Below are 288,358 nucleotides of genomic sequence, written 5' to 3' on the forward strand. Positions count from 1 at the left end.
AGCTTACAGTGTGTTTTATCAATACTAATCATCGACTCGCTACGAGACATATCTGTGGTAATATGTCTTTCTTTGTCGATTAACCGGTGCTGCTTGTATAACTTCAAGAAATTTTTAAATCAGATTTCCGCTTTTTATTAGGATTACAATCGTATCTTTATAAGAAATTTACATGGTTTTGAATATTCATAAAAATACATATTTTAAACCACGAGGCGAATATGGCGTGACTGATATGACAAAGCTGTCAGGTTAAAAAAATTATGACCCAGTTAAGAATGTGAATATACATTTTTCGGCTTCCAAGACTCTCTGAACCTTATACTGCAAACTAACATGTCAACGTCAAATTAAAAAGAAATTCACAGTCCATTGAACCGTCTGACTTACTATGAACTGAATATCCACAAGCTGTTGTCCTCTTGCTGTAATGTAATGTTTACTAAAGCCCTTGGCAATTCGTTAACTAAGAGTTAATGTTCTCAAGCACAGCTCGAAAAGAGGGTGATTAGAATTTAACATCACATCGATGAAGAGGAAGTTCGAATCTGAGCACAAACTCGTGTCGACAAGAATGCGGGATGAAGTCATATAAGGTTGTTTCACAGGAATCTTTCCGGTATCCACTTGAAGTAATTTGGGAAACCAAGTAAAACTCCGTTCCGCAAGGCTGATGGTGATTTCAAACCAGCGATTCTCTAACGAGATAAGATAGAGTAGTTATGTATAACACATGTTTATGAATAGACAATACCAAACATTTCCGTGAACATAAACGATCATAAACAGAGTAGATGCAGCCCTTCTTGATTGCTTCATTCTGCATGCACAAAAAAGAATGCAGGTATGTTGTTCATTGACGTTTGGGACTTTCCACTTACAGAAACAGATCTGGTCAAATTAATTCTATTACGGAAAACAATAATTTGTGTCCCCAAGACATTCGTTGCAATGTTTGAATAATGACATTTGATGCTATTTTTTAAGTACTTTATTAATCAAAAGCAGAGAGATGAGATCCAGGTTTGATGAATTTGTCGTGTTCAGTCGTAGTTTACAGATAATGTAACAAACTTTCCCATTATAATATTAAGGATACAGTAGTTGCCATTGTTGATAACAACGTTTTATACTTAAGTGTTAGGAGGAGTGCCATTGATTTGCATTTATGTTCTGTTAATTTAAAGGTGGGAGGTGCGAATTTATTGCGTTCCACCTTAAGTCGCAGATAATGTAAAAAGATTTACCATGAAGATGAAGAATAATGATTCCCCCTTCAGAAATACTACTGCTGCAGTTGCTTCACATGCTAGACGTAGATTATTGTGTCTTAAACACTGAATCCTGTTACAGAACTTCTAGAGAAAATGTGGAATAATGTTAATTTTAACCATCTAACCGATGTTTACACAGAATGTAAAAAATAACTGATAGCATTAATTTACCTTTCTACATTTTATACTATGAATGGAATACACATGACATTCATGTGAGTTTCTACAAAAAAATTTTAACTAACCTGTTGTCACCCGTTAGACCATCGTCAGATGGTAAGATTAATATATGTGGCTATTAATTTTGTGAAAAGAGATATTTTAATCTAGGTGCATCTGAAGTGTTGCTTTATTCAGTGAAGACAGTAACTAACGTTCAATGTATAATTACGAAGTGAAAACTATTTAGCTTACATTAAAGAAAGATTACATCAACGTTTCATAGAAGAAAAATAAATTGAACAAATTACAGTAACCTTTAATGTTGCAGTCTCTTTTTGGAGAACTTATATTTTATCAGGACCGCAAGGACGACTACATTGCTTACTAGTTTCTAGCAGTTAAATGGTCGTCATCAGGTGTGAAAGTATACAGAAGGCTCCAGGCAAATATTCGTAAGATAAGGATTAGACGAAACTAATGGTCCTATAATAGTTACAAGGGTACATACCACATAGCAGAAAGCAGTGTCATACGGCCGGCCTTAGGCCTGTGAAAACGGTGCAATTGCAACAGGGCTCTGGGCCTCTAGATATCCCTCGCAAAACGTTAAAAGGTAATAAGAAATTTTCACCCGTAATTTTGTTATTACAGATAATCTGAAATAAAAAATTAAATAAGGGGTTTCTGAAATTCAGTTATATACCAATTTCGACACTACTTTGGCCACTGGAGTACGTCTCAGAAAATTATGAATGCATCGGAGCCGAGGGAACATGGGGCTATGATACTTACGTGCTCTAGTAATATATATTGTCAACAAGTGACTATTGCTGATGTGTAAATTAAGAGGTACGCGAGTCGTTATTTCTCAGCGCCTCTCCGCACCTTTTCTACATATTGTTGTGGATAACAATCAAGCATTATATTCTTCCGTCAGCACGTGTTTCCCACAGAATTAGTTGTTCATTGTCATGATCAAAAACGTGCGCCATTTTTCCACTACACGCCGTTTCAAACGTTGTGTGTGCACTGTATGAAGATACAGTGTTTTTGTGCGTCCTCTAAGGTGCTCAAAAGATCAAGAAAAATTTACAACAAGAACAGTTTTTGAACTTACAAAATGGTGCTTTCGAAAAATTTCTTTGACTAACTAGTTTAGACAGTGAGAGTAAAGCATACTTAAAAAAGATGGTATTAAGAGTAGCCTCTCATCAAGTGAATATGAAGCATTGGAATGCGGACCTCCTGCTATACCACATTGCCTAGAAGTAGCAAGTGGGAAGGAACCACAAATTCGAGCTCAGGTACCTGACCTAATACGTTAACATTCTCCGTGATAAATGAAATTATACAGAAAGGCCCTACTAAAATTGCAAATTTTAAGTATCCGTTAAATGACAACAAAATAAAATTTTAAGCGCCTTTTTCCGTCAGAACTTTACCAAATGAAGAAAACAGGGTTCGTTAGTGGCTTGCATATTCGAAATCTACCGACAACCTTTTTTTTTTTTTTTTGTTTTTGTTGTAAAACTTTTAGATCTCCTTCAAAAAAGCTTCAAATGAACAAAAAAGTGGTACTGATGAAACTGACCTTGAACTACTGGAAGAAGAGGAGGAGCATTGGCGTCAGGTTCTGAAAAGAATACTACTCACCATCGAATACCTAGCTCAACATAATATGGTCTTAAGGGGAAGCAGCGACAAGCTCATTGAAGAAAATAATGGCAGTTATCTTGGTTTGATCGAAATGATAGCAAAATTTGTATCGATTTGGCAGGAGCTTTCAAGGCCGGTAGGACCTCAAGCAATTCAGGACCATTATCTTGGATAAAAAATAAAAATAAGCTTATAGATTTTTTGCCAACAAAGTAAAATCCAGCATTGTTAATTTTGTAAAAGGAAGTAACTTTTTTTCTATCACACATGGTTGTACTCCTGACACAAGCCACAATGAACAAATGACATTGATTTTTAGGTTTGTAAATTTATCTACAGTGACTGTAGAAGAACACTTATTCGACTTTCTAAACATCACTTCAGCAACAGGAGAAAGCTTGACGGAACCCCTTTTGTCGAAGCTAGATCAACTACGACTCAATATTCATGATTTCAGAGGCCAAAGCTACAATAATATCGAAAATATGTAAAGTTTCGCAGTGGTGTTCAAGCCAGGTTCCTAAAGCCCATCCAATACCATTTTATATACCATGTGCTAGCCACCGTCTTCATCTTTTGTTATCAGATAGGGAAAATCTACAGCAAAAAGTCTCACATTTTTAGTGTAATTTAAACAAAATACATTGTTTTCAATGCTCTCAGAGATGGGATATCTTATTGAAAAGAGTACCGACTTGAACAGTGAAGAATCTTTCAAATACTCATGGGAAAATATGGTACAGAGTGTCAAAAGTATAAGGTACCACACAAGAGACTTCAGAGATGCCCTTCGTGAGGTGAGCAGCAGCACAGTTTAATCGAAAACGAAGACCGAATCACATTCGCTTCCTGTAACGAATTAGAAAGCTTCGAGTGTAATGTTGTATTGTCATTTTGGTATTACCTTGTCTTCGTCATTAACGCAGCAAGTAAAGCACTTCAAGCAGAAACCTGAACTTGAAAATAGCAGTGAAGACCCGGATGATCTAGTGAAATTTATTGATAATTTCCTTGAAGAAGGTTTTGTTAGTGCACAGATAACAGTGAAAGAGATAGCTGAAAGTCTACAGATTGAACAAAAATTTGCTGGTAATAGAATTGGCAAAGTTTTCGGATACACTGAAATGCATGTCGGCATCGTATTCTGGGTAACAGGGAAATAGACAATACTGAAGCCTTCCATCTTCCTTCTCTTTAAAAATTAGGCTTTCTCTTAGAACTACGTAGAACTACCGTACACACACTCTGAATGTTTCCCTGTACCTTAAGGATTTATAATGGTGTACTTAGCTGTGCTTCTGCACCCTAAGTTTATATCACGTGTGTTTACGAGTGATATTACACTCTACGGTTAACATGTTGTTAGCTTTATGTTCTGCAGTATGATAATTTTGTCTTTGTATGTGTGTGCTTAGTTACGTATATAACAGTTCTAATTGTCTTGACGGATCCTTGAGTGCTGCATATTTTCCTGTTAATCAGAATGAAACACCTACATGTATTTAAGAGTAGCCGACAACCAATTTGCTTTCAAGTAAGCTGAAGTCAGTCGAAGGTATTTTTTTCTTATGTAATTTACATCATGTCTGCGTCTACAGCTTGCTAGTTGCGTGGTGACTATCCATGATAACGCAACATAACTTTTCGAATAAGCATATTTTATATCAATTTTGTAATTTTAAATATACTACTGTATGATGCAGTGTCTGGCAATTTCGCTAATCTTTTTACATATAATCAGATACACTGCACTATCGCAAAGTCTAATCTTTCTCACCTACGCCATTCTTGGCTCTGTGCAGCTTTATATTTTTGTATGCAGAACTTTGTAATGTACTCGACATCTATTTTTGTACTATTGCATATTTTATTTATCCACTTTTTACTCTATCATTTTGTGAAATACTGCATTTTTACTAAACAGCTTCAATGAATCAAAAGTCGGTGCACACAGTACAGATCAACCTGCCTGAACTGGACAGCTTTTTCGGATATTGTTGAAAGACACTGTGGCTCCCTATGCTGCTTTTCGTCATTATAATATATCTGTTATACCGAAGACTGCTACGGTCATAAAGTATACATATTGAAAAGAACCATTTTTGAGCCATGTATTTTCTAAAAACGTCTTTGTACTTTTCGTATATTTTACTCGATGTTGTCTTAGAGTTTGTGGTTGTTTTTGATTGACAAAAATTGTCTCACATTAATAACCAATGTAGACATGTGGTATGTCCCCCTACAACCATCAGGGAACCATTAATTTTGTCTATTCTTCAAATTATGAAAATTTCCCTGCAGCCTTCTGTATGTTTTCAGATCTGAAAATGGCTATTTAGCTGTTCAAAACTAGTAGTCATATCGTTACCTGGGGTCTTGGCAAATAATAGGCATTCAAAAAGAATACTGCAACACAACATTAAACTGCAACACAAGGCAAGTTGACTTCAGAAATTCCATTTTTAGATTTTAGCATATTTGAAATGTCTAGTCTTTCCTGCTTGAAACAGTTTTTGTTTTATATAAATACTACAATTTTTTCGACGGATATGATAGTTTTCCTGACGCTCTGTGAAATCTGGGGACGGTGACAGCAAGGCTTATGACCGGGTATGTGGAGAACAACCTTATGGTCCTAATGTCACAACTTCTAAATTGGAGTGCTTTGGGAATGTCCAGAAGAGAATGGAGTCCAGGTTGAGAGGATTATTGAAAGAAAAGTCGAAAATAGTATTGGAAGGTGGTAAGATGATAGCTGGTAAATGTCGCCTGAGAAGTGTTGAAATAGATAGATGGCAGAATTATTATGACTTGGCTATAAGAAGCAATGTAGGGAATTTAGAAAATATTAAAAAAGCTGTATGGCCTATCTTTTTCCATATGCTTTCCACAAATGAAAATCCAGTTCACGGTCATTGGGTTGGGTTGTTTTGGGGAAGGAGACCAGACAGCGAGGTCATCAGTCTCATCGGATTAGGGAAGGACGGGGAAGGAAGTTGGCCGTGCCCTTTGAAAGGAACCATCCCGGCATTTACCTGGAGCGATTTAGGGAAATCATGCACGGTCATTGCCCAAATGATCCTGACACTTGGTGCAAGTACAGGAGAAGTGCCAGATATGACCACAAACATTCTTTACCTGCATTAGTAATGAAACAAATTAAACCCATATTTAGTGACCTTTGTAAAGAAACCATGTTGAAGAAATGTCTACGTGGGAAAACCCAAAATTTAAATGACTGTGTGAATTCTGTCATTTGGAATCGGTTACCGAAAACTGTATCTGTTGAGCTTACAACCCTCAAATTTGGTGTTTATTATGCTATTTTATGCTTCAGTGATGGTCTAATTAGAAAATCGGATGATTTGAAATTACTCGACATCAAAATCTAGTGGGAATACTGCAAGATCCTAGGTGCAAATAGATAAAGAGAGAATCTGCAAAGAAAATATTGCTAATTTGAAATGCATAAAATAAGACAGCCAGAAAAGAAGACAGACTGAGAGAAGAAAAGAAGATCAGTATGATTTAGATAATGCTCAGTATGGTACAGGAAAAGATTAGTGGTAAGTAATTCCCATCAATAACTATACTTGAATTGTAATATTAAACTTGAAATGGATTTTTCTCAAAACTGTATTTTTTATTTTCAGGTAGCATAATTTGATAAACTAATGTGGTTACAAACATGAAATTTGGTTGATTTGTAAAGCAGATGGTAATATGTTATTATAAGTAAATTGAGAACCGCCAAATAATCAGAAACGGTTATATCATAATTAATGTACAAAAAAGTTGAATTTTACTAGTTAAAGTATAATTTTTTTCTTCAAAACCCTAAGAGATATTATATTCACTTTACTTGAGGCATCTATGTTGTATATATGCACTAAAAATTTCATTGTTTTATCACTTATAGTTCTTTTGAGAAATGTAACTATTCGAAGCATAAAATAGCATTGGAAGAAGAGGGATAAAATATCCTTCCATCTCTCCACAACAGATCGGCTCCTGCAATTCTGATGTGCCAAGAAATTATAACAGCAAGCTCCGGTGTTACGTTTCAACAGCATTCCTCAACAAGATAATATTGTCGAAAACAAGTATATAATTACAGATGAAGGAGTGGGTACTAAAAACTGCCATAAGATGTTTCTCACGTTTTCCAAGCCTTTTGTTGTTATGGGAGATGAGATTGGGTATTGTATGACATTCCTAAATATTAAGAGTTCCACATATTTAATGCTGTACAAAAATGTACCCGTGGTCTAGAGGTTGCGTCTTTGATTCATAATCAAAACGACTTCGGTACCGGGTTCGATCCCCGCCACTGCCTAAATTTTGATAAATAATCAGCATTGGCGGCCGAAGACTTCCGGCATAAGAAGTCTGCCTCATTCTGCCAACGGCCCTGTCAAAGAGGGCGGAGGAGCGGATAGAGGTTCAGGGCACTCTCTTGTCCTAGGGGTGGGAAATTGCCCCTAAAGGTGGAAGAATCAGCAATGATCAACGACATGAGGATGCGGAAGGCAATGGAAACCACTGCATTAAAGACACGTAACGTGGATCCTCAGAAAAACTGGCCTGTATTTGAAGAAGTGTCATGATGATCTTTCCAGTGGCAAAAGATTCCGGAATAGTCCCCCATTCGGATCTCCGGGAGGGGACTGCCAAGGGGGAGGTTACCATGAGAAAAAGATCGAATAATCAACGAAAGGATAACGTTCTACGAGTCGGGGCGTGGAATGTCAGAAGCTTGAACGTGGTAAGGAAACTAGAAAATCTGAAAAGGGAAATGCAAAGGCTCAATCTTGATATAGTAGGGGTCAGTGAAGTGAAGTGGAAGGAAGACAAGAATTTCTGGTCAGATGAGTATCGGGTAATATCAACAGCAGCAGAAAATGGTATAACAGGTGTAGGATTCGTTATCAATAGGATGGTAGGGCAGAGGGTGTGTTACTGTGAACAGTTCAGTGACCGGGTTGTTCTAATCAGAATCGACAGCAGACCAACACCGACAACGATAGTTCAGGTATACATGCCGACGTCGCAAGCTAAAGATGAACAGATAGAGAAAGTGTATGAGGATATTGAAAGGGTAATGCAGTATGTAAAGGGGGACGAAAATCTAATAGTCATGGGCGACTGGAATGTAGTTGTAGGGGAAGGAGTAGAAGAAAAGGACACAGGGGAATATGGACTTGGGACAAGGAATGAAAGAGGATAAAGACCAATTGAGTTCTGTGACAAGTTTCAGCTAGGAATAGCGAATACCCTATTCAAGAATCACAAGAGGAGGAGGTGTACTTGGAAAAGGCAGGGAGTTACGGGAAGATTTCAATTAGATTACATTATGGTCAGACAGAGATTCCGAAATCAGATACTGGATTCTAAGGCGTACCCAGGAGCAGATATAGACTCAAATAACAATACAGTAGTGATGAAGAGTAGGCTGACGTTCAAGACATTAGCCAGGAAGAATCAATACGCAAAGAAGTGGGATACAGAAGTACTAAGGAATGACGAGATATGTTTGAAGTTCTCTAACGCTATAGATACAGCAATAAGGAATAGTTCCGTACGCAGTACAGTTGAAGAGGAATGGACAACTCTAAAAAGAGCCACCACAGGAGTTGGGAAGGAAAACATAGGTCCAAAGAAGATGGCTGCGAAGAAACCATGGGTAACAGAAGAAATACTTCAGTTGATTGATGAAAGGTGGAAGTACAAACATGTTCCTGGACAATCAGGAATACAGAAATACAAGTCACTGAGGAATGAAATAAATAGGAAGTGCAGGGAAGCTAGGACGAAATGGCTGCAGGAAAAATGTGAAGACATCGAAAAAGGTATGATTGTCGGAAGGACAGACTCAGCATACGGGAAAGTCAAAACAACCTTTGGTGACATTAAAAGCAATGGTGGTAACATTAAGAGTGCAACAGGAATACCACTGTTAAATGCACAGGAGAGTGCAGATAGGTGGAAAGAATACATTGAAAGCATCTATGAGGGTGAAGATTTGTCTGATGTGATAGAAGAAGAAACAGGAGTCGATTTAGAAGAGATAGGGGATCCAGTATTAGAATCGGAATTTAAAAGAGCTTTGGAGGACTTACGGTCTAATAAGGCAGAGGGGATAGATAACATTCCATCAGAATTTCTAAAATCATTGGGGGAAGTGGCAACATTACGACTATTCACGTTGGCGTGTAGAATATATGAGTCTGGCGATATACCATCTGACTTTCGGAAAAGCATCATCCACACAATTCCGAAGACGGCAAGAGCTGACAAGTGCGAGAATTATCGCACAATCAGCTTAACAGCTCATGAATCGAAACTGCATACAAGAATAATATACAGAAGAATGGAAAAGAAAATTGAGAATGCGCTAGGTGACGATCAGTTTGGCTTTAGGAAAAGTAACGGGACGAGAGAGGCAATTCTGACGTCTAATATTGGAAGCAAGACTAAAGGAAAATCAAGACACTTTCATAGGATTTGTCGACCTGGAAAAAGCGTTCGACCATATAAAATGGTGCAAGCTGTTCGAGATTCTGAAAAAACTTAGGGTAAGCTATAGGAAGAGACGGATCATATACAATATGTACAACAACGTAGAGGGAATAATAACAGTGGACGATCAAGAACGAAGTGCTCCTATTAAGAAGGGTGTAAGACAAGGCTGTAGCCTTTCGCCCCAACTCTTCAATCTGTACATCGAGGAAGCAATGATGGAAATAAAAGAAAGGTTCAGGAGTGGAATTAAAATTCAAGGTGAAAGGATATCACTGATACGATTCGCTGATGACATTGCTATCCTCAGTGAAAGTGAAGAAGAATTAAATGATCTGCTGAACGGAATGAACAGTCTAATGAGTGCACAGTAAGGTTTGAGGGTAAATCGGAGAAAGGCGAAGGTAATGAGAAGTAGTAGAAATGAGAACAGCGAGAAACTTAACATCAGGATTGATGGTCACGAAGTCAATGAAGTTAAGGAATTCTGCTATCTAGGCAGTAAAATAACCAATGACTGACGGAGCAAGGAGGTCATCAAAAGCAGACTCGCTATGGCAAAAAAGGGATTTCTGTCCAAGAGAAATCTACTAATATCAAATACCGGCCTTAATTCGAGGAAGAAATTTCTGAGGATGTACGTCTGGAGTACAGCATTGTATGGTAGTGAAACATGGACTGTGGGAAAACAGGAACAGAAGAGAAAGGAAGCGTTTGTGATGTGGTGCTATAGACGAATGTTGAAAATTAGGTGGACTGATAAGGTAAGGAATGAGGAGGTTCTACGCAGAATCGGAGAGAAAAGGAATATGTGGAAAACACCGATAAGAAGGGACAGGATGATAGGACATCTGCTAAGACATGAGGGAATGACTTCCATGGTACTAGAGGGAGCTGTAGAGGGCAAAAACTGTAGAGGAAGACAGAGATTGGAATACGTCAAGCAAATAATTGAGGACGTAGGTTGCAAGTGCTACTCTGAGATGAAGAGGTTAGCACAGAAAAGGAATTCGTGGCGGGCCGCATCAAACCAGTCAGTAGACTGATAACCAAACAAAAAAAAAAAATATATTAATATTATCTGGAATCTACTGATAGTCTTCTGTTACAATGTTTCATGGTGAGTAAAATTAGTCTTATTTTTGAAACTAGTTACATTACATGTAAACTGTTACACTATACTTCGTCGGTAATGCAATATATAGTACCGTGAACTGGAAAAATGTCTGAAAATGAACTGAGTCTATTTAATGATTAAGCAATTTTCTATTACTTGAAAATGGAAGTTAGATTCAGCTGCCAACAGATTTTAAAATTGTAAACGGATTTTTGATAATACTTCTTATCTTTACTTCCCTTATTGGTCACTGGTGTAAAGTAGTAGAGTAGTAAAGTGACAAGCAGTCTGTTGAATACAGTATCGACAATATTATCTCGTTTGCAAAACTTTTACACTTCATTGGAATAATGGTTCATAGACACATGTCAACGTTGTACACTGGAAAACTTTTTCCCTTTTGGGAAAAACTGAATTGTTCTTAGTAATTTCTGTTATTTCAGGAAAAGGCTGCAACACACAACGTTTATACTATCATTTCAAAAGTAATATAATATATTAAAGTTCTGTTTCAGGGTTGGCTAAAGGTGAAGGTCTAAAAGTAATCAAGGGTACAACACTCTCCCCTACAGACCAAAAGAGATGTCACGTTGCAGTTCATATTTTGAGCAGTTGAATGGAGTAACATGGAAAACAGGAAAAATAAATGAAAACAAGAGTAAATATAGTCAGGAGCAGTTTTTGGAAACTAAATAGGTGTTTCTGCACTAAGCTTCTCACATGTCTGAAAAGTAAGATTTACAAGCAGGGTGTATTATCAGTTTTGACAGTTTCAACTGGACTTTTAATGTATAAATAATCCTAAAATAGAGGCATGGCCGCAGAGCAATGGATGGACTCACTTGGGGAATTAGTAGGAGATACTGCAGAAAAGAAATGTGTGATGGAATACACTGGAGTCAAAGACATGATTGTGACTGTAATGAAAATTTAATAGTTGTATGAGGATTACGTAGCAAGACGACTTTCATAGGATTTGCCGACCAGAAAAAATCGATCGACAGTGTCAAATGGTTCAAGATATTCGAAATATCTAGAAAACAGAGGTAAACTATGGGGAAGTACATGTAATAAACACTACTTACAAGGAACAACAGGGATGAGTAAGAGTAGAAGACCAAGAACGAATTGCATGGATTAAACAGGGTGTAAGACAGGGATGTAATCTTTCTTCCCTATTGTTCAATTTATACATCGAAGAAGTAATGACTCAAATATAAGAAAGGTGCAAGGGTGGAACTGAAATTCAAGGGGACTGACTTTAGCGTTATGATACACTATGAGATTGCTATCCTCAGTGAAACTGAAGAAGAATTATAGGATCTGATGCATGGAATGAACAATCTAATGAGTACAGAATATGGAATGAGAGTATATCGAAGAAAGAACAAAGTAATGATATGTAGCAGAAATGACAACAGCGAGAAATATAACATCAGAGTCAGTAATCCTGCAGCAAACTAACCTATGACAGATGGAGCAATGTGGACGTAAGAATTAGACTACCACTGGAAGAAAAGGGCATTGATGTCCAAAAGGAGGCTGCTAGTGCCAAACATGGATCTTAATTTTCTGAAAGTGAAAGTTTTATTATGAAAAATTTATTATAATTATTATTAGCCTGGTGAAAGTTTTATGTCAAAAATAGTTATTATTTAAAAAAGATGTATGGAGATGTGTAAAGTTCTATCTCTGACAATATTATCGTTATTTGTTCTTTTTCTCTTAAGCTGCTAGGCTATGTAGTGAAATTTATTACAGTTATCATAGAATCTGATACTTATTTGTACAACTTGTATTATGGAAACCCTTATTCCGACATGTCAGTATTCAAACTTTTTCTGGAACTTCGTACTGTTGGATGTATCAGTATTCTGACACAGAAGAAAAAAACAGAAATTAATTGGTCTTCTCATACAGAATGAAAAATCAGTTGCCTTATATCTGACTGTGATTTTTAAAATATTCACTAACGTCTTCAAAAATTATAATGTAATGTTCCTGCATGCAATAGACAGCTTATCTTGTCTTGTCGCTGCACTGCATCCAGCAACATACTAAAATAATTCAACAGAAATATTGTGATCCATGCAGAGGGCAAGGCGTGCTCACAACTACTGATGCAACTACCCCACTTTTTCTTTTTTGTTGAAATTAATGGTCAAATAGAGGGTTAATCAACAAGCAGATTAAAAATGAAGGGAATCGATAAAATGTTTTAATTTACTACATTCAGACAACTAGCGAATCACACACTGACAAACTTCACTCAGACGTTTCTTTTCCTTGGACAGTTTCATTAGTGAAAACTTTAATTAATCCATACTATCATTCATCAATAATCATGTATCAGACCACAAGAAGGATTTGAATATTACTTTCGATATATGTATACACAAACTGACAAAATCCCTCAAGCGAGCAAGCAAAAGACAACTACACACAGCATAAAGGCAAATTACCAACAATCCTCGATTAAAACAAAAATCTCATCTGGCTTCACTAGCACAGTTAGGGCACGCAGTGATCTCTCCTGAGGTGTGACTTCTCTCCAAGCCAGACTGCATCTGATTACCACTTGTGACAATAATGTCTCAGAATCAGAGTTCAGGCATGCACGCAACTGCAGAACTGATAGCCAACTGTCTAAACAAGGTATGAACGACCAACTTCCGCAATCTCCACCCCCACTTTTAAAAACTGTTTAGGGCGATTCTTGCCTAATACGTTTCCAAGGCGCAAATGCCAAATTCATACATGACAAAACTGAGAAAAGTAGCATTAGTTGCCTTACAAACGTCATAAAATACATGAAAATAAGCATAAGATTACATAAGTTACATAATAGGAACCAACGTATTTAATATGATCAGGTACTTCTGGAATGTGTTGTTGTATATAACAGACAACTGCTACATTCACACTGTTGCAATGTAACTTGCTTGCTACGTATATTACACTCTGATCCGAAAACATTTCTTAGCTGATACAAATGCACACAGTTCTGTGTGTTTTTATTACTTCTCCAATAGAGTACAGTAAGTGTAATCAGTAATAAGTAGAGAAACAAAATTATTTACTGAGAAAATTTATTTCCACAACTTTGTGAAGCTAAAAAAATGCATCTCACACGTACATCACACAGTTGAGCAATAGAGAAAGAAATATTTGTACAATCATTCATTCCTCACATATGCATTCCCATCTCCCAAAAGTTGAGAAGGAAATGTGTTATCTGCAAGCGCTAGTATCTCATGCAGCTAGAATTTTAGTGTTTTCTGTACTTCACAATATATATAGCAGGTATGGTTGGTTTCTCAAACTGCTGTTCATGTTCTCTCCATAATCGTTAGCTCTTACACATTATAATGTATCTCGTCAGCACCATCAAAACTTCGATAGTACTATCCTCCCTGATATCATTTCATGAGAAAATAGATCTATTTTAAAAATATCATTGTGACCCTGCATTCCAACAAAGTGTGCACAAACAGCACCTTCATGTATCTAGTGTAGCTGTGGTTTGCTACTTTTAAAGAGTGTATATTTCTTACCTGGTCTTGTTCCACAAGAAGCTCAAAAAATAATGTTTTCTCACTAATTCATATATAATGCCTCAAGTTCCTTCCTTGGAATAAGATATTTCATTAACTTCAGAATAAGATATTTCATTAACCTTCACAATAATGTCCTACAAATGATAATCCATTTCACATAACTTACCACAATTCCACAATAATAAACCATAGTTGCACCATAATAAACCATAATAACATTATAAACTTGATATGGTAAAATTCCCCATAATGTTACGTATGTATATCGCACAGTACTCCCTAGTTTCGTCATGTGTATGTATACAACTCCGAAATTATCAGTCTTCAAGATACTTCCTAAATAGCAGAACAAGATTCAGTCAGAAATGTTCCTAGCTAAATTATTGCCCATCAGAAATATCTTTCTCAATTCTGAACCACTGATACACTATCTCTTATCCAAAACAAAGTGATCTGTAACTATAGAAATCATTACCTACTTCACAAAAGTGTACCTACAGAAAATGTCCTCTCATTTACTTTCCTTAAAAATAACGCAGTATTCTCTCCGGTAAAGGTAAAGCAAGAATCCATAAGCAACCGAAAGTCACAAGAAACTTTATTACACGTGCAAACTATCTTCATGAAAAAAAAGATCAGCTTAAAACCCAAAAAAAGTGTATACTCTGCTATAGCACGATATCCAAAGAAGACATCCAAACTCAAGAAATAAGATAACAGTATTACATTTCAATCAGATCTTCAACAATAAAGTTTGTTCTATACCAGCCAAATACTCGTTGATCACAGATAGTTTACCATTCCATGTTGTCATAGTGAAAATATAGACGCAGAAAAAATTGTCTGCTTCCACCATATTATCACCTTGTCAGACTATGCTTAGCAAATTCGAAGTACTTTCCTTCAGACAACACAAATCGTAGTCAGTTACTATTTAGTAAGACTTCCTACCAAAAATATTGACAGTACGAGATATATTAAAAGCCTATGCTCGCCACTGCATAGTAGTAAACCCCCTAGGCGATTATTATTTGTAAACATCACTTTCTGACCTCCCTGTAAGTGCTTGATGTTCACTCGTGGGCTTCGGAGCTTCTTCATTTTCTCTGTGGCATTCTTAATGTTATTACTTTACATAATCAGGTTGTGGTTTATTCTGCAATACAAAGAGTGGAGTCGAAGCTGTAGAATGATACGGTAGTTCGCTAATCACATTTTGAAAATTCGACAAGTGGAGATACCAGTTTCTTCGTTAACGATAGCAATACAATCTCCAAAGTCTACCTATTTCTTTCATAATGCGTGGAGAAGGATTATTGGATGGCTTAGCATGATATAAATATTAGTTTTATTTTTCTGCATCTCAAAGTTTTTATCCATGTATTAGAACGAAATTGTAAGCCATTATCAGAAAGTACTTTACATGTCCTACGTCTTTCAGAAAATTTCTAACAAATACAGTAGAAACAGTTTCTGCTCTAGTCTATTGCAGACAAGTTCTGTAAGGTGACGACGCGTCGAAAAAAATTCAAAAGGCCTAAGAATCGTCTAAGTCGTCGTTTTTTTCTAGGTACGTATTTCATCAATTGCTTTGAGATCTTTTGGGTTGGGTAAGATACCTTCTATAGACAACGTGGACAACAAATTTAAACTGAATTTTAGCACATTCTGATTTTTTTAAACATTGACTATAATGTCATGCTCAAGGAATGTCTGTAAAGGTCATTTAGTATTTGGTTGTGTTCTGTCCACGAATTTTTAGCGATCGAAACGTCGTCAACATCCTGTCTTGTAAATGCTTTAGTAAGCTAGTATTCATAACTTGGATAAATGCAGCTGATGAAACATTGAGACATAACGGTAATTTTCGATATTTATGGACAACTTTCAGAACAGAGAAAAGCTGTATATTTCTTACATTCAGGAAGTAATTCGTTTATTCAGAAGCTGTATTGTATATCAAAAGAAGATATTATCCTTACAGTATGATATTTCTGTGATAATTCATCTAGTGTTTGTGGTCGATCTGCTTCAGGTTGTGTTATAGTGTTATAGTGATTTGTCTGGACTCAAGAACAGTTCTAATAGAATCATCCGTCCTTTTAACAACATGTAGTGGTGTACTGTATGAACTCACAGCATGCTCGATTATTCCCTCATCGTACATCTATTGTATATCCTGTTTGATTTCTGTCTATATGTCAACGGAACAATATAAGGTGGTACAAAAGTGTATTATGTACCTTAAACTTCAATTATTAAAGAAAATTACGTGTGTTTCTGTCTTCTCAGAAAAAACACATGAGAATTTGATCTTAAAATTTCCAATCGTTCGTGTGTGACTGTATCAGAATCTACTTCATCTCTGTGTACATTCTTCTTAATTAACTGTTCTATGCTAATAGATTGTTCACCTTCACAATGAAATATTATTATGTCGTCCTCGTTCATGCAACCGTCACACAAATTCAGTGAGCCTCTCTTGATCCATTGTGGACGTGGGACAGCGGCTGGTCAAATATTTAACACATAAATTCGCCAAACTGCCGTGATAATTGAGAGGTTATTACGTTTTGTTTTTGCTACCAGTTTCGGCAATTCAGTATGTCGTCTTCAGGCCTCATATTCATCTCTCAAAAATTATCGATACTGGGGCTATCTGTTCCTGGATGTCGTGAATTTGTACCTCAAGTGCCTCCTCCGAAGACTGAACTGCAACTGTTGCAATTTTTGTGAGGTGTATGTGGGGTCTGAAGATGGAATATTGAATTGCCAAAACCGGTAGTGAAAACAAAATGAAATAAATGCTCAATCAGCACGGCTGTTTGGAGAATTTCTTTGTTAACAATTCAGTTGCATCTTGAGTGGCAAGGGAAAATGCAAACAGTTTACATCTTCATCTTCCTTTGTCAATCATTCTTGAAATTAAGGTGTTACTAGTACATGATTTACTTGTAACATTACCTCAGCATCGCTAAAATTTCACGTCGTTTTATATTCACGTAGAAGCTCTGTATCTAAATTTCTTCTTTTGACAAAGGAAGAATGTACAGAAAATTCGCAGAAAATTTGTGCCCCTAACACAGGGGAACTAACGAAGTCTGATTATGTGTATCTAAACTTTTCTTTGAATCACTCCTTTCACTTCTTATTAAACACTGTCTCACTAATCACTTTAACAGGACCACCAAATCAACTACAGCATAAAATGAACCTTTTTCTACAGAAATTTTTACAGTTGGATGTACAAGTGTATTTTCACAGTCGAAATTTACTTGTAACAACGTGTATCTAATGTTATCCATACCTATAAAGTTAACGTAGTAGGTATGTAGGCTGTTGGCAACTACAGACAGTTCGTTTGCAGGCGTGGCTGCAAGTCATTGTTGTGCCGATTCATTTTGGCTGGAGTAGGAGGAGCCCTGGTTGCGCGGTCTGATTCCTACAGTTGCTCTACGATCCGAATCTGAATTTCTTCTATTGCGCCACTTAATTTGATTCGTCATCATAATTATTTCATCTTACATAAATGGTATTAGTATTTTTCTCACGTGCCCTGATTTCAACATCGCGAGCACCAATTCCTGAATCAGAATTTGTGCGGTCACGCCAATTTGGATTTACTTTGTCACTGCTATTCCGTCTGAAATTATGTTCATTTCCTTAACGTGTATGTTCACGCAATCCGCGATTTCTGCTTCTGTAGTGATAATGCCGACGATCACTAGAATCCTTTTTCGGCCGTCTGTAATTTGTATTGTAGGGCTGATGAGTCACATCATGACTGTTTTCGTCACGACACTCGTCACACCTTTCACAGGAATAACATTTACATTTTCAGTTACGCTGCGGACACTAATTTTCCCAACACCGATTACTGTTGTTTCTGTATGTGTGATCATTGTTGTCAAATTCAGGTTATTGCAAAAGAGCTTGGAGGGCTTCCAAGTCATCCTTACAACGTCCTTCCGTAAGTATCTGGCATAATCTGATAGGTAATTTAGGCAAACAAATGCGGATGAATTCCGCATCTGTTCATGCACATCGTGCTTAGAAAGTACTGAGCAAGAGTTGAGAAATTCGACTGTTCATAATTTGTATCATAATAATGTTGTGTTCCACACAACCTTGAGTTGTTTCAGACCAGTAAGCGGACAAGAATGCGCGATAAAAATCATCTTACGTGCGACATTCACGTGCTATTCATCTCATTCTTGTCGCAGGTTCTCCTTGAAGATAACTGCAAACGAATTCAAGTCTGTGGGAAATTGGCCATGTTGGTGGCAAAGAATAGTCAAATTGTTGTAACCATTCCCATGCGTTAATTCCATTGCTGGCATTACGAAAAATTTTTAATCTTATCTGAGAAATTGTTTATAATCGGAACCATAATTTTCTGAATGGATGAGTTTTCTCTCTTCCTGTAACTCGCATTCCACTCATTGTGTCTCAAAACATGTCACATTCACGAAAGAAGTGATCATAATTTCTAAAATCAGTGCTTTCATTGAGATCCCCAACATGATAATTACTGAACCTATAGGTATCGTTACTACGACCGATCTTTTCTTCGCTATTGATATGTTCCTACATATTTCTCACGTCATGTCTATTTTGTTGATTAACCGTCAGCTGCCCTCCTTCAAAACGTTGGAGACTGAAATTCTTCAGTATCAACAAATGGAACCGACTGAGCATCGTCCGGTCTTTTTTCTGATTCAGTGCTTTTTGTGTCACTCTCTAGGATAACTCTTCAGCTCTTATTGTAACTATGGTCAATTGAGTTTGTATGTTTAAAACTTCAGTGATAGTCTGTAACTGGAATGACTCGAACTTTTGTGCTAATTCCTCTGTTTCTAATTCTTGTTGAGACGTTTGTTATCTCAAATCAACAATGTCAATAGACTGTGCATGGTCAAGCCTCGACTCAAGGTTATTAATCTCAGACAAATTCCTCGCTTATACGAGTCTTGAACCGTTTGACATTTCCTCGAATTTACGATTTAAACTGTTATTTGCCTCGTCCTGGAATAATTTGAATTTCTCTTCCTGTAGCTTCAAATTTTGTTCCTGTTTGCTATTAGATTCTTTGATATCGCCACGAGGCTTGTCATTTGACTTTTTAATCTCTTTGTTAAACTCTCTATTTTAATCACTGAATTTTCTAATTTCATAACTAAATATTCTAATCTTATCAGGATGAGCTAGTATTAATTGTTTAACATTATTACTGAAAGAGAAAAACATAAAATTACTTTGCTCTGTAGACGTAGAAGTCATACCTGAATCACTCATAACAAATCGGATATTGTAATGGTATTCTGATCTCCTGAATAGCGTGTAGTTCCCTGCAGTTCATCATGCATGATTGGTGAATAATAGGCTACACTCTGATTATCCACAGCATTCTTCGAAAGTTCCTTGACTTCACCAACCTGAAAAGAATTTTCTACGCTGTGTCACAGATTTTCCAAAAGTATGTTTGGAGCTACCTCTGCAGTGTGGTCTCTTCCCGCCTGTGCTTTAGTTTTCATTGTCGTTGTACCAATAAGGAAAATGACACAAATTTGTGAAACAAATATCTTAACATAAAACCGTTAGCCTCACTGTTACGAAATAAATAAACAAATTCTGAACCGGAAATTTGCTGAAACAAAATTTCTGAATTGATGTGCAGCAGTGTACAAGGAACAAAAACGCTATGCAACAACAACTGACCAACTAATATTGTACAAAATTTTTCCAATGCAACAGCAAGGCGAAGCATCTCTAACTGCGAAATCATCCAATCGAACGAAGTCCTGCTAGGGTTGCTACGTGAAAGTTTTACAGTCGAAAATTTATTATAAGTATCACTAAAAGTTTTACTTCAAAAATTATTGTTATGGTAACACGCGTACGGGAATTTCTAAAGCTCTATCTCTGAAAATAATGTCGTTATCTATATCTTTCCTGTAAAATTGCAAGGCAATCTGTTGAAACCGTATTATTGTTATCATAAAATCTGATATGTAGGCCAAGGATTTGTTTTAGTAAAACCCTTATTCCGACATGACAGTATTCGAACAGTCTGACGAGGTGTAAAAAGTGAAAAGCAAAAATAAAAACTGTTAATTTACTGTATCCCGAAAACTGGCGATTCACACACTGGACCAACTTTACGCCGACCTTTCTTTCTTTTGACAGTTTTATTTGGAAAAAAAATTTAGTTTTTCCACAGTGTTTTCAATCAATAGTCACGTATCTGGTCACAAGAAAGATACGAAAATTACCTTCAGTATGCCTACACGAATCTGACAAAATCCCTCCAGAGGGCAAGCAAGCAACAACTGCATGCAACAAAAATGCAAGTTACCAAAAGCCGTCGAGTAATAGTAGCAGCTCCAGCAACATCTTAGACTCACAATTTGTCTATGCACGCAACAGCGGAATCAATAGCCAACTTTCCAAAAAAAGGTATGAACGTCCAACTTTCAAAGATATTTCTGAGAATGTTCGTTTGTAACACAGTTTTGTTTGGTAGACTGTAGGAAAACAAGAACAGAAGTGAACAGTAACACTTGAGATGTGCTGCTACGGGATCATATTGGATGGAGTGATGCAGTAAGGAATGAGGAGGTTATTCGGAAAAGTGAGGAGGAAAGGAATGTATAGAAAACACTGACAAGAAGAAAGGATGACAGGACGTCCGTTAAGATATCAGGGAATAACTCTCATGGTAATGGAGGAAGACAGAGAGTGGAATGCATCTAGAAAATGGGACGTATACTGCAGGAGCTGCTCTATGTTGAATAGTTTGGACTATGGAAGTTCGTTATTTGATTACAAGACACAAGAAAAATTGACAGTGACTTAAGTTTCCGTGGTTATATTAGATAGGATGCAAGAAGAATGTGGACCAGTACTCCGAAGACTGTTTATGCATACAAAGGTCTTAAAGAGGTTCATGTTGATGCTGATGAGTATACATATATTAATGATCAGTGAGATTATGATTACACTTACAGTAGTTTTTCTGCTTTAATGTCAGTATGAGAGAAACGCCAGAGTTGGCAGAGATTCTCCAGAGTGTTGAGTGAATGGAATCTAATGAGGCACGCAATGCTGAGGTGGTGAGTCATGACGACGCAGCCTGCTTCTACCGTAGGACCTTTCTTCGCCGAGCTCAATCCTCCCCGAAGCGGCGCTCATCAAGCAAATTATTCATGAACGACCGACGGTGCCTGCGTCGCTCGTTACTGTTAAATGCGTACACTTGCTGAGTAATTCACGCGCCTCTGCGGTGGGGAAACTTACTTTCCAAGGATCCAACAACAGCGTCTCCAGACAGTTCCCAACCACTAAGGTCACACACATTGTTCGTAGCGGCGTGACCCTAGTGTTGCAGCATTAACAATGTTAAGGTAGTCTGTGATGTTCATAATGATTTTCTAAGTATCACTAAGGTTAAGGGAAATGTGTGGTATAACTTTCTGTGACATCGGTGTGTTTACGTATTGACAGATGAAGTACTTAAACACCGGTTTAGGATGGGGAAGAAAAATTGTTGCATCACTGTGAGATTTGCTTGAAATGATTTGCAGAAACCGAAGAAAATCGTAATGAATTGGATTCTCGAGGTTATGGGATACGAGCCTAGTCTGTTTTTCACCCTCCACGATCAACAAAATTACAGGTTGCGTTCGTCATCTTCAAGTTCGCAGTGAACACTTTTAATTTGTAAGAGGTGATCCCGATTTCATGTCCGCCTTCCTTGAATTAACCTACATTCAAACAATTTGCAGTTCAACAATCGCAGCGGCCGATGCAGCCAACGACGCCATTACGTGGCGATATTAACTTATGAAATTAGCGGAAGCGAAATACTCGCCCGCTATTAACATAATATTAATTTTTCTCCACAGCCGCACGAAGTTGCAGAAATACGTAGCTTTAAGATTCTTATTTTCAGTACCATAGCCGACAGCCAGAGCCAGGACTCCGACTACGTGGCAATGGTTAACGGAGGTAAGAAAAAATACTCTCGCGCGTGTGTGGGCCGCAATTGTAATTAATAACTAAAGATCTTTTGCTTTAAAGTGAGCTGACTAGCCGAGGATATTAATATGAAAAGTTTATTACATTGATAAACTTATATGCTCATGTTTTAAGATTCAGCGAGTCTAACATTCATTAACGTAACAAATAATTTGAGATTAATATTGTTAAAAAGGAGAACTTAAGGAAAGCATTTAATCGTAAAATCAAAATTAAATGAAATATCATTTTTATTAAGCCCCACCACGTAAGTTGGCAACAATCAAAAAATAGTAATAACAATAATAATATATATTAAATTCCGACGGCCGACGGACGCGAGAAAGGGAAACTCAAGAGTTAATGGTAAGGCGGGCCGCTGGATATCCCATCAAAAACTGAACACAGATGAACCTTGAAAACAGGAAGAAGGTACACCGAACTGTGAAAAAAGAAGAAAAATCGAAATATTGAACGGTGCAAGCTCAAGATGTCCAACGACGTGCGACTTAACACGAATCACGACGTCGTGGTTGTGTGGTCACGGAGTTGGTCTGCGAAAGAGGAAATCTGTGTTCAAAACTCCCTCGTACCTCGTTTCTTCCGTTTTTATTTCCTTTTTTTTTTTTACAAAATTATGAACTGTCCGTCCGGCAATTGCTGTGTCTGTTTCTTATATTCAGATTTTTGTCTGTATCGTGGTTTAATGCGTGGTTGCATCCGGAAGGTGTAAGAAAGGACCATCCAGACGTATAGACGTATGTACTTCGTTTGTTCTATGCCAATACCAAATGTTTTAACTCTTGAGCTTCGTTTTGGAAGTTTTAACTCTTGAATTCCTTTTTTGTAACATAGTTCACACCTGTTCATTTGTTGTTTTCATTTCTGTGAGTGATGTATACGGCATCTTGAAAAATGGTTAAAATAGCTCTAAGCACTATAGAACTTAACATCTGAGGTCATCAGTCCCCTAGACTTAGAACTACTTACACCTTACTAAACTAAGGACATCTCACACAGTCATGCCCGAGGCAGGATTCGACCTGTGACCATATCAGCTACGCTGTTCCGTACTGAAGCGCCTAGAACCGCTCGGCCACCACGGCCGGCGCGGCATCTTGCCTACTCTCACTATTCATCTCATTTACTTGCGATGGTAGTATATTCTTAACATATGACTCAAATTCTATGATCAATGTATAGTATGACAGCTGACAAGACCTCAGAAGGAGGACAGACACGTCAAAGACTCGACGGAAAATTAATAATTTTGAGGGAAAAAAAATTGGTGCTTAAGGGAGATTTTAACACTGATTCATAGCTTTTCAGTCCATCAACATGACCACCTAACCACGACGCCGTGATACTTGCAGTTCACTCGATGTTGCACATACAACCACAGGCTCCATTTACCATTACCATCTCCTCCCAGGTTCTGTCCTATTATCACCTTCCAGACCTCCCCCCCCCCCCCCCACCCCCACCCCCACATACACACACAAAAGAAGAGCTTGCAGTCAACCCCGCCCTATCTCTTCTCACATCTCTGCCTAACGTACAAAAGACATTTTCACTAATTTACACACACACACACACACACACACACACATTTAAAAAGAACATTGTTGCTTAACAGGTTGGTAACAGTCACAAAATTAACGAAAACAAACGAACAAACATGAAACTGTAATACTATGCAGAATTAGATACGAACATAACTTGAGTTTACAAAAGTGAAGCGTAAATACCTCAAAAGCAGCGCAAGAAATATTGCACAATGACAAAAGCTGTAAAGTGCATATGTAAATCGAAGTCTTTCGACATCAACGGTTCTTAACAAGGAGAAAAGAAGTAGCGATTTAGTGAATATGCAAAGAAACACCGTAAGTAACTAGCACTTCAACTTTATAAACAAAACGCTGTTTCTAATCTACAACAAGGAAAAATTTACAAACCTTTGTATCCAATTTGCAGAATAACAACGGAAGGTGCTTTACAAATAAATGTTAAACGCGTCTGGTATAGCTGTCTTTAATTAAACTGCAGTGAACTTAAGACGGAGAACCAATAATGACTGATTTACGGATTTCTTTTAGTACTCACGTGGGTGACTTCATATTTTCCATTATTTGGAGTCAACTAACACTATTCCTACCAAAGAAACATCGCGTCAAAATCATTTAGCAATTCGTTTCCATCATATGACGAGTTTACAAGACGGTAACTGACAGCGTCGTCTGCAAACTGTCTAAGAGGACAGCTCAAATTGTCTCCTAAATCGTTTATGTAGATTAGGAACAGCAGAGGACCTATAACTTCCTTGGGAAAACAAGATATTACTTCTGTTTTACTCGATGACATTCCGTCAATTACTACGAACTGTGACCTTTTTGACACGAAATCATAATATAGAATAACGATCGTTTGTGTCAGATTTTGATAGTGAAATTATGAAGTGTTCCCAGGAGACTGAACATTGCTATGATATTCATCTATAGATATCAAGAACTTCTTCGTCTTAAGTTTCCTCGTACATAACTCACAAATCGACACAAACGAAGGAAAATAACAGTGAAAACTCGCGGTAAACAATGTAGTGATAAATGAACATTAGGACACAAACCGCAGCTGTGCAGCCAACATAGATATCCGAAGAAGTGCACCAGGTAAAGGGCAAAGGCCAACCGGTTTAAAATCACTTAATAACACACCATCAAACCGATTATACGTCAACAATAAACACAAGTAGCACATAAATTGGCACGATGCTTACTTACGCATAATGTTGGCGGAGAACCGAACAACCAAACCGTCAGAGGGAGAAAGACCAGGACTGATTTAAGGCGGAAGCGATATAATCAGCAGCTTCGGGGGTGCCAAGCTGAGAGGTGGCAGTGGTGCCCATGTGAAAGATTTGTGTTCAAGATGTATCATAATTACTAGCGAGAAGTCCTAGTTAGTTCAACTGTATTTGAAACGTAAGGTTTTCCTTTAATACCCAATCTAATTTAGCTCATGTTTCACCATAAAACTGATATGAGCATATGGACAGTTATGATAAGAGCTTCAGCTTTCTTTGCAATGTTCATCTGACACGGGGTGGAGAACATTAGAAGTCCCGTACATGGCTTTTAAAATGTGGTTTTAGTAACGAATGTGAAATTAATGGTAACGAACTACACTATGAAGCTTTGATCTTAATGTCCGTTTTCCCCGCAAGATGTTTTCAACAAGAATCACTATTTTTTAATGCAATAAACAATTTTATTGACATTTTACGCAACAGATTCGTTACTGTACGAGACCTACGTTGTGTACCCGCTTCTACAGCTAATCGTGAAAGGAATTTTTCAAAACGCAAGATACATACCTTGAACATCTTCTCAAAGACTATAGTGCGAACCGTCAGCTTTGGCCATTGAAAGCGGTATCTTGAGGTCAATAAAAATTGCTCTGAACACTATGTGACTCAACTTCTGAGGTCATTAGTCCCCTAGAACTTAGAACCAGTTAAACCTAACTAACCTAAGGACATCAGACACATCCATTCCAGAGGCAGGATTCGAGCCTGCGACCGTAGCGGTCTCGCGGTTCCAGACTGCAGCGCCTAGAACCGCACGGCCGCTTCGGCTTGAGGTCAATAGATTCATATTCTGTTTCTAACAATTTTGCTAGGTTAAAGGATGGCCGATATCGACAAAATGTCTTTATCAAAGAGAGTAATTATCAATACATTTATTGAACTACTGCAGCAATTACATACGACTTTATTAATAGAATATTTCTCCTTTGTATCACACAAAAATTTATATTTCCCTATTCAGTAGCATTCATGAAAATTTTAACCATGTTTCAGCTACTTTCGTGGCAATTTCCTTTTTCTTTAATTTAACAATATAGGGATGAATTTTATTTACCTGTCACATATAGCGACTTGTACCGGACGATAATAAGCTCGTCAGTATAGAAGTGGGTTCTTTACTTTAGACAGGGAAGACGTCGAGTGGTTACAATAACATATATAAAGTTAGAGCACTTTATTATGACATGGAAGAGATGAATTGCATAACTTCAGTAAAATCCATTTCCACATGAATGTCGTAAGTATTTGTTGTGGTGTCACCGCCAGACACCACACTTGCTAGGTGGTAGCCTTTAGATCGGCCGCGGTCCGTTAGTATACGTCGGACCCGCGTGTCGCCACTGTCAGTGATTGCAGACCGAGCGCCGCCACACGGCAGGTCTAGAGAGACGTCCTAGCACTCGTCCCAGTTGTACAGCCGACTTTGCTAGCGATGCTACTCTGACAAATACGCTCTCATTTGCCGAGACGATAGTTAGCATAGCCTTCAGCTACGTCATTTGCTACGACCTAGCAAGGCGCCATTACCAGTTTATATTGAGATTGTAAATCCTGTATCATCAAGAGCGATGCTCTCCAATTATGGATTAAAGTTAAGCATTACACCAAATGCATCCGTTTTTCTAAGTTCTCATATACTTGTCCTGTTCCAGACCTCACGCCAGTCTGCGTGAGCTTAAACGCGTGCATTTCGGCCTCCTCTAGCAACACGGTGTTGGCTCTTCTGCCAACAAATCATTTATAACTATTATTGAACATTACAGTAAAGTCATTAAAATTATGCGATACCACCTTTTATCGTGACTGACCCATGTTTGCCCAGAGCAGTGCACCAGTCCGACGTGGCGTGATGGAAGACCCTGCGAAAGTGTTGCCGGTGCAGGATTTTGAACAGAAACTAGTCATTCACTCTTGTCCCATAAAAGTTCGATGTGATTCATGTTGGGCGATCTTTGTGGCCAAACTATTCCGTCTAACTGTCCACAATGTTCTTCAACCAGACGTGAACAATTGTGTACCGGTGACCTGGCGCACTGTCATCCATAATAAATTCCGTCATCGTTTGTGAACATGACGTTCATGAATCACTGCAAACAGACTGCAAGTAGCCGAACATTCAGACGACTCAATCCATTTCATTGAACATAGCCCACATCATTATCAAGCCACCACTGGTTTCTACAGTGCCTTGTTGATACACTACAGGCCATTAAAATTGCTACACCAAGAAGAAATGCAGATGACAAACGGGTACTCATTGGACAAATATATTATATTAGAACTGATATGAGATTACGTTTTCAGGCAATTTGGGTGCATAGATCCTGAGGAATCAGTACCCAGAACAACCACCTCTGGCTGTAATAACGGCCTTGATACGCCTGGGCATTAAGCCAAACTGAGCTTGGATGGCGTTTACAGGTACAGCTGCCCATGCAGCAACATGGTACCACAGTTCATCAAGAGTAGTGACTGGCGTATTGTGACGAGCCAGTTGCTCGGCCACCATTGACTAGACGTTTTCAATTGGGGAGAGATCTGGTGAATGTGCTGGCCAGGGCAGCAGTCGAACATTTTATGTATCCAGAAAGGGCCGTACAGGACCTGCAACATGCGGTCGCGCATTATCTTGCTAAAATGTAGGGTTTCGCAGGGATCGAATGAAGGGTTGAGCCACGGGTCGTAACACATCTGAAATCTAACGTCCACTGTTCAAAGTGCCGTCAATGGGAACAAGAGGTGACTGAGACGTGTAACCAGTGTCACCCCATACCATCACGCCGCTTGATACGCCATTATGCAGATGACGAACACGCGATTCCAATGTGCGTTCACCGCGATGTCGCCAAACACGCATGCGATTATTATGATGCTCTAAACAGAACCTGGATTCCTACGAGAAAATGACGTTTTGCCATTCGTGGACACAGGTTCGTCACTGAGTACACCATCGCAGGCGCTCCTCTCTGTGATGCAGCGTCAAGGGTAACCGTAGCCATGGTCGCCGTGCTGATAGTCCATGCTTCTGCAAACGTCGTCGAACTGTTCGCACAGATGATTGTTTTCTTGCAAACGTCCCCATGTGTTGACTCAGGGGTCGATACATGGCTGCACGATCCAATACAGCCATGCAGATAAGGTGCCTGTCATCTCCACTGCTAGTGATACGAGGACGTTGGGATCCAGTACGGCGTTCCGTATTACCCTCCTGAACCCTCCGATTCCATATTTAGCTAACAGTCATTGGATCTCGACCAACGCGAGCAGCAATGTCGCGAAACGATAAACCGCAATTGCGATAGGCTTCAATCCGACCTTTATCAAAGTCGGAAACGTGATGTTACGCATTTCTCCTCCTTACACGGGGCATCACAACAACGTTTCACCAGGCAACGCCGTTCAACTGCTGTTTGTGTATGAGAAATCGGCTGGAACTTTCCTCACGTCAGCACGTTGTAGGTGTCGCCACCGGCGCCATCCTTGTGTGAATGCTCTGAAAAGCTAATGATTTGCATATCATAGCATCTTCTTCCTGTCGGTTAAATTTCGCATCTGTATCACGTCATCTTCGCGGTGTAGCAGTGTCGATGACCAGTAGTGTGAATTGGGCCCTTGGCTTCATGGTATCTGCACCACTCTCTGACCCTATCACAAGCTAATACCAGTTGAAATCGGTACTCATCTGACGAGGTCATGATTTTCCAGTTGTCTAGGGTCCAACTGACACGGTCGTGAGTCCAGGAGAGGCACTGTAACCGATGTAGAGCTGTTAGTAAAGCCACTCGCGTCAGTTGTCTGCTGCCGTAGCCCATTAACGTCAAATTTTGCCGCAGTGACCGAACGGATGCGTTCGCCGTACGCCCCAGACTGATTTCTGCAGTTACTTCATGCAGTGTTAATCGTTTGTTGGCACTGACAACTCTACGCAGATGCCGAGTGTGTTGGCCACCGTGTTGTCCGTGGTGAAATTTGGTATCCTCGACACACTCTTGACAATGTGGATCTCGGAATACTGAATACCTTAACTATTTTCTAAATGGAATGTTCGTGCATATTGATCCAACTACCATGCCACGTTCAAAGTTCGATATGTAGAGTACTGAATAATTACGTGTTAACGCTGCTGATCTAGTAGAAAGACAATGTTGTCAGCGTCGTCCCTGATCTTGGACTGAAATGAGCGGCACTGAGCTCGGCCGTAAGTAGGAGAGTGGAAGCAGCGGCGTATCGAAACTCTCCTGGAGCTCCTGTGGCGGCGTCGCTCATTCGTCGATGCAGCAGATAACGACTAGGCTATCCTCACTTTCTTATCTAGAACCATGGTCAACGGCCTTGCCGCAGTGGATACACCGATTCCCGTCAGATCACCGAAGTTAAGCGCCGTCGGGCGTCGTCTGCACTTGGATAGGTGACCATCCGGGCCCCCATGTCCTGATCGCATTTTTCGGGGTCCACTCAGCCTCGTGATGTCAATTGAAGAGCTACTCGACAGAATAGTAGCGGCTAAGGTCAGAGGTCGCGTAAATAACGTTCCTCTGATTTGAGTTCGCGGTGATGGTTACCAAGATGGATTGCGTTGGCTCTACATCAGCCGGATTTGTCGCCAAGACATCAGCGTGAGATCACTACAATGCTCCTCAAACCACTGTAGCATTGTCTGGCTCCTAGACGAGGACAATTATAATGCTGAAAGATGACGTCGTCTCCAGGGAAGACATCAAGGATAAAGGGATGCAAGTGGACCGCAGCAGTCGGCTTGTCCTCGATTACTACACCAGGTCCATGGAAAGCGTAGGAGAATATCTGTCATAGAATAATACTGCTCCGTGGCGCGCTGCATGTTTCGAGTCGCCATTCACTTCGATGACGCCGTTTGTGTAGACGACCATCGGCTTAGTGTAGTAAAAATGTGAGTCACCCTAAGAGCCGGCACGTTTCCATTGATCGACGGTCCAATCCCGACGATCCGGTGCCTACAGCAACCGTAATTGATGGTATCGTCGTGTCAACGTGTGAGCATAGGTGTGTTCTACTGGCGAGTTCCATGTTCAATTATGACAGATGAACGGTGTGATGTGGACCACTTGTGGGTGCCCCAGCATTGTGCCCTTTCGGCAAAGATACCGCAGGTCACCGCCTATCCTCCACAGAGCAGACAAGCCTCCGAACCCCACATTCTGTGAAGAGTAGTGAACGTCCAACCAACCTCATTAGAGCTTTCTACCACTTTTCGTATATGCTCACAACGGAATCACGAGAATATTCAACAATCTACACCACTTTCGAGATACTTGTCACAGGCTCTGCGAAATAATAATCTGCCATTTGTCAAAGTCGTTTATCTCAATGGACTCAGTGAAACGCAAAAAAGTAAAATGCTTAAAAGAACAACACTTCCGTATGCAGGCTATCAAGAACCAGTCAGTAGTTACGGAAAGAAGGCGCATCATTCCAAATTTCAGATAACCTCTGTAGAACGTGGAAGTCTAGCAACTACAACAAGCATTTTAATCACTAAAATTGTATTAAAAAGCAAAAACAAACTGCAACCCTTGGCTCAGAGTGGCGTATATAAAATCGTATGCAAGCATTATAGGAAGTATGTATTGGCCAGTCAGGCAGAGCCGTCGCATTTATCTGAACATGACAGAAGATGGAGATTAATAAAATGACACTGAACTTGAAGCGATAATGTTTTAACAGAAAACCACTCTTCTGATGTCACTCATATGATGTATAATTTGAAGTTTCACATTCTGCAAAGATAAGTAGAAAGATGTTTCTGCTGGAAACTTGGGAATCAACAACCATGACACAGAAAATTAGCTTAGTAGTATATGATCAAATTCAAATTCCTTCTTTCTCCCTTATAAATTAACTTTTAATTACATATGACTGACTAAAATTGTAAATTTAATATTATTTTTCGCCAGACGTTAAATCTATCTTCACTAAGAAATTTTGTCCTTTTTTTACATAATTTTGTTATTTTTGTGTGACCAAAAAAATGTTACACTTTCCTGTATAAACGCACCACACATTTTATGTTATAAACAGAAAGTTCTTAGCACAGAACTGCTCGCAAATCACGTTGATCCTAAGATCAACCTCATTATATGCTCAGTTAGTTTCTGTCAATGATTACATCATCTCTTGGTCCAATTGGATTACAGTTCACGAACATGTCATACAGACATACTTCTTAACGCCGTAGCTAACAAAAGAATTTCTTTATTCCTTCAAATCCAACCCTAGTCAAGACCTCTTCAATCAAACATGTAGTAACCATCACACAAAATTCTCTACAGATTTGTTTACAGATATAAGTACATGTGGTTGAAATGGTGTCAGTGCATTACCATGTACGCCCCCAGTAGCTGAGTGGTCAGCGCAATAGAATGTCAATCCTAAGGGCCTGGGTTCGATTCCCGGCTGGGTCAGAGATTTTCGCCGCTCAGGGACTGGGTGTTGTGTTGTCCTAATCATCATCATCTCATCCTCATCGACGCGCAAGTCGCCAAAGTGGCGTCAAATGGAAAGCATTGCACCCGGCTAACGGTCTACCCGCCGGGAGGCCCTAGTCACACAACATTTACTTTCACCATGTAGCAGAGGTGATCTTCCTTAGAGAGAGACTTCTCCAAAGGGCACAACTGGCAGCGGATCTGAATCCTTGTTGAAGAGAAGCAAAAGGAGACCACGTAGCTCCAACAAACACCAATGCGTCTCCTGTTTCAGATATGTCTGAATATAGCCTGCTAGTCTGCTATACGAGCCTCGACACTCCTTGTCTTAAGTTTCTTATTATCTCTATTTGAGCCGGTCGCTGCCTACTGTTACCAGCTGTTAGTGAGTGGAGAGTGTACGCAACACCTTTCGATTCAGCAATCTGGAATTAAAAGACCTCCTTTTGTCGTAAGTTTGTGTAGCTATTGAGTTTGTGAGCTTCAGCACAACTGGTAAGAAATGTTTACACACAAGGATCCTATGGAGTAGTGAATGCTTTCCTCCACATTCACAACAAAAGAACATGCTGATTTTTCTAGTTCATGTGATGCCATGCGAATTAATGACATCCATTAACGGAGATGAATGAGAACTGGTTGAAATACGGTATATCTAGGTTTAACACGATTCACTTTAGTACGATAACGTGATGAAAAATAATGTCTCCGAACTTTTTATACTATTCTCAATACCAGTTGAGGTATTACATGTCATGCACATTACTCGGTCGACTTTCCGGTTTCAATGACGCAATTTGTGACCTTTGCCATTTCAGTGCTCCGAAACGTAGCGTTTAACATGGCGGTGTGTATCAGAACTGTGTCATTATGTGAGAAACTGGGTGGTGTAACCCAGTTTCTAACCGTCCACACATGGAGTGGGTTCACTGTCATCGATCATCCTCCATTGAGTCCCGGCTTGGGCCTATCGGACTTCCAACTGTTTCGTGGTAAGTTTTGCCACTAGCTTTTTCCTTTTTCGTTCGTACAGAATGGCACACAGCAGCAAGTCATCAGTGAGGAGTAAATTGTGTACTTCGCTTTATTATATGTCGCAGAAACGTTAGCGCCAACGTACTTCAGTCGCAAATATTCAGTACTATCAGCAACATACAGAACTGTATAACACTTGCAAATACTACGACCATATTTAAAATTATGTGCTTCCTGTACTGCTTACTTTCGCTAAAAGACAGCGGATCACGTACCACATGTTTGGTATTCGCAATCTACACAACCACAGGTGATTTTTTAAAACCAACAATTCCACAGTCCACTAATGCCTGGGTAACTGCCGGAGTATGGCGTAACATCAGACAGAAATTGGGAATATCACTCACACTCTCACCCGCATATGATCGCGAAAAGTGCCAAGGGTATGGGAGTGTACTACCGGGCTATGGTCTGAAGAACGGTTTTCATCTTCATGTACGTTGATGATATTGGTGCTGCCTTTGTTGACTGTTACACGTGTTCTGCAACTTGTTGCTGAGATAAGAAACTTTAATATATATTTCTCTCATTTTTGTTTATGCGTCATACATATCTTTCTCTTTTCATTGATGAACAAAATGGTGCAGATGATCCAAATCCCTTCTCCCTCTATGACAGTTTTCTCTTCTACCGACATTCATATATCAGTGAGTAACGTGCTTGCTTGTCACACAGAGATTCCATGTTTGTTGATACATAATGCTTCTAAGGACGTTTCGGTCGGTCGATGGGGTGAAGCAAGTTCTCTAAGCGTTAGGGTCACAACGAAAGAACTATCTGAACTTTAGATAGCAATTCTGCCTTTCAAACCTAACATTAAGATCAGGGAGCGGCGAGCCAAACACATGTCTCTTGAATTATGCCCTGTTATAATGACAGAGGATGAAGAAGTACCTTCCCTCTGCTGCATTTGTGTACATCCTCTCCCTGCCTCTTCTTGGTCGTCTTCGCAGCAAAACTGATAAAGCCAGGATAATCGTGAACAGTCAGAGCTTCACATTCAGTGTTTCTAGTTCTTGAGATATCCTTTACTGCTAATTTGGTGTGGCGAAGTTTAATAATATAGCTTGGAAGTACAGCTCAGTTCAACCTTTAACGTGTTGTTCTGAAATAAATTTCCGATGAATGCAGCATCTACAGATTTTTGTCTTGAGCTGCGAATATTCACATGAGGGTCCTTTACTTCTATAGTTGTTTGCACTGAATGGTTTAGATTAGGTCTTTGCACTCTCTAAGAAATTATTTCAGATAAATGTGCTCCTGTAACGACGTCCTTCAACTATTTCGTACTCATGACTTTCTCTGCGCTACTCTTGTTCCTCAGTCACTCATTAATACTACGCGTTACAATTTTTCATTCACTTTAATAGGTTTCCGTGTTTATTTCTTAGCGAGTCAAGTAAATTTTTCAGCATGCAATTTTGGTGATTTTACTTTCCTTCTAAATTAGGATATTCCAAGACTTGGTCACTAGTTTGATTATTTAAATATTTTCTGCAATTTCAGTGTGACTTTTTTCCCCTGTCGAACAATTTTGTCTTCCGTGGTTTGCCCTTAGTGATATTACTGTGGAATTTAAATATTGATATAGCTACATTTCGTGTAGAGTCGTTTCATTGCGTCAAATAACAGCAGAATATCAGCAATAATATACTTATTATTATTAGTCATGAGAGTTGACACTGTGTCTGATTGTGAACCGCTGTAGTATTATTACCTTTAATGAATTCAGTGTAAGTGTAGAAAGTCCATAGGCGTAGAGCTTCGTACCAACTGCCGATCTACATCCCTTCCTAGCGCATTCAAACGTCAGGGCTATATGGAAGGTTCTGACAGACATTTCCACCCAAGTGTCCTATCTCTCTACACAGCGACACTAGCGATGTGAGTACGTTAATTCTTATGCTGCAAGAAGATCTACCTTCTCGTAGATTGATAATTGGATGTCGTGGCCAGAACTTACGGCCAATCTTGGGCGTAGAAAATTATTCTGGATTCTTCCCTCTACATTCAATAAGAAACTTTCCATTACTTTCACAGATATTCGTACTATCCTTGTTTTCTACTCTGATAGTAAGTTAAAATGGTCTTCCCTTTCGTTACGGTCCACTAAGCATCCAGCCATCGTTTTCTTGGTTTTCCAATGAATCTTACACGTAAAGAACTGAAATTTAAAGCTTGTTTTCGTAGTCTTCTTCGTAGATGTTCCAATCAGCTTCGTCGATTAGACTTGATCTTTCGATTTGTAGCATACACCCCAAGTTCTGCTCTTATACCTACTTTTCGTAGTCTATCTGATCTTATACAGACTTTAACTCCTGTTATATATTTCATTTCTATCTCTGGGATACTAATTTCTTCCTTTTTAGTAATTGTCCAAGTTTCACTTCCAAATAACTATGGGCAGGGTGGGTGGCCGGAGAAGGGGGGGGGGGGCGGAGTTGCCCTTACCTTATAAATCTCGATTTTTATGGTTTTTCTCGCTTTATACTTTATTTCTGAATAGTCTATTGATTGTTCAGCACATTATTTCATACACTCCTGGAAATTGAAATAAGAACACCGTGAATTCATTGTCCCAGGAAGGGGAAACTTTATTGACACATTCCTGAGGTCAGATACATCACATGATCACACTGACAGAACCACAGGCATATAGACACAGGCAACAGAGCAGGCACAATGTCGGCACTAGTACAGTATATATCCACCTTTCGCAGCAATGCAGGCTGCTATTCTCCCATGGAGACGATCGTAGAAATGCTGGATGTAGTCCTGTGGAACGGCTTGCCATGCCATTTCCACCTGGCGCCTCAGTTGGACCAGCGTTCGTGCTGGACGTGCAGACCGCGTGAGACGACGCTTCATCCAGTCCCAAACATGCTCAATGGGGGACAGATCCGGAGATCTTGCTGGCCAGGGTAGTTGACTTACACCTTCTAGAGCACGTTGGGTGGCACGGGATACATGCGGACGTGCATTGTCCTGTTGGAACAGCAAGTTCCCTTGCCGGTCTAGGAATTGTAGAACGATGGGTTCGTTGACGGTTTGGATGTACCGTGCACTATTCAGTGTCCCCTCGACGATCACCAGTGGTGTACGGCCAGTGTAGGAGATCGCTCCCCACACCATGATGCCGGGTGTTGGCCCTGTGTGCCTCGGTCGTATGCAGTCCTGATTGTGGCGCTCACCTGCACGGCGCCAAACACGCATACGACCATCATTGGCACCAAGGCAGAAGCGACTCTCATCGCTGAAGACGACATGTCTCCATTCGTCCCTCCATTCACGACTGTCGCGACACCACTGGAGGCGGGCTGCACGATGTTGGGGCGTGAGCGGAAGACGGCCTGACTGTGTGCGGGACCGTAGCCCAGCTTCATGGAGACGGTTGCGAATGGTCCTCGCCGATACCCCAGGAGCAACAGTGTCCCTAATTTGCTGGGAAGTGGCGGTGCGGTCCCCTACGGCACTGCGTAGGATCCTACGGTCTTGGCGTGCATCCGTGCGTCGCTTCGGTCCGGTCCCAGGTCGACGGGCACGTGCACCTTCCGCCGACCACTGGCGACAGCATCGATGTACTGTGGAGACCTCACGCCCCACGAGTTGAGCAATTCGGCGGTACGTCCACCCGGCCTCCCGCATGCCCACTATACGCCCTCGCTCAAAGTCCGTCAACTGCACATACGGTTCACGTCCACGCTGTCGCGGCATGCTACCAGTATTAAAGACTGCGATGGAGCTCCGTATGCCACGGCAAACTGGCTGACACTGACGGCGGCGGTGCACAAATGCTGCGCAGCTAGCGCCATTCGACGGCCAACACCGCGGTTCCTGGTGTGTCCGCTGTGCCGTGCGTGTGATCATTGCTTGTACAGCCCTCTCGCAGTGTCCGGAGCAAGTATGGTGGATCTGACACACCGGTGTCAATGTGTTCTTTTTTCCATTTCCAGGAGTGTATTTCGGCAGTTCGTTGTCAATGTAGAGTTCTCTGTAGCGGCTTGTAACATTACCCAGGCAACTGAAATGACTACCTTGTTGAATAATTTTGTTTCGCATTATGATTTTAATCCTCAGCGGTTTAGTCTCTTTGAAAGCCATCACTTTCATTTCAGGAATGGATATTTTCATATAATTTTTTTTTGAAATTTGGTTTAGTCCAGAGATTTATCATTCTATCTAAGTTTCCCACTCGTATACAAAAAGGTCGTCTACAAGAAACATCGTATTAAAATACACTCCATGTGGTAATCGCAACCATGGATCCATTTGTTGTTTCCATGTTCCATTCATATCATCAATATGTATATTAAAAAGCGAGGGTGATAAGCTACACCTTTGTCGAACCCCTTGGTTTATCGGTTTGTCTTCTGATACAACATAGTCGTCATTCTTATTTTTGTTCCTACACATGGGATTTCTGACATCTTTATTACTTCATGAGGATATCTAATCTCGTGTGATATGTTCCATTACATTTTTACTGTCTAGGTGGTCGAAGGCTTTCTCTAAGGCTATAAATGCGATGTGTGTTTCCCTGTCGTTTTTCTATAACTTGTTTGAGTGTGAAAACGTTATCAGTACAAGATCTTGCTTTTCTGAAACCGTTTTGTTATTCAGACAACAGATTTTGGACAATAATTTCGAGATGTTGACGTATTTTCTGGGCGTAAATCTTACACGCTGCGTCCGTTAATGTTATACCACGATCGTTCTTACGTTCACTTCGTTTGTCATTTTTAAAGGTTGATACATCTGCAGCACTTCATGGTTTCCGGAACTGGCATCTTTGCCAACACATACTGTATAAACGAAGAAGTCTAAGCTTAAAAATTAACCTTCGTATTTAAGTAACACTGGATATACGTCGTTTGGTCCTGTCGCTTTTCGCATGTTTGGTTTATTCAGGACCTCGTTTAGTTCTTGGATCGTTATGAGATCGCCGTCATATGATTTACTCATTTCTGGGGAGGAGAAGTCTTCCTTTTCATGGTTTTCATTACACGGGAGCCGTTTATAATGTGCTGTTCATTCATATTTTGGTATTACATTTATCATTGTTGTCTCTTTTTCAGTTTTATGAAACGTTTTGTAATCTTCTAAGCTAACGACCTTCTTTCACGGCTGTCGTGTTGAATCCGCTCACAAAAATATTCTGCTACGGTCGCAGGTTCGAATCCTGCCTCGGGCATGGATGTGTGTGATGTCCTTAGGTTAGTTAGGTTTAAGAAGTTCTAAGTTCTAGGGGACTGATGACCATAGATGTTGAGTCCCATAGTGCTCAGAGCCATTTGAACAAAAATATTCCACGACTTTTCATTTGTTTTGCTGTCACCCCATGGTCAGCCCAGACATGTAGTGGGACTGCCTCCTTTTGCCCTCATAACTTGCCAGTAATTTCTGATCATGTCTTACTTCCTCTAGCCCATTATATGTCAATCACCTTACTGCGAGGCAGCAGCTATTTCTCGGGGTTATTTCCGGAAGGAAGGCTGACTTCACCACGTCTGAGTGCCCTTTCTGACCCAAGTCTTAGCCCTCCTGGAGGCCTTCTAATGAGAAACCTTCAGGGGCGTCGTTGTGGACTGCTCTTCGTCTGGTTCCAACACATCGACCGAGCTTACAGTCACGCCAGCGTAGCTCACAGGATATAATAGGATTGCAAACCTCCTCGCAATTATAAGGTGGCAACCCCGAGGAGAGAATTCAAATCGTGTCCTTCGAAATTCTAACGACCCTCTGAGTTGGCCCAGCCTGTCATAAACCTGTATCCTACATTTCGAAATCTCTGACATAAGCTTTCGGAAATGTTTCTCCCGTTTAAGTTCCGGCTTTCACTGAATAAACTAGAGACAACTGTTTTAAATCATTTTGTGCACGTTACTGAGCTCTACTGGATCTGCTGCTGCGATTTTCTTCACAGTGACAAGTTTATATTCTGTAACTAATTCTTCAGGTTCTCCTCTGTTACATATAGCAGAGGCAATTAGAAACGCATAGAGTATAATCTGTGCCTAACGCTATTTCAACCGTGTCATTGTTGCTGTTGCGGTGTTTAGTGTGAAGATTAGTTTGTAGTAGCTCTTCAACCTAGTGTATCTTGGGATCTATCTGAACCTGCTTATAGTATTCCTCCCTTGGTTTCCCTATACAGGTTTTATCTACCACACTTCCCTCCACTACAAAACTATTTCTTGATGCCGTAGGATATATGCTGTCAATGGATCCCTTGTTTTAGACAAGTTAGTTACTTGATGTACTCATCTAATCTTCAGCATTGTTCTGCAGCTCCACAATTCAAAAGCTTCTATTTTCCTTGATCTGCTTATCAGCCACGTTTCACTTTCATGCAAGACTACATTCCAGAAAAATACATTCAAAAAAGGTGTTCTTAGGTACAAATTTACGTTAAATGTGTTTCAAAACTGCTTTTCTTGCTGTTCCCGAGCTGTATTTTTTTATCCTGTCACCAGTTAATTTGAAAAACGACGAAACTATCGGTTACGTAGATTTTGGATTTATTTTACTTGAAAACAGTATCTTCCTTTACTTTTATGACAGATTATCCGATAGTGATTGCCAACACATTAAGTATTTGTAGACGTTTCATTTTTTTTAAAATTAAGTTTGAATGGGCTGGCAATTTCACAGATAGGTAGATAGCTGATCAAAGGAGGTCGTAGAGCACTATTAACTTAACGCAGGTTGCATAAAACAACGCTGACGCTAGGTAGGACAGTGTTCACCGGAGCTGCTGTGTGTACTAGACAAGATGAGGGGACACCTGTTGTGAGCCGACGCAGTGAGGACCCCAGATGACGCCCTAGCCATTAGGACGGCCGCAGAAGAGTTGGAATTCTGCACAAGGCAGCACCCGCTCCCACGTTCCTTAGGTGGTTCTTGCTGTAATGCCATTGTGAAGTACAGTAGAGGACACCGAAGGCAGGCAACAATGAACCTTGGACGGAGAATGCTGAGAAGATGGCGCCAGTCCGCTGACAGGAGAGCAATATACCGATTGACACCATGCAGGCTCTGTGAAAGCTGCAGGTATTTATGGCTCTATGCTCTCGGTAGACAAACGCAGGGGAGATGTTAGAATTCTATAAGTGTGAGACTGCAACTTTTTCATCCAAGAAATGCCTGTAGCTGACCCCTCATATAGCTATATAATACAGTTGGAAATCAAGGAGGTGGGTAGTAAACAGCATACTGTAATATAATAACGTGCTCCTTTGAGGCATCAATAGGACAGAGCCAAAACAAATTCCCTAGCAGTAGGCCTCTTGGCTAGAAACAGTGAGAATTTCATTGGCCAGTCTAGTCTGCTGTAGTCGTTTTGGAAAGTTATTGAGGAGTGTGAAGACGCGCCACGATAACTGGATGTTGACTCGAAGAACGGGCGAGTGTTACACGGGGAGGTAGGAGGAACTAAGGAGACACTTCGTCCGATGCTAGAGAGACAAACACTTCAGTGCGAAAAGTCTTCATTTGTCTTCGCAACTTCAACTGGAGCATTACGTAAAGATTGTGTTAGGTAGCTTTTTGGATACACAGCTGTCACATCTCATGCAGTAGCCACCGACTGCAGCAATGACAGACGACAAAACGACACTATTAAAAAAACTGTAATATGGCGACTGGCTTGGTCACCATGTACTCAGTGAACATTAGAGTGTTAACGGGTAGGAGGAAGAAGCCCCCTGGCACGCACAATTTTACGAACTCAGATTTTGGCAACTACTGTTGATAGATCGCGGAAATAGATGAGTGTTTTAATAATGTAGTAACCTACTGATGAGTTGCTTGTCTTGAATCTCCGCCAACCTTAGTTTCTTGTAACTGTTTAATATTCTTCCAATAACTTGTCAGTGAATAGGATATTATTAAACATGTTCGTGTTATACTTCTGTTTAACTACCGCACTCGTTTCGTGTGAGGATTTATAATAAACAACACAACATAATGCTAACTGACTTTCGTTACATACGATCTCATTTGGTCACAAAATTAAATTACAGTCTCACAATTCCACCACCCTTTTGATGCTGGTATGGCCATAATTTTGTGTTGATTAAAAATCCTTGCGTAAAAAATGATAGTTTACAGTCTTCATTGGGCAACTATGAACGGATACAGGTTGATTACCTAAAGATGTAGGCGCCGGGGCAGTACATTTCGTCTTCCCGAACAGCAGATCTTATCAAATGCCTTTATATTCGGTGTCGTAATTCCCTCAGAACTGCCTGATCCTGTTCTATTACAGTACATTACCTTTGCATTAGTTTTGTCGATGATAATCTTATAATCGTACTTCAATATCGTATCCATATATTCTCTTATAATCTTTCTTTAATACACTATTCATTCCACTAAAGTGACCTCCAAAAGCCCATTGCCATCTCTGTCTGAATTACAGCATCGGCACCAAACCTCCACAACCTTATTTCTTCTCCATTGACTTTAGCACCCTAATCCATTTTCTCATTGGTTTCCTCTGCTGAATTCAAATTAAAAACTGAATAACATTACCCTGTCTCAATCTCTTCTCAACAAATGTTATTGCATCGCTAGATCTGCAGTTCGGTCTAGGTTGCAGAAGAGATCCAGCATGACCCTCGTACAAACTTAACTTCATTTAAGATTCTTATGGACACGTAGGATGAATGTTATGTATGACATCAACTTCAAACACAGTACGGGGAATCGTGCTGTAAAAATCAGAAAACTATACCGCTGATTACAATATAAGACCAGCCGTGTTTTCTGTGTACACCAATACGGACAGTCATTGAGTAAAACAGAAGTGATTTCTGGTGTTCCCCAAGGTATTGTTACAGTCCTTCTGCTGTTCCTTGTCTATAAAGACGATTTAGGAGACAATCTGGGCAGTTATTTTAGGTGGTTGGCAGATGAAGCTGTCGTTTATCGTCACCAGAGGATCAAAACCAATTGCAAAACAATTTAGATAATGTATCTTTATAATGCGAAAATTGGCAATTTATCCTAAATAATGAAAGGTGAGAGGTCATACACATGGGTGCTGAAATGAATCCGTTAAACTCCGGTTACACGATAAATCAATCGAATACAATGGCTTTAAATTCAACAGAATACCTAGGAATCACAGCTACAAACAATTTAAATTGGAGAGAACATATAGAAAATGTTGTGTAGAAGGCCAAACGAAGATCACGTTTTATCAGGAGAACACTGAGAAGATGAGCAGATTCACTAAAGAGACTGCGTACACTACACTTATCCGATCTGCTACTGCACCGTGCGGGATCTTTAGCACATAGGATTAACGGAGTACATCTAGAAACCTCAAAAAAGGGCAGCACGTTTCATATTATATAGAAGTAGGGAGACTTTGTCACGGACGTGATACAGGATTTGGGATGAACCACTCCAAATCAAAGGCCTTTCTCGTTGAGACAGGATCTTCTCGGGAAATTTCAGTCACCAACTTTCTCTTCTGATTGTGAAAATGTGTTATGATTGTGAAAATGTGTTGTAGCTGACCTACATAGAGAGAAAAATCATCATATCAAAATAATGGACATCAGGGATCGCACGGAAAGACATAGGTGTTGGTTTGGTCCGCGAGCTCTTCGAGTATGGTACAATGAACAATTATTGTGAAGGTATTTCGATGAACCCTCTGCCAGGCACTTAAGTGTGACTTACAGAGTAGCCTGTAAGATGCAGGCAGCAAATGGTCATTATTCACGATGTTGCGAATGGCTGTGGTGTAGGGTCTGAGTGGGATGCAGTCAAGTGGGGGTGCCCCAGGGATGAGTGTGGGGCCACTCCAGTTACTTATTTATGATATTGGTAAATAATATGCCCTCTAGTATTACGGGTAACTCTAAAATATTTCTGTCTGCTGATGACACTAGCTTGGTAGTAAAGGATGTTGTGTACAACACTGGCCCGGTTACAAATAGAGCAGTTCATGACATATTTTCTAACATACAATTCAGCAAAACTTGACGTTTAAATTTCACAAAATAGGCATGCGATTAGTGAAATTTAGCACTTAAATTTTCTAGATGTTCAGATAGATAGTTAACTGTCGTGGAAAGCCAACGGTCAGGCTATTGTTCAAAGACTTAATGCTGCCATATTTAGTATTCGGACGGTATCTGAAGTGAGTATTCGTTCGACATAAAAATTAGTCTACCTTACTTATTTTCATTCGCTTATGTCGTATGGTATTATATTTTGGGTTAACTCTTCCCATTCTAAAAGGATATTATTGGCTCAGACACGGGAGGTTCGGGCAATATGTGGTGTAAGTTCACGAAACTCTTGTCGACTCCTGTTCACGTGTCTGGGTATTCTGACATTGATCTTTCAATATATTCCTTACTAACATTTCTTGTTAACAATATTAGCTCATTCCCAAGAATAAGCAGCTTTCACTCAGTTACTACCCGGCAGAAATTAAACCTGCATTTGGATCGGACTTCCCTAACTCTTGTGCAGGCAGGCGTGCAGTATACCGCTGCATCCATTTTCAATAAGCTACCGCTCGAATACAAAAATCTTAGCAGTAATCCACGCGCTTTCAAATCCAAACTGAAGAGTTTCCTCATGGGTCACTCCTTCTATACTGTCGAGGAGTTACTTGTAAAATTAAGCTGATTCTTGTTGTATTGCTGATTGCGTTTACGTAAACATATGGGTTGACTTTTTTCGTGTTCATAAAGATTTTATTTTTATCTGTTATTACTTTTATGTTGTAATTTCATGTACTGACGTGTTCCATGACCTTGGAGATTTGCTCCTAAAATTGGTCCTACGGAACTTGACGTTTAAGTAAATAAATAAAATAACAATACAATTATTAGTTAGGACGTTTTTTTCAGCTTTCTTCCCCTTTTAGAAGGTTTAGTTGGGCTGTTGGAGAAGCAGTGGATTCGTCGGTGGGTACTTACTTGAAAGCTTGTACAATACAGATTGCAACCTGCTTGGGTTGAAGGCATTGTGATAGTATCTAGGATGGGAGGACTAAGCAGGCCTGACATCAAAGGATGTCTGTAACCGGGGAAGGGCTCTTCGCTGACTACATGGAAGGAGACGGAGTGGCATCCCTAAACAGATCAGAGGTGCGAGAGCACTACAGCTAACGTGCACAGACGCGGGGAACAAAGCACGGCCTGGACAAAATTAGATGAGTAGGAAACTTTGCCAACTGTCAGCTTATTTCATACCAGCCGACACAGCTCCATGTGCGAGGAGCTACTATGTGAGAGAAACATTGAGCCAGTATTACTTGAGTTCTCCTGCTAAATTAACAACATTATCCTGCCACACCTTGGTAGACGTGACACCACCAGCAGTCGACCAGTGGTATGTTCGCCCTGAAGATGGCCCCTGCGAGGGGCTGAAACCGGTCGGCACTAAATAAATAAATAAATAACACGATTAAGACTGCTTTCTTAACACTAAGTTAATTTATATTAATCCCTTATAATTAATGTTATTAATGTTGTCCAAACATATAACAAAATTTAGTTACACATGATTTAGAGGTAGCGTCCTTTATTGGTGAATACGTCTTCTATCTCAGGTTCGTAATCCACTACCCCTTCTACTTTGATTAATAATCAGCATTGGCGGCCGAAGACTTCCGACATAAGAAGTCACCCTCTTTCTGCCTACGGCCTTGTCAAAGACTGCGAAGGAACGGACAGGGGTTCAAGCCACTCTCTTGCCCTTCGGATGGGAATCAGCAATGATCAACGGCATGAGGATGCAGAAGGCAATTGAAACCACTGCACTGAAGACACACAAATTGTATCCACTGAACGTCTGGCCTGTAATTGTAGAAGTGTCACGATGATCTCTCCATCGGCAAAAGATTCTGGAGTAATTCCACATTCGGGTCTCAGGGAGGGGAGTGCCAAGCGGGAGGTGACCATGAGAAAAAGACTGAATAACCAACTAAAGGATAACGTTCTATGAGTTGGGGCGTGGAATGTCAGAAGCTTGAACGTGCTAGGGATTCTGGAAATCTGAAAAGGGAAATGCAGATGCTACATCTAGATACAGTAGGAGTCACTGAAGGGAAATTGAGAGAAGACAAGAATTTCTGGTCCAATGGGTACAGGATAATATCAACAGCAGCAGAAAATGGTACAACGTGAGTTGGATTCATTGTGAACAGGAAGGTAGGGCAGAGTGTGAGTTTCTGTGAGCAGCTCTGAGATAGGGTTGTTTTTACCAGAATAGAGAGCAAACCAATACATGTGAACGCCGCAGGTTAAAGACGAAGAGACAAGGAAAGTGTATGAGGATATTGACGGGTAATACAGTACGTAAAGAGAGATGAAAATATAGTAGTCATGGGGACCTAAAATTCAGTTGTAGGGGTAAAAGTAGATGAAAAGGTTACAGAAGAACATGGGCTTGGGACAAGGAATGAGAAGGCAGAAGACTAACTGAGTTCTGTAATAAATTTAAGCTAGTAACAGCGAATATTTTGTTCAAGAACCACAAGAGATGGAACTGCACTTGGAAAAGGCCGAGTGATACGGGAAGATTTCAGTTAGATTACATAATGGTCATACATAGATTCCGAAAGATAAACTGGATTGTAAGGCGTACCCTGGAGCAGATATAGACTCAGATCACAATCAGGTTAACAGTTCATGCATCCAAGATGATGACTAGAATAATATACAGTAGAATGGAAAAAATTTAGCGATGTGTTAGCTGGCGAACAATTAGACTTTACGAAAGGTAAAAGCACCAGAGAGGCCATTATGACATTACGGTTGATAATGGAAGCAAGACAAGAAAAATCGAGATACGTTCATAGGATTTGTCGACCTGGGTAAAGTGTTTGACAATGTGAAATGGTGCAAGATGTTCGAAATTCGGAGAAAAATTGGGATAAGGTATAGCAAGAGACCGTTAATATAGAACATGTACAAGAATCGGGGGGAATAAAAAGAGCGGACGACCAAGAACGAAATGGTCGGATTCAATGGGTGTAAGACAGGAAGGTAGTCTTCCTCCGCTACTGTGCAATCTGTACCTCGAAGAAGCAATGATGGAAGTAAAAGAAAAGTTTAGGATTATAATTAAAATTCTAGGTGAAAGAATATCAATAATAGGATTCGCTGATGATATTGCTGTCATGAGTGAAAGTAAAGAAGAATCACATGACCTGCTGAATGCAATGAACAGTCTAATTAGTAGATATTATGGACTAAGAGTAAACCGAAGGAAGACGTAAGTACTGAGATGTAGCAGACATGAGAGCAGCGAGAAACTTCACATCAGGATTGACTGTCACGAAGCAGATGAAGTTAAGGAATTCTACTACCCAGGCAGCAAAATAACCAATGACGGAAAAAGGAGGACATCAAAAGCAGACTATTACGGTTGATAAGAGCATTCCTAGAGAGGGGTGGTCTAGTAATGTCAAACTTAGACCTTAATATGAGGATGAAATTTCCAAGAATGTTCGTTTGGAGCACAGCATTGTATGGAAGTGAAACTTGGACTGTGGAAAAACCGGAACAGAGGAGAATCGAAGCGTTTGAGAGCTGGTGCTACAGACGAATGTTGAAAACTAGGTGGACTGATAACGTAAGGAATGAGGAGAACTGGAGGCAAAAGAAATATTTGGGAAACACTGACAACAAGTAGGTACAGGAAGACAGGACATCTATTAAGACATCAGGGAATGAATTCCATGATTCTAGAGGGAGCAAGTGAGGGCAAAAACAGTAGAAGAAGACAGAGATTCGAATACATCCAGCACATGAGAGGTATTCATGGCGCGTCGCATCAAACAAATCAGGAAACTGACGACCCAAAAAACAAAAGAAACAAAAAAAGTTGGTTCCAGCAGGTAGCTTCAGCACGCGTTTCCACTTCCGTTTATTGTAGCGTCACACTTGTTCCACATTTTCATTTCAAAATTAGAACAAAGGAACAGGTAAATAACGTTGGAATCAGCTGTACGCGATGCGAAAACTAATAGTGTTTTTTTATGTGGGTTCAGTGGCGTCATGTTTAACCGATGTTAGTGCAGCGTGCAGCGCTTTGCTGTAGCTACTGCCGTTCTCCTTGATCATGAGATGAACTAGACATTATACGAATCCAGCGTGTAACGTACGACTTGGCGGTTTAGACAGCTATCTTTCCTGTGCGTATTTCTGAAAGGAGAAGATGCTACGGACAAGACGATGTTTCACAGTGGACTGTGATAAAAACGAAATTCCTATCTGCGATACTTCTTAGTTATATATATATGCAAGGGGTTATCGAATCTATTGTTGTGGGAAGATGTATAGTGTTTATTGAGCTGTCCAGCCAAGTCAATATCAATGGCCTTCAAACTGCGATACACAAGTACGCTGCGCCGCCAGCGACGACGCCATGCACGTCGCAGAGGCATTGCTGCGGCACGTTGACACAAGTGAACGTAGCAAGCCAACGCCCAGCGAGACACCCAGAGCTATGCGTCCGCACTCCTCGACGTTCGCAAAGCGAATGACGCTCCGTGCTGCGGCGCAGCTGCACTCCAGTAGCGCTTATCGCACCACAACTTCCGGTCGCCATGCGCTCGCAAACCGCCTGCGCGCCTTATCAGCGCGACCGGAAGTGAATTTTAGCTCAAGACGGGCCTAGAAATATTAGGGCCCGTGTTGCCCGGCAGCCTCAAAAAGGTTATTTTATGTGTAATTTGGTTAATTGGCGTTTGAAATATGACTATGGTAATAAACAAATAGTAATAATCATAACCATAGTAATAGGGAGAGTTAAATTACAAATAAAATTGTCACATCTATTATTTAAAGGATGCTGATGATTTGAAAATGTGAAATTAATCCATGAAATACATGACTCAGTAAAAATATACGCTCTCTCCTTTTTCTGCTACCTATGTATGCATAATTATAATATTCCGTTAAGAACATGGAAATATGTATGAAAATTATTCTCATAACTTGTCTTTATGTTCTTATTGATGACGGAGTTATTAAATTTGTTAAATTAAACTTTGTTGATAGCAGTCCTTGGAATTTACGTTTCTGTCGCTCAATAAAATTATTTATTTAGAAAATGATAGAAAATTCGGTTTTAAATGTAGGGGCCTCTAGCTTCGAAGACAGTAACATTCAATTCAATCACTATCACAATTTGAGAAATATTTAACTTGTACCGTAAGTTTCAAGAAGTATTCTAATCATTGTACTCGGCCAATTTCTTAAAGCAAGCGAAATGCTACATTTTCTAAATAAGCAAGCAGAAATTTCTGAAAACTGATTTACTTAACGTTTTATAGTGTAACCTTGTAATCTGATAAAATTGGTCTGTCTATAAATTCACTGCAGTACTGTGAGAATCGCGAATTATGGTAGTCTACATTTATTTAATTTCTGTGTGCAGTTGCTACGTTTCGATTACATGCCGTCATCTGTAAGTGATGTGTACGTGCGTCAAGCTGCGAATACGAATTATTTAACAGTGGATCCTTCTGCTACGTGGTACTACCGGTATGTTACGTGTTACTTCACGAACACGAGAAATCGCCTGACGTCGATCATAAAGATACATCTGCGTCAGTTTGATAGTAATTCATGTCAAGCGCTTATTCCCAGTTTCCTCTGGTTCCAGGAACATGTACATTTTTGATCTTAGGCCGATATCCTATAATCCGGGAGTTTCAAAATTTATCATGTTCAGAGGATTCTGATCCACTGTGCTGTTCAAGTCAACCTGAACATAGACGCCATTCTCCGCTATGCATAACCTACGTAGAGATCCGGTAGTAGATATTTCTATTCTCAGCTACTACATGCCTAGGATCCATACTATTTATAATCAGAGCCCTCGTTCGATTACGTACTGCTTCAACGACATCACAAGTATGAGCTGCAGTTTCTACATAGTTTCCCGTACGAATGATGACTGATGTTCTCTGATGACACATACGTCCCCTGATGTAGGGTACTAAATTTTCATGGCTGCTATAAATAACGATAAAACCACTTATCATATCTGTACGACACACAGCTCCGCACTGATGAGACCAACGGCGTCAGTGTCTTTCATGCATGCTGTAAAGGAAAGCAGTGATTCAGGAAAAGTTGGAAATATGCAGATAACGGAAAAGCTTTATATAAGCCGTACATGAAAATATAGACTGCATCATTACTCAGATATTTTACACTCTATATATAGTGATTCCACTTGTACCTATTTCCAGCAATACACGACAAATTCATCTCCACCTTACGCCTGTGCCTCCCTCATAGTTCATCACTATTTGCACCCACACAGAAATACACACGCACACGCACACACACACACACACACACACACACACACACACACACACACACAACTCATTTGCATTTTTTACCGTATTTTTCCACTATTCGTTTACTACTTGGCCTTGGCTGGCTCGCGACATATCTTTTTTTTTAATTATCATTGGTTGCAGTCCTGTTGTATCTTATTTCTTCTTCAGTTACCGCCATAACCGTGCTGTCTTCTCTCCGTGAGTGGCAGCAGCAGTGTGTGCCGATACTACTACTGCTCCACTATCTTTGGGTGTCGGGTGTATTTTCCAGGTGTGCCGTGTGTGGCAGTTGGTCAGTTGGCGCAGAACAGTGTGGAGGTCCCCATCACGCAGAGTCGGGCCGGAGCCGCTGGCGGGGTGCACGTGCGGTTGGAGTTGTGTGGCGCTTCTTGCGAGGGTTACGAAGTTCGTCGCCCACCGATCTTCGTATCTAAAGTTGAGTGCGCACTTAACGTACTATCAAGATTCAACTGCTATTACTTCTATTTGTTTGATCCTGGATGTTGCTTTCGGCGAGATTCCCGTGAGCGACAAGGTGTGTGCATTGAAGTAGGCAACAATTGCAGCCGTATTCTTGGATGGGGTTTAATTTAATTTAATTCAATCCTTGATTAATGAAGTGTACCAGCGCTATCTTCTGCCTTGTGGCCGTTAACGTTCCGGTTACCTGCCCTGGGCAATGACGTAGCTTTTGGCAGTGTATTTTACTTGAAGTGTTGTTGCTGTCCTGCACGACAGCTGAGATGTATTGGTAGCTTGTGGTGTTTATTCGGACTTGGCTGGATTGGGCACCAGTATCCAGAACATTGTGCTACTGACGTCTTGTTGTCGTTTTGCTCATCGGGTGGAGCAGAACTGATTTTGTTGGTTGGTTTGTCGTCTGGCCCACGGTTGGGTTGTCTTCTGATTAAGAGGTTGTCGGTCTGGCTGCCTGTCCCACCTAAACGTGCTTTAGTGTTACTTCCCAAGCCGACCCTTGGAACCTTCTGAGCGCCGCTTCTTGTGTTTTAAGTAGTGGTTTTCTTTTAGTCTTTAATTCTCTGTGTGGCTTTCAGCCGAGTTTTAGCTTATTAAAACTGTAAGCATTTTTCTCTTTAGGCCGTAAGCCGTGATATTGTTTTCTCCATGCTGTGTGGCCTTCAGCCGAGTTTTAAACTCTCTTATATTGAAATCTTGCTCTTGCCCTTAAGTCATAACATTGATATTTCTTTGGGTATGAGGCCTTCTGCCGAGTTAACATGAAATGTTGTAAGCCAAGGCACTCAGCCTTTTCAAATTGAAAGCTCGTCTTGCTAGGCCTTACGCCATAAAATTTCTTTTGACATCGTGTGTGGCATATAGCCGTGTTTTAATCTCTCTTAAATTAACATTTCAAAATTTTGGTCTTGCCCTTAGGTCATAAGATTGGTATTCTTTAGTATGTGGCCTTCAGCCGAGTTTTAAGATCTCTTAAACAAAAAATTTAATACTGGTCTTGCCTTAAGTCATAACATTGTTATTTTTTAGTATGATGCCCAGAGCCGACTTTGCTTGAAATGTTTTAAGTTAAGGCCCTCAGCCTGTTAAATTGAAAGCCCTTCTTCCTAGGCTTTAAGCTGCTAAATTGTTCGGTTGATATGTGGCCTTCTGCCAGATTTCAGCCTATTTAAACACTAAAAATTTTGATTTGGCTTCAAGCTGTAACACTGCTCTTGCTTAATGTGTGGGTTTCAGCCTATTTTAATTGAAGAAATTTTTTTTAAAGAAGTGAAACTTCCAGAAGACCTCCTACACCTCAATTCCTTGCATAGGCCTTGGGCCCTGGATTTCGTATGTGGCTTTAAAATCAAAGGAGCTCTTTCGTTAAAACCTTGAGAGTTTTTAATTCTTGCTTATGTTGTTGTGTGTTTTAACTAATAAAATTTATGTCTTGAGTGTAGCTGACAGCAACTTATTTCGGCCCCTTTCCACAAATATAACCTCACCCGCTCTGTCCTGCTAGTCCCCGGTTTCATTACTTTCTCACTGTATTGCTTATGCATGACGTAGCCTACTATATGTAGACATGCTCAAGTTCCCCACAAATATATTAACCGCAAATTATTTAAGAGGTAAATAAAAATCTATTTGGTCTATTTTAAAATGGCTTTGCACTAATAATTATTGTACACTAACGCTGCATGTTCTATAGGGTGTGCAAATATGGAAATATAATCGCTAGTCTGAAGCGGCCTTTTAAACTTTCAATATTTATGGAAGAGTTTTCCTGTATGTTCTGCCGCCTACAAATAAATCCCAGACCTTTTAACTTTTATTAACTGCCGTTTTATGATTATGTGTTTGACCTTCCTGTCTTTTAAACGCTGAAACGCCAAACAAATGTAAATGCACGTGTATTCAAATACATGTAAACAGGCACAATACGGCGCTGTTGTCGGCACGTCATGTTGCGGCACTTCTGCTTGCTCAGGGGGCCCTACATGATATTAGGCAGATGTACCAGTTTCTTTGGCGCCTCAGTGTAGTAGTTCGTAACGTACTGGCACAGAACTGTTGTGAGAATTAGGTCTGGAATTGGAATTTAAAAAAAAACGACAAAAAATGGTTGAAATGGCTCTGAGCACTATGGGACTTAACAACTGTGGTCATCAGTTCCCTAGAACTTAGAACTACTTAAACATAACTAACCTAAGGACATCACACACATCCATGCCCGAGGCAGGATTCTAACCTGCGACCGTAGCAGTCCCACGGTTCCGGACTGCGCGCCTAGAACCGCGAGACCACCGCGGCCGGCCGAAAAAACGACACTTCTGGCGGATGTTCGCGTCTCTCACAAGATATTTGTACTGCGTAACTCGATGTCTTCTTCCAGTGCTACCCGATAATGGTCCTAGGGCGGATCGAGTCCAGTATTTATGCATCTAAATTTCTGGGTGCTCCCTAGTCGGTCCGCGCCGCATCGGGTGTCCTCTCCGCTGTCCGCTCCCGCTAGACGCGATTCCCACGTGGTCTTATCCTTCGGCATTTAGGATTTTCTTAAGCGAAGTAAAGGACCATCCCGTAAACACGAAAAAGGTCTCGATACCATAATATCACCCCCTCTGTACATCATTGTTGTCTCTACACATGATGGCAGGTAAGGTTCTCCAGGAAGTCGGCAAATCAAAGCCTTCCATCGGATTTCCACAGCATTCTTTGTGATTCATCGCTCCAAATTGTTTGTTTCAGGACATCCAGTGACGTCGCTCTTCGCATTACTTCACTTGTCGCTAACACCGACTGTGGAAATTGTGGCTGGTGGGAAACAACTCGATCGTTCAACTCCAATATTTTTAACTCTCTGCGTAAAAGGACTGCGCTCAGTGGGCTGATGGTAACACTCTGGACCTCAAGTGTGATTCCTTCTGTTGATTTCATGCGATTTTGTACAACGAACCTCTGCAAAGCACGATTCTCCTTCTTTATCAGTTCATGGGGTCAGCCTCGTCTTGATTTAGCTTTGACTATTCCCAATCACGTCACCAACAGTCGACTTGGGCAGAATTAAAAGTGTTGAAATGTCCCTGTTAGATTTATTACTCTGGGGGCATCCAGCGATTATTCCACATTTGAAGTTAGTGAGCTCTTCTGCTGTTTTTGCTTTTCTACTCACAACAGAGCACTCTTATTATACTGGCGGAACAGCATCTCGTAACAAGTGGTCAGTTCCGCATTACATGGAACTATATCTTCGATCAGATTGTGTATCGACGACAAAAATATTAGTACAGTACTGTAAAGTCTTCTGTCATAGACAAAAAAAATCATAGTAGGTGTGCCTCTGAGAGTATCTAGAAGTACTGTACTAACACAGTCCAGGTTGTACCACATTTCGCACATCAGTATAGTGAAATAAATAGAAAATGCAGGGAAGCTAAGATGAAAAGGTTGTATGAAACATATGAAGAGATAAAAAAAGATAGCATTAAGAAAAGATAGCATAGAAAGATTGCATATAGAAAAGATAGTATATAGAAAAAGATAGCATATAGAAAATTAAAAAAGGCCTCCGGTAAAATTAAAGGTTCAACGGGAATTCCATTGACAAATGTAGAGCACAGATTGGATAGGTAAAAAATTGAATTAAAGGCCTCTATGAAGGGAAGCCTTGTCTGGTGATCTGACAGATGAAGAAACAGAGGTCGATATAGGAGATGCTGTATTATAATCAGACTTTAAAATGACTTTGGCAGACTTAAGATCGGATAGATAATATTCCATCAGAATTCCAGAAATCACTGGAGAAAATGGCAACAAATCGAGTATTCACGTTGCTGTGTAGAATGTATGTGTCTCTCTATACACCATCTGACTTTCGTAAAAGCATCGTCCTTAGAATTCCGAAGATTTCAAGGGCGGACAAGAGCGAGAACTATCGCACAATTAGTTTAAAAGCTCATACATCCAAGTTTCTGGCAAGAATAATACAAAGAAAAATGGAAAAGAAACTTCAGAATGCCGTAGATTATCAATTTGGCTTTAGCAAAGGTCAAGTAACCACAAACGCAATTACGGTTGATAACGCAAGCGTTACTACAGAAAAAACAAGATGCTTTCATAGGATCTGTTGACAGGGATAATGCATTAAACAACGTAAAGTGAAGGAAGGTATTCGAAATTTTAATTAAAATAAGGGCAAGCTATAGGAAAAAACTGATAATATACTGGTTGTTACAAAAAGGTACGACCAAACTTTCAGGAAACATTCCTCACACACAAAGAAAGAAAATATGTTATGTGGACATGTGTTCGGAAACGCTTACTTTCCACGTTAGAGCTCATTTTATCACTTCTCTTTAAATCACATCAATCATGGAATGGAAACACACAACAACAGAACGTATCAGCGTGACATCACTTTGTTACAGGAAATGTTCAAAATGTCCCCCGTTAGCGAGGATACATGCATCCACCCTCCGTCGCATGGAATCCCAGATGCGCTGATGCAGCCCTGGAGATTGGCGTATTGTATCACAGCCGTCCACAATACGAGCACGTAGAGTCTCTACATTTGGTACCGGGGTTGCGTAGACAAGAGCTTTCAAATGCCCCCATAAATGAAAGTCAAGAGGGTTGAGGTCAGGAGAGTGTGGAGGCCATGGAATTGGTCCGCCTCTACCAATCCATCGGTCACCGAATCTGTTGTTGAGAAGCGTACGAACACTTCGACTGAAATGTGAAGGAGCTCCATCGTGCATGAACCACATGTTGCGTCGTACTTGTAAAGGCACATGTTCTAGCAGCACAGGTAGAGTATCCCGTATGAAATCATGATAACGTGCTCCATAGAGCGTAGGTGGAAGAACATGGGGCCCAATCAAGACATCATAAACAATGCCTGCCCAAATGTTCACAGAAAATCTGTGTTGATGACGCGATTGCACAATCGCGTGCGGATCCTCGTCAGCCCCACATGTTGATTGTGAAAATTTACAATTTGATCACGTTGGAATGAAGACTTATCCGTAAAGAGAACATTTGCACTGAAATGAGAATTGACACATTATTGTAGTTTATTGTAGTAGTTGGTGTTACAGCTGCAGCTTTTTTTTGCTGACGTCAGCTGATAGGTATACCTCCTTAAAGGAAGTCCATTTAGCAAAGGAATCACCTGCAGAGGAGGTCAAGTATCCACGGAATTAACATATTGATTGATATAATGGAGCACCACTTAATTAATTTGACAATTCCGAGGTTTCCTTTACCAGGATACAGATGAAATGGTTGAAATGGCTCTGAGCACTATGGGACTTAACTGCTTAGGTCATCAGTCCCTTAGAACTACTTAAACCTAACTAACCTAAGGACATCACACACATCCATGCCCGAGGCAGGATTCGAACCTGCGACCGAAGCGGTCGCGCGGCTCCTGTCTGCAGCGCCCAGAACCGCTCTTCCACTCCGGCCGGCAGGATACAGATGAACTGGCTGTTTTTCAAGAAGTTCTTTGAGGAGTGGGGGAGTGGCTATGTATGTAAAAAACAGTATTCCAATGAGTCCGTAGATGTGTCACAGTACTGCACTGGACAGGGTTTTGAATATTATGTGGGAAAAGTTGAGATTAGTGAAACGAAACTTCTAATTTTTTGTTGTTTATAGGTCCTTTAACTCTGACTACAGATCATTTCTGTTCAAACTACGATGCTAAGCCAATCATTATCCGCAATTTAGTTATAGTTTTGTTTATTTAGGTAGTAGTGTCGTTTCACGTTGATGACGCGTGCTTTGTTTATTTGTTGCTGTATTTTTTGCAGTTGTCAAGCTGCTAGGTTGGTTTTGTTATCGCTGCCGTGCTGTTAATGATGGTGCTCCGCTGTCTATTTGCACCAAAGAAGCGACAAGTTCGGTGGTCCGTTTTTTCTGGTTCGAAGGCGTATCAGGGGCCAAAATTCATCGAAGACTTTCGGTACAGTACGGGAACAGTATTTTGTCACAACGGAGTGTCTACTAATGGATTGAAAAATTCCGAAATGGTCGCAAAAGTGTTACGCACGACGAAGCAGCCGGACGATCGTTTACCGCCACAAATGAAGAAACCATTGACCGTTCACGAGCAATGGTTCTCTTAGACACTCAATGAACTATTGACGAAATGGCACATCGTCTGAAAATTAGTCACGATTCTGCCAACTAAATCATCCAGAGTAAACTGGGGTTTCATAAAGTTTGTGCAAGATGGGTCCCAAAACAACCCACACAGTTGCATAAACAAATGCGCTTGTTCATCTGCGAGAAACATTTGAATCGCTGTGGTAACGAAGGGGACATCTTCTTAGAGAGGATCATTGCTGGTGACGAAACATGGCTCCATCGTCACCAGCCGGAGAGTAAACGGCAGAGTATGGAATGGAAACATCCAAATTCTGTATGCAAGAAAAAGTTCAAGACCCACCCGTTCGCAGGAAACCTGATGCTTACGGTTTTTTGGGGCGCACAGGTTCCAGTACTGGAACATTATGGGGAAAGGGATACAACAATAAACAGTGTACGTTACAGTGATTTGTTTGCTTCCAGGCTAAAGCCTGCAATTCGAAGGAAACGCCGAGGATGGCCGTCAAAATGTGTTGTGTAGGTGCACGATAATGCCCGTCCCCATACTGCTGCCCATACAGCTGGAAAGCTCCAGAAACTCAAATTTGAAGTACTGGGTCACACTCTATATAGTGCCGATGTTGCCTCTTTTGTTTATCACTTGTTTAGTCCAATCAAACAGCCATTAAGGGGCCGTCGATTTGCCTCGGACGAAGCAGTGAAAGAAGCGGTACATTTCTGGCACGCAGCTCAACCGAGAACCCTGTTTTATCAGGGCATCAGGAAGCTTGTACTACGATGTACCAAGAGCGTTGAAACACTGGGGGACTATGTCGAAAAATGATGTTTTTGTAAGTTTCCTGTATGATTAAATTAAATTTCATAACTACTTTGCGGATAATAATCCACTTACCCTCGTAGAAAGGGTTCATGGTTCACTTCGTAGGATGTACAAAAATTTATTTATGAATGGTGACTTCAGTATTAATTTTATATATTATTGTGCAAGAAAAAGGATGTTGGTAGAACTCCTAAACTCATATGATCTGATGAAGACTGTTTTTTTTTTCAACCAGGGTGCACTGGAACAGTAGCACAGCCACAGACAATATTTTTATTCATTCTTCATTTCTAGAAGGGCAGTCTGTTACTGAAAGGGTGAATGGCCCTTCAGACCGTGATGGACAAATTTCGACAGTAAAATGCTTTTGAACGCAAAAAAAATGTTACACATAATGACAAACTGTATAGGAAAGCTAATCCAACGCCAATAGGAAGTTTTTTTAAACCTCATTATGGAACAAGAATGGCAGGATGTTTACAGTACCACTAACAGACGACAAATATAATGCTTCTCTTAACACATTTATCATGCTCTTTGAGAGTTGCTTTCCATTAGAACTTTCTAAATAGGGTACTATCAGTAAAAGGCAGCCTGGGTGGCTAGCAAGTGGTATAAGGATATCATGTAGAACAAAGCGGGAATGATATCAAAATGTTAAAAGTAGTCACAATCAAGCTACAGTAGCCCATTACAAACAGTATTATAAGGTGCTTAAAAACGTTATTTGGAAGGCAAAGAATATGTGGTACCCACCATACGGTCTGTTGTGAATGGAGTCTCCGGTCAGCAGCTTGACTTTTTTAGGGTTCATAGCCATTTTATTTTCTCTGTTATTACTTTATGTTGTAATTTCATGTGTTGACACGTTCCATGAACTTGGAGATTTGCTCCTCAATTTGGTCCTACGGAACTAGACGTGTATATAAAAAACTCGGCAGTAAAGCCGCTTTATAAAAATGAGAAAGGCATAATGTAGACTACTTTAGAAACATTTCTATGCCATCAGTGTTTGCTAAAGTTGTTTGAAAGGTTGAGTATGCAAGGATAATTGATCATGTTATATCAAATGTACAGTTTGGCTTTAGAAGTGATTTAACAATTGGAATAGCTATGTAATCTTATCCTGTATAGTACTGGATGGACTAAATAAAAAGTTTCGAATGCTAGGCGTCCTTATTTTATTTAACTAAGGCGTATCATTGTACTGTTCACAAAATATTCCTCCAGAAGTTGAACCTTTACGGAATACGGTGAGTATCCCACAACTGGTTCACCTCTTACTTTAACAACAGGCAGCAAAAGATCATTATTGATAATGTTGAGAATGGCTGTGATATGGGGTCCGACTGGTGCACGGTGCCCTGGGATAAGTGTTGGGGCCACTCGTGTTCCCTATTTATACAAATGATATGCTCTCTAGTATTAAAGGTAATCCAAAAATATTTCTGTTTGCTAATGACACTAGCTTGGTAGTAAAGGGTGCAGTGTGCAACATTAGCTGTTTCAAACAGTGCAGTTCGTGACATAAGTTCATGGCTTGTAGAAGTAAACTAACGCTAAATCAGAATAAGACTATGTTTTTACAGTTTATAACACAAAATTCAACAAAACCTACGTTTTAATTTCACAAAATGGGCACACAGTTAGTGAAACTGAACAGTTAAAATTTCTAGCTGTTCAGATAGATAGTAAACTGCCGTGGAAAGCCCAAGTCCAGGATCTTGTTCAGAGACTTAATGCCGCCATTTTTACTATTCGAACAGTATCTCAAGTAAGTGATCGTTCGACACGGAAATTAGCGTACTTTGCTTATTTTTATTCGCTTATGCCATATGGTATTATATTTGGGTGTAATTATTCCCTGGCAGATCGGGCAATAAGTGGTATAAGTTCGTGAACTTATTATCGACAACTGTTCACTAGTCTGTGTTTTCTGACATTGGCCTCTCAATATATATATATATATATATATATATATATATATATATATATATATATACATACATATATATTCTTTACTGTCGCTTCTTCTTTACAATATCAGCTTATTCCGAAGAATTTGCAGCTGTCACTCAATTAATACTAGGCAGAAATCCGATCTGCATTTGGATTCCACTTCCTTATCTCTTGTGCAGAGAGGTGTGCTATATACATTTTCGATAGGCTCCCACAAGAATCCAAAATCATAGCAGTAATCCACGCGCTTTCAAATGGAAACAGAAGAGTTTCCTCATGAGTCCCTCCTTCTGTTCTGCGGAGGAGTTCCTCGAAAAATTAAGCAGATTCCTATGTTACATTGTTGATTGCGTTTACTTAAACTGATGCCTTGACTTTTGGGCTCATAGACATCTTATTTTATATGTTATTACTTTAACTTTTAATTTCATGTGTTGACACGTTCCATGACCTTGGAGATTTGCTCCTCAATTTGGTCCTAATGAACTATTCCTGGAAAAAAGAAAATAAAATAAAAATCTCTTAATGAGGTAAGTTCAGGTATGTGTTCGTACTAGTAGGCTTGGCGGTAAACTAAGTACGATATGGTACTAATAGCAAACAGACGCACCTAATTAGGTGCACTGCATCACGCCTGCTGTCTGGGTAATCACTGCTAGAGTCCTTCGAGGCGAGATTTGTTGCCTATCACACATGAAACTAATTATCTGCCGAACAGCTGCTACTGAGGTTACGCACCACCACGATTAATTCTCAGAGGACTCAAATACGTTGAGCCAAATATATATGCACTTGTACCTATCCGGAAGCTCGATACTCCATTGTCGCAGTTACATGACTACTAATGTGAAATAAGGGATATAAGTCCTGGAGAAATAAATGAACTGAAAATCAAAGTAAATATCTGAGGTTGATGTTAATTTTAACTCTTCAGTAACTTCCCCAGTGAGACAAAGCTGTTATGATTTAGATACTAATCCATTATTTAGCTCTTTAAACAGCAATGGCTTCACTACTATTGATTTCTTCTGACCTTTTTGCTTTTGTAAACAAGGCTCACGCAAACAAAGACAAATTTATATATATCTATATGTTATATTACAGCACTTTGACTTCAAGCATTTTATCATTCGGTCGGGTCCGCTGTGACCAGTCATCACATGAGCGTCATTCATAATATCATATATTTCTTCAGCATTTCATGTAAAGATTAACGAGTAGTGCGTTTTACAACAACGTTTTTGTTATAAAAATTCAACAATCTGTGCAGGTGTGTATACATTTCATTTAACTGAAGTTTCTTTTTTTATCTTGATACATCTTCCTCTACGCTGGACTAAATTCGTAAAGTACGACAATGACACATGAAAGGTGTCACAAAATTGGTTGACAACCAAATTATGTATTTAGCAAAATGTTTCGAGTTGGCACCTCATCATCAGGCTACATTTGCGTAAAAATGCTTCTTTATGTGACTCATGTACCGTAATCATTCTGTAGAGGGAAAGAAGGATAACCTAGTAAGAGGCTATGTTACTTTGTATATTGGTCTTCTGTTGACTTAAAAATTTATGAAACATTCACTCACTTTTCTCGTGTGACGTGCCAGTTTTCTTGTGGTACTCTGAGCCATTGCTATTTCGATGGATCTTTTGGACTTCTTCACCATTGTTCACGGACTTGACAACGGTGTGTTTAAAGCACTATACACGAAACAAATTAGCAGTGACGAACAAAGGTGGTTGTTAAAACAAGGCTAGTTTCGATTTGACTATTGATAAGCCAACCCTGGTGCTGTCAGTAGCAAAGTCATCTGCATGTCATGCTGTCGTATCACTGATATTGGTTGGCGTAATACATTACAAAATGAGCGACTGTGACAATTATATTATACGAAAGACAGTGTAAATATTTTATACTTTCAAAATTATAAAGATATATATATATATATATATATATATATATATATATATATATATATATATATATATAATTTCAGTTCATGGTAAGCTCTCACTGATCATTTCAGTGATGGTGATCAAATTAGTGATGGTGTACATCTAATAGGGAAGGTTTACCATACCTATTGGATTTACACCATCACTAAAATGATCAGTGAGAGCTTACCATAAACTGAAGAACACTCATTCACTAGTGATGGTGAACCATCGCTGTATTTGGCTAGGGAAAGTGTAGCAGTAGCATATTATCCATTAGTGAAGGTGTACCATCGCTGCTCCCTGGTTATTAACAGTGGGTCCAACAATGCTGCCAAGCATCAGCATGAATGTAATTTTCGTCAGGTCGTTATTGTTATATTATACAGCAGTGCAGTTATGGGTGACAGAAGTGCAATTGCGGTTTACAGTCGTGCAGCTGTGGTTGATAGTAGTGCAGTTATGGTACACATCACAGCAGCTATGGTTGAATCAGTGAAGCTCTACGAACATATTAGAGTCGAACAGGGATATATGAGTTAAAATTCTGTCTCCATGGGCAGAGGAAAGTACAAGTCATTAATGAGCAATGCTAAATCACCAAAATCTGGACGAAAGAGGGACAGCAGCAACTATAAGTTTTTGAAGCGATATTAAGTACGGGAAGTGAATAGAGTAACGAAATTAATACAACTTGTAACTGTAGATAGTAAGATTAAATACCATGTTTGTTATGTATTATATGATGCTATATAATGATTGGTCACAGTGAACGCGGCGACTGAATGGTGAAGTGCTTCAAGTCAAAGTTCTGTAATGCACTACTGGCCATAAAAATTGCTACACCAAGAAGAAATGCAAATTCATTGAAGAAATATACTAGAACTGACATATGATTACATTTTCACGCAATTTGGGTGCATAGGTCCTGAGAAATTAGTACCCAGAACAACCACCTCTGGCCGTAATATCGGCCTTGATACGCCTGGGCATTGAGTCATCATGAGTAGTGACTGGCGTATTGCTCGGCCACCATTGAGCAGACGTTTTCAGTTGGTGAGAGATATGGAGAATGTGCTGGGCAGGGCGGCAGTCGAACATTTTCTGTATCCAGAAAGGCCCGTACAGGACCTGCAACATGCGGTCGTGCATTATCCTGTTGAAATGTAGGGTTTCGCATGAAGAAGGGTAGAGCCACGGGTCGTAACACATCTGAAATGTAACGTCCACTGTTCAGAGTGCCGTCAATGCGAACAAGAGGTGACCGAGACGTGTAATCAATGGCACCTCGTACCATCACGTCGGGTGATACGCCAGTATGACGATGACGAATACACACTTCCAATGTGCGTTCATCGCGATGTCGCCAAACATGGATGCGACCATCATCATGCTATGAACAGAACCTGGATTCAGCTGCAAAAATGACGTTTTGCCATTCGTGCACCCAGGTTCGTCGTTGAGTATACCATCGCAGGCGCTGCTGTCTGCGATTCAGAGTCAAGGGTAACCACAGCCATGGTCTCCGAGCTGATAGTCCATGCTGCTACAAACGTCGTCGAACTGTTCGTGCAGATGGTTGTTGTATTGCAAACGTCCCCATCTTTTGACTCAGGGATCGAGACGTGTCTGCACGATCCTTTTCAGCCATGCGGATAAGATGCCTGTCATCTCGACTGCTAGTAATACGAGGCCGTTGGGATCCAGCACGGCGTTCCGCATTACCCTCCTGAACCGACCGATTCCATATTCTGCTAACAGTCATTGGATCTCGACCAACGCGAACAGCAATGTCACGATACGATAAACCACAATCGCGCTAGGCTACAATACGACCTTTGTCAAAGTCGGAAACGTGATGATACGCATTTCTCCTCCTTACGCGAGGCATCAAAACAATGTTTCACCAGGCAACGCCGGTCAACTACTGTTTGTGTATGAGAAATCGGTTGGAAACTTTCCTCATGTCTGCACGTTGTAGGTGTCGCCACCGGCACCTACCTTGTGTGAATGCTCTGAAAAGCTTATCATTTGCATATCACAGCATCTTCTTCCTGTCGGTTAAATTTAGCGTCTTCAGTCTGGAACCGCGCGAGCGCTACGATCGCAGGTTCGAGTCCTGCCTCGGGCATGGATGTGTGTGATGTCCTTAGGTTAGTTAGGTTTAAGTAGTTCTAAGTTCTAGTGGACTGATGACCTCAGAATTGTAGTCCAACAGTGCTCAGATCCATTTCAACAAGTTTTTTGAACTATGGCCCAATTTTAATTTTGCCTACGGTAAACCCAGGCAGAGTCAGAGCCTAGGCAGCGTAGAGCGTGCAAATGAAGTAATATAAAATATGCTAACTGCATGGATACTGGAGCACAACACAGCGGAGTGGAGCCATGCATTAAGATTTGTGCAGATAATGAACAGTGGTGTAGATTTTGGAATAAAAGAGCTCTGTACGTTGCGAAATTGGGTGCCCTCCTAAACACGGTTTGTCTTCAACAAGTTTACTTCCTGACTCACTGATGTTAGTTCATTCTGCAAATGACCTTGAAAAGATAATTAATGAAGTGAGTGTTGGAAGTCAGACAGGGACTGAAACGTTGCAGGACTATCATCACTATAGATCTCAGTTGCAAGGGATAACATACCAACAGGAACAGAGTCTGAGAACAGAAAGAAAGAAAGAAAGTGTATTCCTGACAACAATGACTACTGCCTGACAGATTTAGACAAGCCAACACGTGCTGTTAAGAAACACAGAACTGAGGCGTACAAGTGCTTAGAAGAATAAGCGCAAAGAATGCGATAGTGTTCCGATCACTGCTTCGCAACAATGGAAAAGTGCTGTATTGCGAGAGTTCCAGTTCCCTACTTCGATAGAGGAAGAACAAATGCTAGGTCGATCTTGGGTGTCGTCTTCGAAACAACGGCCGATGGCTTCTACCCAATCGGGACGAGAGATGGTGTGCTGTGCCAACTATATGCACGGTAATAAATTGTTTGTTTTGAAATAATTGGGGAAGGGACGATACCATATGCCACTGCGGGTACAACTACAAAATTTTGTTTCAGGTCCCAGTTCAATACTTGCCCTTGAAGAATAATCTCAGAGGAGGAAGTTTCAGCCGAGGAAACTGTTGCTCTGAGGACGTTTGCTACGTCTCAGTCGATGGGAAGCGCCCAGAGATTCTTCAAATGCAACTGCCAGGAAAAATGTTAGACTCTGAGGTGCTTTTGCAAAAACAAGAATGTTTTGTGCAACTCAAAGCGACTTGGTGCACATCCTTGCTCCAATAAATGAATTTTACATATTATGACTATGTTTTCTAACTACATGTGATTAATGAAACATCCGAAGTACGACTGTTTTGTTATTACAGCCATGGTTCACATTCCTTACTTATTGACAGTGAGGTGTACATTCACTAGTGATAGTGTACTATTCCTAGTCAATGCGTATTGTTTGACAGAATCAGTAATCCACTTTCACTAAACGGGACGGTGAAGGTGCTCTATCACCAGTGATGGTATACCTTCCCTGAAACTTCCACTTACACTATAACATACACTTGATGAGTCACAAAGATAAACAACTATTTTAATATGTCATTCTACAAGTAAAACTAAAGAAAAAGTTCATATAAACATAGGTCCGCAGATGTTCCGTTACTGAGTTACGGCTAATAAAAGATTTTATCAGAAATTAAGCAACTTCGCAAATATGAAGCCATCACAAAACTTTACGAGTTTATAGTAAGGCATGATTTCCATTTAAGTCTGTTGAATCTAATAAAACATTCCTCAGACGTGTATTTGCAATAGTTTTCCAGATCATCCAGAGAAGCCAAGATTATTATACAAGTAAATTTGTTTAAGTTCCATTAAGAATGTAGAAACCTTTATGTCATTGTTGGCACCCCTAAGTGAGTTGTTACAGTCGTTTCCTAACCTTGAAACGAGTTAGTTTTCTGTATTGTTCGGTGAAGGAACATAATAACAACAGTGTGTTTAAGTTTATATAATTTATTTAATCGTATGGCTAAGGTCCCCCGTCGTGTATGCCGTTCGCCGGGTGCCGGCCTTTCAATGTGACGGCAGTTCGGCGACCTGCAGTCGATGAGGGTGATAGGATGATGATGAGGACAGCACAACACCCAGTCCCTGGGAGGAGAAAATTCTCCGACCCAGCCGAGAATCGCATCCGGGCCCAGAGGACTGACAATGCGTCACGCTGACCATTCAGCTACTGGGGGCGGACAGTGTGTTTAAGTGAAACCACATAGTAACTGTAGATTATTTATAAAATAGGGATGTTCATACATGTGCAGCTAAATTGACTGAACTCGTTGGAGACGTTTATGAACAACTATTGAGAATGTATTGTGAAATTGTATGTACACTGTACAAATTCCTTAACATTGAGCTTTGTTTTTTTCGGTTTAACATGAATTCACGTATGATATGGTATTAATAAGAGCAGTTTATCTGACACATTCATACAGTTTGAGTTAACGTTATTACCATCATTTCTCCAAAATTAAATTCTGTATAACTTCTGTTGAATATTTTGTGCAATTGTCTGGAATAAAAAAAGAGTTGGGCCAAGCAGTTAATAAATTAAAAATTTTAGGCAATTACGTTTTGGCTTCTCAGGATGTTCTGGAAAACTACTGCAGATACACGTCTCGGATATGTTTTATTAGTTTCACCAGATCAACAACAACATAATACATGGAAATCGTGCGTTACTTTAATCTCATAGAGGTTTGCGATGGATTCAGAGTAGTGAAGTTGCTAAATTTCAGGCAAAATATTTTATTACCCGTAACTCCGTAACTAAACATCCGCGGACCTATGTATATATGAACTTTTTTCTTTAGTTTTGCTTGTAGTATCACATATTAAAATATTTGCATATCTTTGTAAATATCCAGGCCACAAAGTGATGAAAAAGTTACATTCAAATTCGCCAAACCAATACACATTTCAAAAATCTTCTTCAGTGAATAATGATTACCAAGCAATCCAACCTTTCTAAGATCTTCAGATTCCACTCAACGCAAAACTCATTTCTCTTGTAAACATATACATTATACCTGTGGTGTCACCGCCGGACACCACACTTGCTAGGTGGTAGCCTTTAAATCGACCGCGGTCCGTTAGTATAGGTCGGACCCGCGTGTCGCCACTGTCAGTGATAGCAGACCGTTCGCGGCCACACGGCAGGTCTAGAGAGACTCCCTAGCACTCGCCCTAGTGGTACAGCCGACTACATACGCTCTCACTTGCAGAGACGACAGTTTAGCATAGCCTTCAGCTACGTCATTTGCTACGACCTAGCAAGGGGCCATATTCAGTTACTATAAGTCATATCTTCTGAACAGATAATATTGTGACTCATGTACCGTCAAGGGCGACGTTCATCATTAATGGATTTAGTTAAGTATCAAACTAATTACGTCCGCTTTCCGAATTCTAATTCCTTATCATGTTCCAGACCACACGTCAGAATTTTGTTCTTCCCTCCTCACGCCAGCCTGCGTAACACGGTGTTGGCTCTTGTGCCAACACAACAATACCCATCAATGAATCTATAGATGAAATTAAAAAAAATATTAAAATGTCAAACTGTGAGCACAGTTGAATCAACTGAACTAATAAAACTGCTTGAGGTCTTCTACCACAATTATTTCACATTCAGTGCCAAAATGTACAAGCAGCATGTGTGCGTAGCAATGGAAAATCATCTCAGTGCCATCATTGCAGAAATTTTCGTTAATTACCTCAAAAATATGTTTCTGGACAATACAAACATATTTACCCAGAAAACTGGGCGCTAGTGCAGATATGTAAATCCCACATTTGTTGTATATAATGGAACAAATGATGAAACAGAAACTCAAACACGTTCAGTAACTTAGACAGTAACACCAATTTCAACATATAACATCAGAAAGAAAAGAAAATAATTTTTTTAGACATGGCCATAACTGGCACAGATCAGACCCTCGAGTCAACGTACATGGAAAACCAACACACACAGACACTCTTTATTAAATTTAGCACGCATCCAAGCTTACATAAACAAGTTACATTCATGTACTTCTTAAAAAGTTAACAGAAATTCCCACATAATTATGCTGAATATAAGACAGAAACAAAAACAATCAAATACCTTGCACACAGCAACGGTTATCATGAAAATAAAATTAATGCAGTTTTAAAAAGCATAACTGAAAACAAAAACAGAGAAACTAACATGGCCACCCCACACAGCTTACGACACTGTAGTTATATAACGATACCATATGTAGAAGTCATTTCAGACAAAATAGCCAAATTGTTTAAAAACACAGACATTGGAATCATTTTTACCACCAACAGCAGCTTCTTAAGAAAGAAACAGGTCCATGATGTGATACAACCCATAGATAAATTTTCTAAAACTGGGATTTATAAAATTGTATGCAATCATTTCAACATACATTATGTTGGCCAAACTGAAAGAAACTTTAAATTCCATTTAAAGGACTCATTGACTCTTTAAGACTGGATAAATCCAACAAGCCAGCTATACCAAAACATGTAGAGGAAACTGCACAAATTGTTGTAATAGATAATGATGCTAGAGTACCACACAATTTATAAAATAGCTGGAGATTAGACATCTTCGAAGAAATGGGAATTTTCATCCACACACTTAAATCCAAAAACAGGACCCTAAATGAAACGACAATCTTAAAATTCACACTTATTTACATATTTCAGTTCAGTAGTCTTAAATATTAATATTGTATATATCCCAGAAATATCCGTGTAGTGCTTGAAAGTAGAAAGTACTAACACTGTCATTTTTATTATAAAATTGTCGCAGTAGCTCATTTGGAATATATTACGCCATCCAACATCACTGATACGACAGCAAGACATACAGAAGACATTGCTTATCACAACACCAGGATCTACTTATCGATAGTTAGATCGAAAGAGGCCTTGTTTCGACCACCACCTTTTGTTCTTTGTTGCTTTGTTTCGTGTATCGTGTTTTAAGGTCAGCATTGTGAAGTCTGTAAACAATAGTGAAGATATCCAAAGAGCCATGGAAATAGCAGTACCTCAAAATATCACAAGAAAATTCCACGTCACATGAACAAAGTCAGTGGTTGTTTTATAAAATGTACATGTGAACAGAAGAGCAATACACAAAGTGATATCGCTTCCTATTAGGCTATCCTTCTCTCTTTCCACAGAATGATCACAATAGTCGTATAAAGAAGCTTTAATATCTGTATTAACAGGAATTAAATGTTTTTGTAATGCAAAAATAGCCTGATGATGACGAGTCACATGAAAAGATTTTCCTTCATAAATAATTTAGTTGTCAACAAATTTGAAGATGGTAGCGGTGTTTGAAAACCTTTTCACATTTTTGAAATAGTCGCGGTCAGTTAATAATCAAAATAACTTCAAATTAATTCAATGCGATCAATCGAGGCGACACCGACGAGGATTATACGTGGGTGGAACAGTTCATGAGACTCTCTGCACGGTCAGGCCGGACCAACATGCACTTATATATTTCTGTTGAGAGAGAACACAAGAAATCAATCTTCTTTTAGCTAGGTAACAGATGAGCACGGTACATTAAACATTTCACCTTCAGTAAGACAAAGGAATACGCTGAAGTGTAACAGAAATATAACATTTGAAAAATTAGGTCATCACGTTGTCATTATGCTTCTCCGACGAAAAGTCCTGGCTTATGTTAATTTTAGATGTTGTTTTACGAACAATTTCATGCTAATCAGGGGAAGATTACTTTTCGTCATCGGTGGGAAGATTTATATTTCGTCTGTGTATGGAATGAATCTGTAAACTGACTGAGGGCTTTGCAGTGAGAGAGTGTTGGTTCGCAAACAATTATAACATTACACAAATGTGTTTAGAATTTAGAAACGTAACTGCCGCTTTTATATCATATTTATAAAGCTCTGCGTAACAATTCTAAATTAGCAATAATTCTTCATGTTGTTTTGGCACTGTACTTTTATTTTGTGAAAGAAATTCTGTGAGAGACATGGTAGTCAGCTGACAGAGGTAACCGATACGTATTTCGCAGTACCACTTCTTCTGCACTAGTTTATTATCGTGTAACTTTCACATCCACAGCCTGAACTAAATTGCTGGCAAATCGTCCACTTTAAGAGTGCTAAAGAAAATTATCGTCCTGATCATGAACGGTAACAAATGTTACATAAATTTCAATACACCTTGAATAGCAGTAGTACCACTCTTCTGACAGTGATGTTTCCATTTAATCTGCTAGAACGTTTTCTGCTGAAATGTTCTCTCAATATCAGCCCACGTTGGATTTGTACATTTCTGAATGCGATGATGAAGGGGAAAGACTATGTTATGTGTTTCAGTTATGCTCATAATCTTGGAGCAAAATTTCAACTGGGAAAGGATGGCAGAAATTATCAGTGAGTTGGCTGGATAAGCTTGATATGATATATGATACGATGGCTGTGGACAGAAAGTTAGGGAGTTGGCCTAAACCTCTGAAACATTGATGGTCATACACTACTTGCTCCTTTGTATTACGTGTCCTCTTATGTTCAAACACAGGAGCGGAAACTTGCTGTAATTACCAGCTGATACATGTGACTATCACCCGGTTAAGTAAAAGAAGAAAGTGCAATTGTGCAATTATTACATCAGTTGCAACGTTCTCGAAAAGGAAAACTATGTCACGTTACGAAAAAAGAAAATCCAAGTTTTCCCAGTTCGGATGTTAAATCTGCAGAGTGATTAGGTTACCGTATACCTATTAACCTCTCAAGAGAAATCCAAGCGCTCATTATTCCATTCCTAAGTATAAGGATCATAGAATTTTAACAAATCTTCCATACTAATAATTAATCTGTAAAACTGTCATGTTTGTCAGTCTCTTTGAAAACGCTAATCTCCAAAACTGTTAGAGGGATATTCATGGGGGATTTAGCGGTATCTTCAGCGTAGCTTGGAGTACCGTATAGCCTTCGCTTCATCAAAGTCATGGTCTCGGGCCAGCTATGCCAAGGCAAACTGCTGGATTGACGTAGGTATCACTGTCTTGAAAAACAATGCACAATTGTCTGTAGTGTAAAGATGCAGAATATGCCACTGTTCACAGTTAAATAAAGTTGTGTCGTATTTACATTCACAGTGGACATCTCTCGAATACTGACTGAACACGGCACGATTGGTTCAAGTTACCGGGAGCGGATGTCTATCGACTTACAACCTTGAACTGTACGAGATCTGTCAAAGAATTATCACGAAATGCACGCACCTAAGGTATAACCAACCAGCATTGGTAACAATTACACACTGTTTCGTAGTGAGTCTTCCAGTTAACACTCACTTTATGCTTTAGAAGAACACAACAACAGAAATATAGAGTCGGTATCAGTATGAACAAAGCCGAAAGATCTAACGCGTAATGAGAAGTACGATGTGAACCTACATCTATTCGGCGTGGTATCGTAAAAATATATCGTCGTCCAACGATGAACACCTTGTAGCCGAATTTTGCAGATGGGTGTGGGTTCGACAGGTTTCCAGTAGATTTGTGCCTGCAGTTACCACTCAATGTCAAAAAATTTTAGTGCGTTACTATACCAAGTATTAACAAGTAACTGATAGTAACTTGACAGAAAAATAAAACGTACAATTCTCACACAAACTATACACTCTCAGTTCAGATCAGTGCAGATGATGCGTACGTATATTAGGCGATAGCATATTTGGTGATTGATAAACACATTTTTCGATACTTCTATTTTGCAAAAAATTATGCTACCACAATACATATTTTCGCCTAGCTTTATTTATCCCATAACAGTTTCTTCCTGATTTTACTGCCATGTTCTTAACTGCACGGGAACTCATTCTGAAATGCAGTAACAGTAGCCAAGTGTATGTCGCGTAAATGATTGTAACACAATTCATTTTCAGAATTACCCATCAGTTTGCAGTGAAATGAAATGTGCTTGAAATTCTAACACGTGCAGAATCGTCAAATGTAGCGAACTAAAGTAAGCTTCGGATTATCCGTGTTAATGCTGACGCGACGCTGCACAAATTAGCGGAAACATGGATAATCCAAAATACACGTCATTTTACTGGATTTGGCTGTTTATTTATAAAATATGCTACATGTAACATCTAAAAGCACACGGCATTACGTATGCTGGAAATCAACAACTTATTTACAAAATAATTGCAATTAATACACACTGTATTTCGTATGACCTACTCTTACTTCAGTTTCAGGAAAGGATCGTCCTATTCCTTCCGTTTTCCATTCACTTTTGACTGTCAACATTTTACATTTTCCGTAGAGTGAAATAGTTGGTGCAGTCAAATGAGTTTTGATTCCAAAAATGAGTTTAAAGGTTAAAAAGCGATTATGCAGTTCCATCGTGCAGCCGAAAACAATTTAGGATAATGAGGGCTGGAAACTGACAGAAAGAAATAAGGACAGAGAGCTACCGAAATGGCTCATCAGGAGACCATATAGAAATTTCTGACTTTAACCCGTAAAAGATGAGGCAATATGAAAAGTTGGTGGACCACGTACACTCTAAAAAGGGAAAAGAAAAAAAGACAACGGACCGCGCAGGAACTATCCGAAGGGAAAGGAAATCGTGCTAGCCGTTACTGGACCTGGTGTTGATTGGTAGATCTGTTGGATATCCTCCTGACGAATGTCGTGTCAAATTCTGTCCAATTTGTGCATTAGATTGTCAAAATCCCGAGACTGTTTGAGGGCCCTACCCGTAATGCTCCTGACGTTCTCAATTGGGAAGAGTCATGGCGATCTTGCTGTCCAAGGTAGGGCTTTACGAGCACATCAACAAGCAGTAGAAACACTCGCCGCGGGCAAAATGTAAGCCCAGGATGACTTACCAGAAGGGATGACAAAACGAGGCCCAGAATGTCGTCGACAGACCGCTATGCCGTAAGGGTGCCGCTATTCACAACCAAAGGGCTCCTGTTGAGAAAAGAGTGACATCCCAGATCATCACTCCTGGTTGTAGGGCCGCATGGCAGGCGATACTCAGGTTGGTATCCCACCGGCGTCTAGGGCGTTTCCAGACACGTCTTCGACCTAAACTCATTAACTGGAGTGCAAGTGTCTTTAGTGATGAGTCTATGCTAATCTGCATATTATCTTTGCAATACTATCCCTTTAGGAGTTTCTCTATGACGACCTCACAATAGCTTGCCTTATGTGAACACCGGTGCTTTTGTAGTGTTAATGTGCCGTCTCTAATATAGCTTCTCGTAACAGCAGAGGACTAACTTTATCACCGGTGGCCTCCCATGTCTCCAGACCTCACACCTTGAGACTTTTATCTGAGGGATTACGTAAAAGACCGCCATTTTTATCCTCTCTATGCCTGACACACTTTAAAGTCCGCGGCGTCTTTTTGTTGAATCTGTGAATTCGATATGGAGAGAACAGCTGCTTCATATGTGGCAGCAGCAAACAAGCGACCGTTTTGATACCCGTCGTGTAACACAAGGAGCTCACATTGAATGCACAAAAATTTGAACTTTTCTCTTTCCAGGAAATGTGTCTCTACCTTGTGCAGTTTGGGAGTAATAAATGTTTGAAATCTTTTCCTTCTTTCTCAATGGCCCTTTAATTTCAGACGGTAACACGGGGCTTAAATCCTGCATATGTCCCTCTGTCTCCTAAAGATATGATTTCAAGCCGGAGATATTCCATTGTGAGTCTTTCTGTAGTTCATGGCGATCCTGTGTCAAGATTTGATTCAGCTACAGCATATTTTCCTAGATCACCTACTCTTGTGTGTTCATCACTTCTGACTTGATCAAAGTGACACTTTGGGCAGATGTATGATTCTTCACGCTAACACACTTTAGCGTCAACTGACTGGCCACGAAAGGCTACGAAGTTGTAAAAGAATTAATAGGTTGAAGAAAGCGATACACAACAACGATACTCTTACTAAAGCCAGAGAGGATGTGTATAGGTTAGATAAAAAGTAATGGCAACATAGTTATAATTTATACTAGACTTTAATAACAGATGTTCACCAAATTATACGCACATCATAAAAACGTTTGGACAACCTCCGTTCCGAGAGTTCCGGAACCTGTTCAGAAAATTGGAATAGAGGTCAACCTAAGCATCAATTACGCCCTTTTTACTACTCATGAAAACTACACATTGCGTGTTGTACCACACGCGGCGAGACCTTCAGAGGTGGTGGTCCAAATTGCTGTACCCACCAGTACCTCTGATAGCCAGTGGCACGTCCTCTTGCATTAATGCAAGCCTGTATTCGTCATGGCGTACTATCCACGAGTTCATCAAGGCACTGTTGGTCCGGATTGTTCCACCCCTCAACGGCGATTCAGTGTAGATCCCTCAGAGTGGTTGGTGGATCACGTCGTCCATGTAGAGCTCTTTTTAATCCATCCCACGCATGTTCGACATGGTTCATGTGTGGAGAACATGCTGGTGACTGTAGTCGAGCGATGTCGTTATCCTGATGGACGTCATTCACAAGATGTGTGCGATGGAGTCGCGAATTGTTGTCCATGAAGAAGAATGCCTTGCCAATATTCTGCCGATATGGTTGCACTATCGGTTAGAGAGTGGTATTCACGTATCGTACAGTCGTTACGGCGCCTTTCATGACCGCCAGCGGCTTACGTGGGCCCCACATAATGCCACGCCAAAACATCAGGGAACCTCCACCCTGCTGCACTAGATGGACATTGTGTCTAAGGTGTTCAGCCTGACCGGGTTGCCTCCAGACACGTTTCCGACGATTGTGTGGTTGAAGACATACGCGACACTCATCGATGAAAAGAACGTGATGGCAAACCTGAGCGGTCCCTTGGGCACGTTGTTGGGCCCATTTATACCGCGCTGCATGGTGTCGTTGTTGCAAAGATGCATCTCGACATGATCGTTGGGAGTGAAGTTGCGCATCGTCCAGCTTATTGTGCACAGTTTGAGTCGTAACACGACGTCCTGTAGCAGCACGAAAAGCACTGTTCAGCATGGTGGCGTTGCTGAGAGGGTTCCTCCGAGCCACTGCCGTTGTAGCCCTTGGGCGGCCTGAGCTAGGCATGTCATCGAAAGTTCCTATCTCTCTGTATCTCCTCCATGTCCGAACAACATCCCTTGGTTCACTCCGAGACGCCTGGACACTTCCCTCATTGAGAGCCCTTCCTCGCACAAACTAACAATGCGGACGAGATCGAACTGCGGCATTGACCGTCTGGGCATAGTTGAAGTACAGACAACACCATCCGCGTACCTCCTTCTTGGTGAAATGACTTTAATTGATCGGCTTTCGGACCGTCTGTGTCTAATAGACGCTGCTCATGCATGGTTTTTTACATCTTTGGGCGGGTGTAGTGACATTTCTGAACAGTCAAACGCACTATTACTTGTAAATTATAGATTGCAGCAATCAGTCGTCTTTTTAAATTTTATTGCACAATAAAATTTAAAAAGATGACTGATTGCTGCATTCTATAATTTACACGTCAATATAACAGTCGCTGAGTGCAACAGGTTTCTGAAGAGAAGGTAACCTGACAAACGGACTATGTCTGTAATACAATATCCACAGTCAACTTCTGTCATCAGGAGTTCTGGGAACCGGGTTGATGCAAAACTTTTTTTGATGTGTGTATGTCCTCAGTATAGTCTCCCCGTATCTCGATCACGTTCCTCCCCGCAGATGGAGGGCGTAGTACAAATGAGCGCGCTCATCTCTGTCGATGTCTTGGAAGGACTGCCCTATGACATTGAATAATGTCTTCTCTTGTATAACGTGCCATCAAGAGGTCCCTTTGTAACACCATATCTTTAATACTCTACTGATTTATTTTGCTTTGTCTCACTTAATGTTACATCGTTGAGCTTCTGTAAATGTTGTTTGATTGAATTGATAACACAAAATTGTATAATCCTTTCTTTGTAAAAACTTTGATGTCGTGGTTTGATTCTATGCAATGTAGTGTATCTGTCATTTAAATTCTTTGTCCCATTTGGAGGGAACAAATCTTACTGTATATAATTGTAATTTCTGTGTGAATAATTTTTTGTAGAAATGCCAGTATGTGCAAATGTTCTGTTTTATTTAATGTGTTTGGTTGCTGTTATGTAAACTGCTGACTTTCACTTAGGTTTCTTAATTATGTCATATGTAAATAGTTCCTCTCGGGAACGGAACTGTGTAGCGCGCACAAGTTGTGATTGGCCTAGGTAGAAAAGGTGGAATTGGGAGTCAGTCGGGGACGAGCTACCAAACTGTGCACTACCATGTAAAAGTTGTATATTGTGCTGGTTCCGAGAGAGGCTCTTTCTGCCGCTTTCCAATGCCTCGGATGGATGGATAAATAGCTGGAACGATTCTGGAATTGGTATTCATCATCGCCACCAAGAAGGGACAGAGTCCAGCAATTCTGCCTGCAAATCCACCTACCAACATGCAGTTGCCACCACATTGCGCAATCACTGAAAAGGAGTACAATAATAATTTACAGTGAAGGATCAGCTTATTGGATGTGTTAGTGTGCTCAAATATAAGGTAACTTATAACTGAATTCATGTACTTAGCTTGATTTTTTCCCTATTTCAACACCTCTCAGGTTCCTCTCCATTTGAACTATGATTACCGAGCGTCCTAGTTTGTGGAAAAAATGAACTCCTCAAAACATTAAATGATGTTTGATCTTTGGTAATAAGAGAGTATTCAGGTTAACTGTGGATTTCATGAAAGCCTCCCAGTGATGGACATAGTCCAACTTATAGTTTTGTGGAGTTTCAAAGTCACCTATTTAATCATTTACTTGCAAGTAGAAGACTTTGGTAATAAAGACAATTTGCTGTTTCTTTTAAAGGATAAAAGTTAATAAAACTGAGGCTTATAAAGTTTTGCTTAGTAAATGATCACATTGCTGCCTTAATAAATTTTAAATGGTGAGTCAGTTTCTTGCAATTTTGTCAACATTGTGTATCACTGTAGTAAAAGTGGAAAACTTCAATAGTAGAAAGTTATATGTTCATGATTGCTAAGTGTCTGTCTCTCTTGTGTATTGGAAGTGCATATTAATAGTATAACAGGATCCACAGTTTGTCTATTGTGCTAATGCTAGGTAACAAGTAACGGGAAAATCACTATTTATGAAAACCATAATTTCTTTATTCGAAAGACAGTGAAAAGTAACCTGTTAGTGAATTCCATTTAACTTTCATTCGAAATAGAATAGTATTTAGTTGAGAGATATTTAATCTGTGACCAGTTCATAGAAATGCAGTGGACTGTATTTATAATTTTATGTCAGCTGGGAAACTATTTGAACAATAATACTGAACCTATGTTCAAATAATGATTCAGCAGTGAATAGTAATAATAACGTTATAAAGACCATTCAGTTTGAATAATCACTGAAAGTAATAGTGTGTTTCGTTATTTGTTATATCTACGCAAGTAGTTTGTGCTGCTCTAGCTGTTAGTTCCAACCTTAACGTTAACATATGCTGGTGTCATAGTTCATTGCACTCGCGTTTGGTAAAATATAGGTTGTGTCATCCGTTAAAGTTACTCATACCTAATTTCTTAAACAAGAATGTTAATCATTCTCTTTCATAATTAGGCTGGTGACCGTTTTCTTTACTCTTTAAACAGTGTAGCTAAGTGAAATATTATTTGTTACTGTTTAAATGTTTACGTAATTCTGACTTTCACTTCTGATAAGCCACTTCCGTTAGATACAACACGGTCAACATAACAAAATTCCTCTCAGAGGGTAACACTGCTCTGTTGCTTTATGCCATAATTACTCAAACAAAATAATTCTGCTTTGCAAACTGCCTCCAGCTTCGAGGTTATGGTATAGCAGTAGCGGATAGTGGTGTTATACCTTCATTTTGACGAATAGGCCGTAATCGAACGGACTCATATCGGGTGAATACGATGGATGTTCCAGTATCTCCCACCGCAAGTATACGGAAGCTCCTGCATTGGGTTCGCATTGTCACGAAGGATTATGGGACGTAGTGCTGGAGGGTACCACTACTTTCTTCTCACTGCGGAACGAAGGTGATTTCACGAGAATCTGCGGTATTAGACTGCAGTGTCTGTCCGCCACTGCAGTACAGCGTGAAGCATGATGAAGCCATGGGTATCGCAAGCCACAGTAAGTATCACATTGGTACCTGCTAGTCCACATAGCACGTTCTGTGGGCGAGGGAAATAAGGGCACATGTGTTCGTTTATAGCTGCTTTAATCGTGGTTCGTACGACCGTGGTAACGACTGAGCAGTATGTCTGCAAGTGCATGTCGACTCCACTGTTCCACCATAGTCACTGTAGGCAGTACCCAACAAACTATTTTGTAGAATCCAAGAATATCATGCAAAATGTGAAACAATGTTTCGTGCCACGTGCCTACTTCTTATGGTTAAGTCAGGAGTAGTCCATCGGCGATTCACATCCACCAGGAAGGCTAGGAGTCCATCTGTCACGCTGTCCGTGTGCGTGTGTGTGTGTGTGTGTGTGTGTGTGTGTGTGTTTGTGTGGGCACGAGGGGTGGGGAGGGATCGTCAAAAATGGGTCCGATCTTGAACAACTTCCCAGCATCAGGGAACACTTTCACCCATCTTGCCATGGTACAATACGGCGATCACCACTCGCCTCACGACGTACCTGAATACATGGTCGTTCACTCCGACCACGAACCACTTCAGTCTTGATCCAAGCGCCCTGTTCATGTTTCCGAAACATGCAGCTAGGGTCCTTGAACCGTTCGCCCAAACGCTGAAACTGACTGAGACGCAGTCGTTGCTGCTCACTGCGATATGTCAACTGACCTTCTGCTATCAGCTACAGACAGCGCGCGTGTCATCTCACGCGCATCCTTGTGGTATTAGTTACAGACAGCGCGCATGCCATATCACGGGAATCCTTCATAATAATGCAGCGTTGCCACTACTTTTTATCCACTTTCTCACTTGGCCATCCACGATCGTCCACTCACTTCACGTACGTTGTGTAATGGAATGGGCCTCTTTGCTGCAAGAAGTGTATCCTCATGAATAGTCTGATGACGTCTGGAGAAACACTGTTGAAGCTTCTCTTGAAACGGCAGCCGAACTTGCATCAGCAGTGGTGCGCGCCTAGTCGACACTGTGCGCAGCAATACTACCACATCGATCTTCTCAGACAGAAACCGTATCTGTGTACAGCGTCACGTTGGGTGTATCAATGTAAGGAGGCTCCGAGTAGAAATATATTTTGAGATTGCATTCAACATAAAGACCCAGAATTTGGCATGCTAGAATGGGGTACCAGTGGACTGACAATGCGATCGTCTCTGATTCGCATAACAGGTAACTTGAACAGCAGCTGACATATTTCCAACGTTTTGAGATCGGTAGCAGTTTGCTATTTCACCAATACTTTTGAAAAAGATAACAATGTGCCGCAGGTTGCTCATTATGTCCTGACCAACCTCCTTCTCGTGTTGCTCTGGTCAGAACGTTCACCTGATCTCTCACCCACTGAAAATGTTCGCTGTGACGTTAGCGAGAGATTGTAAAAACACCACTCGCCAGCCATTTCGATCAATGAATCCTGGCAGAGTTCAAGCTGCAGGGGGTTACAGACCCATACATGTCATCCAAGCCGAGTTCCACGCGATCCTCCGCGGACATACGACCGTTTTGCTGGCACGGATGGCGGCTGTGTGTATTAAATTTCCCACGTTCTACAAATAATCTGCAAACTTAATTACGCATTCATCCTGCTATGTATTATACGTACAATATGTAACACTTCCTTATTTTGTACCCGTTATCTGTCGAAATTTACATTGTTATCCCTATGATTTGTTCAACTGCGTATAGTCGTTGTTGTACAGGTGTTCTTTCAGCTCCAACTGTACTCCACATACCTATTTTGTGATAAGCACTCAAGTTAACAGGTGCTTGTTAGTGAATTTTTTCCATCACAATTCTATAACACCATCTCAAATTCTGCTGTGCCAAATATTAGACAACTCAGCCCAAATACCTGTGACCTCAGTGACGTATTTTCGCATACGTTCCTTTCCACGGAGACAAAGGTGTTCGATTCAGGATGGAAATGGAAATGAGCGTTTGGCGTCATTAGCCGGAAGGCCCCTTACGGGGCAGGTCCGGCCGCCTTTTTGGAGGTCTTATTACATTCTACGCCACACTGGGCGACCTGCGCGCCGGATGGGGATTAAATGATAATGAAGACAACACAACACCCAGTCCCTGAGCAGAGAAAATCTCCGTCCCAGCCGGGGATTGAACCCGGGCCCCTTAGCACGGCAGTCAGTCACGCTGACCACTTTTTTTTTCGTTATTGATCGCTGTGTGTTTGGTCGTTGTGGACGTCGCAAGGCACCCTGTTCAAGTTCGGTGGTTGATCCTTCCACTCAGTTTTTTATTACAGAGGACAACCGGCTCTCTGACCGAACACGCTGAGCTACCGTGCCAGCACCACTCAGCTATCGGGGCGGTCTTCCATTCAAGATGACGCCTGTGATGCAACTTTTCTCTGTACATTCATATGATTTTCCTGGTGCTACGTCCGGCAGCATTACATATTAAAAGCATGTTTGCCACTTTTCGTTACAAGTAATGTTCAGCTATCGATGACTAGTGATGAAACATAAACACTAGTAAACATCACAAAACTAATATTCATTCTGCGTCAGGATAACATGAAATAAAACCGTCCGTTGTAGAAACGAAAGGTTTATTCAGATTCCTTGATCTGGGTTATGACGTCTTTCGAAAGTCTGATTCAGAAGCATCAATGGTTGCACTGATTAGATAATGTTGTGATGGTACGTTAGAATTGTAACCACAAGCACCAATGAAAGATAAAATTCATCTCCGTAATACTAAAACCACACTGTCATGGAAGTGATTTTTGTCTGTCACTGGCGCTTTACGGCTACAATTTTGACGTGCCTTTACACTACCACGTAACCAGTGCAACCGTTGATGTTTGTGAAGAACATTTTTACAGTCGTAGAAACCTAGATCAAGGGTTTTGAATAAGCCTTTCATTTCCGCAATTGATGGGCTGTGTTTCACTTTATTCACGCCAAGAGTATTTCAACACTTCCTGCATCCAGCCACGTGCAAGATATTATTCAATACTTGATGGAGGTCTCTTTCCAGAGTAGGCTGTTTTATTTTGAAATAATCACTTTATTACGTTGTTTAACTATTAGCTGCTATTCTTTTGGCATTTTCCAGCTACCTTTGTTACTTAAAATGCACAGAGACGAAATTAGCTTAGAGCCAAAACACGGAATTAAGTTTTTATTTCAAAACAGTACAGCCTATGTACAGAATGATTTCCCTCAAGGAATTTACAGTTGCTCTGCCGCCACTTATACAAAAGATGGTTGTTTATTCTTGTAGAACACCACACCACCAAAGGCGATGTTCAGTTATATTATTGAAACACAAGTAGCTTACAAACACGTGGAACCGACACATTGATCGCATAGATATTGTACTGCTCAAAACCACCGGTTTCTCGTCTCTCAGTTTTGGATCCCGTTGCGCCCGTACAATTAGGGTATTACGGGTTCCTGGTATTCTTAGTGAGTTGGTGACAAGAATTATGAAACTGTCTGTGTGTACTACGAGCCAGATACAACTAAAAGCTCGAATACTGGCATCAGCTACGCAGCATCGTTCTTCACTAGTGTGCACCGTGTGTGGTGCGTCCGAAGAACCAGGTGCCAAAGCAAGGTTGGTTCATCGCAACGCAACCACAATAAAAGATAGTCGCTGCAAGCTGCATCGACCACGGGCGACACCGGCAGAGCACCCTCAGAAATGAGAAATTAGTTTTTGTTTACTTTTCTAGACCACTAATTTCAGTAATTGGAATCATACTGCTTAAGGTCATAATTATATAATGGTAGACACTTCTTACACGTAGCATAATATTTTTTGTGGTACACTTTCAAAAAACCATTTTGGACAGGGCGGTTTTGCACTCGCTGCGCTGGTATTTAATGGCTTTTCTTGCAGCCTTCCCTGTTTACCTGTAAATAGAAGAAACATGAGATAGGAACGCAAAGAATAGTTTCAACAGATGTTCTTGGAAATCGAAAAGAGAAACATTCACTCTAAATTCGGCGCAGTTGTTTTAACAGAAAGTCAGGGTCATCATCTGAATCCTTGTTATCGTCATCGTCGCTGTCATTTTCCACAAAATCTTGCAGCAATTCACGTAAAATTTCGTCTTACATAAAGAAATGTTTCTTTAGGTACAGAACACACAGCTGCCACCGTTACAGCATCTTGAACTCATACAATAAAAGCCTGGTTTGAATCCCGTTCGAGAGGGTCAATACACCTGATTTCTCATTTAAAAGCGTGAGAAACTGTACCCCATCAAATGCCGGGTTTGGCAGTCCACCGACGTACTCACGCTGCGGTAGTAGAAGGATTGGCAGTGAAAGTGTTAGAACTGTTTTATTTCCGAAGGACACGATGATATGCTTATGAGTTAATCACGAGGAAATTCTCTCGAGTAAAATATTCCTGATGGGAAGTAGTTCCTAATTCGGCTCTCCGACCGAAGAGTGCCTAAAGCTATTTCGGAATGATGTAAGACTTTGTACAGCTGCATGTAATTGGACTTCGGGCTAAAGACCACAAAAGGAATAAAATCTGATGGCATGAATTCAAACAACGACAGGTGCCATAATCAGCTGCCACTGAAATTCGAAACGATAGCCTTGCCTACGAAGCTAGTAAAGGCCACCTTGTAAAAATATGATCAGGACTTTCGTCGACTTGATCCGCAAGTACACCCGAGAACCTTGGGAGCAACGCGTTCGAAGATAGTTTTACTGATCGCGTTTGCGAAACTTTGCAGTCAAGTGAGGACATAGGATCATTAATGCTGTTTCTGTTCCTAATGCAACCTGGGATTTAATTTTGTGGACTGTCCACGTTTTATAGTATATTATTTGTAAGAATAGCGAAGAGGATGCAATTTCCATTTTTAGTCCGTACGTTTCCCGGAAATATAGGGGTGAGTTACATGAAAACGAGACAGGTGGGGAAAAAGTAAGTAAAGTGTTTATTATTGTGCTGACGTACGCCTTCGCAAGCACACTGATCGGCACTAGGAAACACTTTATGACAGGCCCTGAACTAGGAGCGACTACGACATGGCAAGGCCAAGACACGCCCCCAGGCTACGCGTCGATAACGACGCCCTGGGTAGCGTGCATATAGGCCGCCACCGCTGACTGAGCTGTCTCAGACTCCCAATCCCGGTACCCCGGTACGTCGCATCAGTACTCAGCTCGCAACGCATCTCAATGCGTCGCACTGTGCTCTAGTCTTCCACAAGTGATGGTCGTCGCCTCGCACCTTAGTTAGCTGTGAGAGTACGTTAGACTTTGTATATAGTTATATGGACACGGACGAGACACAAGAGTTATCATTGAAGTTAAGTGCTCAATTAATTCCTATAATAAAGTGTATTTTAACTACCTGTGCATTTTGTGTTGCAGTGAGAGCAAACCGGCCACCCTCCTACCATACCACCATCTCCTCCTACAGGAAGGAACAACAAATCACGTCAGGGGGGAACAGTCGTAGCAGATAATGCAAGTTGTGCCCAGTTTACGGCACTGCTCTGATAAAGACGTGTGCAAAGTTCTCGCAGAGGATGCTATGCACTGCAGTTTTCCAGTGATAAGATGATTGTGTGATTGAAATACACCCTTGCGACCGAATAAGGCGTAAGTCAGTCTTCAGTGCGAATGCGTTTTGCGGATCCCTCTCCTTTACTACTGCAGGCTGCACGTCACTGTGTTCATTTGTATATCCGTAGCAGGACGTGTAAGGGGCCGTTTTGCCTCTTTCTGTATCAAAGGATGTCACTGAAATTCGGAAAATATCCACCCACCTGGCACTGTCAAGTAATGTCCTTGTTGTGTGTAGAAGCAGTAAGTAAGTCTTGAGTCCCATGTTCTTACTGTGGGTTGTAACTGAAGTATTACCAACTCTCTAACGCTTACTACACTATGAAACTGATCCAAAAGTTATTTGGCTATTTTAATACCGGCTTCATCAGAAAATACCATAAACTTATCACAGAATACGTGTGGTGACAAATGTAAGAAAGTCACACGTGATGCAACCAATTACTTAAGTCACATAAATCATAATTATAATCCTTCTACATTAATAATCTTCGTAGAAATCATAGTGCATGTTTTACAGATATTACAAATACTGTACGATAGATTTCATAATTCAGTCTCTCTCTCGTTGCCTTACTGGCAGCCGGCCGGTATGGCCGTGCGGTTCTAGGCACTTCAGTCTGGAACCGCCTGACCGCTACGACCGCAGGTTCGAATCCTGCCTCGGGCATGGATGTGTGTGATGTCATTAGGTTAGTTAGGTTTAAGTAGTACTAAGTTCTAGGGGACTGATGACCAAAGATGTTAAGTCCCATAGTGCTCAGAGCCATTTGAACCATTTTGAACCTTACTGGCAGAGTTGTGATGTTTATCAGTGTACTATGGTGACCGTCTTCTAAGAGTATTATTCTATGGGCCGAGCAATCGGAAAATGCGTCATTCTGAACAGCATTTCTGCTAATACCGGGAAAAGCGAGTTACTTTTGCGGGAATGCGATGACACAAGAAGTGATTCGGCTCTATAGCTGCAAATTCATATTACAATGCTTGATAATGAGAGTTCTTCCTTATGATTAACAATGAAATATCAAGTATGCTTTAATCAACTTTAATGATTAAAAATGGGATTCTTGGCGCGTTGGCTTGTGGGTATTTTCCCCATACCCTGTCACAGCAGTAAATCATTCTACAAGCCTTCTGATAAGGTGCAGTATCTTACAAAAGAGGTAATTGTAGTACCAAGTAATCGTAGTACCTTCTTTGCTCCACTTATGCGTCAGTTAATGCATCTTCTCTCAACTGGGATATGAAGCATGGTATTGAACCTAATGGATTCCAGAATTAGAATTGTTACAAATTTTGGAACAACTTTTTAAATCAGGATTGATCTCTTTGACACTTGCGAAGATGAAAGTTACGCTAAATGCTACATTACTGGCCATTAAAATTGCTACACCACGAAAATGACGTGCTACAGACGCGAAATTTAACCGAGAGGAAGAAAATGCTGTCATATGCAAATGATTAGCTTTTCAGAGCATTCACAGAAGGTTGGCACCGGTGGCGACACCAACGTGCTGACGTGAGGAAAGTTTCCAACCGATTTCTCTTCCACAAACAGCAGTTGACCGGCGTTGCCTGGTGAAACGTTCTTGCGATGCCTCGTGTAAGGAGGAGAAACGCGCAAGATCACGTTTCCGACTTTGATAAAGGTCGGATTGTAGCCTATCGCGATTGCATTTTATCGTATCGCGACAATGATGCTCGCGTTGGTCGAGATCTAATGAGTGTTAGCAGAATATGGAATCGGTGGATCCAGAAGGGTAATACGGAACGCCGTGTTGGAACCCAACGGCCTCGTATTACTAGCAGTCGAGATGACAGGCATCTTATCCGCATGGCTGTAACGTATCGTGCAGCCACGTCTCGATCCCTGAGTCAACAGATGGGGACGTTTGCAACTGCACGAACAGTTCGAAGACGTTTGCAGCAGCATGGACTATCATCTCGGAGAGCATGGCTGCGGTTACCCTTTGCGCTGCATCATAGACAGGAGAGCCTGCGATGGTGTACTCAACGACGAACCTGGGTGCACAAACGGCAAAACGTCATTTTTTCCGATTATTCCAGGTTCTGTTTACAGCATTATGATGGTCGCATCCGTGTTTGGCGACATCGCGGTGTACGCACATTGGAAGCGTGTATTCGTCATCGCCATACTGGCGTATCACCCAGCGTGATGGTATGGGGTGCCATTGGTTACACGTCTCGGTCACCTCTTGTTTGCATTGACGGCACTTTGAACAGTGGACGTTGCATTTCAGATGTGTTACGACCAGTGACTCTACCCTTCATTCGATACCTGCGACGCCGTACATTTCAGAAGGATAATGCACGACCGCAATTTGCAGGTTCTGTACGGGCCTTTCTGGATACAGAAAATGTTCGACTGCTGCCCTGGCCAGCACATTCTCCAGATCTCTCACCAATTGAAAACGTCTGATCAATGGTGGCCGAGCAACTGGCTCGTCACAATACGCCAGTCACTACTCTTGATGAACTGTGGTATCGTGTTGAAGCTGCATGGGCAGTTGTACCTGTACACACCATCCAAGCTCTGTTTGACTCAATGGCCAGTGGTATCAAGGCCGTTATTACAGCCAGAGGTGGTTGTTGTGGGTACTGATCTCTCAGGATCTATGCACCCAAATTGCGTGAAAATGTAATCACATGTCACTTCTAGTATAATATATTTGTCCAATGAATACCCGTTTATCATCTGCATTTCTTCTGTGTGTAGCAATTTTAATGGCCAGTAGTGTAATTTGAGATCTAAATGTCCCAGTGATAGTAAGGTACTTACAAGTGTATTTGAAATATTTTTCTGATGTGATTTTTAACTGTCGATGTGGTTGAGAAGTTTAACAGCGTTGTATTAAGTCTAAAATCCTCTTAATCATATGATCACGAATAATTTGAATATGACATTTCATATACATGTAACATTTTTCAAAGCAGTAAACAATTTTCATTTTTCGAGAAACGTTTTCTCCTATTACTACTTGTCCCGGCCTGCTATAACAAATCTTGACTCTAACAGACGAAGGTAAGCATGAGGTTCATGTTTTCTCCACGGAACATACAGGCGGTAGACAAAATTACGGAATCGCCTAAAGCACAACGTATTACCATGTCTAATACGGTGTAGGAAAGTCTTCGGCATTTGAAACCACTTCCAGTCACCTCGGAATGGAAAAATACACGTCCTGTACAATATTCAAGGGAATCGAATACCATTCTTTCGTATACCATTCCTCCTGCAACGTAGTGACAAGTTCATGTGAGAAACTCTGTGTTGCCTGCATATTTATTTATTCCATCCTTCTATTAGTACATCTTCCCTCTCTCTATCTCCTCCTTCTCCCATCTCTCTAACCACCTCCTCCTTCAACCTCTACCCATCCCTTCTCTCTTTATCCACCTCTCCTCTCTATCTATCTATCTACCCTGCCCCTGTCCATCGCTTCCACCGTTCCCTCTGTTTGTTCATCCCCACCATACCCTCTCTTTGTCCACCTCATCCATCCTCCACTCTCTTTCCACCTCCTCCTGCTCCACTTTGTACACCTCCTCTCCCTCTCTTTGTCATCTGCTCTTTCCCCCTCTGTCCATCTCCTCCTCCCCCTCTAATTCCATCTCCTCCCTCCCTTTTGCTAATTCCCCTTCACCCTTCTCTCCTATCTCCTCCCCCTCTCACTGTCTGTTCATCTCCTCCCCTTCCCTTTCTGTGACCATTTCCTCCTCTTTGCTGATCCATTATGGACTGTGGTACACCGGCTGGCATGTATTTCTTGATAAAATAATTTATCAACAGCCGTATATATTGTAGAAATTTATTTTATGAACTTCTTATATGCTACCAGTAACACCGAAACTGGTAGCATGTAAGAAGTTCATAAAATAAATTTTTACAGTACATACGGCTGTTGGTAAAATATTGTATGAAGATTTCCTCATCTCTCCTCTCTCTATCTGCTCCTCTTCCCCTTCTCTGTCCATTTCCTCCACCCCCATCTTGCTTCTCTTTCTTCTATGTCTCTACCATCTCCTGCCCTATCCTTTCTCTGTTCATCTCCTCCTCTCCCCTCTGTCTGTGGATTTACTTCTCCCTTATCTCTGCTCTTCTCCTTCACTTCCTATTTTACTTATCTCCTTCCCTGCCCCTGTCCATCTCCTCGTCACCCTTTTCTGTCGACATTATCACGCTCACTCTTACAGTGCCCTTGGTTGTTCCTAGATTGTAGCTCCTATGTGCACCAAATTTTTTGAAATCGTTCTGGGTATTTAGGAAGAGCTTTCTAGCAGTGACTTTGCTCACATACACAACTGACGTGTATTTTTTACACATATTTCACCTGTATGTCTAGTGAATTTCATCCTGCAGTTTCTCTTCACGCCAGTTTATGTTTACAACATCGTATCTCCTATGTGCTGTACAATGACATAGTACTGCACGTAAATCCAGTGGTATATGTGCCTACTGCCTGTGAAATATGTTGTGAATAGAGTTAGTAGTGAACATGTAATAAAATGAAACGTCACACATGATGCAGAAATTTCTCGTGCATCTAAGTGGTAATGACGTCACATCTCCTGAATTATGTGTCGTATGATGATATCTCTTTTTAAGTGCATTCAGTGACAAATACAAATATTGTCTACGAAGAGTGTTGCGAATAGAGCCGAGTAGCAACGAAGTAATAAATTTAAACGTCCAGTATGATGCAGTAGTTTATCACGCCTTCAGTGTACACGACGTAATTCCTGAAATAAGTGTCGTACAACGATGTAATTTTTCTAGTATATTTAGTGGTTTATACGAATATTGACTGTGAAATGTGTCAAGAAAACAGGAAGCAGCAAAAAGTAGTAAACTAAAACGTCTTGCATCACGTTGCAGTTTTACTGCATGAACTGCGAATACGTCATAAACGACCATCCTCTCTTATTTTCATTATTTTGTGGGGAAAACTTTTGTAAAGGTTTGAATTTATGTTTCAAGTTTATTGCGAGTTCGTAACTGCTCTTTATCAAATACTAGATAACTAAATACAGGGCATTCTCGCGTCGTGAGCTACACTGGTTTTCCATTCCACCTGTACTCCTTTGTTAGGTGGGTGATTGTTACCCCCATAGTGGTTCCTTCCAGACAGTAAACGATATGTGCACCATGTTCGATTGAATCACGTTTAGGGGGCGATATGGAACGTACGTCCCTTTCTGTAATTTGTATGGGTGATGGAAGTGGATAGCGATCTCACTACCATCCGTTCAAAGCAGATCAGGAGGGCTTCGTAATATTGAGATCTAGTGACTTTGATGGTCAGGGGAGATGCGACGATTCATCCTCATCTAGCAAAACGAGTCCTGGTCGATGGGAGCTGTTTAAACAGCGCTCATGTCGTTTTGTAACATGGCATCCCTTTTGGGACCAAATATTATACTATAGTATGGGCCTGATAAGCCCAAATGATCACTTAATCCTTCGCAGTAAAGCTACCTAACACATTAAATATGGGGACCATGCAATACCACGTTATGGAGGCTCATATCACAACCAAACTATTGCCATTTTTCATTCTTGTGACAAAAGCCTCCACAAGTGGGAAAGAGTGTGAAAAGGACTCATCCGATCAAATGTTTTTCTTCTGTAGCTCCATAGCCCATGTTTTATGGTCTCGGCATCACGTTTTCCTGTTACGGGCATTTGTACCACTAGGGAGTGGTTTTGGAATTCCAGGTCGCCATGCGATTCATATTATGGAGCTCCATTCGTGTTACTTTGCTGTTGACCGTGTTCCCATGTGCGACCTTCAGTACTGCGGTAAACCTCGTCTTTTTATCATTCGTCAACCCCCTTCAATGGCGTTTTGTTACGATCACTCAACACACACGTTCGTCCCAGTTGTAACTTACCTGACGATGTTTTTTCCTGTTTTTCTCTGTACGCTGTATAAATCTTCCATAATGTGCCTCTTGAAACACCGACCACTTCGCCTACCTAGGATACAGTAGTAAACACTGTACGAGCAGCGACAATTTACCGCATGCGACTTCACTTAGCTCCGACATAATGCACTCGCTGTTATGACAACGACACCACGGTTTCTAACGTATCGAGTATCGTTATCAGGTGCCATTCGTCATCAAATACAACACCAGAACCTGCAGGGTTGGCAAGCATCTGCATTCATGTTCAAGCATGCACGTATGGCGGTTTTTACACGTTTACATAAATGAAGACATCAAAAACAGGTGTCACTTTGACAGCTAGGAACGTCACCCTAATAACTACATTTGGTGCACACACCATATAGAGGATGGTACCTGAATATAAATCAAATGACTGTACGCACTATGCCGGCCGCGGTGGCCGTGCGGTTCTAGGCGCTCCAGTCCGGAGCCGCGCTGCTGTTACGGTCGCAGGTTCGAATCATGCCTCGGGCATGGATGTGTGTGTCTTGTCCTTAGGTTAGTTAGGTCTAAGTAGTTCTAAGTTCTAGGGGACTGACGACCACAGCAGTTGAGTCCCATAGTGCTCAGAGCCATTTGATTTTTTGTAAGCACTATGGGACTTAACATCTGAGGTCATCAGTCCCCTAGAACTTAGAACGACTTAAACCTTATTAACCTAATGACATCACACACATCCATGCCCGAGGCAGGATTCCAATCTGCGAGCGTAGCAGGTGCGCGGTTCCGGACTGAAGCTCCTAGAACCTCTTGGCCACCGCGGCCGGTTACCGATTACTGAATTCAGGAAAAAAGTAGCACAGCAGAAGAAGTATATTGATATTGATAGACCTATATTCAGATTATAATAAGCGTTTTCTCAAACATTTTTTATAAACCCATGCCCGCAAAAAAAAAAAAAAAAAAAAAAAAACGGAAAAATGACTAGAGCTTCCTCAGTGTTGTCAACAAAATTTCAGACTTCTTGCGCACCTTTCCTAACAGTTACGCCACTGAAAGAAATGTGACATCCTGTCAGTGATAAGCCAACGTCTAAGTCATGCTATGTGTTTTATAAATATTGTTGAATAATTTGTTAACGGGCCATAGCCCTACGATAAGAGGTTACTTTAACAATTGCGCCAATGTACAGTCCAGTAACAGTACTGTAATATATGGCTTTCGGGCTATAAAAGAAATATGAACGTAAATTTTAACCCTAATAATACCATGATATTTTCCATAATGCGCATTGTTAGTGGTCTGTTTAGGCGGTGGGGCTACCTTATGCCCATCCTAAAAAACTATTAAAAATATAAAAATTTGTTAATTGTTCACAACATACTTTTTATAGGGATTCTGATGTGCAAGTAGGGTTTAGAACCTGAAAATACATTTTAGCACACTCTTGACAAAGTTAACGAACTGTGAAAAACGTGTGCTACCGACGTTATGATCACAACAATAAAATTCAAATTTCGTTCATTGTTATTGATTTTTGCTCTCAACAAACTTTTTAAAAGGATATAGACGCGTATCTACGTGCCTGAATCTGGAATAATTAGGGAAAGTGACATCTACTGCTGAGACTTACAACTTTTAGTTTTAAATGAACAATTTTAAACATAGACCTATTTGAGGTCTCATAAAATAATTCATAAAAAAACAACATTTTTCTCGAAATTTTCAAATATAAAGGAACTAACTAGATATAAATATTTTCGAAAGGGGGGCATAAAGGACTCACCAATCTTTGGTATTGCGAGGGTTAATTCCACTGTTCAAATGTTCAAATGTGCGTGAAATCGTATGAGACTTAACTGCTATGGTCATCAGTCCCTAAGCTTACACACTACTCAACTTAAATTATCCTAAGACCAGACACACTCACAGCCATGCCCGAGGCAGGACTCGAACCTCCACCGGGACCAGCCGCACAGTCCATGACTGCAGCGCCTTGGACCGCTCGGCTGATCCCGAGTTCCTCTGTTAAATGTGGTGATGACATAAACAGGACGGTTAGAAACAGCCAGAAAAGCTTGTAAGGATATTGCAAGGTAAGTTGTGCTGAGAAATAATTGTTAGGGAAAAGAGCCGATAAGTGGCGTCCTTTATAAGTTAATTAGCGTTAACATAAGCCAGTCAGGTCACTCCGCGTCAGAGACGGAGTCACCCAATGTGTTCTTCGTTTGGTTTCCTAAAACCGAATAAGACCGCAATACAAAAATTGGACATTGGACGGTAGTAACGACGAATTCGCGAAAACTCTGAGAAGTCTCGTGTGCTATCATCTACGCTATGAAAACAACCAAGACTAGTTGTATTTCGCGGGCTACTTGAAATAGCGCTCACAACCGCCTGATTATGTAACGTAAGTGCTAATTAACTCGGACCTCCCCATATATACAGAAAACGATAAACTATGTAGCTCAAGTACAATCAGTGCTTGGCTACACAAATGCGCGAGAGCAGTCGTGGCATCAGAGCTGACGATTTTCTTGTTCGTTCCTTGCATACTCATTAGACATGGCTGTGTAGATTTTTTGGTTTCAATGCATAGTTTCTCTAAGAGTACTTCGTTCTTTGCAATTGTCGTTAGCCGAATTTGCACAAAGAATCCGTTCGAGAGGAGTGGGGAAAAACTCAACTCCGCCTCGGTCCTGTTAACGGATGGTGCCATGCTACTGCGGTCAGCACCTTCTCCTTTAGGCGCCGCTTTGGGCCTGCACAACAGAGCCGAAAGCAAACAAGTCGAGAGTTTTCCTTTTCCCCCTTGTCAACAGGGTTTTTTCGCCGACAACGAGAAAATGGAAGTGGGAACGCTTTGCGACGGACAAAGGAAAGTTCTGTCCTTTACGCCCCTTTTGAAGGAAGCACTTCCTTCCGCGACACGTCCTGTTGGAACTGCTCTCGCCGTTACACTGCTTTGGGTGCCATCTCGTCTCGTGGGATAAACTCTGTGGTAATTACGTGACGTTCACCTCTTCACGTTTGCTATGTTACTTAGCTATGCACTAAATCCTCTCATTTACTGACAGTTTTTAGTTTAACACCTCGGTATTGGTTTCCTGGCAATGACAGAACCACAGAACATTTTGTCGTGTAACCATCCCCCATCCCCACCCTCGTCCCCCTTCCCCTAACATAATGCCACATCAGTTTGTTGCGTAGTATAAGTATTAAAACGTTAAAGAAACTGAAAAATACAGTTCTACGAAACAAGTAAAAAATCTGCTTATATCTTTTCTAGTGCCTAGTCTGGCATAAGCGGTCAGAAGACGATATGAATTATAGGGCCGACTGCGGCGGGAACTGACGGTGGTGGGAACAGTGCTATGGAACGAAACAGTAGTATATCACAGTCACACGACTCAGATGTGAGCCGGCGGTAGAGTGAGGTAAACAAGTAGCCATTGTGTCAACAGTATATAAGTCTTCAGTGCTTCCGTGTCTATTGGAGTTGAAAAAAGTAGAACATATCCTCAGCTGCTACGTTTAAAATAGACGAGAGGTAGAAACGAAGTAGCCCGCCGCTGTGGCCGAGTGGTTCTAGGCGTTTCAGTCCGGAACCGCGCTATTTCTACGGTCGCAGGTTCGAATCCTGCCTCGGGCACGGATGTGTGTGATGTCCTTAGTCCTTAGGTTAGTTAGATTTAAGTAGTTCTAAGTTCTAGGGAACTGATGTCCTCAGATATTAAGTCCCATAATGCTCAGAGCCTTTTTTTTAGGGATGAAGTTTTAACTATAATCTCGTAAAAATTATGTCACGTAAGTAGTTTTTTGTTTGCTGACACATGTCTGGTACCCAGCACCAACCACTAGAAGAACAGGAACAAAAGATGCAGTCCGTTGATAAAATGCAGACGGGCTATAGTAAACCATTGGAAACGAAAGAAGCTTTATATGGATTTACGTATGCACGGTTTATTTTTATCTGACATATGTACCTCCAGTGGGCAAGGACCCCTACGACGATCGAATACAGTGCTAAATAGCATTCCACAGTCACGAAGAAGAGTACATTTTCTAATGTTTCGGACGTATTTAAAATTTTGACAGAGAACGTAATACTAAGATATTAATTTCAATCAGATGTGTACAACAATATAAAAATTCATGTGAAATGAAACAACTGAAACAAGCTTTACAAAGCAATGACGATTCAGTTCCTGCAGTGGGAACAGTTAAGTGAATGTTTTCGTGGGGGAGATGTCAGTGGCGGGGTCTACGGAAATGAGATACTTTTGTGAGATAAATAGTTCCTGCAAGGAAAATTTGGTAAAAAATAAGAAGGGAATTAAAAAATTTACAGTTTACTTTAAAAACTGAAAGATAGTAGACTTGAATGATCATCTGACATCTATGTTGAGAAGCCTTCAGACTAAGAAGTCGTAGATACATATTCTAAATGGAGGAGAGCAAAGACCGTGGAAAAGAGTGGCTCTGAAATAGGCTAAGCAGTCTAACCATTGAACGAAGACGAAGATGAGAACTGGTTTTTTAAAATAATAAACATAGTAGAAAATTACACCAGTGTCACGTGTTTTTGAGTAATAATAAACGTGTGACGCCAGATACACTTGTAAATCAAACTTCTGATAGAAACCAGCTATGAGGTACCGTAAAGTGTGCCCGTATTGTAGCAGTTGTGGATCCCTGTTAGATCTTGGTAGTTGTTTGGTTGTGTCCTTTCTCCGTGCTCATTTCGGAGCATTTCAGTCCCACTGCTTAACACACGAAGGTGTGTTACCACTTCAGCCTTCAGCCGTCAGATGAGCGCTATCTCCAGAGAGAGATTGGAGAAGTTGGAATGAAACATAAATGATGACATCTGCATGCCCAGTTCGAGCAAAGAAAACTTTATGCGGCATATTCTACATCTTCCGTGACTGAAAAAGCTTTCCTTCAAATTGTCGACTTTTTATGTTGTTCTACAGGTTGACTCTCCAAGACGCACGGTTATATTGTACTAATGAAAGTTTTCGCTGCAAACATTGTACTTTAGGGAGCATGGATACAAGTTCATTGATCTACCGTTTCTTGCACTACCATTAAACAGTTTTCTATGTGTACTGCTCACGACTCTGCTAATGAGGTAAATCAAAAATAGTTGTATACGTATTGTTGTCTTTCCCTGAAATTCCGGCAAATGGATGTAAGCTGCGGTGTGTTAAAGCACTGCTTCTAATCATCTGATTTTTCAGTTCGCCAGTAGATCATAACATTTGATGCTTTCATAAGCTATTCCTTTACCTCAAATAGCAAAAGAAAGTGCATGGAACATTCAGTTATGTGCAGCAAGACAGACCTGATGGCATAACTTGCTAATACAATACTTAATGACTAACACAGTTAGACTGTAGAAATTCGGTATTATTCGATATGACTGAAGCTGAGAATCATATAAAATAGTAGTTGTAGCCTTAGCATGAGTATTAGGCATGGGATGAACCCAATCCCAACTACAAAATTTAGGAGGTTGTTCAGGTAAACTTTCGTATAATGTAACTGTGATCCCCGTGACTTGTTACAGAGTCGTAGCATTTTTTTAGATTTCCTACTCCCATTGTCTCTGCAGCTGTATCGGGCAGAAAACATAACCCAAAAAAGTACAAATGTGGACGGTATACAATTAGTGTCTAGTTTGGAAACAAAATTGATCGATTCACTGATGGTACTTGCTTCTGGCAACAGTACTATTACACTATACTCTTAGCCATGCAGAACTGCTCAGTTCTGTCTAGGGCATGATTTTCAAGCAGTGTTACTTGTACGTCAACACTTAATAATCTCTGGTATGGACGGGTTCACTGATGAAAAGTTGGCTGGCATCCAAGTCGTGTATGGGTTCACCGAATGCTATGAAAGAGCAGTAAAACGTCCGTATGCTGAGCTGTCTCTGGAGGGCTGGCAACCACTCTACGATAGTGTTACCTCTGCATATACAGAATATAACCAAAGGCCTCTACGGAACATTTACTGGGCAGTAATATGGGGTGTGTCCAACCGTCGCCTTTATGGTGGCTCGAATTCTGCTGAGAACACTTTCAGGTAGGTGTCTGAATGTTTGTGAAGTAATGGCAGCCCGTTATTCCTCAAGAGCTCAAACCAATGGGGGTAGCGATGTTGGGCGCTGGGGTCTGGAATCGAAGTCGATGTTCTGAGTCCTCCGAAAGGATGTTCCGTTGTATTCAAGTCAAGCCTCTCTGTTGGCCTTTCCAATCGGGAATGTTACTGTCCACAAACCATTTCTTCACAGATGGAGCTTTATGACAGAGTGAATTGTCTTAGTGATACTATTATGGTCTACGAACTGGTCTTCTACTGTCCCCAGTACCCAATGCAACAAAATGAGTTCGGATCCATCTGCATTTAGTGTTTTCTGAAGCACAATATGAGGAGCATACCATAAACACCAAAAACACTCCTATGACATTACACCACCTCCTATGAACTTCACTGGTGGCACTACAGAACGGCACACAGCCTTCTCCAGTCATTCGGCACCAAAATCCTTCCATCGAATTGGCACAGAATATGTTGTGATTCATAATTCCGAATCACTCATTTACTGTCACCCGTTGTCCATTGGCGTCTCTCTTTACATCATCTCAAGCATCGCTTAGCACTGACTACAGCGATTGTACCCTATTGTTTTTGACTATGTGCACTGGCATTGTCATAACCGGACTGCTTCCTCTGAATTCACGTGATTTTTTACAAGCACTCCCCTCATTCCTCGACCGTCCCTACCCGTCCGGATACGAAGTATTCCCAACATTGGTTTCGCTACGATTATTACTTGGCTTTTCCACTTCAGCCACATGACCAGAATTCGAGCAGCTTTAGGAGGATCGAAAAGTCCGTGATGGCTTTGTTACTCAGGTGGCTTCTAATGACCAGTCCACGTTCGAAGTCATTAACCTGTACTGACCAATCCGTTCTGCTGTTACTGCCTGTCTGCTGACAACACAATACTTCCTTTTATACTAGCTGTCTGCCCCTCATAACATCTAGCGGTCAAATTTGCGTTTCAGAGAAGTGTCTGGTTACTTGTGATTAGAGAGTGCAAGTGGTTTTAGCTGTACGCGTTAATGATTCTGTATTACATACTTTTTCACTGTTGCGAAGACGTTTTCATAGAATCAAATATATCTGAGCAAAAAACATAAAATCGTAATTACTAAATTACTCTTTAACCCGCCACGGGAGACCACATGTGCCTTATATCAATTCACTAAAAGCATCCCTTTTTTGTTAGTGGTGTCCGGGTTCATCCTGCAAAAATTACGCTACTTAATGACTAGTTTGAGTAAAGAACGGTGTTATCAACGTTACTGCATTCAGTTTCCAGTACCGAGACACTATTCACAGAAACACTTACACGGTAGAAAAGGTGGTTGACAAAATAAATTCGGAGTGATACACTAGCTGTTACCTATTCATCATTCTGTAAGCTGCGTGAGCGACTAACGCATGAGTCCCAATTTTCTGCTGCTATATCCCTTTCCCTTTCAGAGCAGCAGAGCATTCGGGAATAAATATTCGTCGAAAGGAGAGTATTCCTTTAGTTGAAGGATCGTTTACCTTGTTCTTGAATCCTCTTGGCAGAGCTGTCGGGCGGTTTAAAGCACCCATAAATCTGTTTTAGCAGACGTTGCTGATTTATGGAGCAGTAAACTAAATAGAATTGTTTTGTGGTTCGTATTTTTCCCACTGATAAATTAATGCCTCCAGCGATTCTTTCGGAAAAAAGTGACTGATTTCGGCATCGAAAATCTTCTGTCTTTACTGCCTTCGTCAATCATCATTTTTAACGGAGTGTCTAATTAAATATCGTCTTGTAAGACTCTATTTCAAATATTACTTCGGTAGAGAGAAATGCTCCTTTAATAAGTTTTCTTCAAACTTAAATGACTTGGATTGTATATTTCACCTTGTAGGAAGTTATTTGTAACCTAGGTATCATTGGAGGATAGTATCGTGAACGAGATCGGATCACAGTTGAAGGAAAACGTAGCTGTCAAGGTTCAATGCGAAACAGAGGGTAAAATTTTTCTGTAATTAAAAAATGTTCTGACGTCATATCAATTACATTAAATCAGCATTATCAAAGAACAACTGCAAAATCAAGGGAACACAACAAATGAATTGGATGAAACAGAAGCCGTTATAACGAGTATAACAGAACTACTTACCTTTCAACAAGGAGTTCTGTTTACAAAAGGAAAGCGTACACATAAGTGGTCTACATGCAAATGTGTGTTTCTAAATCACATTGAAAACTAAGTATTCGGTGAAACTATATATCTAAAATAAAACGAGATTATATACTGGGACCATTATGTGGACAACGTCATTTGTTTCGCCGATGTAACAGACACCATAATAAAACAACTATAAAGTTTTACAGACGTCATTTGTTTCGCAGATGTAACAGACACCATAATAAAACAATTATAAAGTGACACAGACATAGCCCACCCGAAAATGAAATTCACCAGTGAGACAGAAGCAGACATGACACATAATTACCTTGCTCAGAATCAATAAGAAACATAATTCTGGAATATTGAGGAAACATACAACCAGAAGTACAGTCATTCAAATACAGTCAAGTCATCTACTGAAACACACACATCCGAGTTATACAAGCTGCAAAGGCTTACTATAAACCACTGGAGAAACGCAACTACACACAGAAGCTCAGCACAGTGCACCTACAGGCAGGTTAAAACAAATAAATTATACACAAACTGAACAACAAAACAATAAAGCAAATTAAGAAACCAAAAACCGTGGATAAAGTACTAACCACAACAAAGAGCCAGAAACACGAACATAGGACAAACACAGAAAACCACAGACAACTAAAAACACATTACAAAGAACTCAGTATGGTGTTGACTGACACGCAGCGATGAAAACGTCCACGAAAGGGGAATATTCCGAAGGAACCAGAACTATAAGTATCATTCCGCCCAGACAACACAGAACAGAAAAATGTAAACACTAAGAACACCCACATTTCCCTAAGCTGTGAATTATTAGTTAACCTTTAGCTGACGTCTGCATAGGCCAAATATGCATATTCTGAGTTCCTCAGAGCCTTATAAACTGACAATACACACTCCATGTATGCAGATCGTCCCATACCAGAAAACCATGACGTAAACATGAGATTGATTGATCTCAAGATCCTCAAAGTTAACTATAAACTCACAGTACGGAGGACTACCATATACATGAAACAGTGACGCAAGGAAAGCAACTTTTGCACGAATATAGAACACTCTGCGTGACAACATTGTCTGTAAAATTTCAAGATTTATACAGAGGCATTTCGCCAAATAAAACATAGTATTAAAATATCGTCGAATATCGAAAAACGTCTACTTCTGAATCTCCCCCTCCCCTCATACCTTCTTTCCAGCTCCATCCCCCTCTCTCTCTCTCATTTCACACAAACACACACAGGCGCGCAGCAGACGAACCACCGAACCACAATATCTTTCACAGAACATTCAAACTTAGCGCCAAACTCAACTGAAACGAAACTATGTACAAGAGAGCGCCTCTCTGTACGTGTTTGTTCAAATCCCGAGTTGCGTAAAAAAAGTGTGAAAATGGATGAGAGTGAAAAATAAAAAATTGTGGCATACTGCACACGTAATCGCAGTAGAAAAAAAAATCTCACCAAAGATGCGCAGCTGGACGAAATGAGTAAGTACAGAGATATACACATTCAGTACTCCCGAAAAAGTATTTGAGAAATAAGCAAATTTCTTGAAGACTACAGACGACCTGCTGTCAACAGGATGAAAAGCCATAATAATTAGCCAAAATTTAAAAATTCATTTTCACATGTTTCACTTTTCTTAGTTTCAGGCGTGCAATAGAAAGAAATTAAACAAAATTCACATATTATAGTTGGCCACGGTATGTCACGTGTTAAGGTTTCCAGATAAGTAAGTCAGCATGAAAGATCTTTCCCTTGAATTCAAAACAGCGGATGGATAACTTCTGCGTCAGTATAATACTCCCTTTTTCTTCTATATCTACATCTACATGAATACTCTGCAATTCGTAGTTATGTACCTAGCAGTGGGTTGATCTAACCACCGTCTCTACCGTTCCACTCTCAAGTAGAGTGTGGGGAAAAACGAACATTTAAATCTTTCCGTGGAAGACCTGATTTGCCTTATTGTATTATGATAATCATTTATCACTATGCATGTGGACACCAACAACGTATTTTTGCATCCTAAGGAGAAAGTTGGTGATCGAAATTTCATGGGAAGGTCCTGCCGCCACGAGAAACACCTTCGTTTTAGTGATTGTAATCCCCAAAACCCACGTGGATGGCTTCACACTTTTCAGTATTCAGAGTCAATTGCCACTTTTCATGTCTAAATAATTTAGCAATTCGTGTTATCATCTAACGACTTTACAAGGTGGCAAATGGCAGTATCATCTGAAAACAATCTAAGACGGCTACTGGGGTTGTCTATTCAATAGTTTACGTAGATCAGGAACAGCACAGAACCTATAAAATTTTATTGGGGAACGCCAGAGATTACTTATGTTTTACTCGACGACTTTCCGTCAGTTTTTATGAACCGGAACGATTCCGACAGGAAAACACGAATCAAGTCAAACAACTAAGAAGATACTCCATAGGCATGCAATTTGATTGGAAGTTTGTTTTGAGGAACAGTGTTGAAAACCTTCTGGAAATCTAAAAATATGGAATCAATTTGACATCCCCTGTCGATTCATTGTGCAAACCACTGAGATAATCTCGCATTGAAGTTCGCCCTAAATTTCGCGAGATTGTGTCAACTTCGCCAGTACTGGAGGGGGAGGGGGTAGCGTTCTTTAAAATTTGGCATGCTTTTTTCATTTCTGCTGCAACAATGTTCTGAATTGTTTTGTGTACTAGTATCATACAGGATCAATACGATCATTTATTAATTAATTTGGTACACATCGCTCAGACGTGGTCGATATTAATTCTTTGAATTTAAAGCACATCAGGTCACCACTTACGTAGTCAGATTGGTAGAAATGGAGACTGTCTCTTAGGAAGGTGTTAATCGAATTTTTATCTGTTCTTTTAGATAGATACAGCTTGAATTCATTTTTGGTGACTTTCAATGTTCTGTATCCATTTTTGCTACAACAACATTGTGGTCACTATTCCCTGTATCTGCCGTGACGCTCCCTACTTGTATTATTTGTTGCTAAGAGGCCCAGTAAGCTTTCGCGATCATTTACACTTCAAGTGGGCCCCTGAACTAACTGTTCAAAAAAATTTCCTGAGAAAGCATTCAGCATGATTTCGGACGACGTTTCATTCCTACCACCACCTTTAAACTTACATTTTCCCCAAGATATTGAGCGTAATTTGAATTGTCCGAGAAGGATACCTATTTGAAATGAGACTCAAGTTTTCTTTGAACCTTTGAAGTGTTCGGCGACTATATCATCTGAGTTCAGGGAGGGTGGCTGGAAATAGAACAAATCATTAATTTATTCTGGTTGTCAAGTATAGTCTCTACCCATACTAACTCATAGGAAGTATTTACATCAATTTTACTACATGGTAAACTACTTCCGACAGCATTAAACACTCCACCTCGAACTGTATTTAATCTATCCTTTCCGAACATGGTTAGGTCCTTTTAAAAATTTCGCTGAACTTATTACCGGCTTCAACCATCTCTTTGTACATTAAAAGATATGATGTTCAGTGCTTCCTTTTAGGGCTTGGTTCTTTTTCAAACAGAAACGACAATTAGCAACTATAATACCAACTGTTGTTGGGTTTACCTTCGTCCTCGATTTCCTCTGCAGTCTTTAAGACTGACACCCCTTCAGTAGATTCTCGTCTCTCTGTAACTAAAAACCTGCCCAGTCCCCTCCGTACAGCACCTGCTTGTCGCTTTCTGTTTCTAATGAACCTCTGACGTATTCAGCAAAACGTGGAAATCCGCCATTCAATAACACAAGTCGATGAATCTGCAGCTTACACGATCGTCGAATCGCCTCACACTCTAATTCACATCGCACCCCGCCCCACCCCCAACTCTGCTCTGTATCAGAAGATCACAGTAGGCTCTATCGACGATGATACAGATGGTAACTTCTGCCATCATCTCGCAAGCGACTGGTAATCCTTACCACTTGAGCTAGCCGCCCTAAATCAGAAAGAATCTCTTCCGATCCAAAATGATCACATTGCCACAGACACCACCTGCAGCTGCGTGCACCCTGTGCTCTTTACAGACTCCAGAAGCAGCCTCTCCACATCTAGAGTGACTCCTCAGGCAGCCATATCTTTCAGGGGCTCCATTAATCGCCCAACGTTGGAACTCCCAACTATCAGTAATCACACACTCTGTGAACGACCAGACCATAGAGTAACATACCTTAGTCTGTAGCCCATATCACAGAATAACATGAATAACATGTTTCTGTGTCTGTTCCCAGGCCATGGGAGCCGAGGGGCTTCCTGAGGACCAGGACGAGTGACATTATGAGCCTCAGAAACTTTATCAGCCATAGATAGCACCCAAAATCAGTTCTTCAGACGAACCGTGGAGGCCCTCTAATCGGCCCCCAGGGAAGTCTTCCGCTGCTTCCACACCCTGGAACGACCTCCAGCTCGATCACAGGTGAGGGAGGGATCAGTCTCAGTGTGGGCAACACCCATGGCGGCTATGGCATTTGACTGGTCGTGGGATACATGTGACATGCCAGACGTTCCTCGGATTCCCACGTTCGAGTCTCCATAGTGATGCCCACGAAGTGCGAGACCGAAGCCGACGCTGCGCCTATTTGATCAAAATGGTTCAAATGGATCTGAGCACTATGGGACTTAACATCTGAGGTCATCAGTCCCCTAGAACTTAGAACAACTTAAACCTAACTAACCTAAGAAGAACGCACACATCCATGCCTGAGGCAGGATTCGAACCTCCGGCCATAGCGGTTGCGCGGTTCCAGACTGAAGCGCCTAGAACCGGCGCCACACCGGCCGGCTGCGCGTATTTGTGAGTGGAGGTTACCAACTCAGCTTGGATCTCAACATTGCAATCACGGTTCCTATTCATACTAAAGACGGGCTCGTAAATACACAAACACGCAAAAAGGATAGCAGTTTAAGCTAATGGGGACAGAGTAAATTTAAATTAAGTCGCTTCTTGTGAGAAGCTGTATCAACTCACAGTACCGTGAAGCGCTGTTGCTGTCTCGAAGTTTACAAATCGACAGAGGTATCTAACTACTGCTAATGGAACTTCAAATACAAAACAAATACCTGGCGCGGTGCTAAACGGTGGTTCTATGAACCACACAGTTAGCAAAGCGCGGACCTGTGCCTGATAAACACACAAACAAGCACGAAAAACAGGAGTTTAAGCTAAAGGTTACAGAGGAAAATTAAATCGAGTCGCTTCGTATGAGAAGCTGTGTCAATTCACAGTACTCTGATGCGCTGCTGCTGTGGCGAAAGCTACCACTCGATACTTCGCAGCACTAAAAGATAATCTTGCGGAGATTAGCCGACATTCTTAAAATAAATTCTATAGACAGGTCACCCCAAAACACTTCTAAAACGGTAGAATGTTTACTTGGTAAAGACAGTCGTTTGAATGTATCAGTATTTCTGAAATCGGTACAGGGCAATATTGGGAAATTAATTTACGAAAACTCTAGCTCCGGTCGACTTTGGACTCCCTGTATGAAAGTCGTTACAGGGAAGAGAATTCCATTATAAAAATTCTGATGAGTTTACATATTTCTACTGACTGCAAATGATGTAGCAGTTATGCAGTGGGCATACGAGGACCAAACCAGTTACAAACAGCTATAACAGTTTATGTCCAGATACATTTGCTGGAAGGTTACACCTGAGTATTTTTTCTTTATTGCGATTTAATTCCCCTACCCCTTATGGGCAGGGGAGGGCTGTCAGTGGCACAATCCGTTGCTCTTCAGCCGAGTGACATGACAACTAATACAATAAAAAATATAAATGTGCTAAAAAAGGGGGGACATAAAACAGAGTAAGGGAAGATAATGGAGGTAAAAATACACTGACATGGGACCTTCATGGGGGAACAATTAAAAAAGTCTACATTAAGTTAAATAACACAGTTGGCGATTCGTAGGGCACAAAAATGACACTGAAGTCACAAGCACAGGTTAAAATGGCCACAATATTAAAAACACACCAGAACAACACACTTTAAACCCACTTGAAGTACAAACGATGAAGAATAAAACTGCCTGAGAGGATGGAAAAGGAGGAGAGAGCAAGGTGCAGCAGGGGAGGGGGCGGGATGAAAGTAGTAGGGGCGTCAGCCGGTGCACCAAGAGACAGGGGTCAGTTGGGGTGGGAGATGAAGAGGGAATACAAGGCAGGAGGCAGTACAGAGACACTGAAGGGGAGCACAGGAGAGGGAAGGGGCGTAGGAGTGGAAAGCCGCTCAGGAGTAGGGAGGGGGAAGAGAGGGAGCCCTGAGGAGGAGACAGGACGAAGATGGGGTTAGACTTAGTAAGAAGGGTAGATGTCAGGGCTACACCTGAGCCAATTGGACGAGTTATACTCAAGGCAGCCAGATACATTCTCGAGCTTCCTACAGCCACCACGGGGGCATGAGGGAGCGGCCAAACACGATTAAGCCGCTGCCAATGAGATGCAAGCATCCCCTCTCCGGAGCTCCAGTGACGGGTGTACTTAAGTTCGAACTGTCATACACTGAACCCATTTTGTGTGTTTGCCAGCTGAATAACACTAACAAAAAATGGTTCAAATGGCTCTGAGCACTATGGGACTCAACTGCTGAGGTTATTAGTCCCCTAGAACTTAGAACTAGTTAAACCTAACTAACCTAAGGACATCACAAACATCCATGCCCGAGGCAGGATTCGAACCTGCGACCGTAGCGGTCTTGCGGTTCCAGACTGCAGCGCCTTTAACCGCACGGCCACTTCGGCAGGCTAACACTAACAGACTTTCATAGTGGCCAGGTATCATGATCTGCTGAGTAGTTATTGTACTGAACACTGACATATCTGCGGGATCTGTGTATGTTTCTACATTCAGAGTTATGATTAGCAACTGACGCTGCCACTAGAGCAACAAAGTTATGTATTATTTTTCAAATTTGATATCAGATGAACAGTACATTAATGTCTGAATTCGCTTTTCATAACAGCTTCTGTGCCTCACTCCTGTATCCATTAAATAACCACACAGCGTGCAAAGACGACATAACTCAAAGTACAATCAAACCATGCTAACATGCCTTAACCACCATTTGCCACACGCAGCTAACAAGAATGTGGGGGATCATCCCAGTGTTCGTTTGCCTTCCTGTAGGCAACCAGCACCACCAGAGGCGAGCACAAGCGCCACCACCAGCGAGACCTCCTGCCACTAGTTAACGCGAGTGAGACGTCGCATGGCAGCTGAAACTGACCCGGGGAGCAAGCGGATAACCTCCGCTGGTAAATCTCCCCACTGTTTCGTGAGAATGGAAGAGGGATATACTTTATTTAATAATACACCCTCCGTATTACCTTCTGCAAGCTCTCTGACGTATGATGACACTACTCCATGACTGTTTACTTGTATCATGGATGGTTGATGAGAGCCTCCAGTGATCGGAAACCCTTTGGCAGTTCCCTACTGCTCACGAGGATCGTCCCTATCCCCCACCCCTCTCGCTCTGGACTAGTAGGAAGCAAGCTCCACCTGCACTCGTACCACTTTTACTACAGCAAATGTGTCGGCATCGTTTTTCTTCTACAGTTCACCGTTACAGTTAGTGCCTTGCCCCCCCCCCTCCCCCTCCCCCCCTCCCCTCCTCCTTCCAGGCAGAACAAAAAGTGTAACAGGCCTGTAACTACGATTAACCTACCACGAAACTACGTTAAAAAAAGTTCTTCACCTATAGTAAGTCTATGTCACAATTACATCATTAGTGTGTGACTTAACCAATAGACTGGTAAATAATTGCAGAAAAATCCGAGTACATACACTCACAACACAATGCTAAAAATAGCATTGTAAAATCAGTTAACTTCACCACCGATATAAAACTAACGTCGTAGTTTGTTAAAAAGAAAAACTGTAACGTCACTAATAGGATGCCTAATAGAAGGCGGATATTATAGGATTAAAGTAAATACGTCAATAATTGCAGAAAAAGTCCACGTATGTATCCCCAAAATACATTGAGAAATTCGCCCTCTAAGCTGTTTCACCACAGGCATAGGTAGCGAGCAGGATACATAAGTACTTTATTAATAAGTTGTTTAAAAATGTATGTGTAGTCGTCTCTGGCGCTACTAACATGCTAGCTGGCTGGTAAATACACTGCCTTCGCTGTACACTGTCCACTGGTTACTTCCTCGGCTCCTCCCTCGTAACATAGAATAACAGCAGCACGCAAAGTGCCGCAACGCCCAGCTATCGCACAGGCAGTGGGCGGGAAAGAGAACAATAGCTCCATGACCATCAAAAAAAGGGAGCAACCAAGGGATACCCAGGATTCCCACTTCAGGGCAGTTCCTGTTATTACGTAGCACACGATGGCTGATGGAAGCGTAAGGGAAACGGTACGCCACCACTAGAAACGTGTTGCAGCATAGAAAAATACAGGATGTGTTGAGCACATGATAAGATTATTTACTACATAAGCTCTAATTCTCGGAGAACCATACAAATTTTACTGTGTAAGAGACTGGATATGCTTATTTGCTCTACGTTTATCGTGTTATCGCTTGTTAATAATAACCTCGCTGATTAAATTTTTGTATGGTTTTGTTGCATGGCAGGTTGCACGGTTGCCAACATCAGACTGTAATACGCACTTGGGACGTATTTGGTAGCAGTAAATCTTTTGTTGCTTGCAGAAATGTGACAATGCTGCGACACATGCTCTATGTACTGATGGGTAACTTTTCCTTCCAAATCTGTGACGTAATCCTACGTCAGATATATTTCTTACCGTTAAGTTCAATCATCACACTATTATTATGGGGCTGCATTATACACTTAGATGAGATCCTCGTAGACAAGAAGACGATATTTTCACGAAACCACTACTGATAAAATTTAGAGACCTTGTATTTGATGGTAACTAGAGAAAGATTCTGCTACCACCAGCGTACATTTCGCATGAAGACCGCGAAGATTAAAGGAATTTGGACTCTTAAAGAGGCATAGAGGCAATTGTTATTTTTTCCCTCGCTGTGCTAGAAAGTGCCACAGTCTTCCACCTAGCACAAGGTGCCTTGGCCAGTACGTATGTTGAATAAATGTATTCTGATAATGAAGCAATCTTAACCAGAAGACACATCATGATCACGTGACCTACTTATAAGCGTTAATCGTCGTGGAGTTCGGACCAGCATTACATATAAACAGGGATATTAAAAAGATATCTGCAACACCTGTGCAGGATTAGAGTTTTTCTGTTTCAGTGTTCAGCCCAATTGTTATCCAGACAAATGCATTTGTAAACCACTGACTGGCTTCCCACCTCTGCATTAAAATAAGCTTTCCTCGAATAGCAACAATGTAGCTCTTGAGAAAATGAGATGGGTAATTTATTTTTAGAAGACATAAGATCGTATATACCGCATCTATTAACCTATACTAGTAAGAGTCTCAGGTTGATGACCAAATACTGTAACATGATTTATTTTTATGTGACACATCACGAAAGGTACCCTTGAAAATCCGAATCACTTCCTAAATTCATTTTAAGTTTCGTCTACAACACACCACAGTAAGATAGGGCAGATAGATGTGCCATAAATTATGCGGACAATCTATGATATGCATGATTCCTTTGTTCTGCGGGATTATCTCTTAAGCGAGAACGTATTGAAATATTTGGAAATGACAAGAGGTAATGCCAAAAAATGTAGTAAAGATTTACTCGGTAGAATTTCACATTACCCATCAGATTTCATTGCTCTGCTAGAGGTGTAACAATTAATCAAATGCGAATTACATTTCCACATCAGGTAGTGTGTTTATATATAGAAAATGGACAGTCAAATATAAACGAGACAGATGGAAACATAGTAAGTAAACTATTTATTATTCCCTAAGTGATCACCTTAACTGTTAATACATTTATCCCAATTTACACTTATCTTGAGATAAAGATGTAGGTACTTGGAAAATCGATAGAGAAACAATTAACTCAAAACTTACAAGACATCAGTTAATTTTGAAAGGCATCGGTTAACTCAACTTACATATCGTCTTACTCTGTTTGCATAGTTGGTAGCAGGACTCTGCTACTGCTACATGGCAATCCTTCCACTGCAGTCTACAGACCTCGAATGACACATCCCACTTACTTCCCCTAGTTACAAAGGATTAGGAGTGGTCTCCTGTTGGTCCAAGAGGAGAGGGTGGCGGGAAACGGGGGTGGGGGGGGGGGGGGAAGGGGGGGGGAACGTTTCCTGGTGAGGGACGGGGCAAGGGTTACTTGAATATAAGTCACCCAGTTACCTCAGATGTAACATGACATCGGATATAAACGGTTGTAACTGGTTTATCGTTGCGTGACCGCTGAATAACTACTATTATGTACTTTTTTAGTAGTGGAATAAAACCCCAAAGGAATAGAATGCTTTTCATCTCACTTGTCATTTTTTTTCACACAGTGCGGCCTCATCAGACATCACAAGATTTGTCATAAATGTGTAATCCGATTAGATATTTTTCATCCAGTAAATTGTGTTCCTTAATGGTTAGCAGGAACTGTACCTATTCGGCATTATCTCCTAGCCACTTGTGGCTTGTAAGGATGTAACTTCGGATTCACAATCCTCTGCAAAGAAGCCGGAGGGTTCTGCAATATCCAGGAAAGGAAACGTCCAAATCATTGTGGGCTTCGTTGCAGAGTAGCACGGATTTATCGCACATTTTCCGCCTTTAGAACTGCCATTTCAGGTCCGTTATGCTTCGCATTTGTTGCAGAACCCGTTTCACGCCATTGTTTTATATACCTGGATACTGGCCTTCCGTCTGCAACACAGAAATGGCGGTCTCTTCCACGATGTATTGAGCGCTGGACAGCCGCAGAGCTTCTTACGCGACACAATTCCTACACTGTGTAAATAGACACTCGCTCTAGCCGGCGTTCCATACTGAACTGAATGGAATGGTCAGTGAGACACTTTAGATAAAGTAGATAGCACGATCATATACATATCTTAGCAGAGTGGGCAACTGGATCTCTCCTATATGCTGTGGGGCACCCTGTATAATGGGAACTACAAAGAATTATTTCCCGCTACTTGTCGGTTAAATAGTTGTGCAGAATATGTATGACAAAATTTCTATGCTTTCTTGTTAGTTACATCATTTTGGCTTTTTCACGTGAGAGTTCTACGCCGTATAGTGGCCAACTGCAATTCTTCCTTTCCATAAATAAATAATCTTGCCTTTGCACTTGGAAAACTCCATTTAGTATTTTAGAATGCAGGTGGAATGATGCCACACATTCTGAATTTGTGCGACATTAATAATTCAAATGTTAAAAAGGCTGAAATCAATAACCGGAACAATGTAATAACCAGCAGTTACGAGACTCAACCTTCCACAAATGATGACTAGACGAAATGGGATAAAATGTACAAGTACTTGTTCGTGTCTGCTCGTCTGTAACGGCTGAATGTAGACGTGAGGCATACACAAGCTACGTAATCGATGTGAAGATTAGAATACATGTTTTCTAAACCGCACATGCGACAGGAAAAGTACAAGCACAAATATGGAGAGGTCTGAGGACCATCAGAAACATTATATCATGTTCCAGGTCCACACACACAGCACTTATATCCTCCCCCAGTACTCACAACACATTTAACCAAATATTCAATATTATCGTCACACTGAAGGACACGAAACTATGAGCACGGATAAGAACATAGCGCCTCTCTATAACTGCCTATTCAAATCCCTTTGTAAAGAACCAAGTAAAAACAGGTGAGGTGAATAAAAAAAAGGTATGGAAAACAATGTATATAATGGTAATAGAAAAAGAAACCTACTAACCCCACGCAGCTGATCTCAAAAAGTAATTACAGTGCCAAACGGAAACACAATCACCACTCACGAAATAGTGTATCCAAAAATTGCAGTTTTTTTTACTAGCTTCCAAGTGGCATAAAGAAGCCGATCTGCTGGAACCCAGTTTCGCTAATTATGTGGTTTCAGGTGAGCATTCTAAACACACTAAAAATGCACGTATAATAGTTTTTATGTCTAAAAAGAAAACAAAAAACATGAAATTTGTATGGTATTTTGCAACAATAAATCGAGACCAACAGAAGATGGCCCATAGGTGTCGAAACTTTCCTTGGTACAGAGAGAAAGTAGTACATTGCTTTTTGCATAACATTGAGTTTAAAAAAGCAAATTTAATTCATACACGAAAAGTAAATGTCAACACTAATCTCCAACCAAAGCAAGATTAGCGTCTGTTTTCGGTTTTCATAAGGGTGTAAACGAGGCATGTAATTAGTGATCGATGTTCACAATAGAGAGAGGATTCATTGTTTATAAGTCTTTGTGAGTTAACATGAATGTAGATTGTAAGTATTTCTAACGTTAGATCATTCTGTATCGGTGCACCATTGGTTAGTGTTTCTGTAAGAATAGTTCTACGCAGCGTTAACACATCTAATAATTCGTAAAATGTTTCCTGTAGGCGGAACGAGTGCAACGGGCAAGTAACTTCTTCTGCTATTAGTATTTGTAACACATTTCTGCGGGATGTAGTATTCTAGTCGGTTTTCAGCAACACCTCTAGACGATAATAAAGCTGCTACGAGTTTTAATTTCAGTGTGTTAACGTTTGAAACAATAGTTCTGTTTCGCGCACAGAGAATATTTTAGTTAAAGTAACCAATTGGTGTGAATATCGATGTCGAATCCATCTTCACACCGTTCACTTGTTAGTCCTTATAAGGTAGCAGTCGTTGTGGATAACTTAGACGTGAATAGTCCGCTCAAAAATCTGCATAGCAGGTCGCATGTTGTGTCTTGGCCTGCTACCCTCTTTCGAGTGCTACAATCACTGAGTCACTGCTAACAGAAATGACGTATTAGTCCTAAGGCCTCTGCTGGGAAGCGGTCAGTATGAAAATTACCCGTAAGGATTCCTCGTTAAGATTTTAAAAAGTGCTCGAGTCTGGTCTTAAACTCGTGCGAGTGAAATTCTCTTCCCACACAACCCAATCCTCCCCGCCCTTCAATGTTCACGTGTCTTGCTGAAATTTCCAGGCCCTGGCTGGCTACTGTACAACAGGTAGGATTTTCGGAGCCCGAACTGTCGCATGCTAGTATCGGTGATGCTTCCAGAGAATGGTAGCCAATTTCTTGAAGCGGGGATCGACACTCAGCTGGTTTGCGGCCACACCTGCGCTACGTTTGGCAGATTAGGCAACAAATGGGCTTCAGAAAACCAATTACGTCTGCTAGTTTTTACTTAGAGACAACATATTGCTGAACCGTATGACTTGATAAATGATTGCTGTTGGAGGAGGAGTAAGAACCAATACCAAATTAAATTTTACAAGAACGTGAAACGGAGGCTGACAGGTCCGCCCGCTTACACAAGTTAGGTTCACAAGGTCGATGCGAAACAGCACTATGAATAAAAGAATAAATACAGCGTTATTCTAAATAATGGATCCATATTCAGAACTTCGTATTTATTCAAGCAAGAATCCAAAATTTGTTGTTTTATATCAATGAAGAGAGGAAGTTTGAAAGTTTTTGGAGGGCGGCGGCGGGTGGGAAGTGATCGTTTCAGAAGCGGCCGTTAGAGTCCCCGTGGTAATAGGGCCGTCATTCCATTTCACTGTCAGTTGTGAGTGAGATGGTGACTGTCCAGCGTTCTTGAGTTCACGAAAAGTGAGTCGCAAATTGCAGTGCAGAGGGCGTTTCATACGAAATTCGGCATTCAAACGCAATAGCCATTGGTTTAAGCAATTTCAACAGACGGAGTGTGCGCAAAGGAAAAAACACAGGCCGATCGCATGTGTCAGAGCATGATGTCCGACGGATTCAAGAAAGCTCTGTGCACAGTCCCAGTAAGTCTACCAATAGAGCCAGTCGAGAGTTTGGAATACCCCAACCAACTGTATGGAAAGTTCTGAGGTGGCGTTTGCTATACAAGCCTTACCGATTACAACTTGCGCGGGCTCTGAACCACAACGACAAAGAGAATCGCCTCGCATTTTGTGGTTATGTGCTAGCAAAGATGGAGGATGACGCATTTCTACAGCGTGTAATTTGTGATGAAGCGACGTTCCACTTTAGTGGAAAAGAAGACAAACACACTGTTCGCATATGGCCTTTGGAAAATCCACGTTCACCGTTGCAACACCAAAAAGAGACTAAGCAAAGATCAACGTGTTCCGTGCCGTATCCCACACAAAGGTTTATGGACCATTTTTCTTTGCGGAAAGAACTGTGATGGGAATCACGTACCTGGACATGTTGGAACAATGACTGTTCCCTCAAGTTGTGGAAGATGCGCAGGACTTCATTTTCCAACAGGATGGAGTTCCGCCCTTCCTTAGCGATGGATCGGTCGCAGTGGACTTGAGGAACTGCATCTGCACATCTGGCTAACGAAATCTCCTGATCTCACACCCTGCGACTGTTTCTTATGAGGTTATGTGAAAGAAGCTGTTTACGTCCCGCCTCTACCAACCACTGTGAACGATCTGCGCAACCGGATCATTGCTGCCGTGCACCCAGTAACAGCAGACACGCTTTCGCGTGTGTGGGACGTGTTTGGTTACTGCGCCGATGTTTATCGTGCAGCCAGCGGTAGCCACCTTGAACATTTGTAATAGTTTTTACATTACTAATTATTAATTAATTATTGAAAGCTAATTAACTGCAAATTATTAAATTTATTAAATTGATATCAAACATTATGAAAAAAATTTGAAACATCCTCTTTTCATTGTTATCAAGTTTGTCAATTTAGGATCTGTACTCGAATAAATACGAAGTTTTGAAAATGGGTCCATTATTTAGAATAACCACGTATAATAACATACGAAAATGTGGAATCGGCAGAAATTTCTGAAAGACAACGTGACACAGTGCATCAGATGAAAGAGATATGAGATAAAAATACAAACAAGACAATGAGTGCGGATTATACGCAAAAGCATTTCTAAAAATTAAGGAATAAGACAAGGAGAGGAGAGGTGTGATACGGGAATGAAATCAACTGCTAGGATCGGAACTCATGTACCACGTTTCGCCTTAAAGAGCAAATACATTTGCGTATAGAAAGCTTAGTTAGGATTACAATGGAAACCGCAACAGGAATGACAATGTACACACAACCATGTACACTTATACAACACTTTGCATCCACGCAGTATCAGACGTAGCTTTGGAGTAAAAGGAGCTATGAACTAGAACTGGGGAAAGCGGTACCAGTCAGCCCCCGTTACCGGTTCTTTCGCAGCTATCTGTGGACTGTGGTTGCTGGTCCTACGCTTGAGTTTAGTCACTCATTTATTTACATTATTACTGTGTTCATTTCCTTCCGTAACCCTCCCTAAAGTGACGTTTTTGTTCCTGTCCCGTTCGTTTATGTGTTTGTTTGGCGTTGGTGTGTCTCCACCCCTCACGACCGACTGGTCCGATCGACATATATTTATGTTCCCATAATTATGTGAGTATTTATCTTTCCACAACTGTAAGTTTCATTCCGGTATGTGTGCCCCATAGTACTCGTACACTAGTAGCCGCTCTTGTTGTTCGCAGTAGCTGACACCTGAAGATTGAGCTTCAACCTTCGACAACCGGTCAAGGAATAAATTAAGAAATTGCTGACAACTGAACTTGCTTTTTATTCCATAAATATATTCCTCAGCTGCGGATGTTCAATTGATCTAATATTTTTTGCATTATATTGTACAGTGAGTGCGTACTTTAATGGAAGCTGGGTGTTGGGGATTCAGCTGACTGAATTACAATACAAGGTCCAATTTATTTATAAAGTCATACAATAGTGACCTCAAGTATAATTGGCGTTCTTACCACATCACAATGGCTGCAGATTAATATAAGAACGTCTAACATGATAAGACTATTAAAAACAGATTTGATGCAGGAAAATCTTATCAGAAACAGTATCCTTCCCTGAACTTCCGTAATATAGTTTCGGACAAGCAAAGACATTAAGATGTTAACCCTTTCACACACTCTGGCTACAGTTTTGTACATTAACTGTTACTGTGTCTTAGCTGCAACAGATAATGCACATCGGGAACTTGAGGCACACATTTATGAATGTTCAGATTTTTCACCACGCACAAGTGTGGCCAGCTGTTGGGCATCACTATGGAAATATCAGCAAGACAGTGTAGCAGTTCACAGCAGGTTGTGATCTCCAAAATACAGCGATGTGGTTGGTTCGCTGTATTCCACTGTACATTTAAATATTGCTATTGTTATTTTGCGTGGTACTTGTCGAATGATCATTTTACTGTTTATTGCAATAGAGAATATTTCATAATAATTATTTTAGTCCATAAAATGAAGCGAAGTGTACGAAGTATCTTTTCAAAGCGGGTACATAGTTTTATATAAATCTTGCATCTAAAATCATTTAAAAAATCATGTAAGAGCATTACGACACAAAGAAATTTCACTCCTCCAGAAGAAATTCAGATCTGAAAGGCTTAAGTTAAGAATCTTTAGCGGGAGATGTAACTAAAACTGTAAACACTTACTTAAAAATCAACAGCCATATTTATTAAAGTATAAATCCACAATTTTGCATGTGTAAAGCAAAAGATCTATGTTTTAAAGAAAAAATATAATAAAATATGTAGGATTAATATTTTGCCAGAGATTTGATTTTTCATTTTTTATTGTATTTTTATAAAAAGACATAACTCAAATTCTAATCATGCAATTGATTCGAAAATTTTATAGTAGTGTGTTAGACCACTGAACTACTGTTATTAATTTATGGTACTAACTGTTTCATTAACAGTTTTTAAATTTGCACATCCAAAATTAACAATTTTTTCTACATTATCTAAAAATCAGAATGTAATTGCAGGATCTACTATATTTTAGTTCCTGGGAGACAGTAACACGTTTCGAATGGTTCCTGAAAATTTCTGGGCATTAGCGCATATACTTTTTGAGTAAAGGCTTCCAATAACGTAAAAAATCTTAAACAGAGAAAATTAGGATCAAAGATTTTCTTCGCATACTTCTCCATATAATAAGCTTACGTCAGCTTTAAAATCCTTCATAGTGATACTCCTCATACTCCAAGTTTCTCTTCTCTCTTTCGAATCTGTCTGGCCTGTATTTTCAGGTAAAGACAGTGATCTGTTAGCTTTCTTGACTCTGCTCTAGTCGATGACGTTAAACGCTTTTGTTGTAAACACAACAGGATCTATACCAAATCTCTTTAGCACTTCAATTCTAACACATTATTTCCGTTATTGTAACATAAAACTGTATCACAGACACCTACTTTGAGTACCTCAAGCACGCAGAATGTCCTTTTTTAACATCTAATCCCAATTAATTATTGAGGCTTTAATATGCATTTTGTGTCTTTCGTGAAGACACTTCCTCAATAAATCAGGGTATGCAAGAAACGTGAATGTGTGTTTAATTGCATTAATAACAGATTCTAGTAATGAGTGTTTCTGTGAATATGTCTCATTTCAAATGTTGAACTTATACCAATCATCTTTCGGACACAGATTGTGCATTGGTGTTTGGTCAGTGGACGGTTTGTGGAAAAAACTGTCCACACCACACAGCATGCCTCATAGCCTGTAATTTATGTGTGTTTTCCCTGATAGTTCTCCCATAAATTAACTGAAGATAATCAATTTCTTTCAGAGTAAGCCTGCCTTTTCCTCTTAGTGGGTTTCCATCCTCAATTACTTCACTTTTCTTCTCTTTCAGCTAGTGACGAAGCCCACCACCAAGACTCTTTTGGATGTGATCAACACATTCTGACTTTTCTGTTGCTGTATTGAGCGAATTTTTATGTGTTACAGCTTTGGAAGAAGAGAAGTCTCGATCAAGAAGGTATTTAGTATATCTAATACCATACTGGTCCTCAGATCTGGATTAGATTAGGTTAGATTAATACTTGTTCCATAGATCATGAATATGACACCATGTGAAACGTGTCAGGTTAATATTAGATGTCTGTACAAGATATTACAGTACACAAAATATTGCATGACACTAATGTTTAAGTTCCCCCCCCCCCCACCCCCCCCTCCCCTTTATTTTATATCTAAAAATTCAGCCAATCAGTAGAAGGAGTTGTCATCTAGAAATTCTTTTAATTTATTTTTAAATGTTAGTTGGCTATCTGTCAGGCTTTTGATGCTGTTTGTGCAGCAAAATTTATCCCTTTTCGTGCCAAAGTCAGATTTAACCCTGCATAGTGAAGATCATCCTTTCTCCTGGTGTTACAGCTACGCACAGTGCTATTACTTTTGAACTGGATTGGATTATTAACAACAAATTTCATAAGTGAATATATATACTGTGAGGCTACTGTGAGGAACCCTAGATCCTTAAATAGATGTCTGCAGGATGACCGTGGGTGGGCTCCAGCAATTATTCTGATTACACGTTTTTGAGCAAAGAATACTTTTCTACTCAATGATGAATTATCCCAGAATATGATGCCATTCGAAAGCAGTGAATGAAAGTAGGCATAGTATGCTAATTTACTGAGATTCTTATCACCAAAATTTGCAATAACCCTAATAGCATACGTAGCTGAACTCAGACGTTTCAGCACACCATCAATGTGTTGCTTCCAATTTAACCTCTCATCAATGGACACACCTAAAAATTTTGAAAATTCTACCTTAGCTACAGACTTCTGTTCAAAGTCTATATTTATTACTGGAGTTGTGCCATTTACTGTACGGAACTGTACATACTGTGTTTTATCAAAATTTAAAGAGAGTCCGTTTGCTGAGAACCACTTAATAATTTTGTGAAAAACATCTTGTACAATTACATCACTTAGTTCTTGGTTTTTAGATGTTATTACTCTACTTGTATCATCAGCAAAAAGAACTAACTTTGCATCTTTATCAATGTGGAATGGTAACTCATTAATGTATATCAAGAACCGTAAAGGACCTAAGACCGAACCCTGTGGGACCCCATATTTGATAGCCTCCCAGTTTGAGGAATCAGCTGTTGTTTTAACATTACATGAACCACTTATTTCAACTTTCGGCATTCTTCCAGTTAAGTATGAATTAAACCATTTGTGCACTGCCCCACTCAAACCATAATGATTTAGCTTATCTAAAAGAATTCCATGATTTACACAATCAAAGGCCTTTGAGAGATCACAAAAAATACCAATGGGTGATGTCCAGTTATTCAGAACATCCTCACAACTGCAGCAGCCTCCATGCCACCACTTGAGCCACTATAATTTTTAGAGCAAGCTACTGCATGATTTTCTTGCCGCAGTTCCTCACTGTATTCATTGTTGGACACTTTCCTTCTTGCACACTGGTGGCAGTATTTACACATAATTTCGACATCTGAAACTTAGTCAATTCCAATATCAGATGCAACTCCATACAGAGATGTTTGGCCCCTTTTCGTCCACGTCCCATCTACAGACACACGCAGGTCAGTATCATTTGTAGGAGATTCACTGTCATGAATATCTACCCCAGGATATATTTCTTATTGATTTATTTCGAATTCCTCCACTGCTTTCTACATAGAAACTTTGGCAGTATCGCATACAGCACCAGACATTTTTTATTTATTTTTTCAAACATTGCACAAGGTGTAGGCATGTTCAGAAAACCACTCAATAAATTACCTCTTTCCTTACCCTGTCCAAGACATGTCAGAGCATATGCTAACCTAAAATTGCATTCATATGCTGCAGCGAGAGGTATTTTTTTTTTTTTTTTTTTTTTTTTTTTTTTTTTTTTTTTTTTTTTTTTTTTTTTGAGGAGGAAAATGGAAATTGATAGCGACAAGAATTACATATTAATTTAAATTTACAAGCTGTTCCCTCTCATCTTTCGTCAACAACAATATACATTTCGTATTTTTACAGCTATCACATGAACATGAAAACTTTATAGCCTGGCAGAGAAGCTCCAAATTAATAAGTCTGAGTCCAGTGGAATCCATGTCAACATCATTCATGTACCTGTACAATTCTCCGGTCCCAAGTTTCGATGCTGAAGCTGAGAGCTTACGTGGTTCATTTCGAGTTGCTTCCTCTTTTTTGTTGTTAAACCGATTTCCATGAAACCTCCGTTTCCTAAACACAGTTTCTCCACCACCCATTATGCATAAATCTTGACTTCCACATAAAGGTTTGCGAATTCAACCTTCCACCTACTAATACGTGTTAGTATTGTCAAAACCTAAATAAACCACATGCAAAAACGTTTTCAAGCAATGATACAGATGACAGCCAGAAATATAGATGTCAGCGAAAGATATCGAAAGAAAATGGCCTTCACACTAACAAAAATTCTGCTGAAGCAAGTAGTTTTCCAGACTTCGGGAAAGGTCGAAGTGGTCGCCAGTGCAGAGTGAAACAGTTAACAATTTAAAGGCATTTTTAAGGCTGCTATCACGATAAAATCACACGAAACACACATTAAACTCTGTGGATATAAAAAGGATGCCCATCCTTATAAAGCATTCCTTTTAAAACACCACTGCCACATTGCAACGGGCTGACCGCTATCAAATTCAGCACCTTGTTTCCGAACCACAATCAGTGCTCGGTATATCTCAAGAGACAGGCCATAACAACAGCAGTGAACAGTTCCGAGAGCCTTCTTCAGCAAACTCTCAGCAGAGTCACAGAACAATCATAATTTTATTCAAACGTCGGCTTCGTACGTGCTTACATCGCCACAAAACGCATCTATCACTTTTTCCGATCAAGAACTGATACTACGATTTTAGTGGTTGACCACGGTATGCTAATTTATTCAAGTGTAGAATCTAACAGATCCTGATCAACGTCCAGTATCAGAAAATTGCAACTTTTTAAACTCATAGTACAGTGGTATACGTAACCGGATTCAATTAAATTTGTTTAATAATAACTGACCTTGTGAATAGACAAAATATATAAAACGTTAGAGTTTCTGTTTCTCTTGAGGAAGCTATATTGTAAAGCTTCTTTACTCAAAGGTACGTTTGTTACCTCTTTCATGGTAAACGTCAACAAGAGAATTGAACAAAAACCTTTCTTAATTCTCAGGTTAGAATAAATGGTTTGAGTAATGTGGAACTGTTCGTTCCTAACAGCCGACGTGGATGTTCTCAAACGTGGTACGGTGCGCTGGAACCGGGCAAGGACGTAGTGTCGGTAATCGATGAGAAGACCCTTGGTGGACAGGTAGGGATCAGGATGAATAGCCCGATGTGTCAGCGGACGGTCACAAACATCACAACGAGTTGATTTCCAGGAAGCTTATCACAAAAGATGTGAATGTTACATTTGTACACTTACATCACTAATAAAAAACATGAAACGTACATTACTACGTTCTGTAATGAATTCCTTCTGGTACAGAACATAACTTCGTGCTGTACAGTAGAAAATGATTGATGAGTTATATAAATTATATATATCGATCCGTGTTCTTAATGGGAACTTAGATTTCTTTCTTTTGTGTTTGGTAGATAAGTTTTTGGCCAATCGACCGGAATATTTCATTTAGTAATTGAAACTATTTTCATTGTTCATAACTTGTAGCACGCCCTACAGACAAATATTTCAAATTTTGATGTCCACTATAAGTACTGTATTAGCGTTTTTAAACCATAAGTTTTAAATGTAAGATTATATATTTCAAAGCGTTAATATTCACTCGTGCAGTGTTCTGTAATGACAATCAGGCGTGACGCACAAATTATTGTAGCGTACTAGGCTTACATTCGCAATGGCCTTTCTCCGTGGATCCATAGGCGCCTCACGGGTGCGTTCTTGTGTAGGACATTTTCGTCACATTATTCTAGATTCTGAATCCATAACCGGAGCATACATGCAGATACATCGCACTATAAGCCTACGATAAGTATAAAACCACAGTTCACTTCTTTGGGTACTAGGCTGTCGGTTTGCTGGTATCGCAGGAGGTTAATAATCATTCGTTTTACCGAACTCAAGCATTATAAGAAGGTTGATAGTACATACTTTGCATTACGCTTTCATATGGAATAACATGCAGTTTTCTTCTCTCCCCACGGATTTTATAGGTATGTCATGAAACACAAACAGAAAAATTAACTATTTACACGGGGAATTGTGAACAAGTATTTTCACTTATCGCGATATATGTGACTGTATGTGTCATAGGCCTGAAAATTACAGTCACACACACACACACAATTGCGAACATCATTCACATATTTCGAAGGTTCAGGTTATCATTGGCTTAGTTTCACAACTGTCGACCCCTGTGTGTACAACACCTATCGTAACGCTAGGGGAAACAAACTTCAACCACAGGAAGAAACACCCACAGTAACGAAAGGTGCAAGGACTAGCTAAACTTCATTAGATATGGTTTTCAGCTGCACAGCGGAGGGTTCATAGCCCTTACGAATTTTATGTTCTCCCATACAAAACAATTCACAAGTGGTACATAAAAAAATTTCTTAATTATTGTAGCTCAAAATTATATTAGGTAACTATACAGGGTGCTCCATTGAACGTGACCGGGCCAAACATCTCACGAAATAAGCGTCAAACGAGAAAACTATACAGAACGAAACTTATCGAGTTTGAAGGGGAAAACCAGAAGGCGCTCTGGTTGGAGCGCTAGATGGCGCTGCCATAGGTCAAACGGATATCAACTGCGTTTTTTAAAGTAGGAATCCCAATTTTCTATTACATATTCGCGTAGTACATAAAGAAATATGATTGTTTTAGTTGGACCACTTTATTCGCTTTGTGACAGATGACGCATTAATAGTCAAAGACATATGGCTCACAATTTTGGACGAACAGTTGGTAACAGGTAGGTTTTTTAAATTAAAATATAGAACGTAGGTACGTTTGAACAGTTTATTTTGGTTGTTCCAATGTGATACATATACCTTTGTGAACTTATCATTTCTGAGAACGCATGCTGCTACAGCGCGATTACCTGCAAATACCACATTAATGCAATAAATTGACTTAGTGGTCAATTATTCATTTAAGAATGCACACATCACTGTAGGTGTCTGTGTTATATACATTAAAAATGTAATTTACCAGTTGCGTCTTGCAACTAGTTTCAAGTTTTGTGTACGTATGTAAATCTGCCAAGTAGGAAAGAGATGAACCAGGATTCTTTCTACCGGGCTTTACGTTCAATACTTATAAACGTCGTCTGACTGGCAGAAGACGCATGTTGTCTAAATATCACACTTGATCTGTAAGCAAATTAATCATGATCCCATAAATTGCATCGTATATAACATACTTATAGATAGGTTATTTTGATTGCTTTACACTACATGCACATTGACGTTCTGTCCCAACTGATGTAGTTAGATTTAGGTCCATGTGATTTAAGTGAATGACTTAAGAATACAAAAAATTTTACGTATATAAGTAAGAAATGAAAAGCATGGAGAGGGTTTATCCCCCTGGCGTCCATCACAAATTCAAAATTGCCACCGGGCTTGGCTACTGTCAATAACGGACTGCTATATGGTGGCAACGATGGTTCTAAAAGACATGTTTATGAAGTAATTGTAGTGTCATCATAACAGGCTATAGTTTTTTTTTCTGGTGGTTGAGAACAGCGCTACCAGAGGGGCATCTTATTACCAGAGTGACCATCGTGGGAATACGGTTGAATCTGTACTTACGTTGTAGTCTCCAGTTCCGTGAAAGGCATACGTAAGAAATCCCCCAAGTGAGGACCATGTGCTGTAATCCGCTTCGTATTCGCGGAAGTAATGATGACTACCCAAATTTTTCCGCGAATCGGAACGGGTTACGGCGAATGTGTCATCAAGAGATCATGCGTGTTCAAGTGGCATAGAGAGTAGTGGAGGTAAGAAAAATGTTCATTACGAACAGAGGAGTGGAAACCTTACATTCTGACCGATTATTTGGTGCTAAAAAACGAGGAACTGTCCGTGACTGCCCACGACCGGCAGTCGATAAAGGTTCTGCGATGTTTCCATAGCTCTCCGCAACTCTCTTTTAAGGGACACACACAGAAGCGATGGGATAGCGAATGGTGTGCGCAAGATGGATCGCGGAACAGCTGACGGAGCAGACAAGAAAAATCGTTTTTTTTAGCGCCCGCGAGATTCTTGAAGGAGTTGAATTGAATTAGAAGATGAGGTTTTTCTGAGCTCTTTGTGACTGGAGATGAAACGACGGTAGCTCATTAAACATCTGAGGCAAAAAGACAGTCGTCGTAGTAGCATGATACCGATTCCTCAACTGTGAAAAAGAATTCAAAACAACAATTTCGGACAAAGAAGTTATGGTCTCAGCTGTTTGGGGCCGAAAAAACACCAATTTGGTCGAATTTCTTTTGCAACAAGAGGCCACCACTGCACAACGTTGTTGTGAGAGCCTAAAACAGAAACTTAAAGGAGACATTCAGAGCAAAAGCAGGACTATGCCAAAATCTTCATCTGAGAGTAGCACTTGCAACCTACATCCTCAATTACTTTCTGGGTGTATTACAGTATTCGCACTAAACGGGTTCCTTGTAAGTTAGGGAAACCGGGATATGTCATAACAAAAAGTAGGATGGAGACGTCAAAAAAAGCTAGACGTGCGTGGGCAACAAAGGAAATGCATTAATAGGATCAGGAAATGTTGACTCTGAGTCACGGAAACGGTGTACAGTATGTTAAAGCGATTTCAAGTATTTATTTTTCTAATCACTGGTCCGTTCCAAGCGTTGGGAAGCTTATTTCACGAATGCTTCGTTCAACACTTAACCTTGTATTTACTGCATTGTTCGACTTGTTTCACGCGTATAGGTTCAATTTAAATACCGAAAACTGCAGATTTTGTTGTTGGTAGCTACTGTCACTGTTACAAGGTCAGTGTATTTGTTGTATCAGGCTAGAACGTGTAAGCTGTTTCAAGAAAAAGTGCCTCATATTCTTACGTTATACTAGCCACAGACAGAAAAAAAGGGGCCTATATGAAAGCAAAGATTTGTTTCAATATGGAAAAATCATTGCCACGGTTAACGTCTGTCTGTGAAAGTTATAGTAGGAGTTCGAAGTTGATATCGTTATCTGTTACGCATCCTTAAGCCCATCTTATCAAAGAATCATGAAATCGACCAACAAACTTAGTTTCCTTCAGGTTTTCTACCTGCATAAGACAGAGGCAGTTACAACATGTTACCGGTGTCAATATATGTGTAAATGCGCATATATGCAATTATCGAGGGAATTAAAGTGAGATGAACGGTGAGATCAATTACTAGTTGTTTTATGTGGCAACATGATTTCAAAAAAATATGTACAAAATCGCTGATGTGACAATTTTAAATGCTATTGAACAAAAGAGTCCAGTTGTTACAGCACTATATACGGAGGCTAAATGCAAAATCATAAATAGTCATAAATGGACAGTGAACGCCATCTGGAGTGCTCACTACACCACCCTCGACTCAACTGACATTGCCCATAGTTCAGAAAGTATGTTCTTCGCTCGCATGTTAGTAGGATATCTTCAGACAATCTTTTACAAAACCTGGTATGTCTGTAACAGATATCATGAAGCGTAACCCTGGTCTCGCGGCATTTCAAATCGTCGTTCAGCCATCCAGATTTTTATATTTATATGGATATGGCGTCTGTTTCTTTCAGACATGTCCGAAAGAACACACACCATATCCATATAAGTATATAGTTCTGGCAATACCGGCCATGACCTTCTTCTTCAGTGCGGAGGCACACATGTTTCCCCGGACTCTTACGGGACGTGGTAAGAATGTCTTCCACAAGTAATGAGTGTGTTGGGGTGTGACACTACGAATGTAGTGTGTGGACGTACAAAGTGAGAATGTGGGTCTCACGGGAGACGTGCGCGAGATAGTCCCTGCGGTCGCATTATCCTCTGTGGCCCCGGTGACTCAGATGGATAGCCGGCACGGTAGCTCAGCGTGTTCGGTCAGAGGGCTGCGTGCCCTCTGTAATAAAAAAACAAAAAAACTGAGTCAAGGCATCAACGATCAACTTGAACGGATGTCTTGTGACCAAACACAAAAAAAAGCGTGTTTGGTCAGAGTGTTAGCTACGGTCTGTAATAAAAAACTGAGTGAACGGATCAACGAACAACCTGAACGGGTGTCATGAGACGTCCAGCCCGCTCATATACAACGAACAAAATAGAGCAAAATGAGATCGCAAACAAAAATGGATAGAGCGTTTGCCATGTAAGCAGGAGATCCCTGGTTCGAGTCCCAGTCGCAGCACACGTTTCCACCTGTCCCGTTGATGTGTATCAACGCCCGTCAGCAGCTGAACGTATTAAAAATAAATTCAAATTTCGATCCAGATTTTTGTTTTCCGTGATCTTCCATAATTCGCATGATGCGAGGGCAGCGATTGTTCCTTTCAAAGAGAGCTTTCTTTCCCCATCCCTCTACAAATCAGTTTCTGTGTTTCACGTCTTCAACTGGGAATTAAACACTAAACTCCCTTTTTTATCTTTCGTGCAACGCATACTGATGAAGACCAAAACGTTTCATGCTTTGCGTTTTGTCGGCAGATGCACGGATAATGTCTCATGGTAACCTATGATTACTGAGTATTACAAGATACTAAAACTACTGTTGAGAGAACGCCGTTTTGACAGAAAGTAAACAGCTTCACCGACAAATTAATTTACATATTTTATGTCAAAACCACACTATTCCATGTCCTGTGATATGGCGATTTCAGATACAGCACAGAATGTCAATTGACGGTAGGCAAGAGTAATACAAAACGTGTAATTAGTGAAGAAATATGTTTCCGAACATTCAGCATTACAAATGAAGTGTACATTTCGATTAATTACTTTTTAAATGTGAGGATGTGTTCACTCCAATACTTTTTCTTCTTAAAAGATACTCGATCGAATACATGCGCAGCACGAAGGAGAAACTGATATTCTCACAAAATAAAGTGTGTTGTGGTATTCTCCGATAGCAGTTGAATCAATCGACTGACGGTGGCTTTACCCTCTGCTTAAGAAGTTTGTGGACACCAGTACTGTAATGATATGTGGCCAAGTGCCTCGATGACGTGGCTCAACAACCATCCTCCGGCTAGGGTATATGGTTTCCCGGCGGCACGGAATCGAACCAGATCCTGCAACAGGCAGTCAGTGATACTAACTGCTATGTCGACGACACATATTAGCTTCACAGCATACAGTCAAAGTTACGAGAAAGAAAGGTTAGATATTGAGGTCTCTTCGCCCTCCGAAGTTTTAGAGTTGACTGCTAAGACGAAAACAAAAGGATTAGGAGAGAGGCAAGGGTCATTCGGTTGTGGTACGTTGTGGAAATAAACGAAGAAATTATTTTCAAATGACTATCCCAGGATCTGAACCCCGTTCTTTCAATAAAATAATTTAGTGCTGCAGGAATAGGTCAGCCTGTCTCAGCAGTATTACGGAGCCATACGGTTGAGCATGACTCGTGTATGTATTGTTGCAGAGGGCAAGATCACTGTGGTACAGTTCTAAAGAACATAAAGATATTAAAACATTGTGCCAGAAGATGTCTACAAGCTGCGTAAAGGTGATATGTAGACAAAATCACAAAATGTTCTCGTTCATCGAACACCTTAAAATCAAGGGACAAGTTTGTGTTCCTTTCCTCGCTTGGTTCTTGAGGAATTATAGTGATGGTTCCATACATACGGATGAAATCGTTATAAACAATGAGTAAGGCATTGATGGCAGGGGATATATCCTCGGAAACCACCTCTTACATTGTCGAAAGCCTATAAAAGAAAAAACGCAGATTGTCTTCGGCAGAGTTTCAGAGACGGTCGTCTGCGTGAGACACGATGCATCACAAGGCGAGATATGTTTGCAGGCTGTGGCGACGTCACCGCCACGTACAAAACGCCGCGCGCTTAAAAGCCGACACAGGTGGCGGCGTCGAAGCTGTGTGCTATAAAGGTACGACGTGATGTCCTAATTAAACATGGCCAGTCCAAAATTGAGATAAACTCTCGCTTATTTAGCCTCCTGTTTCAGATTCTTATTTAATTTGCTGTTTCAGATTCTTATGTGTGTCATCTTGTTTCTGCGTACGAGGACACCGAAGCTGCTCGGCATCTGTTATCGAATCGATGAGGAGGCAGGCTTGCTGGCTCTCGTACTGACTTCACATTACGTTTTCATTTACCACCATGACGAACCTTCATGGCTGCAACGGCTATGAGGTAGTGGACAACGTGGTTGCGATATTAAAACAGTGTGTACAAATATTAAAACGAACGTGTGAATATAAAAACTTGTGTATGATAAAAATGAATAAACGCAAAATACGAGGAAATCTGACCCTGTTCATAGACTGCTGTGTAAGCGTAATGGATGTGGAGGTTTCTTTCTCAGAAATTTCACTACTCGAGCAACAATTTAAAGCAAAAATATTTCCACCGAGCCTTTAAGAAACTGCTACCTATAAAAGAAAAGAAACAGTGTACTCACCAGCCTCTAAACTACAAACTATGCAAAAAAATGTAAGCAGGTCTTATAATTTTGCCGTTACATCTGAGACATGTGAGAAATGACCCACCGGTTCTGTTTGCAGTAGCGATTTCGGTTTCTGTGCCATTTTCAGTAACTGCTATCTATGAAATCGTCAGTGCATATCCATAGGACAATCGTATTGTCATGCGTAATTGGTTGTAATAAGCAAAGCTGACAAATGCTACTGACTCTGAAGAAGTTGAAAAAAAATCAGCCAACCAGTTGCAAAACAAAGGTTTACTAGCCCTTGACCTATGTTTCAGTATTTCTAAAAATATCTTCTTCAGAAGGTGTAGGCCTTGTTACATTAAATGATGGTTTATTAGATTAGCCGAAGTTGAGCGCCTCTTGTCATATGTAAAATAGACAAAGGAAAAATAATTCCAAGCTATGGCTTTAGATAGCAATCACATTACATTTATCGTACTTCAAAATGAATGCTCACTGGTAAATGCCCGCTGGTAGAGGCTCTTGTCAACACAAAGTTATAGCAGGTTTCACAGGATAAAATAATTGTCTACGTTGCATGTGTATCATGACAGAGACGAAAGCAACTGATTGGCTGACTTTTTGGAACCTTTTATGATCCACACAGCTGCTGATTCGATGCCACATTTATGATGTTGCTATCGGCTGTATTTGTTCTGCTGATTAGACACTAATTTGCTCATTTGTATAGGACGTAATCTATCTCTGGTATGAGGGGTCTTCCAAATATCTGTGCGAACACATGCAAACCAAAAATATTGATTTGAGAGTAGAGAAATCGATTACATACATTACGCAAAGCCACATCCTGCTTAGCGGTGTGCTGCAACTTTGATACATGCGTCACACATCAGCACAGACCAAGCACCTTCCCTGCAGTTCTGCAACATGCCGGTGTCACAAGGGCCTAGATTCCTACGTAATGTTCTACATGAGTTCCATGCGGTCATGTCAGACGCTTAACATATATGTAAAGCCATAGACAATATTTACTCAACGTGGGGCAGCAGAATTACTCTCCGCCACACACCATAAGGCAATTAAACTAAAAAAGTATGTAATTACTGACTGTATTTGTTCTATAATTGTATTTGTTCTACAATTCCTGTTACTGAATTCTTGAGTACCTTTCTTTCCTACAGTCCTGTCGACAAACTGTCACATCATACATTTACTTGTTACGTGATTCACAGTTACGCAACGTCTTTCTCTTTTGTGTGTAGATCAAAATACTTACGATAAAATGACTCAATATTGGATTGTTCACTAACCGTCTGGCAACTAACTAGAAAAATTTATTCTCGTGTCAGTGATTTACTTATTTTGTGCCCGTGTGTTCTCTCGTCAGTGATAGTTACAGTTCTCTTTTAGAGAAGTAAAATTTTGAGAAGTTTCATTATTAAATAACTACGATATGATAAAATAGCGAATTTTATAAACTAGACTTGTTCAAGTACGTAGTGGAGTTGATATTCGCGGAATATCAATTCCAGTTTAAGGTATCTGTATTGGACGCGAATATGGATGTTCCCCATCTATGTATGTTCAGAGAAGAATCTCAGATGTTTGTGTAAATAAGCACCTCATACACAAATAAGCCAGAACATATGACTACCGACCTACTATCGACATAAACCCGTCCAGGCGATAGCAGCGTCACCTGGCGAGGAATGACTGGTAGTCAGACACACACACACGGTGCGTGTAGTATCATTGAGCGTAATGTTCGTGTGGAGCCTGCACGACTTGTCTGGTGTTCGAAGAGTGCTATGGTGACTGTCTACAACACCTGACGAAACATTCAGATGTCGTGAGGTTGGGCTACCATGCCTCGTTACTAATGTCGGACGTCCTGGCTGAGCGGACTGGTAAAACAGAAAAGGCGGCGAACCGTGGCGGAATTAGCATCAGACTGTAATGATGAACAGCGCACAAGTCTTATGGTTTCCGATACCTCTTTCATCATGCCGATGGGAAAGAGCGAATCTGTCGTCTTCCAGGGGAACCACTCCCTGACATTTGTACTTCGGAATGGAGGCTTCGTTATGCTCTAGGGAACGTTCAGATGGGCATCCACGGGTTTAGTGGAGCTCTTGCACGGCGCCATGACAGCCAAGGAGCATCGTAGACTGGTTGCAGACGACGTACACCCCTTCATGACGATCTTGTTTTCCGACAGCAGTGGCACTGAAACTTCCTGGCAGATTAAAACTGTGTGCCGGACCGAGACTCGAACTCGGGAAGGCAAAGGTCCCGAGTTCGGGTCTCGGTCCGGCACACAGTTTTAATCTGCCAGGAAGTTTCATATCAGCGCACCCTCCGCTGCAAAGTGAAAATCTCATTCTGGGCAGTGGCATATTACAATAAGATAATGCGCCATATCACGAGGCCCGGAATGTGATGGATTGGTTAGACGAACGCAGTGGCGAGTCCAGTTGATGTGCTGGCCCTCCATGTCGTTATACGAGGTGCATTCAAGTTCTAAGGCCTCCGATTTTTTTTCTAATTAACTACTCACCCGAAATCGATGAAACTGGCGTTACTTCTCGACGTAATCGCCCTGCAGACGTACACATTTTTCACAACTCTGACGCCATGATTCCATGGCAGCGGCGAAGGCTTCTTTAGGAGTCTGTTTTGATCACTGGAAAAATCGCTGAGGCAATAGCAGCACGGCTGGTGAATGTGCGGCCACGGAGAGTGTCTTTCATTGTTGGAAAAAGCCAAAAGTCACTAGGAGCCAGGTCAGGTGAGTAGGGAGCATGAGGAATCACTTCAAAGTTGTTATCACGAAGAAACTGTTGCGTAACGTTAGCTCGATGTGCGGGTGCGTTGTCTTGGTGAAACAGCACACGCGCAGCCCTTCCCGGCCGTTTTGGTTGCAGTGCAGAAAGGAATTTGTTCTTCAAGACATTTTTGTAGGATGCACCTGTTACCGTAGTGCACTTTGGAACGCAATGGGTAAGGATTACGCCCTCGCTGTCCCAGAAAATGGACACCATCATTTTTTCAGCACTGGCGGTTACCCAAAATTTTTTGGTGGCGGTGAATCTGTGTGCTTCCATTGAGCTGACTGGCGCTTTGTTTCTGGATTGAAAATTGGGATCCACGTCTCATCCATTGTCACAACTGACGAAAAGGAAGTCCCATTCATGCTGTCGTTGCGCGTCAACATTTCTCGGCAACATGCCCCACGGGCAGCCGTGTGGTGGCCTGTCAGCATTCGTGGCACCCACCTGGATGACACTTTTCGCATTTTCAGGTCGTCATGCAGGATTGTGTGCACAGAACCCACAGAAATGCCAACTCTGGAGGCAATCTGTTCAACAGTCATTAGGCGATCCACCAAAACAATTCTCTCCACTTTCTCGATCATGTCGTCAGACCGGCTTGTGCGACCCCGAGGTTGTTTCGGTTTGTTGTCACACGATGTTCTGCCTTCATTAAACTGTTGCACCCACAAATGCACTTTCGACACATCCATAATTCCATCACCACATGTCTCCTTCAATTGTCGACGAACTTCAATTGGTTTCACACCACGCAAATTCAGAAAACGAATGATTGCACGCTGTTCAAGTAAGGAAAACGTCGCCATTTTAAGTATTTAAAACAATTCTCATTCTCGCCGCTGGCGGTAAAATTCCATCTGCCGTACGGTGCTGCCATCTCAGGGACGTATTGACAATGAACGCGGCCTCATTTTAAAACAATGCGCATGTTTCTATCTGTTTCCAGCCCGGAGAAAAAAAATCGGAGGCCTTAGAACTTGAATGCACCTTGTATCTTAGCGCGGTCGAACACATCTGGGGTGGGATTGAACGTGGCGTCAGAGCATATCACCTCCTTCCCGGAAATTACAGGAATGAAGTGATCTGTGCGTGCAGATGTGGTGCCACTTCCCTCCAGCGACCTACCACGACCTCACTGTTTCCATGCGACGACGTGTCGCCGCTGTTACCGTGTCAAAGGTGGAGATACCGACTCTTAGGTGGGCGGTCATAAAGTTCTGGCTGATCAGTGTACAGTTTAGAGATAGCCGGCAGTAGGCTAGTTGTTCGATCACTCTTTGGCGGCTTCAGAAATGTTTTCATCTTCGGTATGGCCACTAGTTCTCCAACAGTGATTTTGAGTGGTTTGAATCTTACAACTCTTAGTTTTCCGGAAGGCTTTTTCTGCGGCCGGCCGAAGTGGCCGTGCAGTTAAAAGGCGCTGCAGTCTGGAACCGCAAGACCGCTACGGTCGCAGGTTCGAATCCTGCCTCGGGCATGGATGTTTGTGATGTCCTTAGGTTAGTTAGGTTTAACTAGTTCTAAGTTCTAGGGGACTAACGACCTTAGCAGTTGAGTCCCATAGTGCTCAGAGCCATTTGAGCCAGCCTTTTCTGTCCACAGCTCATGCAATTCCTGTAAATTACGGGAACGATGTTTGTAGGTGCGAAATTTACGCCCGTTTCCATTCCACATGGGTTCCCTTGCGTTAGTATATGGTAAATTTTATGGACACTGTATTAACGCGAGTTTACAATCATGTTCTTCAAACCTGTCGGGACAATGAATCCAAAATAGTCGCTTATTTTCGCACAGTGGTACAGGGGTGTGCAATGGATCACATACTGAATATCCTGACCGGTGGGACGTGAGCGTAGGATTATGGGATGGAGGGGGTAGGGAGGTTCTAGCGAATCTGTTTCACAAGATTAAACTGCAGTAGAAATGAAAAATATTTCAGTGCAATAGCACAAAGTAGTTCAGAGTAACACATCCGACATTCTCTATATAATGTGTAGTGACCTCGTGTGCAAAAGTGGTATGGAGGGAGCGTTCGTCTCTCCCTCCAGGACACTGTGGATACTACTGGTCGGTCGTAGGAGTAGAGTGGCTAAGGCAAGGCAGACGGTGTGAATGTAAACTCTCTATCGTTTTAAGAAGCTGGAGCAGCTACATGTGCGCAGTCTCCTTACGCTGTACAGCCTGGCGTAGTCCATTGATGGTTTCCCCCTGCTACAGCACAAACGGCGCCCTTGAACGTTACACACGCAGCAGGGTTCACGCATGCACACGACACGCTGAGTACCGCCAGCGGCTAGTATAGTATTCCTGCAGGCTGTAGGCATCTCCGAGTAATACCTGCGACCAGTTTCGTCATTTGTTTTTATATATGTTCCCGTTTCTGTAGTCTACAATTTCTACCCCTAACAGCTCCATCTAGAGCTGTAGACCTTATTCCATGATGCCTTAACACATGTCCTCTCATTCTGTCCCTTCTTATTGGCAGTTTTTTTTCTTACATTCCCTTCTTGGCCGATAATGCGTAACCTTACCAGTCCTGTACCACCACATTCACGTACTTCTGTTCTCGTCCATGATTCACTATCATACAATGGTGTCCTCCAAATGCACAGTCTCAGAAATTTGTCCCTCAAATTAAGGCTTATGTTATATACTCGTACTAGTGGACGTCTCTTGAGCAGGTGTGCTCCTCTTGCCTGTGATAATCTGCCTTTTACGAACTTTTTACTTCGGATTTTCCTAACTTCAACAATTTAGATGTTAAGTTTCTCAGTATTCTCATTTATGCTTCCACACATTACTTTCTTCTTTCTTCGGTTTACCCTCAATATTTATTTTTTTCTCATTAAACTGTTCTTTCCTTTCAACATATTCAGTAATTATGCTTTTCATTCACCTAGGATGGCAGTGTCATCGGTGAATCTAATCATTCCTATCCTTCCACTCACAATTTTCATCCCACTCTTGAACCTTTCTTTTATTTCTGCCATTGTTTCTTTGATGCTTAACTTAAACACTAGTGGCCAAAGGCTGAATTCCTTCCACCACTTTCTATCCAACTACTTTGTTCCTGCTCTTCAAATCTTATTGTTCACTCTTGGTTGTTGTGCGTATTGTATACTATCCGTATTTCCCTACAGATCACTCCTATTTATCTCAAACTTTTGATCGTCTCGCACCATTTCACATTACCGAGCGTTTTTTTTTCCGGTCCACACATTCTATTAATGCTTCTTGCTTTTCCTCAGTGTTGCTTCTATTATCATGCTCTTCAGCTGATTAGCCTGTTGTGGTATTCCTTGTCGCAGTACCTACAGCCTTATAGAACTTACAAATGTGTATCATCATTACTCAGTGCTCGGGTGCGCCATTCCCTTCCACACGGGTTCTTTTGGACTGTACCTTTGAGCTTCAATCAGATTTTCTCGTCGTTATTAAATTATGATCGGAGCCTGTAACTGACATTTGGTATGCCTTAGAATCAAATATATGGATTCGGAATATCAATATGTCCATGGTATAATCCACCTAGAAACTTTCCGTGTCCTCGTGGCTTTTCCACGTATACCTACCATTCATGTGGCTCTTGAACAGTGTATTCGCTATTACTAGCTACCTTTACTGCAGAGCTCAATAGGGGTTTCCCCTCTCTCTTTCCCACCACCGAACATATTTTTCACCCGTAACAATGACATCAGTTACTTTCCCTACAACCGTCTTACAATACTTCATGATTATTAGATCAACAACTCCTTTTACATACTGATATACCCGTTCAGTATCCTCATATACTTTCTCTATATCCTAATTTTCTACTTGTGAAGGCGGCATGTACACCATGTTTGTTGGCATTGTTTTTCTGCCATTTCTCATGGGAAGAACCCGATTACAGAACAGTTCCTAATAATTCACTCTCTGCCTTTTGTTATTCATATCGAATCGTATTTTCGTCGCAAGTTTTCTTGCTGCTTTTGATATTTATATCTAGGTTGGTGCACATGTTGGTTGGGTATTTGTTTTGCATGTTGGTTTTTCTGGCTGCTGTGGGGTTAATTATCTACTGTCATTTTTTATTTGTGTCTCACTTCCAATATTTGAGTTTAAATGTAGTCATTTTGTCATTTGGAAATAGTGAATGGGCCTGCGGACGTTAGGAATTAGAGAGCGAAATGGAGAAAACGGAACATTTCCTACACATTCTTCTGTTTGAGTTTGGTAGAGGGGTGACAGCCAGAAACATTTGCGTCGTGTATGGGGACAACGCTATTGGGCAGAGCATGGCAAGAAAATGGTTTCCTGGTTTTACGGGGGATCGTTTCGATATTAGTGACTCCATGTTCAGGAAGACATTCGGGGTTCGGTGAAGATCCACAGTTATCCCCGTCATTGTATTCGACAACTGGAAAATGTGATGAAGTGTGATAGTTCCACCATCGCGCTACATTTGCATGCAATTGGAAAGTTTAAATGTCGCGAATATGGATACAGCATGCTCTAAGCCAAAGTCACAAAAATCGTCGGGTGACCATATGAGCTCCTGGAGCAGCAGCAGTCCACCATAACTGACTGCACGCAGAGCAGTCTTGTCCCAGCTGAATACGGTATCCTCTTTTTCCAAAATAACTGGCACAGCCAGCTAGCATCCAAACCAAACGGAAGTCATTAAGCTGATTTTTGGCGGCTCGTAGACGAGACGAATTAAGCACTTATGACAGGACGCGTTTTTCAGTAAATATGCATTCCGGCTGTGTTTCTTTGGTAGGGTTCGACGAGATGATGATCTTGGCTTTTGCATGTATGTACGCAACGATGCCCCCACAACATTTGACTGGCCTGTACGCTCTAAGAAATACATAATATGGGAAATGACAAATGCAAACAATATGTGTGATTTTAGCTAAATATCTTAGCATGCGCATTCCAGAAAATTTGACGGAAGAGGAGGCTCAGACCTAAGTAATGTGCAGATAAAGACAGGATGTTACAATGTTTTAGTAACAGCCCTAACACTTCTGCTGGGAGGCTTGGATGGGGCTGTTTCATAGATTCACCTGGGTTTACTTCTATCTGCGGAGAGACGCAGAACCGACACTTCAGGAAGAGGAGATCAGTGCTTAACGTTCCATCGACAACTAGGTCGTTAGAGACGGAGCACAAGCTCGGATTAGGGAAGGATAGGGAAGTAAATCGGCCGTGATCTTTCAAAGAAGTCCTCCAGGCATTTGCCTAAAACCTAAATCAGGATGGCCGGACGCGGAGCTGATCCGTCGTCCTCTCAAGTGTGCCAACCACTACGCTACATCGCTCGATCCGACACTTCTGGACGACGACGCACGTCAGTCAGGGTTGCTCATGATGTTGCGTCTCTCCCCCAACTGATTCTTACTCGCGAGTGCCAGAAAGTCGAGATACGACTGTAAGACAATTACTCTTATCTATTATAGGATGTAATCTAATAAGTATATTGTACAGTTGACAGCGCAGAAAGAAAAATAGGGATGAATTACGAGGCCTATGATGCCAGCAGAGGGAAATGAACTTATACGACTGTAAGACAATTACCCTTATCTATTATAGGATGTAATCTAATAAGAATATTGTAAAGTTGAGAGCCCGGAAAGAAAAATAGGGATGAATTACAAGGCCGATGCTGCCAGCAGAGGAAAATGAACTTAATGAGGACAAGGTAAGCGTAAAATGGCACTATTAAATTAAAAGTTACTATAATAGACTGATTGAGAATTTGGTTATTGGCAGTTTAATCCGAGAAGAGAAGTGAGTAAAGTAACACGGGAAAAGACCAATAATAACAGTGTTATTGTTAAAGACAGACAGAAAATACATGGGCAAAGCAAAAGTAGTTAGTGGTAGCAGTACTTAAAATAAGTAATAGCTACAGTTAAGTCTAACGTAAGAACGGTAGGTGAACGTACAAATAAAATATAATTACAGAGTAAATATCTCTACGAGACAGACATTTCAGATTTTCTTTTTCCTACGATGCTGGAATTTCTGACACTTCACACTCAGAATCGCAGACAGGTAAACAGGTTCTACATTCCCGCGCTGCATCGAAAGGCCTTCGCTGGTAGAGAAGGAAAGACCACAGCTGTAATCAGCATCGAAAAACTCTCAGGCGCTGGAACGGTAGGGGAATGAGCCCACTCGACAAAAAGTTAGTCTGCCCAGTACACACTAGCAGATGAATCATAGCACCTACACAGATGGGGTAGCGATCGAGTCACGTGCTTATTCGATGGGGCAGTGCCTCTCCGTCGGTGTCAGTCAGTAACAGTCAGTGAGATATTTAGGTTTCAAGCCGACATTGTATGTGAACGTGGGTAAATGTAAGGACATGACAGAGCGGCAAGAAGGGGCAATGGTGTTTGGCTGTGGCCATGGACATGCGCTATGTAAAATTTCGGAATTTATTGGTATTTCATGGCGGACTGTTCAACCTTTTGGACTCACGTCGTAAGTGAATCAAGTGCGGTGGCGAAATTGCACGGTATTAAATGGTGCTTGTAAAGATATCTCTGGGAGTGATTAACAAGTTATCCAGTGAGCTTATATTCTGCAGCCACGAGGTTGAGTCCATTCACCGCAAACAGTGTTTGGGAGGAGGAGTGTGTGTGCGTGGTGGGGCGGGGGGGGGGGGGGAAAGGGATAAACGCTGCCATCGTAGACTACCTAGTGGCTGCTTATAATAGTAGTTCATATTCGTTTTCAGGGTGGATCGTCAAAAGAAAGCACACAATTATAGCCTGCATCGTTGGACCATAACCTGATGTAGAAGTAAGAAACACGTTTTACACTCGTGAATTACGACATCGATATGCGACGGAGATCTCCTCTATCAAATTCAACATGGATTCCACAAACACAGAGCTGGGAAAGTAATTGAGAGGATATCCCAAGGGAGAGAATTATGGCTGTTACTTTTTCAAATATACATAAATTATTTGATGGATAATATCGGAAACTCCTTGAGACTGTTTGTGGACTACTTGTTGTTTACAGGGAGGTTGCAGCGCCATAGCACTAGCGAAATACACGAAGACGTTTGTTATTAGGAAGAACCTACCAACATACAAATTCTTCCGACATTCGCCACCTGAAGTGAGGATGACAACACGTGGTATTTAGAAAAAGTAAAGCTCACATGAATTCTTACCAACAGTCGTTCTTTCCACCCAAGAAACATGGATGGAAAACAGATGGCGAAAACGAAACTGATATCTGAAGTACCGCTCATCACACATGACTTATAGAATGCAGATTTAGACAGATGAAAATTTGTACAGGTCTTAGCGTGGGGAAACATTTAAAAACATTTAAGTCACTTTTTATTATCTACGTTAATGATCGAAGCAGAAGAAATGAATTAAAATTTGTTCTATGGCTGAGACTCGACCCCGGGTCTTCTGACTTGCTAGACAAAATTGCTAACCATAACACTACCACAGCACGATGGTAGCCACTGCTTCACGAACTGCCGAAGCTAAGTGCCTTCCCCAATACAGAGCCAGAGCCCTGGCAGTTGTGGCAATATATAAGGGAAAAATGAATTTAAGTTTGTTTTGTGGAGGGCACTCAGCTTAGGTAGTTGGTGCAGCAATGTTGACCATCATACTGTGGTAGTGTAATGGTTAGTGTTTCTGACTAGCGGCGGGCGCGGTAGCTCAGCGTGCCGTTCCGTTTCAGCCGCGCTCGCGAGTGGCCGCCGTTAACTGTTGCGCTGCACTTCCGTGTTTACATCGCTGTACTTGCGTTTCGCCGAGTGCCGTCCGTCCGTTAATCTCCGTGTTCGTTCCTATTACTTGTGATCTGATCGCTCTTTCTGGTCTTGCTGCTGCTACTTGGAATTTCGGTTGTTTAACAGAAATTGCTTCGCTGAACTAACCATGGCTACAAACCTCAGGATGAATACTGTGGTATTTGCTTTTGACAAGGAATCCCGTCCTGTTCAGCCGACATCCCTGGAAATAGATGACTGGATTACACAGGCAATTGGTCTAAATTCTGAAACCGTCCATATCTGGCAACTGGATCAGGAAAAATACTGTGTTTTTGTCAAGTTAATCAGTGCTTCGACTGTTGATGAAGTGTTACGAAAGTGGGGCTATGAAGTAGATTTTGTGCATAGAAACGGATATAAAAGTAAGGTTTCCATCTATAGAGCGGATATTCATTACAAAACCGTTCGTGTCTTGAATCTTCCCATTGAAATTGAAAATGATAAGATTAAGGAAGCTCTTTCAAACTTCGAGACGTTAAATCAATTGCAAATGAAAGATGGTCGTCTCGCTCTAAACTGCAGTGTTTTAAAGGGGTCCGCTGTGTAGAGATGGACGTTAAGACGAATATTCCGTCTCACATAACTGTTTGTGGGTATAAGGCACAAATTGTTTACACAGGTCAGGAAGCTACATGTCGTATATGTAAGGAAACCGGCCACTTCAGACAGGCATGTCCGCGGCGAACTGTTGTTCTTAAAAGTAGTTTGATACAGCGTCAGAAGCTTACCTTAAATGATCTGTTACCAAAGAATAGCCCGGAACAACTGGTTGAGGATGTTGACGCAGCGGGCCAAGCTGATGTCTCCCTTCACGATAACAGCCAATTTCCCCCCGTTAACAACAAAAGGAAACCCTGTTGCCACTACTCGTGAAACTGAAACGCAACCGAAAAAACAACCCCTGGAGATAACAGATAGTTGTTCATAGGACGAGCTGTCTTGTCCCACTCCCTCATTTCGCAAGCAAAAACAGTGCAATGAGGGGCCAGAGGAACCTGAAGGCAAAATGCGAATGGAAACTAATGAACAGAAAGATAATACACATACGGTACCAGAAAATGAAGGGGGTGTAAGCAGCATTAATTTGCAAGAAACAACAGGTGCAGTAGCCGATTGCAAAGATCAGAATCTATCTGTTAATAAACAAATTCATGGAGAGGTTGCAAAACTGCTGTCTCCATTTGTTTCCCTCGATCAGGAAGTGAGTGATATTAATAAAGAACGAGGAAGTGGTGGCCAAACTGAAATCATGGTCAACACCTCAGGACATGAGCCGGCAACCTAAATTGCGAAAGCGTCTGCTGCTGCTCCATATAAGCCGCGAAGTAAAATACCGACGTAACCAAATGAGAATGTAGCTCGTAACCAAGGGAAGGGAAAATTCGGTAGGGGCGACCCAAGCCCAAAGAATGTTCAGTCCGAAACGGTCGTACCAAGAGAAAACAACAGAAGCAGAAAAAAACGGGACAGTAACTAATAAAGTGATTGAAGTGTTATTCTATGTTCAGCCTTCCGAGAAAGTTGTTACAGGTTAACTGAGCCCTGAACCAAAGGAAACTAAATTAGTTCATCCAAACAACTTCATAGTGACAGCACAATGACGCAATCTTATTCTGACACCACTATAAACATAAATAAAATCACGACCGGTTTGAAATTATCGGCCCTTAAGGAATTTTTGTACGAATCCGAGACTGATATGGCCCTGTTACAAGACGTTTTAATTTCGGATTTGGTAATTCCCGGTTTTGTCAGTTACATAAATGTGGGCCGGCCGCGGTGGTCTAGCGGTTCTAGGCGCTCAGTCCGGAACCGCGCGACTGCTACGGTCGCAGGTTCGAATCCTGCCTTGGGCATGGATGTGTGTGATGTCCTTAGGTTAGTTAGGTTTAGGTAGTTCTCAGTTCTAGGGGACTGATGACCACAGATGTTAAGTCCCATAGTGCTCAGAGCCATTTGAACCATTTGAACATAAATGTGTCTCCAGAAACAAGTGTTGTAACAGCTATTTTGGTGAGGGAAGGGATTACAGTAAGCGAGGTGGAACGACTGGAACCCGGAAGGGGAGTTGGACTAAATATCTATGATGTGACTATCACGCTCCTTCAGGAAGTTCTCATCTAGCTGACAGGGCACGTTTCTTCAAATATGACCTGATATACTTGTTAAGGAAATCGCCAAGACAGTTATTACTTGGAGGTGATTTTAATTGTGTTTTAAATCGAAATGATCAGTTACCTGATTTTTATTTCTCAAGTGAACTAAAACAACTAGTTACTGGTTTAGAATTAAACGATATATGGGAAATCAGATATCCCTCCACTGTTGAGTTCACTTATGTCACGGCAACATCACGTAGCAAGATTGATAGACTACATATATCTAAAAATCTTGAAACTTCCGTGACAAAAGTAGAAACCATTACTACGTATTTTTCAGACCATTCAAGTGTCTTAGCTTGCATAAATCTAATAAGACAGCCGGTTCGCCGATTCAAGAATCAGTGGAATTTGAACACTTCCTTGTTAGTAAATAATGATTTAGAAGATCTGATTAAAGAAACATGGGCAATATGCCTGCGAGCCCTTAGTAGCTATGCCACTACTATTGACTGGTGGGTTAAAATGGCAAAGCCAAAGTTGAGGAAATTTCTTATTCAATACAGTGCCCAGAGCGCAAGAGTAATGAAATGCACTATAGAGTATTACTATCCCGTTTTGAGAAATCTATATGATCAAGTCTCTGCAGGTTCCTCACTTCGGATAGCAGACATCAAAAAAGTCAAAGCCAAGTTACTTAATATCAAGAGAAGTCAAATGGAAGGGTTAAAACTAAAATCGAAGGCAAATTCGGAGTCAGAAGATGAAGCTACATCCCTATATCATTTAGTGAAGTATACAAAAAACGGGAGAAGGACTTTTATTGTTGAAATTCGAACAAAACGCTGTACGATTCTCAGAACCCAGCAGGATATCATGGACGAGAGGTATCGCTATTATTGCGAGCTATATTCTGTACATCAAAGTAGTGATGCTTCCTTGGAAGAGTTCCTTGACATCCTAGCCCCACAGCTGACACAAGATGACAACGAAAATTTTATCGAGGTTGTCAGTGAAGAACACGTGTATGAGACTCTGTGCGCCTCACCACCAAAAAAATCCCCCTGATCGGATGGTCAGGAGAGTTTTACATCCGTTACTGGCCAATAGTAGGTGCGAAAATCACGGACATTGTAAATGATTCCGGCTGAGTTTAAGGAGAGTAAATTTGTTCTGGTGCCAAAAAATAATGGAAACAAAGATTTTAATAATTTTCGTCCAATTGCACTGCTGAATTCTGATTATAAATTAATAGCTAGAATAAAAAACAAAAGAATTTCATGCCTTACAGATAAAATTATTAGTCAACATCAGAACTGTGCGCAAGGCAGAACCATTTTTCAAAATCTAGCGGAATTCAGGAATATCATTGCAATAACTTCTGTAACAAACATAAAGTGTGCTTTATTGCCTTTAGATTTTTATAAAGCGTTCGATGTAGTAAATCATGAATATCTTCTACAGACATTGAAGAAAATAGGTTTCAACGATAGGGTCATACAGTTGATTAAGAACATAGTAACGGGAATAAATGCTAAAATAGCGGTGAATTGTCAACAATCCAGGCCGATGCAAATACAACGAGGTGTTCCCCAAGGAAGTCCTGTGTCCATGTCGCTCTCCGCCATTTTGCTGGAACCTTTCCTCCGACTTGTCCATGCTAGAATAAAAGGCTTAACATTATCAGAAAATAAAACAGTTATAAGAGACTATGCTGACGATGTAGGGGTCATTATAAGGAATAATGACGAAGTAACCACGCTAGCAACAGTGATTGATTCGTGCTGTAGAGCATCTGGATCCAACGCAAACGAAAAAAAAGTAAGATGTTAAATCTCATAGGTATTGATAATATCAACGTCGAGTGGGTAAAATTAGTCCGACAACATATAACACTTGGGATAACCCTGACGGCATGCCCTATGAAAATGACGGCTTTAAATTGGAAAGTTGCAGCAGATAAAGTGCAAGGAGCCATTGTAGAGAAATTAACTCGATATATGAACCAAGTTCAAAGAACACAGTATATCAACTTATGCATCCTTGGTAAGGCTTACTATACTGCCCAGCTGTTTCCAATACCGAGAAAGATAGCGAGGAGAATAATGTCCAAAATCACCAACTTTTTGTGGAGAGGTGAAGTGTTCAGAGTACCTGCTAAAGTAGCCACTTCAGATCCTAAAAATGGTGAACTAGGATTAACTGATATTACGGATAAAGCCTTTTTATCAAAAGGCAAGTTAATTTAATAAGAGACTCGCGAGAAAGCGTAACCAGCCAACTTTTCGAGATCATGAAACTTCCAAGCCTGCTTCCCCCGGTTGACGTGCAGAATATCAACAGTCGCTTACAGCACGTGAGGATTTTCTATGTTGAGTTTAGTTACGTCAGTGTCGAACTCAGGCAGTCCCGACACTTAACATCGAGTACCATAGTGCGGGAACGAAAGAAAAGCGAAGGAAGGAACAAAATAGAACGACAGTTTCCAAACACTGAGTGGACTGAGATTTGAAAAAACATTAGTTCTAATGTGCTCACGTCTAATATAAAAACGTCATGGTACAAGACTGTGAACAACATAGTTAGCACCAATGAAAGACTGCACGCAATCGGATTCTGTGAAACAAATTTATATCAACAATGCCATCTAGTTGACACAGTAATTCATAGATATACTTGCAGTGGTCACACGAATAGTTTGAAGTGGATCCGGGAGCAAATAGCTCTGATTACAAGAACATCCCCTGAGTATATATCGCTGTCATTCATACACAGGCCTGCAGCACACTATTTCCCAGAAGCAAAAAATAACGCTCTTTACTGGTTGCTGGGATATTTTGCTAACAAATTAGGATCCGATAGCATCATAGAGTTCAAGGTACACATGCTGTGTGAGTTCCACTAAATTAGAAGGTATTCGAATCACAAGAAAAAGTTCGGTAATATGTTAAAAATTGTATTTGAAAGAATGGGCATTGGTTAATATATAAAAGAAGACTGTGTTGACAGTGATGTATTGTAGCTACTTTAAGGATACTATTTAAGATTTTACAGTACATTTATGATGTGTGCTTTTTCTACTTCAGAGAGTAGTTTTTGAAATTTATAAGCTAATGTACAGAACTTATGTGACATTGAGATTGTGTGTCTAATAGTGTCAAAACACAAAACATTAAAGGTGCATTATTAGCTTATACTAGAAATTTGGAAATAGAAAGTTGTTATAGAAATGTCCTTATCGATTGGTTAAAACCATAAGATTCTATATGATAAATGTAATATTCAATGGCTGGCACATTGCCCTGTTCATTTTTGCACTATGATGTGTAAGTCAGTTTCGCAGTGAAAGACTGATTATATAGATCTCATCACTTCAGATACTTAAGATTCAAATAATGTCCAGAAAGTTTGGTTGGAAGACTAGTCAACTTTATTAGACATCTCCTTTCCACCATTCTCAAGTATTTCAGAAATTGTCTAATATGATTACTAAATTGTTTTATATTTAAAATTATCCCACCAACTTTTTGATATCCATTATAAACAACTAATTATGCTTCTGTAAAGATTGGAGGTCATGTTATTCAAAGTGCAGATTTTACTTCTTCAGGTTGAAGTTTGAGTGTCTTAAAAAAAAATTTCTTGATGTTTAACTTAATTCTTTGTGGTAATTTAGTCAGTAACACAATCTTCTGTTGTCTTTCATTAACATCAGCATAATTGAAATGATCAAACCGTTTTCTTTAAATAACTTCATGTACGTATAGCTTAGTATGTATTTGGAACGTGTAACACTGTTTTTTTAATAAATGTTTTTATAAAAAAAAGCGTGCTCGGTGAGAGTGTTAGACGCCCTCTGTCATAAAAAAAAGTGGGTGAATGTACCAACGCTAAACTCCACAGGGTGTCATGAAATGTCCACCCCGAACAAACGCAATGAACAAAACCGAACCAAATGAAATAAAAAAAAAGCAAGCAAGAAGACCCAGGTTCGAGTCCAGGCCGCAGCACAAATTTTAATTCATTTCGTCTGCTTCGATCATTATTGTAGAAACTCTACATGTTGTGGATGTCCTGGAGTATTTATTTATTTTCCTGACAGGGCTTCGACTCTGAATGGTGTTATCACATATCAATCGACTAACGTCATCAAAGAAATATAAATTCGCGAGGAATATTGAAAACGATATCACACTGCGAGAGTGCTGTAACAGACATTGAGTAAATGTCGTGTTTCGCAATGCAATGATAACGTATCAGATTAAGTTACAGTTAAACAGTAAACAATAGTGCGGTACTGGCCAGTAAGATAGGAGGCTGGATGAGTCTGATTGAGGGAGACTGAATGACACTGAGTTACAAATTTCAAAAAATGTATACGTTTATTTAAATTAAAACTTTTGGAAATACGTAAGTAATCGTTAAAGCTTGAACACTGTTTAGAGCATCCCTGCAACACATTTTTCGGTTTCTAGATTTTAACTGAGTTCAAGTAACGAACAACGTAAACACAGTTATGCAACAAAATGTCTCTTAAATAGACACGAGATCGGATGCACCAACAACTGTAAATGCAAGGCTCACATCTAATTTAACTCAACATTTAACATAAGGCTGACTGCTGTTAAATACCATGCAAGAAAGCAGAAGCCCTTTCCAAATATTCCATGACAGTAGGGAAACCAATTTTTAATATAAATTCGAAACGATTATGGAAAGCGACAATTAAATAACACGATTTTAAAAATAAGACATTTAAGAAACATAGCTTCCCGTTGTTAATCAACTCTATGGTCCCAAATTTGAATGCAAGATAACCTTCCTCAACGCTCAAAACTGGTCGTAGATGAACTACTCATATCATAATTTTGGCTGAGTAACAGATCGTCATCTTTGGATAACTTTTACATAAAAATTAGCCGTCACTCAACGATTTATATAAAACACTTCAGTATTAGATGCAAGACAAAACGACATTTTAACGTACAAGTCTCCTGTTTGCTATCAGCTTAAATATTCGGACAATACCTCCAGAATCATAAGGTTTATAGTAGTTGATAATATGTTCTAGTCACCCACTGAATCTTGGTAATAATTCACAAATAAATTCAAACAGTCCCTGATTGTGAAGTCTTGCACCCAGTACCGTGCAATGAAGACTTCATTCACTGCGGCGTATGGCCTTACTAGTAATGGCCAGTTTATATATATGTAAACTGACTTGTTTAAAGCAATGACCCATAAAAGATGGCGTTTAATCAGTTACGAAACACTGAGGTGGTCTAAACTTTTCAGAAATAGATGGAAGTTCTACCAGTTGTAATGTTGTTAGGTAGCACCTACACAAAACGTGTATTACTAACCTTTGACCCAGGTAGAGGACCTAGAAAATCCACATAAATGTTATTAAAGGCATTATCTACAGCTTGGTACTAAATGTCTTACCATTCCATTTTAGGCTTGAAACGAGACCTCCACCTCTAGCATTACTTTTCTTCAACAGTAGTTGTCGATATCAGTATTATTTTTCGAATTTTGAGAAGGTCAGTATTTTCTCAGCTGCTTTTCTGTAAACTTTCATACAATTTGATACACAGTATGTCATATTTCAAGCTAAAATTTGTGAAAAGGAATTACTTTATAAGACATTTTAGTCTCGATGTCGTAATCTATAAGCATTAGTTCTGAACGTACTGTCAAAATTATTTTTTATAAATATTTGAAATGACGAATTATTTGCACTATTATTAATTACACAATCTTGTAGGTTTACTATGGTTATGTGTGGATTCATTTAAGGAACAGTACTCGAAATTAATTATGTGAAAACTATTAGGAATTCATTTGTTAAGAAACATTGTAAACAATTTGGAATTGTTATTTCCGCGTAGTGTGAGGGCTGTAAGCGTGCCTTTGATGTGATCGGACGTATTTTTTAATAATACGTGCGAACAATGTAGTTTCGCCCATTGTTAATGTGAAAAATCAAAATACTGTATGATATACCAAAATGTGAGAAAAATCTGTGGAAAATATATTTGCATAAAAAATTGTGCAACGACAGTCTTCCAATGTATTCAGTTCAAACCAATCGTGAGGACTTGATGTTGGATTTTCAGCTTCTATAATCAGATCCCTAGACAAGAAGAACTGGAGCCCTCTCAACACGACATGCTAAGTAAACTTGAAAGATTATTGTGGTCTTCATTCCTGTCAAATCTTCATAAAAGACTTTGCTTATTAATTACTTGGAGTGGCCATTGTTTAATGTAGACAATAGATGGAAGAAGGAAGGAGGGGGTAGATAATAAGCTGGATACTATTTTTTTGGGTATCATTACTTATTCCTTGAAAAACAAAACAAATTGCTAGAGAATTGTTTCATGGATGTTATAGAACATTAAATGCCTGCATACTGGTGACATATGAAAATATCCACAGAGAAATTCAATCAGTTCTTTAGAAACAACTACCTTGTATTTATTATCATCGTGGGCTTTCTGTTATAACATCAGACTCTACCTGCTCGCCTCTCTTCAGTTTATCTCTAACATTCCTCAGTTATCGTGATCTGGTAATTCCCTGACATCATGGATTAGCTGAGGAATCTGCGTTAACATCGGACTCACCAATGGAATTCTGTCATGATTTTTTGTGGGCGGGTCATTTACTTGGTTAACATCGCTCTGATCTGCCGCCATATTGCGCGACTCCACCATATTATGTATCTCTAACTTCTCAACCTATAGTACCCAGTTGAGAGCATGGTTTTGATTCTCTATGATAAATTTTTAAAGTTCTAAATATTGGCGAAATTTCTCCATCACAAATAAAACCACTAATGATTCTAACACAAAAATGGAGCATTTCCTTTCCTAAATCACTGATGTTTCTCGAGGTATATGCAATTACCTTCTTTATCTTGAGGTAATGCGGCTACTGTTACCAGTGCCGATGTATGAGTTTCAAGGATAAATTAAACAAGTACGGTAGAGCTAACAGAAGCGTTCATTCCAATGCTTGTTTAAGTGCCAGAAATGAGGCTACCTGCGAGGGACACAAAAAATCCGGCAACGTTTCCAGTGTAATTGGTCCAATAGATTTACTAAAGAAATTAGCCATACCTAAGAGTCTGAAAACATGTTAACGTTCTGTGGGGTAAGAAACTCACTTAATCACTTTTATTCCAGGATCAATTTAGTACCGTCGGTGGAAACTATACGTTTTTAAAATCTTCATGGGTGAACTGATAAAAACTGCCTTCCTTAACCGCCTAAAAGCCTCATGGGGATTTTTCTATGTGCTCTTGAATGGACCTAGCATGTATCATCAAGTCACCAAGGTAGTGATGGGCATTGTGAAATTTAATGGCAGTAAACAGACCGTTCATTAACTGAGAGATCACATCTGTGTTTGGGAGCAACACAAGCGGATGAATTCGAAGTAAAATCTGATCTGGCCTGTCTTGCCATTACAGGCTTCGAACTTTTCCGCAACTCCGTCTCGTTATACGCTTGATTCAGGTGAAGATCGCTAAAAATATGCCCTTCGTTATGCTATCCAAAATAGGAGTGTATATTAGGCAGTGGGAAAGACGTTAATGCTACCATTATGTCCAGTTTCCACAATCTGATATTCGCCATTAGATTTCACAACCCGAAGAATCGTAGCAGCGTAAGGAGATTTAGAAGGCCGAGTTATTCCTTGTAGTAAAACTTATAGCCATTCTCCTTAATACCTTTACCCCAGGGGGTGATGATCTACGTGGGGCCTTTGTAACCATGGAATCAGCGGTCGACTTAATCCGATAATCAAACGGCTGAATGACTCCACATGCTTGCATTACAGCATCTGAGGATTCAGCACAAACTATCTTGACAGGTATTTTAACAAATTTCTCTAAATACGCTAGTTGCTTATGTAATCAATCTGGGTCCTCCACACTTTCATGTACTAAGTTTATCACAAGCAAGCGTTACCATACGTCTTGTATTGGAACTGCTGGAAAAACTGAAACTTAAAATAAAAATTTCATTCCGTCCAATCTGGAATCAAACGGACGTTGGCGATACACTTGGCACACTACATACAATTGGCGACTAAATTCTCTACCACTTTAGCACTGACGTATCATGTAATAGAGCCACCAATTGTTGCCTCGAACTGCAGGCATCTCTTTACACTCGGGGATGATTTACCAACGGCAAAATTACTACCATGTATTTAACAGTAGCTTTCCACACTTACAAACAACCTGATTAGCAACAAACCAGTTGTAATTGACTGCGGAAGTAATACTGCCCATGTCGAGTAACGTACATATTTGTTCGTTATTTAATTAAACATAAACAAACAGCAAGGGTGGTGTTCTTTTATCTATAATACCGCTAATTAATTTGTAATTTCTTTGCTTCGGTTGTCATAATTCTCGCAGTCAGCTCTTTTCCGACACCCATTTCCTTTTCACATGGACAGATTCCCCTACAATTCCTATAAACTATTTTTGGATAGCCTTTCCTTTAATTCCATCTGAACTAATCACAATTTCGTTTTCATTCGTAAGCTGCACTCTCACTCTCCCATTTAAATTCGTATTATTAGAGGAACCCTCCCTTATGACCTAGCTCTTCTTCTGGGAATCCAAAAATTCTGTAGCCTGAATATCATGGAGTACATCACCTAATCGAGCTAGTGTTTTGGGAGAAGTACGAAACACTACTCATTGCCTATTATTAGGTGTTAATCCACATACGATTCACCGCTTGTTCCTTGGCATACGAGAGATATACAACACACTCTTTTTAACTCACTATGTGCAGTTTACCACCGATTCCTGAGTTCCTTGTTCGTGGCCATATTGTTTATTTACTGACTGCTTCTAACCTCTGGAAGGAATTATGCGCAAGGTCAAGCCCGAAATTTCTTTAACGTGTTATTTTCCTGTATGGCCTGCAGTACTTCTTCAAACAACAAATCTCTCATTTTCACTGTTATTAATCTTAAAACATCCACATCTTTCACCTCGATAGCCGTCGGCAGTAAATTAAGGAATCTTAACAATCTGTTTTCTTGAATTCAAAGATAAGCTAGAATAGTCACCCAAAAATCCCTTCATTGAATTTTGAACTTTGGCGAAAAGTGTTACAGAGATCGCCCGCCTGCCAGCACGACACCGATCTTTCTGATTGGCTTCATTTCTAGATTCACTTCACTTCGTATTATAAGCCTGATAAGTTAACTAATACCTTTATTAATATTTTTCAAACATTCCTTCTGGTCTTCACCCACGTCCACCAGCGCAGCCACTCTATCTGTGTAATGGTTAAAAATGGCCTGCAACCGTAGGTTAATTAGAGTATAACTCCCTTCAAATTCAGTAAGCTCAAAAATTTCCTCAAATATGGGACAAGTGGTGGAAGCAGTAAAACATACTGGATCGGTAATCCGTTTTATGAAGGAGTAGAACCAGTCTGTCGTACTGGGCAGTAGGAATTAATTGAGGTAGAGTTTGTTTAAATTTGTAGATTGACTTAAGTCAAACTGTCTGAAATACCTAACGAATACTGATTTCTTGAACAGACCACTCCTTCGAGCATGTCAACAAAACAATTTTCTGTCTCGAAATTTAACATAATCTCCAGTAACTAACAAGTGTAAAAACAATGCTCACAAGTAATTTAAAGCAACATTTAACAGCAAATTTGTAACTGTGACAATACAATCCTTTAAAACGTGAGAGTTCGTTGCAGCCATTGACATGCAACGATAATGTCATTCGCTGCAGCTTGTAGCCTGGTTATTAATTCATCTAACTAACAAATTACAAAAGTTTCCAGCGATCTAAGGCAGTTCAGTCACTCCAGTTAAGCGAAGGCGAAATTTTCAAAACACCAACTTATAGTCCGTGTTCAAAAATGTATCTCTATAGGCACATAGCATTTACTTGCAGGTCACACTATAAAACACAGTGTCACACTTGCATAGATAACTCTCTCAACACAGCTAGGAGCAATAATATGTTGTTTCGCCTGACGGTGCAAACACCATCTCTAACCAGCGACTCATAGATCTAGAGTTGTGCTTATCTTGTCACAAAAGCAGTAAATAGTGACACCCTCGACGCCATAAATATGAGGGAAACAAGCAATAAACAATGTACGCTGAAAACCAGGCAATGAAATAAACCATGAATGTAGAAATTAAGTTGAAACTTCTTGGCAGATTAAAACTGTGTACCGGAATGGGACTCGAACTCTGGACTTTGACTTTCGCAGGCAACGGCTCTACTAACTTTTTTTTCTTTTTTTTGAGAAAGATGTTCAATTCGTTGGTCATAACATTCCACACTAATACATAATTTTCAACTGATATTTAAAAGTAATAAAACAGACTAAAATTAATTACAAGTTCCTTGAATTTTAGAAGAAACCCAAGTCTAGACCAGAAAGTGATGTTCGTCATTTGATCATAAGTGTTTTTCAAAGATCAGATTGTCTCTCCTTTCTCCATGTTCTGAATCGCAACATAGAAAATTGGACTTCACATGACTGTTCTTTTGATGAAGTTGGCGTATGTATCATAGTAATTGATGATGCGAAGTAGCTTGTGATGCCGGTCGGAGACGTACGTCCAAAAACCTCCTTCGCTCCTTTCTTTACTGGACAGTAGGTAAAATCAGTTCACGGCATTTTCTTCGAGGCGGGGTATAGTTCTTCTTCCGGGTATAAAAGGCACGTTGGCGTTATCAAATACGGCGATTTTCTCTGCATAGTTGCTAATTTTTTTTTCTGATTGACAACAATATGTTACTTGCATTTCCACAGACAAACTGATATTCATCTGCGTCAATCAGGTTTCAAATGGAACACGAGGGGGAATCAGCCGGATGAATGGAATGTAGACTGGAGTTCGTTGGAAATTTCCTATTCACAAAATAATACCACAATGACTGAATTTTAGCTGGTAAACGTGGGTGGTGTATATTCCTCCAGATAGCATGAAAAGAGTGACCGACGTGTTTTTGTTCTGTGACGTTCTTGGTCTAAAAGTTCATTAAATTGTGTTAGATTGTTTCGACTTTGATGACATCTTCTCGGGTGTTCCCAGTCTAATGTAGCTATATTCTACGAAGAAATGTTTTAGGTGTAAAGTTCATTTGGGATGTGGTGAACGTCAATTGGGGCGTGCTGATTGGCCGGTGCTATTTCATTTAACATAAATGCGGCAACACTACTGACCGACCGCACCCACTGTTTATATGTTTTACAGACATACAACGCTTGTGCTTTATTGTACACGTCAGTAAGATTCAATCCACCGTTCTCAGTCGGTAGAGTCAACGCTTGTTATTTTAATTTGAAGGTGAAGCCGTGGCTGACGAAGTGGCCAAAAGCAGCCAAAATCCTGTTCGCCACTTCCCCCGGCATTGGCAGGGCTTGCGCCACGCAATTAAATTCAGAGGATAAACAGATGTTCAGGAGAGCCACTCTTTGTATCTCATCAAGAGTACGGAGACTGTGTTGACGTATACAAGCACGGATGGTGGTGAGGATTCTTCTGTAATTAACTGCGATGGTCTGCCGAGTATTCCTTGTAAACTCCGCCCCAAGATATGTCATAGTAACAGTTCCTTTTATTGGTCAAAATGGGAACTTCTAATCCGCTTCCAGTATTGATTATGCCAGACTTGTCTCTATTCAGTTTCGCACCAGATACTTGTTTATATTTGTTTATTATGTCGAGTGCTTTCTCTATCTCGTCGTTGTCTTTGACAATAAATGCAATCTCATTGGCATATGCCCTGCAGACAATCCTACGGCCACATTTAGTGAGTCCTTGGAGGTTGTGGGTCAGGCTAAAAAGTAATGGCTCGATTGCTATTGCAAAGACTGACATAGACATTGGGCGCACTTGTCACACCAAACTGTTTATTGCAATCGGCCAAGTGGACTGACCGTTTAACATAATTGTCGATGTTAAATTCTGCAGAAGATTTGTAATAATGTCGATAAAACATTGCGTAACGTTCATGGCACGCTTGAAGTGAAAAAGGTAAGCATAATCGACTCTATCGAACGCGTTCTCAAAGTCCAATGATGCGATGGCGCACTTTATTTTTCAGGCTGCAGCTGTGGAAATAATATCTTTGTAGTCGCACAGTGTGTGGTAGATGGACCCGTCTTTTCTACGCTCCATTGATATGATCCAGTGACTATGTTCAGTACTGATTTTAATCTTTCATTTATGATGCGGGCAAATATTTTACAGCCAGAGTTTAGGAGAGTGATAGGTGTGAAATACGCTCCTGGAAATGGAAAAAAGAACACATTGACACCGGTGTGTCAGACCCACCATACTTGCTCCGGACACTGCGAGAGGGCTGTACAAGCAATGATCACACGCACGGCACAGCGGACACACCAGGAACCGCGGTGTTGGCCGTCGAATGGCGCTAGCTGCGCAGCATTTGTGCACCGCCGCCGTCAGTGTCAGCCAGTTTGCCGTGGCATACGGAGCTCCATCGCAGTCTTTACCACTGGTAGCATGCCGCGACAGCGTGGACGTGAACCGTATGTGCAGTTGACGGACTTTGAGCGAGGGCGTATAGTGGGCATGCGGGAGGCCGGGTGGACGTACCGCCGAATTGCTCAACACGTTGGGCGTGAGGTCTCCACAGTACATCGATGTTGTCGCCAGTGGTCGGCGGAAGGTGCACGTGCCCGTCGACCTGGGACCGGACCGCAGCGACGCACGGATGCACGCCAAGACCGTAGGATCCTACGCAGTGCCGTAGGGGACCGCACCGCCACTTCCCAGCAAATTAGGGACACTGTTGCTCCTGGGGTATCGGCGAGGACCATTCGCAACCGTCTCCATGAAGCTGGGCTGCGGTCCCGCACACCGTTAGGCCGTCTTCCGCTCACGCCCCAACATCGTGCAGCCCGCCTCCAGTGGTGTCGCGACAGGCGTGAATGGAGGGACGAGTGGAGACGTGTCGTCTTCAGCGATGAGAGTCGCTTCTGCCTTGGTGCCAATGATGGTCGTGTTTGGCGCCGTGCAGGTGAGCGCCACAATCAGGACTGCATACGACCGAGGCACACAGGGCCAACACCCGGCATCATGGTGTGGGGAGCGATCTCCTACACTGGCCGTACACCACTGGTGATCGTCGAGGGGACACTGAATAGTGCACGGTACATCCAAACCGTCATCGAACCCATCGTTCTACCATTCCTAGACCGGCAAGGGAACTTGCTGTTCCAACAGGACAATGCACGTCCGCATGTATCCCGTGCCACCCAACGTGCTCTAGAAGGTGTAAGTCAACTACCCTGGCCAGCAAGATCTCCGGATCTGTCCCCCATTGAGCATGTTTGGGAGTGGATGAAGCGTCGTCTCACGCGGTCTGCACGTCCAGCACGAACGCTGGTCCAACTGAGGCGCCAGGTGGAAATGGCATGGCAAGCCGTTCCACAGGACTACATCCAGCATCTCTACGATCGTCTCCATGGGAGAATAGCAGCCTGCATTGCTGCGAAAGGTGGATATACGCTGTACTAGTGGCGACATTGTGCATGCTCTGTTGCCTGTGTCTATGTGCCTGTGGTTCTGTCAGTGTGATCATGTGATTTATCTGACCCCAGGAATGTGTCAATAAAATTTCCCCTTCCTGGGACAATGAATTCACGGTGTTCTTATTTCAATTTCCAGGAGTGTATGTTACCAACTGAGATACCCATGCACAACTCGCAACCTGTCGGCACAGCTTCATATCTACCAGTACCTCGTCCCCTACCTTCCAAACTTCACGGAAGCTCTCCTCTGAACCGTGCAGAGCTAGCACTCCTGGACGAAAGGATATTGCGGAAACATATCAGGCGCACACTCAACTGCAGAGTGAAAATCTAATTCTAGAAATTAAGTTGTTTATTCCACCGAAAGCCAACATTCTTCCGGCTGTACTTTTAAGATTCTAGTACAACCAATCCAGTTCAACGCAATAATTTCTCCTCTTCAGATGTGTGTTACGCTTTCTTAAAGAATCGAATTCTATTAACTGTTGTTCCATCAACTGAGGCATCTATAATGTTCCTGAGACACATTTTGGTAATTTGCGCTGACCATCCTCTGCTCTTTGTGTCGAAACTGACATGGATCCGTGGATGGAACGACTAACAGTAGAAACTCCTGTGGATAAACGGTACATATCCGATTCCAAGAGAAAGAGTGTGCTAGCATAAGCTATGGCCAGCACACTGGCCGGCAAAGACGTAGCGTGAAGGTCGATAGTACGCGCTGTATCAAGTGCACATATCAAGAGGGAGGCACCCAGACACACCTACCAGCAGCACGCTGCCAACGCCCCCTCGACAGTGATTTAGGTCGCCGTTGCTGACCAGAGGGCCTCACTCAATGGCTCTTTCTCGACTCACTGACCAGCATGACTGACTCACTCTTCCAGTTTGGAGTGTGTCAGTGGGCTCGGTTTATGTCACAGGCTAAGACAGTACATAGCGACCAATTTAATGCCTATGGTAGGACTACCGGAGAGACTACTGTTGGTAATAGAAAGCTTACCCAAACTGTCTGTAAGAGGACTATTATTTAAGGGCTTGTACCACAACATATGAACTCTATTCAAATTGAGTAAATGTTCGTGCAAAAATGGTTAAATGGCTCTGAGCACTATGGGACTTAACATCTGAGGTCATCCGTCCCCTGGAACTTAGAACTACTTAAACCTAACTAACCTAAGGACATCACACACATCCATGCCCGAGGCAGGATTCGAACCTGCGACCGTAGCAGTCGCGCGGTTCCTGACTCAAACGCCTAGAACCGCTAGGCAACCGCGGCCGGCATGTTCATGCAAATAAATACCCGTATTAGTCCATGTGTGCATTGGTATTGTAGAAAGAAGGTACCCGTCACTCACAACAAAATCCTCTCCCTTGCTTCGTTGCAGTACAAGACTTTACAAAAAGAATTTAAGCTGGTTTGAAAAGATGGCATATTCAGATGATACTATGAGAAAGAAGATGGCAGCAGTGCAAGCCTTATTTATAAGCTTTCGTACATCAAGATATAAATCGAAGATACAATTTGCTATTAAAGAAGATAATGACAGTAAGTAATGTGAGACGATTTGTGTAAAACTAATGAAGAATAAAGAAAGTAAGGAAAGCACTGCGGAAACAAGGTAATTTTTATAAAATGTAGAAATCTCGAGAAATATTTCCAAAACGAGGAACTTCTAACAATACTCAAAGAATATATGGAAATGTAGACTTTCCCCTAAACTCAACAATTTGTAACGGTTCTGTATGAGAAAGACAGGTCAGATCATCAACACAACTTTCCGATTCCTAAACCGACTACACAAGATCCGGCAAGAAAAGAACACGACAGGAATAAAGGGAATAAAATAAAAGGAAGAACTTACAAGAGAATGTTTGGAAGTAGGACAGTAAATTAATTACACATGAAACAATGTTATTACAGCATATATAGTGCAAATTAAATGTACAAATTGACAAAAACATTGCAGCACAAATCAAAGAAATTTAGTATTTGGGAACAAAGAAACAAACAACACGATTGAGAGCAATAAAAAACTAAAGAGTAAGTAAAACGTGGTCTGGAGTGCTTTCGATAAATTAAAAAGGTATTTTAAAACTAACCTTCCAATCTCCCAGAAAAGTAAACTTTACATATATTTCTTATTACCTCTTCTGAGACAGGGAAGTGAGACGTGAGCTTGCGCTGAAAAACTGGAGGTTTTCAGAGCGGGCTGATTCCATGTATGTAGAAATCAAGCTTTGGGATCGCGAAGCAGATATAGCAGGAAGACGTGAGTATTACATAAATGAATATGATGTGCTGACAAACCGGACAAACAGCCAAGTGAATAGCGGATACATAGACAAACTATACTTCTACTTCATTCCTAGAAATAAGTGGAAACCACACAGGTTTTTTCCAACAGATACATACCTAGATAAGCATCTTATGTATCCGATAAGTTATTGCATCAACTAGTCCTGAATACTTGTGGAAAGTTGTTTGTTAAACTATAATGTTAAAATTACCAGTAATGTTACATTACTTTTAGTTTTCTAATTGTGGGTTACAAACTTCCAGGTATGTACGTTAGGGGGTGGCTTTACACGCTTTGATCTCCCGAACACAAGCTACGTCTCCTCGTCTCTTGGCATATTCTGTGATTCAGACGGTACATGTTCGCGGTGAACTTCTCATACTTCAGCAATTAAACGTAAAGAGAGTCCTTTGGAAATATGTCCGTTAGGAATTGAGCAGCCAAACGTTTTTGAGCGGCTAAGTAAAACTAATGTTTGGCTGTGGGAGGACGGTATTTACTTTGAAAGTTCACAGCACAGCTACGCCACAGCAAATGCGGAGAAATGCACGGACGCAAAGAACCACCTCTCATAGCATTCCTACCGCAAATGTCACCCGAGTCAACTATTACTATCTCTCAGAGGCGAATCGCGATGTTTGCGGTAGTGCACGTATCATGTACACAGGAAATGACATTTATTGCTCTGCGTAGAGAGACCACGTAGTTATGCTACTAGAGAATGCTTTTTGCTGGTACAGGTAGCAGTTTCGCAATGAAAGTGGCTTCTGTTAATAATTCAATTTCGGTAAAAAGTACTTTAAAGTCCGCAGCTCGTGGTCGTGCGGTAGCGTTCTCGCTTACCATGCCCAGGATCCCGGGTTCGATTCCCGACGGGGTCAGGGATTTTCTCTGCCTCGTGATGACTGGGTGTTGTGTGATGGCCTTAGGTTAGTTAGGTTTAAGTAGTTCTAAGTTCTAGGGGACTGATGACCATAGATGTTAAGTCCCATAGTGCTCAGAACCATTTGAACCAATACTTTAAAGCCACATTACAATATTAAGTATATAAAAGTTAGCATACTTACCGCAATGTTTCCTGCCACACTGTGAACTGTGCTTCTTGCACCATTTGACTACGAAAGATAGACGTATCCTCGAAACTTGCGTAATGCTGATATGGTGTTAGGGCGCACGGTGCTTTGCGCTCAGTACCCGTAATAATAAAGGTGATTCCACTAAAAAACTACACACCGCCCGAACAGGCCATGAAGACTAAACGGTACCGACCGGCCTCCGTGTCATCCTCAGCCCACGAGGGTCACTGGATGCGGATATGGAGAGGCGTGTGGTCAGCATATCGCTCTCCCGGCCCTAAGTCAGTTTACAAGAACGGAACCGCCACTTCTTAATGAAGTATCTCACAAGATATAAGTGCACCCTGCTTGCCAAAGCGACCGGATGCTAGCCCAGCCGGACAGCACTTAACATCGGTCATATCGTATCACACGAGTCTGGTTAAAATAAGTAAAACAATGAAAGCTAAACATGACTTGAAATATAACAGTTGCATGAAATCCATGTACACGTCAAGTGTGCACATACACAGACATTCACACGCACGCACGCACGTACACACTCACCCAGATATGCGACAATCTAATTTACCATCCCAGAACTATCGATAAAAATGAGATGTCCAAAGGAAAGACCTAAAACAGTGCGACTCGTGAATATAGATCACTACTATCCAACGACCTCCTTCACCCTACGAACTTAAACCACAGCCTAGGCCCCACCTTCGTTTTTTAAAAGTTGTAGTACACTCGTCGACAGCTCAAAAGAGAACATCACCACTACTACAGACGCGGTAGGAATCCAGCGACACACAGCTGGGCACTTCGCTTCATTAGCCACGAAACGAACAAAGATATAACAAACTAATTTTTCGAAGTATTAGGCGTCGTATAAGCTTAATCGGTGTCATGTTTTTCTGTGGCAAGAGACTGTGCCTTTCACATGAGGCGTACCGATAATATTTTCATGAGAAGGATGGTTATCATGTTTACGAGACGTATGACTGATGTTAAGTTTTTCGCCATTGTAACATTTGAGGTTATCTGATTTACAACCCGCTTTTCTCAGTAGAGATTACATTAGTCGTGGTTCAAATATTGATTAGCTGTCCCTTTTTGTGCAACCAGTCTTTTGACAATTTCAGTTAAGTCCTCCATGTTATCCAACAGTAGAATTTCAATTGAATGAATGACGACACATAATTACATTTGTGCTTGTTTGGATGGCGGCTGTGAAAGCAATGACCTTTCATCCCCAGTGGAGACGTTTGCTTCTTTCTGCGAAGGGAAAGCGAGCAGGTAGTCGCCTTCTCAGACACAACCCCCCTATCTTTCTGTTGCTCCACAACGACTAGAACCCGCAACAGGAAACGAATTGGTCGTTTTGTAAAACTGAGAGAAACTGGCAATAAAATTTATCACATATTTGCATGCATGGGCTTTTGTTCGGGAACATGACTTATACTGGGATAACTACATGCTAAAAATGAAGGCATCATGAGGATAGCGGGTTCAACAAAATGGCTCTGAGCACTATACGACTTAACTTCTAAGGTCATCAGTCGCCTAGAACTTAGAACTAAGGACATCACACACATCCACACCCGAGGCAGGATACGAACCTGCGACCGTAGCGGTCGCTCGGCTCGAGACCGTAGCGCCTAGAACCGCACAGCCACTCCGGCCGGCGCGGGTTCAACAATCTAAATGGATAAAACAACAATGTTCAGTTCTTCAGTAAACAATCAATGTAGCTGACTCAGAATGGAAAACACTGAAAAATTATGGAGCCGTATCCTGAATTTCATTCCTACATTGAAAATATGCTCCGTCCCTATCGATAACAAGGCAGAACAATACTAACTGCTTGTGTTCCACAAACGTTTCAGCGCCTATCATACTTTCGGAGTTATTCTTGGTGGCAATAGTTAGTGATTCGCCCTGTATATTGTCATAAAAGAGATCCGTCATGTACGACATTCAGTTTTTTTTCTATTTGCCCGAAGTAATTACGACCACCCCGCTGTTGACAAAGGAATCAGGAATAAAATATTTAGAGTGCACCCTTCTGCTACAAGTTACTTCGAATTTTGTTACTTGTATAAAAAATCACATGAAGAAACATGTATATTTAATGGGTCTTAATTTCTATCATAATTCCATTTGTAGCGGATCGTTACATTACACTGTGCATTTTTCTCCTCATAACATTTTATTTGACTTCCTTAATTGTTTGTTTGAGGTTTGTCACCCGGATGCACACCTGTAAGTTATTTCAACACCGTATACCTAGGGAGACACTCAGGTCTCACAATATAATACGATCCTTTGAGAAACAAACAAGTCTTCTCGTGTTTCGTAATCAGGAACCGCTGCTCCTCGTTTCCTTATCTCCATAATATGGCTCTGAGCACTATGGGACTCAACTGCTGAGGTCATTAGTCCCCTAGAACTTAGAACTAGTTAAACCTAACTAACCTAAGGACATCACAAACATCCATGCCCGAGGCAGGATTCGAACCTGCGACCGTAGCGGTCTTGCGGTTCCAGACTGCAGCGCCTTTAACCGCACGGCCACTTCGGCCGGCTGTCTTCTGAATATGAATAACATTACCTTCACCCACTTTATGCTGTAGCGCTGAAAGGTTAATTGGTGTCCAGCTTATTAGTGTATCAAATTTGAAGTCTAACATTGAATTACTTTGAGGAATATGCACTATCTAATCAAAAATATCCGAATACATGCATGTCGACATTAATGGTTCAAAGGGCCCTGAGCACTATGGGACTTAACTTCTGAGGTCATGAGTCCCCTAGAACATAGAACTACTTAAACCTAACTAACCTAAAGACATCAAACACATCCATGCCCTAGGCAGGATTCGTACCTGTGACCGTTTCGGTGGCGCGTTTCCAGACTGTAGCGTCTAGAACCGCTCGGCCACCTCGGCCGGCCGACATCAATGTAGTGACCACCCTTCGCCTTTATGACGGCTTGAACTCTGCTGCGGACGATTTCCATGGCGTGTCTGAACATCTGTGGAGTAATGACAGTCGATTCTTCCTCAAGGGCAAAACCAAGTAAAAATAGTGAGGATGAACGCAGGCTTCTGGAGTGAAGTCGGCCTTCTAACTCATGCCAAAGATGTTCCATTAGGTTCATTTCGATACTCTGCGGAGGCTAGTCATTTCAGGAATGTTCCGGTCCACAAACGATTGCCTCATAAATGCCGCTGTATGAAAGATAGCACTGTTTACAAACCCCCGTCCACTTCTACTAAAACTCCAGAAATCTCTCAGCTTAGCTGATGGTATAATTGGTGTACAATATAACTGGCAACGATTTCCCATTCGAGGTTAGCGATAATGAAGCGCCGTCCGCTGTGGAAGAGCGATTCTAGGCGCTTCAGTCCGGAACCGCGCCACTGATGCAATCGCAGGTTCGAATCCTGCCTCGGGCGTGGATGTGTGTGATGTCCTTAGGTTAATTAGGTTTAAGTAGTTCTAAGTCCTAGGGAACTGATGAATCAGATGTTAAGTCCCACAGTGTTTAGAGCCATTTGAAACATTTGATAATGAAGCCAGTCGGTCCTTTGGAGATGCTCTCGTAGTTTTATGGCCCCTTGCAGAGCTGCCGCAGCGCCGTCGTATCCTGAAAGTGCAGTACTACTGCTTATGTTTTACGTAATGAAGCAGGAAGAAGTATTTTGAGCAAATAATTTTCACACGAGATGCCATTATGATGCGTTATTTTAGAAAAACAATAAAATGAACATTCCTCCACAGATTATAAGCTACCCATGAACTGTACGAAAACTTGGTCCACTCCGTGACTAGATAGAAACGCTTCCTATCGACGGCTGCCGATTAGTACGCAGAGTCTGTAACTTGAGCGTACGGTCGGAATGTTTCGTGTAAGATCGTACATATTCGGTTTGCCAAAACTATGCATTTATTTACTGTATTAATATCGTTTCCTGGCGTTGTAAAATTACTGAAAGAAAGTATTTATGAGCCGTAGACTCCTCCTAATGTCTGAATGGCAAAACGCAATTTTTCTTAGCCAGTATTTATTAATAACAAGTACTTTATTTGCGCCAGAATAAATGTACTCTCCCTACGTATCTCTTTGCTGAAGTCACAAGCAATTTCTGCATCGGCAACTCACCCCACTGGTTATGAAAGCGTCAGATGGCCAACCGGCTCTGCTAGCCAGCGTGGGAACCTGCCACTCGCTCCGTACTCATTACGTACTACAGCGCTGATAGATTCACTTCACGTATGTGAAATAGCAAAACTTGAAATAATGGAAAATTCTCTCTTATCTACAAATATGTGGAACCTTAGAATTGTCATAGTGGTAAAATCTATCATCTCCTCAGAATTGTTCCTCTACTTTACGCACTATAGAATGCTGTAGAATGTCTTCATATTCTTCTGCATTTAACGCTTTCCTAAGCTGAACAAGAGATCCCAACAACTAATAACATCTGCATGTTGTATAGATATCTCCTCCGCACTTCACTGTCGGTAGTACACACGATAGCAGGTAATGTCCAGGCATCCGCTGTAGCATGATTTAAAAAAAGAAAAAAATAAGTTAAATATGTTTCAATATTTTTTCAATTTTAATCTGATAATTATGTATATATTGGGGTTCATACGAGAATGTCGTGTTCCCAGTTTGGCACAGCTTTGCCACAGGAAACACGAAAGCAGTCGAAGACGTCCGTCTTCTGGTCGGCTCCTGATCGTTGTCAGAAGCAGGCTAGTTTTTCATTACGCGAAGTTTTCAATTATTCGGAAAAGAACAACCCGGGTATATTTACGTAATCAGTATTAATTTTATAATTACCTAAGGGTCCTTTAACAATGAAAAATGAAACAAATTACATTTGCAAATGGAATCATTAATAACTGGGGCAGCTATGAGTAGCATAGAAGACAAGGAGCGGCCTTCTGTCTACGACCAGGATACCGCAGTATTCTCAGCTGTAGTAAAGGCTGTCTGACATTTATAAAAATAATATGATATGGAGGTAAAAAAAAAGAAAAGAATAGAATAAGAAATCTGGTAATCACTAAACATCTTACAAGCACTTAGGGCTTATCTACAAACAGTATAACTTACATAAGTAATTTTCTGACTGCATGGTGCGATCAGATTTCAGTCTGTCCTCTGCTAACTTCTTGGTTCACGTTTTTGTCGCAAATTACAGTCATTAATTTTTTCCTTCCTTCGAGACAATTCTGGCACCGTTCAACACCTTCATAACAATAACTTGCCGGTTTACAGTATCGAACATAAATTACTCGAATTTTAGTAATTAATACCTGTTGTCTGCACGGTGGCAAGATCGCCCAATTTTATGGCTTAAAGACGACCTTCTTTACGTTTTCACATTACAAGCAGGAGTACGATAAAATCTGAAGATCTACAAAGGTTTTTACTGATATCTTTTATTTAAATCGAAACGGAACGTTCAGTTCAGCTTCTGTTAAAATGTTTCTTTGACTGCGCTATCGATGTATAAACGTCAGCGCTAGATGCGCATCTTTACAGTTACGAAAATTATATAAAACACATGTCTTTCAAAGAATAGGTCTCATCTCATAAGTTGGTCATTTAATATACAGATAGGTGAATGTCTTCCCACGGGTACTCACAGCTTTCATACGACGGAAATCCCAGTACTGTTACATCGCTTCCCGCGTGAGGAGTAGTGATTCTGAAAGATCATTACGATTCACGCTCAACCGTAATATTATTGGATTCACGTACTTAGTGAATGAAGTATAAAAGGATCTCCCCTTGTAGGGAGTAAAAAACAAACATAACATAAGGCATATAGAGGTATATACGTTTCACGTTAAGTAGTCAAAACTAATCACAGTTTCTTGATCATTAACAAACTTGGTAGTGGCTTGATGCCATCATAAGTGTTTAAGGATTTAACATAGGTTCCTTCTTGCGTATTCTCAGGAATTACTCTCATTCAGTCAACAGAAACATTGAAATACTAACATAGATGCAAATACAATCAAATAGACATACACTTACATATATACACAAATATTGACAAGAAGAAAAGAAATTCGATTACAGGAAGTCATTTGAAGTATTGGTGCATTTCCGCCAATTCTGAACAGAACATAAAACTTTTATCAGTCTTTCTCGTAGCGACGTCACTCTTCACTTTGAGGTTAGGAGTATTTCATATGAGCTCGGGTGATTTTCACAGGGGAATTCTTTCATCGCCTTTTATTTTCGCTGCACTATAACTGGGGATCACCTTTTCACATTCTAGTGGAAAACACTGGGAATTTCACTGTGTGAAGGGGGGAAGTGATATTTATTGACTCGACGATCCATCGGGCCGTGTCGGGAATCAGGAAAGTTGATGACTGGTTCACTGACGAATGGGTCAGTTTGGTGACTGTCTTAATCTCATTCCAACTCATGTTTCAGCACATGAAAATACAGAAAAAAATTCTGTATTAGGTCTTGCTCATTAACTAGTGTCTTAATCTAAGGGAATATAGAGTAAGAATTTAAGACAATAAAAATTACTATACAGACTATGTACATACATATTTTATATTATTCATGATTTGGGTCTAGGTTTCATATTCTTCCATTAGCAAGCATTAGCAAACCACGTTTCGTCTTGTACAGGTCTTTCTTAAGCAACGTACTTAGCAATATTGCCGTAGCAATTTTCATAGTTACGGAAAAGTCATCATTTGTGTCCTTTTCATGTAAATATAGTAAAATCGTACTTAGTTTATCAACGTTTTACTATTTTTATTTCCTTTTTCATCTCAAATCTGGAGCACGCTCGCGCCCGTTATGGAGAGGAATGCTTATTGTTGAGCGCGGGCCGGCGAGCAGCGTTGAATGTTGCCACAGTGCTTCACAGTCACGTGGTAACGAACTGACGGTTTAACAACGTTGGCGGTCCGCGTCCTGCACGAGGCAGGTAGTTCAGTGGCTACCAATCGTTTTATAACTTTTGCATTTTGTTCAATCACGGGTACTGGAGCAGCTCGTCAAGGCAACATGGTTAACCTGAGCGGTAAATTGACTGCACCAGCGACGAAGAATAATCGTTGATGAAAATGACTACTATCACCTATTGCGGTGAGTACAATAGCTAGTCTATCCTTTGAATGATAGTCATTGTATCGCCGTTGCAACGTGAGAATACTTATAATGCTACTTCACACGCGGAACATCACACGAGTCCATAAGTTTATCACAGTTTTAATTCACACAAGAGATAACTAGTTTTTCGTGTCCACACGTGTGTCAGTTTACGTTTGTCCATCATTTTGTCACTAAGTGAGTCACACGCATCAATTCATACGTGTCCATATAGGTGTCTTTATACCACAGAGTTGCACAGGTAATGCTAAAATTACTTATCATAAAAGGATGATTTACAAAATGTACCGTTACATAGTTCTGTCCAAGATCTAATGAATGTGTGTTTGCTATTCTGAATCGTGCTTCTGAAGCACATTAGATTTTATAGGTATTTTAAATCTGATTCTTTTCTTTTTCTTATAGTTCTATAACAGCTTTTTTTTTTAGTTTCTTTGTTCATTTACTCCGTTACATCAATAATCAGTATAATATACCGTCTTTGGCGTGCCAAACATTTCACGTTCAGAACTTCATCTAAAAGAAATCGGGAAAATTATTCATATTTCATAGGATACTTTTGCTCACAGCAAATCAGGTTTACATCACGTTTCGATAAGTAACTGCAGATACGCATTAACCAATGAGCCATGATCGTCAATACACATGATACACACACGTCAAGTCTTTTGAACCAATTTCCAAATTTTTTCCCCTACCGGGTAAGGTAGGAAGGTAAGAATGTTAAAAAGAAAACTACAATAGGATAGTGCAAAGAAATAAAAGATACGAAGATAGATAATAGGTGAAATAATCAGTTCAGCAAATTCATTCTTCGGCTACACCGCTTTTAATGTCATCCACGCGGCATAACTTGACTTCAGTATTAAAATGTAGCACAAATCCGTTTCCAAAGCATCGACAAATATATCTCAAAATCGCGCCGCGCTGACATAGTAGAATATAAGCAGATTATCTCAGTCCTCAACTAGTTATCTTAGTATCGAAGGTTTCTGTATGATACTCGTGGCATAGGAATAGTCTCTCTAAGTTTCTCCAATACAGGACCTAATTATCATTATAAATGCGTATCTCTTGACCTGGTTAGCTCATAGTAATAAATAAATTAAAGTTGCTCTCCAGTTGCGAGTACCATTAATCATTTCTTTGTACATTAGCTGTATGTTGCTGCTTATACTCGGTGTAATCTACAGATTACAATGTATCAGTTTTGCATCGTACATGGTTCTAGCGACTTAAATATCAACCCTATGAAAGCTTAACTTAGGTTATAACTTCACATATACGGACATTCTGGTCTGAATGAGGGATTTAAAGAAAACCTTTACTACTTGGTAAAAAGAAGATTTGCCATAACTTTAAACTAAAGCATCAGGTGGCACTTCGGCACACCCGTCACTCAGTTCAACGACTGCAGCCCTCTATTGCTCAAGAAACTTAAAACTACCTTAAAATTAAAGCAAATCTTATTTTCCAAATACGTGGAGAACCTTTTTCAATCACTTCATATCCTTCAAGCTCCATCATTACTTTGTGTTCACCTCACTCAAATGATTACGTCACCTGCAGAACACATGTACATGCTGTTGACTCACGTATTTTCTAAAGCGATCACACTCTTGTTTCAAGCTGCAGCTTAACATAATAAATGATTTTTAATGTTTTTCATGGTACTTCTTTAGGTCTACATGGTGGTAAAATCCTTTTACTCGTCCACTATCTGTATCTGCCAACACATTACAAGCAATATGTGGCTTCCTGACTATAACAAACGGTCCTTCCTATAGGTGTTGCCACTTACGATTTTTACATAAGATGAGAGATGGTTTGAATGTGTCCTCAGAAGAACACGCTCGTTCAGACGGTGCGACAGAACTTTATTGACATGCTTGTGAAATGCTTTTTTTTCTTAAATTCGTATGAGTAGTGAGAGACATCATGGCTTTTCTTAACTTATTTCCTAGGTTGAATTCAGGACCTAGTATCCTGGGGATAGGTTCAGTCCATTCATTGCTTTCCTTTTGCCTGGAGATTAGTTATGGTGTGAAACCGGTCGGAAGTGTGCTTTTAGTTTTCCGCATGTTCATTAGCTCGAATTTCGCTCACAATTACCTTCGAAGTAGCGGGTGGTACGCTCGATACGAAGTTTGCTTCCGTATTCCACCTAAGTTGCGGGCTATTTTCTGGAATTTCAGCCGAGATGATGTGTGTTGGCTGTTTTGCTCGGGCATAATAGATGCCAGAATTTTGAGGTTCATTATTTTGAACTTGATTGTTAGTAAAAGGTGGCGGACTATTCGTAAACTTCGGAGCATACCGTTGTTTGTATTGCTTCAAAGGATCTGGAGCATTTCTCCCTTGAGAACAGTGCTGGAATCTAGGCTGGTTACCATACTGCTGTTGACTGTTGGTGTTAATCCAACGTCCCTTTCCATTGAAATTATTATTGTTATTGCCTTGTGGATCGTTATTGTAGTAATAGCGATCATTGTAATTAATCTATGAATTACCGTATTGCTGCTGTGTTGTCTGGTATATGGGGTGGTACCTGTTCTGATCCTGGAATTTATGTTTCAGCTTCCCGTTGCGGCGATAGTAGTAGTTATTATTACAAGGCACGTCGTTTCCTTTACTGCTGTTGGTTTGGTATGACATACCTGGGTCTACGCCTACGCCCTGCGGCTGTGTAGTGTGCGGGCCAAGATTACAATTGCTCCGCGCACTTGCACGCACATCCTCTTGAATCATGTCAAGGTTGTCAAGTACTGACAGAAAAGCATCCGTGTCGTCGTCACTGACATTTACTAACGTCTCCCTGATTGATACCGGCAGCTTTGACTTAAGGATCATAATTACGTCCTTCGTGGAAATGGGCGTGTCCCAATATTGTATTTTTCGCAGGTATTTCTCAAAGTACCTACGGAGACCAGCACTTCTCGTATTAAATGGTTCAGCGTTATATACTTCCTTTCTTGGGCGTTGATGTATGCCTGAACTCCAGAATTTGTTCAGAAATTGTTTTTCGAAATCAGCGTAATTATTACACCAGTCAATCACTTCTGTTCCCCAGACAGAACCATCTCCTTCAATGTAACCTACTATAAAGCGCGTACGTTGTTTGTCATCCCAGCTCTTAGGAAAAACACCATTAAATGACTTCAGAAAAACCATTGTGTGGATGTTGCTTATCTCTGGCAGAAAAGGCTGAACTGGTGGTGCTTGAGGACGCTTTCTTCTTTCATGAGCTCGACAAGTGTTACTTGATCATTCTGGTTACGTACTAACGGGTTCTTACTGCTGTCACCATAAACAAGTGGAGACAATTTTACACGAGACACGGGATTATTATTGTATTCATGTTCTGAAGAAAGCAAGTATGAATACTCTTTTAAGTCTTGTTGAACTTTGTTTTCTATGTACTGTTCCTCAGTCTCGACCCATTCTACAAATTCTTTTCCTATCGTGGAACGTACGTTTGCGGCAGCATCATTCACCCTCTTTTCAATGTTTATTTCGGATAGCGCCCGTGTCAGGTCATTGACCTGGCCTTGCAGAGTGATGACTTTGTCTGCAAGATTGTTTACTTTAGTTCCGACCTCAGCGGACTTCTTTAAAGCTTCAGTTGTAACTGCCTGGCAACTATCGACATGTACTTTGATGTCTTTATACGTGGTACCTACTGTGCTCTCACATGCATCTACCTTCTGTAGAACACCTTCTATCCTTTCATTAAAATGGTTCAAATGGCTCTGAGCACTATGGGACTCAACATCTTAGGTCATAAGTCCCCTGGAACTTAGACCTACTTAAACGTAACTAACCTAAGGACATTACACACACCCATGCCCGAGGCAGGATTCGAACCTGCGACCGTAGCAGTTCCGCGGTTCCGGACTGCAGCGCCAGAACCGCTAGACCACCGCGGCCGGCTCCTTTCATTAACTTTAGTACCTAACTCCGCGATATATTCCACCGTGACTGTCCTTATTCTTGCCTCTAAGTTGGCATCAACATCATCTAACCCAGTTTTCATTGTACCAGTAACAGAGGTCAAATTACCAATGGTGGTATTTAGATTAAACCATTTTCGCTCTGTCTCCTGTTCCTTTTTCCTTTCATTTTGTTCCCTTTCTTGTCTATCACGTTGATTTTGTAATTTATAAGCTTTCTAGTTTCTCTTGTTCTCTTTCTTGAAAAAAAATTATTATTTCAACCATCGAATTTTCTCCCGCTTTCTGTGACGATAAGTCACGCACACTTTCATCGTCTGCCGTTCTCTCCATTCGCGAATCGGCTCTGCCTGTTCCCGTCGGCGAACGTAGTAGGTATGACTTGAAAACTGTGTCATCATCGTCATCCTCACTGTTTGTCGGCTTGCCTCTGTCATCTGCCATGTTTATTTTCAAGTTTTTGACGTAACTGCTCAAATAAATCTTTCGCAGCATTTCCAATCGTCAACTCTCAGATGCGCTCGCTGATAGTCAAAACGTCACACCGCAGTAGCTGACAATTGCAGAGCTATACCGGGTAGAAGACAAGATGGCACCTAGCTTTGAAAATAAGTGTCACTCACCTACTACACACTGAATCCTGCTATTACGGCATCCATCTTGTGTTCTTAACCGCAGCAACAATGAAGATGCTAATAATGCTAACAAATAAACCTTGCATGGAGAGATGATAAGAAATGAATTCTAACTACGTAAATAAGCTACTCTGCAAGGAAATTAACAACGAAAGGATTAAATGAATCAGTAAGGAAAGAAATTCCGGAAATCAGTGTTTTTTTATATAAGACGCGGGATTCTATGTGTAATGAAAACCGTACTTACATCCGTCGTTTTGCGCACTGCTGTTATTTTTGGAAATTTTTTTTAACACTTCCACGGTTTTGTTCAGTACGTCCTTTAAGGCTTGCCGATGTCCACCGGATGATATCATGAAACAATAACAGAACAGATTATATTTTTGTTTTCAGGTTCCTGTTCGGGCGCCACATCTAGTACGGTAAAAGAAAAAAAAATAAGTTAAATATATTTCAATTTTTTTCAGTTTTAATCCGATAATTCTGTATATATTGCGTTTCATACGAGAATGTCGTGTTCCAAGTTTGGCACAGCTTTGCCACACGAAACACGAAAGCAGTCGAAGACGTCCGTCTTCTGGTCGGGTCCTGATCGCTGTCAGAAGCAGGCTAGTTTTTCATTACGCAAAGTTTTCAATTATTCGGAAAAGAACAACCCGGATATATTTACGAAATCAGTATTTTATAATTACGTAAGGGACCTTTAACAATGAAAAATAAAACAAATTACATTTGCAGATAAAATCATTAATAAATGGGGCAGCTATGAGTTGCACAGAAGACAAGGAGCGGCCTTCTGTCTACGACCAGGATGCCGCAGTATTCTGAGCTGTAGTAAAGGCTGTTTGACATTTGTAAAAATAATATGATATGGAGGTAAAAAAAATAAAGGAACGGATAGAATAAGAAATCTGGTAAACACTAAATATATTCAAACAATTCTCACAAGCAATTTAGGCTTATTTATAAACACTATAACCTACATAAGTAATTTTCTGACTGTATGGTGCGATCAGATTTCAGCCTGTCCTCTGTTAACTTCTTGGTTCACGTTTTTGTCACAAATTACAGTCATTACTTTTCTCCTTCCTTCGAAACAATTCTGGTACCGTTCAACACCTTCATAACAATAACTTGCCGGTTTACAGTATCGAACATAAATTCCTTGAATTATTGTAATTAATATCTGTTGTCTGCAAGGTGGCAAGACCGCCCAGTTTTATGGCTTAAAGACGACCTCCTTTACACATTCACATTACAAGCAGGAGTACGATAAAATCTGAAAATCTACAAAGGTTTTTACTGTCATCTATTATTTAGATCGAAGCGGAACGTTCAGTTCAGCTTCTGTTAAAATGTTTCTTTGACTGCGCTATCGATGTATTAGCGTCCGCGCTAGATGCGCATCTTTACAGTTACGTGAATTATATAAAACACATGTCTTTCAAAGAACAGGTCTCACCTCATAAGTTGATCATTTAATATACAAATAGGCGAATGCCTTTCCATGGGTACTCACAGCTTTCATACGACGGATATCCCAATAATATTACACCGCCTAACTCAAACCCGTCGGATTTACATTTAGAATATTGTGATTCATCGCTCCATTTTAATTGTTTTCAATCATCTACTGTGCAATGGTGTTCTTCTATATGTTCTATACGCCTCTTCAAGTGTCACTTAGGCCTCACCAAGGAAAGTGTGGCTGATTAGGAGCTTATCAATCAATGCTCCATTACCTTTAATTACCTAAACACAGTCATTGTACAAGCCGGTCTGCTGGTAGCACTTTAGAACTCTCGAGTAATAGATATCATGCGATTTTTTAGGACCTCATTTCGAAATGCTTGACGGTCCCTGTCCGTCAGTACACGTGGGCAGTAGTGGTATTTACTTCGCATTCAGACTTCACAATCGCATCACGAACAATAAACTTGGGCAACTCTAGGAGTGCTATGTAATGACTAGTCCACATTCTGAGTCACTGAGCATTCCTGAACGATCCACTCTGCTCGTGCCGCTTCTCAACTGGCAACACATACTCTCCTCCTCCTTTCAAACCGGTAGGCTTGCCTTTTATGAGATCTAGTGGTCAATTCTGAACAGGGATATATTTTGATTATTGTATAAATGGTACAGACAGGTAATAATATCGGATGCAGTTTTCTGAGAATAACATTACGCAAGAAAGAGGTTTATATTGTACTTGATTAGCAATACGTATAATCATTCTATAAGATATTACAACCCGAAGTTGTGAGTTTCCCATCATTTCAGTAGCACGCTCAATCTCTTTGGAGACACCTTGACTAGTTCTCAGTCCACTGGAGGACGGTAATCCACCGATAGTTTAGTGCCATTCGGCGGTCATACGCATTAAATTAGTGCGATTCGATAGTGTAATAGGATATCTGCAAATCCGGCTATTAAGGCTACTGGGATATTGATCACTCTGGATATGGCTTCTAATTTGATGCCCCATGTAATATTTCCATTAGGCGACACATTAGCCTAAGTAACGTCATGAAATTTTGAGTCTGTCGGAAGGAATCAACTGTATTAGAAGTGAATGAACGGTTTACAAGAGATGCATCTGTAAATAGAGACTTTCACGACGTTTGTCAGCTCGTAATAGAAGGCATGTAGATGGAAGTAATGACCCCCTGTTTACTGTCATTACTGACCATCATGCTGCGAAATAAACATTTCTTGGAGATATAATTATACACCGGTTATGCTCTTGTTAACCCTTAATTACACCACTAAGGTGCCTCGATCTCATCGGTGAGCGGTTTTTCATTCCGATTCTAGAGTGGCGTTATCCATCTTCTAGGGCTTGTCCACATATTCAGATGGGTCTGCTCTTGGTTTGTCCATTCAGAATGAGGTTTACAAGAGACGAGATATGCTCTGAAACACAAAAATAGATAGCTAGTTAAACCGCATCATTGCATTATACAGTAGCTAATCAACAAAACTCACTTCATAAAGAGTGCATTATCCGAGCTCCGAGCTCATAAACACGTTTTTGTTTTTATTTCGTCTGCTTGTAGCGAGAATTCGACGACTTGGAATGAATATTTGTTCACGCTAATGACAAATGTCATCAATAGGAATGACTTTCTTATTGTTTGTTCACTCTTTAGTGACAAAATATCTATGCGGATCGGATTGAGTGAAACTACGATGCGATAAAGAAATTTATCCCTTAAATTAGTGCTCTAAAATTTTGTAAGAATGACTGCTGATTTTAATTAGTAATGCATAACACAAAATATATTCCTCTCAGATACAGATACTCAGTTCCAGATACGATAACTTGTAGAAGCAACAACTAATACACATCTACAGCAGTTACACCGGCGGAGGGAGGGGCCGACGAGGAAGAAGGCGTTCTAAAAGAGAGTGGGGGTGGGAGACAGAAAGTGGTAAAGAGAGACAGAGGGAAAGCGTAATCTTTCTAAATTATGTGCTCTGCGGACGACCAAACAGCGATGCAATATGAAAAATAGGAATGAGGCGAAAAGCCCTGCAGTTAATTGTAAGTTATATATATTTTCGTGTGTATTTATATGGCTCGTGGTAAAGAATGTGTGGAATTAAAGTATGTGGAACAATCAAACTTATTACATTTGCGTTATCCGATACTTACATCCGTTAGGTGATTTGGAGACTGGCAAACCAAGAACTCTCACGGAACTACTTGAACAGGTTGAGCAGGCGCCGTATAACGTATCCCAGTACAGTATTCACCATTTGTACGAGTGACTGGATGCCAGAATCAGCGCCTGCTTTGCCCCTGTGGAGGCTACACCACGTACCAACATGGACGTTTCAGCATAGGTCATACCTGGTACCTCAGAACCTCTTGTGTTATTCATCTGTAAACGTAAGTCATTGCATGTACTCTGAATGTTCTGTTGCAACAAGAATTATTGAGTGAATTCGAAACGTCGGGAAGAATGTACTCATTGTTTTATGCCAGTGTTGTTTCCACAGGTCCTAAGTCAGATGGACCTCATGCATGTAGAATACGCCGAAATATCTTAAAGATGTTTTTCTGTAAGGAATAATTAATTATACACTAATTGTGTAAAATTATAATACCCAGGTGGGTAGAAGGTAATTCTAAGGCTATCGCAGTCATAACATAATAACACAATAACAGTTGACACTTGAGTAACAATTAAACCTTCAGACTCCTCTTGAACGAACTTCATTTTCTACATCTACATCTACATGAATACTCCGCAAATAACATTAAAGTGCCAGGCACAGGGTTCATCGAACCACATTCACAATTCTCTATTATTCCAATCTCGTATAGCACGCGGAAAAAAACGAACACCTATATCTTTCTGTAGGAGCTCTGATTTCTCTATTTTATCGTGGTGATCGTTTCTCCCTATGTAGGTCGGTGTCAACAAAATAAAACGCAGTCTTCGGTTAGCGTTCCCCACAACATTTTCTTTGTGCTCCTTCCACTTTAAGGTGTTCGTAATTATAATTCCTAGGTATTTAGCTGAATTTACGGCCTTTAGATTTGGCTATTTATCGTGTAGCCGAAGTTTAACAAATCCCTTTTAGCACTCATGTGGGAAAACTTCTCATTTTCATTATTTAGGGTCAGCTGCCTATTTTCGCACCAGCCAGATATCTTTTCTGAATCGTTTAGCAATTTGTTTTGATCTTCTGATGACTTTATTACTCGATAAATGACAGTGTCATCTACAAACAACCGAAGACAACTGCTCAGATTGTATCCCAAATGTTTATATATATATACGAGGGTTGTTTTTAAAGTAAGGGCCGTTCGCTCGTATAGTCCAGTAGTTCGCGCGGACGCCGCAACAAGCCACCGCGCCATTTGCCGGCATCCTTCCCGTTCACACTGATGCAAGTTGCAGCTCTGTAGCTGACGTGTACGCATCGCTGTGCTACTTTATAATGTGAGATACGGTCAGTGATACGTTTTTTGACCGCGAGAGGCCTATCAGCTACCGAAATTCATCGTCAGTTAACAGAAGTTTATGGCTTGAATGCAATGAGTGAAGGTAAATTGCGTCAATGGGTTGGAGAGTTTAAAAATGGCCGTCAAAACGTCCATGACGAAGAACGCTCAGGCCGGCCCTCAGTGATCACTGATGATTTGGTGGCTGCAGTCGAAACAAAGATTCGTGAGGACAGAAGATTCACAATTTCCACTCTTTCTTTGGAATTTCCACAAGTTTCAAGATCGGTTTTGTACAAAATTGTGCCTGAAAACCTAAACTTTAAGAAACTGTGTTCTCGGTGGGTACCCAGACTCCTCACAGAGGACCACAAAGGGAAGAGATTTGCCACTTCATTGGACTTTTTGATTCGTTACGAGGAAGAAGGGGATGACATGTTGAGTCAAATTGTCACTGGAGATGAAACATGGGTATCCCATATCACTCCCGAAAGCAAGCGACAATCGATGGAATGGCGACACACAACCTCACCCGTCAAGGTCAAAGCCAAACAGACGCTGTCAAAGCGCAAGATTATGGCAACTGTGTTCTGGGACCGGCGCGGTGTTTTGCTAGTGGACTTTATGCCACGAGGAACGACAATCAACTCAGATGCCTACTGTGCAACTCCAAAGAAGCTCCGCAGAGCAATTCAAAACAAAAGGCGCGGCATGCTGACAAAAGGAGTTTTGCTCCTGCACGATAACGCTAGGCCTCACACCTCTCAAAAGACTCGATATTTGAATGATTCTTTTGGCTGGGAAGTTTTGGACCATGCACCATACAGCCCCGACCTTGCTCCTAGCGATTTTCACCTTTTCCGGAACCTGAAACACCATCTTGGCGGGGAGTGCTTCAATGACGACGATGAAGTGAAAACGGCCGTGAACTCTTGGCTGTCGGAGCAGGCGGCCGAATTCTTTGAAGAGGGAATTAAAAACTTAGTTGTACGGTATGACAAGTGCTTAAATAAACAAGGCAACTATGTAGAAAAATTGGTAAAAGTGTGTAGAATCAGAAAATAAGAGTTTTTTTTACAAAAGTATTTGTATCTTTTTTTAAAAATAAAAACGGCCCTTACTTAAAAAAACAACCCTCGTATATATATATATATATATATATATATATATATATATATATATATATATATATATATATATATATAAGGAACAGCATAGGATCTATAACACTCCCTTAGGGACGCCAGAAATCAATTCTGTTTTACTTGATGACTTTCCGTCAGTTACTAAGAATTGTGTCCTCTCCGACAAAAATTCACAAATCCAGTCACATAACCGAGACGATATTCCGTAAGCTTGCAATTTCACTACAAGCGTCTTGTGTGGTACGGTGTCAAATGCCTTCCAGAAATCCAAAAATACGGAATCGGTCTGAAATCCCTTGTCAGTGCGAATAAAGAGCTAGTTGTATTTCACAAGAACCATGTTTTCGAAACCCATGTTGGCTGTGTTGGAACCGTGGCCGGAACGGTCGCGGGGTTGCCGAGAACGAAGCGCGGCGGGACCAAACAGGAGCGGCCCGCGAACAAACAAACGAATGGGAAAGGACGGACACGGACAATGACGGACGACCGACCATAACAACACGGAAGAAGCGACGGCTTCACAAGTGACAACCTCACGAATCCACAACGTCCACTCGTACACGGAAACAAGGTAAAGCAAAAACACGCTGTCTGTAGGCGAGATGTCGATAGACTCACGTGAATATCCGACTGTATCGCTGAGCGAGAGGCAGGCGCGTAAATACATGATAGGTTACGTCGCTATTGACTGCTGGGACCACGTAGCGCCACCATGTTATGCGCTGGCCAGGATTGCGAGCAGCGCGATGGCTGTAGAGACCTCTAGTGGTAGTCGAGGTCCTTGCCGTGTGGCGCGTATTCGAAACCCGCGGCGCTCGGTACCAGAGACTATGTGTCAATAGACCGTGTTCGAACACAATATATGTTCCAAAATCCTGCTGCACATCGACGTTAATGATATGGGTCTGTAATTAAGTTGATTACTCCTATTAGCTTTCTTGAATATTGGTGTGACCTGTGCAACTTTCCAGTCTTTGGGTACGGATCGTTCTTTGAGTGGACGGTTGTATATGTTGTATGGAGTTAGTGCATCAGCACACTCTGAAAGGAACCTAACTGGTATACTGTCTGGACCAGAAGACTTGTATTTATTATGTGGTTTAAGTTGCTTCACAACTCCGAGGATATTTACCTCTTCATTACTCATGTTGGAATCTGTTCTTGATTCGAATATTCACTTTGTCTTCTTTTGTGTAGTCATTTCGGAAGCCTGTGTTTGGTAACTCTGCTTTCGCAGCACTGTCTTCGTTAGTATCTCCACTGCTATCACGCAAAGAAGGCATTGATTGTTTGTTGGTGCTTCCATACTTCACATACGACCTGAATCTCTTTGGATTTTCCGCCAGCTTTCGAGACAAAGTTTTTCTGTAGAAACTGTTGAAAGCATATTGCATTGAAGTTTGCACTAAATTTCGAGCTTCCGTAAAAGATCGCCAATCTTGGGGATTTTGCGTCTGTTTAAATTTGGTATGCTTGTTTCGTTGTTTCTGCAACAGTGCTCTGACCCGTTTTGTGTACCAAGGAGGATCAGCTCCGACGTTTGTTAATTTATTTGGTATAAATCTCTCATCTGCTGCCGACACTATTTCTCCGAATTCAAGCCACATGTGGTCTACACTGACATTGTTAATTTGGAAGGAGTGGAGATTGTCCCTCAGGAAGGCATCAAGTGAATTTTTATCAGCTTTTTTGAATATCTATATTTTTCGTTTATTTTTGAAAGATTTAGGGGTTACAGTATTCAATATCGCTATGACAGCCCTGTGTTCACTAATCCCTGTATCTGATTTGATGCTCGTTATTAACTCAGGATTATTTGTTGCTAACAGGTCAAGTGTGTTTTCACAAACGATTACTATTCGCGTGGGCTCATGAACTAAGTGCTAGAAATAATTTTCAGAGAACGCTTTTAGCACGATTTCGGATGATGTTTTATGCATAACTCCGAAATTGAACATTTATTTTTGCCAACATATCGAGGGTAAATTGATGTCACCACCAACTATTATCCTGTGAGTCGGGTATGTGTTTGAAATCAAACTCAAGTTTTCTTTGAACCTTTCAGCAACTGTCTCATCTGAATTAGAAGATCGGTAACAGGTTCCAGTTAATATTTTGTTGCTGTTGCCAACAGTGATCTCTGCCCGTACTAGCTCACAGGAACTATTTCGCGACAAGATAAACTACTTCCAACAGCAACAAACACGCCACCGCCAACCGTGTTTAGCCTATCCTTTTGGAACACCGTTAATCTCTTCGCAAAAATTTCTGCTGAGCTTATATCCGGCTTTTGTCAGCTTTCAGTGTCTATAAAGATTTTAGCATCAGTGCTTTCTATTAGCGCGTGGAGGTCTGGTACTTTCCCAACACAGCTACTACAATTTACAACTGTTATACCGATGGTCCCTGTATCTATGTTCTACTTCTGTTAGGCCTGCACCCTTGGTGACTGAAGCCCTTCTTGTGTTTTCCCAAGACACTCTAACCCAAAAAACCGCCCAGTCCACGCCACACAGCCCCTGCTACCCGGTAGCCGCCTCCTGTGTATAGTGGACACCTACCCTTTTCAGTGGAACCCAAAACCCTACCACCCTTTGGCGCAAGTCGAGGAATCTGCAGCCTACACGGTCGCAAAAGCGTCTGAGCCTCTTTTTTTGTGGTTTTAGGGCGCACTACTACAATGGTCATTAGCGCCCAGACTAAGTTAGGAATGCACTGAGAGACACAAGGTTAAAACAGCAACTAAAAGGGACAACACTATAAAAGACATATTAACAGGAATAGGATTAAAAAAACAGCATAATCAAATGTCCTTAGACAGGTTTGTCAAGTGGATAAAACGAAGAACGCGAGCAGCTGCTCCTGGATCATCCGCTAAAATGGCATCCAGAGTACATGGCAGGACATGATCAACGCGCAGTGTATTAAAATTCGGACAGGACGTTCAAATGTGGCGTACTGTTAGCAATTGCCCACATGGGCAGAACGGCGCCGGTGCAGCCGTCAACAGATGGGGATGGCTGAACCGGCAGTGTCCAATTCATAACCGGGCCAAAACGACATCCTCCCGCCGAGAAGGGCGTGAAGAGGTCGTCGGCCGTGGGAAGAGGATTCAAGGCCCGAAGCTTGTTGTCCGTAAGTGTAGCCCTATCGGCATGCCACAGCGATAAAATGCGCTGACAAATGACCGTGCTACAATCAGATGAAGGGACACAACAAGAGGCTGTCCGACGCTGGAGGACCGCAGCTTTGGCCGCGGCATCTGCAGCTTCGTTCCCAGGGATACCGACATAGCCAGGAACCCGCATAAAGGTAACCGGAGAACCGTCGTCCGCCAGCTGCTGAAGAGAGCGTTGGATCCGGTGCACGAAAGGGTAAACCGGATGCGGATCGCTGAGGCTCTGGATGGCGCTCAGGGAGTCAGAGCAGGTGACATAAGCAGAATGTCGGTGGCGGCAGATGTAAGGAACAGCCTGGTAGAGGCCAAATAGCTTAGCTGTGACGACCGAACTATGGCTATGGAGCCGGTATTTGAAACTGTGTGCCCCGACAATAAAAGAACACCCGACACCGTCATTGGTCTTAGAGCCATCTGTATAAATGAAGATCATATTAATGAACTTCGAACGAAGTTCCACAAACCGGGAGTGGTAGACCGAAGCTGGGGTAACCTCCTTTGGGAGCGAGCTGAGGTCAAGGTGAACGCGAACCAGAGCCTGGAGCCAAGGTGGCGTTTGGCTCTCGCCCAATCGAAAGGTTGCAGGGAGTGAAAAATCAAGTTGCTGAAGGAGGTGACGAAAGCGAACTCCAGGGGGTAGCAGGGCAGATACATACTACCCGTATTGACGGTCGAGAGAGTCGTCAAAAAAGGAACGATAAGACGGGAGGTCGCACATTGACGACAGCCGACAGGCATACAAACAAAGCATTATATCGCGCCGGTAGTTTAGTGGCAATTCACCGGCTGCAGCATGAAGACTCTCGACGGGGCTAGTATAGAACGCTCCGATCGCAGGACGTAAACCCCGATGTTGTATAGAGTTGAGGCGGCGTAAGATGGATGGCCGTGCAGAGGAGTATACGAAGCTCCCATAATCCAGCTTTGAGCGGACAATCGACCGATATAGCGATATAGACGAAGAAGGGCAGTTCGATCCGCTCCCCACGACATACCGCTGAGAACACGGAGGACATTTAGAGAACGGGTAAAACGGGCAGCCAAATATAACACATGTGGAGACCAGCTAAGTTTCCTGTCAAATGGAAGACCTAAAAATTTTGTTGTCTCCACGAATGGGAGAGTAAGTGACCGAGTCGTAAGGACGGTGGGAGAAACTCTTTGAAGCGCCAGAAGTTACTACAGACCGTCTTCTCGGCTGAAAAACGGAAGCCACTGGCGACACTCCAGGAGCAAAGACGGTCAAGACAACGCTGAAGACAGCGTTCCAGGAAACATGTACGCTGCGCTCTGCAATAGATGGTAAAATCGTTCACGAAAAGGGAGCCTGACACATCAGCTGGGAGGCAATCCATTACTGGATTGATCGCTATGGCGAAGAGAGCGACGCTCAAAACTGAGCCGTGTGGCACCCCATTCTCCTGGCGAAAGGCGTCGGACAGGACAGAACCCACACGTACCCTGAACTGTCGGTCCTTTAAAAAGGCACGAATAAAAAGAGGGAGGCGACCGCGAAGGCCCCATATATGCATGGTGCGGAGAATTCCCGCCCTCCAACAGGTGTCGTAAGCCTTCTCCAACTCGAGTAACACAGCCGCGGTCGGGCGCTTCCGCAAGAAGTTATTCATAATGAAGGTCGACAAGGTAACCAGATGGTCAACAGCAGAGCGGCGCCTACGAAACCACATTGTACATTGGTGAGTAGGGGTCGAGATTCGAGCAGCCAAACCAAACGAGAGTTAACCATTCGTTCCATCACCTTACAGACACAGCTGGTAAGGGAGATCGGTCGATAACTGGAAGGCAAGTGCTTGTCCTTTCCCGGCTAAGGAATCGGGACAACAATAGATTCGCGCCAGCATGTGGGAACATGACAGTCAATCCAGATGCGATTATAAGTACGAAGAAGAAAACCTTTACCCACAGGAGAAAGGTTCTTCAGCATGTGAATATGAATAGAATCAGGCCCTGGAGCGGAGGACCGTGACCGGGCAAGTGCATTTTCGAGTGTCCGGAGGGTGAAGGGGACATTATAACTTTCACGATTCGGACATTATAACTTTCACGATTTTAGGAGCGGAAGTTAGGTGGCCTTGCCTCCTCTGCCTGTTTGCGGGGGAGGAAGGCAGGGTGGTAATGAGTGGAGCTCTAAACCTCTGCGAAAAAGCGGCCGAAGGCATTGGAGAAATCCTCAGGGCCCACAAGGACGTCATTCGCGACCGTCAAGCCAGAAACTGGTGAGTGGACCTTAGTGCCAGATAGCTGGCGCGGGCTACCCCAGACATCAGAAGAAGGAGTAAAACTGTTGAAGGTGCTTGTGAATGCAGCCCAGCTGGCTTTCTTGCTTTCTTTATTAACACGACGACACTGTGCACGTAATCGTTTATAATTGATACAATTCGCCGTCGTAGGGTGGCGTTTAAAGGTGCGTAAAGCACGTCGACGAGCACGTAAAGCGTCTCTACATGCTGCGGTCCACCAGGGGACCGGCACGCGACGTGGAGAGAAAGTAGTGTGAGGGATGGAATATTCAGCAGCAGTGAGAATGACTTCTGTGAGGTGTGCGACCTGACTATCGCAGCTTGCGTAGGTTTGATTCTGAAAGGTCGCCCTGGAAGAGAAGAGCCCCCAGTCTGCTTTGGAGATGTTCCAACTATTTGAGCATGGAGAGGAGGTATGATGGAGGAGATGGATAACACAAGGGAACCAGTCGCTCGAATACGTATCAGAAAGTGTGTACCACTCAAACCGGCGTGCAAGTTGGGTAGTACATATAGAGAGTCTAAATGTGAATAGGTGTGAGTTGTGTCCGAAAGAAGAGTAGGGGCGCCAGCATTGAGGAAGACAAGATTGAAGTGGTTGAAAAGGTCTGTTAACAGGGAGCCTCTCGGGCAGGATGCTGGAGAGCCCCAAAGGTGATGGTGGGCATTGAAGTCTCCAGTCAACAAAGCTGGTGCAGGTAGCTGAGCAATAATTTGCATCATGTATGCCCTGGTAACGGCAGGCGACGATGGAGTGTAAACGGTACAAATGGAAAATGTAAAAGTGGGGAGACAAATTCGGACGGCATCTACCTGCAGGTCGGTGTGCAATTCGATGGAATCGTAGTAAGTATCATCCCGGACCAGCAACATAACCCCTCCATGAGCCAGAGTACCTGCCACAGGGGATAGGTCAAAACGCACAGAGGCATAGTGTGCCAAGTCAGTTTGATTGCATGGGCGTAGCTTCGTTTCCTGGAGAGCTACGACGAGCGTCCAGTGCAAGCGTAGCAGCAACTCTAAGTCCTCTCGGTTGGAGCGAATGGCGCGAATATTCCAATGAAGAAGTGCCATCGTGAGAAGAAAAAGAAAAAGGAGAAGCAAGAACGGGTCACCTCGAAGGCCGCTGAGGGCCTGGCTTCGAGCGAGCACTGCCGCGGCTATCAATAAGCGGAGAGTCATCGTCCATTTGTTCAATAGGTTCGTCGTCCATCTTGTTAAGATGGCCTGGAGGGGGAGCTTCCTCCAACGGTGAAGGGGCTAGATGTTCGGCTACAAGCGGTGCGGCCAGGCGAAACGGATGAGGGCCTGGGGCGGCAACCGCTGGGTGGCGCACGAGAAGAAACGCGCCGTGGCGGAGAAGAAGAACTTTGCTTCCTATTAGCATTCTTGGAAGGACGTTTCGTGGCAGTACTGGTCGATGGCTGGGAGTTCGAGGTACGTAGGAAATCTGATTCAGACCCTCCACTCCGCTCTGTACCAGAGGTCTGCAATCGGTGCTGTCGACTGTGCTGCTAATGGTCAGCTCTGCTGCTAATAGTCAGCTCTACTTTCTTGCGAACAAGACTGGCTGCATTTACAACTTCTGCTAGCCTGTCGATAATATAGAGAACCTCTTCTGATCCAAGGTGACACACATCATTGGTACCAACGTGAGAAACCACTTGCAGTTGGCTGCACCCTGTCGTCTTTATTGCACCCAGGAGGGTCCGTTCCACATCTGGAATAACTCCACCCGGTATACACACGGAGTGCACATTGGTTTTCTTTCCCTTCTTGGCAGCCATGTCCCTAAGGGGCCCGATAACACGCCTAACGTTGGAGCTTCCAACTACCAATAAACCCACCGTCTGTGAGTGTCCGGATCTCGCAGGCTGAGAAGTTTCCTCTGAAACAGGACAGGCGACGGCATCTGGCTCAGCGACAGTGTCAGCCACAGACAACACCTGGAACCTGTTTGTCAGACAAACTGGGGGGGGGGGGGGGGGGGGGGAGGAGGGGGGGCTACGTTCGGCCGTCTGGGAAGTCTTTCGCCGCCTGCTACGCGCTGGGGCGACCTCCCACTCGACCACCGGTGAGGGGTCAATCTCAGTGAGAGCAGTAACTGGGCTGGCCACCTTTGAGGACCGATCGGAGGACTCAGACGTGCTTTACGTCCGTTGGATCCCCACAGCCTGCCAACGACAATGGTGTCCATCCACTGCGACCTCAAGCTGTGTAACCGAAGCGGTCACAGCCTGAAGCTGAGAGCGAAGTTTCACCAACTCGGCTTACATCCGCGCACCACAATCGCAGTCCATGTCCATACTATAAAGGCCGTGGAAAACAAAACAATGCAGGTAAACGGACTATTGGCTCGTGCTGTGCAACCTGATGAAAAAGCAGGAACTCCGTCTAATACATTTAATTAATACGCAAAGATTACAAAAACCTAACTACCGAAGCACTCAGGTGAAACTAAATAATTCGCCCCTGATTAGGAACTTGTAATATGTCACAAAATCGGTTTACTTTCCGACGCAACCAAAACGGCGTGAACTGTGGCTATTAGATAATAAATAAACACGCAGGAACTCAAGAAACTAAACTATTAAAGCACACAGATGATATAAAATTCGCTTCTGGTTGCGAACTCGTGAAAGTCACAAAACTGGTTACTTCCCTGTCACTGCTTTTGTCTCGACTGCCTACTGCTGTTTGATTTTTAACATTGTAGAGAGATTGCAGTGATGGATGCAATAGATATGGTTTTATTAGCTCTTCATTTACGACGCGTTTCGCCTGTATTGAAAACTTCCTTCGGACAATGCTGGAAAATTACTAAATCCAGTACAAATATAATGGTCATGTACAAAAATCTAAGACAACAAACCACGAAAACAATTTTTGACTCTGCAAAATAAAAGTTACACATCCCAATACTTCTTTTGGGGAGGGGGGAGTGTGTCATAGCTCAAGTGTATACTAGCCCCCCCCCTGTATAGAATATAAAAATTTAACACTTGTCGAACTATGGGTATATAATCACGTCTTGAAATGAGGAGTCAAACGCATAAATTCACACCCGGGCAAGACTGGGCCATGCTAAAACATGGAACATGCGGCCATTATATTTGTACAGGGCTTTGTAATTTTTCTTGATCGTCCAGTACTGGCGCAACGAGTCGCAAATGAAGAACTAGTAAAACCATGTTTAATGCAATCGATACTGAATTCTCGCTATAGCGTCAGCACGGTTGCTGTACTGGAGCCACCTAGTTTCAGAATGGAGTGGAAGATCATTTTAAACGTTTTGTCGGACGCTGGCAAGTCTTTGAAAATGTGCATTCATGCTCAGTGGACCCCTTTTTTGGCTACGGTAGGTAGCGAAAGTTATTCATATTTCTAGCACTGATTCCATGATGTTAGCTGTTTTGTTGAAAAAGTTTATGTATGACAAATATCATTTAAGGATTAAATATATTGGGAAACGGTAGTTAGCAAACCACGTACCCCGAATAGTACATACCAGTTCACTCTCGACTTTACCTCACTTTCTTACAACACACTTTTGAACTTGAGCATCTTCAGCTTGGCTTAATGCTCTACCCAACAAATGATTCTGTATGATGTTATGGAATTAAAGAAAGAGAAGTATGCTAGCTTTTTATTTATATACACTCCGGGAAATTGAAATAAGAACACCGTGAATTCATTGTCCCAGGAAGGGGAAACTATATTGACACATTCCTGGGGTCAGATACATCACATGATCACACTGACAGAACCACAGGCACATAGACACAGGCAACAGAGCATGCACAATGTCGGCACTAGTACAGTGTATATCCACCTTTCGCAGCAATGCAGGCTGCTATTCTCCCATGGAGGCGATCGTCCTGTGGAACGGCTTGCCATGCCATTTCCACCTGGCGCCTCAGTTGGACCAGCGTTCGTGCTGGACGTGCAGACCGCGTGAGACGACGCTTCATCCAGTCCCAAACATGCTCAATGGGGGACAGATCCGGAGATCTTGCTGGCCAGGGTAGTTGACTTACACCTTCTAGAGCACGTTGGGTGGCACGGGATACATGCGGACGTGCATTGTCCTGTTGAACAGCAAGTTCCCTTGCCGGTCTAGGAATGGTAGAACGATGGGTTCGATGACGGTTTGGATGTACCGTGCACTATTCAGTGTCCCCTCGACGATCACCAGTGGTGTACGGCCAGTGTAGGAGATCGCTCCCCACACCATGATGCCGGGTGTTGGCCCTGTGTGCCTCGGTCGTATGCAGTCCTGATTGTGGCGCTCACCTGCACGGCGCCAAACACGCATACGACCATCATTGGCACCAAGGCAGAAGCGACTCTCATCGCTGAAGACGACACGTCTCCATTCGTCCCTCCATTCACGCCTGTCGCGACACCACTGGAGGCGGGCTGCACGATGTTGGGGCGTGAGCGGAAGACGGCCTAACGGTGTGCGGGACCGTAGCCCAGCTTCATGGAGACGGTTGCGAATGGTCCTCGCCGATACCCCAGGAGCAACAGTGTCCCTAATTTGCTGGGAAGTGGCGGTGCGGTCCCCTACGGCACTGCGTAGGATCCTACGGTCTTGGCGTGCATCCGTGCGTCGCTGCGGTCCGGTCCCAGGTCGACGGGCACGTGCACCTTCCGCCGACCACTGGCGACAACATCGATGTACTGTGGAGACCTCACGCCCCACGTGTTGAGCAATTCGGCGGTACGTCCACCCGGCCTCCCGCATGCCCACTATACGCCCTCGCTCAAAGTCCGTCAACTGCGCATACGGTTCACGTCCACGCTGTCGCGGCATGCTACCAGTGTTAAAGACTGCGATGGAGCTCCGTATGCCACGGCAAACTGGCTGACACTGACGGCGGCGGTGCACAAATGCTGCGCAGCTAGCGCCATTCGACGGCCAACACCGCGGTTCCTGGTGTGTCCGCTGTGCCGTGCGTGTGATCATTGCTTGTACAGCCCTCTCGCAGTGTCCGGAGCAAGTATGGTGGGTCTGACACACCGGTGTCAATGTGTTCTTTTTTCCATTTCCAGGAGTGTATTTATTACACTTGACAACATTCCTAAAGGAAATAAAAATATGATTAGTTCTGATCCAAAGAATTTAACACTACCAGTGTCACCCATTTGCTTGTTGCCGTGTTTTAGACACGTAATGAAAGCAAAACATTTAATTTCTCTTCTACAATAATGTTTTTTTTCATAGGCTAGTGACAAAGATTTGTCTGGGAGTAATTTATTAGCGTCCTTGAAACTTTCATTAACCATTATATTTAAAACCTTATTTGATTTGATGTGTTAGATTGCGAGATTTTGTCACCATACATGAATAATACGAACGATTCTTTTTTCGTGTTTACTTTTTATGGAATCACATTTTAAATTGAGGTTATCAGATTACTATCATTAATTGGTTGATACTGGGTAGCCTCATACTTATATTTCTATAGAGTTGCATACTTTGAGGATATTTTCGTGCTAGCTCTGACACCAGGGAGAATGCAGGCTTCCACAGTCTTCCAAACCGACACTGGCCGAGGGCTGGAGGGAAGGAAGTTTTTACGGGTGTGGAAAGAAAAGGACGATGGGTCCGTTTACTGCCTAGGACGGCCGCCCCAGCGAGAAGCCGGTGGAGCGGGCTCGTCTTACGTCGGTGGCGAGACGTTGCTGAAAGCTTAAGGTCGTAGAGATAGTAGCTTACAGGGGCCGCCACCAGCCGTTTTAGCATGGAGGTACATGTGAGGAACGCCTGCCACAGGGGTGAGCTAACGGTTGCAGATATTCTCTCGCCAAATGCCAAGACGTACTCCCTCCACAAGGAAGAGAAATGGGTCTGATTGGTTGAATTTGCAGTCAGAGAAGTGTTCACAATTTATTCTACGAACTTCTGCTAAAATGAGAATGAGCTGGAAGCGGTTGACTGGCACCTTCATGACTCGCAGAGAGGGAGATACTCAGATTGTAGCAGACGCAGTGATTCGCTGCTTCGAGAGTGCACAATAAGTAGCCGAGGCTCTCTGGCGGGTTTGGAGAAGACACACATCGCTGGACAGCGCTGTGTGACACTGCTGGCCAAGTTCACTACTGATAAAGTGCTGATTTCGCCACTAGGAACGGAATCATTCGTTTTTCTGTCAGCGGAGGAACGAATCTTGGGTTCTTTGTGGAGACTAAGTAAGGCGTTACAAAGTGCTTCGTTACGATCGCACGTTTGTGTCAAGTCCTTGATCCTGGGTTATGAGTAAGCAGAATTCTTGATTTATGTTCGTAATTGTACTGAAGCACTCTCGAACCTAGGTGTTTGCTTACGCATTTGAATGTCTGAGTACTCGGATTTTACAGCTACAGAACACACTTCATCTGGAGCACGGCCGGTAGCGCTGTGCAGATCGCCGTTGCACAATTGCACTTACCAGCACTGAATTCGGTGATACACACAGTCTTTAAGAGTAAATGTGTTATTTTCAGTTTGTTTGACTACAGAGATTTTTACTATCAGTGCCAGTCAGGGTGGAGGCTTCACTACTTACTGTTACCGACGAATAAACGGGGGCGTCGTTTCGATTCCAGTCGTAGATGTTTGGCGGATCTCAAATTTACGTTAAAAATAGGGATTAACGTTCTAGGTCAATACTTGTTCAGTTTGCATATTTTTCCTTGTGAGTCGTTTTTGCAATAAATATCTTATCAGATCTAGTTGTCCTAATTTTCCTAGGATTAGATTCCAAATAATGAGTCTGATTAAGTTAGAGTGCTGTAGAGTGACAACTAGAAGAATAAATCCACATGTTACTCCTAGTTGCAAGGTGTCCATGACAAACGTAATTTAAAACACTTTCTGGGCGTAACCACTACATTGCGAGCTCAACCTTATCAGCCATCACACATACTCACGCCGTAGGGCACAGTATACATTGCACACTGGGGTAGCTTTGTAACTGCAGTGATTGTGTCATCTACAAACGTAATGTTCAAGCGTTTGGTGTCTTTATCAAAATGGAATACTAACAGACATCGAATGACTTTAGAGACTGGTATCGTAAAAGCATTTTACGACAATGTGGAAGTGGAACATACAACATACGTGCTTAGGAAATGTAAATGGGAATCCTTGGAGGAAAGACGACGTAATCGCAACGAAATACCGTTGGTTGAATTCAGAGAGACTGTATTCGAAGAGCTGTGTGCGTTTATTCTGTTGCAAGAAAAGTGTAGCTCATGTAGGGCCACGAGAATAAGATACGAGATATCAGTGTGAATACAGAGGTACATGCTTTCCTCGATAAATACACAAATGGAACAGCACAAAAATCGTTAAGAGGTGTAAAACTCCTGAACAATTGGCTGCACTGTGTTTTATGGAATATACACTGATCAGCGAAAACATTATCAGCACTGTCACACCGCGGAGCTGAAGACGCCAGCTTGCGCCGTGGGCACCTGATGCGATAAGGCAAATGTAGACGCGGATCGAAGGCAAATGGGGAATTATTCTAGTGACGATACGGCCCGCATATTGGAAAATTCTCTGACATAAGCGATTCGAACAAAGGGAAAAGTAGTATTTCCTGTCTTTTGTGACTGAGCATCTCGCAAACGGTTTTGATGCTAAGGTGTTCGTGACCTCCGGTCCTGAGCATTGATGGAAAGTTGTTCAAGGATGGTGAATCAGTGAGTACGCATTTGACATCCACGCCTCTCTACAGAACATAGGGATCAGAGGATTGCCTGTGGTGTAAAGCAGTCTAGGTGGTGATCTGCTGCAGAATTGATGACGAGGTACATGATGGAGGTAACACAACCGATTGGAAGCATACCGTTCAGCGCTCATTGCTAAACATGAGGTTCCGTAGCGGACGATCCTTACTCAAGCCCACTTAACGACACCGTCAGTTACGATTGCACTGGACGGGGGATCATCGAGGTGGAATCGTGGATCAATGGAGTCCAGTCGCCTGATTGGATGAGACACGTCCCGTGTTGTACCAGGTCATGGGCGTCTCCGGAAGTCGTGGCCCAGGCGAACGGCCACTCAAAAAATTTACTGCATCTACTGTAGTACTCGAAGGTGACATGACAGTTGTATACTTCGTGGACATCCACAACACTCGTCAATTCATGCTTGTTGTCTATACTGCCCGAGTGTTAAAGTTACAAAAAGACATACAAAACATTCAGTTTATATTTCTTATAATAGTACTGTGTACTTATTCTACGCTGTCTTAAAGCAGTTTCTAGTTCACTGTTGATGTTGATGTGTTCCAGCTATGCTAATCATTCTCAGCAAGTCGAATTTCGTAACACTTCTATTTATTTACTTTTGTTATCGTCTCATAGTTGTGCTTACACAAACTTCTAAGAAACCTTACTTCTGTAAAAGAGAGGTTAGCATTTTCCATTTTTATCTTTCTGAATTATGAGATTACAGACATTGAAGAAGCGCGTAATTAACATCATCATTTATTTTTTGTACCTATCAATCCAGATGGATATTTCGCAATGAAGCAACAGGTCCTTTTAACGTTACTACTTTGATGTTAGCTGCGTTTAATGGACATGTTTGTAACCACTTTGATGTCTCGTTAATTGCGTGTGAAGCGAAACGTTTATCTCCGAATCACACAAAAAATGAAAAAAATGATTTTTATACCGATCACTCACGTATTACTGTGTTCCTCGTTCTAGATATACAATCAAAATGAAATATGTATCATTACTATGAATCTATAACAATTCACACGCTGAACTTTCACAAGCGAAGAAAGTCGGCAAATCAGTATCAACGGAAGTAGCAAATATCCATACCTTTTCTTCTCTGTGTGCAACTGAACCTACACATGCATATACTCTATTAGCCACCTCATAAAAGTGGGGATGGAACTAAGCTAACTCACGCTAAACACTCATTGTGTGTCGTTTTGCATATGCGTTACCCTGCAATATATGGAATGAACAGTTTGAAATGCTTGACAATGATGGTGTAACTCCAGGTGGTGTAACCAGACCTGGTGCTAAGTGTGCATCGTATGATATGGTGGTCGGAATATATTTTTCCAGTGTGTTCCGACAGCAAATATCATTTTCCTTGAGGCGTACACAGTCACACACGACTGGTAGACAAAAAACACTAGTTGACGAAACGTACCACTAGTTACAATCAACAATCACAGTGATGCTGATGGGCGTTAGGTCGGCTTAATGTTGAACAATAACGCAGAGTACTATTGAAATCAATGTCCATATGACATCGGCGTGACCCAGAACTACACGCTTGGTGCGTGGCTATGTGAGACTAAAAAAAATGAAATGGTCGTGTGGCATTGGGTGCTGGGAGGCCCCATTCTGGGAAGTTAGGCCGCTGAGTGTGAGTCATATATGAGGATGAAATGATGATGAGAGCAGCACAAGACGTAATCCACGAACGGAGAAAATCTGAAACACAGCCGGGAATCGAACCCGGGCCCGCTGCTTGGGAGGGAAGCACGCAACTATTTTTTTTCTTTTTTTTAAGAAATTCAATTTGTTCGTTATCATTCCTTGCATTTATTCGTGGCGGGAGTCTAATGACATCTGTTCAAGTTTATCATTGATCCATTCACTCAGTATTTTTTTTATTACAGAGGATAGGTAATCCTCTGACCGAAAGCGCTATCGTGCCGGCGACCGTTCATTTAAGCAGGCGGACATATGAGGCTAAAAGTAGCTAGTGTATATTTCGGGAAACACAAAGGCCTAAGGCCGGTCTGAGTGGCCGAATGGTTCTAGGCGCTACAGTCTGGAACGGCGCGACCACTGCGGTCGCAGGTTCGAATCCTGCCTCGGGCATGGATGTGTGTGATGTCCTTAGGTTAGTTAGGTTTAAGTAGTTTTAAGTTCTAGGGGCCTCATGACCTCAGAAGTTAAGTCCCATAGTGCTCAGAGCCATTTGAACCATTTTGAACAAAGGCCTAAGCGAGAATTAGCTCTGCGTAATCTAGGCTAACGTTAGCTTTTCTCTCAGTTTAAAACTTCCGTTTCCTTGTGTTTACAGTCCAGTAGTTAAGATCAGTTTCGAAGGCGATTTATGCTATAGTGCAGTTTTGAGACGAACTGTGTAGCTGGCTGTGATTTATCATCAGTATAGATATTCGGAAGACGACTAGACCAAGATAAGGCACTTCTGTTGCAAATCACAAACGACTGTTCATTCATTACTCGAACAAATAGCACTGGAAGGATTTCTCAGCCTTGCTTACGACGTAGGTATGCCAGAGAAAAAGATATTATCACCTAATATAGTGATGGATGTGACGCTTTTCATATGTAGCAGTTTTCTGGGAAGGGCCAAAAAAACTAAATCGTGATTTTAATCAGGACAGGTAGATCTGAGATAGATGTACCCAAAGGAATCTTTGTTTGTGTAGGTTGCAGTTTTTATAGGCTCGGTGGAAACATTTTGTTCTACACCTTTGCTTATCTAGATAAATTCATGAGCCACGAACCATTATACCTCGTATACGTTTGCTTGATTAGTACAAATTATGACTCTTGAACCTCTACCTCCCACGTACGTCTACAGCAATCGAAGTACATGATTAGGTATCGAATTTATTCTTTATTGAATTTTTTCATACACTCGTTTTATTACTCGTACTTGTACACACTTTTATTATCACTATCATGTTATCCACTTCATCAAGCCAGGTGCGACATCATTCCACCCAAAGTTCCGCATCGTAGTCCATCTGAATGCAACGTGTGACGTCAGACTGTAGGCCAGCAAGCTTGCCTCCTCCTCGACAGGCAAAAGCTTTACAGCCTCCTCCTAGGCCAGCTTCGTCGACATCTTTTTCGTATGCATAAACCAGATGCCGTATAAGAATCTGAAACACAAGATTAAATAAGCAAGAGTTAATATCAGAGTTAATATCAATCTTGGAGTGGCCATACCAGTTTAAGACGTAACGGTGTACCCCATCCTCGATCGCCAACAACTTGGACGCTGCCACCTCCGTCACCTTTTGCGCTTCCCGGGACTTGTTTGCGGCGGCGGGGCCGCCACAAACTGGGAACATAACTTGTCTTCTCATGCACCGTGTCTCACCCAGATGTCTTCCTCAGAAACTCCGCGGAAGCCTCGTACGTTGCGTTCTTTTATAGGTTGTTGACAATGCTAACGGTGGTTTCCGTGGAAATATTCCCTGATGTCAGTGCTTGGGCCATTGTTTATTACAATTTCACCCGTATATATCGATACTACACTACGGCTCGTGAAAAATCAAGCTACGAAAGGTACACTGTCTTGTCCACTATTTTTAAACTGCTCATTCACACCGGAAACGTGATTTTTGTCGCCAAATGCTGTTCAAATGTGTATGAATTCCTAAGGGACCAAATTGCTGAGGTCATCAGTCCCTAGGCTTACAAACTACTTAAACTAACTTATGCTAAGAACAACACGCACACCCATACGCGAGGGAGGAACCGAACCTCCAGCGGAAGGTGCCGCGTAATCTGTGACATGGTGCTTCCAAACGCGCGACCACTCAGCGCGGCTTTGTCGGCATATCATCTTGACGCAACCTGCGGACATCATCTCGGAGACTGTGTTTCACTCTGTATGCTATTTAGAATTATTGTAGCGTTCTGTTTCTCACTCTTAGCAGCAACACATCCATGCACAATAGTATCGCTATACAGGGTGTTACAAAAAAAGAAATGATATTATGTGGAGATGTGTCCGGAAACGCTTAATTTCCATGTTAGATCTCGTTTTAGTTTCTTCGACCTACGCTCAATGGAGCACGTTATCGTGATTTCATAAGGTGTACTCTACCTGTGCTGCTAGAACATGTGCCTTTACAAGTACAACACAACATGTGGTTCACGCACGATGGAGCTCCTTTACATTTCAGTCGAAGTGTTCGTACGCTTCTCAACAACAGATTCGGTGACCGATGGATTGGTAGAGGCGGACCAATACAATGGCCTTCACGCTCTCCTCATCTCAACCCTCTTGACTTTCATTTATGGGGGCATTTGAAAGCTCCCCGGTACCAAATGTAGAGACTCTTCGCGCCCGTATTGTGGACGGCTGTGATACAATACGCCATTCTCCAGGGCTGCATCAGCGCATTAGGGATTCCATGCGACGGAGGGTGGATGCATGTATCCTAGCTAACGGAGGACGTTTTGAACATTTCCTGTCACAAAGTGTTTGAAGTCACGCTGGTACTTTCTGTTGCTTTGTATTTCCATTCCATGATTAATGTGATTTGAAAAAAAAAATGGTTCAAATGGCTCTGAGCACTATGGGACTCAACTGCTGAGGTCATTAGTCCCCTAGAACTTAGAACTAGTTAAACCTAACTACCCTAAGGACAGCACAAACATCCATGCCCGAGGCAGGATTCGAACCTGCGACCGTAGCGGTCTTGCGGTTCCAGACTGCAGCGCCTTTAACCGCACGGCCACTTCGGCCGGCGATGTGATTTGAAGAGAAGTAATAAAATGAGCTCTAACATGGAAAGTAAGCGTTTCTGGACACATGTCCACATAACATATTTTCTTTCTTTGTATGTGAGGAATGTTTCCTGAAAGTTTGGCAGTACCTTTTTGTAACAGCCTGTATAATATTACTGAGATAGGCGAAACAGTTCCTGAGGTATTAGAACCGTATATCGACAGAATAGGGTTCAAATCCCAGAACAGTTATTTGCAAATTAGTTCTAGATTTGTTCCTACAATCCACCACAGCTGAATTGGTCCATACTTCTCCCTTAACCCATTTTATGGCTTCGCTTCCGACGCTAATGACTTGCAGGACGAAGAGACGTACAAATCGAATTTTCCTTTCTCGTAACTTTCTCCGTGTGTTATGAAGGTAATTTGTATCGTCGTCGCAGGAGTCAGTGTCGTTGACTTCTGGTTAGGACTCTAGTTCGATCCCCTATTGCAGGCAAAGTATTTACCCCAATCAGAGAATGGTTTCGGATCCACGTCATGCAGACACTTTGTCGTTTATCTATACAGTATTTCCGCCCAGAGACTTCTCAGGCAGAGGATAAAGTTATAGTCGGTTAATAAACACATATACTGTTGCAGATAACAGTTTAAGCGTTAGTACGTACGACTGTGCACTCACGTTTCGAAAGTGAGAGATAATTGGTGTGCACCCTACTTGACATCTTACACCAGCAGCTAAACGAAATTGTAAAGCTGAGTGCTCGGGTAATTCCTCTTCACACCATATACTCGTTTGGTAGTATTTTACTTTTGTGTCCCTTCTGACTACCATTTTGTCCTATATCTTAAATGGACATATTAGTGGACAAATAATGGCGTGGCTCGGTCCCGAAACAGGGAGATTATTTTCAAGAAGTCGAAGCTCTGTCGTGTCCTGAAAAAAGTATTCCGATAACACAAAAGTTCTAGTTGGTGTATTACTCGGCAACCAGGCATTATATTGTATGAGACATGATATGTGCATCTTCTGCCAAAAGTTAAAGTACGAAAGACTTCACCTTCATCCGCTATATGCTGCTTGAATGAAAAAGAGTTTATATTAGCGTTTAATCTGTCATCGACGACGTGGAAGACAAGCTTGGATTGGTAGAAAGATGAGCGAGGGAAGCTGCTGTGCACTTTCAAAGGAACCATCCTGGCACTCGCCTTAACCAGTTGGGGGAAATGAACGAAAGTATGAATGACTCGACGGATATTTGAACCGCCATTCTCTATAGTGTGAGTCAATTGTCCTAACCACTACACAGGCACGCTTTGTTGTTGATTCATGAACACCGATATTCAAGTACAAAATATTTAAGCACATCTACATCTACATAGATACTCCCCAATCCACTGTACGGTGCATGGCGAAGGGTACTAGTCATCTCCTTCTTGTTCTACACGCAAATAGAGCTAGGCAAAAACCACTGTCTGTATTCCTCCGTATGAGCCCTAATTTCTCGTATCCTCTCTTCGTGGTTTTTAACCGCAATGTATGTTGGCGACAGCAGAATTTTTCGGCAGTCAGCTCAAATAACGGTTCTCTATATTTTCTCAATAATATTTCTCGAAAAGAACATCTCCTTCCCTCCAGGGATTCCCATTTGAGTTCCCGAATCATCTCCGTAACACATACATGCTCTTCTGACCTACCGGTAACAAATTTTGCAGCCTGCCTCTGAATTACTTCGTTGTCTTCCTTCCATCCGACCTCGTACGGATCCCAAACACTCGAGCAGTACTCAAGAATAGGTCACAACAACGCCCTGTACGGGGCCTCCTTTGCAGCTGGACCACTCTTTCCTAAAAATCTCCCAATAATCCGAAATCGACCACAGTTCTCACATGCTCGTTGCAGCTCATATCGCTTTGGAACGCTAAGCCCAGATAATTAAGTGACTTCACTGTGTCAAGGATTACACTAGTAATATTCAATCCGAACATTAAAGGTTTGATCATTCTGCTCCTCTGCATTAACTTAAATTTTTCCACATTTAGGGGAAGCTGCCATTTATCTAATAAACTGGAAATTTTGTCCACTCGTTAACAGCCTGCAGTGCAGTTACGTGTCAAATGCTTTCAGAAAATCTTCAACGACGGAAAGTGCCTGTTTCCCTTCATCCATGGTTCGCAGCATATCATGCGAGAAAATGGGAAGATGATTTTAACACGAGCGATGCTTTCTAAAACCATGATGATTCCTGGACATAATATTCTCAGTCTCTAGAAAGTATATTATATTCTAAATAAGAATATGTTCAAGGACTCTAAAGTAAACAGAATTTTGGGGTCATTGTTCTCTAATTTTACTGGTCTGTTCTTGTACCCTTCTTATACAGGGTGTTACAAAAAGGTACGGCCAAACCTTCAGGAAACATTCCTCACACACAAATAAAGAAAAGATGTTATGTGGACATGTGTCCGGAAACGCTTAATTTCCATGTTAGAGCTCATTTTAGTTTCTTCCACCTACGCTCAATGGAGCACGTTATCATGATTTCATACGGGATACTCTACCTGTGCTGCTAGAACATGTGCCTTTACAAGTACGACACAACATGTGGTTCATGCACGATGGAGCTCCTGCACACTTCAGTCGAAATGTTCGTACGCTTCTCAACAACAGATTCGGTGACCGATGGATTGGTAGAGGCGGACCAATTCCATGGCCTCCATGCTCTCCTGACCTCAACCCTCTTGATTTTCATTTATGGGGGCATTTGAAAGCTCTTGTCTACGCAACCCCGGTACCAAATGTAGAGACTCTTCGTGCTCGCATTGTGGACGGTTGTGATACAATACGCCATTCTCCAGGGCTGCATCAGCGAATCAGGGATTCCATGCGACGGAGGGAGGATACAGGTATCCTCGCTAACGGAGGACGTTTTGAACATTTCCTGTAACAAAGTGTTTGAAGTCGCGCTGGTGCGTTCCGTTGCTGTGTGTTTCCATTCCATGATTAATGTGATTTGAACAGCGGTAGTAAAATGAGCTCTAACATGTATAGTAAGCGTTTCTGGACACATGTCCACATAACATATTTTCTTTCTTTGTGTGTGAGGAATGTTTCCTGAAAGTTTGGCCGTACCTTTTTGTAACACCCTATATACTAAAGTTACTTGCGTATTTTTCCAGCCGCTTGGGACTTTGTGCTGGGCAAGAGTTTCACGATAAATGCTAGATAGGTAAGGAGCCTTTGTAAAATCGAACTGGGATTCCATTCCGACCTGGTGATTTACTTACTTTCAGAATGTATTCCATTTTCCTCCATTAGATACTACCGGTCTAAAATATAAAGAAAATATCCCATAAACATGCGAGAGGAAAGAAAAACTTGATGTGAATGCTCTTCATTGCTCATTTCTTACTGTTTCTCTTTTTTTTGTCTTTCCACTCGGTCCTGTGCGTATACAGCTATTGCACTTAAAAACTATCATACGACTGTTGTTGGGATGCACTGAAAATTGTCACCTACACCACCAGTTCAGTTCGTTTTGTTTTGAGGCCGTACAGGGAGCAGAACAACATTTGTGAATGCCTTCTCTCTTCACCTTTCCTTAATTCCACAAATAACTGGATATGGGGACATTTACAGACAGTGGTGTTTCCACACATATTCACAACGTGCGCAAATTGAAGGTACTTGCATCCTACGCAAGTGACAAAGCCCGAGGAAAACAGTTGCGTTGGTACGATTTCAGTGTTCTTTGTTAATGTGGGCTGAAGGATATTTAAGAGCGAGCGATGACAACATGGAAGACCTCCTGTACTGTTCACAGACGTACGGTAACTCAGCATCATACAGTCAACAACATATATTCCATATTAACAAATATTTGTTTCTTTCTGGCTTTGACCAGTATAAAACAAGAATGTGGGAACGAGACTCGTTTCTTAAAACATCTTCTACAAGCTAGTAAAACAAGTGCGCGACGGAAAGAATGTATATCGTAATTGTTCCTTGCTGCTGTCATAGTTGTCACCTTCATTCGAAATCATTTCTCAACCTGTACCTCCTTTAATGGCCACGCACGACTGTCTTTCTTTACGTCTTTTTCCTCCTTTTGGTGAAGACAGACCATCTCGTCCTTCCGACTCCTTAAGTGAATGCCAGTGCATTCCACTGCCAAGCGGGAAGCACGGATTCAGTTCCCAGTAACGCCAGGGGATTTTCGGTGGTAGTAAAACTGAAAAGGGGCGATTTTTCCTCTGGTCGCTATGTTCTTGCAGTTCTGCAGTTCCATTCTTATTATTCTCTCTTGGCTGATTTACATAACGTGTAATATCTGTCTTTCACAGTAGTTCCTGTTTTCTCGGAATGTCGATCATTTTGCACCATTCTACATACTCGAATTCTTTTACCAGGTCAAGAACTACTTCGAACGTGACTTGACATTTTAAGTCTTGTTTCCATTATCAATCACACATCAGAATTCCCTCTTTGCTACCCTTACCTTGCCGAAAGCCAAGCTGATCGTCAATTAGCAGATCATCGAATTTATTTTTTATTCTTCTATTAATTTTTGCGTCAGCTACTTAGACGCATGAGCCGCTAAGCTGAATGTCCTTGCTAGTTCTAGGATTTTGTATAAGATATTCTTCTGATAGTCTGATGGCAGTTCTCCAGACTCATAGATTGTACACACCACCTTGAACAGTTACTGGTTTTGCAGCTTCGCCCAATAATTCTAGAAATCCGAACGAGTGTTATCTGTCCTACTTGCCTTATCTGACTTTATGTCTTCCAAGGCTCTAGTAATCTTTGACGCTGTTACTGATTCCCTTATTATCTTACAATTGAATCATATATCTTCCTCGTTCACATTATCCGACAAGTCATCTCCCTGTTAAAGGTCCTCAGCGTGCTACTTTCATTTATCTGCTACCCCTTCGACGCTTCCATTTCTTTTTCGATTCTTTGACACCTTTCCTGCAGCCTTTTCGCCTTTGCTTTACAGCAAGTGAAAGAGAGAATGAGATCGAAAGGGATTTATGTGTGTGATGAATCCTTTCCATCGAAAATTTCCTCCTTTCTTAGTGATACCCCAGATGACGTCTCACTAATCTCATTTGCACCCTGCAGTACACGCGAGGTACCGGTATTTGCTTCCACTGTCCTGAGTGGATCGCAAAAGTTCTGAATAATGTTCACTAACCCGTTTTCTATAGCTGCTGTACCCTGCGCAGAAAACAGCACATATGTGGTGAATCCATTTTTCTAAAGCTGTAATAAATTATTATTGGGGAACTGGTTTGCAAATAATTTAATTTTGGATTGGTTTGTGTAACGGGATGTCACTCGCTTTTTATTGGTAGAATACAAGAATCTGGAGATAATGATTGACAAATAATTTCCATTCTTCAAACTTTCACAGAGATTCAACAAAGTAATGAACTGCATGTTTCCGTAATTACTATTAACCTAGCTCTCAATTATATGTCTAGAAACCAGAGATTGCTAATTAAGTTCTTAACCAACACCCACCGCGGTAAACAACATGTTTGTCGTTCGAGACTGTCGATCGAGCTGTTACCAGAGATCGCTTGCCTAGCATTAACTGATACCGGACGCGATAGACAACATGCTGTACCTGCCCCCTAGACTTCTGATCTATCTCTGAAAAGACAGACGAACCACGTCTCCCGGCGTCCAAGTTAGGCACAATCCAAAGTTACCCGAAGTGCTTCGTCTGCCTTTCCGTTAATCAATTTTTCATCATTCTGCTTAATACTTGAAATAACGGAATGACGTTAGGTCATCTTCGCACTACTGCCTCCTCAACTGCTCTAAGAAGAGCATCTTATAGTTGAATATGACGGCTGTAAGGCCAGAAATATTTCACCTTCCGTTCAATTCACATTTATTTCATTGCTACATGATTTCTATTTCTGTATTCCTGAATTTACCTGAAAATGTTTGCACATTTTTATTTCGTCGTTCAGATGAAGTGTTCCGTCTGTTATCCAAGGTTTCCTCGAAGTTAACTTCCTGGCACCTAAGTTTGTCTGTCCAACATCTGTGACTGTTCTTCTTAGTGAGGTCCATTCCTCTGCAACTGAAGTGCTTACCAAGGTGCTCATTATTGCGCATATCTTAGTTCCTTAGTACTTCATTATCCCTCTTCTTTGCACATTGATTCCTCTGGAGGAGTGTGCTAACTTTAGGTATCTCAGATACACCTTATGCTTATTAATTCCTTCAAAGTTATCAATAAGATTTAAGGGTTACTCATACGTATCTCTCAACTTTCAAAATACGATGGTAAAAGAGGAAAAAACAAGATATTTATAGGATTGAGGATCTATCGCGACACGCGACTTGGCAAAGTTGCAGGGTGCACCACTAAGAGGCAGGCTTTTCAGAAAATGGCGTATAATAGAGCGATGCGTACGTTTGGTGTCCTTGATGTCGACAAAAGTGAGCCAACTGTGACGGTTCAGCGACGATTTGTGTCTATATATTCGGAAAATGCTCCAAGAGACAAGACTGTTCGTTAGTGGTACAACACATTCAGGACGAGTGGTTCTTATGTGACGCAAAAATAAATGAATAGATAAAAATTAGAATAAAAGCAGCCCTGTCGGGACCGCCAGCAAAGAAGGTGGATCGTATGCGGGAAAATTTCTTAGGAGCTAAAGATATCGATGACACGTGCGACGAAAGAACCACAGATGCCGCAGTCAACTGTCTGGCGCCTTCCACGCAAACGTCTGCGCTTAGAAACATAGAGGCTGTAGATTTTAAATTCGCTGATTATAAGCGACTATGAGTTTCGTTTTGACTTCCACAGGGTTTCTACAAAAGCTGGTCTTCAAAGACGACGCCACATTTCATATCTATGGAAAGGGGAACCGTAAAATGTGCTTGCTTGTGGCACAGGCGAACCGTAAGGAATTGTGAAACACTTTCATGATTCACCAAGAATAATTAACATATTTTGTACCTCGTCCCCTTCAAAATCTTATGGACCATTTTTCTTTATCGTGAAAACTGTGACTTGTTTATCTGTTCACGCTGCAACAACGGCTTACGTCACAAATACAACGAGACGGCAGAGGTTTCATTGTGCGACAAGACAGTGCTCTCTCTCACTTTATTTCAGACTTTCGAGGATATCTCAGTGGCTAATTGCCATAGCGGGGACTTCCCATCACAAATCGCCTGTTCTTCAGAGGCCCCCACGGCCACCTGACGGAACTCCAGGTGAATTCATCTTACGGGGTTGTGTCGAAGATCATGCGATCCTGCTTCCACAGGCACTTCATTTGAAAGAGCTGTCAGGAAGGATAGTTTAAGCGATCGCTGACGTCGACTGTTACCTGTTCAGATGTGTACGACAACAGTTTACCTATCGTATTAAAGTTTACCGCTTCCATGAAATTTGGTTCAGATGGTTCAAATGGCTCTGAGCACTATGGGACTTAATATCTAAGGTCATCACTCCCCTAGAACTTAGAACTACGGAAACCTAACTAACCTAAGGACATGACACACATCCATGCCCGAGGCAGGATTCGAACCTGTGATCGTAGCGGTCACGCGGTTGCGGACTGAAGCTCCTAGAACCGCTTGGCCACACCATGAAAATTGAAGAGATACTCTTATTCCCTATATTCAGTACGTCTTGCAATTTTAGCGCACTCGCCTTTTGAAACGCCGGAGACCCTTTTAAATAATTTTGTACATTATAAGACAAAACGTCGACCCACCAAGAAGGAATTGTCCGAATGAGACGGAAATCAGTGGGCGTAATGTACTTGTACAGACAAGCAAATGATTACAGTTCCCGAAAAATGTTATGATTTATTCAAGAGAAAGAGCATCGCAAGTAGAGTAAGACAAAATCACTTCAGTCTACTCTCGCCCTTATCCAAACAGTTATTCGCCTTGGCATCGATTGATAGAGTTAATCGGTACCGCGCTGAGGGATATCGTGTCAATTTCTGTGCAATGGACGTGTTAGATAGTCAAAATCCCAAACTGGTAGGGGGGACTTGCTCATAATGATCCACATGTTCTTAATTGGGAAGAGACCCGGCGTTCTTAGTGGCCCAGGTAGGGTTTGGCTAACATGAACACAAGCAATAGAAGTACCAGAATCTGGCACAGTGTGCGGACGGGCTTTATCATGCTGAAATATGAACCGAGGACGGTTGTCGTGAAGGGAGGCAAACCAGGGGTAGAATATCTTCGATCTACCGATGTGCTGTAGGGTACCGCGGATGAAAACCAAAGGGGTACTTCTATGAAAAAATGGCACCCTACACCATCACTCCTGGTTGTCGGGCAGTCTGGCGGATTACAGTCAGGTTGGTACTATCCACGGCGTCTCCACAGACGTCTTTGGCCTGGTCTCATTCACTGGAGTAGAGTTCTCTCTAGTGATGAAGGCCAGATCGAACTGAGCTCCAGTTGTAACAACAACAACTGTACATATAATAATTTTTTTCTTCTGATTTTCGATAAATTAGTGTAAGCGATGTTCTGATTTCGTTTCTTTTTTCTTTTAATGTCATTATGTTAAAGAAACTGTAAACAATTTTCGATGTAAATATTAATATTTATGTCAAATTTCAAGCAATGTTGTAACAAAATGGAAATGTAAGAAATGTTGAAACTATTGTAAGATGTTAAAGTTGTATTTGTGCGCCTGGTCCATACGTAGGCAATGTATTAGGATATGTAGAATGCAAAACCTTTGGTGAATACCCTGTCTGTAGGGGAGCGGTAAAAGGTGGATGGCAGGCGAGCGCGGGAAAATGCACACGGGCGCGGCACGGCATAACGGGCTCAGGAGTAGTAGTCGGAGTTGGGCTTTGATCTGAGCAACACGTTCTGGATCGAGGAGGCTCTCCTGGAGAACGTGATTTCATTGAGCATCGAATGTGCCCTTTCCGACGACTATACAGCACGGCAAAATTCCATAGGCACTAAATGGAAAAGTATTGCGACGCTAAGAAGAAGCAAAGTGCCGATACATCAAGAGCCAAAGCTGTGATGGTATGTGTGCTTTGCGCCTCGCCATCTCGCCGCCCGCCAACCGCCGGATCGATACGGACAGGTTGAAACTTATAGTACTGTATTCGTGTGGACTAGTGTTACTTTTGTTCCTGACTGTTCAATAACAACTTAACTTTTATTAGAACTGTCCTATCATTTAATTATCCTCATCACTAACCTAGACAGGGTCCTTTCCACATGTTGTGCAATCCGAGTGTCCGGAGGTGAAGATTTAGAGTTTATGTTAATAATAATTACCGGCAGACCTATCTATGTTAGAATGATGTTTAAAGAACTTTGTTGTTAATGAAATAATAAACGAACAATATAGGTCTGACAAAGTTGGAAGATAATGTTGAAATTGGTTTAGTAATGAAGGCTAATTAATTTGAGACAAAAATAATGGTAGTTAAATGAGCAAGAAATAAGACAAAAAGAGTAGTAAATCATATATTGGAAATCTTGAGTGCTTAACGATTTCGATAAACTAAAATCTCTGTACAGTGATCATAACAGTTTCAGCCCCCCCCCCCTTTTTCTTTTCTATTCATTCAAATTCTGAAGTGTACTGAACTGATTTGACCAGCAAAGTTAAAGTCAATATAAAACCAAAATTTATTAGTGTTTTACCTTTTTCAAAATTGACATTGTACGTGTGTTTCGAAAGTGCTATTTCTAGGGTAACCTATGCCCGATTTTAATCAGATCAATAGACAGTACGAAGGTTGTAGTAAACATTATAGTGTATTGTTGTGTATTTTTGGCTTGTCCATATTAGTACAGAAAGTGAAATTATTAGTTCAGTAAATTTTCTGGTTCTAAAATTTACCATAGTGTGCAGTGTTATTAAGTGTTGTTTTGTATGAACGTACGTCAACTTGTACTGGGAAGAAACTCAGTTAATGCCTAATTAGGCTGGCGACCTATTATTAACAATTTGGTAGCATCTGATGTGTTGTTTCTTGTCCGTCCTAACGTGTAGTTGCACTTCAGACTTGCTTGACGTATCATTGTTGTTACTGAGTGGGTGAAAGTCTGATTTTGCCTCCATTCCGGTACACGCGGTCAACATATATACCAAAATCCTTTCTTATAAGGTGAAGCCCGTCAACTTACCATAGTACAGGCTTTAATAAGTATCGTGCGCGGTAGCGCAGTGTTACACAGTGACCAGCGAACTCGTGTCTGGAGACGCCCAGGACAGCCGGGGGATACCAACTTGTCGCCCTCTGTACGGCCCGACAACCAGGACTGATTGGATGCGATTTCCTTTTGTTTAACAGCAGGACCCCTTTGGTCGTCATTTGCTGCACCCTTACAACACAGCGGTACGTCGATGATATTCTGCGGTCCGTATTGTTGGCCTTCATGGCTAACCATCTTGGGGCGACATTTCAGGGAAATAATGCCCTTCCGCACACGACGAGAGTTTCTACTGCTGGTCTTAGTGCTTGCCAAACCCTATCTTGGCCAGTGAAGTCGCTGAATTGAGATTATTTGGAGAATTATGGGCACGGCCCTCCAACCAGCTCGGTTTTGTCGATCTAACATTCCAAACACACAGAATATGGCACGACATTTCTCCGGAGGACGTCCGCTATCTCTGTGAATCAGTGCTAAGCCGGGTGACTGGTTGGGTAAGGGCCAGAGGTGGCCTGTGGTGTTACTGATTTGCTTAATTTGTTAAGCTCTTTCTATTGAGTAAATCATCTAATTTTTCTGAAACTGTTTGTTTGTACTGACTCCGTCCCATTCCGATCATTCCAACGTGGTGCGTTGTTTCTTACACTACTGGCTATTAAAATTGCTACACCACGAAGATGACGCGCTACAGACGCGAAATTTAACCGACAGGAAGAAGATGCTGTGATATGCAAATGATTAGCTTTTCAGAGTATTCATACAAGGTTGGCGCCGGTGGCGACACCTACAACGTGCTGACATGAAGGAAAGTTTCCAACCGATTTCTCATACACAAAAAGCAGTTGACCGGCGTTGCCTGGTGAAATGTTGTTGTGATGCCTCGTGTAAAGTGGAGAAATGCCTACCATCACGTTTCCGACTTTAATAAATGTCCCATTGTTACCTATCGCGATTGTGGTTTATCGTATCGCGACATTGCTGCTCGCGTTGGTCGAGATTCAACGACTGTTAGCAGAATATGGAGTCGGTGGGTTCAGAAGGGTAATACGGAACGCCTCGCTGGATCCCAATGGCCTCGTATCACTAGCAGACGAGATGACACGCATCTTATCCGCATGGCTGTAACGGATCGTGCAGCCACGTCTCGATCCCTGAGTCAAAAGATAGGGACGTTTACAACAACCATCTGCACGAACAGTTCGACAACGTTTGCAGCAGTATGGACTATCAGCTCGGAGACCGTGGCTGCGGTTACCCTTGACGCTGCATCACAGACAGGAGCGCCTGCGATGGTGTACTCAACGACGAACCTGGGTGCACGAATGGCAAAACGTAATTTTTTCGGATGAATCCAGGTTCTGTTTACAGCATATGATGGTCGCATCCGTGTTTGGCGACATCGTGATGAACGCACATTGGAAGCGTGTATCCGTCATCGCCATACTGGCGTATCACCCGGCGTGATGGTATGGGGTGCCATTGGTTACACGTCTTGGTAAACTCTTGTTCGGATTGACGGCATTCTGAACAGTGTACGTTAGATTTCAGATGTGTTACGAACCGTGGCTCTACCCTTCATTCGATCCCTGCGAGACCCTAATTTCAGCAGGATAATGCACGACCGCATGTTGCAGGTCCTGTACAGGCCTTTCTGGATACAGAAAATGTTCGACTGCTGCCCTGGACAGCACATTCTCCATATCTCTCACCAATTGAAAGCGTCTGGTCAATGGTGGCCGAACAACTGGCTCGTCACAATACGCCAGTCACTACTGCTGATGAACTGTGGCATCGTGTTGAAGCAGGATGGGCAGCTGTACTTGTACAAGCCATCCAAGCTTTATTTGACTCAATGCCCAGTGGTATCAAGGCCGTTATTACGGCCAGAGGTGGCTGTTCTGGGTACCGATTTCTCAGGATCTATATACCCAAATTGCGTGAAACTGTAATCACATGTGAGTTCTAGTATACTATATTTGTCCAATGAATACCCGTTTATCATCTGCATTTCTTCTTGTGTAGCAATATTAATGGGCAGTGGTGTATGTCTTACGCTGTGTTTCTATGGCGAAAGGTTTCTGTTTTCACATAATCGCCGTACATAGTTTGACTGGCGTCCAATATTCGTAGTCAATTATAATTCCTTCGTTCAGCAGGATAGACATTATACAGCAAAAGAATAACGTAGGCCTATCATTGAATACTGGAGCACAGGACGTGCGCACACTCTGCTTGCAAGAACTATCGTCGGGGAGCAGCGGAGGCAAATTTCTGCGTTTTTACAAAAGGGGGGATATCTTTGCACGCGCTCCCTTTGTGCAGGAGCTCGCGGGATGATTACAGTGGTTGTATCTCAGGGACGGCAGCGCACGCCGCTCTCGTTCCACGCCTCGCGCCGCTTCCTTCATTCTCTCTGCCCACCAGAGTTCCCGGTCCCGGCTCGCGTCAAAGCTCACACTGTTCCCCTCCAGAGGGAGGGAAGTAGTACCGACTGCGCTAATCATACCCGTCAGAGGGGTGTAGGAACCCGAGGCTGCGAGCCGCACAAAGGCGCCGTCTGAAGTTGGCGCCGACTTTTAATACTTCAGCGCCGCCGCTGCCGCAGCCGCTGCTACTGCTGCCGCAGGAATTTAAAGCAAGTAGCAGCCCCGCAGTATTGACTATTCTTCATAAGAACGCATGGCTCCTTTTCGGAGGAGCATGCAACTGATAACAGCGAGGAACGTCTTGGGGTACTAGCACGTTATACAGGCACTGATGGGTAGCCCTTTCGCTGTTGTCTTGGAATCAAATTTAAAGGATTTTGCAAACTTAGCAATTAAGTAGAATCTGTATAGGTGTTTGGTATTGTTTTTGAAAACTTTGTTGGAGAAGTCAGCGACCAAAATGTAATCTTTGAAATTAATTATAACACTGTATATAGCAACACACGTTTATTAAAAGGTGCCGGTTTCGATCATCACATAAACATCTTCAGACCTATAACCCTATGGAAGGACAATGGCTGAGCATGGGGCATCGTAGAATGAAGATATTCAAAGGTTCCTGCTCCATGCTCAGCCATAGCTCATAGGTTTGAAGATGACAACGTAATGATCGAAACCTGTCACCTTTTAATAAATGTGTACTGCTGCCTAGTCTATTATAGCTAATTTTATAAAGTATTTGATCTTTTCCCCCTATCGGCTAATGAATCGTTATTAAACCATTTTATAGACGACTTTGTTGTCAGAGCAGATGTACCTAATCAAATGTTATTCACAGCATTCAGTTGCGCTCAGATTTATCACCCATGTTTGCCTACGTCGACATACACATGTAGATGTCTTGCAGTGTGTGGCGCTGTGTGCTTTGTGTACAACTGCCACTCCCGTCTTTTCTGTCCCAGTGTCGAATTGTTAGCAAACAGGACGATGTCAGTAAACCTCCATGCAGGATCGAATCTCTTTACGTCAGTCGCTTCCACCGCAGCAGTCAACCAGCTCCTAGGTCGGCTAAACTGGTCACTACCATGTCGCCCTGTCGGAGCGGGCCCCGCGGTTGCTAGTTCTACGCGTGAATGTTATTTATTTATTTATTACTGAGATCACATTTCCTTAGATTTCTCTCTCTCTCTAGTTGCCGTCTCTGTTCCAGTCCTAAGCGTTGGTTTGACGTGGGTATGCCCCCCTCCCCCACCTCCATACCCCCCTTACCGAAGACTGACTGGCTCGACCATGAATCCTGCAGGGCTGTTCATAAATCCGTAAAAGTGCGAGAGAATGGAGATCTCAACAGCACGTTGCAAGGGATCCATGTCTGGCGAGTTGGGTGGCGAGCGGAAATGTTTAAACTAAGAAGTGAGTTCCTGGAGCCACTCTGTAGCAATTCTGCACGTGTCTGCAATCGCATTGTCCTGCTGGAATTATACAAGTCCGTCAGAATTCACAATGGACGTGAATGGATGCAGGCGATCAGACAGTATGTTTAGGTGCGTGTCACCTGTCAAGTCGTATGTAGACGTATCAGGGGCCCCACACCATTACAGAGCCTCCACTATCTGGAACTTTCCTCTGCTGACATGCAGCGTCCACGGATATATGTGGCTGTCTCTATACCCGTACACAGCCATCCGCTCTACAGAATATGAAACGAGACTCGTTGGACCAGGGAACTTGTTTCCAGTCATCAACAGTCCAATGTCGGTGTTCACAGGCCCAGGCTAGGTATGAAGCTTTGTGTCGTACAGTCATCAAGGGTACACGAGTTCGCCATCGTCTCCGAAAATCCGTATTGGTGATGTTTTGTTGAATGGTTCGCATGCTAACGCTTATTAATGGCCCAACATTGAATTCTCCAGCAATTTGGGGAAGGGTTGCACTTCCACCACGTTGAACGATTCTCTTCAATGGTTGATCCCGCTCTTCCAGGGTCTTTTTCCGGCCGCAACAGTGTCGGAGATTCGATGTTTTACCGGGTTACTGATATTCATGGTACATTCGTGAAATGGTGGTACGGGAAAACCTCCACTTCATCGCTGTGACACGTCGCTCGTGCGCCGACTATAACACCAAGTTCTGCTCAGCGTCAGATCAATTTAGATTTCGTTACCCCCATTTTTAGGGACAAAGTGCTTGACTTACTTGTGCTACCCAGGTTCCTTGTCCATGTTCTCTTAACTCAAATGTGAGTTTTTTACCGTTTTCAATCAATAACTGTAACTTATGTCTGTGTTTTCTTTTAAAAATAAATGTAGTTCATAAATTTTACTACATTTTCAGTCACTTTATATTGTCAGCACCGCTGATTAACTTTCATTGAGCTGTCCCATACAGGGATAACTTTCAGCCCCTTGGACAACCTCCCTTCAGCCACCATTGGCACAATAGGGCCAGCTGCTGCAGCCTGCTGGCTGGGCCACACTTCATCATGCTCTACTATCGCTCCTCATTGCCAGAGATTCTCTCTCTTGCTCATCTCAAAATTTTGGAGGATACATTGATTATAATTTTTCAACTGTTATCTTCAACTAATGCTTGATAACAAATGAACTTGATGTTGATAATTGGAGCACATTCTGTGGTGTCACCGCCAGACACCACACTTGCTAGGTGGTAGCTTAAATCGGCCGCGGTCCATTAGGACGTGTCGGACCCGCGTGTCGCCACTGTGTGATCGCAGACCGAGCGCCACCACAAGGCAGGTCTCGAGATACGGAAAGGCACTCGCCCCAGTTGTACGACGACTTTGCTAGCGACTATACTGACGAAGCCTTTCGCTCATTAGCCGAGCAGATAGTCTGAATAGCCTTCAGCTAAGTCCATGGCTACCACCTAGCAAGGCGCCATTAACCATTTTAAGATAGAGTCTCACTTGAATCATCAAGGAAAGCTGTATTCACCTGAAGGATTAAAAGTTAGGTATTAAAGCAGCTACGTACTTTTCTTGCTACCATTTATTACGTATCCTGTTTCAGACCTCTCTCTAGTCTAAGTGAGATTACGCGTGCCTTTCGGCTACTTCAGTGTGGCGTAGCTGTCTTGTTACGCCACAACAGTTGGCGACGAGTCAACAGAAAGGGTCTTGTTCTTTCTCATTGCTTACATTTACTTGTGTCATGGCTTCGCCACAATCTCCAGATGTACTGTCCGAATTTTATCGCTTGCAGAATCAGCAGACGCAGGCGTTATTGGATGCCCTTGGACAGCTCGTCCAGGGTCAACGTGCACTGCAAACAGATGCGGCCGCCGCCGCTTCACCGCTACTGCAGCCACGACTCGCAGTTGCACCGCCTTTTAGGCCCTACGACCTAGCGCAAGAGACCTGGACCGAGTGGTCACGCCAGTTTCGATTTCATCTCGCCGCCTACAGAATTCAAGGTAACGAGCGGCAGCCTCACTTATTGTCTTGTGTCGGCGTGCAAACGTACCGCGTGATAGTGAAATTGTTTCCCCGACGCGACGTAGCAACTCTGTCCTACGAAGAAATTTTGTCTGCTTTAGATACCTATTTCAAAGAAACAGTAAATGTCGTTGCAAAATGGTATACGTTCTTTCGTACAAAACGTACGGCCAGTCAGACTAATAGGGAGTGGGTTGCAACATTGCAAGGCCTTACAAGGGATTGTGCTTTTGAGTGTGAATGTGGACTCCCTTATTCAGATACAATGGTACGTAATGCAATTGCACAGAACGTTTCTGATGTTCGTATACGGGAGCAAATTTTGAAACTAGTTAATCCCTCCCTTCAACAAGTGATAGACATATTGGATAGACAGGACACGCTTGACTTTGCACAGGACTCATTTGAAACTTCGCCAGCCGTGTGTCACATTAACCGGCCCGCCGGGCGCGCTGCACGGCCCGGTCAACTGCCCTCGCACACGTCCGCGCAGCTGCCGCCACGCTCTAAACCAGGTGTGCCGCGCCAGCATGCAAATGCAGTGAAATCATGCCCGCGGTGTGCAACTAGACATTCGCGTGAAAATTGCCCGTCACGCCAAGATATTTGCTTTTTCTGTAATAAGAAAGGACATGTTCAAAGTGTTTGCCAGAAAAAGCTCCGATCAGACACTCTTAATCGTTCCAGGCCCTTTGCTTCGCGCCGGAATCGAACCAAGGACAATCAGGGTTGTGGACCTTCGCCCATGGACATTCATGTAGTTAATTCCACTCCGCCCAGTGCCCCTCTTTCTAACAGTGACTGTGTTCGTCCCACAAACAGTGTGCGTCGACGTCGCCGGAAATCACGTCAATTAGCAAGTGATGCTGTACCTGTATCAGTTCAAATTGCACGAGACAGTCGCTCTTGTCGTCAGCAGGACAATAAACTTTTTGTAGATTTGGACTTTAATGGCACGGTCATACCATTCCAGCTCGATACCGGAGCTGCAGTTTCATTGCTCAATCACGACACGTACAAACAACTGGGCAAACCTCCGTTGCGTGCCGCAACTGTTAAGCTCACTACATATTCAGGACAGCAGATACCTGTGTTAGGACAGTGCACTCTTCTTGCAACATACAAGGGACAAACAAAACTTGTGTCATTTTACGTTCTTCGTTCTTCTCCTGCCGTGAACTTGTTTGGTTTAGATTTATTTCAGTTGTTTAACATGTCTATAGTAAATCAGGTCCTATCAGTGAATCAGACTGTGCCTTCAGACAGTGTTTCTTGTCTGTGTGAAGAATTTGCAGACATTTTTGCACCGGGCCTTGGTTGCGCTAAGAGCTATGAAGCACATTTGGAACTGAAAGTCAACGCGCAACCGAAATTTTTCAGAGCGCGCAATGTTCCCCACGCATTGCGTGCTGAGGTCGCAAGAACATTACACGATTTAGAATCACAAGGTGTAATTGAACGTGTGCAAGCTTCTCTCTGGACCTCACCCTTAGTAATTTTGCCAAAACCTTCCGGAAAACTGAGACTTTGTGTGGACTTCAAGGCAACAGTGAATCCACAACTCGTGATTGCAACTTTTCCCTTACCCCACCCGGAAGATCTTTTTGATAAACTGTGCCCGGGTAAATACTTTTCCAAGTTGGACCTAGCAGATGCATACTTGCAAATCCCTGTGGACGCCGAACCCCAGCGCGTCTTGGTGGTTAACACGCACCTTGGTTTGTACCGATTCAAAAGACTGCCATTCGGGTGTGCATCCGCCCCTGCATTGTTTCAGCAATATTTACAAACTGTTTGTGCATCGGTCCCTACTGCTGCCAACTATCTGGACGATATTGTGATCTCCGGAAAAACAGCCGACGAGCATTTAGCACACCTACGAACATTATTTCAGGTATTGCGACAAAATGGTCTTCGCTTGCGGAAGGACAAATGTGTGTTTTTTGCTCGTGACTTACCATACCTGGGACATGTCATCAATGCCCAAGGCATACATTCGAGTCCAGAGCACCTCCGTGCCATACAAGATTTGCCTTCGCCACAGAATGTGAAGCAGCTACAGAGTGTGTTGGGTAAAATTAACTATTATCATCGCTTCCTGCGCAATGCCTCTTCCATTTCAGCTCCGCTTCATAGCTTACGCCGTAAGGGTGTTCCGTTCGTCTGGACGACGGAATGCGAACGCGCCTTTCGCCAGTTGAAATCGGCGTTGCTTTCTAATACTTGCCTTACGCCATTCGATCCCCAGAAACCCCTTTTGTTGATGGTAGATGCATCGAATTTCGGGATCGGTGCTGTGCTTGCGCACAAAGTTGGCTCGCATGATCGCCCTATTGCCTTTGCGTCCAAATTGCTCTCATCTGCGCAAAGAAATTATTCACAGATAGAGAAAGTAGCTTTGGCTCTCGTGTTTATTGTTACTAAGTTCCATGATTTCTTGTATGGTCGTCACTTTACCATCATCACAGACCACAAACCTTTGACATCGCTTGTTCATCCGAACAAGCCTGTACCTCCGCGTACAGCGCAGAAATTCATTCGCTGGTCTATTTTCCTCTCGCAGTACCGCTACGATATCTTGTATCGGTCCACTGCTAAGCACGGAAACGCCGATGCGTTGTCCCGTTTGCCTGTTGCTGAGGATAAAGCATTCGATTCTTCCGAACTTGCTTGCATGTTCATTGATGCGGAAACCGATGAAGTGGTCGAATCGTTTCCGATTGATTTTCGTCGTGTAGCTACAGCCACAGCCGCTGACCCTGTCCTTGCTACCGTTTTGCGTTTTGTTGCTACGCAATGGCCTTTGTCAAAGTCTCGGATCGAGGATCCGTTGGTTCGCCGATTTTTTGCTCACAAGGAGAGACTTTTTGTTCGACGTGGTGTTTTGTTGTTGCGTTCTGATAATGATCAGTCCAGAGTCGTGGTCCCACGTTCGCTACAGTCCTCTGTTTTACGGCTTCTTCACCAAGGACATTGGGGTATAGTGCGAACGAAACAACTTGCTCGGCAGCACCGTAATTGGTTCGGAATCGATGCTGCGATTACGAATATGTGCTCTTCTTGCATGGCGTGTGCCGAACAACAATCCGCACCGCCGCGGAAAGTCTTTGCATGGCCAAAAGCCACTTCCCCTTGGCAACGCTTGCACATCGATTTTGCTGGTCCATTCTGGAATGCTGGATGGTTGGTTCTGGTAGATGCCTTCAGTAATTTTCCTTTTGTTGTCAGGATGTTTCCACGACGTCCTCTGCCACCATCCAAGCGTTGTCTACTATCTTTTGCATTGAAGGTCTTCCGCAGACTATTGTTTCCGACAATGGCCCACAATTCATGTCCGCAGAATTTCAGTCATTCTGCCAGGCCAATGGTATTCAACATCTGACATCCGCGCCGCTGAACGATTGGTCCGGACTTTCAAGTCACAGATGTTGAAGTTGAAAGAGTCGCATTCTTGGGAGGACGCGTTGTTGCTCTTTCTGTCGTCGTATCGCTCTCAGCCCCGAGATGGTCGCTCGCCGGCTGAGTTGCTCCACGGTCGTCCTCATCGAACCTTGATGTCTTTGCTGCACCCGCTGCATCAGGTTCATGTGCAGCGGCAGACTCCTGCTTTTGCTCCAGGCGGCGTTGTATTTTATCGCAACTATCGAGGTTCACGGCGTTCGCTCGCAGGGCGCATTCTTCGCTGCCTCGGCCGCGCGATGTATTTGGTTTTGGGGGCCTCTGGTGAGGTGCGTCGGCATCTCAATCAGTTGCGCCTCTGTCGTCGCACGGATTCTGCCGCTCCCCGACTGCTTTCAGCGACGGTGCCGTCCGGCCAGCGCCCTGGGGACCCATCTACTGGCTCGCCTCATCCCCAGTTGTTACCGACGATGCCATCCATTTTGCCCCATTGCGACGCGCCGCCGCCTGTTCTCCCGCCGGCGCCGCCCGCATTCGACGCTTCGCTGCAGCCGCCAAGCGCCTCCCTGGGTCACGCGCCGCCGTCCTCCGCCATGGACCTCTTGCCCGCTCCGGACCACATGGCGTCTTCGCACGTCGGGTAGCCCGACGCAATGGAGGTCGACCCTTCGGCCCCTCATGTCTCTTTACGGGCGCATACACCGCATGTTGACGTGCACCCTGGACTAGGTTTCCAGGCGTTTCCTAGCTCCCCTCGGATCGAATGGCCGGGTGCGGGTGGCACAGCCTCGCCTCTTGTTAGGCTCCCCACCTCACCGCATACGTCAACATGGGGTCCTCCCCACGGCGGGCGGAAGCCTTATAACACGACCGTTCGCCGATTTGCGGATGAGGAATGTGGTGTCACCGCCAGACACCCCACTTGCTAGGTGGTAGCTTAAATCGGCCGCGGTCCATTTAGTACATGTCGGACCCGTGTGTCGCCACTGTGTGATTGCAGACCGAGCGCCACCACAAGGCAGGTCTCGAGATACGGAAGAGCACTCACCCCAGTTGTACGACGACTTTGCTAGCGACTATACTGACGAAGCCTTTCGCTCATTAGCCGAGCAGATAGTTTGAATAGCCTTCAGCTAAGACCATGGCTACGACCTAGCAAGGCGCCATTAACCATTTTAAGATAGAGTCTCACTCGTATCATCAAGGAATGCTGTATTGACCTGAAGGATTAAAAGTTAAGTATTAAAGCAGCTACGTACTTTTCTTGCTACCATTTATTACGTGTCCTGTTTCAGACCTCTCTCTAGTCTAAGTGAGATTATGCGTGCCTTTCGGCTACTTCAGTGTGGTGTAGCTGTCTTTTTACACCACAACACATTCATCCCGATTTCGTTTCTTAATATTTAATATCGTTGCCTTGGTAACCTTGAATGTAAAATTTATCGCAACTGAGAATTCGATTTTGGGCTCCTCCTATCGTTGTAACTGTGGTACTACCCTTCTTGTTTACCTACATCCCCATGATTAGTAAGGATTAATAAATGTTCGAAGTGATAGTTTGACCGACACCTTCAAGTGAAGCTGAGTCGGGCGACTCCAAGACCACATGGTCTAACGTCGCCTGTACTATGCAGCTTTCATCTCTGTAGCACTAAGGCCAGCGTTCCTAATTTCCATTTGTTGTGATGTCAGGGAGTTTCCTTTGGTCGGACGACTAGAACTGGCTACATTTAATATCGTGAAGCCAACTGAGGATCTACTTGAATGAGAAGTACCGGATCCGAGGTCCAGAAAACTGGCAACGCCAGGGAGATGTGCTGGCACCACAATCTCCCTACCACAGCCGATTAACGCCATGTGCCAAAGGATGACACGGCGGCCGATTGAGATCACGTGGCTGAGATGATACTTGTATGAAATAAGTGTTCCCTTGACGACGCCTTCGGGATATTATGTGCGATGAGAAGCCACATGTCGTGTTAATCGCTGGAGGGTGGTGGGGTTCTATAAGCCCATTTTTTTAAAACGTAGTAATCTATTCAGTTGCTTCACGTTTTAAAAGGGTAAAGAAATATTTATTGTTTTCAATTAATTCTTCCATCAGCTTTCAAAATATATCTTTTGAATTTTTTAGTTAAACTTAATGCAAAAATTTAAGTCTGAATGGTGGATGTCACTCTCTGCATTGAATTTTAGATACAAAGCCTCCGGGGACGAGGGCCTTACTTACATATCAGTGCCTTTTAAATAGTATGCTATGGTTAAAATCAACAACTTTGGTTTGTTGATTTTTGGTAGTGGTCGTAAGGCACCTCGCCCGCCTCCTCCCCGCCGTTTAGAAGTATACCTCATTTAAATTGCGTTATTATTGCCAAGAGCGTGCTAAGATATAATTTTTGGTTCTGGACCCTACTTACACATCAATACCTATTTTAAAAAGTGCGTATATAATTTCCTTATGGTTGGCCTAATGCACCGGCCTTCCTTGGTAATGCGTGTTGTGATAAATGCTTTGGTATTGTTAATCCATCTGGTAAACAACCGTCTGAAGATAACGTAAATTGTGGAAACGGGGTACTTAGTTTATTATTTCATAGACTGTTAATTGTTTCTTACACAAAATCACACTCTCTGTGAAATATGTAGATGAAACAGTTCGTGAAAAAGAAAATATGTATCATTTATACGACGATAAAAATGTAATCATATCAAATGTCGTTAAAATGAAAAATCCGCGACAACCAATATTATCTATGGAATTACAGACAGCTTTGTGTTCCCGAAAAATATAATTGAATATAATAGTTATCCGAGTCCAACATTCAGATTAGGAACCTTAAATTGTGATATATGGTAATGTTTTTGATATGTATACGTTATAACTTTCATACACTCACAATTTCCCGCTATAGTAATTGGGAGACATTTGACGTTAATAGGCGAGAGGGGCCAGGCGTGACTCCTACTAGAAGAGGTCTTCAACATTCTTTGCTACATCTTCATCTTCGCTCGGTGTACGTTACGAAAGAAGGAGAAGCACCTATAATGCCACCAGATGTTGGATAGGTAAGAGGGGATTTCAGCTCAATGTCCAGCTAAATATGTTAGGCTTCTCCTTGTTATTTTCAGTCTATGTTAATCGATAAGTTTACACTTAATTTGCTATAGACAAGTTTCTATATACCAAGGAAATTATGTTTATAATATACATCTGCTTTATGCAGAGTAAGTCTGTAAACATAACAAGTAATCACATCGACTCTCTTGACCGAAAATGAGAAACTCGTGCTTATATACTGAGTCTCCACAGTCGTTGAAAGAGGCTATCTAAAACACACTCCTTAGACTGCAATAATTCTGACCCTTTACTATCATTACTAAAATAACGCCACACGATTGAAGATTTCTCGCTCATACGCTGTAAGGAATTTTTTATATACATGTGGGTCGTCTGAAAAAGGAACTTCCATATTGTGTTACCTTGTTTTCACAATACTGAGTAACGGAGCATTCTGATAGGTATCATTTACTTTATCACGTCATTTTAGTTCTTTAGCCATGAGTCCTATATGCCAGGGAAGTGTATTGTAGAACAGGCAGGTGTACATAATTTAATCATTCCTTTATGTTAGGGCTGTGAATCAGGAGTGTAAAAATGAAGATTACTATTTGATTTATGTTTCAGTTTTTAGAAGATTTAATTTTTAAATCATTTCGTACCATTAGATTCTCATTATGTAAGTAATTCGATTTTAAACTGTATTTAAGAAAGACGATAGCCTCTGTACCTTATTCCCGCCAGATCTTAACCATAAAAGTACATAATGTAATGGTTACTCGTTTGATATGTCCCACATAATATGTGGTCCACACGCACTTAAGTGAAAAAAATGGGGGGGGGGGGGGGGAATTAATTTGGTGGTGTTTGTTACATTCTATTTCTTTTTGTTGATTATCTTGATCCTCTGAAAAATACCAATTTTCGTGTGGAAAATACCAATGCACAGAACAATGTACGATCCCTCACTGTAGCTTTTGCAAATGCGACAAATATATTGTCTTTTCTGTTCCGGTAACACAAGAAATCGTTTCTACTCATTTTATACTTTTTTCCTTTTTTTGGCTTGACGATCTCACTTGCAAAATGCCAGAGCAACCAGATATAGACTGGGACACTCAGATGTTGAGGACGGGTGGTAGGGACAGAGCATCGAGTGACATTATACTGAGCGCAGTATCCGAAAATTACCTCGAGCAATTAAACAGAGAACCGACTCGTGGAGATAACATCTTGGACCTACTGATAACAAACAGACGCGAACTTTTCGACTCTGTAAGTGCAGGACAGGGAATCAGTGATCATAAAGGCCGTTCAGCATCCCTGAATATGGAAGTTAATAGTAATATAAAAAAAGGGAGGAAGGTTTATCTGTTTAGCAAGAGTAATAGAGGGCAGATTTCAGACTACCTAACAGATCATGCACAGTCCAATGTACGATCCCTCGTTGTAGATTTTGCAAATGTGACAAATATATTTTCTTTTTTTTGCTTGACGATCTTACTTGCAAAATGCCAGAGCATAACAAGAGGGGTTAACGATCTGGGGAAGGTGATTTGTTGGAAGTTTCCTATCTTTATTTGTGTCAATTGCCATTCTTTCTGCTGTATTTTCCACGAACAAATAGTTTAGTTGCTCACTAGTTAGGAATGTTAAATTGTGATATATGCTAATGCTTCTGATATGCGTAGGTTATAATTTTCATACACGCCTCGTCATGATGTTTCATGAGACGTAATGAAATGAATAATTTATGAAGCAGTCATGCACTTCACTCAGAGCCGCAAACTAGTATTTGTAGGATACGAGTGTGATATGAACTGAGTGTGTGTCTTAACAGTCGTAGATACGACAGAGTTGAGCTGGGAGTTTGTGTGAGGCCGGAAGCGAGGGTAATTAGTGGTCTCTGTAGCACGACATGTTTGTGTCGGTTGTCGGGCTATGTATATTGTATCAGCATTAACAAGCTCCGCATTCAGATCTTAACACTTTCATGCATATTCATGATTGATGGAACAAATTCGGCGAGGTTGCGAGATGAAAGTGCTTTACAGAGGCGGGACTTTGAATGCAAGGCGTACACCACAAGATGCTCTGAGGAACTGCTCTAATTTCCAAACTTAGTTCATCAGCCGATGCGTTACTTCCTCTCAGAGACTGCATATTAATGAAAAGGTTACGTCACAATACCATCGGCATTCATGTAACGAGGGTACAAAATTCCTTGGTGGAAGAACAAATTAAAATGATAATATGAACTACAATTTTCTAATTGTTGATTATAATTAATTTAATCGGTATATCCAAAGTATAATACCTATTTTTTACATATTTCTCTTGTAAAGTGCTTCATAGCCTTAGTTATGTAAGCTATGAAACCTTATGAACAGGTTGAATGATTGTGATAAACTTCCTGCGCATCTCAACCTGTTCTCAACTATCCTAACTGATTAACTACACTACTTGCAGTATGCAGGAACTGATGTACGGAATATCTTCCTGACAAGACCCGTGGAACGACTTTCTGTGTATAAATGGAAATGAATAATTTATACATCATTAGCTGTTCTTCTGAAGTCATAACACCATAGTTCCTTTAAAGAGATAAAGGGCTACCTTGTCTCGTTAACTGATTCATCTAATCACATAAAATTAAATCCACGCTAAGCACTCTTTCACCATCAGCAATAACTGATTCACATAGTTTTGAGACCTTAGCCTTATCATTCCAGGAGCCTGTGTCTCAGCCCTCAAGCTTATCCTTAGAATAAAATTCATTCAAATGAAGCTATTGTATTTATTGGGATGTGAAGTTAAAGTAAATACATTGACAAAAGGTTCGTGCGTTTAGGAAATGCTGGACTTCCCATTCATTGAGTCTATTTTGGGAACTTAAATTATGGGCCAGACCTGAATCTGAACTTCGAAGAACGTATCGCAAGGTATGAGTAATGATTTTATGACACTTGTTTGAAATTATAGTCTCTGAATTTTAACAGTGAACCTTTCCATGATGCAAAATGCTTCGCCTGTAGCATTTTATAGAGTTTTATAAGCATCTCCGTGATATGAGTTGAGAAAATCGGCTGATGTTAGAAAAATGTCTTTATATAATACATTGAGAAATTTTTAAATGAATTGGAAGGCTCTGCAGGTTGTGCATTTTCCATTTATATTGACTACAAATAGCCACCTGTTGTACTTTTTTAAATTTATGCTCTGCACAATGCAGAATGAAATAACTATTAACTTCTCTTTCTTTTCCCAGTCTTGTTTACGATACACAGTTGAATGATCGAAGGCCATGATATAGGCAAAAAACACCGAGTTTCAAAATAAATAAATGACAGTTTGAAGAAGCAAGACAGAGAATTTCATGACTTTATATCAGTCTATGATCGCAATGATTACCTATAAAATTACAAGTCTTGATCTAATATGATCATCTTCAGAACCATCTGTTTCAATGCAATTACATAAAAACGTACAATATTCAGCACTGAACGCAATATCGCACTTTGTAGGTTATACTGAAAATAAAACAGTCACAGTTGCAAAGTAATTTTTGTTTTATTTAGAAGAACTTTGCAGCCGTGACTATTTCATTTTATGTACAACTAAGAAAACATGTTGTTGTATCAGTCAGCCAAGGATAGAGAGGGGTGATTACTGCATTTTTACGTTTTTAATACATTTATATTAAGTGAGGCAGATCTGGAGGAGAAACTGCACTGGTGAAGAAAACCTGAGAGTGGAAGTAACCTTCACAAGACATATCACTGACAAGTAATATTGTTCGATAAAACATAGAACGTATACAGAAAGTGTTGTGACTTGGCAAGACAGCTAAGTCACAATGAGAGGAAGCCGAAAGGCACGCGATAAGCTCACGCAGATTGGTGTGAGGTCTGGAACAGTTAAAGGAATTAATAGTAGCAAATAAAGTACGTAGTTGATGTAATACTTAACTTTAATCCACAATTGTAGAACATCTCTCTTGACGGTACATGTTATAACCACAATATAAAATAATATCAAATGCTATGGCGCCTTGCTAGGTCGTAGCAAATGACGTAGCTGTAGGCTATGCTAACTATCGTCTCGGCAAATGAGAACGTAGTTGTCAGTGATCCTTCTCTGGCTAAGTCGGCTGTACAACTGGGGCGAGTGCTAGAACGTCTCTCTAGACCTGCCGTGTGGTGGCGCTCGGTCTGCAATCACTGACAGTGGCGACACGCGGGTCCGACGTATACTAACGGGCCGCGGCCGATTTAAAGGCTACCACCTAGCCAGTGTGGTGTCTGGCGGTGACACCACAGAAAGAATTGCTGCAGTGAGGTACAAAAGGTAACTGGAAGATACACACAACTAGACGAACGTAAATGACACTTTTATTCACAGACCGTAATTACACTCATTCATGTTGGTCCTCTTCACATTACAAAAGCCGAAACATGATACCTAATAGGATACACTTATTGCCACACTCCGCTCTTTCCCCGTGTGCGCCTTTCCTGATGTGCATCTGGCACTGACTTCATTTTGACCGTAGCGAACAGCTCGGGTGGAGGAGCTATTGGAACTAGAGGATACTCGACGAATCGAGTAGCCTGCCCATTCCCAGACTTAAATCCCATCGAGCACCTGTGGGATGCGTTGGGGACACGTATTGCAGCACGTTCACATGAACCAACCACCATCCAACAGTTTCCACCAGTACCGGTGGTGGAATACAAAAAACGTCCAAGAGAACTCATTACCAAACTTGTGACCTGCATGGGAGCGCGTTCCAGAGCTACAATGTTGTCGGTGGCGATCACACATCCTACTAGGTACCATATCCATGGGACCATCATAAGCTGTAGTCATATCAGTGTAATTACAGTTCGCGAATAAAAGAGCATTTCTATTCGTCTCACTGGGCATTTCTGTGAGCTACTTTCTGTTCTATACATAAGAGGTATGTATGGTCCGAGTTTAATACAGCTATATTACATAGCAGCGACACTTTGTGCGAAAATACTTGCGTCCTTAAGATTAGCACACCAGTGTTATAGTGAAATGAAGAACTGTTGCAATCAAATCAAAGCCGTCCCTTAGTCACCGACTGTGAGTAGGGGAGCAGATGCAGGAAACGCGCACCACCATTCTAGGCAAGGTCCTAGTGAAGATTGTTTGGCGTTTCTTCCCTCTGACCTGTAATGAAGTATGTGTGTGTGAAATCTTATGGGACTTAACTGCTAAGGTCATCAGTCCCTAAACTTACACACTGCTGAACCTAAATTATCCTAAGGACAAACACACACACCCATGCCCGAGGGAGGACTCGAACCTGCTCCAGGACCAGCCGCACAGTCCATGACTGCAGCGCCCTATACCGCACGGCTAATTCCGCGCGGCTGTCATGAAGTATATGTGTGACAGGGTCGTGTGGATGACTGAGATGAGAGTTTATACAGTGTGGTGTTGGGTTTGTGTCGTTATGGGTGATGGGAATGGAGTGAGTGAAACCTGGTGCCAGCACGTAGCCCATTCCTGTCGATTAGCACCAAGCTTAACGTCGCCATCCGACGGATCGATCACCACCATCACTGTCATGTGCTTCACGTCGTAAGACAATGTTCAGGGGTTAGGAATGTAAACCATGACACTGGCGCAAATGGTTTCAGAAAATTTACGTCACCAACTCCCTTTCAATACCGACCAAATGATGGCCGTCATAGTTTTCCACCACCAGGATTCATATCGTCTTACCTTCAAGTGGAACACCGTCGCACAAGTGTGCATAGGACAGTAACATGTCATCTGTACTTGTCTTAAGTGACTTCTTTGTCAGTTTATGGTTAACGTGACATTTGTGTCACTATGTTCTTTGGTACAACTTAAAAGAAAATGTTTTGTTCATATTTCATGTCACTTTACATCACAGTAGATAATGCATATATGTAATTTCTCAAGTAATATTCTACCAATGTACTGTAATGTTAAAACAATATCTGTAGATCTGGTTCATGCTAAGGAACGCAAATCAGTACTGATGTAAAACTTGGAGTGGAGTCCCTGCGCAAGCGAACTCGCTTGGAGGGAATAACAAATGTGGCTTTGGCAGGAGAACTGCAAGAACACTTTTGAAGACAAACGCAAAGAGAGTCAGTCGCTATAGTGCAAACTTGTTAACATCGAGTGTGCTGAGTGAGGCAAGGAAAGCAGCTATATTGAACAATAATGCCTGGGCGTGAAGGATTACTGACTAATTGTTCATAACATTTGCTGTTCGGCTCTGGATTACAAAAATCCGGGGATAAGCTCTAAGTTGAATATTGTAATCTTGCATGGACCAGATAATTGTTTTACCTGCAAATAATAATTGCCTTAAGTTCAACTTTGTGTTGAAAACATTCTGTTAATCCTTAGTCACTTTACCTAGGCAAGATCCTTTTCCAAGTATTGCTTTACATTCGACTGCCCTGTTCAACTAAACAGCGAAATATTTATTGCTTTAATCCTGATCATTAACTACAGTAGTCAGTTGTTTAAGTATTTAGTTTTCTTTCTGATATAGTCCACGCAAGTTTCTACAAGTGAAGAGATGCAGAGGAGAGGAATAATTACTTTACTTAAAAGTCGTTCTAGCTAAAATACGCATTCAGTGTTAAAAATAAGTGATAGAACTATGTTCATAGAAAGTGGTTAATGACGATTGCTGTTTAATGGCCAACTTATTGAATATTTGCTTCACAGGTTAGTTTACGTGTTTATCATCGTGCATTTTTGCTTAGAAGTGTTTCCTCATTGCGTCTTTCCAGATATGTTCGGCCTTGATCTTAGACAACTTACAGAATAGCTTCTGGATCCGCATGCTAACTGTTGAGCCAGCTTTGCGTTTTTTATTACTGCAACAGCACATATGAAGTGCAGCCGACATTATGATAGTTTCTTTTGTTTTCTTTAAAAATTAACTGGCTACAAATGACAAGGCATGCATGTTTCATTTGTGTTCTGTGTGGCATATGATTAAACCGATAGTAATCAGATCAGTTAACACAATTATTTAAAGACCAATTCTGTTTCAATTTTTTCCATGCTTAATTTATAAAACCACTTCTGTACAAATTAGTTGTGGTCCTTTCTTTGTGTAGTGGCAAAGTGTAATGCATATTAGGTTTGTGAGTACGGAATGTTTATGTTAATGAGAGACAGTTATTTGCTTGGGCGTTTAATAGCTCCAACAGTGTTGCTCGTAGCAATCTTGTGTTTCAAGGCTGGCTACATTGTGCTACTGTTTAGTTTCCTTTTAGTAAAAACGATTTTAAGTACTGAATAAGGTCATACATAATAGTTAATTTTTTTGATAAGCAGTATAAGTACTTTTTAGCACTTTGCGTAATTAGGCTGGCGACCGCTTTTTGTTACGTAATTACAGTTTACTTTAAAATTACTAGATCTCGGTTCGACCGCCGTAGTTCAGATACTACCTCCTACCACGCATAGTGTTTCGAGAAACGAAACATAGTCCAATAATTTATCCATTACACACGATCACAGACAATAAAATTCCTACCGTAGGACTAACGTTATCGACAACAGCAATTATAGTATTAAAGTGAAGTGCTATACACTGAGGTAACAGAAGTCATGGGAGAGCGATTTGCACATGTACAAATGGCTTTAGTATCGCGTTCGCTAGATATAAAAGTTCAGTGCATGGGTGGAGCTTTCATTTGTACTCAGGTGGTTCATGTGAAAAGGCTACCGACCTGTTTATTAGACGTGAATTATCAGGGGCTTCGAAAACTGAGTGGTAATTGGAACTAGACGCACGCACATTTCATTTCGGAAATCGGTAGAGAATTCAATATTCTGAGCCCTACAGTGTCACAAGTGTGCCGAGAGTACCAGATTTCAGGCATTACTTTTCACCACGGACAAAGCAGTAACTGACAGCCTTCAAATTAACGAACGAGAGGAGCGGCGTTTGCGTAGAGTTGCCAGTGCTAACAGATAATTAACTATACATGAAATAACTTCAGAAATCAACGTAAGACGTACGACGAACGTATCCGCTAGCGTATTACGGCGACATTAGACGTTGAAGGCTAAGGCAGTTGATGACCGACGAGAATGCCGTCGCCAACAGCACGACATCGTCTGCAGCGCCTCTCCCGGGATCGCGACCACAGTGGTCGGACCGTAGATGACAGGAACACAGTGGCGTGGTCAAATGAGTCCAAATTTCCATTAGTAAGAGCTGATTGTAGGGTACAAGTGTGGCGCAAATTCCACTTATCCGTTTACCCAAGCTGTCAACAAGGGACTGCAAACTGGTGGTTGACCGATAATGATGTGGTCAGAGTTTACATGGAATGGACTGAGTCCTCTGGTCCATCAGAATCTATCATTGACTGAAAATGGTTATGTTCAGCTACCGTGAGACCGTTTTCAGACATTGGAAATGGAAATGAGCGTTTGGCGTCATTGGCCGGGAGGTCCGTTACGGGGCAGGTCCGGCCGCCTTGGTGCAGGTCTTATTACATTCGACGCCACATTGGGCGACATGCTCACCGGATGGGGATGAAATGATGATGAAGACAACATAACAACGAGTCCGTGAGTGGAGAAAGTCCCCGACCCAGTGGGGAATCGAACCCGGGCCCCGTAGGACGGCAATCCGTCACGTTGACCACTTAGCTATCGGGGCGGACTTTGCAGCCATCATGGAATTCTTATGGATGACAATGGACCATGTTACCACGCCAAAATTGATAAAGACTGGTTCGAAGAACATTCTGAACATTTACAGCGAATAATTGACCACCCAGATCATCTGACATGAATCGTATCGAATATTTATTGGCATAATCTAGAGGTCAGATCGTACGAAAAACCTTGCAACGGCAACACTTTCGCAGTTATGGACGGCTATAGAGGCAGCATGGCTCGGTACTTCTGCAATGGACTTCCAACGTCTCGTTGAAACCATGCCACGTCGATATGATACACTGCGCCAGCTAAAAGGAGGTCCGACACGATGTTAGGAAGTATCCCAAGACTTTCGTCACGTCAGTGTACCTGTCATTATGCGTAACAGGAGTATTAGTAAAATGGTTCAGGTGGCTCTGAGCACTATGCAACATAACTTCTGAGGTCATCAGTCCCCTAGCACTTAGAACTACTTAAACCTAACTAACCTAAGGACATCACACACATCCATGCCCGAGGCAGGATTCGAACCTGCGACCGTAGTGGTCACGCGGTTCCAGACTGAAGCATCTAGAACCGCACGGCCACACGGAGTATTAGTAACTTATAGTGTTGTAGGCGAACTTGGATACGGAGGCGGGTTGGTATCAAATATTGATAAAAATTCAAGAAATCCAGTCAGTGGGTGGCTGTAATCTTAACTGTGACTATGTCACCTATTATCTGGATAGAGAAAGTGTGAACACAAAGGAGAAGTAGAAGGAAAGAAACCGGATGTGAACAACGAGGGGTGGGGAACAAAGAACGACATACGATGGGAGACAAAGAGGATGTGAAGGGACGCGGCTACACATAGAAGGAAGGTTCAAATAGTTCAAATGGGTCTGAGCGCTATGGGACTTAACAGCGTAGGTCATCAGTCCCTTAGAACTTAGAACTACTTAAACCTAATTAACCTAAGGACGTCACACACATCCACGCAGCGGTCGCGCGGTTCGAGACTGTAGCGCCTAGAACCGCTCTGCCACCCCGGCCGGCCGCTGAATATTGGACGTTCCGCTTGCGATACCCTGTATAACACTGTGTGGATGATTATGAGTGATCCAAGGTATTTGGTGTTGTAACGGGTGAAGGAACGCTCTTTCAAATGAGTGCCACAAACCATTTTTGTAAACTGTCTAATGTCGAACTGCTCTGGCAGAAAATTACTTACATTTTGATACATTTAAATGTTTGAATATTAATTCTTCACTTCATTAAGCAAGTTCTTGCTAACATTACCGACCTGTTGTGCAACGGGCACTGGAGCACATGTGTTGAACGTCAGGGAGAATGTCAACGAATTATACATATCAGTTTCTATTTTATTCAGTAAATGACATAGGAAGATTACACTCCTGGAAATGGAAAAAAGAACACATTGACACCGGTGTGTCAGACCCACCATACTTGCTCCGGACACTGCGAGAGGGCTGTACAAGCAATGATCACACGCACGGCACAGCGGACAAACCAGGAACCGCAGTGTTGGCCGTCGAATGGCGCTAGCTGCGCAGCATTTGTGCACCGCCGCCGTCAGTGTCAGCCAGTTTGCCGTGGCATACGGAGCTCCATCGCAGTCTTTAACACTGGTAGCATGCCGCGACAGCGTGGACGTGAACCGTATGTGCAGTTGACGGACTTTGAGCGAGGGCGTATAGTGGGCATGCGGGAGGCCGGGTGGACGTACCGCCGAATTGCTCAACACGTGGGGCGTGAGGTCTCTACAGTACATCGATGTTGTCGCCAGTGGTCGGCGGAAGGTGCACGTGCCCGTCGACCTGGGACCGGACCGCAGCGACGCACGGATGCACGCCAAGACCGTAGGATCCTACGCAGTGCCGTAGGGGACCGCACCGCCACTTCCCAGCAAATTAGGGACACTGTTGCTCCTGGGGTATCGGCGAGGACCATTCGCAACCGTCTCCATGAAGCTGGGCTACGGTCCCGCACACCGTTAGGCCGTCTTCCGCTCACGCCCCAACATCGTGCAGCCCGCCTCCAGTGGTGTCGCGACAGGCGTGAATGGAGGGACGAATGGAGACGTGTCGTCTTCAGCGATGAGAGTCGCTTCTGCCTTGGTGCCAATGATGGTCGTATGCGTGTTTGGCGCCGTGCAGGTGAGCGCCACAATCAGGACTGCATACGACCGAGGCACACAGGGCCAACACCCGGCATCGTGGTGTGGGGAGCGATCTCCTACACTGGCCGTACACCACTGGTGATCGTCGAGGGGACACTGAATAGTGCACGGTACATCCAAACCGTCATCGAACCCATCGTTCTACCATTCCTAGACCGGCACGGGAACTTGCTGTTCCAACAGGACAATGCACGTCCGCATGTATCCCGTGCCACCCAACGTGCTCTAGAAGGTGTAGGTCAACTACCCTGGCCAGCAAGATCTCCGGATCTGTCCCCCATTGAGCACGTTTGGGACTGGATGAAGCGTCGTCTCACGCGGTCTGCACGTCCAGCACGAACGCTGGTCCAACTGAGGCGCCAGGTGGAAATGGCATGGCAAGCCGTTCCACAGGACTACATCCAGCATCTCTACGATCGTCTCCATGGGAGAATAGCAGCCTGCATTGCTGCGAAAGGTGGATATACACTGTACTAGTGCCGACATTGTGCATGCTCTGTTGCCTGTGTCTATGTGCCTGTGGTTCTGTCAGTGTGATCATGTGATGTATCTGACCCCAGGAATGTGTCAATAAAGTTTCCCCTTCCTGGGACAATGAATTCACGGTGTTCTTATTTCAATTTCCAGGAGTGTATAAACGGTTGTATTTGACTAAACCTCGTAACAGCTCTCTTGTAAAAAGAGTAGGGAGCATCGATGCACTTTTGTTCCTGGAGTGGATCAAATTTCCGAGTCAATCTATCGAGGCGAGATAAACCTCGTGCTGAAGCGAAAATAGGCACAAAAAATTAGTAATAGACTACTGGAACGGCTATTAGTATACGGCCACAACAGTGGGAGAGCGCAGACACAGCCGCAGAGCGGATCCCAGGGCGGGCAGCTAATCGCACGGGATCATTACCGCGCCGCTACGCCGCTTGCGTGCTGTCTGCATTCTGCGGCCATTCTGCGCCACCGCCTGTCACTGCCGTAATGCACTCTCAGCGACGGCGCCGACTCTGGCGGGAGGCGATCAAAGCCATTGTCTGTCGGCGGCCGCAGATAAGCTCTTTAGCCGGAGCGCGCTCCGTACCGTACATCAGCATATTCATGTTAACACGCCTGCGTCACACGCCGCTGTCAAACAGCGCGCTATGCCTCGCGGATGAATTCCTGTCTCTGTTGTAGGGACACCTGTTTGTGCGTGAACAGCGTAATGGCCTCATCGCAGGAATTCGTGATTTAGCTGAGAGTGTTGCGATATGAAACGCCAGCACAGGTGGACATTATTCTCCGAATAGCTTGTCCTGTTTAAAAGCGATCAACTGTATCTCTAACAAATACTGACATACCTACACTAAATTTGTTCGAAGAGAAACACAACGTACATTAAACCTGTTCAAAGAGGCACAAATAACCTGACACAAAAACTTACGGACGGTCATATATTTCCATTCTCAATTACTTTAAAAACTTTTGATGAACACCACTAAAACTTCCTGCCTTCTAGGCGCTTCAGTCTGGAACCGCGCGACCGCTACGGACGCAGGTTCGAATCCTGCCTCGGGCATGGATGTGTGTGATGTCCTTAGGTTAGTTAGGTTTAAGTAGTTCTAAGTTCTAGGGGACTGATGACCTCAGAAGTTAAGTCCCATAGTGCTCACAGCCAATTGAACCAATATTCAGCAGTATGGCAGGAACGATGATTCGAAGGAAAAATTTCTAGTAAACATGAACTCGAAAATGCAACATTAATTGCTAGGAGCAGGGCTTAATTTCAGTCGTTCAGGCATTCCCGCACTTCCAGGGATTTTTTTTGGAATTCACTGGAACAAGTCGGCACCGGATATTTAGTGTAAAGTCGGCATCAGATATTTAAAGAAGCACACGTAACTCCTAATGCGATGGGCAGGGGCATGGGGCGAGATAATAAGTGTGTGTGTGTGTGTGTGTGTGTGTGTGTGTGTGTGTGTGCGTGTACAGTTTGCCCGTAATAAGCCGACCTTCGTTCCGAATCTGTGATCGGTACATATCGCCTTTTGTTTACGACTGCCAGCTACCTCGGCGAGATAGTAGCATGTCGGAGTCTCGTATTATGTGTGTTAATGAAAAATAGTACAGAATTCGGTAAAAACTGATATCTCACCCTAAGTTTCATGTCAGGTTAAAGAAATGGGACTTACGATCATTGTGAGTGGAGAGAGGAATGGGGGTTTTCTATAGTTCGAGAGATGCGTTGCAACACCCCAAGATTACAAATTAAGCATTGGCTACGAGCACTTCTTCATGTTAGGTATTATGAAACAAATCTCCACTACCGCAAGCTCCCTGCTCCTTGCTTTCTGTATTTTAGGGTGTGTTGGTATGGGCCAAGAAAAGAAAAAAAATCCAGTAAACACGGGACCAAACGCGCATGCTTTAGAAGCTACAGGTATGAGAACTTGTTCACCTTCTCTACTGTGAAACACATCTCTTCTACTGAACAACAGATCATAGCTCTTAAGGTAAGTATTTCAGAGCGCATATTAACTAGACAATTTTTTTCTCTTGTTTTAGTCCGCATTAATTCCTCTCTAAATATGAGAGGAAGCAGGTTGTAATAGAAAAGATTTGTTTCACAGTTTCAAAGACGTAGAACTGCTCTTAGCTCTTAACCTACTCGTTTTAGACCCCATTTTTACTGGACTTCTTTACTTCGAATGATTATTGCTGTCACATTCCTAAATGTTGACCATTCATCCTGGGACACCGTGATGTACAACGGATACTCAGATGATCTGCAAAATTTATCACATTATGAATCGAGGAAGACCAAATTTTGTAATCCGCAGACGCATTAAGCCATTGCACGAATTGCATTAACGCTCCTTCTACCCTCCTAATTAAAATACTTCATATCATAATGAAGTACTCCAGGCTTGGAGCGTTAAGGACATACAGTACAGTAATTAACAACCAAATAAGCGTCATAAAATAGTTATTATGTGGAGGAGAACTTGGCTTTAGTCAACACCCTTCTAGTCCAGCGTTTAAAGTTTAAGTGACATAGAGACGGAATACAACTCGAAATAGTATTAAAGAGAATAACTAACATTTGGAGTGCTACTCAACTTTCAAATCCCCAAGACATCATATCACATAACCTTTCAAGATATAATTGAAGACTACAACAGGTACTTTTTAAATTAAAGACTAATATAACACTTTTTGGTCACGTCTGTGGTTCAAAATATTACGTAAGTTCTATACAGGAAGCACCAGGTTAAATATTTGGCCAATAAACTATACTTCGCGTTTCGACCATCTCCCACTTGCGCACCACAACCATACAAGCTACAAGCTTCATCAGCACCGTCCCTAGTGCCTAATTAGCGATCCACTTAATGACTATATCCAATTCGGAATGACCCAGTTGCGGTGCAACCCAGTTCACATTGTCTAACCCAAGGAACTAGGGCTATAACTCTAGTAACACACTTTCAGTTCCAATGTGGGGTGCTGGCTCTCCCGAAACACAATTCACAATGAAGAATTCCACAGTAGATGACACTGAAAACGTACCGCTTGCGGTCTATGTTTCGCTGCGTAGAATGCGTCTGTCCACAACATATTCCCATTTGGAATTTCAAGCATTTTCAAACAGATGTAGCAAGGTTTCACTGAGATACTAGGTTTCGAAAACCATGGCGCCAGGCGCTAATTAAATTTCGAGTATAGATGAAAACCAACTACCTGCTAGAAACAGCGTCGTAAAAAGTAAAGCCAATGCGCAACTCAAACACGCAGAGCCCACACTGTCAGATGCCACAGCCAGGTTACTAAAATCTCAGGTCCTTCCTCTACGTAGGCTCCACACGTGGACACTCTGCCCTTCTTCTCGGCTTTTTCACACGCAGGGCTCCACCGAACAGAGAAAGGTCTCATGGCTCAGGTCAACGTCAATGTCTCGCGACACGGCACACCATGCATGCATGGATTCCTCTGGAAAAAAAATTAAAATATATTCTTGTGGATGTGTGCAACTCCTGCATCGCCTGGTGCACCTGTTGGTCGGAACGAAATTCTTTTCCTCCCATCCACTCTTTCCACAATCCAAACATGTGGTAATCATTTGGGACAGTTTGGATGTAGAATAGTAGCAAAACGAACGTTACTGACGACTGAAATTGCTGTACTGTCAGTAAGAGTTTGAGTACTGTCACGTAGAAAAATGACACAGTTGAGCGTTGCAATGTTGAAAAATGACACCTGCAGTGATATGTCCACGTAAAACTAATATGACTGCAGTTAGAAGACAGTTTCTCACTAAAACGGATTATGACGCAATAGTGCTGATGTAGAGAGTTTCAGGGAGAGCATAAGGGAACAATTGACAGGAATGGGGGAAAGAAATACAGTAGAAGAAGAATGGGTAGCTTTGAGGGATGAAGTAGCGAAGGCAGCAGAGGATCAAGTAGGTAAAAAGACGAGGGCTAGTAAAAATCCTTGGGTAACAGAAGAAATATTGAATTTAATTGATGAAAGGAGAAAATATAAAAATGCAGTAAATGAAGCAGGCAAAAAGGAATACAAACGTCTCAAAAATGAGATCGACAGGAAGTGCAAAATGGCTAAGCAGGGATGGCTAGAGGACAAATGTAAGGATGTAGAGGCCTATCTCACTAGGGGTAAGATAGATACAGCCTACAGGAAAATTAGAGAGACCTTTGGAGAGAAGAGAACCACTTGTATGAATATCAAGAGCTCAGATGGAAACCCAGTTCTAAGCAAAGAAGGGAAAGCGGAAAGGTGGAAGGAGTATATAGAGGGTCTATACAAGGGTGATGTACTTGAGGACAATATTATGGAAATGGAAGAGCATGTAGATGAAGATGAAATGGGAGATATGATACTGCGTGAAGAGTTTGTCAGAGCACTGAAAGACCTGAGTCGAAACAAGGCCCCCGGAGTAGACAACATTCCATTGGAACTACTGACGGCCTTGGGAGAGCCAGTCCTGACAAAACTCTACCATCTGGTGAGCAAGATGTACGAAACAGGCGAAATACCCTCAGACTTCAAGAAGAATATAATAATTCCAATCCCAAAGAAAGCAGGTGTTGACAGATGTGAAAATTACCGAACTATCAGTTTAATAAGTCACAGCTGCAAAATACTAACACGAATTCTTTACAGACGAATGGAAAAACTAGTAGAAGCCAACCTCGGGGAAGATCAGTTTGGATTCCGTAGAAACACTGGAACACGTGAGGCAATACTGACCTTACGACTTATCTTAGAAGAAAGATTAAGGAGAGGCAAACCTACGTTTCTAGCATTTGTAGACTTAGAGAAAGCTTTTGACAATGTTGACTGGAATTCTCTCTTTCAAATTCTAAAGGTGGCAGGGGTAAAACACAGGGAGCGAAAGGCTATTTACAATTTGTACAGAAACCAGATGACAGTTATAAGAGTCGAGGGACATGAAAGGGAAGCAGTGGTTGGGAAGGGAGTAAGACAGGGTTGTAGCCTCTCCCCGATGTTGTTCAATCTGTATATTGAGCAAGCAGTAAAGGAAACAAAAGAAAAATTCGGAGTAGGTATTAAAATTCATGGAGAAGAAATAAAAACTTTGAGGTTCGCCGATGACATTGTAATTCTGTCAGAGACAGCAAAGGACTTGGAAGAGCAGTTGAATGGAATGGACAGTGTCTTGAAAGGAGGATATAAGATGAACATCAACAAAAGCAAAACAAGGATAATGGAATGTAGTCTAATTAAGTCGGGTGATGCTGAGGGAATTAGATTAGGAAATGAGGCACTTAAAGTAGTAAAGGAGTTTTGCTATTTGGGGAGCAAAATAACTGATGATGGTCGAAGTAGAGAGGATATAAAATGTAGGCTGGCAATGGCAAGGAAAGCGTTTCTGAAGAAGAGAAATTTGTTAACATCCAGTATTGATTTAAGTGTCAGGAAGTCATTTCTGAAAGTATTCGTATGGAGTGTAGCCTTGTATGGAAGTGAAACATGGACGATAAATAGTTTGGACAAGAAGAGAATATAAGCTTTCGAAATGTGGTGCTACAGAAGAATGCTGAAGATTAGATGGGTACATCACATAACTAATGAGGAAGTATTGAATAGGATTGGGGAGAAGAGAAGTTTGTGGCACAATTTGACCAGAAGAAGGGATCGGTTGGTAGGACATGTTCTGAGGCATCAAGGGATCACCAATTTAGTATTGGAGGGCAGCGTGGAGGGTAAAAATCGTAGAGGGAGACCAAGAGATGAATACACTAAGCAGATTCAGAAGGATGTAGGTTGCAGTAGGTACAGGGAGATGAAAAAGCTTGCACAGGATAGAGTAGCATGAAGAGCTGCATCAAACCAGTCTCAGGACTGAAGACCACAACAACAACAGTGCTGATGTTTCCCTAATCGTTTGCTGTTCCACGATACAGCAACATACATCCCAAGAGAGTGTCAGCATATTAAAAGCGGTGGCTCATTTTATTTTACAGTTTACTATCCTTTGCTATAGGGGCTGTAATTTTTTATATACATTTTTTTTAAACCAGCAAGGTAAAACAGAGGCCACTACTTCCACCACATCAAGTGGATTTAATGCTCACGTACTCACACTGAGCCATGAACACTTCCCAGTTTAACAACGGGTGCTAATTGAAAATTATTATTACTATTATCGGTGTCATGCTTGCAGTGGTCGTGCCAGGCGCGCGACATTCAATCTCCATCCTATCATTAATGGCGCGAGACCTGCACGACCTTGTAGCAACCTTTACAGTTCTTCATTATTCTACTGTGATACTAAGGATGGTTTCACGTAATGAAAGGGAGAATGTACAGATTAAAGGACTCATTTATTTAACAGTTGAATACTGAACAATTATACAATAAAATTGGGGTGGGGAAAGAAATAATTGAGTTCAGCAGCCTGCCCCAACGCTAGTTCATAATAAGCCACGATAGCAGGAGAAAGGAATTTTAGGAACTATCGCCATATTAGCAAATGGGGTCCAATTTACTAAAGGGAAGGGGTTGCAGGCTAGCAACGACCACCACCATGAATCAGCCAAAGACTAAGAAAGATGTTACTGTGGGTGAATCGCTAGGGAGCCTCCTGTACTAACGGAATAAAACCAGCAGGACGTGAAACTATTCATACGAGCGATACTAGATAACTCTGGCTCGCGGTCGCACTACGTTAACGAAGGGGCGCCAAACGCTCACCACGTGGCGTCGGGCAAAGGACACAAGTTTCAAGCTAGGAAGCCCTAAAATCTGAGTCGAATTTTACCCAGGAGAACTGAAAGAGCTACTGCCAGACGAAGCGGAAAAGTGAGCATGATTGTACGCACTTTAGTGCCGTACTGAAAGCTACTGTGACTAACCAACGCATCTCGCACATTACTGCTAACTGTACAAGGAAAATCTACACTCTTATAACAACGAAAAATTGCGTAAACCGTAATTCAAGGAACGTACATCAGTACAATGAACTATAAGGTTCCCTCTGGGCCGCAGGGCGCTAATCTACTGTGCACGCCGGCGCTCATGCTTACCGAACTTTATCTCCTGGAAGCAGCACCTCCGGCCTCAGGCACGGTCACACTAGAACTGCACTACTGCCCCTTTGTCCACTATCCATCCGCGGAGGGCGGTTGGCGTCCACCCCCGAAAAACGGGCGGGCACCTGAACTGGCCAATCAGAGGGCCGAAATTTCAAAGGGAGGTGATCTCGCGACGTTAAAATCAAGCAAAAATAGCAGTTACAAGGTTGGTAAGGCAGGTTGGGGAACAGAGAACAGGAGAAGCAATGGCACTGCTGAACTTTCAAACGACATCACGTGCTACCCTGGCGATCGGAAAAAGGATGGGAAACGGGAAGCCATCATGGCTGCTAGGAAGACTGCTGCCCTCGCCCATAAATAAAGAAAATTCCCGGCGCCAAGCTCCTCTCACAGATCAGTGTGAGACCAACTGCAAGCATCTTCAAATAAATTAGGCAACGCATAGATATTATTGACAGGGCCTGAACTATTATTTTACCGAATACCAGAATGCTGGGATTAGGAATGTGAAATACGAGCACTGAATGGTTGAATGAAGTGCACGTCTTTCAATAACCTTTCCTGGGAAGGGCTGTATCCGGATTTTTTACGTTTTGTTGATGAGGAAAGGGAACATTCTTTGCTTCCCCTCCTAGTTTGTGTTGGCCCAATGATTTATCTTCAGTAACGATTCTCCCAAGGAAGCCATCGTCTTCTCCTTAAAAATAAAGTAAATGTTCTTCGCACATGGCGGAGCGTTTTGGAGCGAAATGACGTGGCACACACCTTCCAAACACAGAAGTACTTAAAACACTAGGACTGAGTGGAAAAATTAAATTTTTTTAAAATCCTAGTACTGCGGAAAAAGCGCTAACGAGAATGTGAAAGAAAGGGAAAAGGAACCACATCGACATATCTACCAGTCGTGCATGCGTTCTAAAACCTGTTGAAGTTTGCAAAAATTCACTATTTTACGACTGGTTTTAATAGTTTTCAGCTTGCATTCATCGAAATGTAATAACTCTGTTCGTTATATACTAAAACCATAGAAAATTATGATAAAATATTAATCGATTTTGTGAACGTCTTGTTGCAGTGCTTTGAATTCGAAATTCATGAAAGATGAAAAACTGGAAACAGACTAAAACAAGCTAGATCACAGTTAAAGTATGACACTTTTAATAACTTACGGTGTTTTTCTCCCTTCCTGGGAAATAACGCAGAATCAATTTCAATGTTTATTCTCAGCTGAGGGTACTTGGAGATCTAATACCTTGTTGACGTTAGGCATCGCCGATCCTGGAAGCAGCGTCATTCTAATGAAACCGTCCATAGACTCAGAGCTGAAAACATATCCCAATACTTCCGTCACAGGATTCTCAAGCAGTTCAACAGCCTTTCTGTGAAATAGAAGTTTTTTAATTCCCATACCCAACTTGTCAAGTACGGTTTGTCAACCAACTATCGCCACGAATCAGTATTCGAAATGGATTTAGACAAGGGGAGCCATTGGTGACAATACTACTCAACTTAGCCTTGTATAAAATTAAGTCGTGATGCTGGTCGGACCCGAGAAATGGAGCTGGTTGGAACAGACACAATACTGGCATTTGCGGAGGATGTTGTGATTCATGGTGACGCCTTGGAGCAAGTATGCGCTGATACGTCCCGTTTTCTTCACAATGCGCAGAAAACGGTGAAACGTCCCCTTAGAAAAATTATTAATTACTGTGCTGGTAAACTTCTACGTTATTTGATACAAAGACAGCTGACTAAAACTGAGCGTACTCAGACAGTTCTCTCTTTACTTATTCTGATCATCACTAAACTGACACACTATATTTTTGTAGCGCAACGCAATCTGACTTTCAATAATCCCTTCAAAAGAATGGCCCTGACTAACAATAACCCATACCTTTAATGAATCACTTACCTCTCAAAAATATTCGTTACTCGAACTACTGCAATACAGCGAGCGCCAATACTGCCAGCTAAATAAAAGTTTCTAACCACTGAAGGCACTAACTACTGATAGGCATAGTTAGCAGGTGAAAGATTTTGAGAGTATTTACCTTTTTGTGACATCCAATTAAACAAATTTCCTTTTTCTGACGGACACACGTCCAGATCGTCCGCCCAAAACTCTGGCATCCTTCTCTCCACATCCACCACTGCTGGCGGCTCACCTACAACTGCACAACGCTACGCGCTGTTCACATCCCACTGCCCAACACTACACAACCGAATATTCCAACAATGAGTCCAACCAGCCACACACTGCACACAGCACAGTCTGTGATTTTCATAAAGAGCGCTACGTGGCGTTACCAGCATTAAAACCTAAACAACATACTTACAACGGGGCTGGTGGTGATTGATCTTAAAACGAAAAACCTTATTGCGACAGGCCGTCAAGATCTTCTTCTTTCTAATGTCTGTTGACAGTAATACCTCTGGACGAGTTCAAGAATTCAAGTATCTGGGGTCTATGATAGCTAATAGAAGAGGCGAAACAAGTAAATCAACGAGTAATAAACGCAGATCGCAAGCTCTTTAATCTGAGAAAGTTATCCAAGTCACGAATTATATCACAACGTCATAAGGTCCTGCTGTAAATGACGGTAGTACAGCAGGTAGGTTTATCTAGTTCCGAAACTTGGGCGATATCAGCGACAGCTGAAGAAGCAGCCTTTGCCTTCGAAAGGAAGGAACATTGAAATATCTTTAGGTTGGTCTACAATGTCGTGGAAGGTAAATGGGAACGAAGAGCAGAAGAAGATCTGTACCATCGGTCTGGAAAGCAACACATTGGTCTAATACTAGGGCAGATGAGGCTACAATGACTGGGCCACTTACTTCGATAAGTAAGTGGTAAGTATCTATGGGACCAAATCGCTGAGATCATCGCTCCCTATGCTTACACACTATTTCACATAACTTAAACCAACTTACGCTAAAGACAGCACACACACTCACGCCCGACGGAGGACTCGAACCTTTGACGGGGGAAGCCGCACGCACCGTGGCAAGACGCCTTAGATGGCGAGGCTACCCCGTGCGGCACACCCTTCGAGCTGATGGCTCCGTCCCATACCGCGTCTTCCATTCTGAACCTATTGGGAAACGCCCAAGGAGATTTACAAGGACGCGATGGAAGGATCGAGTACAAACAGTCCTCAACCAAGTGGAGCCCACAGTGGCGCTTGATTAAGCTACAGACCGGCAGCGATTGACTGCATTCTGCAGTACGTATCTCCTCTGTTGTGACTGAGTGACTTCCTTTTTATCGCCCTTTTCGTAATGTGTTCTTTTATAATTTTCTTAGACAGTGTGCTCATTATTTCGCCTTTGTAGTATGGTTGTTTCTTTGGTTTCTTTCCTGTTGTAAGCTTCAAAGGTGCGTTAATGCAATAAATGATGATGACCATATCACAGTTCGATTGAACCACACTGAATATGTGATTTCATCTGTCGTCAAAGATTTCTCTCAGCGATGAGGCAAAATGTGCATCACAGAACATACGGTTAACCATTTCTGGGTGCTCTTAATCCTGGAAACCGAGTTTTGGCGAATTGAATGTTGCAATAGAGTTCGCGTCTCTATTTCTTTCATCGACAGTTCCTGTCTCTCTGTATCTCCTTCAAAATTCATCGAAGAACGAGCTCTCTAATATGATATATTTTGTCTTCTGTCATGGCCATGGACAACATCAAAAGTTCTCTGTGGGAAAAACAATTATTGCGTTCGATCAGGGAGTCAATTGTACAAACTAAATCTCGTGGCACATTTCATGAAAATTGTATTGACTGATACGCAAGTTTTTGACCGTCTGAAAAGCATTTACCTGTTGTAATACTTCACGACGTCGGCATTTGCTACTTCATAATAAATGCAAACATTCAATGAAATTCGGATATGAGACATTCTTCTTCAAGAAAAATTTTCCGTTTGTTGATGTCAATCACCTGGTGTGTGACAAGACACAACGATAACGTACAGCAAAATCAGCAGATTCCTGATGTAATTTCCTTGCTAAAATCGAGTGGATATGGTTGATCATTATGAAATAGATTTCTCTCTCCCTTGGGGATTTGACAATCAGTGCTTTCGAATACGATCACATACTTTTTGCCATTCACTTAGCTTTTCACCAGAGAGTTTTGGAGATAGAAAACGTTTGGGGCACCACCTTCCTTCCCCTAAGACAGCGAGTACATGTGAAAAGTTCGGCTTCGTATTTCCCCGCTGAATTCTTATAACTTTACAGCTTGTGTGCGAGCGGAAGACTTTCTGAAATTTAAACTTGTTTCTAATTATTATCGGCTCGAATGTCAAAGATTTATTTCATTAAAGTGGGCGTTGGGCAAAATCATTGATTTCAATTGCTTCCTGTTATAGTGCTCTGTGTGTGTGCTTAAATTAAATTAAATTTTTAAAATACACACATAGAAAAAAGTTTTGCATTACCCCAGTTCCCACAACTCCTGAAGACAGACGTTGACTGTGGACATTGTAACACAGACACAGTCCCTTAAACTGTTCAGTGATGTCACTAAACCCACCCAAACATGTAAACAATCATGCATGAGCAGCGCCCATCAGACGGCGGGGGTCCGACAGCCGATCAGTTCCAGTCATTCCACCAGGAAGGAGGTACACGGCTCTTGTTGTCTGTAGTTCAACCATGCCTAGACGGTCAATACCGTGGTTCGATCCCGTCCTCGTTGTTACTTTGTGCGAGGAAGGGCTCTTAACAAGGAAAGTGTCCAGGCGTCTCGGAGTGACTCAAAGCAATGTTGCTCAGACATGGAGGAGATACAAAGAGACAGGAACTGTCGACGTCGTGCCTCGTTCAGGCCGCCCAAGGGCTACTGCTGTAGTGGATGACCGCTAACTACGGATTATGGCACGGAGGAACCATGGCGGCAACGCTACCATGTTGAATAATGCTTTCCATGCAGCCACAGGACGTCATGTTACGACTCAAACTGTGTGCAATAGACAGTCCATCTTTGCAACCAGGACACCAAGCATCGCGGTACATTTAGGCTCACAACATGCCGAATGGAGCGCTCAGGATTGGCATTACGTTCTCTTCACCCATGAGTGTCGCATATGCCCGCAACAAGACAATCGTCAGAGACGTGTTTGGAGGAAACCTGGTGATGCGAACGGCTTAGATACACTATCCAGCGAGTGCAACCAGGTGGAGGTTCCCTGCTGTTTTGGGGTGGCATTTTGTGGGGCCGACGTACGCTGATGGTGTTCATGGAAGGCACCATAACGGCTGTACGATACGTCAATGCCATCCTCCGACCGATAGTGCAACCATATCGGCAGTATATTGGCGAGGCAGTCGTCTTCATGGACGACAATTCACGCCCCTATCGTGAACATCATATCCTTCGGGATAACGACATCTCAGGACTAGAGTGGCCAGCATGTTCTCCAGGCATGAAACCTATCGAACATGCCTGGGATATATTGATAAGGGCTGTTTATGGACGACATGACCCACTAACCACTCTGACGGATCTACGCCGAATCGCCGTTGAGGAGTGGGACATTCTGGACCAACAGTGCATTGTTGAACTTGTGGATAGTATGCCACGGTGAATACAGGCATGCATCAATGCAAGAGGACGTGCAACTGCGTATTAGAGGTACTGGTACAGCAATCTGAACCACCACCTCTGAAGGTCTAACTGTATGGTGGTACAACTCGCAATGTGTGGTTTTCAATAAAAAATCGCGGAAATGATGTTTATGTTTACCTCTGTTCCAATTTTCTGTACAGGTTCCGAAACTCTCGGATCCGGGGTGATTCTTTGAGGTGTGTGTTTTCGTAAGGTAGCCGATAGGCTTGATCATTGAATTCAAATTGCACCCTGCTTCAGTTCAAGCTTTGTCTGTTCAGATAAATTAAATTTTTTATTTTTTTTTATTTTAGCAAGGTGGCTGTCCGACCTAATAATGCACTACCATTGTGTACCAGAGCGCAGGGAGAGTTGGCGGTCTGGTGGGTTATGTGGGTTATTCTTAAAAGCTTTCATTTAAAATCGATAAAACGAATATAATTGTTCTCAGGCACAGTGCTTACCACTGATATGTACTAAAAATATAAAAACTGAATTTAACTAAACTGAAAGATCAGGCAACAAACAGGAAGCATATTGAATTCATCGATTAGGTCAAACAGCCACCCGACCAAAAAGTCTTTAAAATATAATTTAACTGAGCACTCACAACAGGCTCTACAACAGAAACCGGTACAAATTCAATGATTCGGTCGAGCGGGATCGTCACCAAAAAATATTAAGAACTGAATTTAAGGTAGGAGAGTGGCGTCGTTGACCAATAATTCAAAAGTCCATAGTCACAGTTTCGAATCCACCCATTGCTTGAAACTTAAATAAAATTCATCTTTAATATCGACCAAAGACTTGGGCATAAGAAGTCACCCTCTTTCTGCTAATAGACTTGTGAACGATAGTGGACGAGCGGATACATGTTCATGGAAATCTCTTGCTCTTTGTGTGACAAGCTGCACCTGAAAGGCGAAAGTATCAGTAATGTTCAACGACATGACAGTGCAGAACGTAACGGAAACCACTGCATTAATCACATATAATGTGTATTCACTGCACATGAGGCTCGTATTTCAAAAAGTGTCATGATCATCTCTATATTCGAAGAATACTCCTGGTTATTCCCTCATTCTGATCTCCGGGAGGGTACTGCCAAGGGGAAGGTGACAATGAGAAAAAATATGGAATTAACCAACGGCGGAATAACATTCTACGAGTCGTAGCTTGGAAAGTCGAGAGTTCGAACGTTGGAGGAACGCTAGAAAATCTGAAAACGGAAATGCTATGGCTCAATCTAGCTATCATGGGGGTCAGCGAAGCGAAATGGAAAGGATTTCTGCTCGGACAAATATAGGATAATATTAACGGCAGCAGAAAATAGTATTACGGCAGGAGGCTTTGTTATGCGTAAGAAAGTATGGCAGAGAGTGAGCTACCGTGAAGAGTTCAGTGATAGGGTTGTACTCACAAGAATCGACAGCTAACCAACATCAACATCATACATACCAGCGTCGAAAGCAGAAGATAAAGAGATAGAGAAAATGTATGAAGATTCTGAACAGGTAATTCGGTATTCAAAGGGAGATGGAAATAATAACCATGGGAGATTGAAACGCGGTTGTAGGGGAAGAAGAAAGGATTTTTCGGGAGGAAATGGGCTTGGCAGTAGGAATAATACGCCTGTTGAACGTACCGAAACAGGATGGTGTCTAGTGGAAACTGGTAAATGCACTTTCTTCTGACAAGCTCAAGTCTTTTTGCGCAATAGTGTTAGCAAGCGTCGACACGTGTAACTTACTTTCTGAAGTCCCTTATGTGAGACAGGATTGAAATGTTCACCGTTCTACTGCTTGTCGACCTGAGACATAATTTTGACTTGCGTACTGGTTTCCTCGTGATTTCATGTTTTGGATTTTCAAAATAATTTCATAAAATGAGTTGATGTACGTTCACAATACCCGAAAGTTTCACAGAAAATACAAATTTGCTATTCTGGAATCGCCTCTTAATATTGACAGTCGTTTCCTCGCTTGTAGCCATCGGCCTTCATCATACAGATGACAGTACAGTTCTGCGCTAGAAAAGGCAACGGACAGCAATCGAGTATTGTCTTCGGTGTAGTTTTAATCATTCGGCAGACCGGAAAATAGTATTCATTTCTGTCAATGGCGACATGCGAGGTACAACTTGGTAAATCTTAATTCACGGACAGTATCTAACATTTCGAAGATAATTGTAACACGTATATAGAATGTATGTGCTGGTTGTGACGTGGAGGAACATAATCTAGATAGGGCATCTTTGGAGGATACGACGTTCTTCATCTTCCTACTATCAGCTTTTCTTCACTCAGAATCACTGGGTTCATAAAAAACCTAAGTAATTTTCAGGGGAAATATTGACAGAATTTCATTTACTTAAATGAAATAACAATCTTATCTAGCGGATGGTCGTGTATGGGAATGGAGACAACCTCATGACTCCATGGAGTATGCCTGTCAGCAGGGGGACTGTTCAAGCCGGTGCAGGCTCCGTAATAGTGTGGGGCGTGTCCAGCCCGAGTGGTCGATGAGGAAAGAGTGCCTGGAGAGACTGTTACTGGGACTGGAAAAACGTAACAGTAGGTGTTGGAATGGAAGCTGTCAGGAAGTACTCTAATGGGACCGTCTTGCAGACAGATTCATAAGCGGAATCGCTTTTGATTGGATCATTTAATTGACACCGAAGGCCGGCCGGAGTGGCCGTGCGGTTCTAGGCGCTACAGTCTGGAGCCACGCGACCGCTACGGTCGCAGGTTCGAATCCTGCCTCGGGCATGGATGTGTGTGATGTCATGAGGTTAGTTGGGTTTAAGTAGTTCTAAGTTCTAGGGGACTAATGTCCTCAGCAGTTAAGTCCCATAGTGCTCAGAGCCATTTGAACCATTTGATTTGACACGCAGCGCAGCGCTGGAGAGAATCTGTAGATAACTAATGCAGCCTTACAATTTTTTTACTCATTATTCTTATCTGAATACCTCGCAGAAGCGGGCAAACGTTAAATCAACGAAATTGTGAAAAGATATATGGATCGCCAGAATCAAAGAAGTCAATCAGCCCTCTGTGGCAGTTCTTGGAGTAACGGAGGGAAGGGGCCAAGGTCCAGTAATCCACTGGCCAATGGGTATAGCATTGGGGCACAGCAGGCTTTGTCTAGAAATGCAGATAGCATATCCTATGGGCAGAACTCCTTGCAAGAACGTTTACGACCTGAAAATGGAGTGAGGAGGGACGCCTTCGTCAGTAGAAGGTGCCTTTGTACGCTAAATACAGGACGCAGGCCGCTTCCTCAGAAAACTAGTAATAAGTGTCTCGAAGATGGATACAAGACCACACTCCTGGGCCTCTGGAAAGCTGGGGCCCTGCCGAATGTTTCGACTTTGGAAAAAACAAACGCTTACGTAATGTAAGACCCGCCAGTGCCAGTATTGGCTCGTGTACGTAAGTTAAATGCTAAAAAAAGTTTTGAAGCCTACATCGCATCAAATATTTCTTTATTTACGGCAATCTGTTTCGACAGACTTTGCTTTCAACTTCGCGACTCAAAAAAAAAAAAAAAAAAAAAGAATATAAATCTTATCGAAAGTGTTCATTTTTGGTGGAAACACGCACCAAGTTGTCATGTGGGTAAAAACCAGCACTTTTTAAAGCGTTTGTTACAAATAAAATGTTTAAAAACATAATTATGGCATACCTTTCATAATGTGCCACTTTTTATTCACGTTGTAACCTCCCCAAAAAATAAAATAAATAATATAAATATGATTCTGATTTTGTGTAACCTCAAAACAAAGTTCTTATCGCAGTGTAACCTCCCCACAAAATTCATTTACATTTAATCTACCCACAAAAATTCTTTCTGAGTTAATATAAGCTCAAAATTCATTCACATTTATCGTGACCTCATAACAGAAAAATTCCTAAACCTCTCAACAGTAAAAATTATAATTATGTCGTTCACATTCTGTGTAACGTCCCAATAAAAAAATAAATTCAGTAACCTGGTAATAAAACAATGTAAGTAACCTCTCAATTAAATTGTCGCTCACTTATGACTTTTCAATAATTCACTGTGAATTTAACCTGGTAAATTTTGGACGACAGCAGTGCTGCGTCATGGCCCTGAAAGTTCATTCTGAATAAAAAATGGAAAAATTCTTACCTCAATGAAGTCGCCGGATATATCTGCTCTTACAATAAATTTTTCCGGCACAGCTCTGTGCAATGCTGTCCGACATATCTATTATTTATGAAAGGAAGCAACTGATTTTTCTATTGCAATAATCAGGATGATCATGGATGCGAGAAATTAGTAAATTCTTTAAATTGAAATGAATGGTTGTTAAAAGTTACTTTTTATAAGAAAGATTATTATTACGAGATTTTTTAATACATTTACATGGGACTTGAGATAACATTACTACACATGCGCGAGGCTGCTTTTTACCTTATACAATAATACTCAGGCTCCGACATCGCTGCACCGCGACCGGCCCAGCCAACACGATACACCAGACCAGACCAGAGCAGACTGCTCACTAGCAACAACTTACTGCTACAGCTACACAGTTCCTACTGCAGTCGACACTGCTCTCTGGTCAGAGATTCTCTTATACCTTGCATATTGCAGGCAGCGCATGAGCAATACATCGAAATTACATCTGCTCGGACCTCTTACAACGTGACAATTTGGCGTGAGGTTCAACGTAATATAAATACGTTTCACAAAAAGAAGAGATTTTTAAGACCTGAAGATGACAGAAAATCTATTGTAACTGGTTGTCATAAATAAATATTTTATCTGATCTAGGCTGTTGAATTTTTTAGCAACTTAAACAGTTCGCTTCTTCAGTACTCTCAAGGTGATAAAACTCAATCAATTTATAAGTTAGAAAGAAATACTGAACACCTCATTGGTCAAAAAAAGAGACAGAAAGTGATAGAAATTTCTGTAGGACGCAGGTTATTGGTTAATCGGCTAGAGGAAGGGATCTAGGTCTCCGCAAGAAACGGTTTGATCAGTTGGTGTTCAAAATATCTGGAACCTAGCCAATGAAGCGTCGGTGAAAGACACAAGATGGGGCGACACTAGGTTCCCCTTTAATTAACACTCGATTAGATATCAGATCCTGAATTCATCTCCAAACTTGAAGACGATTTCCGAGAACCTTCACAACCAGACTTCTATGCTGAGACCCGCTGTTAGCGGCTGAGCCAGCTGAGCTATTGAGCTGGGTAATTTCAACTGATTTGTGTCGCCGGTTCCGCCAATAATCGATCTCGAAACCTCTTCAGCCATTACCTGTAATATTATGGAAAGTCTGAGCCGCAACTACGAGACGATGTGAAGCATCATTAAAGCAATTTAAAGCACTATGATTATTCAAGCTTCACTCCTCAGACTTGCACTCTAATTCTATGAACAGTCACTTTCAGCTCCGACTACATTTGTGCCTTATTCCCTTCAATAGTACTATCTGTTTTCATTTAAAATTACCACAGTCACTGGAACTACTAATTAATTTAGTTGCAAGATTATTGTCATCTTTCCTGATGACCCCCTCTGTCAGACACGCCAAGTTCCTACGAGATTAATTTTCCATTTTTTTATGTATGGTTTGTTTGTAAGAAAAATTAATGTTGCCATTTGTTTAACGACAATTTTATTGGAACAAATAGCAGAAATTGTACTTTTGTCTTTTTCAATAGTCATAAATTTCCCCGTTCATTATTCTGGAGGTTACACATGCACATTTAATCGACCCAGTCTGGATTTAATTCACTATTTCTGGCTTGGCTACCCACAATTTGTATAATAAGACAAAACCAACCCCCAGAAGTACGTTTTTAGCCAAGAGACTTAGTGCGAAAATAGGTATCTTTAACTTACTGTACGTGCGAATGATTCCAACTGAAATGCATTCGCACATTGTGAGTAAATGTACAGAACACTGGTGTGATAATTGCCGACAAATGACCATGGAAACCCCACAGATCTCTTTGTCCAAGTACAGGAATGTTGAAAAATTTACAATCCGCCTACTGTATATAAAACGGAAGGTACCACGACAGCTCTTCGAATCGGTGCTACCGCCTGTCGGCTAGTAAACTTCCCGCGGGACAGCAATCAGTCGGAGTGCCCACGCATGAGTGGTCCTGCAGCTTAAAAGGATTGCACCAAAACATATGTATTGTGAGACGAAGCCCGTTTTAGCGAAAACGGCAGCGTGTTTTGACAACAGATCAGACTTTAGACGCAGAAACCCCTAGGGGAACTGAACGACGAGAATTCGGCCCACAGAACGTCAGTTCAGTGGAACGTCATTGTTCTCATTACTCGTTAGGAGAATCGCTGTGGAGAGCGAAAATGTTGGTGGTTGTATTCATGGAGCCACGTAAGTTGATTATGGACGTTTTAATGCCCAGAAACAAAGCGTGTCACAATGTCGTAGTGAGAAAAATAATGAATTGATAAATGTATGAGATAGCAGAGGTTACAACATGGACACTGTCGGGGGAAAGATGAACTTTTCCTTTTCATGTTAAAAGATAATCACAGCTTTTCGTAGAAACAGAGACCGCTTTCAGGAACGTAGCTTAGCAGAAAACCGGCCGGCCGAAGTGGCCGTGCGGTTAAAGGCGCTGCAGTCTGGAACCGCAAGACCGCTACGGTCGCAGGTTCGAGTCCTGCCTCGGGCATGGATGTTTGTGATGTCCTTAGGTTAGTTAGGTTTAACTAGTTCTAAGTTCTAGGGGACTAATGACCTCAGCAGTTGAGTCCCATAGTGCTCCGAGCCATTTGAACCATTTTTTAGCAGAAAACCGTAATCACAATCACAACAATAACACTGAAGATGTATAGAACTCTTAACCAAAGGCAATGACAGCAAATTTAAGAACTTATTGAACTTAGTTTTGCTTTGATTCGATTTTGTACTTCCATTGCCTACTCGATTCGCAGAGACGGCAATTTGAGATGAAGCCCGTTACAGAGCCTTCGGTTTTTTTCAAACAGGAGCGAGTGGGCAAAGTGAACAGATCGAGGTATGCATAGAAGGTAGTGATCATAATCAGCAACTATTGAATTATAACATCAGACAGTTTAATTACCTTAGGATCAAATTAAGTGGGTACCTTAAACAAATCAGTTTTCAGAAGTTAAATGGCCATTTCGCACAACAAGAGCTGGCCAAGTTGCCGCTTACTTTAAAACTCCAAATTAAGGGATAGAAACGACCAAAACATAATATAATGGAATATAACTTAATGTAAAAGATGATTGGACTTGAATTATTTACAATTTTCACAAAAAAAGTGGAAGTACAGATTTCGCAGGCGCAGAAGGGGCGAAAGCGGCAGTAAACCCACTGTCGTCCTGGCCTTCAATTTGAAAATTCTTCTTTGCCAGTACATTCACCCTCTGTCTTCATCGTTGGGGTCAGTTTTTCTGCTCATCGCAAATCCGGTTTTTTCGGTCACTCTTCTCTTTAACTGCATTCAGGTTTTTTTTTCTTTTCTTCACTTTCTTTATTTGCCGCATATATGTCACATTTGCAGGAAGTTCGTATAAGTACCTCAGCGGAGACCTCCTTACGTCCATCGTCGACATGGCCACTTTGCCCGCATTGACGCATTTACGCAGGAGCTACATACCTCCTAACAACTAAAGAAAGATTATGAAATCAAGATATGACGCTTCAAATACAATTTCAATGAAAAGACATGTGTCACATTCCCTCTCCACAATAAATACACAAACTGACCAGTTAACCTTACAACACGATAATTCAACTACACAAACATTATTAAAACTGTGAGAAGTGGCAAGGGCCACTGCAAACAGGCAGGACTTCATTGCGTGACTGGGCCCTTCAGGGAGAATGTGTTCCAGCATTTCTCCCGCCATCCCAGCGCCTTATATCTCTAGGACCACACTGATCACTTTTCCCATCATGGCCACCTCTCTCCCACTTTGTGGCTGGCAGAGGGACAGATGGATTCTTAACCGGGAATGAATGAGAGAGAATTACCATTTACGGCACTCGCCTAACAATCAACGAAAACCAATACAAAACCCTTGTATGACCTGCTGCATTTAAATAATTTTCAGTACATTTCAGCGAAAATGCTATCCGTAATGATACACAAATATCAAAAATTAATGTACTTTGCCTATGGGTGGGCTGTTCTAATCTTCAAACTGTTGGGTTGCACGTCTCCGGCCATCCTGATTTAGGTTTTCCGTGATTTCCCTAAATCGCTTCAGGCAAATGCCGGGATGGTTCATTTGAAAGGGCACGGCCGATTTCCTTCCCCATCCTTCCCTCGCCCGAGCTTGCGCTCCGTCTCCAATGACCTCGTTGTCGACGGGACGTTAAACACTAAACTCCTCCTCCTCCTGTTGGGTTGCTGCGTACGTTCACGGCGTTTTTCCGTGAGTTTAATAAACACGAAAGATACTCGTAGCAGAGGCTTTAGTCATCAAAAATATGTTGTCTTCACTATTTACAAGCCTATAAAAGTTGGGGTAACTTTTCGATTCCACAACTGCAGAAATAACGTGGTTTTGAGTTGAAGAACTCGATCAGCCATATTCGGAGCGCACATCTGGAAAGGAAGTTCCTGGAAGGTTGTTCTATACAGAGTGGAAAAGATGAAAATCTGTGGGCGCAAGATCAGGTGAACACTGTGGGTGCGGAATGACTTCCCGACACATCATCTGCCTAGCGTGTTTTTACAGTCTAGCGGAAAGCGAGCGGGCGTTACCGTGGAGTAGCCTCGTTTCGAGCAGTCTTCCTGGTCGCGGTTCTAGGACTCCGTCTGCAAGACGTCTCGGTTGTTGACAGTAAAAGGCAGCGCTGATGGCTACACCTCACGGAAGCAATTCGCAGTACATCACACCGTCGCCGGTCCACTAGATGTATGACGTTACCTTTTGTGGAAACGCTCGGAGCTGCAGCTTTGTTTTTGCTCAGTCATTCCTGTCCTTTCCATACCTTAGCATTAAGGGACCGCTTTTCGTCATTAGCAACGGCACAGGATAGGAATTGCCGTTGTTATTCACAAGCCAATTGATGACGAGGAACGAGAGATGCGCATGTGCCCACCAGCTAATTTTTGTATTTTAGTTTAGGCCCCCAATTTTTTACTTTCCCAATTGCATGCACGATGGTGAAATGATCGCAGTTCACCATATCTGCGAGTACTCGAGTACACTAACGTGAATCACTGTGGATTAAGGCTTTTAAATTATCTGCATCAAACACCGAAGGTCTTCCTGAACATAGAGAGTCACTAACATAATAACGAGATAGTGTACCTATTTTCGACATATTTTTGGGACAACGATTCCCAGTGCCTCCTCGTATGATTAGTATATCTAGTTTAGATTTTCTTTACCATGTAGTGCAATTTTTCGAAAGAGGAGAAGACGCTCAATCTTTTTCAGACGTAACTAGAGACTGCTTATATATTTCAGTGGTACTGTATTTCGACATTGCAGATCACGGATATTGCAAAAATTTTGTGCTGCATTTCTTGGAATGGTAAAACATTCTTTCAGAACTCAAGTATTCTTTATATCAGCTTCTATTATTTTTTCATTAACAATGTTCTCAAGGACCCAGAATGTCCCATAAGCAGCAAAGATTTTGCATATATTAACCACATTACACTGCTGAAAGTAATACCTAACAAGTGAGACTAGTAACAGAAGTAGCCAACACGAAAAACGCACACAACAGGCTTTACGCAAATCGTCGCATGCTGCACTATAATTTCCATGTTCTCCCTGTTCAAGTACGACAGCTGTCATAATTACCTAGTAAAGAGCACTTCGTCCACAACGATCGTTTCTCGCTCTGCAGACAGACTGTATGGGACAGCAGCAACGCTGAACAGACTGATTGCTTAGGACAGTTCATCAATCGTTATAACATGAGTACAAAGTGATAGTCACTTGCCGGCCGTTGTGGCCGAGCGGTTCTAAGCGCTTCAGTCAAGAACTCTTCAGACAAGAACCGCGCTGCTGCTAATGTCGCAGGTTCGAATCGTGCCTCTGGCATGGATGTGTGTGAGCTCCTTAGGTTAGTTAGGTTTAAGTAGTTCTAAGTGTAGGGGACTGATGACCTCAGATGTTAAGTCCCATAGTTCTCAGAGCCATTTGAACCATTACTTAGTCACTTGGTTATCATCGAGCCTGTCAGAGGGCTTCATTAAAGAAAATCACAGCACCCTAATGCGGTCATTGCTCGGTTCCGAGATGCAAATTGCGGATGCATTCGATTGGTAGGTTCCAAGATGCAAAATACGGATGCATTTGATTGGTAATCTTCAATAGAATACGTATTTGGACAATACGAATTTCAGAATCATCTGTGTCTCACACGCCGAGAAAAGAACAAGTCTTTGTACCTGAGCATAAGATTACTTTGAGGTAATGTTTCCTTAACGTTCTGCCTAGTTTCAACGAAAGCCCTGAATTTGAACTGATCTTTCTAATCTTGGTCTTGTGTTAGATGATGTTTCCTCTTCTACCCATAGCATCAAGATGAGAAAGCGCGGTATGAGTCCAGGGCGTACTTCCTACGTGCTGATAATTTTTCATCAAAATCAGGCAAAACGTTAAGAAAACATCATGTCAAAGTAATACTTCTCTCACTTCCAAAGACTTGTACCACTTATAGCACTTCCGTCCGCTACTGGTATACCATAACCTTAAATTTGGAAGCAGCTCGTGAAATAAAACTATCTTGTTAAGGTAATTATGGTATAAAGCAACAGAGCAGTGTTACCCTCTGAGAGGAATTATGTTATGTTGACCGTGTTGCACCTAACGGAGCTGGCTTATCGGAAGTGAAAGTCAGAATCACGTAAATTTTTAAACAGTAATAAACAATATTTTACCTATCTACACAGTTCAAAGAATAAAGAAAATGGTCGCCATCCTAATTAGGCAAGAGAATGACTGACATTCTTGTTCAAGAAAATAGGTATGAGTAACTTTACCGAACAAACACAAACCTATACTTTGCACACGCGACTGCAATGAACTCTGGCACCTGCATACAGTATGTTCATGTTAATGTTGGAGATAACAGATCAGAACAAACTATTTGCATAAATAGTACAGATAACGGAACACACTATTACATTGAGGACGTAGTCAAACTGAATGGTCTCAATAATGTTACTATTGATATTCACTGCAGAATCGTAAATTGGACATAGGTCCATTATTGCTTTTCAAACATATTCTTAGGTGACATGAAATATTCATATGGTTCACACCAAAATTAGTTATTGTGCATAGATTAAGACTCTCAATACTAAACACCTTTCTACTTAGAATGAAAAATAAATGTGATTCACTAACCGATTACTTCTCACTGTCTTTTGAATAAAGAAATTATTGCTTTCATAGATAGTGGTCTTTCTATTAATCGTTATCTAACATGGGCACAATAGACAAACTGTGGATCCTGTTACACCATTAATATGAACTTTTAATACTCAAGAGGAACCCAATATTGTACAGAATTTCACTTGAATAGCAGGAGTAATTGAAACTTTCTATAATTAAGTAACTTTGTGTATTTGAACTACTTTCAATGGAGGGGCCCTCTTAATCTTGACAACTATAGCAGAGAAAATTAAAGACACTTTCAATACACTAGAGAAACAAGCCCTTATCAAGCGTGAACATGTAACTTTCAACAGTAATAGTTCTCAACTTTTACTGCAGTAGAACACAACTCGACGTGGTTATAAGACAATAGCTCACCTTTGGACGATTTTCAACAGGCCGCACTGTGATCATTTAATTTGCAAAACTCTATAAGCCACAGTTTTGAGTCACTTTAGAAGTTGGCAACAAAATATTAATAAACAGTTTTAATATAAAGTTATATTCAACAAGAATCATTTACCATATTACTCAGTTCCGCTACATAAACTTTAACTTTCTTTTTACTATGCTCAAGTGGCATTCATTAGTAAAACACTGGGCTTTCCTATTTTCACAATATGGACACTCGGTAAGCATTTTTGAGATAGGATGAACCTTAAGTGGTTGTGTGACTAGGGATAAAAAAATCAAGGTAGGTGTAAGAATTCGAATATAAGTTACCTTATATTTGCGCACACTAAAACATCCAATGAGCTGATCCTTCACATTACATATTTACAATTCTTTGATTTCTTTTTCAGTGATTGCGTAACGTGGTGGAAAGTGCATGTCGGTGGGTGGATTAGCAGGTGGAAATGCTGAATCCTGTCATTTTTTGGTGGCGATAATAGAAACCAATCCCAGTTGCAGCTCCTTATCCGTCCATCCGAGACATTGGAAAGTGGCACGAAAATGCTCTCTCGGCACCACCACAATGCACATCTTTCACATGAGCAGTTGACAGTTTGGTAGCTCGTCCCCGACTAACTCTCAATTCCACCTTTTCTACCTAGGCCAATCACAATTTGCACGCGTGCATGCTTCCGTTCCCGAGGGGAACCACAACACCTTTTACACACAAAATAACTAAGAACCCTAAGTGAGGATCAGCAGTTACACAACAACAGCCAAACATATTAATTAAAACAGAACATTTGCACATATTGGTATTTCCACAAAAAATTATTTAAACAAAATTACAATTATATACATTAAGTTTTGTTCCCTCCAAATGAGACAAAGAATTTAAATTATAGATACACTACATTGCATAGAATGAAACCATGACATCAAAGTTTTTTACACAGAAAAAAATAACCACTCTCATGGCATCGATTCAATGCTACAATATTTACAGAAACTCAACTATGTAACATTAAATAAAACAAAAAGGCAAAATAAATCAGTGGGGCATTAGAGCTATGTTGTTACACACTCTCGGTTCGGTAAAGGACGCTCTGGGATTGCAGGGGGCTGGAATCTGCCGAACACCTTGCAAAGGCTACTCTGGTTAGACAAACCGCACAGATCGTGAAAGGTGCTTTGAACATGATCGCCACGCTCGCCTTTCCCAGTCCTGAGGTCAGCCATAGCCGAGAATTGTATCTCCATGAACTATTCTGCCACGGAATTCTCGGTCTCGATGAGATCCTTCTGAGATTTGATTATTTTTTCTAAGGAATTGGCAGAAACAAGATAGGCTGAAGATGTTACAGATCATGTGATGGCTCGATTACGCGTGGGTCCCGGTGATTTCTTCAATATATTCAGAATGAACACATTTTATGACTAATTACAGGTTTACCGATAGATAATTTTTGTGAATTTGATACCAGGATTTTAAAACCGTGATACCTCATTCTGACAGAGAGCACACCTGTCGCATTACCATTATGCAAGCGCCTGCGCTCTAAAGATGGAGCAGTACTCGAAGAGGACGCGAAAGTCGACAAAAGTCGCTTTGCGCATGAGTCCTTGCGGCAATTATTGCCATAAAGTCAGCTATGTGAACTGGCAAAACACACACCTGAAGATGGCTGAATGGTTGTCAGCCGAAATGTCGTGGCAAGAAGTAAATGCCATCCGGGTGAAATCCTGCAACTTCATGGAATACTTCTAACGTTGGTTAATGAAGCTGACAGCTCGATTAATGCCAGTACATAGGGCTGAGTGCGGTGCCAATTAAGCAAACGGAAACAGTTTCTTCCAATTCTCCTTGAAAGAGCAACTGTTAGGCAGGAAAGGTGTTTTCCCTGCAGAAGCTCCGTACCTGTTGCTGAACTCGGCGTATTTAATCAGCAGGAAGAAGCTGACTGCGACGCCATGTCTGCCGCTGAAAAGACACCGTTAAGCGATCTTTCCTCCATGCTCGCTTCCGGCCTCCATACACGGCGCCGAAAACCGCGTCCCTTATCTCTTTCCGTGGCGTCGCGTCGCCGAAAGAGGGCAGGTCTTCCTCTCAGGCGGTGGGCCACCATAAATCACAGCCCGACAGCGCCAGCCAAACACACACACACACACACACACACACACACACACACACACACACGCTGACACCACACTACCCTGCGGGCCCTAACAATTTCGCCGCTCGCTGCCAGCAGCTCAATTCCCGAGTTGTCTAAACGTTGCCGCCGTCTCGATATTACAGCTGCAACCGACACGCCGCCGTCCCCCGCGGCGGAACTACGAGAAACGTGTTGGTACAGAAATTGCTTTCTGTTTGCCCCCAGGGCGACACTGCGGCTGCAGCGGAGCCATAAACGTAGAACTCATCTGCTGGAGACACATTTACTAGTGGCGCAGTATTCATAGACTCACATAGAACGTCGCTATAGCGACTACGATACACAGCGCGCTTCAGGAACAATAGGCGGTAGTGGTACTAATTCGAATAAAACCTTCCATACAAAGAGTGAGCAGTTTTTATTGGTTTCAGATGTACAGATGCTTATAGATTTAAGAGATAAAGTAGAGTGTTGCTGCCCGAAAGCGATAATTTGTCGAAGAAGGGTAGCCGACAGTGGGAACGAACTCGAATAAAACTTCCCATATAAAGAATGTTCAGTTTTTACTAGTCTCAAGGTACAGCAGTTAAAGACGTAAGATGTTGAAAGGGTCCTGCAGTCGCCTTTCACTATCATTTTATTAACTTTCCAGTGATACAAGACAGGCGTGAGTGAATGAATGTGGGTGTGTTTCATGTTGCTATACGGTGGTTGAGTCTGCTGCTGAGAATCAGAGATAGTCGTACAGAATGGCCAACCTTGTATAGTTTTCAGGTAGGCAAAGACATTTGCTGTCCTTGCGTTAAAGTTACCGGTGTTAGGTTGGTGGCGGAAGATTCAACTCTGGGTTTTCCTGGCCACGGAATCGTGTGGGAGACGGTTAGTCTGCCTCCAGCGCGCCGAGGGTCTGCAGCCGAGCTCTCTTCGAAGGAGCGTGAGTTGGTTTAATCGCGTGGCGCGTTGTCTGGTAGCGGGAGGGGAGCTTTTAGATTTAGGTCTCGCATCTCGTCTTATGAAGATTGGTTAACCTTGTCGCAGGAAGGAATGCAAGCTTTGATTCCTAATGCACACTTTGATCCTTAAGAAGAACGTAACACAAGGGTGTTTCATATGTAAGAAGTGCGCCCTCCTTTGTCTGCCTGCAACTGCGTCTGTATACGTACTAATGTTTCCTGGAGCTTAATAATTTGGTCTCTTTATGAATTTTCTTTGTCTCATTTACCTTGTGTCCGTTGGAAGCCATCATCTTGGTTTAATATCAGAGTTTGTTGGCCCACTGCCATCACTCTTTGTCTATTCAAATGTGCCTTCAGAAAAATGTTAATTGTTCGTGGCTGCATGGTTTAATGAAGTTAAAACTTGGGCATGGTGTGTAGAAATTGTGTCTCCGCAAACCACGTGGGCACGCAAGTGTGTCGTGAATCGTGTACCGTTTCAAGAGAAATTGTACTTAGTTACCAGGCGAAAGCATATCAATGCTTTAAAAAACAAATAATTTTGCCACCAATCTTATCCTGCGCACCGTTTTTCATGCAGGCAGGTCCCATAATTAGTGTTCCTTTTTTATTTAAAACAAATTCTTTAGACTAGATGTGGTTTTCTCGAGTGCTGTAGCAAGCTGCTCTTACGCACAGTGTTTATACCTTATTTATTTTATTTTAATATTTGACTCACGTGAACAATGCCTGGACTGAAGTAGTAATTACATCCCATTCTTTACGAGAGATATTTCAATGAATGTTCTGATATTAGTTTTTTTTCCATGATTAAATCAATTAATTTTCCGATTCATCCGAACCCTTTATTTGTCGCATGGCTGGAGTTGGTGGCGACCCAATCTCTTACTTCGATTTCAATGTCACATAGCATTTTCTTATTCAAAGTGAGCTTCACGCAACTTACATATAACGCCAGTTTCTTTCCAAATTACACATAGTGACCATGACGCAAACTAACTAACAATGTGCTTTCGTTTGAAATACATTCAGGTATCAAAAGCATAATTGCAGGAGGTGTGAGAAGGTGAAATTCACTTAGTTGTATTCTTCGCAGCCTATGGTTCAATCTGTACCAGACAAACAATACTACTAGTAGTAGTGGTAGTAGTAGCAGTAGTACTAGCTTTATTCATCTGTGGATCTCTTTTTATGAGGATATAGGGCATGTAAAAGTATTTACAAAATTAGATCAATTTAAAATTAGCTAATTCGTATACACATATATTTACAGACTTCTAGTTAGAGATAATCATTAGAGCTACTCCTGGTATACAATACCTTTTTACAAATAACTTATTAAATAATGTAATGCCACATTGTTCACTCATGTCTCACTATCATTCACTGCACACACTATACACACATTGTTTCATATCATTTCACTCACTACACACACACACACACACACACACACACACACACACACACACACACACGCGCGGGCACACGCACACACACACACACACACACACACACACATACACACACACACACTGACACGCACGCACATTGGTGATCTCTGGGTAATTTTCTGTACCGCAGCTTCCCATTTCCTATCCTGAAAAACTGAGTCAGCGTCCCTCCATAATGAGTGAGATGTTGAGCTCAGAAAGAGGAAGAGGTGTTAGTATTGTGCTGTGCATAACTTGGGGGTGAGTATTTCTAGAAAGGAAAAGAAAAACATTAAGTTAGGGTGTTATGTGGAAGGTTGGATATTTTATAATCATTATTATTATTATTTATTTGTTTAACATCTTTTATCAAACCCCCACTCTCTTTTACCTAAGTAATCCTGCAATGTATAAAATGTATTGCATAACAGATACTTTTTAGCTGTCTTTTTAAATAAGTGTATTTTGGCAATTTCTTTAATCTCTTTTAGTAATTTATTGAACAGTTTTATTCCTTGGTAGCAAATGCTGTTTTGAGTTTTATGTTTATTTTTTATTGGTAAATGTAAGTTGAGTCTATCTGCTGTTGCATGGTCATGGACAGAGCTGTTTGTGCGGTAATTACCAATTTTATTTTTGATATGTACAACTGACTGGTAAATGTATTCACATGGAGAAGTTAAAATCCCAGAGTTCTGAACCGATCTTTACAGTGAGCTCGACTAGTATTTTTGGTTATTTTTGTTATGGCTCTTTTCTGGAGATCGATAATTGTGTTCATATTTTGTGCACTTGTACCCCAAAAAACAATTCTGTAGCTAAGAATTGAGTGTACATATGAATAATATGTAACTAAAAGACATTGCATATTGCACATTGATGATAGGATTCTAAGAGCATAACAAGCTGATAACATTTTGTTTGCAAGTACCTTTGTATGTTCACACCACTTCAACTGAGAATCAATATTCATTCCTAGAAATTTTGCGTTTGTTACAGAGTCTATAGAAGTTCCATCTACATTTAATTTAGCATTGTCATATTTCCTCTTCAAACGGGTATTCATGCACTAGTTTTCTTTACGTTCAAAGTCACTTTATTACTTATTGACCAATCATAAACTTCCTTCAGAGCTTCATTTAAAAGCATAGGAAAAATTACATTAGACAAATTGATGAGGAGCAGCATTCAGGTACTTTTAAGAAGCGGTCCAGGCAAACCAATAAGCCATCACAGCCTAGGACTATAAGAAAAAGTGGGTGCAATGCAACCTATAAGTACGATTAAGAATATGAGGCCCAGACATTTCATGAACAAGAGTACATTTAATTTAACATTGTCATATTTCCTCTCCAAACGGGAATTCATGGCACTTGTTCTCTTTATGTTCAATTTCACTTTATTACTTATTGACCAATCATAAGCTCCCATGAGAGTTTCATTTAAAAGCACAGAAAAAATTACATTAGACAAATTGATGAGAAGCAGCATCCAAGTACTTTTAAGAAGCGGTCCAAGCCAACCAATAAGCCATCACAGCCAAGGACTACAAGAAAATGTGGGTGCAATGTTACCTATAAGTACAATGAAGGAAATGAGGCCCCAGATGTTTCACGGACAAGAGTACATTTAATTTAACATTGTCATATTTCCTCTTCTAAAGGGAATTCATGGCCCTAGATTTCTTTATCTTCAATGTCACCTTATTATTTACTGACCAGTCATAAACTTCCTTGAGAGTTTCATTTAAAAGCATAGAGAAAATTACATTGGGCAAATTGATGAGAAGCAGCATTCAAGTACTTTTAAGAAATGGTCCAGGACAACCAATAAGCCATCACAGCCTAGGACTACAAGAAAAAGTGGGTGCAATGCAACCTATAAGTACGATTAAGGAAATGACACCCCAGACATTTCATGAACAAAAGTGCTCAAAATACTGAACTTCAAAGCCCACACTACACATTCAAAAATATCTTTCCAATAATCATAAATTTCAGGCAAATGCCCACATTGCACCAGAAATAAATTTGGAAAATGGCAATTATTGGGAAATGAAATTTACACTCAAGGAAGAGCTTTTAAAATGTAGATAATATTTAAACATACGAACAACAGAATAAAAGACGGGTAGCATGAAAGACTCAGCAGGCTCATGCTCAACAAAAACATTTCATCCCATATAGCATACGTAAATAAGGCCAAAATACACCAGTTCATGGGGACCAATAAGAAAAAGGAAACTTCAGCTTGCCTATGCACAACACACGTGTGGCAGACTGTTGTTAACACGTGCGAAAAGGCAAGTGCTACAGTTGCACGTCCGCAAAATATTCCAATAACGCCACTACCAGTTACTTTCCCTTAGAAGCTGATGAGATCAGGCACACAATGGGAACAAGCAAGATGCTCACGAAACGAATCCATGCCTGTCCTCTGCTCCACTTGTCTATATTCCCATAGACGAGCAAAGGCTGTGTTGGAAGTAGACTGTAATGTTTCTCAAACAAGTGAGCTTAGGAATCCACTTACAAGGCTGTGCATTGCCTAAAAATGGTTATTGGTTCACAGCCCTTGGAACGACCATTTGTGGCTATTGATGAACTTATTTCTCCAGCAAGTGGCAAGATGGAACTGATAAAGTGGCCTCAAAACGCCTAGCCGCGAGCTGTCGATGTGGAATCGAAAATGCGCACATCTTAATCGACCCCCACTAGAAGTTAACCGGCAGTGGTGGCGGAGAGTGTTGAAGGTTATTCTTTCCTTTTAATGGGCTTAGTTGGCCAGGAAGGTATCATCAGATGTAGTCATCTTCACTGGATTAATATGCAATTGATGTGTTTTACTGGGAACGATATTTTTAATCAAGAGACTTAACAGTGTGGGTATCTCCAGATCCTTCTATGGGCCAACTACGCACGGCATGATCTTAGCGGTAAACTTGGCACCCTTGCTGCAGGCCCAAAAACGCTTTATTGAAACCCGGCCCTTCACCTTTTATGAAGCTGACCTCCTACCCCCATCATATCTGTGAACCTCTAGACTATGTACGAGCCAAATGATGTTAATCGCCCTGGTCCACTTCTACTTAACGATAGAGGCATCAGTTTTCTCTTAAAAGAGATCGTTAATGAACCAAAGATTGATAATCAGAGTTTTAACTGGATATGTAAGCATAAAATTGTCAGAAACAGTCTTATGTGCTTCATGCACCACAGAATTAAACGTGAAATTGAGCCAGCTGATAGACTTGTCCGAATTACTCTAAGAGTGATTATGATATACATGGTGAAGCGAAATTCGTGCTGTCCCTGAGAAAAACAACACAGAAGCTAATCTTGAGAAAAATTTCAGTACTTTTTACCGATGTATAGCGCATGATAATTGTGTTGAAGTTGAATCTCTGCGTACTAAAGGATTACGCCACATTTCACATGTAAATCCACATATTGAGAGATAATTTGCTTTCTAACTTAGTCTTTGTTATATTTTTTTTACTTAAAGTTACTAGTACGCTTTGTCACACTTAAAAACTCTTAACATGCAACAATGTTTTGAAGTCAACTATCCAGTCAAAAACTTAAGGAACGTATTAAAACTGCAATTGTATAAGTGAATTTTCATAGGTATCTGACGACACAGTCTCAGTGTGTGTACATCTTGTTTGTTGGTTGCAGGATTATGTAATGACTATAGTGCTTAAATATTTAGAACATATACTGCTAATGAGGTTTTAATGCAACATTTTGGTTTACTTGAAAAGACTTTCTTTATTTAAATTACTTCCTGAGAGATAACAGACGATACAAGGGTAGTTTATTTGACAGCTACATGATTACATCATGACGCTATTAATAAGTGACACAATTTACATTATTGATTTTGCGCTGTATCTGTTTTATATCTGCAAAGTTTTTCTACATTCTGCTGGAAACTAAAACTTGTTTTAGTAGTAACTTTGGTGGCATAGCTACAATGAGACAGCCTTTTCCGCAACACAACAATACGTTAAAGTACAGTACTTTCTTGGTCGTGTAATGAATGTAATAACTACGACATCTATATGCATAGCATTTCACTTTTGTTTTTGACAAGGTAAGTACATTGACTTCTACACAGCTTTGCTTACAGACGATGATAACTACGATACTTGGGACATTTTCTTTTTACCATTAAACAATGAAAGAAATTGCCTTATAGCAAGACACACAGTTTACCACTACAGGACAGACCTTGGAATGAATTATTTTTGTTCCTGCAAAGATTTTTAGTAAGATTCTAGAACTACAATGACACAGTAAACGTTTTTAGTGATATATTTCATAATCTGAGGGCATAATTTCATTAACCCTCAGGGAGCATACTTACTTTGTGTAGTATGCATGTGGAAAGTGCTAGGAGCCCTAGCTAATATAATATTTGCTTATTCAGTTTTACACATCAGTAACATATTTCTCTAACACTGAATTTCACAACTATCTGATCATTTAATTGAGAAACAGACATTATTTTTACTGCGTCAGTGACATATACACGTTTTTAAACAGTTGGATAACTTTGAAACATCCCCTTAGAAAAATTTATGAATTAGTGTGCTGATAAACCTCTTACATTATTTGATTTTCAAGCAGCTGATCAGAACTGAACATACTCAGATATTTTGCTCTTTACCTATTCTGATCACACACAATATTTTTAGCACAACGCAATTTGACTCTCAATAATCTCTACAAAAGTATGGCCCTTACTAACAATAACCCGTACCTGTCATGAATCACTTCCCTCACAAAAATCTTCGTTACTCGAACTACTGCAATACAGTGAGCGCCAGTGCTGCCAGCTAAATAAAAGATTCTAACTACTGAAGGCATTAACCACTTAAAGGCATACTTAGCAAATGAAAGATATTGATAGGAAACAATGTATTTACCTTAATAGTGTTCAAAAGTCATTATATAGTTCATGACATTCAGTCTTACAAATTTACTGTCTCTGATGGACACACGTCCAGATCATCCGCTCTCAGAACTCTGCCATCTCTCTCCCCACATCCACCATTGCTGGCAGCTCACCTCCAACTGAGCAACGCTACGCGCTGTTCACGTCCAACTGCCCAACACTACAGTAGCGAATATTGCAACAATGCCGACCAGCCACAGACAGCACACAGCACAGTCAGTGATTTTCATACAGAGCGCTACCTGGCGTTACCAACATAAAAACCTAAACAGCGTACTTACATCTTCACACTTATGAAACTGTATTTTATCTGCATTTTGTGAACTGTTCACTGTTAGAAACCACTACGATACTATGAGAGCATTATTTTAGAGACTATGAAATTATTCAAGAAAGCTACGACATTTATGAGATTTTTATTATGGTGTTATGATGTTTTTATAGCGACGACAATGTGTATTGTGAAGTTGAAGTGTGGTTGTGATCATTATGAAGGGCGATTGCCTACATGAATGTGAGTAATATAACGCTGACTGATAATTTTTGGGCACTGTTATATATGAGATTTTGTTTCTACACACTTCTAACATAATTTTTCAACCTGTGAAATTTATTATTTATATGAGACTGTCACTGTAGTGGAAACTGCTGTCGTAAATATTTCAGTAGAGGAGGTGAGTGACCTTGATGTAATGTGCTGTGGGCACTCAGCTGCACGACAGGCGCCAGAAAAGGATAAAACCATTGGTGTGTGCCTTTCAGAGGCACTGGTGTAGAAAAAAGAAGCCATTAGCCTCACTATTAACATTCCTTTGTAGAAAGCGTCACAAACACGACACGCTCATGCTTAAAAACATATGATTACACTGGAGCTCGTACTTTCTGATATTTACTGAGATGCCTATGAAATGACGAGAAATATTTTATGTGTGCACATCTGATTATGACTACTGTCTTTCTAGTTAAGAGATTTTTTTTACTATCTTATGAAATGCCATATGGCTAGCGAATGAAATCTGTATGCTTTGTCTTATATATATCTGCCTATTTTGTTTGAAATCTAGTTTCTAGCTTCGCTGCAGCATTGGTTAAAATAAAATTTAATAGAGGTACTAATGTAGATATTTTCTCCTTAGAGATCCAAAAAATAATAATTTTATGATCTACTTTCTGAAAATAGAGAGCACTAGGAGATGAAAGAAGTACAGGTGGGTGAACTGATATAGACATTAGGATGCAAACAGGCATTTCCCTTCACAGGAATTGCATACTTAATTTATTTCAATGACTTGGTAACTTGTTTGGTAGAGTAAGTTGTTGTGATGCATCACTCTAGTGTTATGGTGTGACATAGGTATTAAGGTGTAAGTAGACATTTCCTTTATCTGCATTGCTACCTTTACTGTAATTATTTTCCTGCTTCAGCTTTGTCATGTTTAGCTACAGTTTATTGCATTTGCTGCTGCTGTTTGTCAGGCATTGTCCTACTGAATTTCACTTTGTATTACTCTGCTGAGCCAGCTTAACTACTGATTTATTTTTCTCGTTGCTCCACGTTGGGTCATATTAGTTGTAATATTGCATTTGCTTTGCTAATTTATATTTATTGCTGCTTGCTTTGCCATTTTGCATTTTTTTCTTCTCTTTCATTCATTTGTGTTAATGTTCATGGTGCTGCATTTCCTCATCCCTTAGTTTATGTATCTGAGCTCACTCGATTTAAGTTAGCTTAAGAGTGGTGATACTATATAAGAAACTAACAATGAAGAATAGCGGAAGAATTCATTGAGAAGTTATATAAAAAAAGATTTGAGCCTAAAAGATTATTGTGCAATGAGAAATAGTTATTTTTAAAGAGAATATGAACAGACAAGTAGGGCTTAGGGACAAAAGGGTTAGGTAGGATATTCTAGATAACAAATAAGGAGGTAAGGAATATGTGAAAATACTAATACAAAAAATGGTTCAAATGGCTCTGAGCACTATGGGTCTTAACATCTGAGGTCATCAGTTCCCTAGAACGTAGAACTACTTAAACCTAACCAACCTAATGACATCACACACATCCATGCCTGAGGCAGGATATGAACCTGGGGCTGTAGCAGTCACGCAGTTCCAGACTGAAGCACCTAGAACCGCTCGTCCACATTGGCCAGCTACTAATACAGAAAGCATGTGTTGATAGGACTTTTTGGGAATAAATAATATTCTCATTTTTTGATTTATTTGCTTATGACACAATTTCTGCAATATTCATGTATATGCTTATTTCTATTCTTTTGTAATGCCTGGTTTACTACTAATGTTATCATTATGTTTCTTAATGATTTTTTTTACCTTTGTAATTGTATTCTCATGTTATAAAATTGGAATTGACACCAGTTCATCAAATTAAGTAAATAGTAGGGATCCATTTTACTGCACACATTTCTGTTGGTCATGAAATATGTAGAAAACGTCAGATAATATACGAATATGTTAGTTCTTGGACGTGTGTTGATAATTCAGCAAGGGACTGGTTAACAGCATTACTGGTTCTAAGGACATTTCAAACAATTTTTTTGAGTTCACAAGTGGTGGTTTATGGACTTTGTATATTATCTGAAAGACTCTTCGATTGTGTTTGTGCACCCACACAGTCGCAACGGGTGGGTGGTGGCAATCTCTACAATGACTACAATGGATCTGCACCTTTGGTGGCCCACTAACATCATAATCTCTACAAGGACTACAGTGGGTCTGCACCTGTGTTTGCCCCACTAGTACAATTATCTCTAGAAGAAGTACTATGAGTGTGTTCTGTGTTGGCTTACCTACCAATATTCTTCAAAACTTCGACTGACTCTGCTGTGGGTTTGCTCTGTTTTGGTCCATTACCTGTCTGCTTATCAAGAGTCATCACTGTCTTCCTGTTGGAAGGAAAACACTAATTCTACATGACTGCATGGAAATTTGGAACTTAGATGTGCATTTTCTTTTACTGCTCAGACTTTGTGCATAAAACTATCATTCTTACTGTAATGAATGGTCAGGGCTATGTTTATGGACAGTAAGGACAATTTTTGGATCTGGCCAACAGTATATCAATAAGTGTGTATATTTGATCTATTTATTTTTCTTAATATAATAAATTTTAACAAATTAGAGTTGGCCATTGCCCAAAATAATCAGTAAAATTTTTTTGGGGAACCTTGGGGCTATGTAAGTAGGCTGTTTAAGTTTTCATGTTGGCAACGCCACTTAGCGCTCTGTATTAAAATCGCTGACTGCGCTGTGTGCAGTCTGTGGCTGGTTGGACTCGTTGTTGGAAGTTATTCGCCGTTGTTGGAAGTGTAGTGTAGTGTTGGACAGCTGGGTGTGGACAGCCTGTAGCGCTGGGCTCTTGTAGGTGAGCCACCAGGAATGATGGATATGGGGAGAGATATCTCAGAGTTTTGAGGTGTTAATATGAGAGAACGATCTGGACGTGTGTCAGTCAGAAAAAGCAAATCTGTTAAACTGGATGTCAAGAATTTATGACTTTGAACATTGTTGAGGTAAATACACTGTTTGTTCTCTAGCAAAACCTTTCAGATGCTAACCATATGCCTATCGGTAGGGAGAGCCTTCAGTAGTTAGGATCTTTTATTTAGCTGGCAGTATTGGCACTGGCTGTATTGCAGTAGTTCGAGTAACCAAGATTTTGGTGAGGTAACCCATTCATGAAGGGTACAGGTGATTTTTAGTCAGGGCTATTCCTTTGTAGGGATTATTAAAAATCAGACTGCGTTGCGCTAAAATATTGTGTGTCAGTTTAGAAACGATGAGATTAAGTAAAGAGAATAAAGTCTTAGTGCGTTGAGTTTGACTCAGGGTTTTGAAAATCAAGTAACGTTCAAGTTTTACGAGCATAGCCATTCATTACATTCAAGTGGGAAGTTTCAACTTCCATACGCCATCCACAATTGTCGCCAGCTGTGAGAGTGATGAAAAGTTTGGGAGACCTCTACCGTATCTACTGCGCGAAACGACATGCCACCTGCGATGTTTTCTACGTGACTTGCAGGACGTGATGAACTAGTTGCCACATGGTGTCACCAAAATAGCACCCGTAACAGTTCTCAAGAACAGGCAACCCCCAGATCTCATCCATCAACTTGTAAATTTTCCCCAGCGAACTCCAGATCAACACCAAGAAGTTCTTGACATTGCACTCAGAAGATTGCGTGAGGCAGGAGAGAAACGGAAAGAGAGTTAGGATAGAAAAGCACGCGAGAGAGAGTACCGAATTGGCCAAAAAGTGCTCGTTAGATGTCTACGTCTGTCAGAGAAACAGAAACAGCTGTTCCACAATTTCTATCCCATCTATTATAGACCTGTTGTGTCCGGAGAAACGCTCACTTGAACTCTCTGTAGCTAGAAACCTTGATATCAAGGAAATCTCTGGGCATCCATCATGTCTGTCATGTCAAGGCATTCATAGAATAAGTGTACATAATAGACTTGTAGAACAGAGAAGGTGCACTATGTAAATAGTCTCTATGGATGAACAGGTTAACATAATTTAATGTTGACATTGTGTTGCTTAGCATAATTTTCCATTTGTTCTCTTTCTGTGTTATTTTGTTTCTTTGTTATTTCCATTAGTTCACAGCATGAGTCTTTTTTGAACGTGGTCGAATGAGTTGCGTATTTGCGACATCCTTACGCCAACATTCACTGGCAGGTGACAGATTGAATTAAATTTCCGTTGCAGGTTATATCTTATCAACAACTGGCACTTTTTATTGCATGCCAAACCAAGCACGTGGCAATACTGAGTACTCCAAACAACTGAGTGCTGCGACTATTATTTTGGACCTCACAATTGTCGTCCGATTTCCGCTCCCAGGAGTGCAAGGAGATCCGTCGTAATCTGACCGCAATTGAGCACCGTACTCTGTCATAGCATTCTCGTAGCAGAGCCTTCACAAGCATCACCATGGCCAATAAAATGGTTTCTGTTTACTTTCCGTGGTTTCTTGTACACGCCAAAGGGACGAATGTACGTCATTTTATGTTTTTAGTGGTGTCAAGACGGTAAATCTTTCCATAGAGGATGTGCGTCTCGATTTTCGGATGTGTTTCGTATGGCGCTAGGGATCCACGCTTTGGGCGTGTGTCGACACTAAGACTCGGTGTGTTATGAGCCATCGCCTGTCGTGAGGTGTAGCCTGTCTCGTGGTGGGATTTTGCCAACGCAATGTGAGCGCTGTTGGCGGAATATTGTGTATGAGGAATTAGCACAGACAAGTACAAGCCACGGTAGTGTGGCGAACCCCAGACCCGGAAATAGGAAGCAGAAACAAACTAGTGGACTATGGGTGAGACGTATGCTACAAAATATATACATATACATAGGATGCTTGTGTTTGATTTCGGCAGCAGTAATCCTGACTGAGAAGACAGGAGGCATCTTTGTACTATGTAAAATTACGTGTACACAATCATAAAATGCCAGTGCAAAGATTTCAGGCAAGTCACCAGCACCTGGGTGAGTAGACGCACTTCCTGACCACTTCAGCGTCAGCAGACAGCGCCGCCGAACATCGAAAAGTAAGAGAGGATTATACAAGGAATGAAATACATAAAATTTCGCTTTGGTACAACTAGTGAAAGCATTCGGTAGTACAATAAGTTAGTATTTGGTATTTTGAGAAGTCTGCATGTTTGGTGGAGGTATAGAGGTAGTGCCAGCGTAAAATTAGGGTGCATGACAGGAGTAGAACTAACCAAAAACTAACAGAAATACGTGCACACCTCACACCACATAGTTTACGTCCATACAAGATAAACAGAGCCCTGCTGTCGTTCAATTTATTTTTGGATGTTGCGTCCTTTGTAATATCACAAAAACTTACACTTCACTATTTTTTCTGTAAATTTATTATATCAATGTAATGACATGAGAAAATATGGTACTTTACCACACCTGAGGATTGTGCAGACTCTGGAACCAACATGGCAGACGGGATATCACAGACCACACCAGCCTGCGAAAGGTAAGTGGAGGGGGCAGCCGTAACGAGTCAGGTGTAGCAGCCCAGGTCTGGGAGACTGCCAGCTGTGACAGAACCGGCCGCTGCCAGCTGACTTGCCTACGTCACGCAGCCCAGTCGTCTACCAGTGGAGGCGACACGTCTCAAGTCAGTGTAGACAGCAGGATGCAAGCACTAGCCGGCAACAACCCCCTATGGACCAAAGACAAACAAAGCCACTAATCGAGGGACAAGCGATTCACGTGGAACCACATTCGAAGAATGTGCCGAGTCTAAACATCTCAGCAGGGTCCCAAGAGTGACGTGTTCCATCGACAAAAGGCGAGCTAATGAGATGTCCTGCGCCGAAAGGCGCGTGTTCCGATGCAGAGGCGAATAGGAAAAGGGCTGTTCCACGTCTCTCTAATGTTGAATGGGTTTCTATGCCAGGTGGTGAGTTGCATTTCAAATGCAACGCTGACATACCAGTTCCTGATCGGATCAGGCCAAGGGTCCAGCGGCAGTCCAGAAGATGCCAGATGCTGCCAAGACACCAGATGCTGCCAGCGACAAAAGGGAACACCAGAGACATTTGCCCCCACTTCTGACATGTAATGCGCTGAGTGAGACGCCATTTCACTCTGGCGCAAATTACTATTCTGCAGTCCCACCAGTCATGGTTTGTGCATGTGTGTAAGTGCCATGTTCTCAATTCGTACGACATTTTAAATTGGAAAATTTGTCTCCCCAGGGAACCATGTGGAGGGAGCGATAGGATAGCTTTCTGGATTATCATTATGTAATATCTTTTTGTGTTGCTGTACATATCATTTGTTCTTATTGTGAAGTCTGTTTTTTTCTGTACATTTATTAATTCTCCCGACAGTTATTATGTGCCTGCATTTGTTTTATGTCACAGAAAATAATACATAAATTTACACAACTTAGGTATTTAGACAAAGAGATTACGTATGTTACTTCCTTGTTCATTGACAATTTGAGAATGTACATGTTTGATGATTGAGACCAAATGAGTGACAGAGCAGGGATAAATCACTGAGCAGAGAAAAGTTCAATCTCCAGGACATTGTAGATGATTAGGGACATTTGACATATCTCACCTCAGGATATGGTGTGAATGTGTACATTTCTTTGCTGAAAGGTCTTTTAACTGCATATTAAATGTTTAACAGAAATCTGTGATGTAGCAATGCTCCTGCATTTAACATAATGCATATTACTCACACCAATCTTTACATATACTTTTGCAGGCCTGTAGCTTTATGAGAGTGAATGCCCCCTGGAATGAATGAGGTCAGGCTAGGATGTGTTTTAGCCATGGGCAATCCTGATTGGCTAAGTTACCATTTTCACATAGGTATCAGTTATCAGGATTAGTTTGTGCAACTATTAAAATTGAAAATTGGAAATTTGTTCTAAGTACTATGCCGGCCAGTGTGGCCATGCGGTTCTGGGCGCTTCAGTCTGGAACCGCGTGACCGCTACGGTCGCAAGTTCGAATCCTGCCGCGGGAATGGATGTGTTTGATGTCCTTAGGTTAGTTAGGTTTAAGTAGTTCTAAGTTCTAAGGGACTGATGATCACAGCTGTCAAGTCCTATAGTGCTCACAGCCATTTTTTTCTAAGTACTACAGGATCAAACTACTGTGGTCTTCGGTCTCTAGGCTTATGCACTATGTAACTGAAACTAACTTGCACTGAGGACAGAACACACACCCATGCCGAAGGGAGGACTCGAACCTCCGATTGGGGAGCCACGTGAACTGTGACAAGATTCTTCAGACTGCACGGCTACCTGGTGCGACAATTTGAATGATTTCCTTTGGTTCTTGTCACACTAAACAATATTGTAGTGAGAAACTACCCACACAGAAATCAGTATTAGGTAGGGGGCAGTGAGAGAGGACAAGTTACTCTCTCACATATTTTTCGCACACAGAAAAATTATAAAAGCTTTTATTACACGCTGATGCACCTTGAGTGAGACTCCAGAAAATTAACCACCTGAGCAGATGTTGATGAAGCCTGGTAGGGCTCTAAAAGCGTGAGGTATTTTTATGATTCTTAGCTCATGGAAACAGCATTTTGGGAGCTGAAAGCAATTGGCGCGAGCACATCCCTCAGCAAATCTTGCTAGACAGGACCAAGGCCTTACACGGCAGACAGGGCAGCCATTCATTGGCACAGGGCTCCAGCAAAACAATGCTGCGATACCTGCCACGGCGCCAGCAGAAGCCTGCGCAGGGGCGACAGTCTAAACGAACGAGTCTACCCAGCCGAGTCATAGCCCGGACGTTGTGTGTAGAGTCACACGTAATAAAATTTCACATGTTTTCGTACTCGAAGGTAGTACAAGTAGGCCAATGAGACAATTCCCTCGGACTCATTTGTTGTATAAGAACACTCCACCATCTAAGAAACGTTTAGAAATAGTATCTTTATTACAGCTCATAGCTAGGACTAACAAGCTCCAAGCGACAGGCGAATTCGGTAAAGATCTTTGAGACTGTATCTGTTCGCTCGTTTCCATGGGAAGAGACACAAATTTGGATAGAATCATCTCTTCCCCCTCTGCAAAAACTTAAAAAAGCCAGTAATTCACAGTTTCTTTTTCTTTCAGATAGACAGGTTTCTTAACTCTTGGCCGGGTTCGACATAATTTGTGCTGTCGTGTGGGAGGGGAGATTGAGCACCTCTAGAGCCCTGTGATTGGCACAAGACAGTGAGAAGGCGGTGTCGTTCATGAACTTCATGGCAAAACGGATTTTTTTCCGGAATGGTGCAAAGCACTGGCGTCTGGGACTTTGTCCGGTAAGGGACTCGTGGTCGAAGCTCAGGCATGTGTGGTTGGTACTTTTGACCTGTCCTGAAACAGACTTCACTTGCAAGCAGTTTAGACTTGGGAGCCTGTGGTGAACTTCTTACTGTACCGACAATGTGACTTCAAATGTCTTCGTCCACTCGTTTGCTGAGGGCACGTTTATTCTTTTTTGGTTTAGCAGTCTTGAGGTTTGGTATCCTTGTGCGCTCTGTCGTATAAGTGAGCCAAATTGGTTCTTGGTATGGCCAGCGAACGGGTGTGTCACACACTGAAATCTACTGTGATTCCTGGGTTCTGGTAGAGAGTAAATCGCGTTCCGTCTGCCTTTTCGGTGGGCCGCGAGATTTTCGCATTTCTCTCGTGACCGCGATCGATTCACAGGTGCCACCTCCACGACTCACCTCCTCCACCGCACACATCACGCCAGTTGCAAGTCACGTTGCCACACGAAGTAAACAGGGTAACTTACTGCTGTTCCGGCATCCTCAGGGCGTACAGGTCTCTGTCGCCACTTGCTCTCAGCTGCACCTATGTAGGGAAACCACAGTAGATTTGATCAATCGGAGTCTGCTCAGCCTCAGATCAATTCAGCTTGCGTTATCCACATTTTTAGTTCCAGAGTACTTGACTCACTGATCACCTAATTAAACTGTCTTTGCCAACCAGGATACACCCAGCGGAGTAGTCTGTTAGTTGTTTAGGAATTCAGTCTTGTTTAGTTTAATTTATGTCTTGTTTGGTAAAATAAATGTTGTTAGTGCGCAAAATTTTGCCGACATTCTCAATCAACTAAATAGTCCAAAGAAGTTACCTTCCAACGGACAACCGTAATTTTTTGAATTATTTTATTTGAATACCACTATCAGTACCTCATTGGCATTATCTTCAGTCCGCTGTACACGTAGCTACTGTAGATACGTCATCTAAACGCCTGTGCTGTCACTAATTTCAAGTGACTGCCGAAGATTTCTGTAATTTCTCTCTTGACATGGGCTCTTCACACCTCGTCAACTTATTTTTAGTCTCTCGCTGATTTTAGGAGAATTTCGTAAGCTGTCTTGCTTGTGCCTGAAACGCCCTATTCATTTGGCCGCAGTTACAGTATGCGATATTTATTAACTTTTTCACATTGGCCACAGTCCATGCATCTGTCGTTCTTCTATTTTATTGCCTTCCTTTAAGCGATATCGGCGCCCCGTTTTCTGATTTCCAAGGTATCATTCGTGGTAGTGAAGTATTCGCATGTTAATGTTAATTGCACTCCCCGTTGAAGTTTTGCCACTGATGTGGCTGGCTTCACAAGCTTTATGAGCCCAAATGCTCGCACCATATCCTCCGAGCAACGTTAATATACTGGGTGTCTATAACTAAATGCCACCCGACGGAGGAATAGTGTCGAATGCAGTTATGGTTTGGCTGTGGATAGATACGTTCTAATGCGTTAATGCGCAAACAATTTACAGTGGATAAAAACTGTTTCGATTTTCGCCACAAGGTGCAAGTCTGGTGCTGTATAGCATCTCGATGGCGCCACCGGTGCTCATATTTTGCTAATTGCGTAATCTGCAGAAAATCAAGACTATGCCTTTCTCGTTTTTTTGGCGTTTCCTGTCCACGTCCTATTCCTAATTAACCACGTATGTACATTTCTGTACATCTTTCTTGCATTCACAGAGGCAGATCTGCACCTGGTGCCCAAACTTCGAACTAACACAATGTACCTATGTGTGTATCTGCCCTCGATTATGTATAACGACCTGCTGAGTTGGTAGTACGCTACGAATGTTTTCAAGGGAAGCCGAAAATGCTTATTTGCAATGATTATAATTTTGTTCACCACGTTGGTACCTTTCATGCCTGCCTCCTCTACACAATTGTGGTTTGTTGTCATTTACCAAGCGAGGCGATGCAGTGGTTAGCAAACTCCACTCTCATTCAAGACGACGAAGTTCCAATTCTCGCCTGGACAGCCAGATTTAAGTTTCCCGTGATTTCACTAAAACGCTCCAGATAAATTCCGGGATAGTTCCTTTGAAACCTTCACGGTAGATCTTTCCCCAAACTTCCAGATTCCAAGCTAGTCCTCCGCCCCTAATCATATCGCTGTCGAAGGTATTTTGAACCTAGTACATTCAATAGTATATGTGGATAGTATGTACAAAATGTGTTCAGTATAGAGTTACTAATAAAGAAGTGTGACAATTTTACTTCACGCATAGTGAAAATTTAGTATGTTATAAACATTTTTTCCATCATTTTGTTGGAGTGTCGGCAAGTATAAGTTCTGTATAGATTTGAAATTTTGTGTAAAGATTACTACAACATTAAGTGTTCACATTCTCAAATACCTCAAATACTGGATGAATCTGATATGGGTGTTTGCGAGCGGGGAGATACGCTATCGTAAGACATTGAACTCCTCACCTATAAGCAATGGTGAAGAACAACTTGGTTGTAATTCGCTGTAATTTCAGATATATAAAATATAATTTTTTCATTTGAACAAGTAGTTGTTTTCGAATGTATCTACAGAAACATTGTTTTTTAAAACGGTTAACGCATAAATACTTTTATTCTTAAAAGTCTTTTAGAGGGTATTTAAAACCGCTTGCGTGGGGGATGAGTGAACTTAACTCACCAGTGTTTACTTGCTGGGCGAACTAACGAAACACTACTGTGAAACCTCTCAAAAATGCGAATTGCAAAGATCCAAAATGATTTTACCAAGATTTGCAGTAATAACTTTTGCAATGGTATAGTGTAGCAATCTAAAGTAAATAATCTATGATTCAGCACAACACGAAATTAAGTTTGTCAAGGATTTCCCTTAACATTTCTGCTGTCGCCCTGTCATGTAAATTCTCGTAGCTATGCTTGAGGAAATATTCACATTTACGTGATTAGCAACAACTTTTGTGTTTACGAACATACTGAGGATCATTATCTCATTTATTCGTATCATCCTCGGAGTCGTAGAAATCGTCCCTGAATAAGAGTGAAATGGAGTTTTAAGAAGAAGACAGAAAAGGGTGTAGTTCGTTTTCCGGCAGTGGAAGAAGTGCGGGCAATGCAAATTTATCAAAGAGTGGCAAGTGTGTAGCACAGATTTTCTATTGGAATGGTCAATCTGTGGCGATTAAGGAACGACGGCTGTCGTTGACGGGCAACGGATAATGTGGAACGTCACACCGCATTACCGATAACGTTGTCCCTCGGGTTCATGCCATCATTACTGAAGACCGGCAAGTTGCGGTGGCAGCCATTCCCACATAAGTCGCATTGTACAACGAAGCTGTAACGGAAATGCAGTGCTCTCCACTTGCGCCATTCTTTGATAAAATTCCGTTCTCCACCCTCATTCCGGAAAAGCACTATACCGGACCGTTCTTCTTTTGATGCATCAACTTCTCTGGTTACAATACGACTGTGTGCAGTACACGGCCGGCGCTTGCACGTACTTGATTTGTCATCAAGTAGGTGGGCGCCCACGTCCACTCTAGTGGCGAATATGGGGCCTCAGCGCTCTTATACCTGAACTGTGTGTGAAGCAGAAGACGTTAGTCAGGTGGCAGAAAGCACTGCTTCAACAAACACAAAATGAAGTATAATGTAGCTATATAATCGGTGTTCCACATACATGGCCGACGTCATATATACACCACGTCTGTTAACATCAGGTACAACGGATACAACATTTTAGAGAAAGAGACGACGGCAGACGAATGGAACGTTGTCGCTGGACATTTGCAGATCCCTCATCCCACTGATTCTGTCACAGATTAATTCGCTTTCACTCATCACGTTATAAATAACGCCAGTAACTCTCGTCGCTACTCCGATGAAAATCCACTTACTTTCATGGGAAGACACTTACAAGAATGTGAACCTTCAGGTTTTGGCGGCGCAAAGACTATTCCATTAAGTTTCGGGTGTGCAGCCGCAAGAAATCTCCTTCTTCTTCTAAAATTTCGGCTGTATAACGTTCAGCCATCCTCAGAGTGAACCGCAAGACTGCCGCTCCAGTGCTCGCTTCGTCCCTTTATACTGCTGTACCGCGCGACTGCGCATGCAGCCACAGATGCACACCCGAAACTCAATGGAACTTTCAAAAATGCTTGTCTGTAAAATATGTGACGTGATATGATGTACGATCGGTTTATTAGGCACCGTCTTAAGGGGTCCCATTATCTGGTCATTCTTGAAAAAGAGTTTCCAGCATAATAAGAAGAGGTTCCTTTGGCTTCAGGGATGGGTACTTCCTTCCAGCATGATGAGGAACCCTGACAATTTTAGTCGTCACGTGACACATGATCTAAACCTAACTTTCCATGGAAAGCTGGTCTACAGATATAGCCAGAATTCTTAGCCACCAAGTTCCCCTGATTGTACCCCATTAGGACTTTGTCTGTTGGAATGATTTAAAGGGAAAGTGAACACAAAAGATGAATTGATCTTTCTGATCTAGTGTACTATTTTCCTATTCTCTCATTTTCGTTTTTTTCATGTCTGTATGCTAAACTTAGCGATGCACGTTCATGGTTATTCGTCCTAATCCTGCTCTCACATAACTCCCAGAGTAAATAAACACGATATTTTTTGTCTATTTAATTTATATTCGAACAAAATTACCTAGGAAATATAAGAAAACTACTTCACCGACCATGTGTTCCGCAACCTTGTTTTTCAGTCAGTAATAATGCAAATTACTATTATTACTGCTATACTCCTGGCTGTCGCAAGTCCTTCAAATGGACGTCGTCATCGCGACTTGCTAGTGACTAACCTACCCCGTTAATCCTATTGGGGAAGTGGGACGTGCAGTTTCTTCTGGAGCATCTTAATTCGCTTTATTGAGATGAGGAGGCTAGGTTAAGAGCAGGCTGCAATACCCAAAGACCCGACTGTGATTCGATCCCGCGATCTTTCGATTTTCACGCCCACGCCATATCACTAGAGCACCAAGATGAACAAAGTTATGATGAGTCATTGTTTACACATATTTGTTAGTTTTCCCATAACGAGCAATTATTCCAGTGTTATTTTAATTTAATTCCGTTATTTTTATGTAACATTAAATGTTCCTTTAATTACGCTTTTAAAACGTTTGGGAACAATAGTTAGTATTTAGGAAGTTCTGAGCTACTGTGTTGTACGATGTGTGTTTATTATATTAATTATTAACTAAGGTTGGGAGATAGTGAATTGTATGTAATCCGACTACTTCAATAGTTTTTCAGGTGCTGACGTAAATAATCGTCAACGTCCACTGTGCGGTAAGTATAAAGAACGAAGAAAAATCAGGCGACCTCTGGGGAAAAACTGACAAGATATTCAGTAGTTACAAGTACTGCTCTGCAAAACGTTCATAGCGCTTTGACTGCAGACAGCCCTTACCACCCAGTGAACAGTGATTAACTGATGTTAGGTAAGTTTTCTTAATACCTCCAGAAAGGATTCTGCATGAGAACACCTTGGCTGTAAATTGTGTTGGGATTTGGGGGAATCATCTATTATTGCACTCATTATTGAGCAAATGCCAGTAAAAAGCAAAGCATATTAAAATTTTAGATTTTATGAAGATTTTCACTGCAGAATTTATTGAAACGATGAAAAACTTGATGCTATTCTGCTAGAATGTATACAACATAATAAGGTCGGAATATGTAAACTCATTTTTCCACAATTTTGTTTACATTCTTTATCGCAAGGTTTATGACAACCAGTAATTTAATTTTGCATTAAAGGATGACTGTCTTTTTCAAATATTTGTCTTTTAATTTTTTCTGTCCTATTTCCTGTTGATCTCTTACAACTGAAAGGAGGCAGTTGATTCTGGCTTAGTTTAAGTTATTAGGACTGCAATTTTCTTGGTCAGTCTAATATTAATAATTCTCATAATGCAAATGTTAGAGTGACCTTTTACCTGAAAGTGTTCAAACTTTTTAGAATATTATTGAATATCGTTATGTTCTTCTCCGACGAATTTTCCCTGAGATGGCTCGATCGAAAATGCTTCTTAAGAAACGTAATTCTTTCATATCTATCTCCCTTCTATGGTTTTCCACTCGAATAAAGCTGATTTCATTACAGCATAGTAAAACCCTAGTTTTCAATTTTGGACACAAAGAATTAGATTCGTTCCCGGATGCACTGTCCACTCTTTGCAAATCAGAAAGTAATTTACTTCAAGAATCTATTCCCTAGATATTAACGACTTCTTCTTTGAAATTTGGGTACTTTCTTGCAGCAACCGATATCCTAGAAATGGCTCTGTAAGATACCGCCTCTGTTGAACCATTTTATTTCCTTATTATCTAGTTTTACAAAATTGTATCCTATCTGCCGATACCATAAAGCGATTAGTGCGTAAAGTGGTATTGGAAAACGCACGGAGCCGGGATAAGATATCAGTTCCCACGCTGAACGAAGAAACCTGTGAACCACATGGCGTTGCCTATGGCCGGTTTTGTGAAGCTCTGTGGTAAGACATGAGAACGTCCATTACGCTGGTAGCGAGGTATCGGGGTTTCACCTGAACTTGTTCGCTCGCTCAACTCCGCGGACAAAGTGTCTGGCTGCGTGCGTATTAACGGGAAGTGTATATTCTACTGGAATCTGCTTTTATGGAGTCTTACTGAATACTAGTTTTACAACAACATACACAATCTTGCAGTATTGTGTAATTTATGATCTATGCTCTACGTAAATGATATAACGGCTTCTTCATAGCATATAGTCTCTTCTGGACAACATTCCTCAACTCGTACGAGATGTGGTGCCTCAGGCAACTGATAATCAATCTGTCGTGATTTTAATCTTATTGTAGGCCAATAGAGACAACAAATTATTACTAGACCTATGGACTGACTCACGTTGTATGGTTCAAATGGCTCTAAGCACTATGTGACTTAACATCTGAGGTCATCAGACCCCTAGACCTAGAACTACTTAAACCTAAACAAACTAAGGACATCACACACATCCACGCCCGAAGCAGGATTAGAACCTGTGACTGTTGCAGCAACGCGGTTCCGGACTGAAGCGCCTAGAACCGCTTGGCCATAACGGCAGGCACCATCGTTGTAGGAATAGTAAATAGAGCATTCCAGTAGAAGATACAATTGTCGTTTCTACTTAAATGTTCTATTACGAGTTAAGAGATGTAGAAACAGTTTGTCTGCTGAGCCGTCTTTCTTGTAGGCCTCGCTAGGTATATCTGGAGAGCACAGAATAAATATTTGTTTTCCCAATACAGATATTAGGAGATGCCTGTAGGCTAGTGATACTTTCTTGCAACAACATTACAACGGCCGATAGAATGCTTTCCGATCTAGTTCTGTGTCTCAGGAAACGGTTATTTTTAACATAATCGTTACTAAGTGTGTCGACATTATCAGTTTATGGTGTTTAGTAAATAAATACATCATAATGGAATCAGCTATGAATGTTATTCTTAATATTATAGCTTCCTGCTTCATCACTTAGAATCACAGAAGGTAGAATTGCGCTTTACAGAGAACCCGACAGCTATGATAGCGCTTAAGCGACGGACATAAACTTCGAGAGCTTCCGGCAAAATAGGTAGAAAGAATTCTACACGACGATTCACTAAGGTGGTCTAAGGACGGATTTTCTAAATCTCCAAAACTTGGACGGCAATCATGGCCAGACGCACTGTACGCCTGTTATACCGTCCTCTACGTCTGCGATCTCACTGGTTAAACTGAGACATTTCTGGACATTTAGTACAAATGGGGGTTCTTGCACATGGCATCTTTTGCGTGGTATGAAGTGTTCTTATTCGGATAAACTGCAGTGGATGTACCAGACGTCTTTTCGGTGTGAAATACGATGGCAGTTGGGTATGATGCAACGGAAGAACTGTTAATTACAAATTTATGTGAGAATAACATGAAGTGCAGCGGAAAGGGAAGCGGGAAGTGAACAACAACTGTAAAAAGTGACAGAATTTTTTTTTTATTTGTGGGCAGCAAACTTAATACTGTCTGAGTCGCGTAGTGCGGAAAATGTGTCACCAATCATAATAAGTTCACGTAGCGGAAAATGTAGATCGCGTCCAAAGATTACGAAACTTTCGTGAGTGGAACTTAACGAACAGTCATCAAGAAGAGATCACAAGAAAGAAGAAAGAAGCCATCAGCAGCAGACCTGGAGAGCCCAACCACGCACCAGCAGAGATGGCTGCGCGCAGGGAGCGAGCGGAAAGCAATTCGTCACTGGAGCAGCAGTTTGGGGGGCACTGGGTGCTCACGCACACACACACACACACACACACACACACACAGATCGACGAGTGGGCTCAGCGTCGGCACATTCTTCAAGCAGCTACGTCGTAAGGACCATGCAGAAACTTACATAAAGTAAATAGATATTGACATTAACGCCAAAGTTGTTTGCAGTTCAGTAAATCAGTATCATGGTGCATAATGCACTTCGGTTAAATAATATGGAACGATACGAGTACGTTAGAAGTATGCGAGGAGACATAGACAAATAAAGATTTAAGGCTTTTGGCGACCCAGAGTTAATGGAAAGAGAAACGATTTTTGAAATATATTAACTTAGCAATAAGACTGACACAGTAGAAATATATGAATAATTTATATTATTGTGCAGGACGGTATCGAGCAGGGCGATATAATAGAAACGCTGCGCGGGATTAGCCGAGCGGTCTTGGGCGCTGCGGTCATGGACTGTGCGGCTGGTCCCGACGGAGGTTCGAGCCCTCCCTCGGGCATGGGTGTGTGTGTTTGTCCTTAGAATAATTTAGGTTAAGTAGTGTGTAAGCTTAGGGACTGATGACCTTAGCAATTGAGTCCCATAGGATTTCACACACATTTGAACTTTTTTTAATAACAAAAAAAATGGCTCTGAGCACTATGGGACTTAACATCTATGGTCATCAGTCCCATAGAACTTAGAACTACTTAAACGTAACTAACCTAAGGACATCACACAACTCCCAGTCATCACGAGGCTTTATTTGAACATTTGATATAGTAGAATAACGTGAAGCTTAAGGTTTGGTCAATCATTTTCAAGGAGAAGTCCATAAATGAATAATATTCTAGGGTGAATAGGAAATACCGGAAGATGTTAAAGAAAAAGAAACAAGTGCTGTCTACCAATGGATAGGAAAGTCTGTCGAGAATGCCTAAAAACTGGTAAAGTATGTTGATGCCGAAGTAGACGACTACACACTTTAGTGATGAAAGTCATAGGATAGCGATATACACGTGAACATAAGGTGACAGTATTGCGTACACAACCTATAAAACGTCAGTGCACTGGTGGATCTGTCATTTGTACTAGGATGACTCATGTGGAAATGTTTCAGATGTGATTATGGCTGCACAACGGGAATTAGCAGACTTCAATTGCTAAATGGTAGTTGGAGCTAGACGCATGATACATTCCACTTCGTAAATTGTAAGGGAATTCAATATTCCGAGATCCACTGTGTCAAGAGTATGCCAAAAATACCAAATTTCAGGCATTGCCTGTCACCACGGACGACGTAGTGCCCGGCGGCCTTCACTTAACGATTGAGAGCAGCGGTGTTTGCCTACAGTTGTCAGTGCTAACAGACAAGCAACACTGCGTGAACCAACCGCGGAAATCAATATAGGACGTACAACGAACGTACCCGTTAGGACAGTGCGGCGGAATTTGGTGTCTATGGGCTGCGGCAGTAGACTACCAATGCGAGTGCCTTTGCTAACGGCACCACATCGCGCCTCTCCTTGGCTCGTGACCATATCGGTTGGAACCTAGACCACAGGAAAACCGTGGTCTCGTCAAAGGAGTCCCGATTTCAGTAGGTAAGATCTGATGGTAAGGTGTGAGTGTTCAAATGGTTCAAATGGCTCTGAACACTATGGGACTTAACATCTGAGGTCATCAGTCCCCTAGAACTTAGAACTACTTAAACCTAACTAACCTAAGGACGTCACACACATCCATGCCCGAGGCAGGATTCGAACCGCCGACCGTAGCGGTCGCGCGGTTCCAGACTGAAGCGCCTAGAACCACTCGGCTACACCGGCCGGCCGGTGTGAGTGTGGCGCAGTCCACAAGAAGTCATGGACCTATTTTATCAACAAGGCACTGGTGATGGCTCCATAGGTGTAGGCTGTGCTTACTTGGTGTAAACTGGGTCCCCTGGTTACATTCGGCTACTTGGAGACCATTTGTACCCATTCATGAACGTAAAGTTCTAAAAAATAATAAATAAATAAATAAACATGACGGAAGTTTTTGGGATGACAATCTGCAATGGTATTGGGTTAGAATTGTTCGTCTTTGCTTTAAAGAACATTCGAACGAAAGATTTTGCCAACCACATCGTCCGACATGTGACCTATGGAAAATTTATGAGGCATAATCGAGAATTCCTGCACAAAATCTAGCACCGGCAACACTCTTGTTGTTATAGTTGTACTGCAGGGAACTTTCAAAACCTGAGTCGAAGCCACTTCGATTTGCTGCACTACGCCGGGAAAAAGCAGCTTAGACACGATATTTGGAGATATCTAATAGACATTTTGAAGAAGAGTGTACGATGGTCGAAGGAGTCTGAAGGAGTGCTTTAACATACAGTGATGAGGAAAATACAGTGTAAAAACTCTTTGGAAATGTGGCAGAACACCAATAAATTGTTATGAGTGTTTTTTTCTAAGAAGTGATCGTGTAGGCACAAATAAGGAGGCTGAAGTTAGTAAAATAAATAAACAAGATGGAATAGTGGGTATGAACCTAGGGAATGAAGTAGTTCATTCGTCAACATGGAAGAATCGTTACGAGAAATGAGAAAGGTAAGAGAATGTCCTAGGAAATCAGTAGTTATACCAACTATACCAGCAGCAAGGATGGTTCTGTTAATCAAGAAAATAATAGCAATAATTACTAATACTAATGAAGGTTCGAATGAGCTGCGGGAACAGTCTGTAGATGTAACAAAAATACCAAATTCAGTAAGAGATGATTTGTCCAGTACCGTCAATGAAGTCATTCATATGGAAGCTAGTAAGAATTTGAAGGAAAATGAAAATACTTCGATACTTGGAAGCTACTGAAGAATGTAACAGGACAGTCTCTGATGTAAATAGTAAATTAGCCACAGATGAACATTCTCAGTCAAAACTACGCGTTACATTAAATTATGATCTAAAGTTCGATGTAAATAACAACCTAGTCACGAGTGATTAAATCCAAATCCAAAACACACCTGCAGATGTGATGCCGGTAATGAGATATGCCGGTAATGACATCGAAAACCGCGACTTGTCAGTCTCCAATTTAAACAAAGAATTCGATGAAAATGGTCCAGCATTATCCAACAAAATAGTGAGTAAAGAATTTTGCAAAAACTAATACTAAAGAGATATTTCATTCGTCAGGTAGTATTCAGGATGAAGTTAGTGATTCTACTGCCAGGGGCACTGATACATTGGTTGAAGCGGTAGAAGAAAAATTAGATACAAATTTAAGAAATCGTATTGCAGTAAATACCAGTTGTGTATTGCTAACAAAAAGGACTACTATGTAAAAGTAGTTACCTTCCGCAAAACTGCTGCTGAGAGAAGATTGCATAATACAAGTAACCGTAGGAATAATAATGGAATTGTTATTAATGAAGGCCACTATCTGAAAGTAGGTAGGTTGCACAAGATTGTCACTTAGAGAAGAGAACCCCATGTCGAGAATCATAGAAAGAAACCTGCGAATATTTTAAAGACTTCATGTCAAGTGGTTGCTTCGCTAATGAAATGAATGAAACGTGACGGTTGCGGGGACGTAAAGTAAAAATCAAAGAATAATGGAAACGAAAACAAAAATAAGGTTATCGATGCTACCACAAATTAAAATGAAGGATTTGGTAATGGTTGTCCTAGAAAAGGAATAAGTGGGAAACCAACCGAGTAATGTTTTTGTGGTGGTAAACAATATAATGATTGAGGCAGAGAAAACACCGACAAGAATTCACGTTTTCATGATCGTAGACACATTGATTATTCTGACAGCGAGAACCTTGGTGAGAGTTCAGTATTTCATAATAACAGGCGATGTAATAAAAACGGCAAAGAAAATATGGATAAGATGAAGCGTCACGAATGAGAGTAACGAGAATAGTGAGTTAAGTGTGAAATCTGAAGTTGTTAGTTTTGAAACAGTAGTAATCATTGTGATAGTTAGCAGATCATGCACCATTGTAAAAGGAGGATCTTTTGAGCAAGTAACAGGTAGACGGAGCGTACCAGTGTTAACAGCGCAGGTAACTGAGGTCGTAGGTGTTACTGGAGTAAAGAAACGTGGTTCAGTGATAGTGAGGTAAAGAAAATGTTGTGAGAATTATGGAGACGGTGCTACCAGATGAGTGCATCAGTTTTATTACGGGAAGGAGTATGTTGATACACCAAGCTGAAGTCGTGACTTTGGAGAAGGGCTGTATGACCGTTAAGGTAAATATGGAGACTACAACGAAATTCACGAATATTGATGTTTCTTGCAGATAAGTGGTAAGCGATACTGTGTGGTGCATGTTTCCAATATAAAACCATCAAGGTAAAATTAAGGCAGCAAAGGAAAATAATAGACGGAACTATAGTGAAACAAAAACAGGAAATTGTGAAGCAAATGATGAGAATTTTGTAGGTAAGTATTTTATGTTCAGGTGCATAACGGAAATCAAGTGTAAAGGGCACGTCCTCAATCCAAAGTAATGAGATATATACAACGTACATTACGTTAAGACATGCAGTGACAGTTAAGGGAAAGCTTGCAGGTTCTGATAAGTTTGCATACGAGCTACCTAGGGCAATATTTCTCTACTAAAGAGACATATGAGTTATGCCCTTAAAGACTCAAATATGACACGTAATTCATGATATTTACTAGCAATGAAAGCAAATTAAGAGAAACAATAGTCCTAAGAACTTTGAAATGATGTATATTCTGATCCTGTTTAAATTCATTATGTAGCAAGAGTTGAATGAACTGTGCGCGCACCTGGGACGTCAGCGAGGCACTTTAAACCACGAGCCCAAATGGTGCAGTGGTAATGTGCTCTGAACTGCATTTGTGACGCAGCCCGACTAATGAACGAATGGACGCCGGCGTGATGTAGTGGATGATATGTCTCGATAGGCCTGTTAGCGAGCAGATCATGCGAAGGGTATGGACCACAGGGGAGGATGTAAATAAAAAATTAGAAAAACATAGTTGTTTCAAGTAAGGAATTAGTAGTTGTTGTTAAATGATGTTTTGAAGAGTAATATAATTAAATGATTGTTCAATAGACTGAGAATTGAAAAATCGTTTTAAAGGAATAAGAGGATAGTGAAAATAGTAGTATTTCGCCTAATGAATTAGTTGTTTATTATGGATCAATTAATTGAAAAAATATATTTGAAAACAGAAATTCGCTGATTAATGACACTAACAGTTTGAAATTTTCTTTAAATTTGCCATAAGGAACATGGTTATTAAAACATTCGTTGCATGGGAAATGTAAATTATTGTTCTCATTATGTTTCTAAAATATGTGTTTTTGTTGCGTGTACTCATAACAAATTGTAATTATGAATGGAATCACGGGAGAATTCAGAGCACACATAACCAGATGACGTGCACTGTGGACTAACCCACATCAACAGTCAGGAAGAAGAGACGCGGCTAGTGTATACGCATCATTTGGAGAAAACACTGGAAACGTATCACCTACGATCAGTAACTAAGCCCACTGAATAAAAGCGATCACGCAAAATAATTGTCAGTGTCGTTAGTTGTCAGAGAATGACCACGAGTCACAAGTGAATCTTAAACAAGTGTTATTGTGAGCAGTAATACTCGTGGGATCCATTCTTGGTGTAATGATGTTACAGTCTTGCCGCACTATATTTTTCCTGGAAATAACTCACCCACATCTACAATTTACATACGACAACTTATTTTTTGAGATTGCTAATTGTCGCCTTAGTCGATACATTACGCCATATTTATCACAGTTGTGTAGAGCACACTAGAACGTAAATATCTCTCAATCACTGGCTGCACTCCCCACTGAAGTCTGTCTGTCGTACACATCTTCTAAAGAAAATGCGTCCAGAAACGGGAAAGATAGGGACAGTTACTAACCCACATCCCGACAGTGTCTACAGAATCATCCTTCTGCGCATGTCTCCCAAAGAAAAGCCGTTCTAAAAACTGAAACGACATTGAGAAAGCCTGAAAGTTAATAGGCGTTATTGAATCTCCATTCTGGTAGTAGAATTCTGTGAGAAAGCCTGAAAGTTAATAGGCGTTATTGGATCTCCATTCTGGTAGTCGAATTCTGCCCTTAGCTTTTCAGTAAATTATTCCTTGCACTGGGAGAGAACTGATGTTCACAACTTTGATTGTTGCAAATTCATAATGTGTGACTGAAACTGTAATAAGTTTATCAAATACCAATTACGAAATAAACAATCATCTGACAGCATCACACTCGTAAAATCAAACACGTTAAAATAGTCATTAAAAAGTTATCTGTTACTGACAACAGATCTAATGCTGTTACGTTACAGATTTCCTACGAAGACATTCGGCACACTTCACCTAATACAGTATGAATTGCCTTATGGAAGACTCGATTCGTTTTGTTTAATTATGTTTTGAGAGTTGTCCCCACACTCAGCAGGAACATGTCACTGGTTTGTGCACAATACCCGCTGAGTTTATGTAAAGGGTCAATCAGAACGATTGCGTTTGAGGGTGTTGCTGCAGCATGTATGCGGCCCATCACGACTCCAGTCTGGGTACGTAAGAACCGTCATCTAGGCAGGGGATTATTGTGGCATTCGTGCCTTTCCAACGTCCGTGCGGTAAATTCTGAAACGTGAACTACGGCGAACTTATTACGAAATGCGTCTAAACGGCGCCAGCGTGCTGTGGCTCTTTTCTTGGCTGTCGAAAGACTAACACTGGCAAACATCAGTATGTTTATCTCGGGAGGCCCGTCTCATCCATCACTGACAACAAAAAGTGGGTCGTTGGTAAGTGAACCGGCGTATGACCATTCGTGTGCTAGGAAAGGATCTGGACATCAGCTTTGGTAGCGTGCAACAACTCAGTGGCCTGCAGGACTCAGGCTACCGACAAGTCAGCAGCCAGTGGATACCCTGGGCGCTGAATGCCGAAGAAAAATCTAACCGCATGGCTGTTTGCCTGAAGAACCTGATGTATTTGAGTGTTGATGGCAACACATAGCTGGAGCGCATGGTCAGTAGCTATGAAAGCTGGTGTCACCATTGGGAACCGAGATTGAAAATGGCAACAATGCAATGCTGTCATCCTTCATCGTGTAGCAACATGAAGTTTGAGAACGTGTCATCTACAATAATGTGGTGCTCATCCCCTTCCTTGAATACAGGGGCACACTGCTTATTGATATCAACATCAAGATCGTTACAGACGGAACACAAGCCTGGATTGTGTCACGGAAGGGTACGAAAACATTACCTGATGATCCCATAAAACGAGGTAACAACTTTCGTAACTCCTTCCGAGCTTGAAAGCGGCCTCAGATATCCGTCACATGAACTTTCTCCCTACCTTGATATTGCCTGGCTGGCGACTGTACCGCATGCCTTCTCTCTGATGAGCTTTGTCTATGGTCCTCTCGACCTTCTTACAGTTGGTCTGAATAACTTCAGGAGTGATGTCAGCAAACTACAGATTTTTAATAGACCATATTTTGAAAGGAGGTGAGTTCAAGCGACAGCCAAATACTGACGAGGCTGTAGTAGCCTAATAGGCTTCTGGAGTGGATGTATTAAAAGCCAAATCAAGTATGGTGAGATATGCTCCCAAGTGGTCTGAGATTCAGCACAGTATATAACTAACATTGATTTTAAATTTTTAATAAACCTCACAGTGAATGACAACTGAGGGTAACAAGGTAGCATGGTCAAGCGCATTACTCCAACATGAAAAGCAGATCTCTTCAATTGCCTAGAGCGTTATGACTCATCAAGATTTCAAGTGTACCAAAGAGCGAGAAAATTTGAATTACGTGCCTCCTACTCAGATTGACAATGACACTTCCACTAGGCCCCACCCAAATAAAACAGAAAATCATTTCAACTACTACTATAATATACTGGTTCCGCCTGTGAGTATGAGGTTAAGGACACGCATAATCCATCATGCGACGCTGCATGAGTCAAATGAAATTGGAGAATTCCCCTATGGTCTTTGCAACCTTGCAGGCTCGTCACTGCCTCTCCGTCCTTCTCATAGTCAAGATCTCCTTCATTTTATGTATGGTATTATACACTCCCTAATGTTTCCAAACTACGAAGTCATTATAATAACGAAACATCACCGGGAACCAGTGCTTTGCAGGGACGAATCTTCAGTTAGCCATCCCAGCGAGTACGGTAGCAGAATACCCCTTTTTGATGATCGCAACCCTTCACCTCTTCAACCTTGCTTAACCGATGCCTAATCGTCCCGGAGCGATTTAGGGAAATCATGGAAAACATAACTCTGGATGACCGGACGCGGGTTTGAACCGTCGTCCTCCGAAATGTCAGTCCATTGTGCTAATCACTACGCCACTTCGTTCGCTTTATTGATTGCAAGAAACCAGGTGTTTCCCTGCACGAATCTGAAGAAATAGCAGTTTGCAGTTTAGGCGTAACTTCCGGGACCACTGCGACACGTGGTATTGCTGCTTCATCAAAAATTATAAAATAGTAATGCAGAAGTTACGCCGACTCAAGTGTTAGACCAAACGGCGCTGCGGTTAGCACACTGGACTCGCATTAGGGAGGACGACGGTTCAAATTCAAGTCCGGCCATCCAGATTTTGGTTTTCCGTGATTTCCCTACATCATCCAAGGCAAATATCGGGATGGTTTCTTTGAAAGGCCACGTAGATTTCCTTCCCCATCCGCAACTGCACCCCGTCTCTAATGATCTCGATGTCGACGGGGCGTTAAACCCGAAATTCCTCCCTTCCTTCCTTCCTCAAATTAGAGACATTATATCTACCTCCCAATAGTCCAATTCTCTCCCCCTGCCTTCGCGCCCTGAAAAATGGCTTGAAGGGTTGACGATTCATCTCGGACAATGATAGTCAGCAAGACAGTTACAGACGTCTTCACGCAGCAGGACACCGTGTCTCAAACCTAGAACGTCAATGAGATGATTGCCTCGATGCTCACAGCGATTATGTCTGATTGGCATACAATCTCTGTCTTCTCGTACAGATTTTAGCATCTACAGGTCTCCCTAGTAACGTAGTGGTTCTTTCCTGATGTCTTAGCAGGTGACCTGTCATCCTGCCTCTACTTATTGCTATTGTTTTCCATATATACCTTTCGTCGACGATTTTTCAGCGAACTTCGACTTTCCTTACCTTGTACACCTAATTTCAACTTTCTTTTGTAGCCCTACGAATTAAACACTTCGATTCTCTCTCTGCCGGTTTCCACAATGTCAACGATTCACTAATTTTCAACGATTCCTCAAAACTTTCTTCCTCAAATTAAGGCCTATCTTTGACACCAGAAGACTTCCCGTGGCCAAGAGTGCCGGCGTTGTCCGTGCTAGCTTGCTTTTTTATGTCCCATTCGCTTTGACCGTCATGGGAAATTCTACTTCCAAGACAGCAGAATTCTTTAACTTAGTCTACTTCGTGATCCCAAATATTGAAGTTAAGTTTCTCGCTCTTCTAATTTCTGTTACTTCCCATTTCTTTCGTCTTCTTCGATTTACCCTCGGACCATATTCTGTACGCATTAGACTGTTTATTCTGTTCAACATGACTGTAACTCTTCTCCACTATCGTTGAAGTTAGTAATGTTGTCAGCGAATCTTATTGATATCATTTCACACTGACTTTTAATCCCAATCTTGAACCTTCCTTTTACTCACGTCATTGCTTCTTCGATGTATAGATTAAACAATATGGGCGAAAGACTACATCAATATTTTACAACATGTTTTATCGAAGCATTACAATATTTGTCTTCCTTTTTCTCTCCTGGTTCTCCTACAAACTGTATATTACCCATCCTTCCCTACTGATTAATACAATTTTTCACAAAATTTCGAATGTCTTGAATAATTTTACAAAGTCGAAAGCTTTCCTATGGCTACGACTGCAGTGTTTACTTCCATTATCAAGCGCAAGGTGAGAACTGCCTATCTGGTGTTTTTATCTTTCCTCAAGCCTAACTGATCCCCATCTAAATGATCGTCACTTTTTTCCCTATCTTCTGTATATTATTCTTTTCATAAGTTGTGATGCATCAGTAGTTAAGCTGATTGTGCGATAGCTTTCGCGCTTACCTGCCATTGCTCTCTCTTCGCAACTGTATTGATGATATTTTTTCGAAAGTCTGATAAGTCACCAGTCTCCCTAGGTCTTCCAGTTGTATTGTTTGCTCTTGGTTCTTGTGCATACTGAATGTTACCTGTCTTTCCCTAAAGCTTACCCTTGTTTTTTACAGAATTTCGAATATCCTCCACCATTTGATATTATCGTATGCTTTCACAGGTCGACAAATCCAGTGAATGTGTCTTGATTTTTCATCGATCTTGCTTCCATTATCCATCGCAAAGTCAGAACTGCCTCTCTGGTGCCCTACATTTCCTAAAGCCAAACTGATCTTCATCTAACAAAATGCTTATTTTTTTTAGCCATCTTTGCTCGCGAAGTTTTCTTCAGTTATCGCACCTCTATAAGTTGTTTCTCCTCTCAGCATTCCTCTTCCTCTCTGGCCTATCAATAATATAGCGCTGATCGTGTATTTCTCACAAGACATGACTCTTGATAAAGGAAAATGGAAATCTAATGTGGGATTGTTGATTAGGATGTCATACGAGATGGGTTGAGCTGCCTGTCGGAAACGGAATACTTCTTCGGCGAACTTTCCATCCGGATATGCAACCATCGTGTCGAATGTTATTGTAGAGTGCAGGTGGGTGTGTTGAACACGTATATACTGCAGTGTAATGTTTACGTTTTATAATGGTGATGAGCCAAGAAAGAGAAACTCGGTGGCGGCACACATCCTACTCCTCTGAAATCGCATCGAGGGGACCGAGGAGCTTAACATCAGACGAACGTATCACCATCAACAGTGTCACATGTTACTGTTTTGAAGACGGCTGTCCCTCAGCAACCGCATACGAGTCTCTTACGAGTTTCAACGGAGAAATACCACAGCCAACAGGTTGCAAATACACTCCTGGAAATTGAAATAAGAACACCGTGAATTCATTGTCCCAGGAAGGGGAAACTTTATTGACACATTCCTGGGGTCAGATACATCACATGATCACACTGACAGAACCACAGGCACATAGCCACAGGCAACAGAGCATGCACAATGTCGGCACTAGTACAGTGTATATCCACCTTTCGCAGCAATGCAGGCTGCTATTCTCCCATGGAGACGATCGTAGAGATGCTGGATGTAGTCCTGTGGAACGGCTTGCCATGCCATTTCCACCTGGCGCCTCAGTTGGACCAGCGTTCGTGCTGGACGTGCAGACCGCGTGAGACGACGCTTCATCCAGTCCCAAACATGCTCAATGGGGGACAGATCCGGAGATCTTGCTGGCCAGGGTAGTTGACTTACACCTTCTAGAACACGTTGGGTGGCACGGGATACATGCGGACGTGCATTGTCCTGTTGGAACAGCAAGTTCTCTTGCCGGTCTAGGAATGGTAGAACGATGGGTTCGATGACGGTTTGGATGTACCGTGCACTATTCAGTGTCCCCTCGACGATCACCAGTGGTGTACGGCCAGTGTAGGAGATCGCTCCCCACACCATGATGCCGAGTGTTGGCCCTGTGTGCCTCGGTCGTATACAGTCCTGATTGTGGCGCTCACCTGCACGGCGCCAAACACGCATACGACCATCATTGGCACCAAGGCAGAAGCGACTCTCATCGCTGAAGACGACAGGTCTCCATTCGTCCCTCCATTCACGCCTGTCGCGACACCACTGGAGGCGGGCTGCACGATGTTGGGGCGTGAGCGGAAGACGGCCTAACGGTGTGCGGGACCGTAGCCCAGCTTCATGGAGACGGTTGCGAATGGTCCTCGCCGATACCCCAGGAGCAACAGTGTCCCTAATTTGCTGGGAAGTGGCGGTGCGGTCCCCTACGGCACTGCGTAGGATCCTACGGTCTTGGCGTGCATCCGTGCGTCGCTGCGGTCCGGTCCCAGGTCGACGGGCACGTGCACCTTCCGCCGACCACTGGCGACAACATCGATGTACTGTGGAGACCTCACGCCCCACGTGTTGAGCAATTCGGCGGTACGTCCACCCGGCCTCCCGCATGCCCACTATACGCCCTCGCTCAAAGTCCGTCAACTGCACATACGGTTCACGTCCACGCTGTCGCGGCATGCTACCAGTGTTAAAGACTGCGATGGAGCTCCGGCAAACTGGCTGACACTAACGGCGGCGGTGCACAAATGCTGCGCAGCTAGCGCCATTCGACGGCCAACACCGCGGTTCCTGGTGTGTCCGCTGTGCCGTGCGTGTGATCATTGCTTGTACAGCCCTCTCGCAGTGTCCGGTGCAAGTATGGTGGGTCTGACACACCGGTGTCAATGTGTTCTTTTTTCCATTTCCAGGAGTGTAATTTTTAATAGATTTTGATAGGTTTCTACACCTGTAAGAATGTCTTCATCAGAATGAAATTTTAACAACACTATAAAATACGTAGAAAAATAAGTTTGAACAGAAACATTAACAAGGATGAAAATGTAATATAGTGGTTACCTACGTAAGGGTACATTGTGAGCAGGCAATTACGAGCAGACATGCTCAAGTCAAAAATTAAAATTTAAAATGTTCCAGCGTTTGGTACGTATACGTAGTGAACAACAGACTACTCGGTCCAGAGGCTTACATTGCTACCACGAAAACAGGATACAAGAGGCGCCGCCTAACGGACGTGGACAGTGACATTGTCAGTTTCAGGCATTACAACAGAAATAATCGAATGAAACTAAAGTTAAATTAAAAGAACAAAAATTCGAAGGATGACAATATAACGAATTTTTAAACTACAAAGTAGTCAAGTAAATGAAGTATAACTGGAGAGCCACAGCTCTGTGTTATTTCTCCATTCAGTGCGTCACATGTCCTCACTTCGTGAAACACTGCAGAGAGGCTTGGAATTAAAACCAGGATATTGGTGCAAAGTTTGGTAATCGGGAACCTTACTCCTCCGTCCCTTCTCCCCCCCCCCCCTGCCTACCAAAAACTGACACTGAAAATTTTCCGTCACCAGGACTCGAACCCGCTTTCTCAACGTACCACCACACGTGTTTATGTTAGTCAACTCGGCTATGGACTGGCAGCTGCAAATAACAATTCCTGTGATGTGTAAGAAATAGTGTCCTATGCTCCACAG

The sequence above is a fragment of the Schistocerca americana genome, chromosome 4 (assembly GCF_021461395.2).
Source record: "Schistocerca americana isolate TAMUIC-IGC-003095 chromosome 4, iqSchAmer2.1, whole genome shotgun sequence".
Classification (NCBI taxonomy): domain Eukaryota; kingdom Metazoa; phylum Arthropoda; class Insecta; order Orthoptera; family Acrididae; genus Schistocerca; species Schistocerca americana.